Genomic DNA, 283402 nt, shown 5'->3' with positions numbered 1-283402 from the left:
ATGGCCAGGTTCAGCCTGTCCACCTGCCCCCAGTTCTGGGCCGGAGCTGCACGTGGATGACGTGTCAGGAGTGTTTCTGGTTCCTAACTGGGAGCGCCTGGCGCCCCGCTCATCCTCTAGGTGATTTACACACGTGTGCTCCAGGTCGGGCGGGGAGGTTGATCTCTGACCCCAGCGTGAAAACCTGCACAGCGCTCTCTGGGTTGGGATGGGGAGTCAAAGTCAGCACTCTGCCTTCCCCCTCCCCTCCCCCTTCCCCCCTCCCCGTCTCTGAGCTTCCATGTCTGCAACGGGCGCCATGCTGGCCCGCCTCCTGGGCATGCTGGAATTCCCGGAGCCCACGCTGTGGGGTCAGCCCACCCCAGGCACAGATGGAGGGCTCCCTGCCCGAGACCTTGGATTAATACTTTGACTAACGCTTTCACCTCCTGTATCCGTAAGATGAGTAGTGGGGGGTGGGCTTGTCCAGAGTCCTGTAGCTCATCAGAGCCTGCTGGGGGCTGGGGTTGCCCAGGCCACCCACTGGTTCCCAGTTCAACCAAGAATTACATCTGCTTTCTCCTTGGAAAACATGCACGTGAGAGAGGAATGGGGTGAAACATTCTAAGTGCTGAGAGAAAAGGCAGCAACCTAAAATCCTGAAACCTAAGTAATTGTCCCTCCCTCAAAAGTGAGGAAACACAGCGCCTTTCTCAGATGAGCGAAGTCTGAAGGCGATTGGGCGGGCACACATGCCTTGTGAGAAGTGTGAGGGAGATCTTTAGAGAGAAAGAAAGAAAATGCTGCAGTTCAGAGACTCAGGCCTACTTAAAGAAAGGGACAGTAGCAAAGGGCTAACTGGCGGGAAAATGAAAATGTAGTTTCTTATTCTTATTGAACTGATTGCAAATAATAATGCTGACGGTGTATTTGATCATATATTCTTACGCACACGTCTTATGTACATATCCTTGGAAAAGGGATGTTTACCTATTCCAGTATTCTTGCCTGGAGAATTCCATGGACGGAGGAGCCTGGGGTTGCAAAGACTCAGACACAACAGAGCCACTACCACACGCACATATGTACGTATATCCATGTTTATAAAACAGGGAATCTCAGAGTAACACAAGTGACAAGGGGGAGGAATTAGAATTATTTGACTATTACTCGGCACTTGAACCACCCTTTGGTGGTACAGTATATACTAAACATGTTCTTGGATTTTTTGTAAATGTATGCTGCCAACTCTAGGCAATCAATTAAAAAAAGGTTACAAGAGAAATACAACTGATATGCTAAGAAAAGAAATTATATAAAAAAGCTCAATTAAAACCACAAAAGGCAGATTAAAGAGTGGAAGATAAAAACAGGAAAGTGAAAGTGAAGTCGTTCAGTCGTGTCCGACTCTTTGCGACCCCATGGGCTGTAGCCTAGTAGGCTCCTCAGTCCATGGGATTTTCCAGGCATGAATACTGGAGTGGGGTGCCATTGCCTTCTCCAGGGGATCTTCCTGGCCCAAGGATCCAACCCAGATCTCCCGCATTGTAGGCAGACGCTTTACCATCTGAGCTACCAGCTGAGGCAGCAGATAGAAAACAGGTTTGGTTTTGTAGAAGCTGAAAGATTATTCTAAAATGTATACAAAAATTCAGAGTCAAAAATAGATGATACAGTCTTGAAAAGGAGCAAGCTGGCCAGGCTTCTCCTTTGCATCCTAGTATGTCCCATGCGCCAGCGTTGAGGGCCCATGCTGTGGGAGTAAATGACCCAGGGTTAAGCAATTCAAGAGAGTGGATACTTTCAGGACGAGGGTGGAGTTGGTGAATGGGCCTGGAGGGTCTCAGAGCAGGAACAGGTCCTGTGCAGTCTGCTCTTTATTGCCTGGTGCTCATCTGATGAAACTAAGTTAAGACGCGTTTTTGCTTACATGCTTAGTCGCTCAGTCACATCCGATTCTTTGTGACACTGTGGACTACAGTCCACCAGGCTCCTCTGTCCATGGGATTTTTTCAGGTGAAAATATTGGAATGGGTAGCCATTCCTCCTCCAGGGAATCTTCCCGACCCAGGGATCAAACCCTCGTCCCCTGTGTCTCCCGTACTGCAGGCAGATTCTTTACCCACTGAAGCGTGTGGAAGCCGAAGATGCACCTTATGCGTTCGCTATTATTCTCTGTGTTAGAAGGTTTACAAATGGTGATCACTCAAGCTTGTCACCAAACTGTAAATAGTTGCAATAATGTGATTTTCTTGATATTTCAGATATTGAAACAAAACCACTACCATCACCACTTCTGGTTTTTGCAACAGAATCTAAACATATAGCAATAGACACTAGGCATCTATTTTTTAAAGACTTCAGTAAATGCTGGTTTTAAGTTGAAATGGAAGCACTTAATTTTTACCTTCCTCTCATATTTCTATTCTAGTCTTCCATTAAAGCGTAAACTAACATATTTTATGCATCCAGGGTTTTCGGTCACCCTATCATAAGTCCGTATCATAGCATGAATAAATATGTATATAAAATGATATTTTAAATATCCAGATGTCATTGGGCTCTAAATGCTAAATTTTCTTCTAGGTTGAGTGATTATTACAATTATTTTCACAACACTAGATTAAAAACACATGAAAGCAGTATACATTTTGACAAACAATTAGCAAACATGAAAAGGTTTTTTAAATGCATCTCATCCCCACATTTAAATCACACCTTCTTATATGACTAACTGCTGGAATGAAGCAGCATTCACTTTTTCCCTCTATTTTTAATTTTTAAAATTTAATCTAAAGCACTGAGAACATGTTTATATAAACAAGATGAGGATGAAGGGAACTTTTTCATTCAATGAACGTCATTTGGTTGAAGCTGGGCGTTGAGCTCTGTACCAGTGAGCACGTTGCGTGTGGCACCCACACGTCCCCCACCAGGACGCACACCCACTGAGTGATGTCGACAAGGGGTCCATGCTCCCTTCCCTGCAAAAGCTGCTGTCCTGAGACTCTGGGACTCTGAGGCTGGGACACACAGAGGATACGTACTCTCTCCCACCCCGAGGATGACTGACACCCCAAATCCAGAAAATGACGGGTGTCGAGGAGTGCGTGGAGGCTTCAGGCTGAAATGGAATAGGACCCTGTATCGTCCTTGTCCCCCAACTCTGCAGCCCGCCTTTTGTCTGGAAAACAAGTAACCAAGATACATTCTTGGTCTTTTTAATGGTTTTCTGGTCTATACTGAGGTTTCTGATCTTCCCTTTTATTGGTTAAACATTCAAATTCAAATGGTGACGGGGGCTTCCACGGTGGCTCAGTGATAAAGAATTCGCCAGCCAGTGCTAGAAACATGGGTTTCAATCTCTGGTCCGGGAAGATCCCACAGACCGCGGAGCAGCTAAGCCTGTGTGCCAGGAGGAGAAGAGCCGAGGCCCTGCAACGAGAGAGCAGGCCCCACTCGCCGCGATGAGGGAAAGCCCAGGTGGCAGGAGCGACCCAGCACAGCCAAAAACCAACGAGCAGATAAAATTCAAACAAGCCCAGACGGGCTCTGGGGTCGGTGTGTCACCCCCGGGGCACCCCGTGAGCTGGGGTCTGCGTCTTCTGCCCCGTTCTGTTCACGGAGCTGCCACCCTCAGTGTTTCGTGCTTTGGGATGTGAGCTGGTCAGCACAGCTTTACCTGGGAATCTGCCCAGCTGGGAGAAGCACCTGACCTCTTTTCTCACCATGTCAAGTTTGCAAACTGTGCAGGTTGGGTGAGTGCAGATCCAGCTGAGGACAGAGCCTGGTGCCTCCCCTGTGCCCTAAGGCTACGCCCTGCCCCATAGCCAGGGACGGAGGTACGTCACATTGTACAGGAGGCAGGGATCAAGGCCATCCCCCAAAAAGAAAGGCAAAAAGGCTACATGGTTGTCTGAGGAGGCCTTACAAACAGCTGAGAAAAGAAGAGAAAAGAAAGGCAAAGGAGAAAAGGAAAGATATACCCCTTTGAATGCAGACTTCCAAAGAAGAGCAAGGAGAGATAAGAAAACTTTCCTCAGAGATCAATGCAAAGAAATAGAGGAAAACAATAGAATGGGAAAGACTAGAGATCTCTTCAAGAAAATTAAAGGTACCAAAGGATTGTTTCATGCAAAGATGGGCTCAATAAAGGCCAGAAATGGTATGGACCTGACAGAAGCAGAAGATATTAAGATGAGGTGGCAAGAACGCACAGAAGAACTATACAAAAAAGATCTTCACGACCCAGATAACCATGATGGTGTGATCACTCACCTAGAGCCAAACATCCTGGAATGCAAACTCAAGTGGGCCTTAGGAAGCATCACTACGAACAAAGCTACTGGAGGTGATTGAGTTCCAGCTGAGCTATTTCAAATCCTAAAAGATGATGCTGTGAAAGTGCTGCACTCAATATGCCAGAAAATTTGGAAAACTCAGCAGTGGCCACAGGGCGGGAAAGGTCAGTTTTCATTCCAATCCCAAAGAAGGGCAATGCCAAAGAATGCTCAAACTAACACACAATTGCACTCATCTCAGTTCAGTTCAGTTCAGTCACTCAGTCGTGTCTGACTCTTTGCGACCCCATGAATTGCAGCATGCCAGGCCTCCCTGTCCATCACCAACTCCTGGAGTTCATACAGACTCATGTCCATCGAGTCAGTGATGCCATCCAACCATCTCATACTCTGTTGTCCCCTTTTCCTCTTGCCCCCAATCCCTCCCAGCATCAGAGTCTTTTCCAATGAGTCAACTCTCTGCATGAGGTGGCCAAAGTATTGGAGTTTCAGCTTCAACATCAGTCCTTCCAATGAACACCCAGGACTGATCTCCTTTAGAGTGGACTGGTTGGATCTCCTTGCAGTCCAAGGGACTCTCAAGAGTCTTCTCCAATACTACAGTTCAAAAGCATCAATTCTTCATCACTCAGCTTTCTTCACAGTCCAACTCTCACATTCATACATGACCACTGGAAAAACCATAGCCTTGACTAGATGGACCTTTGTTGGCAAAGTAATATCTTTGCCTTTCAATATGCTGTCTAGGTTGGTCATAACTTTCCTTCTAAGGAATAGGCGTCTTTTAATTTCACGGCTGCAATCACTCTCTACAATGATTTTGGAACCCCAAAAATAGTCTGACACTGTTTCCACTGTTTCCACATCTATTTCCCATGAAGTGATGGGACCAGATGCCATGCTCTTAGTTTTCTGAATGTTGAGCTTTAAGCCAACTTTTTCGCTCTCCTCTTTCACTTTCATCAAGAGGCTCTTGAGCTCCTCTTCACTTTCTGCCATCAGGGTGGTGTCATCTGCATATCTGAGGTCATTGATATTTCTCCGGGCAATCTTGATTCCAGCTTGTGCTTCTTCCACCCCAGTGTTTCTCATGATGTACTCTGCATATAAGTTAAATAAGCAGGGTGACAATATACAGCCTTGACGTACTCCTTTTCCTATTTGGAACCAGTCTGTTGTTCCATGTCCAGTTCTAACTGTTGCTTCCTGACATGCATATAGGTTTCTCAAGAAGCACACTCATCTTACACGCTAGTAAAGTAATGCTCAAAATTCTCCAAGCCAGGCTTCAGCAATACGTGAACCATGAACTTCCAGATGTTCAAGCTGGTTTTAGAAAAGGCAGAGGAACCAGAGATCAAATTGCCAGCATCCGCTGGATCATGGAAAAAGCAAGAGAGTTCCAGAAGAGCATCAACTTCTACTTTACTGACTACGTCAAAGTCTTTGACTGTGTGAATCACAACAAACTGGAAAATTCTGAAAGAGATGGGAATACCAGACCACCTGACCTGCCTCTTGAGAAATCTGTATGCAGGCCAGGAAGCAACAGTTAGAACTGGACATGGAACAACAGACTGGTTCCAAATAGGAAAAGGAGTACGTCAAGGCTGTATATTGTCTCCCTGCTTATTTAACTTCTATGCAGAGTACATCATGAGAAACGCTGGGTGGGATGAAGCACAAGCTGGAATCAAGATTGCCGGGAGAAATATCAATAACCTCAGATATGCAGATGACACCACCCTTATGGCAGAAAGCGAAGAGGAACTAAAAAGCCTCCTGATGAAAGTGAAAGGAGTGAAAAAGTTGGCATCCAGTCCCATCACTTCATGGCAAATAGATGGAGAAACAATGGAAATAGTGAGAAACTTTTTTTTCTTGGGCTCCAAAATCACTGCAGATGGTGACTGCAGCCATGAAATTAAAAGACGCTTACTCCTTGGAAGAAAAGCTATGACCAACCTAGACAGCATATTAAAAAGCAGAGACATTACTTTGCCAACAGAGGTCTGTCTAGTCAAAGCTATGGTTTTTCCAGTAGTCCATGTGTGGATGTGAGAGTTAGACCATAAAGAAAACTGAGCACAGAAGAATTGATGCTTTTGAACTATGGTATTGGAGAAGACTCTTGAGAGTCCCTTGGACTGCAAGGAGATCCAACCAGTCCATCCTAAAGGAAATCAGTCCTGAATATTCATTGGAAGGACTGATGCTGAAGTTGAAATTCCAATATTTGACCACCTGATGCGAAGAACTGACTCATTTGAAAAGACCCTGATGCTGGGAAAGATTGAAGGTGGGAGGGGAAGGGGGCGATAGAGGATGAGAGGGTTGGATGGCATCACCAGCTCAATGGACATGAGTTTGTGCAAGTTCTGGGAGATGGTGATGGACAGGGAAGCCTGGCGGGGCGTAGTCCACAGGGCCACAGAGTCGGGCATGACTGAGCAGCAATGCACACACACACACGCACACACACACACGCACACGCACACACGCCCGGCCTGCTGCACATGATGCGGGCCTGGAATCACCTGGCGGAGGAGCTGCTTAGCTCAGCGAGGCAGGCAGCGGGTGCGATCAGGGAGGTCTCAGGGCTAGCAAGCCTCCAGCCCTGGCGTCCCAGCCAGCCGACAGCCACTATGCGCACGCGTCCAGCTTCCGTCTTGGGGCGACGAGGCAGCCTCCCCATCACCACTCCCTGGGCAGGGCTCAGGCGCCCTGAGGACCCCAGAGGGGGAGCAGGTCAGGCGCTGCTTGAGCTCAGCTGAGCCATGGGGGCCGGGGCTCCCAGGGAGGCAGGGCAGGAAGGGTGGGCCTCCCACGGCCACTCCCCAGGCCTGGCTGGCCATGGGGTCTCTGCGGGAGGTGCTCTGGCCCCTCTCCATCCTCCAGCAGCAGTGCCAGCATCTCCGGAGGCTTGGAAGGACTGGTACCTGACACGCGGAAGCGGGTGTCGGCTACACGCTGGGCTCCACTGGGGGATGAATGTCCCAGTGACATCCATCTGAACCGGTACCATCACCATCGGGCAGGCACTGGCCTGGGGTTCTGTGTCTCTAGCTCGTTCACATCCTTTGACCTCTGGGTGCTAGGGGGCAATGCCAGGATGCCTGCACCCCGGGACTTGCTCCAGAGAAGTGTGCTGAGACTGTGGGACCTGACCCTTCACCCCAAACTCTAACCAGGTGCCCCTTTGGCAGAACAGCTTGAGCCTGAGGGGTTGCCTGCGTCTCACCTGGGCGAGGTGCCAGGCATGTTGGGGTGCAGCCGTGGCTGGGGCAGGGGCAGAGAGAGGCAAGTGGGGGACAGACGGGTCCCCTGCTGGGTCCTCCTCCCTGCCCTGAGCTCTGCAGGGAAGTCCAGGGCAGGGAGGGCCCAGGAGGTGTGGGTGTCGGGCCGGGATGAGGACTAGGCCGTCTGAGGACAGGCAGGGCTGGGGCTGCAGCAGGGGCCGTGTGACAGACAACGGGGGCGGCTGGGAAGGAGCGGACGAGGGGCAGCCCTGGAGCAGAGAGGGAGCTCTCCCCGGACTCCTCCAGGAAAAGCAGAGACAGACATTAAGAAAAACAAATGTACCCTCCGATCCCGCTGTGCTCTTAAAGGCACTCGGGGGGCAGGATTTCATCCCCATTAAATAATTCACTCTGACACCAAAAACAACAGTGGATGTTCTTCAAATGGCCGAGAAGAAACCCGCAAGATCCCGGGGGCTGAACCCGGGGGGCTGGGGGAATTTGTTCTTCCCCCGGATCCTGGCCTCCAGCCAAGCACAGTCCGGGCCAGCAAGCCCTTCTGGGGCCGGGGTTGATAAACTCCTGCTAAGCCTCCTTGGGTGACCCAGGCCCACCCGGTTCTTTGACGTGGGGACTCGTGCCGTGAACACGCCTGTTTTCTCCGTCAGTCTTGGAGAATTCGGACCAGGAGCCGGCCTGGTGCTCGCTGGGGGAAGCCACTGCTGCAGACGGTGTGGAAACCAGGCGCCCTCCTGCAGCTCAGTAAAAATAACCCCGGGTTCTCGCAACTCGCCCGCTGGCTCCTGGGGGATCCCAAAGTCTGCACACCTCATCCGGGTGGCGTGTCTGGCTGTGAGGTCAGGGCTCAGCCCCGAGCCGACCTAGCCTCTGTGCCCCCAGCATCTTCCTGAACGCTGGCTGTGAGGGGCTGGGGACCCGGTGGGCAAGGCCGACAGCCTGTAGGACACGAGATGGGACACCCAGAACCAGGCGGGCAAAGGCAAGGGCAGATGGTCCTGGAGAAAGTGCCCCCATGCGGGGAGAGGGTGGCAGAGGGCGGGGCTGGGAGAGGAAGCAGCTTCAGGACAGATGCCCAACGGCGTGGCCAGGATGCTGGATGGGGCGGAGCTGGATGTAGACCCGAGAAGGACTGCCCAAGGGGCCGGGCCACAGAGGGGTGCCCAGGGAGGAGTGCCCTGCTCATGGGCCTGGGAGCGGCCTGGCAGCTGCTGAGGCTTCAGAGCAGACGGTGCCCAGCCAGGCGGGCACAAAGTTCTCTCCAGGGGATGAGGAAAGAACCACCCCGTGGGCAGTGAGCAAGCAGGGCCCGATGTCCACCTTAACCCACGCTCTGCTGCACCCCAGGGACAGACTCTAGTCCTCCCCCGTCTACACTCTAACCTCCCGGTCTGCATCCTAGTCTCCCCTCGTCTATAAACTAGACTCCCCGTCTACACCCTAGTCTCCCCGTCTACACACTAGTCTCCCCGTCTACACCCTAGTCTCTCTGTCTACACCCTAGTCTCTCCCTGTCTACACCACAGTCCCCCTGTCTACACCCTAGTCTCCCCGTCTACATCCTAGTCTCCCCATCTACACCCTGGTCTCTCTGTCTACACCCTAGTCTCCCCATCTACACCCTAGTCTCCCCATCTACACCCTAGTCTCTCTGTCTACACCCTAGTCTCTCCCTGTCTACACCACAGTCCCCCTGTCTACACCCTAGTCTCCCCGTCTACACCCTAGTCTCTCCGTCTACACCCTAGTCTCCCCGTCTACACCATAGTCCCCCGTCTACACCCTAGTCTCCCCACGTCTACACCCTGGTCTCCCCGTCTACACCCTAGTCTCCCCGTCTACACCCTAGTCTCCCCGTCTACACCCTAGTCTCTCTGTCTACACCCTAGTCTCTCCCTGTCTACACCACAGTCCCCCTGTCTACACCCTAGTCTCCCCGTCTACACTCTAGTCTCCCCATCTACACCCTGGTCTCTCTGTCTACACCCTAGTCTCCCCGTCTACACCCTAGTCTCTCCGTCTACACCCTAGTCTCTCCGTCTACACCCTAGTCTCCCCGTCTACACCATAGTCCCCCGTCTACACCCTAGTCTCCCCACGTCTACACCCTAGTCTCTCCGTCTACACCCTAGTCTCCCCGTCTACACCCTGGTCTCCCCGTCTACACCCTAGTCTCCCCGTCTACACCCTGGTCTCCCCGTCTACACCCTGGTCTCCCTGTCTACACCCTGGTCTCCCTGTCTACACCCTAGTCTCCCCGTCTACACCCTAGTCTCCCCATCTACACCCTAGTCTCTCCGTCTACACCCTAGTCTCCCCGTCTACACCCTAGTCTCTCCCTGTCTACACCACAGTCCCCCTGTCTACACCCTAGTCTCCCCGTCTACACCCTAGTCTCCCTGTCTACACCCTAGTCTCTCCGTCTACACCCTAGTCTCCCCGTCTACACCCTAGTCTCTCCGTCTACACCCTGGTCTCCCCGTCTACACCCTAGTCTCCCCGTCTACACCCTGGTCTCTCTGTCTATACCCTAGTCTCCCCGTCTACATCCTAGTCTCTCCGTCTACACCCTAGTCTCCCCGTCTACACCCTAGTCTCCCCATCTACACCCTAGTCTCCCCGTCTACACCCTGGTCTCTCTGTCTACACCCTAGTCTCTCCCTGTCTACACCACAGTCCCCCTGTCTACACCCTAGTCTCCCCGTCTACACCCTAGTCTCCCCGTCTACACCCTGGTCTCCCCGTCTACACCCTAGTCTCTCTGTCTACACCCTAGTCTCCCCGTCTACACCCTAGTCTCTCCATCTACACCCTAGTCTCTCCGTCTACACCCTAGTCTCCCCGTCTACACCATAGTCCCCCGTCTACACCCTAGTCTCCCCGTCTACACCCTAGTCTCCCCGTGTACACCCTGGTCCCCCTGTCTACACCCTAGTCTCCCCATCTACACCCTGGTCTCCCCGTCTACACCCTAGTCTCCCCGTCTACACACTAGTCTCTCCCCGTCTACACCCTAGTCTCTCCCTGTCTATACCCTAGTCTCCCCGTCTACACCCTAGTCCCCCTGTCTACACCCTAGTCTCCCCGTCTACACCCTAGACTCCCCGTCTACACCCTAGTCTCCCTGTCTACACCCTAGTCTGTCTGGGCTACACTCTAGTCTCCCCCGTCTACACCCTCATCCTTTCCCTGTCCCACAACTGGTTCTCACCCTGGCCCTCACCCCTTTCACAGCTCAGCCCACCTGGAGACTGGGGCATTTGCCTGTTTCTCTTGGCCCCCACCCTCAGTAGCCCCTTGCCCACCCTCCTGTCCCGCCAGCCCTGCGTCAATTCCCACCAACACCCCGCTGCTGGACCCATGTCCTGGCGTGTCTCGGTTTCTTCTTTCTCTGGCAGCCTGTCTCCGGCTTGGAACCTACCCACTGAATGACCCCCAGGCACATCTGAATCCAGCCCCACCTCAAGCTGCCGCATCTCCCACCTGATTTCTGCAGTCCCCTCCCCCTCACCCATCTATTGTTTGTAGGGCCAGTCAGACCACAGTCGGACCTGCGTGGGCAGCCCCCACCCACAAAGGCTCCAGGGAGTCGGGGCCGGGGTAGGGCAGATGCACCCTTGTGCTCCGGCAGCTCGTAGAGGAGAGAGCAAGCACGGGGGACCAGCAAGCAACAGACAAGCAAGGATGAGGACCTGGGATGTCCTCGCTGCGGGCTCAGGCCCTGCCTGTGCCTGTCACCACCCGCCCCTCAGCTGTCCAGCCACAATGGCTTTCTCGTTGCCCGTGGGACACTCCCCAGAGCCTCAGCACCCTGCACCCTGTAAGCTTGGCCTTGGGCCTTTCCTCCCACCTTGATACAAGGCTTGCTCTTGCTTTTCCTTTGGGATTTTCCTCAAAAGTAACCTCCTCAGAGAAGACCCCCAGGACTACAGTTTCAAAGCCAGCCCCTCTGTCTCCCCACCCCTTCTCTGATTTCTATTTCTTTCCAGTGCCTGGCCTCCTAGTCCTTGCTTGCCTGTCCCTTGCTGGTCCCCCGTGCTTCCTTCTCTCCTCTACGAGCTGCCGGAGCACAAGGGTGTATGCGTCTGCCCTACCCTGGCCCACACTCCCTGGAGCCTCTGCGGGTGGGGGCTGTCCACACAGGTCAGAGTGGGTGAAACGAGTCCCTACACGCCTTGGGCCGCACCAGGCACCCTCGCTCTTCAAATCACACCAGGAAAGCTGAGTCAGGCACGGCCTAGACTCCGCGGGGAATCCTTTGAGGCTCCGGATGCCTCAGCCGCCTGCACGCCTGGCCCAGGAGGCCAAGGGGACCCAGGTGAGGCAAGTGCCCCAGCCCCAAAGACACGTCTGCCTCCTCGTTGCTCCGCCGATGGCAGCTCTGGAGCTGCACATCACACACGCCGTGGAGACACGAGCACCACGCCTCGCTGCATTTGCTCTGCGCCTCTGTCCCCGTTGCCTGACAAGCCTTCCGCCCGCTCAGCTCCTCATTAACTGATAGTTCGCTGCTCGGAGATAATATTTCTAATGTGTAAGGCAATTTACAGAGTGTAGAAAGTGCTTACGGTACAAAGCTGTGACTCGGGGTCGCGGACCTGTGTGGAAATTGCTGCGGGAGCCGGCTGGGGAGACTGAGGGAGCAGACGGTCCCGGGGAGACGGGGGACAGTTCCGACGGCCGCTTGTCTGTGCAGGAGGCGTGTTTGTAAGTCAGGGGGAAAAGGAGATAAATGCACTGGCATGTTTCCCCTCCCCGAAGCCCCTTAGACGTGCTTTATGCGATGCGAGCTGCGCTTGTCCCCCATCGTCAGGGCGAGGCATATGGGTCGGGACCCACCAGTAATTTTAATCTCCTGAAAGCACATTTCTATGCTAATTTTTAATTACAATTAGTGCCAGTGTCAGCGGTTAGCTTGGCTGACTGACTTCATGACTTGCTGGTGCTGAACCTCTGCTTGGAGACTCACCATGAGGGGTGGGGTCCCTGGGAAAGGGCGGCGCGGATCCTAAGCCGGGGACATTGGGCGCCTGGCGGGGGAGCCTCGGGGGAGGTCTGGTTGTGTGAGTCATCTCACGCTGTCTCCCGGGGATCCTCCGGCCACCCCCTGGGCCCCGGCCGCACACACAGCAGGGCCTCTGGACTTTTCCGAACAGCCCAGCTGTGGGGAGGAGGCATCCCAGGGGTGAGAGAGCCCCACAGGGTTTGACCAGCAGGGCAGTGACACGGCTCGCCTGCAGTGTGGGGGAAACGCAAGCTGCCCTGTGCGGGGACAGCGTGTGCGGGCGTTTGTCTCCTGACCTCAGAAGAGGCTGAGAGTGATGGGCCAGCCTGGGGGCTCTGCCTGTCTCCCAGTCCCTCACGAGGCCCCGGCGGGCAGGGAGCTCTTCCCTGGGGGGCCTGGCTTCCAGGGGAGCAAGGAGGGGCAGGGAGGCTGCAGCCGCTCTGCAGAGCCTTGTGGGGCACTGGGGAGGGCGGAGGGGCTCTGAGAGGGGGAAGGAGAGCCAGCCCGGAGGTGGTGGGTACCCCTCAGGGTGCCCCTGGCTCCCGGGGCGCAGCACCCCCAGGCCAAGGGCCTCGCCCCCTCCCGTATCCCCTCTGGAGTCCGCAGGGCCCTTTCGTAATGGAAGCTGACAGAATGCAAATGAGTTTCTAAAGGAACCAGCAAAAGCGGCAATTTTTCTCATTTAATCTTCAGATGAGCTGTCTGTCTCCAGGAGCAGTCTCATTAGAATTTGGAGACTAATTTTGTCCATCAACATGAGATTATTGGTGTGAGGGAGGTTTGGGGGGTGTCCTCCCAGTGGGGCCCGGGCACAGAGCTCGGAGCTGCCCCCACGGGCCGGCCCCGCCTCTCCAGCTGGTGCTGTCTACACCGGGAGGGGACCCCAGGCCCGCGGGACAGAGAGTGGAAAGGAGCCTGGAGTCCCGGCTCCCAGCTGGACGGTCCTTGCACGCAGAGATGCTTCCGCCCTGCAGTTCCCTGAGTAGCTCGCACACCCAGAACACGCTGCCTCCCAGGGTCCCCCCGCCGCCCCAGCAAGGCTTGCAGGGCAAGGGGAGCCTAGTGTGGGGGCTCCACCTCCTGGGCCCCGGGTCCCTCCCAGGAGAGGTCCCGGCCCAGAAGGAGGGGTGTCCACGGAGCACAGCACTTCCCTGCCCCCATCCCACCCCCGAGGTTCCCGAAAGACAGCATCAGCCCACTTCACAGGCGGAAACACTGACGATTCAGGAGCAGCAGCATCGGGCTCTCAGCCGTGTGGCCCAGCCAGGATTCAAGCCCGGGTCTCCTTGCTTCCAAACCCCACGCACGGCTCTCCCTCCTGGCGGGAATGGCTGGGAGGTGGCCTAGCAAAGCCGGCAGCTCCCCTTAGACCTGTAGGTGTGGGCGGACAGAGCCCGGAGCAGAGCACACGCGGACTTCAGGAGTCCCCCTGAGCGGACGGACGGGAGCTGGGCCGTCTCCACACAGTCACAGCGGCCCACACCCCCCACCCGGCCCGAAGAGGCCACCCCTCACCAGCCGATCTGAGCAGGGTCTCCACCTGCAGAGACGCCCACCCACAAGTGGGTTTGTGGGGAGAGGGAGATGTTCCCCGAGGACTCACGTAGAAATTCAGGGATGCGAGCAGAGGGGACCCGCTGAGACGTGGGAGTGCTGCATCCCCCGAGGCTCCAGGGGTAAAGGTCAGGAAGCAGGAGGGCCCCAGGAGGGATACCAGTGCTGACCCCTGGTCCCCTGGCACCTGAGACACACTGGCTCTGGGAATCAAGCCCCTCTGTCCCCTCGCTCCTTTCAGGGATGGCACCCCTATCAGCTCAACTCGACACCAGGGAAGCTGCATCTCAGAGGGTGTGCGGAGCTGCCCAGGGTCATGGGGAGAGGACTGCAGTGCCAGGGAGGGCTGGGCTGGGGGACCGAGAACCCACCCTTCAGCGCCGTTCTCGGCCGCTTCCTCGGTGAGACACTCTTCCCCATGAAACCAGGGAAGAACACGGGTGTGGAGCTGGGCTCACCACTCTGCACACACACACAAACCCCCCATACTGGGACACCTTCTAAAACACAGGACCTTGAGCTCATCTCAAATGAGCAAGAGAGGACTGTGAAAAATCCAGACACCTTTGTGAGGGTAAAAGGGTAAAGGGTAAAGGTGAGCAGAGGGAGGGACCGGCAAGGACCCCCCGCTGGAGACTGGCCTCTAGATGCAGGCAGGCTGAAGCGTAATACACCAGATGAGCCAACCAAAATTAAGACGACGTATCTGTGAAGGCACAGAGCAGCGAAACATACAAAAGCTCAGGAATGAGCTTGCTAAGCAGGAAGCCGGGAGAAAGGGCGGAAAGGCTTGAAAACAACTTTTTAAAGAAAAAGCAGCAGCATTTCAGAAATGAGAATCCAGCCGGTGTGTACATACGGGTGAGCAGATAGCGCAGAGGCTGCAGTCAGGCCAGCGAGAGAGAAGGAGAGAAAACGGGAAAATGAGCTAAACAGCAAGGGTTCTACAGAAAGTTACAGTCACAGAATAGACGCAAAGAAGGCCCAAGATGCGTGTGGAAGGAGCCCCAAGTCGGGTGGGGTGGTGACTGAGCAGCGTCCACCCTCCCCCGAGGGGAACCTTTCCTGAAATAAAGGAGTCTGTGCAAAGGGCCAGTCTGTCGGAACGGCCCACCCTTAGCATGTTCTAGCCGATTCTGGTCTTGAAGGATTTAAACATCTGCTGGGACTTTGTGGGGGAAAGGGAAAGCTGTTTGTGAGTGGGATGGCAATGTCATTAGCACCCAATCAGGGCAGCTTCCGGATGGAAGCAGGGGTGTTGTGTAGACTGTGCTGGGTGGGCAGTGCACACAGCCGGGACACGCGGTCAGCGCACAGCTGAGATCAGGCGGGCTTGTCGCCAGGATCCTGGAACTTTGCGCCGGAAGGAAACCAGAAAGCAGATGTGAGGCACTCAAAGAAAGAAAATGCAGGTGGGGTCGTATGTAGGTGCTAACTGGCCTTCAGGTATCAAGACCACCCAAGGGGCAGCCGGTCTCCCCCGCCCCTTCCCAGGAACCCGCCTGGGAGGGGCCTGCATACACACCTAGGACCTTGAGGAAGCACCAGCTCAAGAGCCGGGCTGAGCGTGTAACCACAGAGCCAGCAGCGAACGGCAAGCCCCTCCCGGCAGTGGTCCACATGGTAACAAAGTTATTTCAAAGGGCCGAAGTCCCCAGTAATCTGGAAACAAACGGGGAGAGGAGAAGCTGTGGCTCAGTCGCTCAGCTGTGTCCGACTCTCCGAGACCCTACAGAGTGTAGCCCCCAGGCTCCTCTGTCCATGGGATCCTCCAGGCAAGAAGAATACTGGGGCGGGTTGCCTTTCCCTTCTCCAGGGCGTCTTCCCGACCCAGGGATCGAACCCACGCCTTCTGCACTGGCAGGCGGGCTCTTCAGCACTGAGCCACCTGGGAAGCCCAGAAAAAGGAGAACCCGAATGTGAATCAAGCTAACGGCGCGGCCGTGCCGAGAAAGCCGTGAAAAGCGTAGTGGGCTTGTGATGCTGAGCTGGTCAGGGGTCGTGGGGGAAAATCCACACGGTCAGCATACGTGGAAAGAAGACCTACGCCTGAGCACATGTGCGACCCGAGGCTCCGAGAGAGAGTGTGGCGTTGCCTGAGGACGAGGAGCGGCAGTGGACGCCGGTGTGGAGGGCGCCCGGCCGCCCCGACGTCGGGCGGGCCTCCTCCTGCCTGCAGTCATGTTGGTCCCCTGTGGGGCTGGCGGCCGGCCCTCCAGGCTCTGCTCTCGGCCACTGTTTGTGTCCCTCCTCGCACACCGTGCGCCCGCCCCGCCCAGATGCCCCCCAGGGTGGCACGTGTCCACTTCAGACTCCTGGCTCCCAGGGTCAAAGCCAGGACAGCGGGTGGAAGCAAGAATCCCCAGAAAATGTTACCACGTTTCTACGCCTGTGCCCTTACACTGCCCCAGGATAGGCCAGGCAGAACTTGGCAAAAACAGGAAGGGCAGACCGGTCAACCAGGGGAGACGGAGGTTTAGGTGAACGTGAGGGCCTCGCAGGAACACAGACCGAAAGGGGGAAGGCTCCTTGAGGAGGCCACCGCGGCTCGCTCGCCCTGAGGGACGGAAGTCGGGTGGAGCTAAGCCTCGGACTGCAGAGCGCGTTTGAAATGGGACAGCGGGAACTGCGCACCCTGGAGTGAATTACAGCTGCCGAGCCCTCCAAACGCGTGCTGAGGGAGGGCAGCCAGCCCCTTAGAGACCAACAGTGCGCTCCACACCACAAAGCGCAAACCAGGGCAAGGCCCGCGTTCCCCCTTCAGGACCGTCTCTGCAGGTGGCACAGCTGTGCAGGCACGAAGTGGGCATGGCTGATGTCAGGAGACCTCTGGCTGAGGGGGCTGGAACCTGGACGGGTCGTTGCGGGCGGCAGAGTGCCCAGCCCTCACCTGGGGCGGGCACACACATCAGCCTGACCCTGATGCTTACACGTGTGGATGTGTGCCGTCTCTCTCACACGTGTGCACAGGACACAGGCGTTTACAAGTTGGCCTTGCAGCCGTAAAGAGTGAGAGCGGAATCCATGAAAGCTACACTCGAGAAGCTTTCTCGAAAGGCAGAGGCGAGACAACAGCGGAAAGAGATGGAGGCGGCCAGAGGAAGTGGGCCCGCGCTGGGCCAGGCGAAGAGCCGGCCCGTCCACGCCCGGCCGGTGGAAGGTCACCACTGCCGCGTGTGGGTGCTAAGGTCACGGGGCTGTGGGTTCCGGCCCTGGGCTTTCCTGCTGGGTGTCTGGGTCCTCCGGCCCCTCGGGGCCCCAAAGCCCAGGGGAGAGGCCCGTGGCAGAGGAGAACCCGCATCCTCCTGTGCTCCAGCCAGCACAGGAAGCCGCTTCCCGCCCCTCTCGTTCCCAGGGTGGAGCGGGAGAGAAAGTGCAGGGAGCCGGGCTGGGCCTGCACCTGGCCAAGTCGACACCGCTGTGAGCCCTGAGCCGGGGCGACTCCTCACCATCCGGGGACACCCGCAGCCGCCTGGCCCGGGCCCCCTGCCCCGGAGGGGAGGGAATGGAACGAGGCCCCCTGGCCTTCCTGCCACCCACAGCGGCCCCAGATGCCAGGGGGGCCTGTGTTACCGAAGCCACCCCTGTGCTCCCCGGCGGCTCACGTGCGGTCTGGGCCCCTGCTGAGGCCAGGCCAGGGACGTCCACAGGGCCCGCCCGGGGCACCTTTCCGGAACCCTCCCGGCAGGTGGGCCCCAGGCCCTTCCATGTGAGCCCAGCACCTGGAGGGTCCTTCCCCCAACTCAGAACACCCTGGACACAGAGGGGCTCAGCAGTGAACCCTGTCTTCCGAGTCCAGGCCTGTTTCCTGACCTTGCTAAGAGAAACGTGGCCCCCTTCTGCCGACACCTCGCTCCTCGGCCTGTTCGGCCGCCCTGGTCCAGGCCCTGGTCGGGGGCCTCCCTGACCTGGAAGGGGCCTCTGCACTCACCTGGGATGGAACAGGTGGGCTGGCCAGCGGGCCACCTTGGGGTATGGTGAAGGTCAGTCTCACCCAGCTTTCTCAAGGTCACTGAGACACCGAAGACAGAAACCAGAGCAACACAGGTGCAAACGCAACAGCGGAGCCCCGGGCTGGGCGGGCTAGTCTGCCCGCCGCTTCCAGGGTTTGCAGAACCCTGCTCCTGACGCCGGCCAGCCCGCCAGGGAGCTCGCGGCCCTATCTGAGGGCTCGTTTTCCTGCTCTGATTCAACAAGGCACGTCTCCCCATCTCCCCGTCTTCAGGCTGCGGTCAAGAGCCTGGAGGGATGCTAATGGAGCTCTCAAGGAGAAGATAATCTTTTAATGGTCTCCAAGAGGCTGCCCTGAAAACCGTACTTAATACACACACCTGAGGAGTTAAAGCCCTGCTTATCCTCGGTTGAGAACGTTTGATTAGAAGGTTTTGTGACGGGTTCTGGAGGGAGGCCCAGCGGGCCTGATCCAGCCTTTTGTGGAGGAGGATGAGGCTGTTGGCTTGGGGGCTGGGGGCAGCTCTTGGGGTCTGGGCCTTCCAGGAGTGGGGGGAGGGGGCTGGGGTCCCAGCAAGGGCTCCTTGGGGAAGGAAGCACAGGTGTCTGGAATGCCCTGCAGTGGATGCACCGAGGCGGGCCCTCCTCCGCCTCTGAATGGCTCCCACTCAGGCCCATTCCACCCGGGCCCTGCCGGTCACCCCCACCCGACCAGGCCAGGCGGCGTCCCAAACCTGGCCCTGCGCTCGGGCGCTGGCGAGCTCTAAGACACGGGCTCAGGGCGCAGACGGCCCTCGCCAGGTGCTGGGACCCTCAGAGGCTCAGGCATGCTCTGGGCATCCCACCGACACCCACCCCGTGCCTCTTCCTCCTGAGAAGTTGTTTTTCTGACCCGAGGTGGGGGCAGCGCCCTGTGAGTGAACCAGCCACATGGGAATCGGGCAAGGGCAGCTTCCAGGAGGAGGGGCGCAGGGGAGGCTGTGGGACTGGGGGGCATCCTGTCTCCTTCCCACCTGCACCTGTTCTCTGGGTGTGGCGGTCCCAGGGCGTGGGGGTCCAGATGGGATGACCCGGTGTCCACCAGGGGCTCCCGGATTGGTCTCGGGGAGGACTTTAGGGACAACTGGCTAGGGAGCCAGCAGAGGGAGGCGGCCAGGGCCGCGCTGGGGCCGGAGCAAACGGGGAGCTGACGGGAGCTGAGGGCTCTGGCCGAGCTGGATTTTAACCAGAGACGCTGGCTTGTGGGACGCTTGCAGGGCTTTTCTTTGTCCCTAGGCCTCCAGCGTCCCCTGTCAACTGGCCATCCTGAGCACCCTCACTGCATCCCTGAGTCTCTGGGCACCCCAACCCAGGGACCCAGCCTGCTCCTGTTCTCAAAAGCCCCTGCCCCAGCCGCCTGGAGGCCGGTCTGCAGCTGGTCTGAATGCACTTGGCCCCTGCCCGGGCGGACGCAGCGCACGGTGGAGAACCATGGTTATCCATCTCCTTAATGAGCCCATTTGTCACACGGGGGCTGGTGTTGTCCACCCTTTTGGCGAGCGGTCTGTTCCTGCTGGATGAGCCCCAGCCAGGCCCCGGGGTCCAGGGCCCTTTGCAGGCTTGTGGATGGGGGCTTGGTCACAGCTGTTACCAGGGGGAGCGCGGTCTGTCTGGGCCCCTCAGCTTGCAGCAGACCACAGGGCTTCTGGAGGAGCCCAGGGAAGGTCTGCTGGGTCGTTTGTCCAGAGACAAGGGGGCCTGATGGGTGGTCACACTCTCCGGACACCCGGGAGGGAGCAGCCGTCTCCCCGCGGCGCTGGCCTGGACCTCAGCTCACCTGTCTGGGGCAGATGGGGATGGTTGCCAGGTTACCAGCCGTGGATGGGGTCTGGTCCTACTCTCAGAAGGGGACAGAGCAAGTGAGGCTCCTTGGTCCCACAGGGCTGCCCCAGTGCCTTGGAGATACCATCCAGCCTCCTGGTTCCTGCAGAACCTTCCAAAGGGCTGGAGGGTTACCCCGAGTGCCCACTCCCAGGGTGCTGAGATGCTGGACTGTCGACCCATGTGAAGGGCCGTGTCATTCGCTGAGCAGCGAGTGGCTCCAGGCCAGGGGCTGTAGATGGAGGCCCAGGGACGCGTGTTGGTGGGCTTCTGTCCCCGGGGTGCTCCTGCAGGGCCCCCAGGTACCTGCCAGGCAGTTCTGCAGGGAGCCTTCCCCTGGCCCTGGGCTGGTAGACTCGGAGGGAGAAGGAAGGCATGACCTGGAAAGGGCTGAGCGGTGTGGCCGCAGCCGAAGGAGCCCTCCTTGGGGGGGGGGGGGGCAGCAGGGGTGGGCAGACAAGGAAGACCCCGCCCTGTATCACCAGCTCCCACGCCCCACGCAGGAGCCCTCCCCTGCGTCCCCTCCTGGGGACAGCCTGGCCATCCCCGGGCGGGGGCCGGCACGGAGGCGCACACAGGCAGAGCTCTTAATAAAAAGAGGGGATTCAGGACTCAAAGACACAGGTGTGTGCAGAGTCCTACGTGGAGGCACTGATCACCAGGAGCGGCCCAAACCTGGCTGAGAGTCCCTTGGACAGAAAAGAAAGCAAGCCAGTCCATCCTAAAGGAAATCAACCCTAAATATTTATTGGGAGCCAAAGCTTCAATATTTTGGCCACCTGATGTGAAGAGCTGACACGTTGGAAAAGACTCTGATGCTGGGATAAGACTGAAGGCAGGAGGAGAAGGGGACAGAGGATGAGATGGTTGGATGGCGTCACCGACTCAATGGACATGGGTTTGAGCGAGCTCCGGGAGCTGGTGATGGACAGGGAGGCCTGGGCTGCTGCAGCCCACGGGGTGCAAACAGTCGGACGTGACTGAGCGAGTGAAGATCAGCAACCCAGCAGCAGGCGCGCTGCCCACAGCGGAGCTCGCACAGCCTCTCAGTCCAGCAGTTTCTGGGGAGTGGGGTGCGCAGACCCGCAGTTCTCCGGCTGCGCCTGTGTTCTGGCGGGGGCAGCCTGCTCCCGCCGGGGCTGGAGGTCGGCACCTCTACCCCACCCGCTCTCCCCACCAGGTGCCCAGGGCATCAGCTCGCCCCCTCTGTCCCCAGAGCCCGCTCCTCACAGGCTGGCCCCGTGGGCCTGTCTCAGTGTCCCTGCACCTCTGAAGCCCAGAATCCTGTCCGGGGCACCCACACATGACACCCAGCGCTGACGGGGAGCCTCTGGCCCCCAAAGACCTCCTGGGCTCCTCCTTTGCTTGGCTGCAGGCGCTGATCCATGCCCAGCCCACCTGCCCGTGGTCCCTTCCCACGGTTCCCTGACCTCTGGAGGCCGACTGAGGCTGCTGCTTTCTCTGCCAGCAGCCTGAACCCAGGGCCTGAATCCGCCTAGCTCTCTCCCCTGCATCCCAAGTAGAGCTGCGCCAGACGTAACGCAGCCATCTGCGCACGGCTGGCAGCTGTGGAGAACCGATTGCCAGGGGCCGGCAGGAGAGAAAGGAGCCAGGCGCGCTCCCTAATGGCATTAGGGGCGCTGGGAAGAGGTGTTTCCCGCCCCATGGGCGGTGCGAGCTCAGTGACCACACTCACTGCCTCTGCCCTGCTCGGGGCCCCTGGGACCTGCAGGGCCAGGCTGTCAGCACCAGCCTCACCCCTGACGATGCACTGTCCCCTGAATCCCATCTCCAGGTGCAGGTCCAGAGACCTGCAGACCAGGGCGCACAGACTCCCGGTCCTCCCGGCCCCCAGAGGCCTCCTCCCAGCTCGGCCTGCCTGGGGTCGTTCTCGGTCCCCCAGCCCCCTGACCCCATCCAGTCCTCCCGGAAGCCCTGGGCACGCTTCCTCCAAAACCAGTCAGGGCCCCTCTCCTCCCTTCATCCCCGCCTCCACCTCCCTCCTCAAGCGCCTACTTGCTGTCCCTTGGGGGCCGCCCTGGCCCCCTGCTCACCCCTGGCTGCCTCTCTGGGCCTCTTGCAGTCCTGCCTCTTGCCAAGAACAACCCCTTTCGAACTCCTCAGTGTCATCCAATAGATGCAACCCCCAGCTAAGCCAGTCCACATTCTGCCTTCCAGCCTCACTGGGAGTTGATCCGCTTGCCCCAGAGTGCCTCAAGCCCCACCCTACCCATGGCACCCTGGGGCCATCGGCGCGTGCCCACCCAGACCCACTGCCAGGGAGATGCACCCTTCGGTGGCTCCTGGATTGCATCCCCGCGGATTTCAGCACCCGTGTTGCTGTGGGGGAGGCTCCCTGACCCTGGCGCCCTGCCACTGCTGGTTCCTCGTCCATGAAGCCAGGCAGTCAGTCCCCGGGTCCCCCACTCACTGCCCGTCCGGCCCTCCTCGTGGACGCAATGGCCTCCGTGCTCACTGGGTTCTCAGCTCCGTGGACAGCCCCTCCCCCGAGCTGGGAAGGGGCTCACCTGACGGGGACGGCTGTGGGGACGGGAGGACCGGCCCCTGGTGGCCTCACTCGGGGCGCACAGGTCCTGCAGGACAGCCCTCTGGGGCGAGAGGACGAAACATCTCACTTCTAAGTGCCGGTATTTCTCCACGTGATTTCACGTGGGCCTCGGGCAGCACTTCCTCAGAGAAAAGCAGTCCAGACACCAGTGTCCAGACGCCAGTGTCCACCCCGAGCTTTGCGGGCAAGCAGGTCCCTGTGAGCACCGCCCTTCTCCCTGGCCCACCCCGCTCAGGTGACAGACACGCAAGGTGAGCCTCCGTGTTCCCGAACTCGGTGCGAGTGAGCAGTCCTGCCCACAGGGAGCGACGAGCACACGTTTACGGTCCAGCGACAAGGTGCAGCCAGACGCTGGGGGTCGCGGACGGCGGACGGGGGACACGAGCTGCAGTGGTGAAGACCCCTCGGAAAGTTCTCGGGTGGGAGTCTCAGGGCAGGGTTCAAAGCCCTGAGTACGGCTTCTTCCTGAGAAGGGCGAAGACCACACCCACTGCGGAATTAACACAGCAATCAAGGCAGCAGAAGGGAGCGTCCTGCAGAACCCAGCTCCCACGAGGCCCACGTGACGTTCAGCTCGGCTCCCACAGCCCCTGGCCCCTTCCCTGTGGCCAGATTCAGACGTCGGGGCCAGGAATCTGGTGGGTCAGGGGTCTTTCCTGACAGGACGGTCGTCTGGGCAGCTCTGGGTGGAACAGGGGGACGTGGACCCCGGGTTGATGGAGGTGGGGGCGTGACCGGTCCCCCCCGCCCCGCCACCTGGCAGCCAGAATCTCAGAGCCTCTGCGCTCGCACCCACCCCACCCAGCTCCACAGCTGTGCGGGGTGGCGGGGATTCAGCTGCAGGTCATGTGACTCCCCCCAGGCCCCTGGGTAGGTGGTGGGAGTGGCCTGCACGAAGCCCCTCCCACCGGCCCTGGGAAAGCATCCTTTGTCCCTGGTCATCCCTGAGCAACAACCAAGCTGCCCTCACTGAGGGTCTGGGTTTCACCGGGACACTGCGCTGGGCGGCACTGGCCCATGGCCCAGGCTGAGATCAGCCGGCTGGGTGGTCCTGGGGCCCTGCCCTGCACGCCCACTGAGGAGGAAGGCGCTGGTCCCAGGACTCCACTGAGGGTCAGCTCACCAGGAGCTTAAGGAAATGGCATGGCAGCCCCCTGGGAGCGATGGATGGATGGCCTTCAATTTCGTCTTCAAAGCGTAAGGGGATGGGTCCCTGGGAGCAGCGAGCGGGGGACTTAGAGGCCCAAATAGGGGCCCCAGGGACCTCCCCTCACGCTGGGCGGCCCCTCCAGGGACCGTGTGCATTCCTTACCCTTGGGCACGCAACTCTGCCTGTGGAAATGTGGACGGCAGACGGGGGCCCAGCTGCGGACCAGAGCCGGCAGACGCGGGCGAGGCTGGCCCAGGGATGGGGGCGGCTCCGTCACGCCAACTTAGCTGTCCTCGGCAGCCCCTGAATGTCAGCGTGTTTCCTGACGAGAAGAACCGCTCACCGACTTCCTGGAGCTCCTCTAAGGCGACAGTCAGTTGCTCCCCACAGGCTCAGACTGCAGGGGTCTTGCCCAGTAATACACTCGTGGGCTCGGGGACCAGACTGAGCGCCCCTCCCAGCCCTGCGCTGTGGACGCCGACTGGCCAAGGACACGGACGGGAGACTGCGGCCCTCCTCCTCTTGCCTCGTGAAGTCAGGCTCCAGCTCCTGCGCGTCGGAGACAGGGAAGGGGGCGCCTTCTCTCCACCAGAGATGAAGGCTCAAAACATTCCAGTTGCGAGAGCCGAGGGAAGTGAGCCCAAAACTCTACAGCAAAGTCCCCTCAAGGCACCGACGGATTCCCCAGCTACGCGCGCCCAGGTGGGAGGCCGAGAACACACAGAATCCAGTAGCTGAGACAGCTGGGAGGAGGTGCCACTTCAGCAGCTCCACTACCAGGGAGGGAACCACCAAGGGCTACTGGGGAGCATCGGAAGAGGGGCCCCAGGAGAGCATCTGGCTGGCCGTCATGACATGCCAGAAGGCTGTCCCCTAGGAGTGAGCGTGAAGAAGGAAAAAGCGGGGCAGTCCCTAAAGAGGGAGAGAAAGGAAGGGAGGAAGAGAGGAAGGAGGGAGACCGGGAGGGACCACATGGTGTCTGAAGGTCAAGGGCAGGTCAAGGGACACGGGGCATCTGAAAGAGCCCTGTCGTCAAAGCTGGAACCGTTTTCACATCAAGATGCGTGGTCTAGGAGACCCCCAAATGCCTGAAATAAACCTGAGTTCAGACTGATACGAATGATTGAGTAAAGAAGGGAGAAGAGGCCGATCTGGGCGCAACCGTCACAGCGTTTGCAAACCCCTGGCCCTCGAGGAGCTGGGGCATGACCTCCACCCCGGGAGTGTGGGCTACACCCGGCGGCTTCCATCCAAGAGGGGCAGGGGCCCTGGGGGGCGGTGCAGAGGCCGGCACCACGGGGATCACACACCTGGGTCAGCTCCTTCCAAGACGACAGTAGCGCCAAGCAGACAAGCTCCAGCAGACGGACCTTCTGTGGGGCACCTGCCCCGGCGCCCAGGCAGTCAAGGTCACAGGGGCAAGGGAATGGAGGGACTGTCCCAGCCGTGGGAGGGCCCAAGGGGACAGGAGGGCTTTGGGCCTGGGGTCCTGGAGCAAAAGGGCGTTAGATAAAAACCGAGGAATTCAGATACCAACTAAGGAATTTAGAGGCGTGCTTGGACTTCAGCTGACACTAATGTATGGACACCACCTTATTTGTTGAAGCAGATACATAGGCACACTAAAGATGTTGACTGGAGACCCTCGTGGTGGGGGTGTGGGAACTCCACAAATCTAAAACTCGCCTGAAAAACGAAATGCACAAAACAGCAAAGCAGAGTCCCACCGGGACAGCACCGCGGTCTGTCGAGCCCCGCCCACTCTGTCTGGGCAGCCCCGCCCCCACGCCCCCTGCCACTCCCCCTCCAGCTTCCCTGCCCCGTTCTGCTCCTTGCCCCGTTCTGCTCCTTGCGCCCTTGTCAGGAAGCCAGACCTCTTCTCAGGAACGTGAGCCCCTCCCACCGCGTCTGTTACAGACTTAGCTGTGGTCCTAGCCTCTCCCAGTCAGTTCTGAGCTCCTGACCACCGGGTCCAGCTTCTCAGGTACCCCATCCTTGGCCCCCACTCTCCCCTGGGGGCCCATTCCATGGTCTCCTGGCTTCAGTGACTTTGCTCAGGTGGTCCCATGTACCTGGAACCCCCATCCCCTCACTGCCGTGGGAGAACCCCTCCTCACACTCCAGGCGCCTCCACCCACCCCGTTGGAAAACCTGCCTGAGCTCCCAGGCCAGAGGTGGGTGGGGAGCCGTGGAGGTCACAGCCTTCCTCTTTCTGCCCGCAGGCGTCCCGCTCAGAGAGAACTCAGGGAGGGGCTGGAAACAGGACCCCGGGGCGAGGCTGCTGCCCAGCAAGGGCGGAGCTGGGGACTGACAGTCCCAGTGGGAGCTGGAGGCCTCCCGGGCATCCCTGCTGGAAGTGGGGGCCAGGACGCCCACCCACAAGGAGTCAGGGAAAGTCTTCAGAGTAGCCCACCTTCAGAGACCCTACGGGTGGTGCCCAGCTCCAGACAGACCCTCCCCACCCTGTCTCTGTCTGGAATGAGGCTGCCACCACGTAGGTCCCATTCACGGAGATGGTGTAAGTTCCATCCTGTCTGCGAGGCCATAGGAGAGGCCACTCCCCACCCCTCACCCGGCCATGACCCCGACCCCCACCCCCACCCCGGGCTCCAGAGCCTTGTCTGCAGCCCTGGCCTCCCGCTGGAAGCCTGGCCCGGCCCCAGACACACCAGGGCCCCTCAAGACCCTCCACCCCAGCCTGGCAGAACACTGCCACTTCTCTTCAAAGCTCCCTGCTCCCGCTCCAGGCCTCCTCCCGCACCCATCACAGCCCCCTCCCAGGTTGAGGGCGGGAGCCTCTACCTGCTCCCCGACATTGTGGGGGAGGGTCCTTCGGGCACCTCCCAGTACTTCCTGCCCAGGGACACCTGACCCTCTCTCCCTCTGTTCCCAGGTGACCAGTCCCGACCTCAGGCCCTTTGGACGGCTGCTGCCTTGCCTGACCCCTTGGCTCAGGGGCCCGAGAGTCCAGGACAGGCAGTGATCATGGGTGCTGGTAGGATGCTCCCCTGCCATCCTAAGAAGGATGCTCAGAAGCAGCGGCCCCTGCAGGAAGCACCTCATCCCTCCCTAGACAGCCAAGGCCAGGGAGGGGACCGGCACCCCCACCCTGGGGATGGGCTCTGCCCTCTGAGGATGGGATGCGAGGGGTCGGTCCACCTCAGTAGCCCCATCAGTGCCCCCCAACCTGTGTCAGATTCAGGAGGCCCCTGGCCACCCCAGCTCCCAGTTCCAGGGGCCGGCCTTGGGCCTGGAGCGTCCTCACAGGAGGGAACATCGTCAGGAGGTCCCCACCCCAAGACGGGGGAGGAAGCTAGAGCATCTTACCCCTGAGCCTCGCTGTGCCCAGGGGAGACCGCCTGTGGCTTCCTGAGCCCTGGGCTCACCAGCCCCCAGGCCTGCTGGCAGCCTCCCCTCCCCCCTCCATTCCCCAACCCTGCCCCTTCCATCCTGTGAGTCAGGCCCCTGCTGGAGCTGGGATGCTATTAAGCACCGCTAAGTTTACACTCTTGAGAGTCCCTCGGACTGCAAGGAGATCCAACCAGTCCATCCTAAAGGAGATCAGTCCTGAGTGTTCACTGGAAGGACTGATGTTGAAGCTGAAATTCCAACACTGGCCACCTGATGCGGAGAGCTGACTCATTTGAAAAGACCCCGATGCTGGGAAAGATTGAAGGCAGGAGGAGAAGGGGATGACAGAGGATGAAATGGTTGGATGGTATCACTGACTCAATGGACATGGGTTTGGGTAAACTCCGGGAGCTGGTGATGGACAGGGAGGCCTGGCATGCTGCAGTCCACGGGGTTGCAGAGAGTCGGACACGACTGAGCGACTGAACTGAACTGAGCTGAACTGTACACTGGCCACGTAAGTTGTTACTGGGCCTTGGAGGCGGGTGCCAGAGAGGGGTCCCTCTCCTGGAGGGCGCGTGGGGACCATCCACTCTCCCGCACCTGCCCGGAGAGCTTTCCACACTTGGCTGACCTTCAGCTCACAAGGGAGGCCAGGCCCAGCGTGCAGTCGCGGAAAATCCCCATGCAGCCCTTCTCCCCTGAGGACGCACCTTGTGCTCGTGAATAATCCGTAGAGCTGCTCCCACCACAATAAACCAAGCTGGACGGCCGGGCGCTGGCTCCAGGGTCACCTGCTCCCTGCCAGCCCTGAGGTCGGACAGAAGCCCCAGGCCCAGCAGAGCCCCCTGGGCACCAGCGGGCAGGCTCCTCACGAGTCCAGCCGCCAGGCCCTGCCCCCTGGGAGTGGGGGCTTCCCCAGGGCACAGCTGGGCAGGAAGGCTGGGGAACGAAGGCAAGGCCCGGCCTGAGAGCCTCTGGCAGGAAGGGACTCTGGCTGGGCGCTGACAAGGCCAGGGTCTTCGGCCCCGGGGGCAGGGGTCGCCAATCTGATGGCCTTTCCGCTCAGCTGCCAGCCCAGAACCAAGTGTTGGATGGCGTGACTGGCTGACCACAGGAACAAGCCCTGGTGCGTAAGCGCCCATGGAGGGGTGCCCAGGGCTCAACGGAGGCCTCGACACCCCAGGCTGTGAGTCTGATGATGGGGCCCCAAGCCCTGACTCGGCGGCACCCGCAGCGGCCGCCGGGCAGGCTTCTCCAGGAGCGGGCCCTGCAGGACGGCTGAGTGAGCAGGGGACGGGCCGGGCCAGTGCCAGAGCCAGGCCCTGCCCTCGACCCCTGCGGCCGGGAACCCGCTGTCCTTAGACGCTGCATGAGTTTTATGGACAGACAATGCCTCTCATCACCTGATGATTATTTTTTTAATTCTGGCATTAATCATCCAAGGTCCCGTTACATATTTTATGAAACGTTCTATCTCCCATTTAATGAGCTCTATGTGACTAATCAGAAAATAAAATGTAAAATATAGAATAATTTAGCTGGAGCGATGGAGAAGGAAGGGTGGCCAGTTAAGCTGAGGAGGGCTGCTCAGGGCAGGGTTGACCTTGGGATGGCTGAGGAGGGCGGGGGTCATCCCGAGGGGGGTTTGGAGAGGCCAGAGGCGGGGCAGGGGTCCTGATGGTCAGAAGCTGGCCTGGGCCCAGTCTTCACATGGCTCACCTCTAGGACTGGGGGGGGTCCCCTTGACCTGGGGGGCAAGGCAGGGCCCCAGGGGCAGGGCACCTCGGTGACTTTTTGCCTGGGAATCATTCCCTCGCTGACCGGCTCCCAGGGGAGGAGGCCGGGCAGTTGCGAAGCGCTGGCCAGTGTATATGTTGTTTACAGTTAATTTAGCTTTTAAAGGCTCCAGAGCTGAGCCCCTAGAGCTCAGGTTAGGTTTTCAAACCATTAGCCTGAAGCAGAGTTCCCTGTTAACATGCAAATCTCTCTGAGCTGAGACCCTGCCAAGCTGCTGTCATCCACCCTCGGACTGCGGGGCCCAGGGGGTTGGGGACGAGCAGGGGAGGCTTGAGGGGGGAGGGCTGGGGGTGCACGGAGGGGGCAGAGCTGGTAGGGGCATCTGTCTGGCGGCTGGACCCCTCTGAAGCTGGAGCACTGGACCCCTCTGAAGCTGGAGCACTGGACCCCTCTGAAGCTGGAGGACGGGCCCTGCCTGGGGTGGTGCCTCCCCCGCCCTCCCCTTGCCCAGGGCTCAGGTCTTTGAGCCCCTGATGGAGGAGGCCGTCTGGCATTTTTTAAAGGCTCCATAAATGTTAAGGACTTATTTACATAAATGGCCAATAAACATATGAAAAGATGTTCAAACTCAATAGTCATCAAAGGCATGCAAATACAAGCAACAGAGCCTTGATACCCTTTCTGTTTAGCAAATTGGCAGAGATTAGAGAGAAGGTCACCCCTGGAGTGGGCCGCCTGTGGGAAAGGGGTCTTTTCCGGGTTGGTGGGCTTCTGAAGGGGCCCAGTTTCCCAAGACGGATCCGGCCATGGGCAGCAAGTGTGAAAGCACACAGGGCGTTTACATGGTCACCTAACAGAGTCCTGCCCGGGGTTTCGGTAATGGAATTTCTAAATGAGTTTGAGGATCGTACACGGATATGTTCAAGGCAGCGTCAGTCGTCACAATGGGAAGGGGCCAGGTCAGCGAGACAGAGGAGGGGCTGCTGTCTCTGAAGGGATTCCCAAGCCCACGTTTTAAAGAGCAGGCATGCATGCTATCTAAAACTCTCTTCCTGATAGCTTCCCTGGGGCCTCAGATGGTAGAGAATCTGCCTGCAGTGCAGGAGACTCCAGTTCGATCCCTGGGGTGGGAAGATCCTCTGGAGAAGGGAAAGGCTACCCACTCCGGTATTTAATTCCATGGATTGTATAGGCCATGGGATCGCAAAGAGTTGGGCACAACTGAGCGACTTTCACTTTCCGAGTGATGACTATAGCCCTGGAGACAGCGCCTCATAGCTCTGAGAAACTGCTCCAAAGAGGCAGGGGGAGGTCAGCACAGGCGCAATTTTGGTGCAAAGGGCATACGTGCAATTCAGCACATGCTTTTTTTTGCAAAATGTTTCTGCTAGTCCCCAGGGCTTCCCTGGGGCTCAGACGGTAAAGCATCTGCCTGCAAAGCAGAAGACCCCAGTTTGATCCCTGGGTCGGGAAGATCCCCTGGAGAAGGAAATGGCAACCCACTCCAGTATTCCTGCCTGGGAAATCCCTCTGCTGGTCATGAGGAGCAGACGTCTCCATGAAGGATTTTAGTGCTTTTCTGGGTATGAGGAGATGCAAGGGTCAGGCTCATAAAACCTGAAAATGTCTAATCCGAAGACCTGTTCTGAGGGCCTCATTCCTGATCTCCAGTCTGAGCTCCTTTCTGGGGCTGTTGAAGGTCAGCCGCTGCAGCAGCTCACAGCTTGATCCTTGCTGAGGTAGCTGGTGAGTGCCAACCTGGACGAAGCTGGGGCTGAACTCACAGTGAAAGCAAGACAAAGCCGCATCCACCAGGAGCGAAAGGCGAGGCGGAGTTAGTCTGCAGGGTGCCAAGCAGCTGTCACAACCCGGCGGCTTGCAACTTTGGGGACGTGTTCCTTCAGGGTCTGGAGGGCAGGGGTCTCAAGGTGCGGGCAGGGCAGCTTCCTCTGGAGGCTCGGGGAGGGTCCGGCGCCTCACCATCCCTGCCCCTGTCTGCACACGGCCTTGCCCTGTGTCTGCTTCTCTGTGTCTCTCACAGGGACCCTGGTCACCGTGGGCAGCAACCACCCTTCTCAGCACGGCCAGCTCTTAACTTGACCCCAGCCGCGAAGACCAAACAAGGCTGAGTGCCCAGGGTGGGCGGGCATCAGGACTTCAGTGTGCTTTCCGGGACACACGGTTCAGTCGACACCAGACCGCAACCGCCCATCTCCAAGTCCAGCGTCTCCTCTGGTTGCCAAGACAACCCTGAACAGGGCTGACGGATGAGGACACTCCGTGGGGGATCAGGAGCTCCTCCAGGGCCACAGAGCCGACTCTTGGAGGGCGAGTCAGACTCCTCGCTCCCCCCTCCGCCTCCGTCCCTGGGGGCCCAGGGCAGGGCTGGACCTCCTCGGGGGCCCCCCATCACACGCCCACCCTCCCATCCCCAGGCCGGCCTCCTCCTGCCCTCAGGCCCAGCAGACTCCTCAATGTCGCGGACGTAGCTTCCTTGTTCTCCTTTATGATTTCACCTCCCCTGACTACAGCCCTGAAACGCAAGCGTGATTTTGCCTTTGAGGGGGACTTTGTAAAAACAGAAGCTCATGCACGTATTTGTTCAGTACCCTGCGTCTTCCGCTCAGCGTGACGGTTTTGAGATTAATCCCTGCTTTTCCCAGATTTGTGGCTAATTCCTTTTCACCGTGAGTGATGTTTCACTTTGCTGTTAAGCCTCTGGCTCGTCCCTCGAGGCTGTAAGGAGCAACGAAACCCAGTGCTGCCCCCTTGGCGAAGGTCCCCGCGTGGGCACGACGGCCGGGGGTCTCCAGGCTCGCATGCTCGACCGTAGCCCCTACTGCCCTTGGAAAGGCCAGCCCGGCTCCCAGTGGGGCTGGTTGAGGTCGGTCTTTATTTCTTCCTTTGGGTTTTAGAGATTGCTTAGAGGTTTCTAAACATTGCTTGAATAGTTACATTATTTTGGAATCATGTTAAGAGAGAGGAGGCTATACAGTCTTGTGCGGAAAGCTTGAACTCTGCAGTCAGAGGGACAGCGACTCACCCTGCGGCCCATGTGACGCCGGACAAACAGCGTCTCCTCTCTGGGCCTGGGGTCCTCACCGCGCTGCCTCGTGGGCAGAGGGGATTAAAGAAGTCACATCCAGATGGGTTTGCTAGGATTGCTATTCTCAGAGAGACAGAAGCATTCTTCTTTTGGAAAATAATAAAGCTGCTCAAAAAGCAGATGGACAGGTGGCCCGGCGCATGGAGCTGATGTTCCTCGAAAGGCCCACCCCCAGCACTGCAGTCCCCAGAAGCCTTCTCCCTGAGCCCCAGGGGGTCTTCCTCCCACTCTGTTCCAGCCCCTCTGAGGGGTGACTCTGCTCTTACGGGGCTTCAGGGTCTCCAGGGAGAGCCCTGCCCAGTGAGTTAAAATGTGAAGCCACCGGTCAGGGTCACAGGACTGTGTCTGAAGATTTGGAGCCAGAATTTAGCTCAGGGTCTAGTGAGTGGACTTGACTCCTGGGCCCCCCAGGCACCCCAAGGCAGCAGCGTCCACACACAGGTCAGCTCTTCACACTGACTGTCTGTGCCCACCCCCAAATTCAAGGGCTGAACCCCCCACTGCGAGGACCTCAGCATGTAAGTGTATGTGGAGATGGGTCTTTAAAGAGGTGATGATGGTACCAGGAGGTCACGGCTGTGGGCCCCGGTCCAACATGACCTGGTCCTTGTAAGAAGAGACCAGGCCCCAGACACTCAGGAGGATGACTGCTCGAGTACATGGGCAGAGATCCGCATCTACCGAGGGGAGCGGCGTTGGCAGGAGCCAGCCCTGTGAGCACCTTGACCTCGGACTTCCGCCCTCCAGCACGTGAGGAAGTAAGCGTCTGCTGCTGGGCCCGCCCAGGCTCTAGGAAACTAAAGCAGCCTCATCCTCACCCCCTTTCCAGCTCAGCCTGGTTCTTGTCTCCATGTTGGCTCCAAAAGTGGTCCATGCTTTCCACCTTCCGGTCTCTCTCCTCCTCCTCAAGTGTGTCCCTGGACATGTTGCCACAGTGAGGGTTAGCTTTACGTGTCAGCTCAACTGGCCGTGGGGGCCCCGACAGCTGGCTGGATGAGGGGTATGTCTTAGAGGGTTCTGTGGACAGAGTAAGTCAGGGCCCCCCAGGGGTGTGTGTGTTGGGTGGGGAGTCATCCAATCCCATGCCCCCAGGATGGCACAGAAGGTCGAGGAGGAGCAAACTCTCTCTGCAAACCCAATGTCCACCTGTTCCTGCCCAGGGACGTCGGGGACATTGTCGCTCTGGGCGCTAGTGCTTTGAGATTCACACTGGGACTCAAAGGACCGGCTGACCCTTCCTTATCTCAGGCCTCAGACTCGGCTGGGAGCTGCTCACTGGCTGTCCTGGGGCCCCAGCCTGCAGGTGGCTTGTGGGGCTTCTCGGTCTCCATCACCATGGACACGGATTCCTACAATAAATCTCTTCTGTTTAGAGGCTTCCCAGGTGCCTCAGTAGTTAAAGGATCGGAGACCTGAGTTTGATCCCTGGGTAGGGAACACCCCCCTGGAGGAGGAAACGGCCACCCGCTCCAGTGTTCTTGCCTGGAGAATGCCCTGGACAGAGGAGCCTGGCAGGCTGCGGTCCACGGGGTCGCAGAGGGTCAGACACGACTGAGCGTGGGCACCTCCCCTGGTTCTGCTTCTCTGGTGACCCCTGACTTCTCAGCAAGGAGGCCCGGGGGGGTTTTGCCGGAGTACAGGGTGGGGAAGCTGTGGGCTCCAGCCTCTGCTGGAAACTCCCCCGAGTCCCCAGACTGGGTGACACCACGGCGCCCAACCAGCCGTGTGGACCTCATGAAGCTTCAGCCCTCTTGTGTCTCCTCTGAAATCAAGCAGCTGCCTGGGAGGCAGTTACACAGGTCACACAAGAGGCCCGTCCCATTGGCCATTCTGGGCACGGAAGCCAGTGTTCCCTCTCCCCTGGTGAGGCCAGCCACTTCTGAGTCTTCTGAGTAAAAAGGGGTGCTGGGGTGCCCTGTGCCAGCCCAGGTTGGGGCGTGCACCCCACCCCACCGACAGCAGAGCCTCCAGAGGTGGAGGAGGGACGCCTGAGGGGCCGGGAGCAAAGCCGAGACGGATGTTCAGCTGATGCTCAGTTACATCGCAAGGAAGTTCGCTCAGGGAAGTTTTGCAAAGTGCATTTATAGAACAACAAATGCCCATGGCCCAGTTTATGATGCTACTTCAGCGTCCATCGCACGGAGACGGTGGGTGAGCCCCTTGTCCACACTGTCCCAGCCAGGGAGCAGCTCCCCGAGCCCCACCTTCCTTGCATTGCTGGTGCTCGCTGGGGGCAGGGCGCTGGTCAGTGGGAGCAGGGCCGGGCTCTGGGAGCAGTCCTCAGGGAGACCCCCCCGGACGTGTGCATCCTGCAGCGTGGCCCAGCCCGGACCCCCACCCTGGTCCCTGGCCCCTGGATGCAGCTCTGTGGAAACCTGGCCTCAGCTCTGACCCCGTCCCAGGACCCCACGTCCCTGCACTCTGCCCCCACTGTCCCCTGGCACAGGGCCCCCCGTGGATGCCTCCTGTCTGTGCTCCTTGCTGTGACCCCAGCCTCCTTCCCGAGGCCCTGGGGCCTTTGCAGGGACTCCCCAGTTCCCCCAGGAGACCTCCCCCACCCCCCTCTGTGGTGCTCCCCACAGCCTTGGCGGCTTCAGCGGGCGGGGGAGGGGGCCCTGGTCGCTGCAGTCCAGCCGCCTCCGCAGCCCCAGGACATGGTGGATGGAGCAGCCCTGCACCCTCTCTCCTCGGGGCCGAGTTCTGGGAGGTTCTGCTCAGGGCCCGTGGCTGGGCCCTGAGCAGCCTGGCTGGCAGTCAACACACTGATGGGCTGACTCCCCTCACGAGGCAGATGGACACAGGGAGGAGGGGACAGTGGGAGACGGCCTCCCACGCTGGTCCCTGGGTTTTGGGGCATGCGAATGAGCCAGTTGCCAGGAGCTGTAGCAAGGCAGGCCAGGCCATCCTGCCCCTGCAGACCAGGGGGTCCACACAGAGCAAAACTACTCTGAAGCAGCCGGCACTCTGAGGAGCACCTGCCCTGGGACATGGGCAAAGAAGTGCCTGGGCACTACACAGGCTTCCTTAAAACTCCTGACACTGTGAGGGGTCATATAACTGCAGTCAACAAGGAAAAGCACTGCCATCTTTGCAGGAGGCAGTTAGTCCAACACACACTGGAAGAAAGGAATCCTGCCCGTGAAAAGGGGCTCTGAAAGCACTGATGTCCTGGATGGAAGCTCAGCGTAGACCAACATCAGAAAATATGCTACAAGTGTGCCTGAGCGTACGCACACACACATGCAGCACACACAAGCACACATAGCTACATATGCACGCACACACAAGCACTTATGAGAACATGCGTGTGTGCACCCACGCACACACATGCAAGCGTATCCAGGCACATACATGTACACATAGGCACACACGCACACATACCTGTGCACACGCACACACATGCACGTGGCGTTTATCTGTTCATGAGGATGGACTGCCACAGCCGGGGGTAGGCGGAAGTGAGTGTGGAAACTATGAGCCCAACGAAATAATTTGGTTATGTTTTCAAATACAAGGGAGAATGAGAGGGCCATAAAAGAAGAACAGGTTGCTGCCTGCATACAATTGTCTGCCTTAAAGAAGAGGAAGTAAAATTCCTGGGCTTGATAGAAACAATATGTGAAACCCCATCTCTTCCTCTAAAATGTAATCCAACATTGGGGGAGACGCTGGTCTATCTCAGGACTTTTCCACAGGAACTTCGGTATCAAGAGAGCACATACTGAAGCTCACAGGTTTATGAAAAGAAAATGCCACTTGATAGTTTTATGCCCAGCTCAACTACTATCTGAGTGCAAAATAAAGAGAGACCTTTTGTTGTGCAGAGAACGCCCATCGCCTTCTTGAAGAATTCCCTAGAGGGCGAAAGCTGTCCGCTCTAAGCCATCCTGTTCAAAAGCTGTAACAAGTGAACTGGTGTGGAGCCTGTTATAAAACCTTACACATTTAATATGCAGTCTAAAGCAAGGGTAGAAACGATGGCTATCGAGTGAAGATTAAATATAGGAGGCTATAACACTGCGAAAATAATGATATGAACTAAAGAGCAGGTGGTGGGGAAAGCGTGCTGGGGGTTGGGTCAGCAGCGACCTTACCATCCTTCTCAGCACAGGTCACTGGTTTAAAGCTCGTTAATCAAACAATCCAAGTGTCATTATCACATTTAAGTGAATGGAGTTGTGCGTGCCTGCTCAGTTGTGTCCCACTCTGTGACCCACGGACTGTAGCCCACCAGGCTCCTCTGACGTGGAACTTTCCAGGCAAGAATATCGGAGCAGGTTGCCTTTCCCTCTTCCAGCAGATGTTCCCAACCTGTGTTCCCTGTGTTTCCTGAATTGGCAGGAGGATTATTTACCCTTGCACCACCTGGGAAGCCTTGTAGGTATAAACTGGACAACTAGAATTAATAAGAGTAATTGTGAAGCCAGAAGTGTTGCCACCTTATCTTGACCCTCCGGCTCCCAAGCACACTGGCTTGCGGTTGAATTTGGTCAACAAGGAGGTAACACGAGAGACCAAGGGGAACAGGCACACAGCCTTCTTCCCAGAGGTCCCCTCAGCGCCCCTGGAGCCGCCGCGTCCCCTGGCAGCGTGTCGCTGCTCCTGTCCACTGGACTGCTTCGCCCGCTGCTGGCTTCTTCCACGCTTCAGCGGCTCTCCTTCTCCTGGTCCCTTGTTCTATAGAGCTGGCTCTTCCTACATGAAATGTGTATACCAGCCTGCTTTCAGGAGAAAGAAAGAAGGGAGAGGGGAAAATGTGGAGAAATTCAGAGAAGGCAGAAAGAGCAGCGCAGCAGGGGTTGCACTGGAGTGGGCAGCCCTTCCCTCCTCCAGGGGATCTTTCCAACCCTGGGATGGAGCCCAGGTCTCCTGCACTGCAGGCGGGTTCTCCACCAGCTGAGCCACAGCGGACACCCACACACGTAGAGATATCCCAATATAATTAATTATAGCGAATTTAAGAAAAGCAGTCATATGGCAAACACAACAGACACGCCCCCAACATAAGGAGACGTCGTAGAAGCACGAGAGGGACAGAGCCTTGGAAGCAGATGAAACGACAGTGTCTGGGAGCAGCTGAAGGTAAACGTGGAACAGGAGTTCCTGCAGGCGAGGAGGGTCACCTGACAACGGAACGCCGAATCCATCAGGGGCACGTGCCAAAGTCCAAATACGCGCGCACAAAACAAAGCTCCAGATTTCAGCACGCCCCAGTTAATAGTACACAGACGCATCCACCACCATCCTGCAAGACTGTAATAGAGCTTTCACAGTAAATCAAGAAAGCAAAACTATGAGTACATGAAAGATCAAAGCAACACAATTACCAATAATTGGCAAAGAGATCTCGTGAAAATGCAGACTGTGGGGCAATGCACCTCAGACGTGCAGGGCTGACTTTCTTTCAAGTATACGCAGAATGCTTACGTAAACTGACCTGGATTAGACTATGAATCAGTGCATTTCAAAACCAAACCGATTTTACCAGGAGAAAGAACATGCTTTATGAACATAATTATATTGCAAGTCACTGACAAAAAATAATATATCCATATGTTTAGAACGGTTAAGCAGACTGCCTCCCCCCACCATGGAACAGTAGTCAGCAATGAAATTAACTAACTACATGTACCCTAGCACGGAGCTGCAGGGAATTATGTGGAGCAAAGAGAAAATGCCCAAGGCTGTATGGCATATGGTTCTCATTATATGACAGTTTTAAATGATGAAATTTTAAGACTGGAAGATGGATTCGTGTTTGTCGGAAGGTGGGGTGTGGGGAGGTTAGGGGGAGAGGGTGTGGTTAGAAGGGTGCTGAGTATGAGAACTGCTGAGTGTCCCGACTGCTGCTGGACTCATGAAGGTAACATTGGACAGGACTGAATCCACACCCGGCACGAATGTACCTGCCACACACACACACACACACACACACTCACACACACCCACACACCCTAGTGAAAGTGGGGAAATCTGAGCAAGATCAGTGAATCGTGCGTCTCCAGTGAAACACCACACTAAAATTTTACGTGATACCTGGATTGGTGAAAACAGGGCAAAATTGCATGAGATTCTCTCCGTATTATTCTTCTATCTGCATGCAAATCTCTAGCTCAATGAAATTTTTAATTAAAGACCCTGTGTTTAAAAAAAAGTTAAATACTTGTAGTTTAAAGGATAAATAACAATGTAAAGTATACAACAGACATTTCTAAATAATAAAAGAGTCTATGATCAAAAATGTTAGCCACAGCTGAGGCAAAACTGGAGAAAGGTTTGCGACCTTAGACTCTTACTTTTGGAAGGAAGAGTGACCAAAAATAACTTAGGAAGTTAGGAAAAATAACAAAAAAACCCCCCAACAATGTAAATATAAAAAAATACAGAATGAAGGCAATTAAAAAAGAGTAGAAATTGATGAAGCTGAAACCAAACTAAAGGCATTCAATAGCTTCAACGTTAAAAGCTAGACTTTTAAAGAAAAATTTATCAACATTGACAACTTGCAAGAAATTTATCCAGAAAAAACTTCCAAAAACTAAGTCCATTGCATTTTGAGGACAAATAAACCAATACTAAGGGTGTAAAAGACAATAGCTGTGACTCCAGCGTGACCATGTTATCTCTTCAAAGATAACGTCACTTAGAGATTCGGATGGTAGAGTGCGTAGTCCATGTGTTTTTGCAACTTCCCCAAAACGTTAATAAAGTGACTTTTTAACCTGAAAATCTTTTCTGAAGTTCTAAAAAGATGGGGGTGCGAGGAATACAACTTTTGAATCTAAGAAATAAGTCAGTGGAAAGCAGCTAACTGAGTGAATCTGAGGAATCTGCATTCCAAGCGGTGCGCAGGGGTGCGGGGAACCGGAAGGACACACCCCAGAGAACTCACAGGGAGGAGGAAGGGGAAGGGGGGAGGGGGAAGGGGGGAGGGGGAAGGGGGGAGGGGGAAGGGGGGAGGGGGGGGAGGGGGAAGGGGGGAGGGGGGAGGGGGAAGGGGGGAGGGGGGAGGGGGGAGGGGGGAGGGGGAAGGGGGGAGGGGGGAGGGGGAAGGGGGGAGGGGGAGGGGGAGGGGGGAGGGGGGGCTGGGGCTGGGGCCTGCGGGGCCGCGCGGCCGCCGAGTGGGCTCCTAGCTTTCCTCCCCACCCACGGCCCCTCCTCTGCCTCTGCCGGAGTTTGGAGACGTAGCTTCCACATTCGGCAAAACTGAGATGCGGGTACCGCACACAAAAGACTAAGACACAACCTGGCAGGAAAACTTCCCCTTTTAGGCAAGACAGGAGACAGTCTTCTGGGGAATCAGCCAACCACAGAGAAAATGTCTAAATGCACCTGAGTCTCCAAGGTGATGCGTTCCCACAGAATGGGCCATCCACGTGTCCTTGTAGCAAAACCCAGATTCCATGCGTTGACCCTGTAAAGCTTCTAAACACGCTGCACCGTGAGCCATCAGCCCAGGAGTGTCAAGTGGAGGAAAAGTTTCCAACGTGGGAGACAGCGGCCAGAGCTACAAACAGAGCCGCGCCCCGTGGAGGGAACAGGACTTTCCAGCAAGCAGAAAGTCTCCCCAAAGTCATCGTATACCCCAGAGAAATAAGAAAAATATTGCGATAATAAAACCAGAACAGCATGCTATCTGTAACACAGGAGGAAATTCAGAGACCAGTAACAAAATAGCGATTGGAAATTAAAAACATGGCAGTCAAAATGAAAAATCCCAGAGAAAGTCTGCAAGAGAAAATCGAAACAATCTCACAGTGAGGCGAACTCACAAAAGCACGCAGAGATAAAGGGGAAGCAGCGAAAAATAAAGCGATGAAATTAGAAGATCCGTTCAGAAGGCCCAACACCCCAATAACGGACGTCACAGATGAGAAGAGTCAAAATACATTAAGCAAACAGAAGAGATGAAATCAACAACAACAGTAAAAATGAAGAAAATCTCTCAGAAATAAAGGGCGTGGGTTGATGGATTAAAAAGGCCCTGTAGATATCTCGTGAAGGAATGGAAGAAGCGCACGCCAAGGGTCCTCACATGAAGCTGGGCTACAGAGCAGAGACCATGCTGTAATCTTACTTGTAGAAAAGTTGGCTCAAAGGGTGGAATCAACAAGGCTTTGGGTTTCTCAACAGCACCACAGGAATACAGAAGACAGTGATGTGCCTCTTTTGAGTCAGAAGGAAAACAGTTTCCAACCAGAATTCTTTACCCAGCCAAACCCTTCAGTATGTTTTGATAGTCAACAATAAAGTAAAATATGTAGAAAAAGATAAAAACCACTTTGGACAGGTGGACTCTAAAACCACGGCTTCCCTGGAGTGCTTTCCTGGGAGGCTCGGGAGGTCGTGACCACCTGGCCAAGAGCAGGAGCCCCCCGAGGGCTCAGGCACCGGACGTGCAGTGCAGACTGTGCCCGCCACCCTCGGAGGCAGGCGAGGGCCTCTGTGTGGACAGCCGTCCACCAGACGCAGAGGTCCACCAGACGCAGAGGTCACCATGCCCGGATTGGAGGGCATCCCTGTCGACGGGCACGTGGAGGTTCACCCGGGGGCCTCACCCTGACCGTGTCAGCATCTGACCCAAGCTCTGTGCGCCTGAACTGCTGGCTGGGGTCCTCCTCTGTGCCATTCCTCGGCTGTGTGCATGGCTCATCTCCTGGGATTCTGGGCCATCTGAGGGCGTGCACCCCACTGCACAGACGGGGCTGCTCGGGGTGCATCCCGGGAGCTGGAGGAGGACTGTGCAGTCAGCACAGCTGTGGCTTTGACTGTGGCCATGCTCCTCCCAGACACCAGCTCCCGGTCCGCACTACAGCCCTGCAGGGTCCCCGCCTCTGAGAGCCCAGGGGTCCCCGCCTCAATCGCCACCTGCTCAGGGCACTCTGCAGAGGGCCGCACTAACTCTCCAGGGTGCCAGCTTCCCCACACACTCTGCTGAGCTCGTTTTCCCTGGGTGCCTTTCCTCTGCGGTGGCCACGGTACTCTGACCTTTAAACTTAGCTCCCTGACTCTCACTGTAGACCCAGCAACAGAAGGTACGGATATGTTCTTAGCTTACAAACTCTTAAAAATCTTAGAATGTGATTTCCACAAAGTCAGGGAGATGATGGCTCTGGGGAGAGGGCAGGAGAAGGAAAGATTGGGGTGAGGTCGTGGCGACTTTGTCAGGCTGGGGAGGCTCCGACTCTTCACAGAAATGCTGGAAGGATGCGTGTTTCCCGTGTTACCGCTGTTCACCTACGTCGTTGAATGAATGATACGATACATCTCACAGTAGAGACATTAACGATGAGAGAACTCTATAAACACATCTGTCCTGATAAATGTGCAAACTTAAGTCGACTTGAAAAGTGTCTGATAAAGCATAACTTCCCAAAAATGACCCCCAAAGAAACAGCAAGCCTAAAAAGACCTTTAAGAGTTAAAGAAATTACACTGGTATTTTAAAGGCCATCTAGCTCATATTTTCAATTTAAAAACAGGCACAGATAGTTTTATGGGTGAATTCTACCAAAGAGTCAATGAACAGAAATCATTCCAATTTCATAAAGAATCGTCCAGACAATAAAAAATGAAAGAACTCTTTTTATGAGGTATCATCTTGATCCCAAGTCAGTGAAGGACAGTATAAGAGGAGCGTAGGTCAATATAATTTATGAGCATAGATTTAAAAATCAATCAAAGTGTTAACAATTCAAATGCGGTAATCCATTAAAAATTACTCATGATCAAACTGAGTTTTCTTAGGAATAAGAAGATGCATTAACACCACATGTATAATTCACCACTTAAAAACATACAGTTATGAGAATAGAGGCAAGAAAGTGCATTTAAAAAATTTAACCTCATTTTTGACGAAAGCTCTGAAAAAGCTATGAACAGGAGAGCGCTTCCTAAAGTTGATGCAGGTCACCTATAAAAATGGGCCACAGACATCATACTTCAGTATAAAACTCCTAGACACACTCTCTTTAAAATCTGGGACAAGTTAAGAGTATTTCAATTTGCCAGAGTAAAACAAGATAAATAGTAAAAGATTTAAAAGGGAAAATGTGACACTATTGCCAGACAATTTTGTGGCATCAACAGACGTATTATTTGGAATAAGCTTCTCAAAGTTGCTTTCTGTAAAACCTAAAGGAATGACCACTCAGCACAGGAAAACCTGTTGAGGAGAAAATAACACGACGAGAAAGACAATCAGAAGATCTAAATAAATATTTAAGCAAACGTTGTGCTTGTTTATGTAAAGTCTCAGTACTATACAATGCCACATTCATTAAGTTCAAAGCACGTCTCATTAACAGTCTAATATTTTTGGTAGAACTAGACAAAGAGCATTTAAAACTTTATATTTGGATATGCGGTACTTATGACAGTTGATATTTACAGGGCACAAATGCGACACTCACAAAATGCACATTTATTTCAAGTCAGTACAGTACAGCCACCACGATAGATCATGCAGTAGGCCCTCAAACAGGCTCAGTTTCAAAGGGCTGAAATCATGCAGAATGCTTTCTTTGGCCACAATGCAACCAATTTAGAGCTCAGTAACCCTAAAATATCTAGAAAATCCCCAAATATTTAGAAGTTAAAGAACCCATTTCTGAACAATCCATAGGTCAAAAATAAATAACCAAGCAAATTAGAGAAATACTCTGAACAGGACGATAATGAAAACACAACAGACCCACACATGTGCAATGCAGCAGAACCAACTCTGGGAGGGAGGTTTACAACTTTAAATGTTTACATTAGAAAAGAAGGAACCCCAAAAGGAGACGTGCAGATGTTCACGTCAATAAGGCAGAAGACAGGAGTGGAGTGAACCCAGAGCGGGAGGAAGAAAATGAGAGATAGGAGCCCAGATCACTGAAGCAGAAAACAGAGGGGCTTGTGAGGGCGGGGGTGAGGAGGGACCGGAGGCAGCTTTGGGTCTGGCGGGCACGCCCTTTGCCTTGATTGTGGATGTTGGGAGCTGAATTGTGCCCCTCAGATCTGCTATGTTGAATCCCCTACACCCAACGTGGTGGTCCTTGGAGGTGGAGCCTTTGGGAGGTATTTAGGGTTGAATGAAGTCAGGAGGGTGGGGCCCTGGTCCTATGGGATTGGTGACCTTCTAGGAAGAGACACCCTGTCTCCCTGTCTCTCTCCATCTCTCCCTCTTTGCCTCCCTCCCCTCTTCCCCGCCACCCTGTGAGTTCACAGAGGCAGCCACCTGTAACCCAGGGGGAATGCCCTCCCAAGGAGCCCAAGCAAACAGCACCTCTATCTTGGACTTTCCAGCCTCCAGGATGGTGAGAGATTAGCCTCCTCCCCCATTATTTAAGATGGGGTGAGGGCTTCGATGGCGTGCATACAGGTCAAAACCCTGACCTGTTCCACAGTTGTATGCTTGAAATACGTGCAGTTAATTGCACATCCATCATAACTCTGTGTGGGCTTCCCTGATAGCTCGGTTGGTAAAGAATCTGCCTGCAATGCAAGAGACCTAGGTTTAATCCCTGGGTTGGGAAGATCCCCTGGAGAAGGGAAAGGCTGCCCACTGGGGATCCTCTCATGGACTTTCTCTGGTTTCTTAAGGAGGAAGCTGATGTCAATCACTTCAGACCTTTCCGCCTTCCTAACATACTCTTTTAAAGCACTGCGCTGGCTACATTGAAGAGATTTCCAGTGTAGTGTGTTTTAATTTTCATTCAAGTCAAAATATTTAAATTAATTTAATTAAACATGTTAAGTTCAGTTTTTCTTATCTCCTGGATTGTTTAGAAGGTATTTCCAAGTATTGGGAAATTTTCCAGACATTGTTTTCTGATTGATTTCTAACTTAATTCAGTTGTGGTCAGAGAGCACGTATTATATGATTTTTGTGTCTTGAAATTTTTTGAGATTTGCTTTTTCTCCAACATTTGGTCTGTCTTGGATCATCTTCCATGTGTCTTGAAGAGTGTGAGTAAAGTTAGTTCATTAGAATGTCTAAAGTTGACAAAGACTGATCAGACACATACAACTACTTTTGAACAGAGTTCAGTAATTTGAGAAAATATAGGCACACAGCCCTACCATGGGTCCTGGCACTTGTAGGGGCCATCCTGTTGGTGGAATGGTCTAGAAGTGTAACTAGGTAATAGCTGATCTTATCTGAGTCATCCACGGCCTTACTGATTTTGTGTTTCTTTAATCAGTTACTGATGGCAAAATAATGATATCTCCATTTCTAATGGTTCAGTTCAGTTCAGTTCAGTCACTCAGTCATGTCTAACTCTTTGCAACCCCATGAATTGCAGCACACTAGGCCTCCCTGTCCATCACCAACTCCCGGAGTTCACCCAGACTCATGTCCATCGAGTTGGTGATGCCATCCAGCCAGCTCATCCTTCTCCTCCTGCCCCCAATCCTTCCCAGCATCAGAGTCTTTTCCAACGAGTCAACTCTTCGCATGAGGTGGCCCGAGTACTGGAGTTTCCGCTTTAGCTTCATTCCTTCCAAAGAACACCCAGGGCTGGTCTCCTTTAGGATGGACTGGTTGGATCTCCTTCTAATGGTGACTGTCTCTGAATTTCCTTTCAGTTCTGACCATTTTGTTTCATGTACTGTGTATTCATTTTCAGGCACATATACATCTGGAATTATTTTATTTTCTGATATACTGACACTTTGTCATTACTGAGTGTCCTTTTCATAGTGTTGTCAGAGGCTCCATCTCGTCTATTACTACTCGTAAGCCCCCTCCTGATTTCTCACGCCTGTCGTCTGGGTGGTCCAAGGCGTCCGTTCTTGCACTGCGCCTGTTTTCGTGTTAGGGTTTGTCTGCCCAGGGCACATGTTTTGTTCTGCTCTATCCCGTCTGGCTCCCCGTGGCTTGTCATTGGAGCGTATCTGTGTGCGCGCAGCTGCTGCTGTGCTTGGGTTTGGGGCCGGCTCACCGTCTTTCCCACGTTCTCAGCTCCTGTTTCTTTCCACAGCCTCCCCTTCCTGCCTTCCTGGGCTGACCGCATGTCACTAGCACATTGCTTCCCCTCCACTTTCAACTTTCTAGGTAACACTCTGCTTTTAGCAGTTGAAAAATGGATTATAGTATGTTATCACACCTAATTTAAGATTAATATTAAGTGACTTCTGAAAAAAGAGGAACTTTGTAACAGAATATTTTCTATCTGCAAACATCTTTTGGGCTATATGCCTTTATACAAGACAAGTAAAACCTCTGTATGTTTGAAACCCAAAAAAATGTATTTTGAAGCAGTTATGAAATTGTGTACACACTACTGTCGTTTGTATGTATATACTTGACCATTTCTTGTACTGCAAGGCTGCTGGCAGGGAATTTTCTTGGCTTTATTTTCCTGGAAATGTCTTTATTTCACATTCTATTTTGAGGGATAGTTTTTCTGGAAGTAGACTGTTTGTGGTAGATTTTTTTTTTCTCCTAGATGCTTCCGATGTGACTCTGCAGTGTCTGACCTCCACGTTGGTTTTCTGTTTGCTTTTTTTAAAAAACTAGAATTATAGTTGATTTTCAGAGCTGTTAACTTCAGGTGTACACCAAAGTCATTCTGTTATGCATAAACACACAGATGCTTACAAATCTATTCTATTTCAGACTCTTTTCCCTTACAGGTTGTTACAAAGTACTGAGGATAGCTGCCTGTGCTACTCAGCGGGCCCTTGCTGGTCATCGGTCTCGCACTTAGGAATGTGTGCGTGATAGCCCCGCCCCTGGTTCGCCCTGCCCCTGGCTTGCCCCGCCCCTGTATTTCCCCGCCCCCTGGTTCGCCCCGCCCCTGGCTTGCCCCGCCCCTGTATTTCCCCGCCCCTGGCTCGCCCCGCCCCTGGCTCGCCCCGCCCCTGGCTCGCCCCGCCCCTGGCTCGCCCCGCCCCTGTATTTCCCCGCCCCTGTATTTCCCCGCCCCCTGGCTCGCCCCGCCCCTGGCTCACCCCGCCCCTGGCTCACCCCGCCCCTGGCTTGCCCCGCCCCTGTATTTCCCCGCCCCTGGCTCGCCCCGCCCCTGTATTTCCCTGCCCCTGGCTCGCCCCGCCCCCTGGCTCACCCCGCCCCTGGCTCGCCCCGCCCCCTGGCTTGCCCCGCCTCTTCCCCCCCTTCTCCTCCAGTAGCCGTGGGTCTGGTTTCTGTCTCTGCGGGTCTGTTTCTGCGTCTCAAATGAGTTCATTTCTGCCATATTTTAGATCCCGTATAAGTGACATCGTATGACGCCTGTCTTTCTCTGACTTACTTCACTCATCATGATGATCTCTGAGCCCATGCATGTTGCTGCAAATGGAAGCGTTTCCTTCTCGTTCACGGCCGAGTAATATTGCCGTGTATTCACACACGTGCCACGCGCCTTCTTGCCCACTCCTCTGCCCGTGGCCCCCTGGACTCTGGCAGGGCGTCAGCCATGCGCCCAAGCACCGTCGCCTCTGTGGAACGGGCTGCCTTCTCTTGCTGTTTTCAAGGGCGTCTCCTAGTGTCTGTCTTTGGGAGGTTTGACTGACACGTCCTTCGCTGTGGTTTCTTGTGTTTATTCCACTTCGGGTTGTTGGCCCGAAGGCTCTGTACTTCACGTTTTCCCCAGATTCGGGAGGCCTTGGCCAGCCTTCCCACAAATGCTGCTTCCACACCACGTCCCCTCCTCTCCTTCCAGGGGCCCAAGTCTGCCTGTGCCGGACAGTTGCATATCCTCCCCAAAGGTCTCTGAGGCCTGCCCACTTTCCGTCCATATTTCTGTCCATGTTTCAGACTGACTCACTTCTACTGGCCCGTCTCCAGCTTGCTCCTCTGTTGGCTGCCAGCTGCTATTGAGCCCATAGGGTCAATTTTCTCAATGTATTTCCTAATGTTGTGCTTTTCAGCCCCAGAGCTGCCGTTCGTAAACGTCGTTGTAGCTTTGTCTGTTGGCCTTCTCTGCCTCTCTGCTCGCTGAAACATGGCGTGGCGTAGACCCCAGGCTCCCTTGTCCATGAGATGTTCCAGGCAAGAATACTGGAGTGGGTTGTCATTGCCTCCTCCAGGGGATCTTCCCAACCAGGGATCGAACCCTTGTCTCTTGCCTCTGCTGCACTGGCAGGCGGCTTCTTTACCAGCTGAGCCACAGGGAAAGCGCCCTGACACCACGTTGTCCTTTAATTATTCGAACATCTTCATAAGAGCTCTTGGAAGTCTCTGATAAATCCAGCAGGAGGCTGGTTCTGAGATGATGTCTATGTGTAAACTTCTTTGTTGAGTATAAATCGCACAATCCTGCTTCTTTGCACATCTGATAAATTTTGGGGGAAAGCTCAAAGTAGTATGTTGTGGGCACTCTGAAATGTCTGCTATTTTTTGAGGGTTGTTGCTTTGCGTTACACTTGCCAATCATTTTGCCTGCACTCAGACTGTGAAATCTGTCTCCCCTAAAGTGAGAGCAGCTGATGCTTCTGCTTCGAGCTCTTGGTTTCTGGGTTTGTTTCGTGTTCTTTGGTTTCAGCTCTGCTCACTTTAAATCCTGACTCCATGTGTGTGTCTCGTGCTCAGCGGAGGATCTGGGCAGAGTCCCCCAAGGTCTGGGGGCTCGCCCACTTTCTGGGGCTTTGGCTTCTGTCTTCCTTTGTCATCCTGCACTCCTCCTTCTGATGCCTCAAGCTGGAGCACCTCCTCTCACAGCGGCCTGGACCGTGCAGGTTGGAGAGTGTCCTTTATCAAAGGCACGACCTTCCCATCCGTCATCACAAGCCTCTGTCTCCAGTTTCTGCCCCATGGTCCCCTGTTGCATAGTGATCAGCTAGGAACTCAGGCAAACTGGACCCTCAGTCCTGGATCTGGCCCCATCTGTGTCCCCTGCTCACAAACGCGCTCTTCCTTCACGCTTCCTGCTGCCTGCCACTCCACTCCGTCACCTGCTGCCGTACCCTCCGAGGCTGTGCGTTCTCACCGCCGCAGCTGGGGCTGGGAGTAGCCCCAGGAAGAGAGCCGTGAAGTTGCAGTTTTTACCTGATGAGCAGCAATCTTCTGAAAGTAAATCTTCCCGTTTCTTCCTGCCTCTATTCCGTGCCTTCAGAGTGTTGTGCTGGAGAACTGGGTTCAGGTTTTGTGGTTGTTTCTTGGAAAGAGTTGCCAACCTTAGCACTCTCCAGTAACCAGCCTCCCACCTCCCTGATCCTTGTTCCTTCCTGAACCTCCAAGATTCCGGCCAGTGATCTCCTGGGGCCCTTCTCTCGAGGCCTGGGAGGGTGATCTCCTCTTCAACTTCCTCGTGCAGGCAGGTTGGCATTCCCTTTGTGGAAGAGGAAATGTTTGAACAGGGCCCCAGGAGATGATGCTTTGAAAAGGCGTCTTTTCTCTGCTGGGCGTTGGCAGCGCGTGGTGGTGACCCTGCGGGTGTGGCCGTGGACTGTCCAGCACACGTCCTGCCTATGCCCTGCAGGGGCGGGGCGCCGACCAGGGCTGGTGCCAGGGGAGGCCACGTCATGTCACAGCTGGGATGCCGCCGTAGGGCAGGGCGTCACCCAGGGCCGGGTCTGCAGGCGTGCGCAGTGGGTACAGATGATGCCGGGCATGTGCCTGTATGAGCCCCGTGGAGCAGAGGGCAGGTCTGGACCCAATTCTCGAAGCACCTGAGTTTCGGAAAGGAGGGCAGAGCTGAGCTCCAAACCTCCAGTTCCCCCCGTCCTAACAGAAGGCTATTCTGGTTCAAGCCTTCATCCCAACCAGGTCAGGACAACTTAGGCTGTGATGGGCCTTGACCCCCGCGTCCAGCAGGGCGTTCCCCACATCCCCGTGGCCCAATGGAGACGACATTTACCCGTCTGCGGGGTTCGTCTTGCCTCCCCTCCCCTCACCCTGCAGTAGAGCATCTGCTCTGTTCCCCGCTGCCGCCCCCCCCCCCCGCCCCCCCGGCCGCCAGGCTCGTCCCACGCTGGGTGGGCTGTGGTGAAAGCTCAGGTGAGTGAATGCCGGGAGTGGTGGGGGGGGGGTGGATCTCGTCCGGGAGCAAGGAGCCACAGGTGAGTGAGTGCGTGAGGCGATCTCCTCTGGGAGCCAGGAGCTGAGCCGGAGCCGGGGCGGGCTGGACTTGCCCAGGCGGCGCCTGGGTGAGCTGAGGGCTGGGGGCCGTGGCCACAGCGCTGGTTCCCGCACTCCTGTTCCCTACAGCATCTTCCCCTTTAACACATTTTTTTTCTCCGTTTTTTGGAAAACCACAGTTCACCTGGAGCCCACACCTGATGCTGCCTCCGTGCTCCGGGGTGGACACTGCTGCCAGACGTTTCCGGGCCCCCAGGCACCCCTCCCCCATGCCTGCTGGACTGTGGGGCTCGTGTCTGGGGGACCTCTCTGATGGGTTACGTGGCCAAGTAGAGGGCTGTCCCCGCGGAAGGACGCTGGGCTTGGCCCTGCCCCACACTGTGCCAGGCGGAGAGTACCCTCCTGTCACTGAGAAAACTGCTCCCCCGAGCCAGGACCCTCCTCAGATATCAGCTGGGGCCAGACACAGACATCCGGGCTCTGACACCCACTTTGGACACTCCCACGAACATATGTCTGTGTGCACACACACAGACATTCACACACACACATGCACACACATGGGCACAGGCACACAGAGACATTCACACACAGACAGACACACACACAGACATTCACACACAGACACACACACACACACAGACATTCACACACACACATGCACACACATGGGCACAGGCACACAGAGACATTCACACACAGACACACACACAGACACACACACAGACACACACACAGACACATCCTGGGATCAAACTGTCTGGAAAGCTAACTGGGAAAACAGAAATTTCTTTGACCATCTGGCAAAGCAGGGTCCCACTAACAGACAGCCCATTTCAGCATCTGAGCACAACCCTCACCCACTGCTGTGGAATATTCGCATTTGTATTGCCCTCCCCCAGGCAGGTGTGTCCCTGGAGCCTCACTGGAAGGGCCTCCAGGACAGCACCGCCCAGCACGGGGAGGAGCTGCCCCGCTGCCCCTAGGGAGCTCCGCTCAGCCCCTTGCCCCCCACCCCCACTCAGCTCTGCCCTGCGGGAGACTGAGGCCCCTCCTGGATGCAGAGTGCATGCCCGAGGCCCCTGAGCCTGTGCTCCCGGGTCGCTGGGGCTGAGGGCTGCACCCCGGGGGCTGGAGAGAGGGCGACCGCCCCGGGGCCTGAACGTCCCCCCCAAGCCTTGACCTTGGCTTCACCTTGACTATGGAACACAGAAGCCAAGTCACCCGATCACAGCAAAGGCAATCTTTTCTGCATGAAGGAGACTGTTCAGAAATTCCTTGGTTAGGAACAAAGGCCAGGAGCATGGATCCCAGTGGCCACGTGGTCTCTGGAGAGCAGTCAGTGTGCTTGCTGCCATTCCTGTAGCTAATGTTTCTTATCTTCTTGTGAAAAGAGTGTCTGCATGGAAGGGGATGAAGCAGGGCTGAGAGGGTCTGGGGGATCCCCACACGGAGGAGCCTGAGTGTCTACCTGGCTGACCCCCGCCAGGATGCACCCCCCAAAGCCCGTGACACAGACTATTTCCCCCAAGGGATGGGCCTCCTCAGGCTGCAGCTCACCCCCCAGATGATTGAGGGGCTCTCGCAGTCATAATTAAGGGGAAGTTTATGAACCCCAAGCAGAAAAGTAAGTTTAATTATTTGCAAGTCAGAAGCTCATTCTCTCTGGGTGACTTATGACAGCCAGCCTCCAGCCCTGGGGATGAGATCGGTTCCGTTTTAGGCATTAAATTGATAACTTGACCAAATCGATTTCATTAGCGGCTCTGTCATACCCGCAGTTACTGATGGGCACTCGGCCCCGGGAGCTGACCACAGCCCTTCGAAAGTGGGAGGCGGCGGCTCCATAGAGCCGGCGGCCTGTGTGGAGGCACTCCTGCTGGGACCCACGCTCATCGCCGGATCTGTCCTCTGCCCCAGGAGACTCTTCTGGGTTCACGGGCCCGAGGCGGTGGGGGCATCCAGTGGGTCCCAGGCCCCTGCTTGGGGTGGGGTGAGGACCTGGTCCCTGAGCAACACGGATGCTCCTGTAGGGACAGCGGCCTCCGCAGGCGCACAGCGGATCGGAGCCGCTCCTGGACGGTGCGGTTCCGGGACTCGGTGCTGTGTTCACGCTCTTGAGCACTCAGCCCAAGGCCCTCCGGCCTCCTCCCTCCACTTGCCAGGCTGCACAGGGGGCAGGGCCCCCTTCTGTGTCCGTGTCCCGGGAGTCCGGGGCATGGGCTTTTGGCCCCGCCCGGTGCGGCCTCACCCGCCCGAGCCAGTCAGATGGTCCCACTGTGGGTCCCAGCGCATTAGCTGACCCACATATGACGTGGCGTTTCTGGGACGAGATGGGGCTGGCACATGGGGCCATGGCCCCCACATGGGCTGGGCTGGTCCACGTCGCTCAGAAGGGAGCCCAGGCTGTCTGTCTGTCCGGCTCGGTGAGGCCTCGTCCCTCAGAAAGGCCCCGGGGGCCCTCACCGATGGGGCCTGGGGTGGGAGGGGCAGCCGGGCCCCATCCCTAGCACTGGGGGCTGGGCCTGGACGTTCCCACCGGGTCACCTGTCACTCGGGGGCGGGCTTTGCCCCGGGGTTTGCAGCCAACCTCTGCCTGTGGGCTGGTCCTGCCAGGGCCCGGCCAGTGTCAGACTGAGCATCACCGGTGCCTTGGGGAGACCCTCCTACCCCCTCTCCTAGGACAGCTGGGGGCCCAGTGGAGACCACGGGCTCAGCAGGCGTCTCGGCGTCTCCTTGGCAACAGGGGCGTTTCCTTCCTCTGTCTTCCTGCAAGTGAGGCCAGGCTCAAACGGGAGGGCCGCGCGGCGGCAGCTTGTGTGGAGGCACCATCTCCATGCTCAGAGAGGCTCATGACCAAAACGCTCCCCTCGACCGGCTCTGGCATCACCAGCCTGGCGTTGGGATCCCGTGTGCAACCTCAGAAGGCCCGTCTTAGCCAGAGCCCTGCCGTGTCAGACTCAGGGCACCCACCTTCGCTGACGGGAACCCCAGCCCCACTGTGTCCAGTCCTAGCCTCCGTCCACTCTGCTCCGTGGCTGTGAATCTCCAGCCGTCTGTCCACTCTGCTGGGCGTGGAACCTGACCTCCCCTGTTGCAGAGGTCCTCAGTGGAATCTTCCTGACCATTTCCACACGCCTCAGAGTGAAAGTGTTCATTGCTCACTTGTGTCCGACTTTGCGACCCCATGGACTGTAGCCCACCAGGCTCCTCTGTCCATGGGATTTCCCAGACAAGAATACTGGGTGGGCTGCCATTCCCTTCTCCGGGGGATCTTCCCGACCCAGGGATCGAACCTGGGTCTCCTGCGTTGCAGGCGGATACTTCACCATCTGAGCCACGAGGGGAAAGGGACCTTTCCTTAGCGCTCGCCTTCTGCGGAGCTGAGGTGCTGAGGCCCGGACACCTCCCCGTTTGGGTTCCTTTCTCACCTCCCAGGCTCACTCCCAGTCTTTACCACGGGACCGGATGGTGCAGCGGGCCTGGGTGGCCAACTTCTGGGCTCCTCCTGCCCTGGAATAAAGCCCTCTCCTGGCGAGGAGCCCCCAGGGATGATGGGCCCGCGACATCACAGGCGGGCCCACTGGGAGCCACCCCAGCGGCAGGGGCCCCTGTACCCCCAGCAGGAAGGAGGTGGGTTTCCTCCCCGCGGTGCTGGCGGGAGGAGTAAATGAGGTGACATCTATAGAAGCAGAAAATAAATGTGGTTATTATTTTAAAGCAATTCCATGACGCTGGGCGCAGGAGGAGAAATACAAGATAATTTAAGATTCAGTGTGTCCCCTAAGGAAGCCAGTGACTGAATGGAGAAGACACATGACCAGGAGACCAGCTGGGCAGCCAGGAGGGTGCACGCGGGTCCTCCAGCGCGATGAGAGCAGGGAGCCCACCCCCACCTTCAGGAGGGACGCCCGGTGCCCAGGCCAGGAAGAGTGGAGGGGTGACGGGCTGTGCGTCGGGTGATCAGGCCCTGCCTTGGAGGTCTCGAGGGTGGCTGAGAGACAGAAGGACAGACCTGAATCAGACCAGGGCTGTGAGCTCTGACCCGACCAGTGGAGCTGGGAATGCAGGGCAGTGTCTGTGACGGTCTGCATGAGGTTCCTGGCCCAGGAGCTGCCAGGTCCCCTGTCCACGTGACAGGACCCCCCGCGTGGGACACAGGGTATGAGCCACCCCCGTAGGATGGGGGCATCTTAGTGGGGGGCAGCCAGCAAGTACCGGTGCAGGGTGAAGAGTGCCAGTGGGCAAACACGAGGATGTGTCCTGGGAGGGCAGGCTGCCGTCCTGAGGGCCTGGAGCTGTGCTGAGAGGCCGGGACACCCGTTCCAGCCCCTCTCCTTGTCCCCCCTCCCTGAGGCCCCTGAGCCCACTTCCTCCCACTCCTGTCTGCCTTCTCTATCTCCTCCCCGAGCACCCACCACCCCCATCTCCGCCAGGAGCCCCTTCAGCACCCTGGTGTTGCCTCCCTTGGCTGGGCTGACCCAGCCACTCAGGGAGCCTCCTGAGCCCTGAAGTGGGTCCTCTCGGTAGCACTCGGGTGCTGTCACAGGTTCTGCTGGGGACACCGGGCCCATTCAGACCAGTAGGACAAGAGGTGGCTCCCACGCTTCTTGCTGAGCCCAGCACCCTGGGAACCTTTGGGAACCTCCTGAGCCTCACCTCCACAGAGGGTTTCAACAGACGCACACTCGGGTGGGCGACAGCCTCCCTGGGTGATGGTGCCTGACTTGGACCCCTGACCTAGGAAGTGCTCAGCACACGAGGGTGACCATGAAAACAGGCACACACACGCACACACACACGCGCATGTGCACACACTCCCTACACAGGCACGTACAGTGGTCCTGGTTGGCTGGTCCAGGAACCGACCGTGGAGGGCGTGCCTGATCGCTGTAGAGACAGTCACAGTGGGGTCGGCTTAAGAAGCCCTGCCCTGCCCCTGACCAGGAAACCTCACCTGCCCCTGCAGGCAGATGCCCCCAGGACCCCCATCTCCCCCCGCAGCCTGCTTCACTCCTTCCAGGAGGCGGAGCTACAGGGTGTAGCACCGGGCTCCGAGAGATGGCTCAGTGTTGGTGGCCCTGACTCACGGGGCCACCCCTAAATCAGCACCCGCACTCCCGTTCTCTCAGGCTGCCAGGCGCCAGGCGATTCACGTGCTCCTCCCCCTTGCTCTCCAGGAACCCGGTGAGCTCGGCCAGACTCCCTTTACTCCACCAATGGGAAAGCCGAGGTCCAGAGCGCAGGCGCATCCGGGCTTTGCGGGGAGCCGGGTCCACTCCCAGACTCCTGCCCCTCCTGACACACAGCGGGGTGGCCTCCGCAGCCCAGGGTCGTGTCCCTGCGGAGCACGGCCCTCCAGCAAGGCTGTCCTGCAGGGGCTGGAGAGCAGTCCTTCTCCTCCTGGGGACAGCGTCCACGCCTGCCCAGCCTCAGGTCACAGCCTGGCTGGGACCGGGCCCCTTAGGGCGAGTGTGCCACATGGGGAGGAGGACCTCACTTCCTTTCTGCACCCTGCAGGTGGGCAGCAGGGAGGCCTATCGAATTTGGTGGGTCAGGAAACTGAGGCCAGGAGCTCAAGTCAGCAGACGACAGATGCAGAACTGTTATGGAAGAGACAGACTTGCCCCAGCCTGGAGTGGAGAGGGTGGAGGGGGCGTGGCCAGACCAGAGGAGGCGTGGCCAGACAAGGGGAGGCGTGGCCGGGCCAGAGGGGCGTGGCCGGTAGGAGGAGCGTGACCACGTCAGGGGAGGCGTGGCCGGGCCAGAGGGGGCGTGGCCCTCCCTGGGAGGCGAGGCGGGGGCCAGGAAGATAGGCAGACGTTGTTCCCACGCGGAGGGATTCGCGGTGGGTTCTGATGCCTGCGTGTCCCCAAATCACGGAGACGCCCTCGCCGGGCACCCTGGCTTGTGGAGGGAGGGCAGAGCCCTGCTGATGGGAAGGTCGGCCTCAGAGAGGTCGGCTGTCACTGCAGCGCCACCCGGCCCACTACACAGGTACACCGGGCTCCACTTGGAGATCAGGGTCTGCTTTTATGAACCCTGGCGGTTATGAAGCTCTTTCTCCTCTGGCCTCTCGATTCTGTTTTCCCTGCTATGCCCAGAAGGCTCTGGAATAGCGGCCGTGTACATGGCTCTGGGTAGGGGAGGTTACTTTCCTCTGGCAGGCACACCCCCTGCCCCCTTCCAGCGCATTTCTCCCTGTGCACAGAGGGAGGAGGCGAGGGCTGGTCCCTCTCCCGGTCACACTGCCCTGCCCTCTTGGCCTCTGATGGCCAAGTCCCCCAGCTGCTTTCTGTGGTGTAGTCCCTGGCAGGTCCTTTCTGTCATGGATGCCCAGGCTGCCAACAGTGTAGGGCACACCTGGGAGGCCCTGTGGTGGCAGCTAGGCCTGCGTTCTGTCCCTCTTCCTCCCTCCCGGGATGAGCCTGGCTCTGTGCCGGAGGGCGGGGTCTCCTTCACTCCCTGGAGTGGCTCCAAGGCCAATGAAGTCTCCTCAAATCCAGCACAGACCTCGAGATGCCGACGGCCCACCCGCCAGGCTGCAGGTCCCAGAGCTGGAATTTTATCAAGAGCAGTTGCAAGCTGATGGTCACAGCCCGCCTCAATTCGGAACATGCCGGAGTCTGCTGTTTGGAGATCCGAGCGGATTTCCCTGGAAAGGGGGGGCCTTCAGACAGGGGTCTTCTGGAGCCCCGAGCAGGGTTCTGCAGCTGGGCCTGGGGGCAGGAGCAGAGCCTGACTCACAGACCCCGGTGGGGGTGAAGGCAGGTGGCTGGCAGCCTTCCCACGGGCTTGGCCGGGGATGAAGCAGTAGCTACCGGTCAGGCGCTGCTCGCCTGCCTGGGGCTGGGCGTCAGGGAGCCTCCATGGGGTCCAGAAACGCCTGGAGGGCTCTCGCCTGCACGTGGTCACGGGGCCCGCCTCCCGGGAAGGAGGCCCTGTCACCACTTGTGCCCTGAGCTCTGTCTCTGCCAGCCACGCCGGCAAAAGCCCCTCCCAGGACACCGCGGCCAGTGAACAAAAGCCGTGCTTATCAAAGGAGTTTCTCTTTATTTTCATAATTTAGCTGAATCAACACAAAGTCGAATCCTGTAAAACAAGGGGGAAAACGCTGCAACACATCAAACTCCCAGTCTCTGCCCACAGAAGGTGTCTACACCCGCTGTCGAAAGAAACAGGCGAGGGGGAGGTGGTGGGGACGCTGGCAGGCAGGGCAGAGGTGCGCCGGGCCGGGGACCCTCCCGAGGCCTCCCTCCCCACTCCTGGAGTGACTGCAGGCCGAGGAGCCTGGGGCCAGCCTGGGGCGAGGCAGCACCCCGTGGCCGCCGCCTCTGTGGTGAGAAACGCCACCCCCAGCCATCTCTTTCACCCCAGGATACACGTGCCTGTGAATCTGTGGGGACCGAAGGTAACTAAATACTCATGGACGTTGGAATGGGTCTTAAATAAATGGAGCTTCTCTCCTATCTTTAGTCTATGGGTGGCTGGAACAACTTCTATATAGTTTTTTATAACTTTTTTTTTTTAGTATCATAGACCTAGCATAGCACGCCTGTTAATTGGACTCTTAGGTAGTATACTTCAGCTGAAACTCAGGAAGATAACGGGGCCTGGCGCCGGGTGGCCGGGGGAAGGTAAACGTAACTGTCCCTTATCCGTGGGGCCTGGCGACCCCGCCTCGAAGGAGGGATGCGGGAGACGCGGGCTCGGCCCGTCCCCCACCGTCTCCGCCTTCTGGCATGAAGAGTGAGATCACAGGGGGCATCCGACTGGGGAGACGAGGTCGGCTGCCAACTGCCCTCCAGGTCTGCGAACGTGAGAGGGGTAAGAAAACAGGAAACAAAACTGGTCGGAACAGGCGTGATCCAAGGACTGGACACTCCCAGGACGGAGGCCGAGGGGGCAGACCATGCAGCCCAGAGCAAGGGAAAGGCCACCGGCCCTTCTGTGTCACCGACCAGCGTGCCTGTGCCCCCTGGCCCTCAGCCCGCTGCCCCCGAGTCCTGCCCCCTCCGCACACTGCGTGCCCCTATGTCTGGGGGTGCAGGTCCCCAACACCCACCCCAGACCCTTTGGGAGGCCCCTGTCTCGGCCTGCCTCTCAGGGACGGCTGGGGCTGCCACATGAATTGTTAAATAGGATTTTCTACAAATATACAACATATAAAAACTGTTAAATATATAACTTTCGGCTTTGCAAAATACATTTAATGATCTCTTTCAAACAAGTGTTACTTTCGCTTTCTTTAATTTGCTTTCTGGAGCTAAAGGGCGGTCAGATGGGACAGCAGTCACAGGAGACCCAACATGCTCTTGCGGATCCTGGATTGTCCCGCTATCTGAATGGGGCGGCGAGAGGCGCGTCGCACTGGTTAAAACAGAAAGTGATTTTAGTAGGAGAAGGTCCACCTAAGTACAGAGGAGCAGGTGTGCGCGGCGGGCTGTGGTCCCCGGCAGGCGCGCCCGCGGGGTCCGCGTGGGGGCATCACGGGCCACGTGTCCTCTGGCCGCGTCCTCCGGCCGCGCGGGGCGGGGGCGGGGCCCGCAGTGTTCGTGGGGCGGGGCCGCCCCGGCACGTCTCTGCCCCCGTGTACCCCCCGTCGAACCCAGGGACTCGGATGGTGAGGGCGAGTCCACGTGGAAATAGATTTTGCTCTTTGGTCTATTGGATATACTGAAAGGATAAGAAAATAAAAGCGATTCGGACAGTCTGGGGCTCGAGGAGAGGCCACGTCTGCGTCCGAGACTCAGTCCTCCCGGCACCCGGCGCTGTCCTCCACTCTCGGGCTGGCAGGGCTGCAGCCTCGTCCTCCTCCTTCTCCGAGTCCACGCCGGGAGGGCGGCCAGGCCAGGCTCCAGGGGTGCCCAGCGACGTGGCCCCGCGGTGTGTCTCCGGCCTGAGTCCTGGGGGAGGCCGGACAGACTCAGCGCGGGCTGCCGAGGGAGCAGGCTGTCCTTACAGGCTAGAGAAATGGAGCGCGGGCGGATGGCAGCGGGTAGGTGGCGTCCGCGATGGGCCGAGGACCGTGGCCGAGCTGTGGACTCTCCAGGGAGCCGGAGCCACTCCTGGGGCCCCTCTGGGGCTGTGTTTGTCAGGAGACCTAAGAAGCAGAGAGAGGAGAGCCATCAGCCTCCACACATATCAAGGGTCCCCGTCGGGAACAGCAGGAGCCCAGGGACCCCGCGAGGCTGGCTTCTCCCAGACAATGTGCTCGAAAGACGCCAGCAGACCTTCTTGCGGACAAAAACTAGTTTTCAGAGCCAAACTGGAGGAGAGAGCTATGCTTGTCCCTGCTAAGAAGTCCCTGGGAACACCCTCTCCCTCCAGGTGGGGCCCCGACTCCCACCCTTGGCCGTGACAAGGGAACATGCTGGAACTCTCAGCTGCTGGTGTGAACTGCCTGTCCTCCGCCCTGTGCTGGCCAGGTCCTTGGGTCTGGGCGGCATTGACCTGTTTCTTTAACCGTGTACACAGCAGGTGCTACATAATTGCACAGAGGAGAGCGCTGGAAACAAGGGTGCCTCACCCCCACAGAGCCCCTGGCAGGACGCAGAACTGGGGTGTGCATGCTGGTTGATGGGTGCACAGCCCCCCAGGCAGCACTGGGGCGTCTCGGGGACATGACACAACATGCCAGGTCAGCGCCATGAGGGGACAGGGGTCCCCAGCCTCTACTCTGCAGCGGGAGCGTCACGGGTAAGACAGTGGACAGAGGATAGGGATGGAGGCTTCCCCAGGGCACCCCCCCAGCCTCCCGCCCAGTGTCCACGCCCGCGCCGGGCCCACCCACTCGGCAGGACGGGGCCTCCCAGGGGCTGCAGGAGCAGGACTGGTGTGAGACCCCAGGGCTGTGGGCACGTGTCTGAGTGATACGAGGGGGCTCCACGCGCTGCTGGAGAGGGTGATGAGCACGAGCGCAGGCAGCGGGGGAGAGGCTTGGAGCCCCTCTGTCTCCGCCGACTGAGGCCCAGCCCAGGAGGGGGCGGGGAGCAGGGCTGGGGTGGGAGGCATCCTGGGCTCACTGTCCAGACTGGCACAGGGTCCTGGGGGGGGTCACTGTCCAGACCGGCACAGGGTCCTGGGGGGTCACTGTCCAGACTGGTGCAGGGTCCTGGGCTCACTGTCCAGACTGGTGCAGGGTCCTGGGGGGGTCACTGTCGGGACCGATGCAGGGTCCTGGGCTCACTGTCCAGACTGGTGCAGGGTCCTGGGGGGGTCACTGTCCAGACCGATGCAGGGTCCTGGGGGGGTCACTGTCCAGACCGGCGCAGGGTCCTGGGCTCACTGTCCAGACCGATGCAGGGTCCTGATTGCATGCTTCTCCCTATCTGACCAGCTGCCCATCAGCCCTGGGACCCTGACCCTAATCCACAGCGAGCACCCCTCCCCCAGCTCTCCCGAGTTTGACAGAGGCCCCCGTGCGTGTTGTGCTTGACACAGGAGTCCAGGAGGGGTGGTGACCCTCCACCCTCTACTCTGCTGCCCACAGCCCAGGGCAGCTGCCCCTCCCTGACCTGTCCAGTCACGTCCACGACTGAGACCATCCAGCCTGGTCACTCATGGGCTAGCTCGAGGGGCTAACCAAGAAAGGATGCTCTGAACCCACTTTTTCTTCTGTATGAATTCTTATTCGTGGATAAATGGGAAAACACTGGAGCATAAAAAGAAAATAAAAATCCACCCACGTTTCCGCACCTGAAGGTAAATATTTTGATAACATTAGTGCATTTCCTCTGCACTCTGTGACAGCTCACATACTCTGTGTTACAGCTACAATGAGGCTGGGGCTTGGCGTGAACGCTTGCGTCGTCCAACACAAGCCTGCAGCCTGTCCGGGGGGTCAGCGACCCCTGGCCACGTCCATGCTCATGCGCCAACCCCAGGACAGGTGGGCAGGGGCCGGACCGTCTCAGCGTCCCCCCCGAGCCCCACCTGGGGGGCTGCTTCTCACGTCTGCGAACTCAGACAGCAGAGGCTCCCACGCCCCATAATTCCACCGAAAAGAGGCAGGGTTTGGTTGAGGACTCGTCTTCACTCCTCGTACCGGCCAGGAGTGGAACACGCTCACCAGCGGGGTCCTGGTTACGCACCTGTCTGTGCCAGTTTGTCTGGCCGGGCTCTGCGTTTCTTCCCGATCTGAACAAGGACGTGTGTTTCGTCACCCGCAGGCCTGCAAGAGGCCCCGGCACGTGCCCCATGGGCCTGCCGCCCAGCTCGGTCCACCCGCGGACTGGCCGTGTTGTGGACCCCCAGGCTTTCTTTTCTAGGAGGGGAGCAGGGCTGGGAGTCCATTGGGGACACCTTCATGGCTTAAAGCGACTCAGTCTATATACCATCCTAGGGCTTGTCTCAGGGGGTCCCCCATCCTCAGGAGGCCCCCGCTTTCCCACACACCCCCTGGCCTCTGGCTTTTCCTGACCTTGGGCGGGCAGGTGGGTGGGGCAGGAAGGACACCAGGCCCCTGTCCGTTCCGGCCAGTCCCCCCGACACGGGCCCAGCCAGGACGGGGGAACACAGGGACCCGTCCAGCTTCCTCCCAAGCCCAGAGAGTCCCCTTCCTTCTGCCGCAGGGCCCAGGCTGCGTGGCGGAGGGAGGCAGACCCAGAACCACCAGAGGGGGGCTGCAGTCGGACAGGCAAGGCCGGGACTCAGCGGCCCAGGCCTCGGCCTGACCATCAGGAATGGACGGGCAGCCCGACGTCCTCAGAGGCTGTGTCTGTCTGGGACAAAAGGCCTGGCCCACCCAGCAGCACCCATGAGTGGGGACTGCCAGCTGGTCCCGAGGCCCAGTCATGGGGAGAGAGGCCGGGGAGTCGGGTCTGCAGCCCGGGAAGGCGGTCAGGAGCCCGGGGACCAGCTGTGGCGGGGCCAACAGGGCCCGTCTGGCCACAGAGATGCATTTCCAGGCGAGGGATTTCATGGCCGAGACCCGTCTCGGGGTCCCCGCTCAGGGCCCTGCGCTGGTCCTCACGGCGCCCAGCTGGCCCCCGTGGGCGGCGGGAGGCTGCTCTGCTGGAAAGAGGGTCCTCTGGTTTCCAGCATCCTTCCCTGGGGACAGACCCCTCGAGACAGTAGGCCAGACCCCCAGGGACCCCTGGGATCTCCTGGCGGGCTGCCCCCCCACCTGGGGACCACATGCCTGAGCTCTGGGGATGACAAACGAGAAGGGAGGCAGACCTGAGCTGGGGGCCTCAGCCCCAGGGCCCCTGCCTCCACCTGCTCAGGGACAAGCAGAGTCAGCGACCGGGACCCCAGGCTTGGTGGGACTGTGGGCTCCATTCCTCCAGGAGCTCGGGCAGCTGTCTGTCTGTCTCTGGAGGGGGGCATCCGGCCTGGGGTCCCCTCCATGTCCATGCACCTGGGGGTTGGTCTGAGCTGGCATTGTGGACCTGCTCGCATTCCCGTCTAGGTGAGTCTCTCCCATCAGCCGGGGAAGCACGTGTTCCGAGGTGATGAGTTGGTTTTTCTCAGTGTTTGGAGACTATAAAGCTTTGTTCACAAAACACAGGGACACTCTCCAGCTCCAGGAGTCCACAGAGCTGTGTTCTTGGTTCCTCTGAAAGTTCCCACTGCCTTCCAGGTCTGGATGAATCTTCTGTTCAGGAAGCTCGGGGTTCTGGTTCGAACGCCCTGAGCAAGAGGTCTTGATGAAGAGCAGAGACACGGAAACAACGACGGGGCCACAAGATGACGGCGGCGCGCGCGAGGGCTTGACCACGACGGCTGTTACCGCGGAGAAAGTACAGCCTGGGGAGAGGCTTCCGGAAAGGCTGAGCACCGGCCCTCCACACCCAGCCAGCCACGTGACCGCGGCTCTGGGACTGTTTCTTGACCTCACACATGAGGAGTGTTGTTAACTGAGCCCTGAACCCGGGAGGTCCCACACACCCGAGGAGGGAGGGACATGCTCATTCCCAGAGGGGCGCAGATGCTCAGACGTGGCCCCCTCTGCCCAGGCGTGAGGGAGGCGGCCACCTGGAGACCCAAGTCCCGCTGAAAACTCACAGCTGCGGCTGGTGCCTGGGGCAGACAGGGCAGAGACAGGACACCGCAAACGGCGGGGCTGCAGACAGAGGCCAGGGCAGCGTGCGGCCCGGGGACGCCTGGCATGAGACGGCGGGGCCCCCTCCTCGCCCGCCCCTTGGGGACCAGCCTGGCTGCCCCGATCACAGCCACTGGTCACCGCGGCTGCCCCCACAGCTGTCTGTCCCCACCCCACTGGCACTTCCCTCTGGGGCTGCTGGACACCAGGAAGGGGACAGCCATGCCGCCTCCTGATATTTACAGTCCCGAGTGGTCAGGGAGTGAAGGGCTTCGTCCCCTGGAGCCCACAGCCCCCAAAGGTCACACAGAATGCCCCAGACCAGCAGGGACACCCACGATGACACACAGCAGGCATGGCCCATGCCTCGGAATCCGTCCTGGAGACTGTGGGCTGCGGTGGTCTTGTGGGACCTTGCCGAGCCAGTTCTGAAGGGCCAGGCCTCCACGGTGCCCCTGATGAGAGAAGCCAGGGAGGGGAGGCAGCAGGCAGGGGCAGGGAACGCCTGGGTGGGCAGCTCTGTCCCTGCCCTGCAGCCTCAGCACATTGCCCCTCATGCCTACGAAGCAGTGTGGGGTAGACACCCCCGCTTCCGCGTCAGGGGATGCAGACCGCCGCTCTGCACATCACGTCCCCAGGGCACCCCCGGGCCCGGGTCTGGGGCCCCAGCCGACGGGGAGAAGCTGGGTCTGACCTCAGGGCCCCCTCTCCAGCTACCCTCACACCTTGGCCCCTGGCCACGCCTGCCCTCCTGGGCTCAGCACCGGCCGCGGGTCTCCCCTCCTGGGGTCTCTGGCTAACAAAGCTGCTGTGTGGCCTCAATCACCCCAAGCCGCTGGCCTTCCACGGCGGGGGGAGGCAGGCCCCACCTCTGGCCGGGCTGGTCAAGAACTGGCAAAGGACCGGAGGGCGGCCAGCACCCAGCCCGAGGCAGGAATGTGAGTGAACTGGACAGTCAGCTCGTCTGGGTCTCAGCAGCCTTCCCCCACATAGCAGACCCTGCGCGTTGGTGGAGAGGAGCCGATTCAGCACCCACTCACCAGGGCGGGGATGCTGCACCGGTCAGTGGAACCAGCCCTCGGGGGACAAGTGATGTGAGCGTGTGTGTGTGTGCGTGTGTGTGAGTGTGTGCGTGTGCGTGCGTGTGTGTGTGCGTGTGTGTGTGTGCGTGTGTGTGTGTGAAACGCCGCGCGGGGCTGATTGCTGGCGTGGGCGTCCCAGTGGAACAACGAGACGGAGAAGACGTGAGAGGCAGCGCTTATAACACACCAGGGGCTCCTGGGGCCACTGCCTACCTCGCTCCCCGCACCAGTCCTGCAGGCCGTCTCCCCAGGAGGCGGTGAGTGCCTGGCCTCAGGCAGAGGGAGGCGCAGACAGAGGCCTCCACTCCGCCTGGGGAGGCCGGGGCCCCGGCCACATCCTGCTCAGCTGCTGCCCAGCTCCTGCAGGGGTGCCCCCCCTGGATGGGGCCCGCAGGCTGAGACGGTGGGTGGACCCCCGCCCCAGCCCCCTCCAGCTCCGCACTGGGCGGTCCTTGACCTCCCCACCTGCTCAGCTGCCCCCAGCAGGGCTGGATCGGCTTTTCCGAAGGGCGGCTGGACCCAGGCCGAGTCCTCAGGGGGACACGTGTCAGCAGAGGGTGTGGCGGCCCCGCCAGGCGGCTGTCAGTCAGGGGAGCGTGGGGAGCAGGCCGAGGATCCGGCCACACCCTTTCTGGCTCAAATATCTAACCACATCCATCTGTTAAAAGGAGCTTCACTGAGGGACAGCTCACAGCCGAGGTGCCCTTTGACGGGGTCAAGTCTGTGGTTTGGTCCGTTCAGAGCCGGGTAGCCATCACCACGGTCAGCTTGCAACACTTGCCAACATTCCCCAGAGTACACCCGTCAGCAGTGACCCCCACCCCCATCCCATCCCAGGGAGCCCCCAGGAGAGGGGTTCTGCGTCACGGGGCAGGTGTATCTAACTTTCTGAGCAACCGCCAGCCCGTTGTCCAAAGGCGCTGACACGTGCATCTCTGACTCTCTTGATGACGCATTGCCCAGCACTTTCCAGAAAGGCTGGCGAATTCACATGCCTCCCAGCATCCTTTGTGAGGCTTCAGAGTGAAGCTGAAGAAGATGGGACCCAGCCCGGGAGCCCCGGGAGCCGCGCCCGTCTGCGCTGTGACCCCTGGGATGGAGAACCTCTCCTCACTCGTTCCGTCCACATTTCATGCTTTAGGAAGGTTCCGCCCCAAGCTGCGATTCTCCCCGTCTGCCTGCTACCCACTCCCGGGCTGGGAACCAGTTCCCGCCGGGCAGGCCCCCAGGCCCACCTTCACTGGCCTCAGTTCTCGTGGAGGGGAGCCTGACTTTCAGAAGCTTGGGGTATCGGGGCTGCCCCTGAGGATGGCCCAGTGTCAGCCTCCCGGTCACCAGGTGACCTCAGCTGTGAAACGGGTGACGGCAGCCCACGGGGACCCTGGGGACCCCGGGTGTGCTCAGAACAGCATCAGGGGCGTCCGCCATCATCGCTGCTGGTCACTGATCGTGCTCAGGCTGCTGGACCTTCAGCGTCCTTTTTCCTCCTGAACTCAAATGCCCACCTGGACCGGCCTTCGGCCAGCTCATGGTTTCCGGTGTCTTGTTTTATTCTGTAATCCATAGGAAATTTAATTTGGGATGAGGGTGAGGTAAGGACCCCTCTTGAATCTCCCCCAAATATAAAGCGGGTGTTCTCAGCACCCGCTGTCGTGGGCTGCCCCTTCCCCCGGCTCCCCTGTCCGTGGCACCGACATCTGGCTTCGTGCTGGCCACGTGGTCTGGTCCTTGGATCAGAAAGAGCGTCGGAAGAGTGAACATCCTCGTGGGTGGTAACTGGATCCTGGGAACTTCATGGAGCAGCGTCCTCTATGGACTCACGAGCTGGGTGAGTGGCAGAACCAGGCTGCAGCCACACTGCCCAGCGCTGGTCCACTCGCAAAGCTTCTTTACCCCTGTGTCCCTCCCCCACGGGAGGGGGACACTGGGGCACGTCCCAGAGCCCTGTTCCACACTGTGGCTGAGTCCCAGCCGACATGAGACGTGAAATCATTCTGTGATGTTCCAGAAAAGTCTCATCGGAGATTTGATTGAAACTGTATTAAATCTAAACACCAAGTTGGAAAGGACAACGCCATAATATTTAGACAATCCCTGCCTTATCAAAGTGCGTGACATCTTTCTTTTCATCTCTGCGAGTCTCTGTAAGTTTCCCATGGTGAGGCTTCGTCATGATCTTTGTAGGTGTTTCTTTTTACAAGACTCATTCCCCGTTGTTTCGTGTTTGCTCCTGCCGTTGATGGAGCTCTCCTCTCTTTCACTTTCATTTATTAACTGTCATGAAACCATTACGCTTTCTACACATAGCTGCTTGGAGGTAAGAACACAAAGGCTCTTTTCCAGTCTCTCCTCCACGAGCCAGTGGGCATGTTTCTTCCTTAAAGCTGCCTACACACGTCACCTACTGTTTTCACCTCCTAAATGACCCATGTTTAAGCGACTGCTGACTCTGTGCCCCAGGCCTCAGGACTGATGAGCCTTTATTAGCCTCGTCTGGGGTCGGCAAACTCACGCTACCATGGGCCAGTTAGTGTACATTTTCAACTTTGCAGGTTGTAAGGTCTCTCTGCAAAGACTCAGCTTTGCCATTGCAGTGCGAACAAATCCCAAGATGATCAGTTCAGTTCAGTCACTCAGTCGTGTCCGACTCTTTGTGACCCCATGAATCGCAGCACGCCAGGCCTCCCTGTCCATCACCATCTCCCGGAGTTCACTCAGACTCACGTCCATCGAGTCCGTGATGCCATCCAGCCATCTCATCCTTGGTCGTCCCCTTCTCCTCCTGCCCCCAATCCCTCCCAGCATCAGAGTCTTTTCCAGTGAGTCAACTCTTCCCATGAGGTGGCCAAAGTACTGGAGCTTCAGCTTTAGCATCATTCCTTCCAAAGAAATCCCAGGGCTGATCTCCTTCAGAATGGACTGGTTGGATCTCCTCCCTAGACGATATATAGGTGAATAAGCCAGGCTGTGTGCCAATAAAACTTTATTTACAAAAATAGGTAGGGGGCCGGATTTGACCAGCAGGTGGTAGTCAGCTGACCTCTGATCTAGACCAGAGCTTGTTCCAGTCTGTGACAGTTTAAGTTGCAAGTAGAGGAACTTCTATGCTCCTAATTGGTCTAATTTAACAAATTCTTTAATTCGTTTTCAAGGCACTAAGGTGATCCTCCAGAGTTTAGGAAGTACCTGTTCACTTTCTGTAAGTAATAGTGATTGCATTTTCTCATATCAAATGGTTTTGTGAGTGCCTTTGCCAGAACTTCCAAAAAGTAATCAGTCCTGGGGGGCTGTAGGCCAGCCTCATGACAGCCGCCGGCCCTCGGCCCAGTAGGCCCGGGTGGGGCCCACGTGCAGTGCAGCGTCAGCCCTGGCTCCAGGGGGACCCTGGGTTCTGGGAGGGCCCGCCTTCTCCTCCAGGTTACCCTGGAGGGCTGCAAACATCGCTCCTGTGACATCTTTCCTGAGGAATAAATACAGGGTTTGACTGCTGTCTTTTTCCACATCTTCTGAATTAGAACACGTGTTATATTTGATCTCCTGACAGAGCTTGTTGTCCTACCTGACTCTGAAATATTAAAGTGTATTTGCATCTCATATAAATCTACTGTGTGGTGGACTGTTCTCGGTTCTTTTGAAGGCCTGGAGAAATCAGCCGGCTGTCATCTAATGTCAGTGCCAGCGTAAAATCACCCAATCACCACTCACCCCAGGGGCAGGGATCCCCCGAGAAGCCTGTGCGCACCGGAAACAATGCTGGCTCCCAGAGGGCCTCAGGCATTGGCTAAAGGAGCTCAGTGCTTGGCAGGGCACCCAGCCCACATCACAGACTCAAAACTCTCTACCGAACAAAAGGACTCTCTGCGAACTTTAACTGTGGGGACCTTTCTGGCATCAGGGTTTCACCAGCCCCTAAAATGAACAGGGTCATTTACTGCATCTTCCAATCTGGGGAAGAGACACATATGTGCAGAACGCTTTCAAGAACATGCCAGTTAAAACATCTGGAACCTTTACTGGAAAACAGTAACCTTTGGTTACTCTTGTTAATCCCCCTGCCCCCAGAATACGATGTATTTAATCAGATTTCCATGGGTCGTGATGAGCGGCCCAGCTATGCACATGCTCCTGAATAATCTGAGGCCCCATTACAGGCTGATTTTTCTTTCCCCCTTTCAGGTTCATGTTCTAACTTTTAAAAAACCTACATGACAGAAGTAAAATGCATTTTTATAGTTTTGCCAGAGATGCAACGATCAATCCCCTGCCTTAAAAAAATCATTAATATTTCTTTTTCATCTTTACAGGTGTTCTCCTCTCGTTTTGAAGGTGGCTTTTTCTATAGCTTGGGTTCTTCATTTTTGTTCTGAGCTAAAAAATAAAGGTATTTAAGCCACAGTGTGTTGACGAGTCCATCTTCCCTGTGCCCACAGGTGCCCTGTGCTGGCCTCATCCTAAATGAGATTTAGCAATAACTCAGACGTGCACACTGTATCGTCCAGCAAGTGCTGGCCCCACATAATGCTGTTCACGTTCTCACTGTCTCAACCCTTACAGCAGCCCTGGCGGGGCTTCCCTGTGGCTCAGATGGTAAAGAATCTGCCCGCCAATGCAGGAGTCCCTGGTGCAATCCCTGGGTCAGGAAGATTCCTTGCAGGAGGGAATGGCCACCCACTCCAGTGTTCCTGCCTGGAGAATCCCATGGACAGAGGAGCCTGGTGGGCACAGTCGCATCAGGAGTCCCGGAAGGACTGGACAAAACTGAGCGACTAACACTTTGACACTTTCCGAGCAGCCCTAGGAATCAGAGAATAGCATTTTGCCCATTTTTATATATGCAGAAATGGAAACGCAGAGAGCAAGGCCACGCACTCTGAGTTAAGCAGATCAGGCTGCTCTGCCAGGGAACTGAGCGGGAAGACTGACCTCACACTTCAAATGAGTCAGTTCTTCCCATCAGGTGGCCAAAGTATTGGAGTTTCAGCTTCAACATCAGTCCTTCCAATGAATATTCAGGACTGATTTCTTTTGGGATGGACTGGTTGGATCTTCTTGCAGTCCAAGGGACTCTCAAGAGTCTTCTCCAACACCACGGTTCAAAAGCATCAATTCTTCGGCACTCAGCCTTCTTCATAGTCCAACTCTCACATGACTACTGGAAAAACCATAGCCTTGACTAGATGGACCTTTGTTGGCAAAGTAATGTCTCTGCTTTTTAATATGCTCTCTAGGTTGGTCATAACTTTCCTTCCAAGAAGTAAGCGTCTTTTAATTTCATGACTGCAGTCACCATCTGCAGTGATCTTGGAGCCCCCCAAAATAAAGTCTGCCACTGTTTCCACTGTTTCTCCATCTGTTCGCCATGAAATGATGGGACCGGATGCCGTGATCTTTGTTTTCTGAATGTTGAGATTTAAGCCAGCTTTTTCACTCCTCTTTCACTTTCATCAAAAGGCTCTTTAGTTCTTCTTCACTTTCTGCCATAAGAGTGGTGTCATCTGCATATCTGAGGTTATTGATAATTCTCCCGGTAACCTTGATTCCAGCTTATGCTTCTTCCAGCCCAGTGTTTCTCATGATGTTGCTTTCTATAAGCTTATGTTAATCAGCACATACAGGTTCCTGTGACACTCCCACTAGTCTGAACTATAGTGAGTCATTTTTTGTCAGTAATGCTATGCACATACGTGTCAATATATGGCGCCATATTGTTCCACTTTAACCATTTTACGTGGACTTACCAGATGGCTCAGACAGTAAGGAATCTGCCGGCAATGGAGGCGACCAAGGTTCACCCCTGGATGGGGAAGATTCCTGGAGAAGAGGATGGCTACCCAGCCCAGTATTCTTGCTTGGATAATCCCATGGACAGAGGAGCCTGGCGGGCTACATTCCATGGAGTCACAAGAGTCAGACGTGACTGAGTGACTAGCTCATTCCACCTACTGACTTCTCTTCCGCTTCATTTGCCTCGTGTCTTTATTATTTGCTTTTAAACGTTTGCTTGTAGGCGTGCCCTTAGAATGAGCACATATTGGACTCTTAGAAACACCCTGGTGAGCCTCTGCCTTTACAGAAGGGACTAACCCATTCACACCTATTGTCGCCCCCCAGGCTGCAGATCTGTCTCGGGTAGCATGCTCCGCACAGTCTCTCTGCTCCTTTCCAGGTTCTTTTCCTTACACACAGCCTCACTTGCTTTTCCTTCCACGTTGGTTTAGAAGAAATCATGTTCTTGTTTCTCCTAGTGGCGGCCTTGATGGTAATCAAGTGCACTTTTAATGATTAAGCCATTTCCTCGTGATGGATGTCCCTTCTTCCCACAAAGAGACACTCAGTGACTTTTCCTCTGCAGCTGCCTTCCTGCAGCTGCTGTCAAATTAATCAGAAGTTACAAATCAGTTTATTATTACACAAAAATATTCTTCATCATATATGGAGTACATTAAATAACAGTGTTGTCAATTTTGTGTTCAATTGTGTAACCACCATCATAGGAATAATTTATATCTAAAATGTAGTTAATTGGCATCCAGTCACCACTGACCTTCCTACCTACGACCTATGGCCTTTACAGTCATCAGCCACTCATTCATATTTCTTTGACGGGTTCCAGGGCATCTTTTATTGACTCTTTCAGGAGTGGTACACCTCTAAATTCTTGCAAATTTAAAACTGTCCTTTTTACTTCCTTTGTCCCAAACCACAATCAGAGATAGAGCTGAAGTCACACGTAAAGGGGGCCACAGAGGATGAGATGGCTGGATGCACCACTGACTCAATGGACATGAGTTTGAGCAAACTCTGGGAGATGTGAAGGACAGGGAAGCCTGGGGCGCTGCAGTCCACGGGGTCGCAGAGAGTCGGACGTGACTGGGTGACTAAACAACAGCAACGCATAGAGCAAGCTATTTTTCGCCGAAGCCTTGGAGCTGGCGCTCCTTGTCCCTCTGGTTCTGGGTCTCGTAGGCTCAGAGGCGGCCTCTCTGTGCCTGTGGAGGGGGGTCCGTGGGCTTTTCCTACAGTGTTTTTCTCTCCGATACGACCTGGCAGATTAGAGACTTCCCCTTCACTCTACCAAGTCCAGATACTGCCATGGATGGCCGAGGTCCAGATGCTTTTGCTCTGCCTTAATTCGGGGCTCCGCAAAGCTTCTTGACAACCCTCTCTTCTCACCTGCACCTGGCCTTCTTCGCGCCATGTGGCTTCCCCCAAGGGCATCCACTGCCACAGGCTGGGTTTCCGTCCTCTGTCCTCATAAATTCCCTCTCTTTGGCTTAATTTCCTGCATCTCCTCTGAAGTGTCTCTTGGTTTGAGATGGGGCCACGCCCCTGAGCTGGCCCTCTGCGGCGACACTCTGTCCTCCGCAGCTTCTGTGCACATCTAAGTCCACTCTGATGCCTTGGGTCCCTTTGTGCTCAGCCGCTACTTAGTCCTGCAAACTTTTGGGTGCTTGCCTGCGTTTCATCCCAGGCTGCCATTTCCTCCAAGCTCTTTGCTCCTGGGTCACAGAGGTCACAGCCTCTTGTATCTGTTTGATGCCAACAAGCAGATGGTTCCCAGAAGCCTCACATTTACTGCAGAGCCTATTTCCAGAGCTAATCTGCCTTTAAGTCTCCAGAAAGCATTCCCTTCCACAGAGAGCTGGCGTTCTTTTACAGCCTTCTGTTTATATTTTAGATGTGATGCTTTTAAGATTCCTTTTTAAACAGGCAGAGGCTGATCCCACCTGGGAATGTCTCAGCGGGCTTGGGATGAGCAAGTTTGATTCTCTCAATTCTTGGGGTTGTGGGAGGCCCCGCCTGCCCCAGAAGGTTGGGGTGATATGCAGAGACCCTGAATCTTTGTTGGACCCCAAAGGCACCTCCGGGGGGGGGGGCCTGTTCCCACCTGGGAGGCCAGGTTTTCTGTCTAAACGGCAGACTTTTGAGAAGGAAGGATGGAGGGGACATTACAGCCTTGTGTTGGGCAGGCTTCTCCTGCCCCAGACGACAGGCTCTTCTGGTTAACTGTGCCCCCGCCAGGGGCCTCATCTGCCCGCTGGCATCTTCTGGTCCTGCTGCTGGAGCCATGTACTCACAGAGGGAAGCTTCCCCCCGCCCCCGCTTCCCCGCCCCTGGTGGGCAGGCTCCACCTCTGCCCGCTTGTTTTGTGACCGCAGCAGGGTCTCTAGGTCCAAGGTGAGGTCCAAGCGTGAGGAAGAGACCCCAGGCTCCATACCTGGGGGTGGCCTTCTCCGTTATCTCCCTTTCCCCACACCCCAGGACCTGCGAGGTGGGCCGGGGGCGTGCTCCCCTCCCACAGCTGAGGAAGCTGAGGCTCACGGAGGGGCAAGTGGCTTCTGCAAGGCCGCCTGGGCATCACACCTGTCACGCCTGCAGGCGGAGGGAGGGGGTACGGACCTGTCTGGCCATGGCCCCAGAACAGGGCTGGACAGAACAGGGGGGCTTGGGAGGTGTGTTCCCACACGGATCCAGGTGAGCCTGAGCTCACACTCTGGCTCAGGGGGTGACGAGGGGCGAGAAGACTCAGGGGCAGGACCGCAGGGAAGACAATGGTGCCAGCCCAGCAGCTGCGCCACCCTGTGGGCCTGTCCAATGCGGAGCTGGCATTTACAGTGATCTAGATTGAGACACAAATCCTTCTAGTTCATTTTTCAAGGCCGATCTTCAACACACATCTGTGCCAAATGTCGTATTTCACGCCCACTGCGGCGCCCAGAAGCCATCAGAGCTGCCACGTGGGTGGCGGGGCCGGCGGGGGACGGGGGTCACACCTGGCCGCAGCGAGAGGGCAGAGCCGGAAGACATGACCACAGGGCAAGGTTTGGGGCGACTAGACCCCGGGCACGAGGGTCAGGCCGGGGCGGGCAGAGTGGATGCCAGGGGCCTGCCATTCTGCATCGGAACCAGAGCCGCGCTGGGTTAGGAAGAAGGTCAGCACCCTGATGACTTCTGCTGTGCTCACGCTGACTTAAGTTCCGTCTTGAATATATGATCTGACTTTTCACAGAACAGTAAAGAAGGATCAGGCTTACCTTTGTCTTTTATGAAAAAAATAAATCACCAGGCAATGAAATGCCATGTGTAAGATTACAAGGACATCGTAAACCAGCAGGAAAAAACCGTGTTTTTGATGACTTTGCCAGTATTTCTGCCCAATTAGTTCATGAAACGTGGAAATGACAAACAATATTAATTCAAGCAGCTCTTCTGGGAACTGGGGATGACTCTGAACTTCATCCATCCTTATCGAAAGCTCACGTGGACAAGATGAGAACTTGCGCACTTGCAGGACCTCAGGGTAGAGGGCCAGGGGGAGGTGGAAGGCCCTGGGCAGCTGTGGCCAGCGTGCAGGCCGGCTGAAACGGGCAGTGTGCTGGGAGAGATGCCTGCTCACTCTAGAACAGCTGTCCCGATCATCAAGAGGGCTCTCTGCAGGTTCCTCTGTGGGGATGCACACTCTCAGGCTTCCCTAAGGATCGCAGAGATCTGCGAGTCTTTGGAATTCTCAGATTCCCGCCCCCACATCCATCTGAGTGGTGGGACTCGGGTACCTGGCCAGTGCCCGCTGCCCCCATCCCCGCCCCAGGTTCTACAGACAGTATTCTCATCCGTTTGGCCAGCAGCTACTTGACCTCACATTCCAAGCACCGGCCATCCCTGCAGCCCCTGAAGCTGCCCTTCCAGGGGTTCCTAAGGGGTGCCTGCTGACGCCCTGAGATCTGGGGGCCATGAGTGCTGTGCCCCAGTGTCCAACACAGAGCCCACAGGGACGTAGGGCAGAGGGGAGGAGGCACTGGCGATACTGCGAACTGATCATGTGACCCAGCGGCCTGTGCGGTGCGAGGGGAGGGCCACCCCAGGGCCGGCTGAGTGGGTGGAGCTCAGCTGGCCCCGACCCTGGCCCACTGCTCTCTAGCAGGCCACCTGTCAGCTCTGTGGGGTCAGGAGCACCCAGCCCCACGAGGTGGCCCGTCCAGCGCCTGCTGGCTCTTTCCACTGGACACACTTACTCCCGTTTCGACCCTTACCACTGAAGCATTCAAAATCGAAGAACAACTGTTCTGAAGAACACGGAGGCTCGCAGCACAGTTACGGTAAAGAGCCACCCACAGGAAACACCCCCATCTCAGAGCGCGCCAGGAGTGCCCAGGAAACACGCTGGGCTGGTCAGACCTGCTCTCTGGCTTGGGCGCGTTTCCGCTGAGGACATGAAGCCTATCAGTGCTCGCGATGCGATCGTGCCGGGCCGCCATCTACGTTCGTGTTTACACACGGAATCTATTAAAATGTCCCGCTATTATCGCTGTGATGAATAGCAGTGATTCGAATGAACGCAGAATGGATTGCAGACAGGGATCGGAGTCACGACGGGGTATTTCTCATTGTTTGGCAGAAGGAAGAATAGGTGAGGCGCAGGCACCATCTGCTTGTCTTTTGACAGGTTAACCCCAGACCTCCTGCATGAAGGCCTCTCCCCCTTGGGAGGGTGTCTTGTGCACGGTGAGGAGGGCTGCAGCCTGACCTCCCTGCTGGGCAGCTGGGTCTGCACGGACCCCAATCTCCCCCTCCACCCCTGTCTCTCTGCTCCAGCACCTCCCAAGACGCAGCGAGGCATCTGGACCCAGGACCAGGTCAGAGGGTGCCCAGCGGGTGCTTCTCGGAAACAGAAGACACAGGGAGCAGGCCCAGGTGCTGCTGAGTCCTCAGGAGGAACCCTGCCTGCCAGACAGTGCCCTGGGGCCGGTGAGCCCTCCCACCGAGCAACTTGCCTGCTGGGGCTGCACTGGGCGGGGTGGGGGGGGGAGGTGGGGCGCGGCAGACGAGAAGCCCCCAGGGCTGGGAGGTCCAGGAAGAGCCCTTGGCACACAGGGCAGGTGGGGCCTCTCGGGGTCCCAGAACACGCGCCTGGAGGACCAATAGGAATTCAGGATGGCCCACCTGGAAAGACGGCCCAAAGGCGGCTCACTGCGGCCTCTGCTCGGCAAGGCCACTTGTCACCCTGCTCCCGGCTCAGATATCAGCTTCGCTTCATTCATTCTTGGAAGAGCAGCGGGAAGGTGGTGATAGAGGATGGGATGGTTGGATGGCATCACTGACTCCATGGACGTGAGTTTGAGCAAGCTTCGGGAGTTGGTGATAGACAGGGAAGCCTGGCGTGCTGCAGTCCATGGGGTCGCAGAGAGACACACACGACTGAGCGACCGAACGGCAACAAGGCTCAGCGACAAGTGCTTCCAACTGCTGGGCCGGCCCGCTTGGGAGCAGAGAGGAACATGGCGTCACCAGCCGTCTGCAGGAGCCCTGGCCGGGACAGGCCCGTCTGTGGAAGCCCACACCCAGCAGGCGGCTGGCACCCGGACGCCCTGGGTCGTGAGACAGGCCAAGCGTGTGTTCCTCCGTGAAGGGGACGGAGTGCACTGTTCCCAGGGCCCCGGGTGGGCTGACCTGGGCCGACGGTGGACGGATGGCCAGACAGTGGGGGAGAAGGCCTTCAGCTGTGAAGGGAGCGTGGCCTGCGGGATGCCGGTTGGGGGACTGAGGCACCGCAAGCAACGCCCCCCAAAGCCCTGGCCCCGGGGAGGCAAGGCCCTGCCACCTCGACCGGGGAAGGAGCCCCCTCCCCAGGGAAGGAGGGATGGACTCACACGGGAGACAGCAAAGCGGGGCAACGCCCGCAGGCACTGCGGCTCGTCAGAAAGGCGGCGGGAGTCCCTGGGTGCCCAGGGGCCCGGGGAGCCTGGGAGGGTCAGGGGGCCCTGGGGACGAGACGGAAACCCAGAGCCCTGCTGGGCTGCACTGTGGGGCGAAAGAGAAGGCACGCCGCTCCCCCCCACCCCAGGGAGGCTGGGGATGGGGCGAAGGGCGCAGTGCAGGCCCCCAGACCCTGAACCGCATCCTTCACCCAACGCGGGGTCAGCCACCCAGAGCCGGATGTCACCTGCCAGGACCTCTGGGCTCCCCTCCAGGACCACGGCCGCCACCTTCCCTGCCCGGGGGCCTCCACGGTGCCCCCACGGGGATGCTGCCCACCTTGTGCTCAGTGAGTCTTGGTCCTTCTCATCTGGGTGCGGCCAGGCCTGCTGGGTGCGGCCGGGAGGGGTCAGGATGGGGTCACCCGTCCCGCCGACACTCACCTCTCCTCCCTCCCCTTGCGCCCGGCGTGTGCCTCTGGGCCTCCTCCTGGGCACCACAGAAGTCTCCCTGCTGCATCCTGGGATGGCTTCCCTTCAGGCTTTCCTGGGGAATCCTCACGGCGCTCCACTGCCTGACTCCTGTGCCTGCGGCGTCGCCCCGCAGCTTTCTGGAAGCATCTTCGGCGTGGCCCACACTGTCCTCCACGGAGGAGCCCTCTTGGGGCCTGTCTGGCCACTGTGGATTGTGCTGAGGATGCATGGTGTCCCGGGGTCCCTTCATCCTTCACCTCATCCCCGTGGACCACTTCGTCCACAGCCTCCGGAGGACGGGGCTCCCGGAGCAGGGAGCGGGCCCACGGCTCCTGAACCCGGGAGGACGTCCCGGTTACGGACTCCAGGCTGGCGGCCCCCGCCCCACCCGTGAACTCGGGGCAGGCGTGGAGATCCACTGGGTCCCCGCTCGGGAAGGTCTGGGCCGCTGTTTTCCAGCTCCGAGCGTGTCAGCTGAGAAGGCAGATCCACTCTGATGTCTCCATCTTTGTAAGTGACCTATTTTTTCCCTCTGAGTTTTCAGGATGCTGTTTTCATCTCCACGGGCCTGAGATGTCACGCTGACACGCCTCGGGACGGGGCTTTCTTCACTCATTTCCGGCCGGCGGTGAGTCCCTGCACACAGGAAACCCAGGCTTTGAGTCCTGGGAATTTCTTTAGAAAACACTTCTTTGATACTCCGTCTTCGTTTGTCTCTATTTTTGGATCTTATAGTCTCTAGACCCCCTGAATCGATCTTCTAATGTTTTTTTTTTCTTTCGTACTTCCACCTTCTTTTTTTTTTTTTTTTTAAGTTCTCCTCCTGGCTTTATGAGACCTCTTCAATTTTATGTCCCACACATTTGCCAGAGTTTTAACAAATTGTGTTACACAGACACACACTCATACAGGTAGGTGCTGTCTGCAAAGACAGATACACACATCACGTGGCTTGTGCAGGTATGTGACCCCCACACCTCACAGCTCTTGAAATATGTTGTGTTTCCAGGAAGCTCCAGCCTCATACAGACAGCAGCTGCCGCGGGCGTGGTGGGGGGCGAGTGCCCTTGGCCGCGAGCCTGGCGGGCTCACTGGGCACCGCGTGTCTGAGCTGCCTCCTCTCCGTGGCCTGGGCGCTCGTCTCCTCTGAGCCCCTCGGCCCCGCCCTCAGCTTCTGTGTGTCTGTTCTCTCTCTCCTCCCACCAGTGAGGATCCTTCCATTTGAACTCAGACAGGTGGATGGGGCCGTCACAGGGGGCCTTGGGCCCCAGCTCACAGCACTCAAGCTTCTGCACTGGGCTTGGCAGGCTGGTGGGTGGCATAGGGCACCCCCCACAAAGCTCTTGTCCATCTGGAATGTCAGAATACGACCTTCAGAACTGGGTCTTTAAGATGGAGCGAGTTAAGGTCTTTGGGATGAAATCACCTGTCAGGGAGGGCGGGCCCCACATGTGATCCTGGCGTTTCTACAGGAGGAAAGAGGGGCGCTCAGATGCCCAGAGAGGAGCTGGCGCCTTCGTGGGGGATGTGGCCTCAGCCCGGGAGCCCCCAGGGCCGCAGGCAAACCTCAAGGTTGGCAGGACCCTTGACCTTGAACCTGTGGCCTCCCTGCTGTGAGGGAAGTTCTCTGTGGCTGTGGGTCACCCAGCGCGGTCACCGGTCACAGCAGTCGTGGGAAGCCGGGACCCCGGGTTTGCAGGAAAGAGGCCCCACGCCCCGCCCACACCCCTGGGAGTGGGCGGGTCTCACATCTCGGGACGTTCCTCCACACTCGGCACTGGCCTCCCGGGGCCCAGAGGGGCGCAGCTCTCAGTCCGACGGGCGTGAGCCTCTGGAGGTCCAGGCTCCCGCAGGGCGCACAGCTGCTGGGTCGGGTGCCTCCATTTCACAGGTGGGGGGCCTTGCGTCCTGGCCCCTGAGGCCGGGGGTCCGAGGGCAGGCCCGGCCAGTGGCTCCTCGGGGGTTCAGCACCCCCGGGACCCCGAGGTCACAGGCCTGCCCCGCTTGGCTTTGCAGCCGCACCGAGCCAGGGATCCGTGGCCCCGCTCCGAGCTGGGGAGCAGCACCCCCTGCCCCGAGCTGGGAAACTGCGCCCCCGCCAGGTGGACTGTGCCCCCGCCCCGAGCCGGGGAGCCGCGCCCCCACCTGATGGACTGTTTCCCTGCCCTGCGTCCCTGTCCACCCAGGCATCTCCAGGGCACCCAAGTGGGAAGCGTGCCTTCTGCTCTCTATCACGGTGAGGTGAGCCTGGTACGGGCAGCTGCACAGTGCCCCCTGAATGCCCTTTGAGAGCCTGAGCCCCTGTGAGTCCAACCCTGATGGGGGGCGGCACACAGACCCTGGCTGACGAGAGGCCTGGGCCGCCGCTGTCCTGGACAGCAGGCCACGGCCAGTCCATCTCAGGAACCTCAGTGGGGGCCATGCTAGACACACACGAGTCCCTTGGGTACACTTTGCATCCAAAGATGCAGAGGCTTCCAGGCTGACGCTGGACTTTCCGAGGACTACCCCCTGGTATGTCAGAAAAAGAGAGATGTGTGGTACTAGGTTGAGGGGGTGCTGAGCCCAAGGGGGTGGCCTGAACAAGGCTGGCCATCACTGGGATGGTGAGGATAGAAACCGGAAGGGCTCCCTGCCCCCACACGAGGCCAGCTCCTCAGTCCTGGGCCACGGCCGTGGAGGCTGGATGCTCAGCGTGGATGAGTGACAGCGGGCGATCCCGGCCGGGATGCCTGGGGGTCAGCGTGCGGGGTGCGCTGGCCGGAGAGCCTGGCTGCCCGGCCCAGTGACGGCCAGCTCACGACAAGATGAGGGATGCGAGGAGATGACCCATAGGCCACTGGGCACCTCTCCTGGTGTCTAGGGGAGCACCCTGGGCACCTGTCCATGCCTCAGCACCATGCACTCCGGGCCTGGGACACCTGGGCTCAGGCAGAATTCGGGCGTCCAGGCTGGCTCCTAGGAAAGTGTTCTTGGTGTCACAAGTTTCCACGAAATCCAAGGTCCTGAGCAGACTGCACAGACCCCCCACCCCCGGCCAAGAATGCCCCTCACCCTCCAGAGCATGGCGTCCATGCAGAACAGGATTAAAACGCAGAGCTTAATCGCCGATTTGATAGACGAGTTCAACTAGCCGGCCTGTCCTGGTCTAGGAGGCGCTTGTTACAAGGCTCATGTTCAATACGGAGACACCACCCGTGGTGGACGGAGCGTGGGTCACATCGCCCTGGGCGCCACCAACACCCAGGCGCTGCCTCAGCCACTCGTGTTCGCACGGAAGCCACGAGTGGGCGGGGTGCTCACGCCCACTGGCCCCAGCCTCTGCCCACCCCTTCCGCCAGCCCAGTCAGCTGCTGTCAGCGGCTGTTTGGTGGCCAAGGAGAGGATGCTGCTTGTGACCTTGGGGAGGGCCCGCGATGTTCACCTTGCCCGGTGTGGACCAACATCACAGAGCAGAGACAGATCGCTAAGGGAGCCCCTGAGACAGGGATCACGGGGGCCCCAGAAGCCAGGCTCCCCCACCCGGTGTACCCCCAGGATGCCGGGTCCCCAAGTCGCCATGGCAACTGGCCCTGGTACCCGTGTAGCCTCACCCAGGGGCCCTGTGTGCATGTCACCAAGCAGCTCTCACCCTCAAGATGGGGATGCACCCAAACATTTCTATTCTATTTCTTCCTCCTTCTTTTAATGCCGATCGTGAGCCACTAAATTAATTTCGCGACCCACTAATGGGGTGATGACCTGCACTTTGCAAGGCGGTGATCCAGGAAATGCAGGCATCAGCGTGCACCCAGGGCCTGGGTTCTGCTAATCAATTAATCAGTTGATCACAAGCAACTACCTAAGACCTGAATGGGGGATGGGGATGGTGAGACCCCCCCAAGGCTCGTGCCTGCCCTTGGCTCGCTCACAGTTTGCTGGGGACACGGAGAAGGGAGCAGCCACGGCCACGTGGAGAAGGAGCTGGGGCATGTCCAGGTGGGGGTGGGGGGTGGCCACCTGCGGACACAGCCCAGCTGCAGGGTGCTGGGCTGAGGCCTGGCTGCTGGGGTGGAATTAGCCATCTTGTGGCCAAGCAATCCCAAGGTCTAGATTCCTGTCCCCCAGCCCCCGCCACGGAAAACCAATTTATAGTAAAATGTGAAACTCCACGATGCTAATTTGCCAGCTCTAAGAGGCCCGCAATTCAATCCTATAAGAAGATTACGTGCTCCAATTATAAGGTGTTTGGGTCAAGAGCTCGCAGCTTCTCTTATAGCTCAGCTGGTAAAGAATCCACCCGCAATGTGGGAGACCCCAGTTCAATGCCTGGGTCGGGAAGATCCGCTCGAGAAGGGACAGGCCACCCCTCCCGTATTCTTGGGCTTCTGCTGTGGCTGCGCTGGGAAAGAATCTGCCCGCAATGCAGGGAGACCTGGGCTCGATCTCTGGGTCGGGAAGGTCCCCTGGAGAAGGGAACGGCTACCCACTCCAGTATTCTGACCTGGAGAAGTCCAGGGAGTGAACAGTCCCTGGGGTCGCAAAGAGTCGGACGTGACTGAGTGGCTTTCACTTTTCACTTTGGGTCAGGAGCTCAGGTAAGCATTTAAGCACGCTTGGAAAACAGGTCTGCACAGGCCAGGGTCACCTCTGCAGACTCCTGGGAAGACGACGGAGCCCGTCGGCCCCCAGGGTTACTGCCTGGTCGCTCTGTGTGGCCTGCCAGTGTGAGGACACGGAGCCCCCTTCCTGGGTGGGGCTGTGACGCTCAGGGCCAGCACATGGGCGGGAGGTCAGTGTTGCTACACATGCCTGCCCCTCGGCCGTGCCTCTGAGTGGAGGGCCGCCCCCGGGAAGTCGAGGGTCCCTGCGCGTGCACGCCCCCCCCGGACCTGCCCCGTGTGTGCTGGGTCCTTCCGCCTGGGCCGCGGGCTCCACGGGCTCTAGCGCCAGACACCCCCCAGGGAGGGAGGGGTTACAGGAGCCCCAGGAGACATGCGGGGCTCCTGACGAGCCAGGGCCACGGCTGCATTGCACAGACCCGGCAGATTCAAGCCTCCGCTCCACGGCCTGCCGATCCCTGGCCGTCGGCATCTCTGTCTCTCCCAGTCGTAGTTTTCACGGCTGTAAAACTGAGATGTGGTTCTGAGCCCGGAGGCCTGGGGGATGGAAAGGAACGCATGTCTGCACCTTCTCAGCAGAGGTCTTGGAGTAAATCAAGGACTCGGGCTGTGCCCACGGGGAGAGGTCAGCCTCAGAACCCCCATGTGGCAGGGCGCCAGGAGGGGCTGGGGGCTTGATGAGAGGGGCACCCCAATTCACCATGATGACACAGACAGGTGCTGCCGTGCCATGCGGCCTGGAGGGCATGCCTGACCCTGCGGCAGTACCCCACCCCCACGCCCGCCGAGGCGCCCAGGGCCTCTGGAGCCCTGCCCGAGCCTCCCCTCCTCTGGGGTTCATTGAAAACCCCCAACACAGCGTCGCCTGCACCAGGGTTGGCCCCAGCCCCGGGGAGCCCACAGGGACCCCCAGGCCTCATGGATCTGGGGATGGTGACCCCGGGACTGCCAGTCTGCATGTCCCCAAGGCTCCATCCCCAAAAGGGCACAGCACGCAGATGGGGACCTTGGAAAGGCCACCCGCCTCCTGGACTCTGGGGGAGGTGGCAGCCCCAGCTCAGAGCCCCTTCCGCTGCCGGAGCGGCAAGGCAGGTTCAGGGAAGGGGCTGGTGGAGACAGGTCTCCGCCTCCATGCTGGACGCAGAGAAACAAGCACGGCTGACGATCAGACAAGCGCACGGCTGCGGCTCCAACTGGAGACCTGGGGATGCTCCCTGCAGCCCGGCTCTGACCCCCTCGAGGGGCCGCCCTGCTCAAGACCCCCGCTGCCCAGACCTGCAAGGGGGAGGCTGCCGGCAGGGCCCCCAGGCCCGAACCCCCACAGTCACAAGAGGCTGCCAAGGCATCCATGGGGCAGTGGGGGTCCTGCATCAGCTTTACAGCCCCGACCATGGTAGGTGCCCCACTCAAGCTCAGAGCTGACCTCTGGCCGGCCACGGGGCAGGGACCCACGGCTCCCCGCAGAGCAGCTTGGCCAGACTGGACTCTTGATGGTGCTGCTGAGAAAGCCCACCTACGCTCTCATGTGGAGGCTGTGAGAGCGGGTGGAGTAGGCTTTCCTCTGGCCTAACTCCCGAGGGGCTATGGCCCCCGCCTCTCTGCCTGGGGGTGCCAGCAGAGAACTCCCAGGTGCTTCCACAAGGCCCCTGCTCCCCGACCTAATGCTCCCCGCTCTAATGCTCCCCGCCATCGAGGTGGGCATCGTAGCCTGGAGCCCACGCCAGCCCTCAGCCTGCTATGGAAACCTTAGGAGGATGAGCCTGGGTGAGGGACGATAATTGGCCTGTGAGCCAGCACTGAGCGTGCCAGGCCTGCGGAGCCCCAGAGTAGTCCCCAGGGGTCACGGCCGGGCGTCCCCAGCTCTCCTGGCCCTCACTGTCCCCATGCTGGGGGAACGTTCCTTTGGAAAAGGAACCTCAGAGAAAACATCCCTGGGACTGCTCTGCCTTTCTTGCCTCCAGCCCACAGAGGTGAGCAGGGGACCCAGTGCTCCTCTTGGCGGATCCAGGAGGGACCCGGGGCCCCCCAGGGTTCTCAGAGCCTCTGCTCTAGACGCCTGCCTGGGGCGCCTGCATTAGACCACACCGCCCCCTTCTTTCCTCTTAAAGGCCCTCTGCCCAGAGGTGGGGTCTGAAGCCCCTCTGTGGGTTCGAACCTTTCCTGCAGCCTGGGGCTGGAAGGACATCGCCCAGAAATGAGACATCCCCCCACAACGAGCTCATGTGGGCTGGGCAGCCTGGAGGTGCTCTGTGTGGCCTCTTGGGCCGACAGGAACTCAGTCGCCCCGTGATGCTCTGAGCACCCAGGGGACAGACCCACCCAGCCGCAGAGCTGGCAGCCTCCCTCCGTCAGGAAGCCAGGGACCAGCTTCTCACCGTTGCCGGTGTGGGGTCCGCCCCCGGCCCCGCCTGCTCGGGCCCCTGCACCCCAGGACAGCCGGGGGGCTGTGCACTCACCGTGGTGGTCTTTATCCGCCCGCCGGGCTGTGTGCACGTCCAGCCTGACCGGTTGATCAGCAAGTCGCAGCCCTCCCCCTCCAGACACGGGAGCATGTCACACCACTGCTTCGTCCTGATGATCCGCGCTGGGGACAGAGGGCAGAGGTCAGAGGTCAGAGGTCAGCGCCGGCTAGGGGCGGGGAGGTTCCCACGCTGCCCAGCGCCCAGCCCCGGCCTCGATGACAGGAAGGCCGGGTGGGCAGCCTCCGGGGCCAGTCGGGGGGCCGGGCCGGGCGCCGCCCCTGCCCTGGGCTCCCAGCCGCCTGCTCGCTGTCCGTGGGAAGCTCTGACGTTGGTCGCTCGGTCAGCAGGGACCGAGGGCCTCGGGGACAGTGTCAAGGAGCAGCCAAGGCACCTTCCTGGAGGGGACAACATTGTTCTCTCCTGCGCCCGGAACCCACAGGAGAGCACAAAAGCCTGCCTGGTCAGGACCCCCTCAGATGTCTTGGGAGCCACCCATCCACAGGGCAGAACCCAGGGGCTGGGTCAGGCCGGAAGGAGGCGGGCGGGGGCGGCGGGGACGCCTGGCAGATCTCACAGTGGCCACAGTGCTCCCAGAGCCTCAGCCACAAAGGAGACCCCCCCAGAGGGCGTCCCGGGGTGGGGAGCCCCCAGTCCTGGGGGTGGGGACCCCCCAGAGGGCGCCCTGGGGGTGGGGAGCCCCCAGAGGGCGTCCCGGGGTGGGGAGCCCCCAGTCCCGGGGGTGGGGAGCCCCCAGAGGGCGTCCCGGGGTGGGGAGCCCCCAGAGGGCGTCCCGGGGGTGGAGAGCCCCCAGAGGGCGTCCCGGGGTGGGGAGCCCCCAGAGGGCGTCCCGAGGTGGTGACCCATCAGAGGGCATCCTGGGGTGGGGAGCCCCCAGAGGGCGTCCCGGGGGTGGAGAGCCCCCAGAGGGCGTCCCGGGGTGGGGAGCCCCCAGTCCCGGGGGTGGGGAGCCCCCAGAGGGCGTCCCAGGGTGGGGAGCCCCCAGAGGGCGTCCCGAGGTGGTGACCCATCAGAGGGCATCCTGGGGTGGGGAGCCCCCAGAGGGCGTCCCGGGGGTGGGGAGCCCCCAGCGGGCATCTCGGGGGTGGGGAGCCCCCAGAAGGCGTCCCGGGGTGGTGACCCATCAGAGGACGTCCCGGGGGTGGTGACATCAAGCTTTGAGTCCTTGCCATTGTTAGTTGGGGAGGGGACAGGTAGACCCCTGGGACACTTCCGGGAGGAAAGGGGTCGTGTTCTCTCTTCCTGGGAAACCCACCACCACTCTGTGGCTGTAGTGGGGGGCTGGGGACCCCTTACTGATGGAAACCCTGGAAGGAGGGGCTACGTGATGGAAAGAACACGGATCATATTCATGGACATGTCATTAAAGGAACCTGGGAACCACGGATGGTTTCTGAATTAGGACCAAGTGACCCTTGTCCTTCCAGAGGTGATCGCTTCGGTGGCTGCAGACATGGGCAGGGTGCAGCCCACAGGGCCCCACGCTGCTCTTCCTATGCCTCGAAATTCTTAGTAACTTTTAAAGAAGCATCCTGGCGCTTCTCTTTGCACAGAGGACATCACCACTAGCCTGCAGGCTGCGACTGTCCCTGCAAAGCGACAGGGGACCTGGGGGGCCTCACTCTGTGGGGGGCCTGGGCCTCGGGGCCCCTGCAGGCGAGCAGGCCTCGGTGAGTCTTAACAACGGCTGCCCTAGGAGGCGGCCTGGAAGACAGACAAGGACGGCATCCCAGGTGACCCCTTGGTGCCAATTCTGACAGATGAGCAGGAGCTGCCTGAACACAGGGGAGAGTGTCCTGGGACCGATTAGTGATGCCTGCCTTGGGCACAGCGGAGGGCCCTGTGGTGTGTGCTGCCCCACGGCGCCACCCCAGGAATCTCACTATCTGTGGCCACCGGTCAGCCATCCTGAGACCAGCTCCATTCCAGGCCGAGCTATGGACGGAACCGTGACCCACCAAAGTCACAGCACGACCCCAGGGTGGCTGGGCTTGGAGATGGGATCTTTAGAGATCCCGTTTAACTGAGGTTAAACGAGGTCACAAGGGTGGGGCCTCCCCCCACGGAATCGGTGCCCTTAAGAGAAGCGACCTCAGTGAGACCAGCCCCGCCGTGTGGACACAGTGAGGAGGGGGTCCCACCAGGAGCCCGTCAGTGGCACCAGCACCACAGCCTCCCGCCTCCGGAGCTGCAAGTAAAGGAGTTTCTGCTGATCAAGCCCCATGGCCTCCAGTTGTCGCTGCAGCCTGAGCTTGAGCAGACAGCCCAGGAGACCCCACGGCTCGGAAAAGCCCCTCAACCAGCTGAAGTCAGAGCAGAAAAACAGTCTAGCTGAGCGGCAGCTCCCGTGGAGGAGGAGAAGGGCTTTGCTCCCCGAACGGGTGTGGGGGATGCCCCAGAAATGGCTCCAAGATGAACAACAAAAGCCACCTACCACCTCTTATCCCTCGGAGCCCCCAGGGCCGGTGGGGACAGATGGCTGCGCCCCCCAGCACGCCCCCCTCTAGCCTCCTCTCCTTGTTTGCACTTCATTCTAGCGGAAGTCCCCAGTGCACCATTTTGGTGGCAGTAAAAGATACACAAAAACCTTGTTGTTGCAACAAGTGCAAACCTTAAACCCACGAAGAAGCAGCAAGATTGAAACACATGCCCTGCCAATCCCTGGAAATCCTGCGTGCACAGCACAGAGAAGATGGAGACGAACTAAGGAAAGAAGGGAGGGTTTCTCTGGGATCAACCAGGACACACGGGGTGAGAAGAGGCGCACGTGTTGTTAGAAGAGTCTGGATCTGTGCTCCCCTCTGTGTCCCGGGGATACGCCCAGGGAGATGCTGTCAGCCCACTGTGCCCAGCTCAGAGACCTCCATCGGGGGGTGAGGACCCAGCCCCTGGCATGCCCAGGGACCAGAGCAGGAACTTGGCCTTCTCAGGCAACAGGCATGCTCCTCGGCTGCGTGAGGGACATGCAGGCCTGGAGGCAAGGAGGCTGGGGTGAGGCCCTGCTTGGAGAGGCCACAGCCATCCAGAAAGCGCTCATCCCAGACCAACGGGCAATGGCAGAGGCCTGCCTCTGACGTCGACGCTGCCCTGGCTGGTCTGCAGGACCAGATGATGGAGTGGGGATGGATTCAGTCTGCCCTGCTGTGCCAACCAGGACCTTGAGCCCGGGGTGCCCCCTCAACCCACCATGGGCTCCGTCCTCCCCGGGAAGCTCAGCGACCGTGGGACAGAGGAGAAGCTGTAGGTGGAGTACCTGGCCCAGGGCTGGGCCAGTCCACACCCCAAACACACGTCCTTCACAGTTGAGTGAGGACAGAAGCCACTCTCGGCCGCTGACCGTGGCGCCAGAGACGGTGGACAGATGCTGGGGGAGACGGAGCCAGCCTCCCCACAGCCAAGGGCTGGGATGCCTGCTGGTCCCCTGGAGGCCGCCCCCAGGCTGCTCTGGGCACAGCTCCAGGCCCTTGGTCAAGGCCACAGGCCCCGTTCATCTTCCCTGAAGCTTCACGTGAGGGCTGCTTACTCCAAGCCTCCATCCCCTCCGGGAGATGGGGGCACACAGCCGTCACGGGGCAGCCCCACAAATGTGACGGGACATTTGAAGGTCAGGGAGAGGGAGGAAAGCTTGAGGGGGGCGGGATAAGGCAGGGGGAGGGACACAGAGCCTGGATACACATGTTCACACACGCACGCACGTGTGGATACACACACAAGAATGCAGAGGCCCTGGACGGAGCACACGCACACGCCTCTGTGTGGGAGGCGGCTCATGTGTGCACAGCTCCACACACAGACACGCACGCGCACGCACGCACGCCAGGTGGCGCTGCTGGTGAAGAACCCGCCTGCCAAGGCAGGAGACGCAAGAGACGCAGGCGCAGTCCCTGTGTGCGGAAGATCCCCTGGGGGAGGGCATGGCAACCCACTCGTCTTCTTGTCTGGAGAGCCCCGTGGACAGAGGAGCCTGGTGCGCTACAGTCCACAGGACTGCAGAGAGTCGGACACGACTGAAGTGACCTAGCCTGCACGCACACACACGAATGCCTAGCACACACATTGTCGCCACACGTGTGGGACCACTGTGCGGGCCTGCCTGGCAGGCAGCAGGCACACGGACGTGTGTGCAGGACAGACAGACACACCGATTCCCTGACCACCGCCCTGTTCCCACCCGGCGAGGTGGCCTGGTGTGTGGGCGCCAGCCCTGCTGAGGGCGCTGGCCGGCCAGTACCAACCGCACAAGGCCTTCTGTCGGTCTTGGGAGCTGGGCTCAGCCAGCCCCAGCCCACTTCCTGTGGGGGCAGTTGGCGGCGCAGGGCCGGGCCACCGTGTTCCAGGGACAAAGGGGCCTTTCATGCCCACACGTCACCACCTCATCTCTGGTCCTGACGTCATGGCAGCTCTCAGCTGGGGAGGGCGTTCCCTGGGGCGGAGGAGGTCCAGCGAGCAGGGTGACGTGGGCGACAGGTGGGGCCCACAGTGCAGCCTGTGCTGGTGTCACGGCCGGGGGCGCTCGGCCTCGGCAGGCCCAGCACATGGGTCTCCTGCGGCCGCATATCCAGCGCCTTCCGAGGCACAGGGGAAGGCGGGTCCGTCCACGCCGGGCCTCGGGGCCCAAGATGGACCAGCTCTGCCAACCGGAGCCCACGACGGGCGCTGCACCCGGGCACCCTGCCTGCTCACACTCCTCTCCTGCCTCACACACACACATTCGCACACAGCACACGCAGCTGCGCAAATACTTCACTCACACACAGCTGCATACACACGCCCACATGCACCTGCACACACGTTTGCACACGTTTGCACACACCACACGCAAATGCTTGCACGTGAGCACACACATCCGCAAACACGTCTGCACGTGCGACAGCTGCCCATGCAGCCTGCACAGGCTCGCACAGCACACGTCTGCACACACACACTTGCACACCCACATGCACTAGTGTGCACTTGCACACGCTTGCACACACCACACGTCTGCACGTGAGTACATGTCTGCACACACACGCACCTGTATACACAAGCACTTCCGCACATGCACTCACGTCCACAGGGTGCGTGTAAGAATGTAGGCCTGCAGAGTCACTCTTCCCTCCTGCAGCCACGCGGGCCAGGCAGAGGCTGGTTTCTCCTCTCCGAGTGCCCCTCTGTGAGAACACCCGGGTAATTCCAGGCCCAGAGCCTCAGTCCCGGCCACCGTCTCCCCAGAAGGAAGCCACCCCTGCAGTCCAGGTGCTCATGAAGGACCTGGTGGGACACAGAGGACCAGCGTCTTGGGCGGGGAGGGACCTGGAGCCTGGGAGGGGAGCAGGGCAGGGCCCGGGGTGTCCAAGGGGCTGAGAAGCGGGGGGCCTAGCTGGGTGCAGGTCGTGAACACGTCAGGGACCAGCTTAGGCTGGTCCCGGTCAATCCGCTGAAGGGCCAGTTGCCAAAACTGTGGGGGCAAACTGTCCCTGCAGTCAAAGACAGACCGCAGGAGCCGCAGAATGATGGGGGCCGCACAGAGAGGCCTGGGGACATCTCCTAGAGCAGACGGAGTGCCGCAGATCAAGGGACAGGGCAGCACAGGGCCATGCAGAACCCCAGCGGGGACCCTCAGGACAGCTGCCACAGGGACACGGTGCACCTGCCTCGGGGCCCACGGGGGGCGCCAGCTCCTTCCTCCTTAAGAGTCAGATGCACCCTCCCACCCCTGGAGCCCCCACTCTGAAGGTCAGCCACCTGGGGTCAGAGGAATTTGGGGCCAAATTCACTCAGATCTATGGCCAACCAGTGAGAGATGGGGCATTGCCTGAGTGCATTACACCCTAAAAAGCTAGTGGGGCTTCACACGTGCCATTTCTCAGGAGCCTGCAGAAGACCCAGAGTTGGGCTCAACTGGCAGAGACCAGCAGCATCTCTCCTGGGAAGGCCCGGGAGACGGAGCCTTTGTCTTATCTACAGACAGTTCCAGAGTGCTTGCCCTCACTGGGCCCGGGAGGGGCCCCAGCTGGCTGGCCCCGGAGTGGCAGGGTCCACCCTCTAGGGCCACTACTCTGGAATTTTCCATCTCAGCAAAAATGACAGCCTGCATGAGGCAGGATAAGGGCAGGAGGGGCCGGGACTGAGGCAGAAGCTGCAGGGCCTGAGCCCGGACTCACTCTGCTCGAAGAGGACCCTGAGCTTCCCCCAGCACGCTCCTCGACTGGCCCAAGCACACCTTTGATTGCTCTCAACCCTCCAGGCCAGGGTCTCGAGGGTGTGTGGAGGGTCTGAGTGGACCTCAGACCAATCGGCTCACCAGCCATGAGAGCCTCCTACGGAGGCTGTGTGTCCAACTGTTGACCCCATGGGTGTGTTTGTGTACATGCGTGGGCACGTGTGTGATGTGCACAGGTGTGGCCCTGTGTGACACCTGAAGCTCTCAGGGACGAGCTGCTTGGATGTGGGGCCCCTGCCCCTCCCCACAAGGGCATATGAGATTCTGGGACCCCTTTCTGCTCCCAGCACACACAAGCTCCAAAGACGGGGAAGCTCAGAAACGCACCCCTTCCAGACGCCTTTGCCGGCCCCCCCGCCCACTCCTGCAAAACTGAGGACATGGATGGACAGGCAAAACGACCTTGAAGACACCAGGGCTGGTGGCCGGCACGCGTGCTTGGACTGTGGCGACGAGCGTGCCGCCCTCCGGAGTCTGGACAGATGGACGGGGACGTGCGGCGCTAATTGGCCCGGGATCACAGAGACCGTGCTGCTCCGCTCAACGCCCGTGCCCTTTGCTGGTCGTAAATTGCATGGTTCCCTTCGGAATAAACTGTTTCTTCACTTCCATTAACACACGAGTCTGCTTACTTTACTCAACAGCTCGGAAAAATGACTCATCCAGAGCAAAACTGGTGGGATTCCAGAAATCTCCGGCCACACTCCCAGACGCAGCCATAAAGGGACTGCGTCCATCCAAGATGGGGAGGCTGCATCTAGCAGCGACGTCCCTGGCCCCAGAGTCCCCCAGTTCTCGCTGGTGTGGAGCGGTCAGGCCACATCCACACGTTGGGGAGGGGCGGCTGGTGTTTAATGTCAGCAGAGACAGTAACTACACACACACAACCCCCACCCCACACACACACACACAACCCACGGGGGCCGGATGCAACTGAGATGTGCATGGGTTTCCAGAAGAGTCCCCCACACGAGGGGCTGGCACAGGCCCTCAGGATGGAATCGAGGTGCTCCTGCTGCAGGCATGTCTGGAGGTCCCCAGAAGGCCCCGTCTTTCTGCTCCTCAGGGCAGCACGTGGGGGCCCCTCCTGGGAGCGGTCACCAGCTGAGGCAGGAAGGCCGGGGGGGCGGCTGGAGGTCAGAGAGCACCTTGGGTTGGGGGGTGCTGTTCGAGGGTGTTCCCTGCCAGGCCACTCTCAGGCTGGCCCTCCTGGGCAGGAGGGCTCCGAGGAGGGGGCTGGGGGACCGCCCAGGGAGGCCCCGCCCGGCCTGGGGAAACGAGCCTGCCCAGCTGGGCCCCCTGGCGGGCTCTGGTCTCCCTGCATCCCCCCCAGAGATGGGCGGCCCTGTTGCTGCTGCTGCTGTCGCTTCGGTCGTGTCCGACTCTGTGCGACCCCATAGATGGCAGCCCACCAGGCTCCCCCGTCCCTGGGATTCTCCAGGCAAGAACACTGGAGTGGGTTGCCATTTCCTTCTCCAGTGCATGAAAGGGAAAAGTGAAAGTGAAGTCACTCAGTCATGTCCCACTCTTAGCGACCTCATGCACTGCAGCCCACCAGGCTCCTCCGTCCATGGGATTTTCCAGGCAAGAGCACTGGAGTGGGCGTCTTTTCCAGGCGGCCCTGGGCTCAGGAAAACTCCAGCAACCGTAACACCTGCTGCGACCTGCACGCTTCTGGGAGAGATCCACTGTGCCCTCACACACTCAGAAGCAGCTTCTGCATTCCAGAAACTCCCATTTGAAACGCCAAAGCCCAGGCACACCCGGGGAGCCCACCTGGCGGGGCCGAGCAGGCAGGGGGCTCCTGAGGGCTCCGGACGGAGCTGCGGGGCTCACGGGCTCCGCTGACCGTGGGGCCAGCTTGCCGCTCCTCCCGGGGACGCACAGGCTTCCTTGCGGATGGACGGACAGCTGGCCGTCACTCATGAGAAGGCGATGTGACCGACCCTCTCATCATGCACGGGGGTGCAGAGGCTCAGAGAGGTCCAGAACTGTGCCAAGGTCACAGAGCTGCTGGAGGGGTGAGGCGGGGACTGGAGTCTACTCAGCCCGACTGCGGCCCCGACTCTGATTCCACGTGGCCGAGGCCAGGACTCGGCTCCCCGGGCTGGTTGGCAGGAGGAATGTGACCCACCCAGAGGGGAGGCCGGGATGCGTTCAGAGCCTGACCCACCCCGCGGGGCTGAGTCCCAGCTCTGCTACTCACGGCTGCGCCCCCGGGAGAGCCGCCTGCCCTGTCTGGGGCCTGAGTTTCTTCGCTGTCCATGGGATGAAAGTGCCCACAGGGTGGGGGTTGGGGGGCTGCTGCAAGGATGGGGCTGACATGAGAGCCAACTGGAATGAGCTGGCCAAGGTAGCCCCTGCCCCCGCCCCACTGCGGTCCACGCTCTCAGGGTTATCACAGGCTGGGGCAGCGAAGACAGCGGGCAGCGGAGTGCCGTGGGCGGGCGGCCGGCCCTGTGGCTGGCAGGAGGGCGGGGGCACAGGGCCCTGGCTGTCTGTGTCAGAGTCCTGTACGCTCAGGGGCGGCCCAGCCACGGCGAGGACCCCCAGCCCTGCTCCGGGGCGCTCCCGCCCCCAGGCACGGTTAAGGGCCCCCATGCAGCCACCCGACCCCCCTCCCCCTGTTCTGCCGGCCACGGTCCTGCTCCGCAGAGGCACCGGCCGAGACCAGCTCAGGCCCCCGCCGTCCGCCACGCCATTCCCGAGAGAGCAGCTCAGCTCGGCCCTCAGCACAACGTCCCCCTTGTTTGGCAGGACGCACTCCTGAGAGGGGAATGACGGGATCGAGGGTCTGAGCGTCTCCATGGCGCTGGACGCGTGCGGCCAGGCTGCCCGGCAGGTGGATGAGACCCTGACCGTGCCTCAGATGACCTTCTCAGATGTCCTGAGTATGGCCGGTCAGGCTGCAGGCCTCTCCGTGTCCTCCATCCCCTGTCCCCGGGGGGAGTCGGCACCAAGTCATGGCCGGCAGGCGGGTCTGTGGCCATCGCAGGAGGGGGTCGGGGGCAGCTTTACGACCTCGGGCCTGGGGTGGCGGCTTGTCCGCCACTCTCTGTCCCCAGAAGCGTCCAGAGGTCAGGGGACAGACGGGGTCCAGGGGCTCCCACCGCACTGGATGCACAAGAAAACCCAGCGTCATCCCACCCTCGGGGGCCTCCAGGCGGGCTCTCCAGAGACCCGGGTGCTGACTCGGGGCTGCTCCAGCCTGGGGCCGGCTGGGCCTGGGTCAGCGGCCCGAGGACAGGAAGCTGCTTCCCAGGCTGACCGCTGGGGTCTGAGGCCACTTGACAGTCTCACGAGGGTTTCTGGTGTCCACGCAGACGCAAGATCACACTCACATATCAGGAGCTTCTGAGCACTCCAAGGCTCTGCTGGGTCCCTGATAATCAGAGCACACAGCAGGCGTCCGCCGGGTCTGCGATCGCGGGCGGGCTGAGCTCACAGCCCCCGCGGTTTAGAGGGCTGATTTCACCCCCTCCGCCGCCCCCAGCTTCGGGCTGTGCCTCTTGTGAGAAATGGGTATGTGAGATTGCCGCCAGTGGTCCCAGAATCGGCTCCGGGCCTTTGCCACGCTGATTACGGCTAACAGCCGGGAAGAGGGGTCTGTGAAGGCACCGCCGCCTTGAATCACAAGCCCCTGCCGCCCACCTGGCTCCAGCGTGTTGGGTGGGCCCAGATGTTCCCGCTGGGAGCGTGGCGGGCACCTTGATGCAGGCTGGGGAGGGCCAGGTCTGAGGGGCCAGTCTGTGCGAGGGGGCGAGAGAAGGGACACAGAATCTGAAGGGACCCGAGACCCTGCACTCTTGGCCCAGGGCTCCCTGGGTGGACCCAAGGGACGGAGCTCCGGGCAGAGAACCCTTCCCGCCACAGGGCCAGCCCCTCAGACTCCTGCTCCAGCCTCCAGCTCTGGGGCCCACCTGGTGCGCGCTGGACCTTGACCCCAGGATGGAGGGACAAGGGGGGAACCGTCTGTGGACCCCGCAGGGGAAGTGTTGTGGGTTCTGCTCGAAACGTCGCAAGGAGACGGGGAGGAACAGAGAGCCCTGGTGGGGACGTGGAAAGAGCTGATGTAGCCACACGTGGCCACATCTTTACTGGACAGTAAAGCCCACGCCTTTACTGGACAGCACGGGCCCCATGCTGAGGGGCACAGAGCGGTCCCTGAGGGCTCCAGGGGATGGAGGCGGCCGGCCTGAGTCCACAGGAGCAGGTCGCCGGGAGGAACAGCCCTCCCTGTCCCAGCCTTCTGGAACCTTCTCTGACGCTGCCTGACTTCTGCAAGCCAGCCGGGGCCTCTCTGCGGTCCAGGGTGGCCTCTGTGCCTGTCCTGTCCAGGGGGGCCAGGACTCAGGGACTTCTCAGAAGCAGCCTACCTCCTTTTTGAAGGGCTGTCCCCAGGTCTGGCTCCGGGCTCCCTGACCTGCTCTGGTCCCCTCGGTCACTCGGGACAGACAGACGTCAGTGAGCCAGCCCAGAGCGCGAACCGTCCTCTTCCTTCACGGCAAAGGCTGGAGGCACCTTCCTGGAGCCTTCTCAGGTGACCCGAGAACTGCCGGACCAGATGGGAGGGCCCTGTCCTCCCCCGGAACCGAGACTAGAGCTCCAGAGAAGCAAGTGGGCTGGGAGTGGGCGCAGCTCAGCTGCTGGGACCCCTGAGCTCAGCCGGCCTGTCAGCCTCTGCCCCCCAGGCCCAGGGGGCCAGGGTCGCTGGCTCAGGCTTTGCTCAGCCCACCTGCAAGGCACACCCAGCTCAAGCATGCAGGCCTGTGCTCGGAACACAGACAGGCAGGGAGACCCACCATCCCCGGAGACGCCTGGGGTCCAGAGGCCCCAAGGCCACGCTCCGCTTTCCCAGTGGCGTCTGCGCCAGAGGCCGAGGTTGTGGGCTGCACCAGGCTGGCACACGCCACACCCAAGACCCGGGGATTCGAGAAGAGGCGAGTCCTCCTCCCGGTCACTCAGGCTGAATCTTTCAATCACCCGACAAAGAAAAATCGGCAAAACCCAGATTATGTTTTAAAATTAGACAAAAATTTTCTTTTGACAACTTCTAGACAGCGTAATTTAGCGAGCACATTCTCGATAATTATTTTTTCTTTAAATAGTTACAGTAGAATGGATTAATTTTCAAGACGAGTCTCTGATTAGCGTGATTCATTAGCTGCCTGGGCACTGTCCGCACCGGAGTGCAAGGTCAGAGAAGTCCCCTGGAAGACTGGACACCGGCCCGCGCCTGTGGCAAACTCTCCAGATTTGGGTAATCAGATTAGATTGAGAGAAAAACCACAGTTGTCGCAAGCTACCTGCTTCATTATCTCATTAGGATCAAGAAATGTATGTGGAGGGGGAAGAAAAAAAATCTTTCTTGGGCCAATTCCCATGAACTGACAGAAGCTCCTTGGGAGAGCAGACAGGAGAGACAGCCAGGTTTCCAGTGTAACTCGTGACCGGGAGAGCGTCCCCCCCGGTTCCGGGAGGCCACGGGGCTCCTGGGGCAGCAGGAGGGTGTCAGGCCCTGGCTGCATGGGGACATCACATGTCCGTGTGCAAAGAGCTGGACACACCCTCATTTAGGGTGGCCACCTGGGCAGCCGGGTGCCCACAGGGCTGGGGGCTGTGCTCGGGGCCCGTTCCCAGAAAGTGATCCAGGGGAGAGGTCCGGCCTTTGCAGGAGAGACGCTGGACATGGTGGGTGACGCCGAGGCTGAGAATGCCGTCTGCTTTCAGGGAATCCAGGCCCCCACTAGGACTCAGACCTATCACCTTTCATGGACGACAAGGCCCATGAAATATCTAGAAAACCACTCTGCCCATTCATCTCTCCTTTCATCCATCCACCCTCCACCCACCTGCCTATCCATCTATCCAACCATTTATCAACCCACCCACCCTCCCATCTGTCCATCTGTCTGTCCGCCCATCCACCCATCCACCCATCCATCCATTCATCAACCCACCCTCCCTCCCATCTGTCCATCCGTCTGTCCGCCCATCCACCCATCCATTCATTTATTGGCCCACCCACTCTCCCATCCGTCCATCCGTCTGTCCGCCCATCCACCCATCCACCTATCCATTCATTTATTGACCCATCCACTCTCCCATCCGTCCATCCAATCTTTAGTGTGTGCAGCACCCTGAAACTCTTGAACTTGCCTTCCTTTGCCCTGTGGTGAGATGTCTGGTCATCCCTACTGAGAAAGACCGAATAACCCAGTGCTCAGGGACCCCCTGTCCTCCTGCCCCCTGGAGCAACCTTCAGAGGGAAGAGGGGGGAGGGAGTGACGTCGCTAGCTGAATCGACCCCACCCTGCCTCCCTGACTCCTGCACAGCGGACGTGTAGCCAGCACACGGCGTCCCAGGCTTCCTGCCTCCCCCTCCTCTCCTGTGGTCCACTTGGCGGTGACAGAAGGAGCCAGGGACAGCCCGTGGGCACCTGAGACTCTGCCTAGGCTCTTTGCCCCCGCTGTAAAGACCACTGGAAGAGACCTGATGCTGGGAAGGACTGAGGCCAGGAGGATAAAGGGAAACAGAGGGTGAGGCGGTTGGATGGCATCACCAACTCGATGCGCTCGAGTCTGAGAAAACCCCAGGAGATGGTGAAGGACAGGGAGGCCTGGCGTGCTGCCATCCACTGCGTCACAGAGTCGGACACGACTGAGCCATTGAACAACAATTGTAAACAGGGAACCAGCGAGTTTCCACCGGTGAACTGGAGGTTCCAGCGGCTCTTGAAGGGTTTCCTCCAGACGGCGCTCCCTGTCCTCCAGCAGCTCAGGCCTCTCCTTCCTGATGGGCTCAGAGCCCCTCTCCCTGTCCCCGCAGGAAGGGAGGCTGTGAGGCCTGGGGAAAGCAGGGAGTGGGGAGACAGAGGCCCGGAGGCAGCTTGCTGCCCTGCAGTCCCTGCCTCCTTCCGCAAGCGGCCCGCCCCTGGGGCCTCTGTCTTCACGCGCGGCCTTGCCTCCTCCCATGAGGACCCAGGCACTGGAGCAGAGCCTCCTTGATGACCCTGTCTTCACCGGTCGGCTCTGATTACATGGCCACCCAAGGCCACAGCCATAGACCCATGGATTAGAACTTCAGTGCATCTCTGCGTTGAGCCCAACCTACTACAGACACCCTTCCTGGGGTGCAGAGGAAGGCACCTAGGGCAGGCCATGTCCCACGTTCATGTTCCACATCCCAAGGAGTGACCCGCACAAGGCCCCCCGGCCCCAGGAAATGGACTGAGCCGTGGGCAGGCTGCTGGAATCCAGGGTCACGTGAACTCAGCACGGAGCCCCCGAACCGGAGGGTGTGGGTGTTGGATCAGGCACTGGGGAGACGCTGTGTTCAGAAACCACGCCAGGATCGATCGAGTTGGTAAAAAGGATAGACTGCTTCCAACTAAACCCAATAGTTCCACACAAGCGTTTTATGTTAGAATCTGGGAAAGGTGTCTCTACCGGAAGCATCTCACCTGTGTTAACATTTACAAACTTCGATTTCAGGAACGGGAAGGAAGCCTCTCCTGATGTCTTTTTATCTGCTCTATAGTTTGAGCCCTTCATGGTCGGAGAGGCTCCGAAACGGGGCAGACTCAGCCTGGACATTTGGATGCGGTTTCCTTGGTTACCACTTTGATCTGTGTCCCCAAGTCTCCCCATAACTTTGAGCTCAATTTCAGTCCAAGCATAGGGCCCTGCCTGGCATTCCTAATCTTCCTGAAACCCCCCAAGCCAGGAGGCTGCACCGTGGTAACGGTGAGGTCCTGCCAGCCACCCGGGGCCGAGGGGGGCGTGGCGTGAAGCTGCTGAATTAGAAAAGGCCCAGGGAGTGAAATGTCCACAGGAGATGCTGGAATCAAAGGCTCTGGGTTCACTGGGCTGGAGCCTTCTAGAAGCCCAGGGGGGCTCACTGAAATGAGCCTGATGCTCCGCCCTGGGCTCCCCAGCACTACCTGCCCTGGGAAGTGGGGCTGGTGCAGGCCCAGGGTCTGGGGGTCCCCATGCATCATGCTCCTGGGGCTGCGGCAGGGCAAGGCCAGCAGTCTCACGGCAGTTTGGGAAAGCCCCTGGCCCACGGCCGCTGTGTCCCCCTCTGGCCCAGGGTCCCTGTTCCGGGCTCTCCTGCACTGTCCAGGGCCGCCCCGCCTCACTTAGCACAGGGCCGTCTGGCTGCCTCGGGGAGCCCACGGCTGGAAGGGGTGAGGCGCCCAGGGCCGCAGGAAGGTGGCTTTGGCAGCGGCGGTAGCCGGGGGAGGCTGGAAGCGAAGCCCTGTCCCTGCCTTTCTTCCTTTATCTGAGCCAAGAATCCAGCGACCAGCGATGGCCACCTGGGCAGCAGCATGAATGGCTCCCAGCCGTGCCACGGAGCTGCAAATGGGGCGTTATTTATAGTCGCCTCCTCCAGGGTCGGGGTCTGGGGAATGGAGCGGGTGGGCCCGAAGCCTCCGAAACGGACTCCCATTCCCCGCCTGGGGCCGGACCGCCGCTCCATCTGGGGCAAATACCGTCAGATCCTGCTGCAGAGGCGAGGCTGGCTCGAGGCCGGCCCAGGCCAGCGGGCTCTGTCCTGCCTCCCTGCAGCCCCCGTGGCTCCTGGGGACAGAGACCCCCCTCCCTGCTGACAGGGGGCACTGAGACCCCAGGCAGTCAGCCCCAGGCCCCACGGGGGCTGCACAGAGCTGGGGCGGGACCCAGCGGTTCAGAGCCGACCTCTGCCCCTCGGGGGACACCCTCTGCCGGGGGACGTCCGACGGCATGAGCCTACACCTGATTGTTTGTCCTGTTTCTTCTTTCCTTTGTCATTTCTGCATCGTGACGCTTGTCTCCAGCATCTTTTCAGCGAGTCAGGCTTCCATCCCATGGGCCATGCTGGAGACCCCCTCTGTGGGAGCAAGACCCCCGGGCCACGTGCCCTGGCTGCCTGCCTGCAGCTTGTCCCCCACCCCCACCGCACGTGGGTGCCCCCCGCCACACCTCTCAGGCCTGACCTTCCCCCGACGGAGGCCTCTCCTGCCCCCTCCCCTGACCACAGGCCCCAGGGCCTTCCTCGGGAACCCGGACCCTGCACAAGGCCAGTGACACACAAATCCGAGTGTGGATTTGGTGCGTCTGTGTCCCACGACGGGTTCCATGAGGATGGGGCTGGCCTGCTCTGGCCCCTGCTGCAGGCCCTGCACAGCTCCTGGTGCAGAGAAGTTCCTGGAAAGAACCCCTAGAAGGTGGGGGAGGGGAGCTGCTCTGGGAGCACTGCTATCTCCAGAACATTCCACATCCTTCCATCACTGGGTGTGGCTGGGCCTGGCCACTGCAGCTCTGGGGGTGGCGTCTCCTGGGCTGACCTGCATTTCATTTCCAAGCTTCCAGGAACGTGCCTGGCTTCTGCTGGGCTCCTCCATCGCTGCCCTGTCCAGCAGCCGCCCTTGGTGTTCAGAGGCAGGACCAGCTGCTGGTTGTGGCCACAGGGTGGGTACGGGGTCAGCCTTCTACGCCTGGGGTCCCCACTGCCAGGTGAGTCAGCAGGAGGCACCGGAAGTTTCCGGGTTCAGACAGGACTCCAGGCAAGGGCAATCTCCCCTCCTCAGCAGGTGGACGGCGCCTTTCCTGGCCCCAGGGCACCGGGCACCAGGCAGCCCATCCGAGGACACCACAGACAGAGCGCATGTACATCGCTGAGCTGGTGCTGGGCAGCTGGTGCTGGTGGGTGCAGGGCGGGCGGGCGCCAGGCCTTGGGCCAGGCCCCCCAGGACAGGGGCTCAGGGCCCGAGGGATGGCCCAGCCCCATGGCCCCAGCAGCGCCGGAGCAAAGGGGCTCTATCGCCCCCACTCTCTTCTTGGGCTTCCCAAGGCTCAGAGTTCATCCACCTGACCACTCTGAGGGCATCACTCTGAGATGCCTGGCTGTAAGGTCAACTTGCTTCAGACGAAGGTCCCCAAACCCATTTCCTCCTTTCCCTGCATATGTAGCAAGAATGCACTTCCCAGGCTCCTGCTCGGAGGCAGTGGCCCGGCCAGAGGACCTCAGGAAGCCGAGAGGCTCTTTCCGAGCTCGGCCCAGAACCTGCCTGCCCTCCCTGGCCACACGTGGCTCCTACAAGACGGGGGCCCCAGGGCATGGGGGATCAAGGGCCGAAACAGGGGCGGCACCACTATGATCCTGCGGTTGCTGTCTGGCCAGTCAGTCGTGTCCGGCTCTTTGTGACCCCATGGACTGCAGCACAGCAGGCTTCCATGCCTGGCATCTTCTTGAATTTGCTCAAACTCATATCCATTGTGTCGGTGATGCCATCCAACCATCTCATCCTCTGTCATCCCCTTCTCCTCCTGCCTTCAGGCTTCCACAGCATCAGTGCCGGGGGCCAGCGTGAGGAACTCCGCCCATGGCAAAGGTCATGAAGAAGGAGGCCTGGCACACGCAAAGGCGTGATCAAGCCTCAGGAAACCCCCTGTTCCCGAGCATCTACCCCCAAACCAGAGTCTGTTTTATGCTCTCACCTACACCTCTGACTTTACGGGGGGCTCTCCCCCATAACCGTTTCTCTCGGAGAAGGAGTAAACGTGCAGCCCCAAGGCAATAAAAATTCCTGGGCGTGACAAGAGTGTTTCAGCTTACGGACTCCTCTGAAGGTTATCTGGCCTGCCTGTATAGGTTCGTCCGGCCACATGTGATTGTTTACAGCCTCCCAATCTGAGAGGCACGAGATGTTTTAGACTTACTAAAGGCAAATTCTTTTGGGGAGTTGGAAATTATTAGTATAGTGGGTTGGTTAGGAATTATATTGCTGAAGGGTTTTTCATTTGTTGCATCAATAATTGCTGCTAATTCCCTGCTCTGAGTGGGACAAGGGTGTCTCAGGTCAAACCTCTCTGCTGACAGACTAGCTTGTGTGGCAGGATTATCCATACTCCTGCCACATGATTGTTTACTACCTCTCAACCATAAACAGCACAGAGAGTTTTGGAGTATTTTGAGAGTCTTAATTAGCACAGGGCTTTTTCTTCTTGTTGAGTCAATGATTGCCGCCAGGCCTCCATATCCTTAGGCACCTGGGAATATATTAATCAATGTATTTGGAATATAGAAAAGGAAATACAGTAGTTTTTAAGGTTAGCAATACTAGACTTTTTGAGTTAATGAATTTTCTCTTTTGTAATAGATCACTGTACTTTGTTATAAATCACTGTGACCTTGCTATGTAAAAATGTAACTTTATCACTATCTTAAGACTAAATAGATCTTAAGGGGAACATTGGTGAAAGGATTTTTATTTGTTGGGCTGATGTTTGCTGTTAAATCTCCATATTCCCTGCCCTTATAATGAAAATAACTAACATATAGGAGACATAAGTATTAACCTTTAAGCATATAGGAGAAATAAGTATTAACCTTTAAGATTAATCATGTTAACCTTGGGTTAAATAAATTCCTTTCTTGATTGTAACTCACTACACCCTCACCCTATAGGAATGTAACTTTACTCGGAGGGTGGTGCCTGGTTTAAGAAAAAACACCTTTGGAAGAAATAAGTTTTTGGTTATCAGAAAGAAAGGATCGTAAAATCCCTAAGACGTTTTTATGTAAAGCACCTGATTTTGATAAAGGTCAGGACTGCTGACCCCCACATGACTCTGTATTCATCCCTATATGTAACAAAAGGTATATAAGCAAACCCCCAAATAAAGAAATCGGATCAGTTTCCGGAAAGACTGATTCCCCCATGTCGCTTCTTTCTTGCTCCCGTTTTTCTGGCTGAATTCCCATCTGGAGCATGGATGCTATTCCACGTAATCCAAGTTATTCAGCCTCTTTTCTCCACTAATCTTCCTACTACACTATCCGTTTCTAATCTCTCTATGTCTGTGATTAAATATATATTTTTCCAAAGACGCCGACTCCGTCCCCCCACCTTCGAATCACCCTGGATCCACCGGGGCTGGACCCCGGCACATCAGGGTCTCTTCCAATGAGTCAGCTCTTTGCATCAACGTGGCCAAAGTATCAGAGCTTCAGCTTCAGCATCAGTACTTCCAATGAATATTCAAGGCTGATGGAATAAAATAAACTTGTATTACAGTCTTGGTCATCAGCAAACTTTTCTTAAGCCAGAAAGTGTCCCTGGAGGCTCGGTGGTAAAGAATCTGCCTGCAATGCAGGAGACCAGGGTTTGAACTCTGGGTTGGGCAGATTCCTTGGAGTAGGAAACAGCAACCCACTGCAGTTTTCTTGCCTGGAAAATCCCATGGACAGAGGAGCCTGGTGGGCTACAGTCCACGGGGTCCCAATAGTCGGACACGACTGAGTATCTGAGCACAGATGCACAGGACATCTCACAGCTGCAGCCCAAATGCGGCCCTGATGCCCCTGGAGGCTGAGTGTGGAGGGGACCCCGTGAAACTCTGCCAGCCGGTGGGCCCTGAGAGGACGCCTCACTGAGCCTAGCTCCCCCGGGCTCAAGGCCACTGCCAGCAGGCACGAGGAAGGGGGTGTGGAGGCCTCCCTCCCACAGCCTTTCTCTAGATGGGGTCTCTGTGGGGGAGCTGGCTGGCCGGGGACCCCCACGCTGTCCCTGATCTAGGAGTCAGGGTGGGCCACAGGCTGAGACACCCAGGAGGCCAAGATGCAGGGTCCAGCTCTGGGGTCGACACGGGAACCTCAGGTCCTGGCTCTGCCCCCCGAGGCTGTGCCCCAGTCTTGTCAGAAGCCTCAGTTCAGTTCAGTCGCTCAGTTGTGTCTGACTCTCTGTGACCCCATGACTCGCAGCACGCCAGGCCTCCCTGTCCATCACCAACACCCGGAGTTCACTCAGACTCACGTCCATCGAGTCCGTGATGCCATCCAGCCATCTCATCCTCTGTCGTCCCCTTCTCCTCCTGCCCCCAATCCCTCCCAGCATCATAGTCTTTTCCAATGAGTCAACTCTTCGCATGAGGTGGCCAAAGTACTGGAGTTTCAGCTTTAGCATCATTCCTTCCAAAGAAATCCCAGGGTTGATCCCCTTCAGAATGGACTGGTTGGATCTCCTTGCTGTCCAAGGGACTCTCAAGAGTCTTCTCCAACACCACAGTTCAAAAGCATCAATTCTTCGGCGCTCAGCCTTCTTCACAGTCCAACTCTCACATCCATACATGACTACTGGAAAAACCATAGCCTTGACTAGACGGACCTTAGTCGGCAAAGTAATGTCTCTTCTTTTGAATACTCTATCTAGGTTGGTCATAACATTTCTTCCAAGGAGTAAGCGTCTTTTAATTTCATGGCTGCAATCACCATCTGCAGTGATTTTGGAGCCCCTCAAAATAACGTCTGACACTGTTTCCACTGTTTCCCCATCTATTTCCCATGAAGTGATGGGACCGGATGCCATGATCTTAGTTTTCTGAATGCTGAGCTTTGAGCCAACTTTTTCACTCTCCTCTTTCACTTTCATCAAGAGGCTTTTTAGCTCCTCTTCACTTTCTGCCGTAAGGGTGGTGTCATCTGCATATCTGAGGTGATTGATATTTCTCCTGGCAATCTTGATTCCAGCTTGTGTTTCTTCCAGTCCAGCGTTTCTCATGATGTACCCTGCATAGAAGTTAAATAAGCAGGCTGACAATATACAGCCTTGACGTACTCCTTTTCCTATTTGGAATCAGTCTGTTGTTCCATGTCCAATTCTAACTGGACCTGCATACAGATTTCTCAAGAGGCAGGTCAAGTGGTCTGGGATTCCCATCTCTTTCAGAATTTTCCACAGTTTATTGTGATCCACACAGTCAAAGGCTTTGGCATAGTCAATAAAGCAGAAATAGATGTTTTTCTGGAACTCTCTTGCTTTTTTGATGATCCAGCGGATGTTGGCAATTTGATCTCTGGTTCCTCTGCCTTTTCTAAAACCAGCTTGAACATCAGGAGTTCACGGTTCAAGTATTGCTGAAGCTTGGCTTGAAGAATTTTGAGCATTAGTTTACTAGCATGTGAGATGAGTGCAATTGTGTGGTAGTTTGAGCATTCTTTTGCATTGCCTTTCTTTGAAACTGGAATGAAAACTGACCTTTTCCAGTCCTGCGGCCACTGCTGAGTTTTCCAAATTTGCTGGCATATTGAGTGCAGCACTTTCACAGCATCATCTTTCAGGATTTGAAACAGCTCAACTGGAATTCCATCACCTCCACTAGCTTTGTTCATTCATAGTGATGCTTTCTAAGGCCCACTTGACTTCACATTCCAAGATGTCTGGCTCTAGATTAGTAATCACCTGCACCCCACAAAAGCCCTGTCACGGGGGGAGGTTTTCAGTGTCTCGCAGCTGGTCAGGGGCTCACCTGGGCTTCCACAGAAGCTGGGCAGGTCTGAGACAGTCCAGGGCCCCAGGGTCAGAGCACCGAGACCCCTGCTCCACTCGTGAGCCTGGTTCCCCCCCACCTCTCTGCTGGGCCACATCTCAGGCAGACGTGATTAAGGCCTGGACTCGGCGCCTAACTGCATTGACCTGGATCAGCCCTCGTGCTGATGCTGACGGTGCAGTGTGCAAGCCACGCCCTTCAGTCCGTGAGGCCACAGCGGCCTCTGTGAGAGCCGGAAGGATGCACAGGAAGGTCACTCCCACAAAGGCCGGGAAGGAGCCCTGGAGTCGGGGTGCCCGCCTGCACCTTGGGCCTGGGTGGGAGGTGGGCAGGAGGGGCAGCAGACACACATGTAAACACGACGGGCGGTACAGCTGCACGCACCCCCCGGCACCCACAGCAGCTGGGCCCGCATCCCAGCAGGTGGGAACAGAGGGAGCCGTGACCAAGTCTAGAGTGAGAGGCCGGGGCCTGGGTCCCCAGGATGTCCCAGCGCATCGTGACGGGAGGCCAGCTCGCCTGGGAGGGGCCAGTCCCCCCACCGCCCGCCCGGTGCCCACGAAGCAGCTACCACATCAAGCCCCTAAATGACCCGTGGGCTGGCCAGATGCGCCTGGGGAGGTGCGCACATCCACGGAGAGCTGCAAACAGTGGCCGTCAGAGCCTGAAACAGCTCTGGCCCTCGGTCACCCCATCTTTATGAGTCCCTCCCCCCACTGCCTCACACACGAGCGCAGATCTTCGGAGGCTCAGGGGCTCTGGCGAGGAGAAGACAGCCCCCTCTAGGACATGCAAAGCTGTCCTGGTGGGGCAGGGACAGGGCATCATCCACCCTCCACCCAGTGCCTGGTACCTGAGAGCTGTCCCATTCCCCAACTTAGGGAACGGACTGCTGCAGACGCAGGGGACCCCGAGCTGTCCCCCTGCACAGTGACCCGGCGCTCCCGGTTCAGAAAGAGGTGGACGTCCAGGGGTGGCCACAGGCTGGGGGCAGGGCAGAGAGGAGCAGGTGGGAAACCCACCCGGGAGACCACACAGGGCAGAGACGACCACGGTCAGCCCGTCTCGAAGGACCCCTCAGAGAGTCACATGGATGGACATGGCTCATGTGAAAGGAGAGTGGATTTTGGCGACGAGGAAGCAAGGTCACAACAGCGGTGCCCTCAGCAGTTAGAAGCGGCATCGTGAGAGCAGAAAGCAGGAAGGACAGAGGGCACCTGGCACCAAGCGCTGCAAGCGCCCGGGTCACTATGACCACCACAAACACCCCTGTGCCTGGGAGCTGAGCTTCTCAACACCAAGGGCAGCTAAGAGGAAAGAGCCTGGCACCAAGCGCTGCAAGTGCCCGGATCGCTACGACCACCACAAACACCCCTGTGCCTGGGAGCTGAGCTTCTCAACACCAAGAGCAGCTAAGAGGAAAGAGCCAGGCAGAGACGGGGCTGGGGGTGATCAGAGATCACACAAACATTCCCCCAGCAAATCGGGAGTCTCCAAGGGTCCACTGAGCGTCGGCACAACTGGCTGTAACCCAGGGACGCCTCTGAACACAGAGATTCCAATGAAAGTTTCGGAAGGCTCTGGGGGGAGGGGAGGAAGATGCCCCGGATGTGAGTGGGCACTGACAAAGGGGGACAGCCACGGCAGGTGCGAGAGGCCCCGTGGACGCAAGTGAAGCCTTGAGGGCCCCGCAGGGAAGCGAACCTGAGCTGCGATTCTATACCCAGCCAAGATAGCACCCAGCACAAACCACATTCTCAGGAAACACATGCCTGAGCTTCAGCCATGTCTTCCACACGTGGGCTTTTGTTCTCTGATACACATGAGGAAAATAGGCGTTTTCAAAAGAGCTAACAGTGATATTTTTTGTGGGGGGGGTATGAAAGAAACATCTCCATCTTCTTCTTCTGCCCAAATGATCTACCACAAATAATTAACACTCAGCACTAGTTTTAAAGATAAGTGTTCAAAGCGATGGGCATATCACAGGCCAGTGCAGGCAACACAGACCAACCACGGCTTCATAAACGAGTGCTGGAACACAAGCGAAGAACAGGAGCATTTGCAGTCAAGGTCTGGGGAGGGAAATTCACGGGCGAAAGTTTTCAGGTGAGCCCAGACCGACGAACAGAGCGTGACAATCACCACCCCTCACTTGAGCTATTTCTGGTCGTTGAAGCGAGCCCTCTACCCACGTGACAGAGAAAGCAGACTCAGGAGGCCTAGAGTCTCTTCAGAGAAACACGGTTACTCAGTGCAAGAATCACGACTGAACCCAAGGGACCACGTTCACACTCTGGGCTTGCCCCCTGGTCACTGGAGATCGTGTGAGTCTTGGGAACAGGCAGCTTCTTTCATCCTTCCTGTGAGCCTGGCCAGGACTGCAGGAGCCAAGGCTGAGTCGCAGGTGCGGCTGGCTCCAGGACACAGCGATTCTCGGGGAGGGGCCCCCGTCATAAGTCCTGTGACTTATGTCCAGGGCACTCGTGGGTCTCACGGGGGCCTGGGTGATTCCCTGACCAACACGCCTGCTCGTGTGGGCTGTGCTGCACGGCCATCCCACGGACGGCAGGTCCTCCTGGACGCCACTCCGCCCCGACAGCAGTCAGCAGAGACCCCAGAGGCCTCGTGCACCCGGTTCAGGTGGGCTGGACATTCTGACCCCCCTGCAGGAGCGGAGCTCCCGCCTGCTGTGGTCCCGAGCCTGGCAGCCCCCTGCCCGTCCAGCTGCAGATTTGTGTGCTGATCAGCAGAGCACCTCAGGTCCAGGAGAAGAGAAAGCTGGCCTTGCCAGAGGTGCCCTGGGTGCTCTGGTCTCCATTTCAGGACGAGACGGTCGGTGGTCTTGCAGTGGTGGTGGTGAGGAGGAGCTCGAGGTCAGGGCCTGCCTCCCTGCTGAGCCTCCTCCCACTCGGCTCATTCCTCGGGGAGCTCAGCTGGGGGGCTTGGTCCTCCCACCGTCACCAAGGCTGCGGCTCCCCCAGCTTCTGCATCACAGGCATATCAACCTCCGGGTTTAAGCAGTGTGACTGAATAGCAGGCTCTGGTCCTCCTAGGCTCACCGAGTCCCTAGAACACGAAAGTTCTCCGGCGTTTCCTACTGGACACCTGCAGGCGATGTTCCCCGGGGCCCCTAATTTACGGGTAATGTATGATGACAGTCTGACTCCCCGGGGTCTAGGGTTTTCATCGGCACAGATAAGTCAGGACCGGCTGTCCCAGCCTCTGGGAATGGTGTTTTCCCATTGTATTTATGACCCAGGACAGTCACCAGAGGCCCGTAAAGCCCGCTGCAGAGAAGCTGCTGTTAATCACCGTCTGCATCACAAAAAACCTCCCTCACTCAACACGGGAGGTGCCTCCTTGCCGTCAGGACTGTGACAAAATGCCCCGACCCCACAGTCCCTACTCCTGATGAGCTGGCAAGTCTGCATGGTCGCCACCCAGTGGCTCCAAAGCGGCTCTGTCCTGCCGGGAGCTCTGCCCCGGCCGCCCCAGCAGACTCCCCTCCCTTCTCGCCCCTCACGCTTCCTCTGCGGGGTTAGACTGGGACAGGGGGCTGCCCTCAGCCAGCACTCTCCTGGATCCGAGCTGACAGTGGCCACAGGTTTGGCCACAGAAGGTGGACAGAGCTCACTCGGGTGCATTTCCACGGGCTCCCTGGATGGGTCTCCCAGGGGCTCTAAGTGGCCTGTCGATGGAGCCCTCCTCCAGCAAGACCCTCCACTAAAGATAGCTTCAGACGTGTCTACGTGCCGAATCATGATGCTCTGTGCAAGGCAACACTGCCCTTCGTGACGGACTGTAACCAATACTGCATTTATCTGTCGAAAATGCCACAGTCAAGGAGGGCCACCCCAAGAAGTGCAGTGACCAGCAACCAGCTATGGGATTGGGGGTGGCACGCGCTGGCCCGAGGGCACTTGCAGAGCCCCGAGCCGCCCCTCCAAGGGGAGTGAGTGAACCGCCCAAGGCCACAGGCGGGGCGTCCACCCCTAAAGGCCATCCTTCACCTTCCTGTGACTCCCACAGGCTCGCACCGCTGAGCAGGGCAGCCTGCCAGATGGAGCAGGGGCCAGAGGTCAGGATTCTCCATTCCCAACAGACGGAATGGAGAGGCCATCTAGGGCAGGAGGCAGCTTGCCTGGGGGTCTGCGAGATCTGGCTGAAAACCCGAGCTCTGTGAGGTCCTGCTATTTCATCACCAATGGGCAGGGACCCCCTTGTGCAAAGTCCAGGAGAAACAGGGCTGGGGGGGGGGGGCTGAGGTAGGGGACAGGACCGGAGGAGGGGGCTGAGGAGGGGACAGGACTGGGGTAGGGGGCTGAGTGGGGGGTGGGAGATGGGACCGGGGAAGGGGCCAGGGGGAGCGGACAGGACCGGGGGAGGGGGCTGAGGAGGGGACAGGACCGGAGGAGGGGGCTGAGGAGGGGACAGGACCGGAGGAGGGGGCTGAGTGGGGGGTGGGAGATGGGACCGGAGAAGGGGCCAGGGGGAGCGGACAGGGCCGGGGGAGGGGGCTGAGGAGGGGACAGGACCGGAGGAGGGGGCTGAGGAGGGGACAGGACTGGGGTAGGGGGCTGAGTGGGGGGTGGGAGATGGGACCGGGGAAGGGGCCAGGGGGAGCGGACAGGACCGGGGGAGGGGGCTGAGGAGGGGACAGGACCGGGGTAGGGGGCTGAGTGGGGGGTGGGAGATGGGACCGGGGAAGGGGCCAGGGGCAGCGGACAGGACCGGGGGAGGGGGCTGAGGGGTGGATGGGACCGGAGGAAGGGGCTGAGTTGAGGGGATGGGACCGCGGTAGGGGGCTGGTGGGGAGGACGGGACCAGGGAAGGGGCCGGGGGGAGGGGTCAGGACTGGGGGAGGGGCTGGGGGAGGGGTCAGGACTGGGGGAGGGTGCTGAGTGGGGCGGTGGGACCGGGGGAGGGGGCTGAATTGAGGGGACAGGACCGGGGGAGGGGGCTGAAGTGGGGGACAGGACGGTGGGGGTGGCCGAGGCAAGTAATTCATTGCCACTCAGCAGGTGCTTCGAGATGGTGCCACAGTTCTGCACCATTTAAACCATGGCTGTTCAGAAAGAGAGGCCACAGTGCCAGCTTACCCCTGGGAGGGGCTCCATAAGGATGCCTCGTGGGTTTGTTTCCAAGGAACCTGCCAGGTGGAGCCTTGGGGACCCTGCTGGCCTGGGGCAGGTCACGGACGCTCCCTCCAGAGGTGACCCGAGGCTCGTGGGCGGTGGCTGCGACCCAGGTCAGCCTGCTCCTCTGCTCAGGGTGGCGCCGGGCGAAGGTCACCAGGAGGGAGAGAGAGGCACGCTGCCCTTCCCAGAGCGACTAGTTCTCCCGGAGGAACAGTGACTGGGCCTCAGTCAGGGACCCCAAGTGCCTGCGGCCTGGACGGGTCTCTGGGCTCCGGGCAGGTGAGGTCCCGGGCAGTGAGCAGTGGGTCCCACTCTCCTTTCGCAAGGGTTTTGGAGATGAACCTATGCCCGATTAGAACTTCATCTCCGTTCATCCGTTAAGGTTGAAGTCGGGCCTGCCTCCATCTCCTGCGGCTGGGAGTCAGGGTGCTGTGGGATCGGCCAATCCCAGGGACAAGGTCAAAGAGGACAGGGGCAGCACCCCAGGGCCAGGACCTCAGGGCACCTGGAGTCCCCGCCCTCAGGGGAGACTGTGGCCGGGCAGCCAGAAGCCGATGACTTTTGTCAGCCGAGTCAGAACAGCAGGGAAATTGAATTAAGTCATAATGCAGCGCTGGCGGCCGACGCGCGGCGCCCCTCCCAGCAGAGCCCGAGAGGTGAGTCAGCGTCAACACGGGAGAGCGGCGGGCGGGGCGGGGGTCAGCGGGACGACGCTGCTCACGCGCGGCCCGTGTCAGAACCAATACGCGGCAGGCGCATCACCAGCTCGGGCGCCACTATTTCAGGAAATGCAATTCTATTAGAAGTTTTCCAATCTCTCCTCCTGCCTCCTGACTCGGGGGCCGCGGGCCCTCCTCCTGCAGTGCGGGCGCGTCTCCGGCGGGCGGCGATAACCGGGCCAGGAAGGGGCCGCTCTCGCTCCTGAGTCGGCCCTCTCGGGCCCTGGAGCACTAGTTCCCACTGCGCACACAGGACGCTGGCCCGGGGCTCCTCCCCCGGGCTCCCCGCGGGGCAACCAGCTTCTGCCCCACGCACCTGCCTTCCGGATGCCCCCGCCCTTCTGGGCAGGAATAGTGGCCCTGCCCTGCTGCCCTCTAGCCCCCTGTGCTCGGAGCTCCGCTGGGCGTTCGCAGATAGACAGGCTGCCAGTGTGGACAGAAGCCTCTCCGGAAGCAGCCGGCCCAGGGTTCTCTGCAGCCTGGAGACTCTTCCCAACTGGCCAGGCGGCACCTGGGCACGGGCCACAGTGGGTGCTCTGTGCGAGGGGCAAGAGGCCCAGGCCCCACCGCCACCCCGGGGGGGCTGGTGGACGCTCGGTAGGGTCTCTGGACGCACGGGGTTCCCCTGTCATGGTGTCCAGCTCCAGCCCTGGCCTGGTGACAGCCGCCTCGGAATCAGCAGCTCCTGCGAGGCTGGCTCCTCCGTGGGCCCCGGGAGCTGGGAGGGTGGGCTGCCCTCGGGAACACAGACTCGGGCAGCTGTTTGCCTCCACCATCACTGTCGCCCCAGCTCCCTGGTGTGAAAGGGAAGAAGTGGCCTCTAACCTGCCTTCTTGAGGACCGCCAGGGGGACGACGCCCATCTCGTAGGCACAGGCGTACCCGGGTACCAGCTCCCTTCCACCTGCCCCAGGGACCCCCGTCTTGGGGAACAGACCCCAGAGTGTGCAGGGGCCCCAGCTTGCTCCGACAGCAGACTCCAGGGCAGAGCGACCACTGAGGCTGATGCCGCCCCCGTGGGTCCCTGACACGAAGCATCTGGCAAAGCCCACCTGATGTGAACGTGGACTCGGGTTAGTGACAGTCTCCCTCTACCAGCTCCTCCGCCGGAGCAAAGGCGCCAGCGATGCCACTCTTAATGCAATAAGGGGGTGGCTGGGGGCTGGGAGCACTCCGTACTTCTTGCTCTATTTGTTTGTAAACCGGAAACTTCTCTAAAAATTAAGCTTATTAATTAAAAACAGACAGACGAAGGAAAATACAGGTGCCAGCCAAGACAACGTGGAACAAGACACGTGGCCCAGAGCTTGGAGGCAGGAGAGACCTGCCCCCCCAGAGCTCACAGCCCGGACAGCCCAGCCCCGGGCCCTCTGCCGGCTGCCTGACCACATGGGCGAAGAGATCCTCCCCGTCTGCGGGTGCAGGGTGGCCCAGGCCGATGGCCCAGGACGGAGGGACAGGCCAGACCCCTCTCTCCGCCTGTCTGTCTGTCCTGCCTTCACGCCAAGAGTGCAGGACTGCCAGGCCCGGGCCCCCCTACGTGGCCAGCACCCTCACCCGTAGAGCCTGGCGCTGCACCCCCGTGGGAGCACACACAGGCCAGGACTGTCTGGGGGGCGAGGGGCGGGCCCGTCACCTCCTCCCGTGGATTTCACCCTGAGATGCTCATCAAGGTGCAGAAAGACACAGACGTGCCTTGGGCCCGTCAGCGCTCAGGGCGGGAGGGAGGGGTGAGGATATGCAGTCACACACGCGTGACCTGAGCCCCCGCTCTCAGCTGATCAGACAGCAAGAGACGATTAGCTAATGAGGTGCAGTACGATCAGAGGAAGAGCCCAGCTCTTCCACGCTGCTTCAGAACCGTGTTTCAGGACTTCACACAAAATTGTCACGAGCTCCAAAGACTAGAGCTTTTCAGTGGTGACACTGGAACTGCAGTCCGAGCTCCATCTGAGACCACATAAAACACCAGTGAGAAGTGTCCACAGACGCACAGGTGAGATGTGGACGGCAGAGCTCGTGGAAAGACGTGAGGCACCAGCCCCCGACCTGCAGAGCACGTGGCCTAAGAGGAGAGCCTGGTAAAACAGGCCCGCTGAAAACAGGAATTTCTGTTCATCCAGAAACTGCCTGGGAGCCCTCGTGCTCCGATTGCTGTACACCTGTGACATTATGCAGGGAGCAGTCCTGGGTGGGGGTCTGTGCCAATCACCAGATCTGCAGGCCGCCTCCATCCTGCCCGCCTCGTGCAGCTCAGGGACACCACAGACCCCCATCCTCATGGTGGGTGGACACACGGGAAGCGGGCTGGAGACACACCAGGCTGGGAGAAGATGTTAGCAGGACAAGCCCCCAAGGCAGGAATCGGGTGCAGACTGAAGAAAGAGCTGCTGAGAATCACCAAACAAATAAGATGCTCTCCAACTGCTCAGCGAGCCTGAGGAATCACGCTCACCGTCACCGCTCAGCAGAGAGACGCACGTCAACTCCAAAGTGAGATACCGCCTACACCCCGGAGGATGGCTAAAGTAAAAAGGCCCACAGTAACAAGTGCTGACGAGGACACAGGGCAAAGGCGGCTTGACTACGTGGCTGGAGGCGGGCCCAATGGTGCACGCCCTTGGAGAAACACTCCGGCTGTCCCTCCCGTAACTGACCGGCGCCCCTGCCACGTCTGGGTACATACACTGGATACATATGCCCACGGTATATGAGTGTGCACATTTACCAAGACACACGCATGTGTTCACAGCTGCTGTACTAACAGTGACGAAAAACTCAAAATAACCCAAGCACCTGTCTTCTTTGAAACAGACAAATTATGGGACAATGATGCAATGGAATTCCACACAGCTGTAAAATAACAAAATATCCCTCCACACAACACGGTCGATCTCACAGACACGGTGCATGAACGAAGCCACACACAAGGGTCTACTTTCCGTCTGGTTCTTTTTATGGGAGGCTCCCGAGGACGGGACGCGAGGGATGAGAGGTGGAGGGAAAGATCTCGGCTTGGGGAGAAGCACCCAGTCCCGGCCGGCCAGTTGTGTGCAAGCCTGTGTGTGTGTTCATCTCAGAGTGTTTTTATTTAAAAGAATAAACACTGGTTTGGGACTTCCAAATCCTAAGCAAGGTCACGGAATCTTTTCTGAACGTGTTACCCGGGCATATTTATGGGTCTGTAACTGTACAGACACAGATTCCCTAGGTCGCCTGGTGCTGGAGAGGAGGCCTCGCAGGGGACGGGGCCCCGTTCACTTCTCCCTGGCCCTGGGACACACCGTCCACTATTCAGGCTCCCCAGGGGCACTCACAGGTAAAGGAGAAGCATCTCTGCACACACACACCTGCATATCTGGTTTGCTGCCCCTGGGGAACTCTGACTGCCAGGCCAGCTGTTGCCACAGGACCACACGGGAGGGACCTGGTGCTCAGGGTGGAGGTGAGGGTCACGGTCAAATGGGCAGCTGGGCTCAGGACCTGTGAGGAGTTGGGCCCTTAAGCCCTGGGGGGCCGGTGGCTCTGACGCTCAGGGGCGGCAGCCCGTCCCCCAGGCTGCAGACCCAGCAAGTGAGTGTCGTGTCCTCCCCAGTTCCGGATGAAATCTGAGTCAGCTCAGCTGCTCGAGTGTCGGCTGAGGACACTCAACAAGGTTACTGTAACGCCAAAGTGCAGCTGAAGCACAGGGAAGGGCCCCCTGGCTGATGCAGAGAGCCACCGCCCTGGCGCTTGGCCCTGAGGCCCACGTCCCTCCCGAGGCCCCTCCGACCCCCAGGCCCCGGGCCCCTTCTCGCCCATCAGACAGGCCGACTGTGCCTGGTCCTGCCTGGCAACTGGACAGTTAAAGGGAGAACGTTACTCACCTCTGTGGCTCCCTTACGAGGGGCCTCCTTCCTGCACCCCCAGCTGCAGAGGGCAGGAAGGGGATGCTGACCCCCAAGCCCTCTGTGCCGGGGCTCTGAGTGGCAGTCACCACCTGGAGTCAGGCCACTGGGCCCGCGGCCGGATCCCCGTCTTGAGCCGCCTCCCTGCTGACCTCACGCTCCTTCCCGTCAGCCAGGGGAGCCCCTGAGCCTGCCTCCAGGCCCTGTAGACCACCTGCTCCCCTGCCCGCAGGTGGGCCACACCTGCCAAGGGGAGGAGGACAGAGCTCAGGCCAAGCCCAAGCCCTCCTCGGTCAGCACGGACGCCTCTCCACACTGAGATCCCTGTGACACCAGCCCAGGTCCCCAGGGAGTCCCCAGGCTCTGCCCAGGCCGCTGGGGGGCAGGCCCGCTTCCCTCCCAGAAGGGGCCCCCTATAACTGCACTTCTTGGCCAGGCCCTGCCCTGTACCTGGAATGGCGCCTGGGTCCACTGCTCTACGGAAACTGGGCTCCCAGAGAAAGAGCTGGCCTCCCTGGGAGGGGTGGGACTCTCGGAGTCCAGCTCCCACAACCCACCCTCGGACTCAGCCTGGATACGACTAGGATGGCAGACTGGGCTGCGTCCACTCTGCATCCCCTTAAGGTCAACCCCAGGCAGGGCCTCACGGTGGCTGGGGTACCCCCACGCAGGGGCCCAGGACTGGGCGATGGACTGAGGCTGAGGACAGCCCTGGTCACCAGGCTGAGCACTGGTGTGGCCCTCTGCTGGGCACCCGGGCACATGGGCAAGGCGTGGACAGAAGGCAGGGGCCACCGCCTTGTTCCTCTGCAGCCACCACACCAGGAAGGGGGACCCTCAGCCACAGGCTCTGCAGGGCATGGCTCCCTGAGACTTTGTTCCCGACAGCAGTCACAGCCTGGCGGCCAGCGAGCACCCCGGATGTGCTTCCCACGGACACCCACCTGCTCCCGACACCTGCGGCCCCGTGATGAGCGCAGGTGCCACCTCTTCCAGGGAGCTGTCCCTGGTCGCTGCAGCCCGAGTCCCTGGTTCCCTCCCCTGGGGTCTTGTGCCTCCTCCAGGCGTCTCAGGGTAGGTCAGGACCCTTGGTTCCATCTCCCCGGGTCCTCGATGAGGCCGCCAGCCTGGGCCATTCTTATTCTGCAGCCAGGTCTGGACCAGCTCAGCCCTGCTGGAGTGTTTCCCAGAGGGAACTGCGACTTCCTCAGCGGCTCTGAAACCCTGGTGCCCCTGTGATACGGCTTTTACCAAGCAGGGCAAACTCCATCCCCCAGATGGCCCAGTCTTCAGTCTTTAGAGGCGGGCGGAGGACATTGCTTCTCTCCACGGGTGTTTGTGGAAATAAAACCAGTGATTCGTTTAAAGCTATCAGCAAGGACCTGATGCCCTTGGGAGGCCCGGGCATGCTGGCCTGAGAAGCTGCTTACAAAGCTCTGTGACCTCCACGTCAACTGTAGCTTTGCTTTGGGGGTGCTGAAAACCATCTAGATCTAAAGTCCACCCAGAGTCGGGGGCTCCAGAACTGAGGACCCACGTCACCCTCCTTCCCCGGGGGAGACAGACACTCAGCCATCTCAGGGCGGTGGGCCTGCCCCTGGCATCCTGGGCAGGGCCGAGGGGCTCCCTGGGGACCTGGGTGAGCACAGGGTAGCAGGCTCTCCTATCCCTGTCTCCCTCCGTGAGGACGAGGGTCTGTGATGACCCTGAGCCGCAGGAGCAGGGCAGGACGGAGGTGGCCTGCAGATCTGTCTGTTGCCTGGTGCAGACCCCACCCTGGTGCTGTTTCCTGAATAACATGGCAAGTGTGCCAGCAATCAGAGCACGAGGGCTCCCACCATTCCCCGGACACAGTGTCGCCTGCTCCTGGAGAGAATTTCCTCCAAGATGTTGCAAAGATCTTTCTTCTCTATGTGCTGATTATCCTCAAACGCTGATGAAAATGTATAAGATGAGGGAGGTGGCGTTATCAGCTTTCTGTTTTATAGCTTTCGGCGCAAGAGTCTGGCACTTCCGTTGAATTTATTTTTGAGTATTTCATTCTTTCTGAAGCTCCCGTAAATGGAGCTGTTTCCCTGAGATCATTTTCAGAGGGTTCACTACCATTGCAGACATATTCCCTTGTATCCTGAGACCACGCCAAACTCTTTTATTACTTTTAAATGTGCGTGTGTGTGTGTGTGTGGATTCCTTCAGATTTTCTCTGTAAAACATCACGTGGCCTGTGAATAGGCAGCTTTGCTTCTTCCTTTCCAATCAGAGTGACTTTTACTTACGTTTCTTGTCCAACCACCCCTGTGAGGCCTGCAGGACAAAGCTGGACACAACGGACAGAGCAGACATCCTAGTCTTGCTCCTGATTCGAGGGCAAACGCACCCAGTCTTCCCGCTGAACGTGAAGCCACCTGACGGCTTCTCACAGGTGCCCTTTGTCACGTGAGAAGTTCCCTTTCGTTTCCAGTTTGCTTCAGGATAAAAATACGGAAAGGATGTTGGATTTTGTGCAGTGCTTTTTCTGCGACTATTGGCACGAGATGGGACTTTTGATCTTTATTCTATGAATACAAAGATCAGAAATTTTCATGTTTTGAACATGAAATAAAGTCACACCAAAAAACCCCACAAATATCACAGCTGCTGGTTTTCTCACGTGGAGCCATGCTTGCACCCTTGAGATAAATCTCACTTGCTCATGACGTGTAATCCTTTTCCCACACTCTTGGACTCAGTCTTTTGGGGAGGATTTCTGCGTTTATGTTTATAAGGTCTGTTATTTAGTTACTCGGTTGTGTCCAGCTCTTTGTGACCCCACGGACTATAGCCAGCCAAGCTTCTCTGTCTGGAATTTCCCAGGCAAGAATATTGGAGCGGGTCGTCATTTCCTGCTCCAGGGGATCTTCCCGACCCAGGGACTGAATCCAAGTCTCCGGTATGGACAAGCAGGTTCTTCACCGCTGAGCCACCTGAGAAGCCCTCTGCAGTTTTCTTGTCATGTCTTCCCTCATACTTCTGCTTTCAGAGTAAACCCAGCTTCACGCAGCAAGTCAAGAAATGCTGACTCTTATATTTTTGTTGGAAGAGTTTGAGAAGAATTGACATTAACTCTTCTCTGAATCAGGTAGAATTCAGCAGTGGAATCACTGATCCTGGGCTTTCCTTGCTGGGACGTTACTAGACGGTCACCTCATTACCCTGACTTCTCCTGGGCCTACACAGACTCCCATTTCCTCTGGACTCAGTCTCTGCCTTTCCAGGAAGGTGTCCATTGCATCGGAGCTTCCTAATGTGTCGGAAGCCGGCTGTTACTTTGTTTCTCATTTTGTAATTTAAGCCTTTTTCTCTCTCTGATCAGACTAGTTAAAAATAAAATTTTGATGTTTTTGTTTATCTTTCAAATAATTAACTTTGGTTTACTTGATGTCCAGCTGACAGAATGTGGTCCACTGGAGAAGGGGATGGCAAGCCACTTCAGTGTTCTTGCCTTGAGAACCCCATGAACAGTATCAAAAGGCAAAATGATAGGACACTGAAAGAGGAACTCCCCAGGTCAGTAGGTGCCCAATATGCTACTGGAGATCAGTGGAGAAATAACTCCAGAAAGAATGAAGGGATGGAGCCAAAGCAAAAACAATACCCAGCTGTGGATGTGACTGGTGATAGAAGCAAGGTCTGATGCTGTAAAGAGCAATATTGCATAGGAACCTGGAATGTTAGGTCCATGAATCAAGGCAAATTGGAAGTGGTCAAACAGGAGATGGCAAGAGTGAATGTCGACATTCTAGGAATCAGCGAACTAAAATGGACTGGAATAGGTGGATTTAACTCAGATGACCATTATATGTACTACTGCAGGCAGGAATCCCTCAGAAGAAATGGATCAGCCATCATGGTCAACAAAAGACCCCGAAATGCAGTACCTGGATGCAATCTCAAAAACGACAGAATGATCTCTGTTCGCTTCCAAGCAAACCATTCAATATCACAGTAATGCAAGTCTATGCCCCAACCAGTAACGCTGAAGAAGCTGAAGTTGAACGGCTCTATGAAGACTTACAAGAGCTTTGAGAACTAACACCCCAAAAAGATGTCCTTTTCATTATAGAGGACTGGAATACAAAAGTAGGAAGTCAAGAAACACTTGGGGTAACAGGCAAATTTGGCCTCAGAATGCAGAATGAAGCAGGGCAAAGACTAATAGAGTTTTGCCAAGAGAACACACTGGTCATAGCAAACACCCTCTTCCAACAACACAAGAGAATCTACACATGGACATCACCAGACAGTCAACACCAAAATCAGATTGGTTATATTCTTTGCAGCCAAAGATGGAGAAGCTCTATACAGTCAGCAAAAACAAGACCGGGAGCTGACTGTGGCTCAGATCATGAATTCCTTATTGCCAAACTCAGACTTAAATTGAAGAAAGTAGGGAAAACCACCAGACCATTCAGGTATGACCTAAATCAAATCCCTTATGATTATACAGGGGAAGTGAGAAATAGATTTAAGGGACTAGATCTGATAGATAGAGTGCCTGATGAACTATGGACTGAGGTTCATGACATTGTACAGGAGACAGGGATCAAGACCATCCCCATGGAAAAGAAATGCAAAAAAGCAAAATGGCTGTCAGGGGAGGCCTTTCAAATAGCTATGAAAAGAAGAGAAGTGAAAAGCAAAGGAGGAAAGGAAAGATATAAGCATCTGATGCAGAGTTCCAAAGAATAGCAAGAAGAGATAAGAAAGCCTTACTCAGTGATCAATGTAAAGAAATAGAAGAAAACAACAGAATGGGAAAGACTAGAGATCTCTTCAAGAAAATTAGAGATACCAAGGGAACATTTCATGCCAAGATGGGCTCAATAAAGGACAGAAATGGTATGGACCTAAGAGAAGCGGAAGATATTAAGAAGAGGTGGCAAGAATACACAGAAGAACCGTACAAAAAAGATCTTCACGACCCGGATAATCACAATGGTGTGATCACTCACCTAGAGCCAGACATCCTGGAACGTGAAGTCAAGTGGGCCTTAGAAAGCATCACTATGAATGAACAAAGCTAGTGGAGGTGATAGAATTCCAGTTGAGCTGTTTCAAATCCTGAAAGATGATGCTGTGAAAGTGCTGCACTCAATATGCCAGCAAATTTGGAAAACTCAGCAGTGGCCACAGGACTGGAAAAGGTCAGTTTTCATTCCCATCCCAAAGAAAGGCAATGCCAAAGAATGCTCAGACTACTGCACAATTCCACTCATCTCACATGCTAGTAAAGTAATGCTCGAAATTTTCCAAGCCAAGCTTCAGCAATACTTGAACTGTGAACTTCCTGATGTTCAAGCTGGTTTCAGAAAAGGCAGAGGAACCAGAGATCAAATTGCCAACATCCACTGGATCATCAAAAAAGCAAGAGAGTTCCAGAAAAACATCTATTTCTGCTTTATTGACTATGCCAAAGTCTTTGACTGTATGGATCACAATAAACTGTGGAAAATTCTGAAAGAGATGGGAATACCAGACCACTTGACCTGCCTCTTGAGAAATCTGTATGCAGGTCAGGAAGCAACAGTTAGAACCGGACATGGAACAACAGACTGGTTCCAAATAGGAAAAGGAGTATGTCAAGGCTGTATATTGTCACCCTGCTTATTTAACTTTTATGCAGAGTACATCATGAGAAGCGCTGGACTGGAGGAAGCACAAGCTGGAATCAAGATTGCTGGGAGAAATATCAATCACCTCAGATATGCAGATGATACCACCCTTATGGCAGAAAGTGAAGAGGAGCTAAAAAGCCTCTTGATGAAAGTAAAAGTGGAGAGTGAAAAAGTTGGCTTAAAGCTCAACATTCAGAAAACGAAGATCATGGCATCTGGTCCCATCACTTCATGGGAAATAGATGGGGAAACAGTAGAAACAGTGTCAGACTTTATTTTTTGGGGGGGGGCTCCAAAATCACTGCAGATGGTGACTGCAGCCATGAAATTAAAAGACACTTACTCCTTGGAAGAAAAGTTATGACCAACCTAGACAGTATATTCAAAAGCAGAGACTTTACTTTGCTGGCTAAGGTCCGTCTAGTCAAGGCTATGGTTTTTCCTGTGGTCATGTATGGATGTGAGAGTTGGACTGAGAAGAAGGCTGAGTGCCAAAGAACTGATGCTTTTGAACTGTGGTGTTGGAGAAGACTCTTGAGAGTCCCTTGGACTGCAAGGAGATCCAACCAGCCCATTCTGAAGGAGATCAGCCCTGGGATTTCTTTGGAAGGAATGATGCTAAAGCTGAAACTCCAGTACTTTGGCCACCTCATGCGAAGAGTTGACTCATTGGAAAAGACTCTGATGCTGGGAGGGATTGGGGGCAGGAGGAGAAGGGGACGACCGAGGATGAGATGGCTGGATGGCATCACTGACTCAATGGGCGTGAGTCTGAGTGAACTCTGGGAGTTGGTGATGGACAGGGAGGCCTGGCGTGCTGCGGTTCATGGGGTCGCAAGGAGTCGGACACGACTGAGCGACTGAACTGAACTGAAGTGAACTGAATTGAGTGTGCACTGGTTTGTTTTATCCTATTACATTTGTTTCCATTCTAATTTTTATTATTTTCTTCCTTCTACTTGATTTGGGTTTAGATTGCTGTTTTTTAGAGTCTTAAGGTGAATATCTTTCTTTGGTATCTCTCTTTTTAGTATCACTTATGTACAGGTAAATTTAAGTAACTAACTTTGTGATAATGGCTGTGCAGGGCAGTCAGCTCACAACACTTCTGAATATGTAGCACACCTCGAGGGTCACTGCAGCCTGCTGGGCGCAGCACGGGGTGGGGCTCGCAGGCGCCAGACGGCAAGTGACCCAGGTGAGGAAGCGCGGTGCTGGGCCTTCGATCACCTCTGCTGTCCATCTGCCCACAGCTCAGACAGCTGAGCCAGCTGGAGGCCACACAGCGGCCCAGGACGCACATGCAGGGCTTGAAACACACACCAGAACTCACTTATCTCAGTATTATAAGACATGACAGCTTTCCCCCCAAAACTGGGGGCTGCTGTCCACTCTGCATGTCCCCTTCAGAGAGAGCGGGTCCGGGGTCTGCACAGGGATGGACATGGATGTGGGGTGGCCACTCATGGACGCCTCCTGTTACAGGGCCTCCAGGGCCATGGAGTGTGGCCGCCTCCCTGGATCACAGGCTCAGATCCTCCAGGAAGCCTTCCTGGATTTTCCCTGCCACATCTGCCCGGTTCAGCCTCCCTCAGGTTTGTGCTGCCCCATACTGCCCCCTCCTTTCATCTCACGCCTCTGCCTCTGGGCCCCACCCGAGTGCCCCTGCACTGACGCCGGGGAGAAGCGAGGTGATCCAGAGGGCTGGGTGCTGAAACGCCAAGGCTCCGGCCTGATGGAGAACCCAGGGTCCGTCCGGCCTCGCGAGTAGGGGCCTCCCGCTGGGCCTCTGGGTCCTCCCTGAGGCGGCCCTGGCCCCGCTCCCAGCCCTCTCCTGGGGATTTCCAGCCACTCCCAGCTTCTCTGTCCTTCTCAGCTCCGCCTCTTCTTCACCAGCACCTGAGTGACCTCACATGTGCTTCCCTTTGGCCTCTCAGCGTCTCAGCCCCGTCCCGGCCTCCTGCCCCTTCTCGGGCCGCGATCGGGGCTGCTGACCACACTGCTCTTCGCACAGCGGGCCGGAGTGACCGGGGCGGGGGGAGGTGCGCCGCCCAGGCTCCGCTGGACCTAACACAGAGCACTTCTGCGCTTGCACGCTCTCTGCAAGTCTGTTTCCCAGCTCCGTGCTTTGTACCACATCCTGCAAGACAGACGCTGGGCCCTGCCTTCAGTCTGAGGAACGGTGGTCTACACTGGCCTCCCCGCCAGACCTTCTCTGAGCTGAGCTCCAACGAGCTGGGCTGCAGCGCAGCCCTCGTCCGCACCCCTGACCCTCACCTCTCGGGGGTTGGTGGTGCCAGGGCCGCCCTGTGGTACAAGTCTGCCAGGCACCCCCTCCCAGCTCACCCTGTTCATCTGCTCTGTACACGTGTGGCGGGTGGAGTCACACAGCTCACAGTTCACGACTCAAAAGCACACAGAGCTTTGTGTCCCTCATGCTAGTCTTAACCTTAGTGGTTCAGACAGGAAAGAGTCTGGCTGCAATCCGAGTTCGATCCCTGGGTCGAAGATCCCCTGCAGAAGGGAATGGCAACCCACTGCAGTATTCTTGCCTGGAGAATCCCACGGGACAGAGGACGTCATGGACTCCACAGGGTAGCAAAGAGTCGGACACGACTGAGCGACTAACACTTTCACTTTCACCCCCCACCCCCACAAGAAGCCCCATCCCCTCACCCGTCACTCCCCAGCCCCCCGCAGCCACGGACCAGCCCCTTGACTCCGAATCTGCCTGTTCTGGAAACTCCGGGTGCGCGGAATCACACCCCACGTGCCCTTGGGGTCTGGCCTCCTCGCTGAGCAGGGCTTTCCAGGCTGGTCCACGCCGAGCCTGTGTCACACCTGACTCTTTCCTATGACTCAGTAACATCCGTCTATGGACACACTGTGCTCAGCTGACCCGCTTCTCCACTAATAGGCTGTTTCCGCCTTTTGTCCGTTACGGTGAAGGCTGCTGTGAAAGAGTGTGGACAAGTTTTTGAGTCGCCAGCTACAAACTGGCATCTGTCATCGGCCTCTACAAGGATTAAATCATGAGCTGCTGCAGCTGCTGACTTTCAACAACCCCCAGAATGAGCTCAGGGTGGATATCAGGAAGGGGGTGCTCCGTGTCCTGGGAAAAAACTGGCAGAACTGGTCTTCAGATAGTCAGGCATTTTCAGGAGGTTTTATGAGCCCAAGTCTTGCATATCCTTGGGCTTCCCTGGTGGTGCAGACAGTGAAGCGTCTGCCTACAATGCGGGAGACCCGGGTTCGATCCCTGGGTTGGGAAGATCCCCTGGAGAAGGAAATGGCAACCCACTCCAGTACTCTTGCCTGGAGAATCCCATGGAGGCAGGAGCCTGGTAGGCTACTAGTCCATGGGGTTGCAAAGAGTCGGACACGACTGGGCGACTTCACTTCCACTTTCTTTCAGAAAAGCACTATAATCCTTCCTGGTGATGTTTGCTATTCATGACCAGCAGAAACCTGTAAAACGCGTGCTTGGTCACATGTGCTCTGCTTTCACCAAAATCGCACAAATCCTGGCCTTCCCCTCTACCTCTTTGGAGCGAACGGCTTCTGGAAGCTAGCTGAGGGGCTGTCTGCCAGGCTGCGGTCCTCATTTTGCCCCCAATAAAAGTCAACTCACAGTCGTCAAGGTGTGTGCCTGCTGCAGCTGACACGGCGGATGTGTTTCCATTCCTCCCGGAGAAAGAACTGGGGTTCCCCTGAGAGTTGGGCTGTCAGCTCACAGGACAGCTCTTGTTTAATCAAGCCCATTCTTCCAAAGCAGCTGCTTCCCGTCACCTCCCGGCACCGGCGTATGAGGCTCTGATTACCCACATCCTTGGCAACGCTTGCGATCACCTGAGGCCCGACTGCAGCCACGCTGTGGGGTGTGCGGGGTGTCTCATTGTGCATTTGACGTGCAGGTTCCTGCTGACTCACGGTGGCTGGCGTCTTTTCAGGGGCTTATTAGCTATTCACGTCCATCTTCTTTGAAGAAGTGTCTACTCAGATCCTTTGACAATTTTCAAAAAATTGTGTTAACTGTCTTCTCATTTTTGAGTGGTAGGAGTTCTTTACATGTTCTGGATAAAAGTCCCTTATGAGATCCACAATTTGCAAACGTTTCCTCCCGTTCTGTGGCTGTCTTTTCACCTTCTCAGTGGTGTCCTCTGAAGCCGGAGCACTTCCCCTCTGGACGAGGCCTCATCTAATCGCTCTTTCTCTTGCTGCTTGTCCTGCTGCCGTACATGAGGATCTTTGGCAAAACCCAAAGTCACAAGGAGTCCGCTCAGCGTCCCGCTACAAGTTCTGCCGTCTTAGCCCTTGGGCGCCGAGGACTGTGATCCCCCTTGAGGTCGCTGGCACACGTGGCGTGGGGCGGGCAGCTGACTTCACTCTTCTTCACGTGGAAATCCAGATGTCCCGGTGCTGCTCGTTGAAAAGACTTCTTTCCCCATTGAGTGGTCTTGGCACCCGTGTCGAAAATCAGCTGGAGTGCCGGGAGGGCTCATTTCTGGGTCCTTGACTCCTTGCAGGTGCCCATGAGGAGCCTCCTGGGGCTCCATCCTGGAGCCTCTTCTGGGTCTTCACTTGATCCCAAACCACAGCAGCTGTCTGTGCCCAGGCCCCTCCCAAGCTCTCCTCCCCACTCCACGCTTCCTGTGCAGAGCCCCTCAAGGCCACGTCCGGGACCCTCGTGCCTCTAAGCTGCTGGGAAGGGTGCCAATGGGCACAGGTGGTTGCCGAGGCTGGTACAGCCACCGAGCACGGGCCTCGGAGCCCCACCCGCCCTCCCACTCTGAGGAGCTGCGATGCTCTACCCCGACTCGTGGCGGCACAGGCAGGCACAGCAGGTGAGCGCCTAAGAGGCCCGGGGCCACAGCTCTCCAGCCCACGCCCTGGACCCCGCCTCCCGGGCCCCCTGGGAAGGAAAGGCGCAGGACGTGGCCTGGCCCTAACGTTGAGGCACGTGACCCGGAGGCGTCCATCCCCTGCTCGGGAGCACAGGGCGTGGTGCCTGGCGGACAGGCGGGCTCCCGGCAGGGGCGGTGGGCAGCGGCATTGGCCAAGGGGCCCTGCAGGGCCTTTGAGAGCCTGGCCGGGGACCCTGCCCAGGCCGCGCCAGCCCCGGCTACAACCTCCTGCCGAAGGCCCACAGCGGCCCTCACAAGAGGCCTGCCCACTGCCGCCCACAAGGATCTGGGGTCCCCGCTGGGCCTGGCCTGAGACTCTCAGCCTCACATCCCTGACGGCTGAGGCAGCGCTCCTTCTGAAAGCACCTCCGCTCTCCCCACTGCGTGCCCGGCCCAGGCACCATGGTGCTTCCTCTGCTTTATTCCCTTCAGAAGAGTTTCAGGAGAATTCAGCCAGTGGGGGAGGACCTCTCTTTATGAGGAAAGAGGCCAGTTCAGGGAGGCGGGCTGCTCGTGGGCGGACAGCCTGCTGTGTGCTGGGCGGGGTGCGGCTTGGGGGCCCGGCCTTGGTGTTCTCAGGGGTGCTGCAGGGCATCGGGACCACCGGGGAACCTGCCGGGGCGGGGCCCCCGGAGCCTCCGGGGCCAGCAGTGCAGCAGGACGCGGAGCCCACCAGAGAGGGGTTGCCGCTCTGTATCCAGGCAGGGACGGTGGGTTTGTTTGCGTGAGAACCTCTTTCCCTGACGGTCCCATGAGTGGGAGAGAGCCCAGCCAGGTGCCCTGGGTCACCTGCATTCAGGGTGGCGGGGAGGGGGCGGTGGCTTCAGTTTGTCGGGACACACTTCAGGCTCTGAGACACGGCCAGGAGCTCCCGTCTGACCACCAGCCCCCGCCCCCCGCCCCAGCCCCTTTCACAGAGATGCTCTCCTGGTGAGCTCCTATCCACCCTTCAGTACCCTCTCAAATGGTCCCTCGGAGACGCAGCTTTGCCAAGGTCATACACAGAAAGAGATGGCTGTACTCTGGGGTTCCACAGCCTGGACCCCAGCCCTCAGCACCACATGTACTAGGCCCTGGACACCCTAAGAGACAACTTCCCTTCCAGCTCGCCTCCCTCCAGGAGCAAACACCTTCTCTGATTGAATGAGTGTGTGAATGAATGATGCTAATAAGTAAGTGAACGCAGGCAGCTGGGCTCTGGTACTTTAAGGCCCCGTGTTTACTGAACGCGGGGGGTGGGGTCAGCACAAGCCGCCCCTCGCAGTTCAAGCCCGCTCACACCAAACTCCAGTCCCACCCCCCACAACACACACACACGCAGAGCATTTCCTCTTCACTGACGCAATCCACAGGTGAGGAAACTTATTATGCACACAGAGCAAGCAGACAGAAAAGCAAAAATTAAATTAGACGGCAGCCTGGAGATGCCCACTGCGCGAAAAAATGCCAGCTAACTGGTTTGCGTCGCCTCCCCTGCAAACGGCCGGGTTTAATTTGGGGCTCTGGGACCCGGCTCCTGAGGCGAGGGGAGCTCTCCGGAGACGGGTGAGGACGTGGTTTCGGATGAGCAGACCCGGATTCAATTAGTAATCAGTTCTGACCCGACTCCCCAGTAGGCGCGCAGAGCTAACGAGCAGAGGGGAAGGAAGTGGGGCCGTGAGCTCCTGCCAGGCCTGCGCCTGCCCGTCCCTGCCTCCCGGCCGGGAAGAATCCATCAATGCCAGCCAGAAGGCACTAGAAGGCGCTCTGGCCGCCTGGAGTTACAGGAGCTGCAGACACACAGGATGCGGGGACTCAGCCCAGCTCGCTGGGGTCACGACGATCCACCTGGGACCCGAGGGCCTGACCAGGTCCAGGGTCGGCGCAGCAGCCTTGCGGAAGCCAGGCCTGTCCTCCTGGAGGAGCCCTGGTGATTGTTTCGGAGAAGGGTCCCAAAGGCAAGGATGCAAGCACCACGCACGAACACCCAGCTGCTCAGTCACAGCCTGTCCACGGGACGCTGATGGGTAGACGCTCAACAAAGACAGACACGGCTTTTTAGAGACCAAACCACCTCCAGACCCTCGGAGGGCGCCGGCAGCCCTGGCAGCACCCTGCCGCTTGCTCCAGCCCCGGACGGCAGGTCCTGACCGTCCAGGCGCCCCAGACACGCCCAGGGGGCCCTTCTGGACCAGCAGCCGTGGCCACGGGCCTGAGGGAAGCAGGGTCGGTGCCGGGCTGGGGGGCGGTTCCAGAGCCCTGCGTGCCCCCAGGGAACTTCTGGACACCCCAGGCTCTGCGGGTGAGGCCCCTGCAGCCAAAGGCACCGGGGCCTGGACCGGTGAGCCCTCACCCAGGGCTTCCCTGTCCTGCTGGAGGCCCGGTGGGGCCACAGCTCCAGGCTCCAGGCCCCGAGCAGAGTCGCCGCCCGGCCAGGTCCCCGAAAGTCCTTGGAGAGGCTGCTGCTGACCTGGCGGGCTCCTGAGTCGGCCCATCCCTGGCATGGGGCTCATGGCCCTGCTGATCTCTTCCTTGGGGGCTTTTCTCACTGTGGGGGTTGCCCTGGGACCCGCCAGCTCCTCAGAGAGCACCCCCTCACTGGGATGACACATCCCCCTTCCCAATGCAGGCCTGCCCTCACTGCTGGTGAATTCCTGGCCTCGGTGCCCAGAGCTCGCCTGTGTCTGCAAGCCCGTCACCTCTCCGTCACCTTCACCACCATCCCCTGCAGGCACGGTGGGCCTCCTCATGCCCTGGGTCAGAGCAGAGGAGGCCTCCGGGCAGAGGCAAGAGACTGAACCAGGGGCCCTCCCTGCACCCCGGGTCAGAGCAGGGGGTGGGGGGCACCACTCTGGGCGGAGGCAACAGACTAAACCATGGGGCCGGGACCCCAGAGCCCACGCAGAGGCCCAGGGGAGCCAGGGCTCAGAACAACCCAGGTCCAAGTCCAGCTCCGGGTGACCCCACCACCCCGCGGGATGGACCGGCTGATACGTCGGAGCCGGCCTCACGGACTGCCATGACCGCGTCTCCCCCAGTTCCCTGCAGAACCAAGGCCCCCACACCCTGCGCGGAGCCACCCATCCCAAAGAACTAGACCAACGCAGCAGGCCCCAGGAGCCCCCAGCCCACTAGAAGAGGAGGTCTGCCCTGCCAGAGGCACGGGGCAGGAGGGGCACCTGGCTCCCACGGCCACTGCGGCCTCTGCCCTCCCAGCTCGCCCGCCGCCCCGCCTCCGGCTGGTATCGTCACCAGACCGCTGCTGGGCCACTGCATCGGCCTCGGAATGCCAGGAATGACCCCCTGGGTCAGCGCCCCGCGCCCCACACAGCGCCCACGGCATCCCCTGCACCAGGGGGTGCACCCATGTTGGTGCCTGATGGAAGCTGAGGGGCTCCTCTCTCTGTGAAGTCCGAGGATGGTCCCCAAGGCAAGGATGTTAATAGGACACGTCTCGTCCCCCTGACGGCTCAGCCTCTGGGGAACTGCCAGCCCACCTCCAGAGCGCATCGGCTATCCCGGGATCCTGGGAACTCGCCGCCTGCCAGGCCCGAGGGCGGCAGCAGCCTCACGGGCATCTGGGCCCCTCACCCCGTGGCAGCACCTCGGACCGCTCCACCCACAGCCAGCCTGACCAGCCAAGGAACGCCCTCAGGCCACGTGGGGATCGAGGTGCCCCAGCCTCCACGCCCATAGGCAGCCCAAGGTGCCGCTGGGGGCCCTGTCCAGCGAGCAGGGGGCCCAGGCGGAACGTCCTGGACGGCCTTGGGGCAGGCGCTGGGGGGCCTGGGCTCTTACCGTCCACGCAGGCGGGCCGGGCTCGGGTGGTGCCCGCGATCTGCCCCTTTCTGCAGGCACAGCGGGCCGTCTGCCGGGCGATCGTCCTCCGCGGCTGGCTGCTGTCGCGGTCCAGCGTCACAATCTCACAGGTGCCGGCGGCCAGCTGACCTGCAAGAGACGCACAGGCGAGCTGAGCGGATGCGCCCCGGGTACCAGCCCACACGGTGCCCACGCGGTGCCCACGTGGTGCCCACACGGTGCCCGCCACACCGAGCCCACCCCATGAAGAGGAGCCAGCACAGCGTGGGGACGGAGGCCGCTCCCTGAGGGACGTCCGAACTGCTGCCAGCGATGCCGTGAGCCCGGCCCTGTGAACGCCGACGCGTGCACAGGGGACCCCAGTGCCTTAACCGTTCACGCGGCGGGGTGCTGGAACCCCTGCCCTAGCGACAAGACATTAACTGTGGCCAGTCTCGGTCCCAGCCAGAAAGGAAGGAGGGAAGGGACTGACCCCCGCTCCTGAGTCAGGAGCAGGGCTGCGAGGAGCTCGGTGATGGGGGCCCAGGCTGACCTGGAGTGGGGGATCCAGCCCAGACCCTCTCCCAGGACCTCTGGGGGCTGCGCCGGCTAGAAAGCGGGAAGAGCGGGCCGCACGTGCTAACCTCCAGGCCAGGCCGCCCAGGGTCCCCTCTCCGCCCTTGGTGGGCACACACCTATTCACGCGTGTGCTCGTGAACTGCACAGACACACATAGTTACACAGCAGGTGCAAACACACGCCCTCCACACGCCTGGTGCGTGCACACGGAGGACAGCTCACATGTGTATAGGACTGGGCTGTGAACACGCCGGGGTGAGAGGCTCACAGACCCCGAGCCACACAGACGTGCGCGTGCCCACACACACCCCCTCCAGGGAGCAGGCATCGCCCTGAGAAGCCGGCGTGGCTAGTATCCCGGCCGCAGGGCCTGCCCCCATAAACCACGGTGCTCTGAGCGGCCACACCGGATGGGGTGGCCCAGCCGCTCGCCCCACCACCCCACGGAGGCTGCACCCCAGGCACCACAGAACTCCTGGTGACCCCTCCTCACCGTGGGCCAATCCCGCCCCGACACGTAGCCATAGCCTCCACCAGGGCGTCCACTCACTCTCTGCCTCACTCTCATTCCCTCAGCAAACAATAAGCATCTACGGTATGCCACCTCCCGCGTGGCCCTGGGACCACCGTGGGAGAAAGCGGGCAGGACGCGGCGAGGGGCCCTCCCAGCCGGGGGACACGGCGCCCTACAGATCCCAGTCTGCCCCGCGAGCTCGGTAGGGAGATGGGTCGGGGTGCACGCCGCAGCTCACGAGGGAACCACAGGGAGGTGATACCCAGGAGAGGGGCCCCACCTGCAGGGGCGGGGGTGGCAGAGTCCACTCTGCAGGGACCAGCTGGTGGCCTCCAGCCCCAGGGGCCCTTCTGTGCAGGGGCGGGGGTGGCAGAGTCCACTCTGCAGGGGACCAGCTGGTGGCCTCCAGCCCCAGGGGCCCTTCTGTGCAGGGGCGGGGGTGGCAGAGTCCACTCTGCAGGGGACCAGCTGGTGGCCTCCAGCCCCAGGGGCCCTTCTGATGCACTGCGTCACCTCTGGTCCCTTCCTCCAAGCAGACCACTGCACTGACCCATCCTGCCTTTTTGTCCCTGAGGTCACCTCCAGGTCCCCAGCCAAGCCTGGGGCCGGGTCCCGGGCAGCATCACACGAGCTGGCAGGACAGAGTGCCCAGAGCAGCCACCAGCTCCGTCAGCCCAGAGCTGCCCTGGCCGGGGGAAGCTGCACCTGGGTGTGACCTCACACTCAGGAGGCCCAGGGCCGTCTGCATCGCCCGGCCCTGGGCTTGAAGGGGGCTGTGTGCAGTGACCGCAAGCCAGCCACCCGGGGCCCATGGTGGGCAGCTCACGGGGACACACAGGCACAGGAGGAGGGACGCGGGGCCCTGGGCACCTCCTCCCAGGCTGTTGGGACCCCCCTGCTTCCTGAGCAGAGCCCCTTCTCAGGCCGACACTGCACAGCCTCCTGAGGCTGAGGCTGAGGCTGCAGCGGCAAGTCTAACCTGCTTGAGCTAGTTACCTACAAAATTACAGACAACACCAGGACTGGGGTGAAACCAGACAGACAGATGTGGACGGCAGTCGGCAGACCCACGGAGGCAGCAGGGATGCTCCTGGGAGGATGAGGAGGCCGAGTCTGGTGACAGGCGGGGCACAGCCTGCAGGGTGTGGTCTTGGGGGCTCACGCGAGGACGCAGGTTCGAGGGCCGGCCCTGCACCACCCTGCGCAGTCGGCTGCGGCGTGGGCTCTGTCCAGCTGTTACTTAAGCTCCTCGGGGCTGCTCTGCTGTCCCCGGTCCTCACTGCGGCCCACCCGGGCCCCAGCCATCTCTGGCCGACGCCAGCGGCTGGCAGAGCCCCGAATCTCCTGGGGTCCCGAGCCCTGGTCGCTAACTAACGGAGCAACCACCCGACCAGCCACACACCTGCCACCCAAGCTGTGACCTGACCAGGGTCTGGCCTCGGTAGCCCAGCGCAGGAAACCCCTGCCCTGGGCACCTCACGCCTCCAGGTCTTGGACCCTCACCGCACGGGGGTGGCCGGGCAAGACCACCGGCAGGGGCTGGAGAGGGTTTCCACATCCATGCACCCAGCCCCGGGCGGCCGTCAGACTGACCATCACCCCCACCTGGTGCCATGACCTTGGACCACGGCCTATGGGGCTGGGGGAGGGGAGGCCAAGGCCACCAGCGGCCCCACCCCAACTCCTCCGCACGCAGAGAGGAGGCTGAGAGCAGGGCCGTGGGCAGCGGTCCATGTCCGGGGCCATAAAAGCCGTCACAGGCTGGAGGCCAACCCCCCGGAGTTTTCACTGGCATCCTGGGGCTGCACGTCTGAAACCACGGCATCGGCAGGACGGCCCTGGCGAGGTGGGGACCGTGCTGCTCCCCGGGGCCCGGGGCCGTCCTTGCCTTTCAGCCACGTAGGCCCCACGTCTGCCCCAATGTCATAAGGCCTCCCTGCATCCTGCTCTACTCATGAGGTCACTGAGCACTTGGTGAGGGTTCACTTAACAAGGTCAGGACTTCCCTCGTGGCTCTGACAGTAAAGCGTCTGCCTGCGATGCAGGAGACCTGGGTTCAATCTCTGGGTCGGGAAGATCCCCTGGAGAAGGAAATGGCAACTTACTCCAGTACTGTTGCCTGGGAAATCCCATGGATGGAGGAGCCTGGTAGGCTACAATCCATGGGGTTGCAAAGAATCAGACACGACTGAGCGACTTCACTTCACTAACAACCTCATCTTAGCTTGACCACAGATGCAAAGACCCTATTCCCAAATGCAGCCATCTTCACAGGGGTCGGGGCCATCTGAATGTATTTTCAGAGACGCCATCAACCTATAAAACCAAGGGAGTGTAGAAAAGCCCGAGGGGAACGGGCTGGCCTGGGATCCGTGAGCACACACTCCGTGCGCCTGCGGGAGACCACAGGGCTGGTTTATTGACTTATTCTCAGTGCACCCAAAGGGCACACACCCTCCGGCCGTCTGTACCAGCTCTCTCTGCTGCCCTGCCAGCTGCCCTGGGGTCTCCAGCCCTTATTTTCCACCACTGGATTTCACGTTGGGGGTTGGCTATCTGCAGACTTGGATTCCGTCCGCTAGCCTTCACCCCAGCTTTCGTGTGGGCCTCACCCTACACTGAGACCATCTGCCCTGCTGGGCTGGGTCTCAGATCTCGTCCCTGACAGACCCCCGGAGAACCTCATGGAAAAAACGCTCAAACCCTGCTGCCTCGCCCCTGGCTCCACTGCCCCCTGATGACGCTGGCAGGCAGCATGCACTGAGAGGCCAGGACTCCTGGAAGCAAGCAGCCCACGTGAAGGGCAAGGGCCAGGGACACGGTGGGCCAGGACCAGCACACGGGCCCAGCACAGAGGCTCCGAGAGACCGGAGGTGCTCGGGGGGACTTGTAAGAGGCGGCTCCGAGACCCCCGGCCACTGTTCCTGCACCCCCCACCCCCAACCCAGCATGGACCTGAGGCCCTCTGGGGCTCAAGGATGAGAGTGCCTGTGTGTACACACGCGTGTGCCCAAGGGTACAAGGGGTGACAGGCTGCTTCTGTGGAGACGGAAAGAAACAAGAGGCTTTGCTGGGAGCCAGGCAGCAGCACAGTCTTTAACAAAGACCAGATGCCAGAGGGAAACGCAAGGAAAGGGCGCTCATCCCCTAGGGACGGGCTGCCCTCCCGCAGCGCCTCCCTGGGCCCCTGGACGGCGGCCGCAGTCAGGGTGTGCGTGGGGGTGTTGTGCTAACCCGCAGTTCTGCAGGCTGGATTTTTCCCCTGACACTCGGGACCTTACTCCAGGAAAAGAGCTGGCCACCCTACCCTGGACACTGTCGCCTCTGCCTGCAGCTGGGGGGTCCCCTGGGACAATCTGCTTGGGACGGGGGAGTGAGGGGCACCTCAGGAGAGGCCAGGTCACTTCTCAGGCCCGTCGTGGCCACTGGCGCGGGAGGCAGCTTTGCCCAGCCCGGGGTGCAGACGCTCCGTGAGCTGCAGGGTGAGGGTCTGTGCAGGGACCCGGTCCCCACTGCAGGGACAGAGACAGCGGGTGAGCCACAGCCGCCAGGCATGGAGGCTGAGCCCAAGGAGGAAGCCCTGCTTGGGAGGGGCCCACCCTGCGGGGCTCACAGCTCTGTGGCCAAGTGATCCAGGCAGCTGAACGTGCCCCCAAGATCGGGGGCTGGGAACACCCACCACCCTCAGGGCCCCAGGGGCTAGGAGCCCAGCCTTGCCCCTGCCGGCCACGGTGCTGGGCTGGATGGGTGAGAGCTGTGCCCAGCCCTCGATGACCCCGCTGGGCGGTGCATGCCGTTCTCTTCCCTGTCTGCGCCAAGAGCTCACAGACATCATGCTCACGTCCACGGGACCCTGACTGGGTGCCTGGGGCTCGGGGAAGGGACGTTGGGGAACATTTCTGTGGACCAGGGCCCCCCCAGAGGCCTCCTGGTTCCCGGGATCGTGCAGGCTGTGGACAGCCACTGTCTTCTGGGCATTCAGGGGCGTAGCCTCTGCTGCGGTGTTCTGGCCGAGTGAGTCAGCTTGGCCAGGTGTCGTGTCATTTAGTCCCTGAGCCAGAGCAGGCAGGGTGGTGGACAGCCGCCCCTCGATGTCCCCAGGATGGCCCCCAGAGCAGGGCGGCCACCACCCAGACCCCAAGCCCAGCCACCGGATGGGCGGAGAGGTCCAAAGGCACGCGATGCGAAGCTGCAGGTCAGGGGTCACTTCTCAGGGCCGGGAGCGCTGTGCACCCTGCTGGAGGTTTTGGGGGGGCGGTCCACATGGAGAGGGCAGTCAAGGCCAGTCTGAGGGGTGAGGGCTCTGCAGTGACTCGGCTGGCCCGGGTCCTCCCTGCAGCGCCTGCCCGTCCGCCTCCGGAGCCCACGCCAGCTGCTGTACCAGGCTCCGCCGACATCCGTCTAGGAGCGTGTCTGGCAGGATGGATTACAGGACAAAGGTTCAGGCTGCCTTGACGGGCACTCGGAGCCTCGAGCGATCACGGACATCAGCCCGTGCCTGCATGAGGACGAAACCAGGGCAGATGAGGTGGCCAGTGGGGCCAGAGCTGACCACCGGCTGGGTCACCACTTGGAGCGCGGTGGCAAGGAAGACCAGGGCCCAGGCAGATCCCCGACGGGAGGGAAGACCCGGGTAACGAGGCAATTCTGCCCTTGGAGAGGGTCTGGGCGTGCCGGGGCGCTGGCTGTGGGGCCGGCCTTACGTCTCCAGCTACAGGAATGGGCCCGGGGAACTCCAGACCCCGACCCTGGTGGTGTGGGGTCCCAGAGGAGAGGGGGCCACGCCAGGGGCCAGCGGTCAGACCCCAGCCTGCAGAGGAGAGGCTGCCAGCCACCCGTAACGGCCCAGAGACATGGCAGAGCACGTACCAGCCGCGCAGGCATGACACCTGCCACTCCGCGCCAACTTGACCTTTCACCTCTGACCCCCTGTCCCACCGCCGGCCGCAGAGGCAGAGTCCGATGGTCCTGGCTACGTTGGGCGGTCAGTGCCCCCGCCCTGTCCTGCCCCAGTGACCCTGCCTGGCGCTGCTCCATCAGGGACTCGTCAGGAAGGGTAGGGTAATCGGGGGACAGGCCATGCTGACGGAGAGACGAGCCTCAGGGCTCGGAGCACGACACCCGCCTTCTCCCAGCTTAAAGACGAGCCTTCGAACGAGCTCACCCTGCCCTGTGGGTCAGCCCCTGGCCACTGCCGTCAGCACACCAGGGAAGAATCATCTTGGCTTTCCCAGCAAAGCCTCCGATCGTATGCAAGCCCCCAGCGGCCCGCTGACCCGTCCCAGCTGGCTGCCCCGGTCGCCGCCCCTCCTGTCCACCGCCACATCCTCCCCGCCGCCCAGAACCTGGATGGGTCCCCGTGGTTGTGGGTCTGCACCCGGTCACCCCGCCTTCCAGCCCTCCCCCTCTAGCTGGGCAGGGGGGACGAGGCGGTCAGGGAGAACACTGGTGGCCACACAGCCCACTCCCCGTATCGGGACAGACTCCCCGGGGGTCGGGCGAGGCCTGCAGGTCAGAGCTGGACACGGCCCCCCAGGTGCCCTGTGACCTCTCCATGGGAGGGGCCATCTGAGCCTGCAGTCCAGCGGCCTGGCCTCGCCTGGGGGGACTCCAGGCACGTCCGGCGGGTGCTGTCCTCTGTCTCCTGGCCTGCACGCTGAGTGGGGCAGACCCCACCTCTCCACCCCACACTCCTGGTGAGCCCGCAGGGCCCATGTTGGGTCACAGCCTTGTCGGTCGGAGCAGACTCCTTGGGGAAAAGCAATGGACCCCTAGCAGTTAGGGTGATGAGGGTGGGCAGAGGCTGTCTGCTGCTGTGGGCCTCCTCGCTAAGGTCACAGCCGCCTGACGGGCTCCAGGCCCACGGACAGCAAGACCCAGAACTCAGAAAAGGGGTTACAAACGACCCCATGTAGCTGGGAGAAACATGGCCCCAGAGAGGCCCGCACCCTCAATCCTGGAGCCTCACACAGGCGAGCACTGCCTTAACTGGTGGAGATGTGAGCGAAGGTCCTGAGTGTGGCTGTAACACTAGTGCCCGTGGCATCACAGGGTCCCTCTAAGGGGGCAGAGGGAGCCTGACTGCAGAGAGGGGAGGTCAGGTGATGCTGGGCTCAGGGGCTGGAAGAAGGAAGCTGCCATGAGCCGCAGAATTAGGGAAACACAAGGGACAGACGCCCTCCTGGGGCCTCTGGGCGGACCCAGCCCTGCCTGCACCTTGATCTTGGCTCAGTGAGACCCGTGTCCACTTGCGACCTGCAGGAGCGCAAAAGAGTGTGGTGTGTTCAAGCTGCAGCCCCGGCAAACAGGCCCCGGGACTGATGACCGGGGGGACCACTGAGGCTGGGCCTGGTGGGCAAGGCTGGCCGCCCGGGGAAAGGGCCCCCAGATGCTGTTTCTGGAAGGCAGAGCCTGCAGTGAGTGGGCCAGTCAGTGTAGCCCACATGGCCCCCACTCTGGGATTTTCTGGGGGTGTCAGAGGCAGAGGAGCCCCACGTCTGGGTCCTGGAGAGCTCCCTCCCCAGCCTGGAGATGGTTCTGGGCCAGCTCCTTCCTGGAAAAGAGGGGAGGGGGTGTGGCCAGCCTCGCCCACAAGGATGGGTGTTGACACGGAGCTGGTCTCCTGGGGCCACACACGTGCTGGGCGAGGTCCCTGCCGGGAGCCCAGGTGGCCTGGCAGAGGGGCCAGCACCCCAGAAGTCTCCCTGGCAGGTCTCGGCCACAGCAACGGGGCTCAGCGGACCTTCAGAAGTGGCTGAAGCTCCGAGGGGCTGGTGAGGCAGCAGAGCGGGGTGGCCAGGGGCTGACCCTCCCGGATGTCCCCTAAGGTGGGCACGAGGCCCCTCCGTATTCCGAGTTTGGCCCTGGCTGGAGACTCTGCAGGGCTCCTGTCTGTCCCGCGCTCCCGCATCTTGCGGGGTCTACCTCACTTCTCTGGGTGTAACCTTCCCCCCCGGCAGGGCGGGCCGGTCCAGGGTCCGATCCACAGCTCCCGGTCGGGACCTCGGCCTGGCTGCCTGGTTTCAGGCGGAGAAGCGGGGAGGGAGAGCCTGCTCCCCAGTAGACTGCACTTTCTGCCGACCGCCCCCCTGCCCCCCGAGCACCGCCTGCCTTCACGGACGGTAAAGGCGACCCAGCACGGCCACCGTTCTCCTTGAGGCAGCGCGCACCGCCCCAAAACGCCCGTGACAAAGTGCCCGGCCGGCCCAGCTGGCTCCCCGTCAATTATCCCTGCGAACGTGTCTGTTAATGAGGCGAGCGTGGCTGGCGGGTCCCCGCGGCCCCGGGGGCCCGGCCCGAGCTGGACCGGAACGCTGTTGGCACAGCATCGTAAACATGGAGTAATTACGGCGCGGTTTACGACTTCGCAAAGGTCGATAAAAGGCACACAGCATCGCTCTGCACCGGAGCAGCCCAAGCAGAGATGCCAGAGAACCAGGCAGACCCCTGCCTCGGGGCCCCACCCCGCCCCCCACGGTGCCCTGCACCGGTCAGAGCCAAGCCTGGAGACGCCACGAGCCGCGGCCTCCCCTGCAGCCAGGAGCCCAGCACCGTCTTGCCAGCAGGGCCCCGGAGAGGCGGGCACCTGCTGTGTCAGCAGCACAGGGAAGCCCTTGGCTGGGCCTCTGGGCTCCAGCCCCATCCCCACCCAGGTCCCCCGGGGCCCTCTCCTCGGGCAGGGTCTGGCCTCTCTTGGCCCCACGCCCTGCACCAGACAGGACACCCTGGGCTCGAAGGCGCCTGGAGCCCAGTGGAGTCACGGGGTCATGCTGGGCGATTCCCTGGATGGGGCTGGGCATCCAGCAGGGCCATCCAGACTGTCGCGGGTGAGAAGGGGCCCTGCGAGAGGTCCCTCTGTCCCGCAAGCCGAAGACCCTGCCGCCCCTGCCCGTGCTCCTGGGACGCAGCGTTGCTGTTCACAGTGACCACCTCCGCCGAGACCAGGGGTGCTTCCGGCGGATGATGGGAGGAGCGGCTACTTGGGCCACGAGGTCCCCGTAGGGCGGTCTGCCCCTCCCATCCTGACTCAGAGCCTCTCCCCTGGGTCCTGGCCTCCAAGCGGACCGGCTCAGCCCGTGGGCCAGGCAGAGCCAAACTCCTTTTCCAAGAAGAGGAAACAGGGAAACAGGGGCCCAACCACCCCTGGAGCCTGGCCTTGGCGGCCTGTAGACGTGCTCCTGCTGTGTGGTGAGGCCCCTTCAAAGTCTCGGCTACTGGAGGAGAGTCAACAGGGTTCTGATGGATCCGGATGCTCAGCCAACCCCAGCTGCCGCCAGAATCAGGGTCTCCAGGGTGGCTCCAGCCACATCCATGTTTCAGGTCAGAGGTCGGAGCCTCTGGAGCACCTGCCCGGCCGGCTCCACAAAGACAGGAGAATCTGAGGACTCGGACTCTTGCTGTGGCCTGGGGAGCTCAGCATCTGTCACAGTAGGGCCTCCAGCAGCCCAGGGACAGGCCCCGGGAGCCCATCTTCCCCGCCTGAGCCCTGGGATCCAGTGGCCTTCGACCTGTGCCTGCTCCCAGGTCCCCACCTGCCACGCAGCCCTCGCCACGGGTGTGCTGTTGTGCCCGCCTGCCAGGCACAGAGCAGGAACTGTCCCCGGGCATGGACAGATGGGTGGTGGGTGGATGGGTGGATGGATGGATTGATGAGTGGGTGGACGGATGATGGATTGTTGGACAGATGGATGGATGGATGGATGAATGAGTGGATGGATGGATGGATGGATGGATGGGTGGATGGATTGATTGATGGACAGATGGACAGATGAACCGACGGGCAGATGCATGAGTGGATGGATGATGAATTGATGGACAGATGGATGGACAGACTGATGAAAGGGTAGATGGATGGTTGAGTGGATGGATGATGGATGGATGGACAGATGGATGGCTGGCTGATGGGTAGACAGATGGGTTGATGAGTGGATGGATGGACAGAGGGAGGGAGGAAGGGGAAGCAGCTGACCATGAGGTTCTCTGAGGGTACATTCTCTCTGACCAGGGCCTCAAGGCTGCAACAGTGTGGGGCTCCCAAGAATAGGCTCTGGATAAATAACCTGGCAGAACCAAGATCCAAACCCCATGGGCTGACTGTCTGGAGTCCCCGGCTTCCCTGTAAGGACACCCACATGAAGGGCTGAGAATGCCAGCCGACCAACATGGGCAGCCACAGCCTTTGTGACTTGCACTTGGGGATTGGATTCAACTGTCCTCTACAAGAACAACAGAGCCAAGTCAGGAGCCGAGGAGGCAGCCACAGCGGGTCGACTGTGGAGAGACATCAGAGGCGCCACCAAGCTACGCGCACTGACCGTGCACAGCGGCGAGGGCGGCGCTCCTCGGCAGCAGCGGGGGGTGAGGGGCCCTGCAGCAGGGCGGCACTTCAGAAAGGCAAGGGTGGGAGTCTGCGGCAGGGCCTGGAAGGCTGGTCCAGACCCATCAGACAGATCCGTCTGCAACCTGGGCTTCGGACTCAGCCGTGGCGTCTGTTCTTGGGGGGCCCTGAGCCACCAGTCACCGGACAGAATCCAGCCTCTGGTGCTGGCGCAGGCAGAGAGCAAGAGGACAAAGCGTCCCGGGGCAGCTGTTGGGGTCAGAGACGGGGAGCAGGCCTGCCTCCGCTCGTCCTCCAGCCTGGCCGCCCCGAACCCAGGCTCACTTTGCTTCCTTTTCTTCCTTTCCTGTTGGATTTGACACGGGGGTTTCAATAAGAGCCTGCAGCGCTGAGCCCCACAAACACCCAGGCTGCAGCGCCCAGGGCCTGAGGCTCGGACATGTACGGCTCAGAGACACGGGATATGGGATCTGACTTCAAGGAAGAGGGCTCTGCTGGACAGTGTGTGGCCGGGCCGGCGCTAAGGCTGTGTCTCCATCCTGATGCTGCCCCTCAAGTGGACACTGGGGCTGCCCATCCCTGTGTGAGCGCCTGCCTAGGTCACCAGTGTCCCCCAACCAGGCCTGGGACTCGGGGCTCCAGCTGTGTCCTGCATCCCCGGGTGCACCTGACCAGTGAGCGTGGGAGAGACGGCACCTCCAACATGGAACCTAGGTTTCCCAGGGCGTGGGCCAGGGCCGGCTCGAGGAGGGGCCGTGGACCCGAGTCCCGGCTCTGACCAGGGCCAGCTAGAGGAGGGGCTGTGGACTCCTCTGCCCAAGAATGAGGACGCTGAGGCTGGAGGCAGGTCGCTGCCTCGGGAAGTCCCGGCTCACTTGCTCATCCTTCATCCATCTCTGCTTCGTTCTGCAAAGATCAGCAGAGCAGCTCAACTGGACAACTCTAAGCCCACCACCCTCGCAGGCAGGGGCGGGACAGGGGGCAGGATGGACATGAAGGATGGACGTGAAGGAGCCTCGCAAGCAAAGGGGCTGGAGCATCCACCTCGCCAACAAGGATCCTGCGATGGCCGCAGAGACCACGCAGCCCAGCTAGGCACGCTGCCACGCACCCGAGTGGCCGGATTGCCAACGACGAACATTAAGCTGGCCGATCAATCACTCATCACAGGGCAGAGCCGTCCAGGGTATCTTTATGAGCAAGTAAATCCTGAGCTTGTTCCAATAAAGTATTTACGAGGCCTCTTGCTTCAAAAGTGCACGGCGGCCTTTTCTAATTCAATTGATGCAGCAAGAGTAAATATGAAGACGTGAGTTCAGGAACGCCAACACGGAGCGCCCCGGGTGGACAGGGGCCTGGCCTGGGCAGTGGGCACCTGGGAAGGCCGCCGTGCCCACATGGAGGGGGCAGCCCCAAGGCCAGCAGACAAGCCTGCTCCCCTCTGAGCCCCTCGTCAGAAACACCGGGGCTCCCTCTGCCACGGACGCTTTCGCACAGCCTGGACGCTAAGTGTGAGACCAGACTCCTTGGGTTTGAAACCTGGTGCTGCCTCAGTTTCCCTACCTGAGAAATGGGCAGAAACAGCACCCCCAGGAGGAGGTGCTCACTCACCAAGGGCTCCCCCCAGAGGCGGGGCTGGGACATGGCCCTCGTGACCCGCCGACTGGGCGCACGTGTCCCTAGGTGCAGGGTGGATCGAGTCTCGGCACTCACGGCTCACCAGCCAGCCAGACACGCAGCACGCATGCCCAGCAGGGAACGGGGCCCAGGCTGATGATCCGTCCCACCTTGGCGGGGCAGGGGGTGGCCCTGAGTGCTAGCCTCCCCTCTGAGGAGGTGACGACCTGCAGGGGCCATCGTGTTCCAAGCTGCTGCCCCCAGCGGCTCTCACGGTCACTCGGCCTAAGGGGCAATGGCCAGGGCTGGGGCTGAGGGTGGGGGCGTGCGGGGGCCCAGATCAGCTGTGTATGAACCTCCTGTGGCTCCTGCAACAGACGGCGCCACAGCCAGGAAGGCCTCCAGCAACACAGAGGACAGCCCCCAGCTTCCGGAGGCTCCCGGGCCTCTCCCCACGGAGCTCAGACACCTGCCCCCATCGTCCCAGTCACGTGTCCTGCTCCGCGACCCTCCTGCCTCCCCATTATAAGGAACTGCAGGGAGGACCCGGGGTGGAGCAGTCGGCCAATGGCCTGGGGCGGGCACAGGGCAGGCAGGCCTGAGCTGGTCCTGGTGCCGGTCCCCCCACCCAGCCCCCACGGCTACAGTCGGCCATGACCTTGGGTGTCAGACAGAGGACACGCATGCCTGCCTTACAGAGTGATGCCGCTCTGCCTGCCTGGATCCCCCGAACCCAGCCTCCAAGGCAGGTGAGGGCACCAGGACCATCCTTCCGGCAGCAAACGGCCCTTCCCACACTCGGGTCGTCGAAGCCTTTGCTCCAGGGTCCGAAGGGCTTTTCTGTAACAAGGAGATGGCACGTGGCCTGACTCTGCAGCCGCAGGCGCCCGGGGGCTGCTCAGTGCAGACTGAAGGGCCGACGTGGCCCCAGAAAAATCACGGACGGGCCTGGGGTGCCCGCCCCACCCGTCCCCAGAGCTTTATTTATGGCCGCTGCAACTTGAGTCTCATCAAAGTGTTAGTTGCTCAGTCGTGTCCGACTCTGAGCCCGTGAGCTCACCAGGCTCTTCTACCCAAGGGATTCTGCAGGCAAGAACACTGGAGTGGGTTGCCTTTTGCTTGTCCAGGGGATCTTCCTGATCCAGGGATTCAACCTGGGTCTCCTGCACTGCAGGCAGGTAGATTCTTTACCGTCTGAGCCTCCTTCCTTGGATGTTCTTGTTAAGTTGTTCAAACATTTCAGGGTGTAAACAACAATTCTTATCTCAGGAGCCTTGCAGGCAGGGTCTGCCCTTGTGGCCTCGCCCCATCTCTTGGGGGGCGGGTCGGGGCCTGCAGCCTCAGCTTCCCTTCCGTGATGCTGTTGCCCCCAACGCCTGTCAAACCGACACCCCTCGGTGGAGCAGGCTTTATGAAGGTGCTTCTGCACCCCTGGTGGTAGGCTTATTTTTCCAGCGGCTGCACCTGAAGTCTTCTCCGTGCGGGGGTCATACACGTCACTGACAAGTGCCCCTCCCTCCTGGGCCCCTGAGGACCCCTTCGTGGCCTTTTCTGCAGGACGGCGGGGTGGGGGCCCTTCAGGTTCAGTGGGGCTACCCACCCCCAGCAGATCTCCGGGGACCACCTGTTTGGAAGTGACGCTGTCCTGATGTCAACCAGACCCTCTGCCTCAGCGCCTCACTGCGCCGCCTACCAGGATCTCTGCCCCTCCTCCTGAGTCAGCCCGGATGTCACCTCCACCAGGAACCCCCGCACCCCAGCCCCAAACCCGGGTCTGCGCTGCTAGCGCCTGAGTTCCTGCATCAAAGACCTGTGAAACCAGACCTGCCAACCCCTGCCTCCTGCCAGAGAGGGTCTCGGGGGAGGAGGAGCCCGCCGCTGGACCTACAACAGCTCACACCCAGAGCCTGAGGAGAGGCCTCGGGCTTCTGTGGGAGAGACTGTGCTCTGACGGGACAGAGACGACCACTGCAGCGGCGGGCTGCTTGGGCCGCCCCCGGGGGCACCCGGGCTGTCGGGCCACGGCAGCGCGGCTGCCAGGGCGTGGGCACCCAGTCCTGCCCCTGCGGGCACGGTGGCCGCCCAAAGGTGGGGGTATGGGGTGGAGTGGGGTGAGGTGGGGGGCCGGCTCTTGTGCTCACTGAGAGCCGAGAGAGGACGCAGATCCAGGTTCCCTGGACCCAGCGGGACCTCCGTGTCCAGCCCGGAAATACCCTGGCCTGGGCCACCCTTCCTGGAGCCTCTGGGCACGCAGGAGTGTGTGGGAGGGGTGGAGCGGCCACTCCCAGGCCACAGCCTCCGCTCCGGAAGGCACCCCCGCCCAGGGTGCACGAGCCTCCTGCAGCCCTGCACCCTCCGCTGCTCCTCGCTCCGCCACTGCTGCTTCCGGAGGGCCCGACCCCAGCGAGCAGGGGCCGACCAGCGCTCTCCGGCATCCGCAGGATGCGAGTCCACTCTCCCCCGAAGACCAGTGCTTGCCAGCACCGCGCCAAGGAGCCTCGGAAATCAGGTCCAGGCTCAGAGGCTGTGATGCCCATGCAGCTGTGGGTCAGGGCCCCTGTGCCTGGACCACGGATGGTTTGCCATCCTGTCCGGGGCCCCGGGGTTGGGGGGAGCCTTCCCTCTGCTGGAAGGGGGGCCCGTCTGGAGTCACAGGAGCGGGGAAGAGCTGGAGGGCCTTTGGGAACAGAGCCCTGCCCTGAGCTTCGTCAGCTCACAGCGGTGCCATCGCCCCTCAAAACACACACACACGGCTGACCCCCTCCCCAAGAACCCTGCTCTAAATGCATCCGCCGTATCCTCTGCACCACGTGGGTGGGTCAGGATCAGGAAGGGCTGCAAAACATGACAACCGATATCCCTGGGCCCCGAGACTCAGCGCCCTCCCCGGGGCTGGAGCCAACTGGGGCTTTCCGCCCCCACCCCCAGCCCAGGACACACAGAGCATCGTCCAGGGGTACCCCAGACTCAGGCCGGTGGGCCTCACAGTGGTGCCCGCGAGGGGATAGGACAGAGGGGTCGGGGGGCACCTGCCCGAAAGGGCGACACGACCCCACGTGGGGCCTCCGGGGTGAAAGGCAGGGAGCAGCCACCTCACTCCGCAGCCACCTCACCCCACAGCCACCCACGCCCTGCAGAGCTGAGAGGGGCCCCGCACCCCGCTGGCAGGAGGAAGGCTGGGGGGTGGGGCAGTGCACACACCGGCCTGCGGGCTCCGGCTGTGACTCTCCGGGAGGGGGCTGCCCTCTCCTCAGTCAGTTAGCTCCCATCCTCGTGAAACGCACACGAGGAAACTCACTTTCGGAACTGTTCTAGGTGCGCAGCTCAGCGGCATTCAGCGCATTCTCTGCTGTGCGACCGCCCCCATCCTCTCCAGAACTGTCTCATCTTCCCGAAAGGAAGTTCTGCCCACACCAGACGCGCCCCCCTCTCCCGCCCTCTACTCTCTGCATCTGCAGCTTCGACGGCACAGGAAAGAATCGTCCTGCCCCACGTGTCTGCGTCTGCTCGGGCACACAGGTAAGATGCAGGTGAGGGGTGGCGCACCCCTTGGGAGCACGATGGCCAACCCCGAGAGCAGAGGCAGCAGCTAAGGCACTTTTTAATGCTGCGTTTTTGCGATTACAAGTAAACACGGCACTTACTTAAAAAGGAGAAAGTCAGAGAAGTTTCGCAGATAAGCACGCCACCCGAGGAAGCCGCCAGGGTGGGCTCTTCAGCCGTGTTCCCGCTCTGTGCGTCTCACACACACATCCGTGTTTATAAACACGGGTCTCCGGGGCAACCCTGGGGGTGTCGCACCTACAGCATAAACCCACTTTCCTTCAGCTTTGAGAGTATCACCTGTGTTCCTGCCCCCGTGGTGGGGAGGGAAGGGGAGTCTCTGTGTTAGAGATGCCGAGGAACCCTCCCCCTCTGCCCCCAGACGGGTTCCCACTTCCACTCGACCCCGCCGGGTCCCAGGGGAGCTGTCCACGTGTCCCAAGACGGGCTCCCTGAGGCAGGATTTCTGGGGCAGGTTCCCTGCACACAGGGCACTCCTGTCCCAGAGGCTGAGCCCGGGGCTCCGCGGCGGAGTCTGCAGAGGGCGATCGGGGCCTCCCCAGCCGTCCCCCAGCAGCCCAAGAGCGCTGAGGCCTCCTGAGGTCTGACCTGTGTTGGCTCTCGCAGGCCACAGGGCTGAGCCTCCCCTAACCACCGCCCTGCTCTGTCTCCCATATACAGACCCAGCGCCCTACTCGGGAGGGAGGCTGCCGAGTCCACTGCCCAGGACTGTGAACCCAGAACCTGAGCCTTGTGGGCCTAGCGGCTCCCTGGGCCTGGCCTTGTGGGCACTTTAGCCCAGGGGCAGCAATGCTCACCCCAGCGGTGGGCGGGGCCCAGGACAGTCACATCCAGATACTGACTCCTCAGGGCTCCAGACACCAGCAGCCTGTCCTGCCACTCAGGCCAACTAAACAGATTATAATTATTTCCACTGTGTGCCTTGGAGTGAGAAAGGGTCTAATTTTGGAATCAGTCAGTCTCAAGCTGACATTTGAGGCCTGCTCAATTATTCATGTTGAACCTTGGGAAAGGTACTTCACCTCTGAACCCTCAAATACCTCACCTGTAAAACGGGGGTGATACCGGCCTTCAGTCGACCAGGGCTCTTAGGATTAGAGGAGGTGGTGGATGAAAGGCACCCAGACACAGGTTGGTTCCCACAGCCATCACCGTCACCATGATCACCATTGTTGCTTTGTCCCGGAGTCATGTCTCTTTAAGATCCCAGGGACTGCAGCACACCAGGCTCCCCGTCCTCCATCATCTCCCAGAGTTTGCTCAAACTCGTGCCCAGTGACCATGATCACACCTCCATCACCCCCACCCCCATCAGCCCCGCCATCAGTATCACAGACACGCGCTTGCTGGGCTGGCCAGGTGCCACTGAGCCGCTCCCGCTGCCGGCTCTGCCCCTTGCCTCTCTCTTCCAGGATGACCTCCACCATTCCTGAAGCCCCGACTGCTCCCTCACAGGTCCCCTGCCCCGGCCTTCCCTCCACCCCTCACTCCGGTGCCAGCCTAGGGCCGGGGCTCAGGAGGAGTCCGCTGGAGAGGCCCCAGCTCACAGTGCTGGCACACTGTCAGCAGAGAGGGGAACAGTATGGGAAGAGAGGGACGCCTCTACCAGGAAGCCACCCATCCCAGGCCTGAAGAGTCCACAGCCAAATCCGCCTTCAGCCCTGCATGTGTCTCCATGACAACCTCGAGCAGCTGGCCGCTGAGGAGCACCCAGTGGGCACCACGCGGGCGGGGACAGGCTGTGGTGCCCAATAGGGACCAACGTCAACCCACGGGGCCAGGTGCCCCAGTGAGCCCACATCCCGGCACTGTCAGTGGAGGTCAGATAGAGGAGTCGGGACCGTCCTGTGACCCAGGGCTGCCCCAGGCATGTCCACAGTGCGTCACGACCCTGCCTGGCCGTGGACCTCCTGCTCAGCCAAGGACCCCGAAGCTGGGTGACCTCTGGGCTTCAATGAACTCGGCAGCCGAGAGGCAGAGGGGCCCGGCCTCAGGACACCCTGCCCCAAAATGCATTCTCCTGAAGTGACATCCGGGGGCCGTCCATCACGAAGGCCGAGGGCCTGATTCCCCGCGGGGTGCGCATCGCTGACCATCTGGGGAGCGGAGGCGTTACGGTGAAAATCGCTTGTTGGAAGAGGGACCGACCTGACAGACTGCAGCCATCTGCCTGGAAGCCCCGCATCTCGCGTGTCCTCAGACACAGGACCTACAGCCGGGGGCCTCTGCGCCCTGAGCGCCCCACCTGCGCGCTAAGCTGTGGCTGGGCCCCTCGGGGCTCCTTGCTGCTGCTCAGACGGCAACCCGGCCACAGGAGGACCTGCAAGACAGGACCCGGAGCCGAGAGTGGGAACCGCGGACGATAAAAGCTATGTTCCAGGAAAAGAAGCTTCCCACCCAGGAACAGAGAGGCTGGCGGGTCTGCGAGCTGCTTTGGGTCAGCTCAGGGCCTTCTGCCCAGGTACGCCCTGTGCCCGGGGCAGGTGCCCGCAAGGGCACAATCCTGCAGTCTTTCTTCCAAACTCTGCGTGAAGTTAAAAGTGTTACCTATGCCAACTCATCACCTGCTCAAACACACACGCACACGCACACACACGCACACACACGCACACACACGCCACAGTAAAGATGTGACTGCACGCACACGTGTATATGTACACACGCACACACACACACACACACTTTTAAAGGATGAAACCCAAGGGCGAACGGGCCTCACTGGACAGGACAGATGTGGCCGCAGAGGCCACCGACAGCCTCTTCATCTGCAAAGGCCTTCAGGCAGCCTCTGCGCTGAAGCACGTGGCGGGTACCCGGGGCCCACCTGCCGGGACCGTCCCTGGGCTGCCGCCCCCTGTGTTCCTGCACACACACCCCTCCTCCCCAGCTCTGGGCTGTCCCCACCCCCTACAGGCACCCTGCCCGCCCGCCCGCTCACTGCTGTTTCATTTGCACCGGAGTCTGGCAGAGACAGGGCACTACAAGGCCGCCCCAAACGAGGAGAAGTGCGTGATGGGGGAGAGCCTCAAGCGAGGCCTGGGTGACCGGCGCAGAGTGCCCCACCTGCGCGCTGAGCTGTGGGTGCCTCCGCCCCCAGGCAGGGCTTCTGAACCCAGCGAGGCGAGCAGGGCACCTTGGGCAACACCCGAGGACTCGGGGCAGACTGCCACTGGCCGCGAGGGTGGGTGCCAGGGCTGCGAGCCTCGATGACAGGACGGCCCCCCGAAAGAATGGCAGTCCCGACGGGCAGGGTGCCCAGCTGAAGCAGACCTGCCTGGAGGAGACGGCATAGCGCTTTCGCACCGGGAGGCCACTGAGGCTCCCTACCCTGGACTGCGGACGCCTTGGGAGCTGCTCGCTGTCCTGGCAGGTGAGGGGCTAAGAGCCGCCCGCCGGACACTCCACTGCCCTGGACTTTCGACGGGCACCCAGCCGTCAAGCTCCCAGCCCACAGGCTGTGTCATCAGCAGAGCCGAGCTTTCCCGCCCCTGAGCCCTGCTGACCTCTGACCCCTCTAACCCCACCCCTGCTGACCTTGGCCCCCTGCTGGTCCCAACACCTGCTGACCCCTGCTGGCCCCTTGATGCCTGCTGACCTCTGACCCCTGCTGGCTTGCCATGAGGACACCTGCCTGGGGATGAGCCCATCACCAGGCCCCCGGATGACCCCTGTCCCAGGTGCTGACCGAACCCTCCATCACCAGGAGGAGATGCTCCTTCAGGGACGCCTGCCGTCAGCCCCGAACCATTTCCATAATTGGTGCCTCCCCCTCCAGGCCCCCACGGCCACCCGGAACACACCTCCCCACAGTGGCTGACTTCATGGTCCACCTGGCTGGGCCGCCGCGCCAAGACATGTGACCAAACACGAGTTTCGGTGGTTCCGTGAGTGTTTGGGGGCGAGATCAACACTGCCATCAGTGGACCAGTGACGCAGAGGACGCACCAGCGGCTGGGTGGGCCTCGCCCGAGCAGAACGCAGCATGGCTCTGCCCCAGGCTGCGGGCTCGCTCCCGTCAGGTCTGGGTTTACTAGGACTTCCCTGGTGGCTCAGGCGGTAAAGCGTCTGTCTACAATGCGGGAGACCCGGGTTCGAGCCCTGGGTCGGGAAGATCCCCTGGAGAAGGAAATGGCAACCTACTCCAGTGTTCTTGCCTGGAGAATCCCATGGACAGAGGAGCCTGGTGGGCTGCAGTCTATGGGGCCGCAGAGAGTCGGGCACGACTGAGCGACTTCAGTCAGTCAGTCAGTCGCCATCGTGTGACCCCTCTCTCTGCACACCCCTGGCTGGCTCCACTCCTGGAGATCACGCACACACACAGGCACACGCGCACACACACACACACACACACACACACACACACACACACACACGGGTGGTGGGGGGAGGGGTTTGCGAGCAGAGACACTGGAAGCCCAGGGGCCGAACCAGCCGCCTGGTGGGTTTCTTCCCACGTGAATCACGGAGGAGGGGGCGAAGCCTCCACCAGGCCAGGGAGTGGGGGCACAACGGGGGGACGTGGTGGGGAGCAGGCAGAGGGAGGCGGGAGGGCCGGGTGGAGAAGCAGAGGGCAGGGGCGTCCTCTCCTGAGAGAGGCGCGTCTGTTATTGGCGCTTCGCAGGGAACAGAGTTCTGTGAGCACCGCTTTCTGGTGTTAAAGAAAAAAAGGGGTTGTAAACTAGCATGCGGGCATCTCAGCGGTGTCTTGTCCTGTGCCATAAATGCCACACTGCAAAGCAGGGCAATAGAGACGCAGCCTGGTTACCGAGGAGGGGCGGTCCCGAGGACCCTCGCATGCCCGCCCCAGGGCACCCCAGGGAGTGCTCATGGCCACGGCCAGGGCTGGGAGAGGCAGGCGCTGGGCCCAAGAGCTGCAGCCCGATGGCTGGTGACGACAGAGCAGGGGAGCCGCGCCGGACGACACGCAGCAGTGGACACGGGTCGCTGTCCACCTGCCAGGCCACGGAGCGCACGCCAGCAAGACGACAGAGCCCCAGGCAGAACCGCGGACCGGGGTGAAGAGTAACTCGGGGATCTCAGCTCACCACCCGTGACAGACACCTCCCTCCAGGTGAGGCGAGGAGCAGGCACCCTGCGGCGGGAAGGCGTGTGGGGGTCCCTTTCTATCTGCTCAAGTCGCCTCCAGCCCTAAAACTGCCCTTGTAAAAAGAGGACATCACAGTTTTTAAGTGATAATATAACTACATGGTTCTTGCCCTTTGACCCAAGTGAGAACGTGCCTTAATTTTTTCTTACTGTGGTAAAATGCACTCACAGAAAATTACCATTTTAACCATTTTAAGCACACAGCTCACCAGCATTAAGCAGCTTCACACCAAGGTACGACCATCTCCACCATCATCTCCAGAACTTTCTCACCTTCCCCAACTGAGACTCTGTCCCCGTTAAACCGCCCTCCCCCTCCCTGCCCCCAGCCCGGGGCCCCCGCCGTCTACCTTCATGTGACTGCTCAGGGGCCCCACATCGGTGCAATCAGACGTGATTAGCTCTTCTGGGTCTGGCTTGGGCCACGGAGTCACACGGAGCTCTCAGGGTTCAACTGTGTTGTGCCAGGCATTGGGATTCCGTCTTCTTGAAGGCCGTGTAATATTCCCTCGTACCCCGAGACCTCGTTTATCCATTTATCTGCGGAGGCACGTCCAGACGTGCCTTTGGATGGAGCCGGTGAGGCCAGTTCCCCACCCCCGCCCAGCGCCGGGCCCCACCCTCGGTGACCAGACAGGAAGGCCAACCCGGGTTCTCAGAGGCCGTGTCGCCCCACGTCCCCTGGCCCTCCCTGGAACAACTCTATCTCAATAACTTTCAGGAAAACAACACCTTTTTTTTTTTTAATTAGATGAAAAAAAAATCTGCTGGCACGCGACCAAAATATCTACAGATTAGTGGGCTTTGAAATCTCTTGTGCTCGCTCCCTTGTCAAACCAGAGAAACCAGGCCCTGCTTTCAAGATACATTTCAGAAGCTTTGCAACATGCTTTCTTAACACGAAAGTTAAGATTTAAACAGTAAGGCCACTAATTCCCCCGCAATCGAGCTTAAATAGAGCCGAATGGGAGATAATGAATGTCCTGCAGGAATCACACGGAAAGTGGCATTATCACATGTAACGATTTCTTTTTCTGCATAATCTCGACACTTAATAAGGCTACATGATACCGTGCAGGAAGAGTCTTAATGGACGCCGCTTGGAACTCAGCTGCCGTTGAAGACTGTCTCTGCTCTTAAAGGATTAGTGCCCGGCGATGCTGGGGCCTTGCAGACACTAATTAACCAGTGCGCGGAGCAGGGTGGGTCCTGCCAGGCTCCCAGGGGTGCTCACTGATGTTGAGACCGCAGCCCCTGCCCAAAGAACCCCGCCATGGTCTCTGCGGCCCCCGCGGACTTGGATGTGACCCAGAGTGGCTCTGGGCTCCGCTCCCTGGAGGACCTCATTCCTGCTGGTGGCGATGTGCTGATCCTCAGGACAAAATGCATCTACGTCCCCAGCTTTTCCATGCGGCCGGACCACCCTCACGCCACCAGCCGCCTTCACTCCTGGGACACACCAGCTGGGGCTGACGGCACGTCTGTGGCCACTGCCACCCCGGGGCCACGGGGACAGAGGCGCCCGGGGAGGCGACAATGACTGGGGGGCAGGGAGCCCCCTGGAGCTGGAGCTGGTCTCCTCCCGAGACCCCTGCCACCCCAGAGAGGTGGGAAGAGGATCCCCTGCGGTTGGGGCAGTGACAGCTGGCGAGGCAGGTGCACGGGTGGAAACACACTCAGGGCCCCGGGGCAGAGTGCAGCCTGGCTCCCCACGTGCCCGGCAGGGGGCCCGGGAAACCCTGAATTCCAGACTCGATGACCTGGGGATTGTGCGCCCAGGGCTGACGGGGACAGCTGCTCTGGACAGGCCTCCGGCCGAGCCGCCTGTGGCCGAGGGAGCGCTCACATGCTGGGATCCAAAGGGCTCCTCCAGGGTTGGGGGGGCACACAGACACGCCTGGGGGCACTCAGCCCACCTCCAGCCCCACCTCGAGGCTGGAGGAGCGGCTGAAGCGTGTTCCCGTGGTCTCAGTGGCCGGAGCCCCATGTCCGGGGGTCCACCCGTCACCTACAGCAGTGCCTGCACGCTGGGCCCAGGTGGGCGGCAGGGACCACGAGGGCTCTCTGGACACCCACAGAGGCGGCGGGATGTCCGAGAGAGCTGCTGACGGGATGGGGGACCCCCCACAGCAGCCTCCCGATTATTGGGAGGAGACCTGGGTCCCCAGGTGCCAGCCTGTATTCAGATAGACACGCACTCGTCACGGAGAAAACCAAGAGGTTCCCTGTACATGTGAGGCCTGCAAGGCACCCCCGACCCTGTGTGCCCCCAGCTCATCTCATGGGCCCTCTCGAGGGGTCAGACACACAGAGGTCTGCCATCTCTTGGGCAACCCTCAGGGCCAAGCCTGGCCGGGTCCAGCCACCCCCGAGGCTGCAGGGGCCCCTGGAGGTCGTCCCGGGGAGTCCTAGGGCCCCAGGGACACGGGCACCCCTCCGTGGGGGGAGGAGGACCACCTCCAGGGCCTGAGGAGGGTCTGCGGCCCTCACAGCAGCTGGCAAGATGCTCCTGCTTCCTGGCATTTACCACCATCAGCCTCCTAGGAAACCAAGGCTCTTTGAAACAGGACTTGGGTAGACAAGAAAAATAACAAAAATAGCTAAAAAGAAGAGCAGCGTGGATCGAGGGCGTATGTGAAGCGGGCATGGTGGTGCGTGCTGCCCCTCCCGCTCCCAAACTCTCACCACAGCTGAGAGGCAGCCAGGAGCATCCCCCCTTACAGACTGGGCGGGGGGCCCAGGGAGTGAGGCCACGGCCGCAGCTGGATGGCGCCCAGGTTGGCTGGTGGAGAGGACTCCATGGGGCCCTGTGGTCGGGCTCCCAGCTCCCCGGGCACCTGCCCTGGGGTGGCATGGGGGCAGGGGGCTGGGAGCAAACAGCGCGAGGTCCTTCCAGCAGCGGGGCCCCTTCGGTCCCTGGGGACGCTGACCAGAGGGTCCGATGGAGCGTCTCGGCCTAGTAACTAGCCAGACTCAGCCCTGCCGACCCAGGCAGCCATCTCGCCCCATCCCTCAGCCCACCTGCACAGGCCCCCAGGCTGCTGAGCCAGTCTGGAGCCCCCACTGGTCACGTGGGGGGACGGCCCCCCGTAAGCCTTCAGCCGCAGCTGTTTCCCCACGAGAAATCCACTCCAGGCACCTGCCAACGTCATTCGCCGAGCGCCACACACCCTGGGCGAGCCCCTCCCCGGCCAGGCCCTCGGTCTTCCCATCTGTACAATGGGGCACTTGGTCCCAGCAGGCGCCCTCCAGCACCTCCACCTCCAGCATCTGGGGTAACCGGTCCTGAGGCTCCTTTTGCAAACAAGCCCCGAGCCTGCCGGGGACACGGGTGTGGGCCCAGGCCAGCCTGTGAACACGGAGTTCCCACTGGAATCCCACAGGAGACACCGTGCACGCGGGCAACTCTGCGGGCCGGCCGCCTGGTCCACTCCGGATCCTACCTGGGTCCATGTGGACACACCCAACCGTGGCTGCAGGCAACGCGGATGTCCTGTCTCCCCTCCCTCGCCCAGCAAGCTCCCAGGACGCCCCCGTGTCCAGGAAGCCGAGGGCTGGCTCTCCACACACAGACCAGATTTCATACGCAATCACCCCAAGGGCTCTGCCCGGCGAGCCCCAAGAGGGCAACCCCCCAAGATCAGCGCCGGGAAACACAGGCGGCCTCAGGGTGGGGGAAAGAGCACGGAGAACGCTCCCTCCGCTGCATGTCCTGCTAAGTTCTCCAGGGAATTCTGCTGACCCTGTGGCTCCTGCGCCCCACAGCCCAGGGGCCAGGTCCAGCCTCTCAGCCCTCAGAATGCAGCCACGCGAGGGCTGGGGCAGGATGACGTGAGGAGGCCCCCGGCAACTCCCTGCCCGCTGGCCAGGGGCCATGTTGAGAAGCTTCAGCCCAAGGCGGGGGAGGGGGCGCAGGCGGCAGGGACCCCGGGCGGGGTGGGGCCGGAGCAAGGGTAGCCCCTCCACACACACACCATCCCGGAGCCTCGGGATGCTTGGGGGCACCTGCTGTCCTGACCCCACCCCCACCCTGGGTCCAGGCACAGAGAGTGCCAGTGCCCACGGGCACAGACTGGGAGGAGGAGGGCCCCGACTGGACCGAGAAGCCATGGGTTCCCACTCAGGACTCAGGGGTGCGGAAGTCAGAGACGGACGGGACTGGACAAGCTGGTCCCTGGAAGGAGGTCAGCTCAGGACCCAGAGAGCTCACCCCAGGACCCCCGTGGGAGCACTCCCACCCCCCAGGGAGCCCACCACACGTGCAGGTGGGCGGACACTGGCTATTCCTGGACCACAGGCAGCGCCACACCCCCGGTCACTCCTCCAGCAGCTAAAGGGCGCTCCCGACTACTAGTCTCACCTGACCTTCCCCGTGGCCACCTCCTGGGTCCCTGTCCCCACCCCAAGCCGGCAGGAGACCTCTGTCCACAGTGAGGGTGCCCTCAGGACCTCCCACACCTCTGTGTCCTCCCCCTGCAGGGTCAGAGCTTGGGGCATCTCCGGCCGCCCTCCAGGTGCGTCAGAGGCCGCCTGATGAGGTTCTGGGAGAGCAGGACCCCGGGGGCAGCCTGTGATGGGGCATAGGCATCCCTCTCCTGCCCCCCAGTCTCTGCCTTTAATGGTGCTTCCCACCCAAGAGGAACCACTTTCCCTTCTAGAAGATTCTTCAGGCAGAGTACCCCCCCCCCCCTTCTCATGCACACTTTCCCAACCTCAGTGGGAAGACAACTATGCCCAGAAGTTTGTTCTCAATGCCAAGACACACATTTAATGAAAAAAAAGAAAAAAGAAATACTCGAGGTTCGACCGTGAGTCAGCTTGTTAGGATGACTCGCAAGTGAAGAGAATGAACGTCACAGACACATTTTGAATAACGTGCCGGGAAACTGCTAAGCTGGCAACCGACTATTCCAAGTGGAATCAAACGTGCCTTGGGGGAGGCCAGGCACCAATGCCAAAGTGGCTTTCACAATTTTCTTTAAAAAATGAAAGAAAAGAAAAAACAACCAACTTTCACACAGACATGTGCGGTCCATGAACAGAAGCAGAGTCCTGGCCCCATGCGGTCAGCTCAGCCTGCAGACAGCCGGCCCCAGAAGGGCAGGACACCAGGGCCTCTGAGGGCAGGATGCAGGGATCTCTGGGCGCTGCCCCTTCCATCAAGGAATGACGGGGCTCAGCAGGAGGAAGCCCCCAGCCCCCAGGAGAATCCCAAACACGGGGAAGGCCCAGGCTGGAGGGGGCTGGTGCTCGCTACATTAAGGTCTGCAAGACCTCTGATCCTGGGTGATGGCCTCAGTGCCCGGTCACAGGGGAGTCATCTTCCAGCCTCCATGGGGTGAGTGGAACAGTGGACCCTGAAGGTAGGTCTACCCAGAACCCTGGAAGGTCTACCCAGAACCCCAGAAGGTCTACTCAGAACCCCGGAAGGTTTACCCAGAACCCCAGAAAATCTACCCAGAACCCCAGATAGTCTACCCAAAACCCTGGAAGGCCTGCTGCTGCTGCTGCTGCTGAGTCGCTTCAGTCGTGTCCGATTCTGTGCGACCCCACAGACGGCAGCCCACCAGGCTCCCCCGTCCCTGGGATTCTAAGGCAAGAGTACTGCAGTGGGTTGCCATTTCCTTCTCTGCCCAGAAGGTCTATCCTACCCCAAAGGTAGGTCTGCCCAGAACCCTGGAAGGTCTACCCAGAACCCCAGAAGGTCTACCCAGAACCCTGGAAGGTCTACCAAGAACCCTGGAAAGTCTGCCCAGAACCTCAGAAGGCCTACCCAGAACCCTGTTCAGTTCAGTTCAGTTCAGTCGCTCAGTCGTGTCCGACTCTTTGTGACCCCATGAACTGCAGCACGCCAGGCCTCCCTGTCCATCACCAACTCCCGGAGTTCACTCAGACTCACGTCCATCGAATCCATGATGCCATCCAGCCATCTCATCCTCGGTTGTCCCCTTCTCCTCCTGCCCCCAATCCCTCCCAGCATCACAGTCTTTTCCAATGAGTCAACTCTTCACATGAGGTGGCCAAAGTACTGGAGTTTCAGCTTCAGCATCATTCCTTCCAAAGAAATCTCAGGACTGATCTTCAGAATGGACTGGTTGGATCTCCTTGCAGTCCAAGGGACTCTCAAGAGCCTTCTCCAACACCACAGTTCAAAAGCATCAATTCTTCAGTGCTCAGCTTTCTTCACAGTCCAACTCTCACATCCATACACGACCACTGGAAAAACCATAGCCTTGACTAGACGGACCTTTGTTGGCAAAGTAATGTCTATTCCACATTCAAGGTCAGAGGGCGCAGCAGTGAAGAGATGCCCCTCGTCCAAGGTAGGGAGCAGCGGCTGTGCTTTGCTGGAACAGCCGTGAAGAGACACCCCACATCCAAGGTGTGAGAAACCCAAGTAAGATGGTAGGTGTTGCAAGAGGGTAGACACACTGAAACCATACTCACAGAAAACTAGTCAATGTAATCACACTAGGACCACAGCCTTGTCTAACTCAATGAAACTAAGCCATTTCCGCAGGGCCACCCAAGACGGGCAGGTCATGGTGGAGAGGTCTGACAGAATGTGGTCCACTGGAGAAGGGAATGGCAAGCCACTTCAGTATTCTTGCCTTGAGGACCCCATGAACAGTATGAAAAGGCAAAATGATAGGATACTGAAAGAGGAACGCCCCAGGTCGGTAGGTGCCCAATATGCTACTGGAGATCAGTGGAGAAATAACTCCAGAAACAATGAAGGGATGGAGCCAAAGCAAAAACAATACCCAGCTGTGGATGTGACTGGTGATAGAAGCAAGGTCCAATGCCATAAAGAGCAATATTGCATAGGAACCTGGGATGTCAGGTCCATGAATCAAGGCAAATTGGAAGTGGTCAAACAAGAGATGGCAAGAGTGAATGTCGACATTCTAGGAATCAGCGAACTAAAATGGACTGGAATGGGTGAATTTAACTCAGATGACCGTTATATCTACTACTGCGGGCAGGAATCCCTCAGAAGAAATGGAGTAGCCATCATGGTCAACAAAAGAGTCCGAAATGCAGTTCTTGGATGCAATCTCAAAAACGACAGATGATCTCTGTTCGTTTCCAAGGCAAACCATTCAATATCACGGTAATCAATGTCTATGTCCGAACCAGTAATGCTGAAGAAGCTGAAGTTGAATGGTTCTATGAAGACCTACAAGACCTTTTAGAACTAACACTCAGAAAAGATGTCCTTTTCATTATAGGGGACTGGAATGCAAAAGTAGGAAGTCAAGAAACACCTGGAGTAACAGGCAAATTTGACCTTGGAATGCGGAATGAAGCAGGGAAAGACTAATAGAGTTTTGCCAAGAAAATGCACTGGTCATAGCAAACACCCTCTTCCAACAACACAAGAGAAGACTCTGCACATGGACATCACCAGATGGTCAACACCGAAATCAGATTGATTATATTCTCTGCAGCAAAAGATGGAGAAGCTCTATACAGTCAGCAAAAACAAGACCGGGAGCTGACTGTGGCTCAGATCATGAACTCCTTATTACCAGATTCAGACTTTAATTGAAGAAAGTAGGGAAAACCGCTAGACCATTCAGGTATGACCTAAATCACATCCCTTATGATTATACAGTGGTAGTGAGAACCCTGTTAGATCTACCCAGAACCCGGAAGGTCTACCTCACCCCAAAGGTAGGTCTACCCAGAGCCCTGGAAGGTGGTCTGCTCTGGGGTAAATGTCCTTGCAGATACAGTGAAGCTCTCAGGACAAGGTCATCTGGATGCGGGTGGGCCTGAAATGCAAGGGCGCGTCCTGATAAGAGCGGAGCAGGAGGAGGCCACGTGACACAGGCAGAGACTGGAGAGATGGGCCCCGAGCCCGGGAGAGCCAGGGCTGCCGGGAGCCACCAAAAGCATGACGCGGCCTGGAAGGAACCTCCCACCCCCGCAACGTCTCGGCCTGGACTTTCGGCCTCCAAAAGGAGGGGACAGTAAGTGTCCATTCTTCAAGCCTCCGATGTGGTCCTGTGTCTTGCAGTCCCCGGAAGCTGACCTCCCACCTCTCTCTTCAGCGTCCTCCGTGGAGTGCACGTCCCACATTAGAGGGAGGCCCCTTCGTTCTCAGTCGGCCTGGACACCGAGGAGGTGACCACGGCTACTGCAGCGCAGCCTGAGACGGCTCTCGCCTGCGTGCATGACCCTCCGGGGCCCCTGCTGCCCAGAGCCTCAGCCCCGTGCCCACCAGCCTCCTGCTGCCTGGCTCAGCCTGTTTGCCGGGCCCGGCGCGCAGCAGATGCTCCATAAACACACGCCCCCAGGGCTCACTGCCTCCACCGCGACCCCCCCACGAGTGTCCCTGTCTGGTCGGGAAGGAACTCTCCATCTTCTGCGAGCAGGAAGCCAGCCCTGTGGCCGTAAATAGAAGGTAACCATAAAAATAAACACACGACCGTTAAAATGAAAAATGCCCACCCAAGCCCACATAAAGTCATCTCGTATGCACAGCCTACGTGCCCTGGCTTTGGGAAACACTGATTTACGGATGGAGGCGTGTTGAGGACTTCCGGGCCGCCCCCAACCCCCACCGCCGGGAGACGCTGCTTCTGCCTCAAGCTGGGACTCGGTGGCCGTTGCTTTTGTGGGCCCAGACACCAGACAGGAGACCACGTCTTGGCCTGAACACTGACGGAGCGTCTGTCTGTCCGGGCCTCCCTGGGACAGAGGTGGTGAGACGCCTGCACTCACGGCACATGTGGCCGGGCTCCTCCAGGCACACGCCCCTCCATCACCCGCATGCGGCCTGCTGGTTTCCTGCGGCCGCAGCAACAATGAGAGCAAACCCTGGAAACTCATCCCGCCGGTCCTGGAAGCCACAGGTCCAAGGCTGAGGTGTGGGCAGGGCCACACACTCTCTGGATCCTCTGGGGAGGGCCCTCTGCCTCTTCCAGCCTCTGCAGGCCGTGGGCATCCCTTGGCTGGTGGCCACATCGTCCGTCTCTGCTCCACCTTCATGTGGCGTCTCTTGGGTCTCTTCTAAGGACGCTTCTCTCTGGATGCAGGGTGGACCCCATCCAGGACTGCAAATCACACCTCCTCCCCAACCAGGCCCACCCACAGGTTCTGGGTGCACTGTCCCTGGGGAGCCACTGCTCAGTTCTCAGCTGTGTGCTTCATCAGGAGCCCGGCTCGTCACGTACAGGGTCCCACGGGCACCAGCACACAGCCCGTGCCCGGCATACTGCAGGTGCTCAGTGTGCACACCACCCTGGGCCCTTATGGCTAGCGAGGCTGCCGCCCAGGCGATCGGCCCTGGGGGCTGTGGCTGTGCAGGGGCTCCCGGGGAAGCGGGGCTCACGACGATGGCGGGGCGGGGGCTCCTGCAAAGCATAGCTAAGCATCAGCGAGACTGGGGTTCCTGTCTCAGTGAAGCGTGCGGAGCCTGCTCAGCTGCTCCTGCAGCTGGAGAAGAGAGGGAACTGGCTGATAAAACCCACCTTCGTCAGGCAGAGGCTGACTTTGAAAAGACCGTGTGTTTGAAAGGCTACACACCCTCCTGCAGACTCTTGGGAAGAACAAAGGGCTGAGTGGGCATGTGTGGTGCCAGTTGGGACTTCCTGCAGGGTCCTCAGTGACCTTCCAGAACCAGCCTCCTGCCCGAACTGGGGGCCCTGGGGACAGGGGGCAGCGGCAGAGGGGCCGCCCACGAGGTCCAGCCTCAGCCCCTTGCTGGACCCACTGTCACACCAGGAGACCAGGGCTCAGACCAGCCGCTGGCACCCCGGGGTCACAGCTCCACTGTGGAGGTCTCACCCCAAGTCCTGCAGGGTGGGGAAGGTGGGCACCACCATGCCGTCCACCCAGCCTGAGACCTCGGGTCACTCCCCCAAGCCAGGGAGCCAGCGCCCATGGGACCTACCAGGGCCACAGCTGGCGGCCTGAGGCCTCCAGGGCGACCACCCCAGGCCCAGTAAGGACCAAGCCATTATTGACCAGGGCACCAGGGAGCTCAGTGTACTGAAGGTGGCCCTCTCAAGGCTGGCCAGGCTCCCCAAAGCCTGCCCGAGGCGCCCCCGACTGTCCCTGGGTCACACGCAGGGCCACCACGCGGCTGGAGAGGCACCACCCTGACAGTCCCATCCCACCCTAGGAAGGCCTGAGATGGTCCAGGGTCTCCTGGCCCTGACCTCAACCACCAAGAGCATCCCGGCCTCACACCTGCAGGGTTTTCATCAGACGGGGCAGGCTCCGACTCCTAAGGAGGATTAGACGCAAAGAATAAAAAGGGCCCCCGTGCACCCTGGGAGGGCAACAGACCAACATGGGCCCATGGGCGGGAAAGGCTGGACCCGGGGTCACCTGCCCCACGGGTGGGCTGTGAAGACCACTGACACACCCACAGCCCTTGGCTCGGTCTGGTCAGACATGCGACACCGTCCACGGGGCTGGGGGTCAGCCACGACGCCTCACGTGGGTCCCCGGAGCACGGTCTGAGTCTGTGACCTACTTTCTCTAATCACGTGTGGGATCTTCCTACTGTAAGTGGGAGTGGTCTGGGTGGTACCCCTCGAGCTCCCCGGTGGCCAGAGGGGCTGGGGCACAGGGCAGGCCTCTCTCCCACTCCTGCAAAGTCGTGTTTGGACAAAGGGCCACGTGATCCACAGGGGACCACCTGTAAATCCCCACGGACACCATCAAGGTCACCCAGCCAAGGGCGGCAGGGTGCATGCCGGCGTCCTCAGGGACAGCACGGGACAGGGCAGCCGAGCACACAGCCCAGCTCTTGCCCTGGGCCGCCGGGGCACTGACGGTTGGCGGCAGAGGCCGCGTGGATGGAAGGAAGCAGATGGCCCTGCACAGCCAGGTGATGGGGGGACGCACACCCGGTTCCCCACCTGCGAGCGTCTGCCCTTCCTCTGCTAAAAGGCGACCCTGCTTCTCCCCCCCACCACCCCCTGCAGCTCCACAAATGCACACCGGTGCCTGGAAGGACGGGGCTGGCCCTTCTTGCTGCTCAGGTCACTGCCAGGGGACCGGGTGGGCCAAGAACAGCCTCCGCCCACCGCCAGCCCCGGGCAGCCAGCAGTGGGTGACCCTCCCGGCCGGCAGCCTGGGCCAGCTCGTGGACAGCATCTCAGCCCCAGGCAGGCGGCAAAGGCTTCCTGCCCTCAGGACTACGGAATGGCTAGGAAGCAAGCGGGTCCCGGCCTTCCTGCGCTGGACTCTCCAGGGCCACGTGGGGATGGGCCCTCCCCGCCAGGGTGGGGCTCGGGGCGGGGCTTCATTCAAGCCTGGTCAGCGGCCTCCAAATCCCTGGAGGCTCAGGGCCACCCCAGCCCACCAGGCTCTCAGGGCCCAGGCCTGCTTCTGGCTCCTTCCTGGACTGCCTCTGCCAGGAACAAGGCTGAGACCCTCGGTCTGACGGGTCCTGGGGTGGCCTGCAGGGCTGGGCCTGTCCCCTGCCCTTTCAGCTGTCCTGGGCTCTCACCTCCCTTGGGAAGCCTCTTGCCTCAGAGACGGTTCTGGAGGGCATAGGTTGGGTTGGTGGTCAGAGTCCTTGCGGGGAGAGATGGAGGGCCCTGTCCCTCCCTGGGAACTCCCTGAAGCAAGACCCAGCGTCCGGAACATGCTGGCGGCTGCAGCTGAGGTCTCCCAGATGGGGTGAGCCGGGGAAGGAATCTCAGGGGGGCAGGGAGTGGGCGTGGACCTAGGCTGCAGCTTGAGTCCCTGGAGGGGCTCCATCCAAGGTCAGCATCCCCTTCAGCTCAGGAAACACGGGCTGGACCAGCCTAAGTCTCAGGTCTGTGATCCCGTCCATTCTGCCAAGGAGGAGACTGAGGGTCCCAGTGGTCCAGGGACTTGCCTGATATCACATGTCCACCCAGCTTCCCAGTTCCAAAGGCCCTTTGCACAAGCATGTGTAAACCACGAGCCAGGCGCTGGGTCAGCGAGGTACGGGATGTGTGAGAGGGGGTAGGTGTGAGACCCCAGGGGCCGCCGGGCTCCGGGTCCAAGCAGAGAGGAAGAGACAGTGAGTGCACACGCTGGCCCACGTCCCCTCGGCCTCTGTGGCCTCTGCGACCTCTGCGACCCGGGCCTGTCCATGGACATCGCTGGGCCTCGCTGGACGTGGCTGCTCCGGGCAAGGCAGCCCCAGGGTGCTGGGGGCAGAGGCGGGACCCCAGGGGCCTCTCCCCTGCTTCCTGGCTCCAGGCTGGGTGCTGCCCTCCGCGTGCCTGCACGTGCGTGTGTCCACGCACGCCTGTGTTCCCATGTTTGTGGCACCTGCGTGAGCGCCTTGGTGCGCACAGGGAACAGACTCAGAAGGAAAGATGAGGGGAGCGGTCACGGCGGCCGGCTGGCCACCAGCACAGCAGGGGAAGGGCTCCAGGGTCACTGCGGGCCTCAGCCTAAAGGAGACCAGCCCTGAATATTCAACGGAAGGACTGGTGCTGAAGCTCCAATACTTGGCCACCTGACGCTCAGAGCCGACTCATTGGAAAAGACCCGAAGCTAGGAAAGACTAGGGGCAGGAGGAGAAGGGGACGACAGGATGAGATGGCTGGATGGCGTCACCGACTCGATGGACGTGAGTTTGAGCAAGCTCCGGGAGCCAGTGGAGGACAGAAGAGTACTGCAGTCCATGGGGTCGCAGAGTCGGACGTGACTTCACGATTGAACAGCAAGCCACCATACACACACACACACACACACACACACACACACACACACAGAGTCAGCGGACACACAGACACACACACACACACACACACACAGACACACACACACACACAGAGTCAGCGGAGCTCCACTGCCGGGGACCCAGCACCCCTGCCTCCTGCCGGCCTCAGCGGCCACACACACACACACACACAGAGTCAGCGGAGCTCCAGTGCCGGGGACCCAGCACCCCTGCCTCCTGCCAGCCTCAGCGGCCCTCCGCAGGGAGGGGACCTGGCCACCCCACCCTGCCCCCTCGCCGCTGGCGCCCCTGCGCGGGGCTGCGTCCCCAGGACGGGCAGAGGGCCTGGTGTAACAGCCTGGTGCGTACAGGTCCTTAAACCGGACCCTGGAGCTGGAGCTCACACGGTGATGCCTGCTCAGGGTGGAGGCCAAGACAGGGCCTGAAGAGCGTCCAGAGACGAGGGCGAGAGTCTGGCCACAGGCAGCCCTCCCAAGCCTGCACGCCTGTGCCCGGCCCCGGGGGTGTGACAGCAGCTGGCCAGGCCCCAGCGCCCCCGCACATGGGCAGGCACCCCGTGACCAGCCCCTCTCCGCTTTCACTTTGTCCAGCTGTCAGGCGCTCCGCAACGAGGCTCCCGTTACAGTGAGTGCGGGTTTCAGACGCTCTGCCACGTGGAAATGATGATACACGGCAATCAGGAGCCGGGCTACTTCGATGCGGCCCCCAAGTGCTCCCCAGCCGGCCCCACTGCCCTGGCCTCGAAAAGGGGCTCTGCTGAGGGGAGAAAAGGCAGCACGGCCAGGCCCCTCGGCGCGCAGCTGGAGGCTCCAGGAGAAACAGGCAAGCACAGTGGGCTGGGCGCCCCTGGCCTCCCGGGAGGTCCGGGAGGGTGGTCGGAGGCGTCTGGAACACAGAGCGTCTCAGTCTTCCGCCGACTTGAACACCAGCCCTAGGCCTCTGTCCTGACCCTCCTCATTATCACAGCCTCTGAGAACCATTTGGGCACAGCCTGGGCCCCAGAACTCATCTGTGCTCGGAAGCTCGACACGGGATCCACAATCCTTCCCAACCTACGGGGGGCTGCCTGCACGCGTCAGTGCCCAGGAGACCCCCGTGTGCGTTGTAACCGGGGTGATTCTCTGCTCCCACAGGGTACATTTCTGATGGGCCCCTGGGCACCAGGAGCTGTGCTTTCAGGCCTCTGTCCACTTTTTAAAATAAACTCAGATGTACAAGCCAGAGTTACCCCTGGGCTCACTTCTGAGCTCGAGACGCCGACAGTGATAACCACCCGGCGCACAGAGTCACGCCATTCACAGGACGCCGCAGAGGGGCTGCCGGGGGTAAGCGTGCTCCCCGCCAGCCCTGGGCTCCCGGAGTCCCGCTTCTCTTCCAGAATGAGGCGCTAACTAAATGAACCAAAGTGGAATCCTGTTTACTCAACAGTCGGCCCTCAGAGCAGCTGCCCGATTCAGAAAGGACCTCCGGAATCAAGGCCGGGTCCACGGCAAGTGTGTCCGGAGGTACACACTCATCTCCCGAAACTCGCTCTCCCACAGAGGCTGTAAGTCACACGCGCACCTGCCGCCCAGCTCTGCAGCCCCCAAGGAGAGGGAGGTGCAGGCGGACCTCAGACCCACAGCTGCAGGCAAGAGCGGACGGTACTGCTCCGGTTACATCAGCAGCAGCCCGAGGGCCTGAATCTGCGTGGTGACTGAAAAGCTGGGAGAAAAATACCTTCAAGTCTTTGGTAGAGGGAGATGGAAAATCTTTTTTTTTTCCCCTAATTCCTGCCGCTTCCTTAGGCCGTGTTCTGAGACCTAGCGTCATTAGGGAGATAAAAGGAAGTCTCCCTTCTGCCCTCTTGGGGCACAGCACCATGCGGGCCCTCTGTCCCTTGATTAAGAGGCTGCATTTGAAATCAGCTCCCCAGACCACCCTCCCCACCCCGTCCCGGACTAGTTCACAAACACCGGGCAGGCGCGGGCTGTGTCCAGAGGCCAAGGCTATTCTGAGCTCCCCAGAGGACGGGCAGGGCATCCCGAGGGGCGAGCGGGAGGAGGCAGGGGTGCCCAGGTCCCTGCAGCCCCCACCCCAGGCAGCGGCCCTCTCTCCCCCATCCTCTGGGTGCCCGGCCCGGCTGGCCACAGCGGGCAGGAGGCTCTCACAAAGACCGGCCTGGCCAAGACTGCAATCAGGGAGCACAATACGCCTCTCTCTAGTGCACAGCCCTATTCATCTTCGCCAACACTGGGAGACAGACTGGCCAGAGGGGCACGGATTAGCCACGGGATGACCCGCATCTGCACACAAAAGGCAGAGTGTGGAAAAGCGGCTCCCCGGGCCTCCATTCTTCACCGCTGAAAAAGCCAGATTCAGGGAAATGGCCATTTAAACAGCTCTCTCCCACCCGTCCGCAGACAACAAGTCACAATTGTCTGTCCGCCCGCCACGCTCCCCCCGCTCCTGGGGCCAGTGCGCCTGGAAGAAAGTGGCCTGGGGCCTGCAGCCAGAGGGCCCGGGGGGTCCCGTGCATCCCATCCAGGGTTGGCCCACCCTTGGCCCCCAGCACCTGCCCAGGGCTCCCGACCCCACAGGGGACAGTCAGGGAGGGCAGGTGCTTGCTCCCAGTCTGACCTTTCAGAGAGATAGTGCGCAGGGCGCTCCAACCTGGGAAGCAGGAATGTGACATTCTTTCAGGATGGACAGACGGCGCTTCTAAGGATTGTAGACAGCTGTGCACACAAACAAACTTCCCTAGAGCGCCTGCAGAGCACGGACCTGCTCCGGGCCCACGCCCCACCTCCCTGTTCCTACACCGGCTTCCAGAGCGTTGAGCGCCTCGTGGAGGTTGCTGCCCAGAGCAGGGTAAACGCGGAGGTTTCTGTGCCAGGCTCTCCAATAACCCATCCTCAGAAAACAGCACCCTCTCCGAGCAAGATGAGGCCCCGAAACCCTGCCCTGCCCTGCACCCAGACTCTTTGAATCTAAGAGATAGAAACCTCTGTCGATCAAAACATGCGTCTTGACCTTAAGACGTGGGGCCTCAGGAGGACGGCAGGGCCTCTGAAGACAGCAGGACCGGTCGGCTCCCACCGGCTGAACGGAAGGCTGGGGCTCGGCCAGAGGCGCTCAGAGCTCCCCCTCTCACCACGACGGCTCTACGATCACCGATCACCGAGAAATCTGTCTCTACACAGAACAACCCCCTCCCCGGGGGAACACACACACAGCCTGGCCCTTTCCACCTTAGAAGCAGTGAACTTCACAGGAGTCCCCCTTTCAAGAGATCCCTCTGAAAGCACAGCCCGGTGGAAAGGAAGGGTGAGGAACTGTGGTTCACTTGGTGGGCCCCGGAGTCCCCTGGCAGAGGGCGCAGCTGGGATCAGCCCCTGGGTGGCTTGCTAGCCCCCAGGGACCACCCAACACCAGCAGAGCCAGCCACTCCTGAAGCAGGCCGGTGGTGGAGGGCGGGCCTCCAGTTCATCGGAAACTCACCGGGCCCTCTCCTGGCGGCCTGGGCCTGCAGCAGCACCCCCATGGTGGGGGAGCGGTCTCCTCTCCCTTCAGGGTCTGGACCCAAAACCAAGGGCAGGAAATGGACACCAGGCCAAAGGAGGTGACGGGCAGCCTGGCCTCCCACACCTACCTGCTTCCAGAGAGCCAGAGGCAGCTCGTTAATTAGGCTGGAAAGCAGCTGAACGCTGCACACCCGTCCTTTGTGAGGGCCAGGAGCTAACGAGGATCCGCCTGAGCTCCCGGCCACGGCGGCTTGGAGGTGGGCTGGCGTGCCCTGCCGGCCGGGGTGGGGGTGGGGGGGCACTGCGCAGTCCTGGGGGCAAGGGGCCTGGGGGCGAGGGCACGGCCACCACGGCAGTGGTGAGTCCTCGGGCCGGCTGTTCCACAAGGGCAGCCGGGCTGAGCCGAGTGCACCCGGGCTGCCCTCCAGAGCCCGGGCCTCCGAGCCAGCAAGTTCCCAGGAATGCCCCGGGTACTCGGGGCGGCACCCGCCCTGCGAGAGCCCCGGGGCTCCTTCCCTGGAGAGCAGGTGCAGGGCCGCCCCTCCCACAAATGCTTCCATCAACTTGCCCGACTCAACCAAGTCCCAGGAAAGAGATCCACTGCAGCGCCGAGCTCTGCTCTCAAGCAGGCAGGGAGGACGGGGGCCGGACTTGGTGCGGGGCCAGGCGCTGTGGCGGGCGAGCCCCTGCTCCCAGAGCCGGCGGGCCCCGGGCTCGCCCGGAAGGCGGCGCGGAGAGCGGGGTGCGGGCGCGCAGGCCTCGTCCGGGCTCCCTCCGCCCGGGCCCGCGCCTGGCCCGCCAGCGTGGAGCGCGGGTGCCATCTACCGAGAGCCGGCGGACAGAGGCCGGGCGCCGCTGCCCACGAGCCGTGCGGGGAAGGGGACGGCACGGCAGCCCCGGAGCGGGCCGGGGCCCGGAGGCGCCAGAGGCACCGAGGCCGCCGCGTCCGCGCCGCCCGCCACCTCGGACCCGGGGCTGAGCGCGGCTGCGGGATCCGCGCGGGGCCGGGCAGGGTGCGCGCCGGGCGCCGGGGCCCCGCAGTGGTGCCGGGCTGGCCGGGCCGAGCGCAGCGGCGGCGGCCGAACGTGCTGGAAGCCTGGCGCGCGGGGGGACAATTACCTTCTTTCAGGAACTGCGCGTGGATCAGCAGGACGAGGAAGCAGCAGAGCGCGGCCCCCGCGAGTGCCCAGAGCGCCTTCAGGAGCTGCATCGCGGAGTGCCCGCTCGGCCGGCGCCCCCCAAGTCGAGCAGCAAAGGTCCAGGCGCCGCATCAGCGCCCCGCCGGGTGCAGCCGCCGCGGCCGCCCGCTCGCGCCCTCCATCCGCGCCAACGCCGCGCTCCGCCGCGACTGGAGGTGCCGCTCCGGGAGCCGGGCTGTGTCTTTTTGGGCAGGGGGAGGGGAGCGGGCGGGGGCGCGGGGAGGGGGCGGGCGGGGCGGGGAGGTTAGCACCGAGGCTCGGGCCGCGGCGGCCGCCGCTCCGGCCGCTCGGCCACCAGCGCGGGCTGCGGGGCGCCGGGAGCCCGGGCGCGGGGGGGTGGCCGCCGCGGCCCCATGAATCAGCCCCGCCGCCGCCCCCGGAGCCGCGCCGCCGGCAGGGCTCGGACGGCGGGCCGTGGATTGCGCAACGGCCCGACCGCCGGTCGCCTGTCGCCTCCCGCCGCTGCCTTCCTCTCGCCGCCGCCGCCGCCGCCGCCGCCGCGCTCGCTCCGGCCCCGGGGCTCAGGGGGCCGCGCTGCCGCCGCCGCCGCCGCCGCCGCGGAGAACCGAGCGCGGGGCCGGGACTGCGCGCCGGGCGCGGGGCCGCCGCACCATCGCCGCCGCCGGGGCCCGCGCGGCCGGGCCCAGCCCGCAGGCAGAGAACTTGCGTGGCCCGGTGGCCCTCGAACGGTGCCGGCCTCCGCGCTCCCGGAGCCCGCGCCTCCGCCGCGGCGGCCGGTCGAGGCCCGGCCCGGGCTCCCGCGGGCCGCCTGCCCGGCTGGGCCGGTGGCGGCGGCGGTGGCGGCCGCGCCGACAGGTGGGGCCGGCGACAATGCGCGCCTCGCCCGCGGGACGCCGCCGCTCCGGCCCGTGGCGCGCGCCCGCCGCCCGATCGGCTCGGTCCTTCTGGGAGGACGGCGGGAGGGGCTGCGCGGCGATCGGACTCCGGCCCGCGCCCGCCGCCGTCTGCGCTCCTGCCGGCCCGCCGAGCTGCCGATGCGCACTGGGCCGCGGAGGGGACCCAGGGGACCCCTGCTGCCCTGCAGCGCCCCCGCCTGGCGCGCCGGCGGGTCAGGCGAGGCCGGTCCGGCCGAAAACCGCGGGTCGGGCTCCACCTAGGCGCGCAGGGGCCTCACTGCAGAGGCGGCCGAGGCGGGGGCCGACCGAGCGGGGACCGAGACCCTGGTGCACCCAACCCCCCAGCGCTCCGCGGCTCCCGGGGGGGACCTCGGCCCAGGCGTCGCCACTGCCCAGGACTGACCCGCGGCGGCTTCTGAAAATCTGCACCTCGTCCTGGAAACACACTCGCTGCACATTCCGGCCCCAGTAGGTGCCATCCTTCCGGCCAGCGGGCTAGGCGCGTAGCGTAGGCGCTCAGTCAATGCCCGGGGCTGCGCTCGATGCAGGAGCGGGCCGTTCCTGGCCCGGCTTCCTCCCGCCTCTGGGAAGCGCTGGCATTAGCTACCAGCCCGTTTTCGTCACCAACTCTGAGTCCCGGAGCCGGGGTATCTGTGCCCAGTTCAGCGTCCCGGAGGCCAGTATCTAGGCCTCAAGGCAGTTGTTTGCCTGAATTGAATTTCAAATGCAATTCCAAATTCCCAGCAAAGAGCTTTGGCTGGGGATCAGAGAGGGAGCCTCTGCCTGATCCTAACCCCCACCGTGTGGGGTGGGTGGGGCACAGGAAAGGGTCCCACCCCCAGAGTGTCCTGGGGAGCCTTAGGCCTGGAGAGCAGGCCCCAGAAAGCTGCTTTCTGCCTGCAGGGACATTGATGTGCAGGAAGGGAAAGGGGCCACTCCTGGGAGTGCTCCTGGAAGTTGGGTGAGTCAAGGCCCTCCACCCACACTTGGGGACACAGACAGCAAGTCACTCTAGACCAGCACCAAGGTTGCTGCGGCCGCCTACCTGGCCTGAGCTGCTGTGCCAGCCCCGGTAGGAGGGGAGGCCGCCCCTGAAGCAACCCCGCACGTGGGCTGTGTCGCTAGCCAGGACCCCTCCCTGCGGATGGTCCACGAGACACGAACACCAGCTCTGAGCCCCTACCTGGAGAAGTGGCTGCAGCCTCAGACAGGCCAAGCAACTCAGACCCTGGCTTGTGGGTGGTGGGGTGGGTGGGCGTGGTCCTCTCTCGCCTTGCATGGACCCTCAGAGTCCCATTTCCTTTAACAGCCTCTTCCTTGGATTTCACCCCCAGGCACTTTGCAGGAACCCCCCCTCCCCCCGCAGCAGCCTCTGGGGAGCCGCCCTTGCTAACAGAATAGAGCCTGACCTCCATCAAGGTCACTGGCCGTCAGTCCTCACCTCGTGCTGCGCTGTCCCCCTCAGAAGGTTTGAGGATCGCCGGGTGCTCACTACACACAGCCCCCCAGGACCCCAAAGGGGCCTCAAGCAGAAAGCAAGGCCAGCCTCTGACATCCTCTGTGCCCAGTCAGGTGGCTACTACTGGAAATTTTGAAAATTGCAAGTATTCTCCATTCCCCAGGAGAAGTTTTACAAACTAACCATTTCGAAGCTCCTTCTATAAAGAGAACTAAGAGAAGAGAGTTTATAAAGAGAACTGTGGTGTAAATTTATTTTCAACAAGTGCAACAGGAGGGGCTGTGCCGTGGGGACCAAATTATCCTCCGGCTCCAGGGCCTTCCACAGAGCAACGCGTGTGGCATTGCTTGTGCCCTCGGAGGAGTGACAGTGACGACTGGGGGCCCCTTGACAGGTCCACAGAGGGGATTGGCCATGCCACTGGGGAGTGAGTTCAAGGTGTCTGAATGAATACCACACACACCGCAGGAGGGGACACCCAGGGTCTGATCAAAGAGACGCGTCAAAACAAGCGATAAAGCGAGTATGCACGCTCAGTCACTTCAGCCGCCTCCAATTCTTTGCGGCTGAATGGACTGTAGCCTGCTGGGCTCCTCTGTCCATGGGATGCTCCAGGCCAGAATACTGGAGTGGGCTGCCACGCCCTCCCCCAGGGGGTCTTCCTGGCCCAGGGACTGAGCCCGCGTCCATTGCCTCTTGCATTGGCAGGTGGGTTCTCTGCCACTGGCACCACCTGGGAATCGCCCCTCCCCCCAAAACTGGGACTCAAATTGAGGACAGTCTTCAGGCCAGGAAGAGGGGAGAGTCCTGGAGCCACTCACTCTAAAGAAGGGAAGATGCTGTAGCCAGAGGTGTTGGAAGGAAGTCCAGGGCTCCAGAGCCAGCATACGTGACCCCAGAGGAGGAAGCATGGCTCTGAGGAGCAGAGGCCAGGCCTTCGCAAGTGGGAGTTGTGGAGCGAGCTGCTGTCAGGCAAGGGTAGCTCAGGCCAGAGCTGTAAGTGGGCTGTCCGAAGAGAGGAGCCTCCTGCCTGGGGAGGGGCCCAGAGGGCTGGAGGTAAGGACTGGGTGTGGAAGACACACCTTTTGTTTGCTGTGTCTCTAACTAAAACGCAACATTCCCTTCAGTTGGCCATGCAGGCAGTAAACACAAGGAGTTTAGGTGTAACTGTGATTTCTGTCACTACCAGAAATTGCAGGAATCTTCATATCACATTACAGCTCATGCAGATAGCTTGAAATATCACCCTGACTTCCAATTATGGTTGTCCCACTGCCAGACATTTTTATGTAATGTTTTAATAAGGAAGCAAGCATATTACTGTATCAAAATAGGTTTCCCAACATTTGATAAAACTGCATTCCGATATAATTGGTTTTCTTAGTAACCTTGTATGTTTTTATGTTGTTCTGAGAAGGGTTTCGTGAGCGTCACCAGATTGCCAAAAAGGCCCACGGGACAAACAAACCTGGGGTCTCGTGATCTCCTGAGAAAGGGAGAGTGTGAGAGAGAGACAGAAAGGGCAGAGTGGACATCTCTGGTCATGCACAGCAGGTAGGGGCAGAGGACAGAGGCAGGACCATCCCCTGGGAGGGAGGTACACAAACATCCCCAGGCTGCAGCCGGCCATCATCAGGCCAGCATGGGCCTTTGCTTGCCCACCAGCTCCACTGCTCCTTCCAAGGGCGCCAAGCCGTCCACATGCCCTGCGTCTTCCCAGGGAACCTACAGGCAGCTCTCCTGGTCAAGCAAGAACCCTGCTGGGGCAACAGGAGAGCGACATCAGTGACCACTTCCACACTCATTCCTGCAGAGAGAGGACCTGGCCAGGAGGGCGACCGGGTGTTTGCAGAAAGAGACAGAAAACCCAGGACATGAATACTCTTAACACATGCCCCTGGGCGGGGGTGGGGGGTGGAAATCACTAATGACTCAGAGAAAAGTAAAGTAATACAAATAATAATTCAAGTAGCATCATTCTAGAAGAAATTTGAGAGATTGTGCACTAGTGAAAGAGAAAAAGTTACCGCGGGAAAAAAAAAGGGAAAGAAAACAGGAAGGAAGCCTTGACAGTCAACAAGACTAACCAACTCGGGGCTCCAGGGGACACCCTGAGAAGTAAAACGGGCATGAGTGGAAAGCAGGTGTGGAAATTAAGGGGTGCCTTGAGGAATGGAGCGTAGATAGAAATAGATGGGAGGGTCGGTACAGGCTGAGACGTGCAAGGTGTCAAACATCTATCTACAGAAAGTTTAAAGGACAAGGTAAAAGGCAACAGAGACTAGGAAATTCGGACAACCGAACACACATCCTTGGATGGCAGCCCCCAGACTCAGGATAAGTCTGATTCAGACCAGGACCCAAGAAATGCAAGGGACTCAGAGAAGCTGGCAGAATGAAGAGAAGAAAAAAACGTATGTTCTGGGAAGTCAGACACAGATGGACGCTGGGGTTTCCGTTAGCCACACAGCTTCTAGAAAACCCCGGAGCAGGTCATTGGGTGCTAAAGAGAAAAGTTTTGGCACCTAGAATTTTTATACCCAGCTAGACTATCAACACGGTCCCCCATTTGAGGGTGCACAAGAATTCGGTTGACTGGCCATGTGTCCACAGCAGGAAAATGACCTAAGGTGATGTCCCAGCAGAAAAAGGAATCAAGAAGCTGGGTGTGGGAATATGGGACTGAAGAATACCTAGCATACTTGATTCTTTAGATGTGAACTAAGCTATAAAGAGTGTGCTTAAAAACACATTAGGCCCTCACCCTTGGAAGAATCACCTTTAACTGGTAACACCTTCTCTATAAAACGTCACATGTCTTTCTTCATAGTGCTGGTCACACATTTGCTATCTTTGCTGAACAACATTTATAAAGTAGTATTGTCAATGACACTGATCTCTTGGTTTGTTTTAAAATCCACAAGTAGACAAAACTCAGAAAAATGTTTATTGTAGAAGGGTAAACACACATCTTAAACCTTGATTTAAAATAAAATTATATGAAACAAGGGAAGGTGCGGGGGTACTGAAGTGGGCCTTCCGATTTCGCCTGGCTCAGAGTGGGAGGTGCTCAGGCCCTGCCCTGGAACTCGCTCCAAACCATCATGCCTGCCTAACCATTTCCTAACAAGGCTGATCAGAAGCAGTGAGTCAACAGCCACAACATTGGGTAAAAATAAATAAATAAAAATCACAGCGGGAAGGCCCAGATGATGAACAGTTTTTTCCCTGGGGAAAAGGTCAGGGTGTGGGAAAGACTGAGGCAGAATCTTGCTTTCCATTTGTTATTTGATTTTTTTTTCCTCCTAACATGTGAGACATTTAACCTCTGTGATTTGAGAAAACCTAGTATTATAAAAATACTGTAAATGAATCGCATTCTGTCCATATAACGTAACAGTCTGCACTTGTTGAAGAGAACGGAGCGGCATTTATAGAGGGAGATGACAGATATAAAGAAAACAGAGATGGTCACAGCTCTGTTTCTGAATGAGTGTGAACACACTCCAACAACTAAAGACCACGCGAGCAGGAGGGGCTGGAGGGCTGGCCTCGGCTGGCGGAGAGAAGCCCCCGCGTGGAAGGGAGTCACACGTCTTTCTAGGAGAGGGAGGACCAGGGAGACGCAGCAGGTGGGGGCCCAGCTGGCAGGCTCAGGGCCGGGAGACCGGAGTCCAGAGTTCTCAGAGGGGACCAAGTTGCCAGTGAGCATGCCAGACCAGGAAACGGGAGGCCACAGGCAGCGGAAGCCACGTCGGGGAAGCGCTGGAGGCCAGGACTCGGGTGAACCCAGCGCAGCCTTGGCCCGCCGCCACCGATGCTGTGGGAAGGAGGAGGATTCTGGGCTGAAGCTCCGCCTCTTCTGGGCCCAGGTGGGGAGAACAGGCCTGGAGGGCAGACTGGGCCCAGAGTCAGGGCCTCATCCCCACCTGGGACCGAAGCCAGGGCTGGAGGGACAGCTGGAAAGGGACCACCACTGTGAGGATGGGTAAGCCTGCAGGTTGCTTTAAGGGACCCAGCTCCAGTCAGCAAGACTAGTTAGTTAACGCAACAAGTGGGCGTGGAAACAAAGAGCAGGGTTTCCCTGGACACACCTGCGGCCTGAGGGCGGGCTTGTCTCCCGGGGAGGGGCCGTCCTACTCACAAGGGGACCCTGAGCTTGACCATCCCCCCCACCCCCCACCCCAGGGCCCCGGTGTCCTCGGCAGACCCCAGCTTTACCACCAGACATGCATCCCAGCCGTCCCAGAACAGGGGTTGCCTGGACCCAACTGACGCCCAGAGCACATGGCCCCTGAGTGGCTGAGGGCACGGAGAAGTGGGGAGGGGAGCCACGGGGCAGCTCAGCAAGGGCGGGGCCACGGTCGGTCAGTCCTCATGCCGCTGAAGCCTAGGACTCTGTCCTCACGGCTGAGCCACAGCAAGGCTGGAACAGGACCACAGTGGCTGACCTCAGGAGAAGACAGCCATCTGGGAACCAGGCCTGTGCCCCCAAAGTGGGGTCCTGCTCGCCGCAGCCTTGTCTGCACCTTGGTGACTGCAGCCCCCCGCCACCCGCAGGCACCCCTCAGTCATCAGGCCAGGCCAGACCCCGCGGCCACCAGGCACTCCTAGGGCCCCCACGATCCTCTGAGCAGAGGTCTGTGTGTCCACCAAGCAAGGACATGCGACCACTGGTCTCCTGAGCACCTGTGCCCTGACTGCGCCCAAGGGCGGCGCTAAGTGCTGTGTGAGGCTCCCCGTCCTGCAGACGGGAAGACTGATCACTAGGGGTGTGGCTGCCCATTTCCACGCCGACTTGTGCGCCCTGGGGCCAGGCAGGGATGGACCCCACATCCAGCTGCTCCTCTCAGATCGCGTCCAACCGTGTGAGCCTGCTGGGGACACACTCCTGCTCTGCGGAGGGCCATGGTGCTGGGGAGGGGCCAGGCCAGCAGCCAGGGGTGGCCTTAGCTTAAGAGATGGGCTAGGGGCCTGAGTGGGGGCCCCAAGCTCAGGTCAGCAGCTGCGGAACCACCGGCCAGCTGTTAGGCCCTCTGCCCCTCGATCCCTCACGAGTGCTCGGGACTCGGACTAGAGCTAATTGGGCAGATGGCACCTCCTGGACTTGGCTCCCTTCCGCAGGCATGGAAGGGGCGACATCCGACCCTCAGGGAGGATGGGGGCACTGGCATCGCTGCGGGAGCCCCAGCGAGAAGGGCTAGGCCACGCTGGCCTGGAGTCACCCCAGAACGCAAGCTGTGAGCTCAAGCCGTGATCCCGTGTGGAGGGCAGATCCCCCGGCAGGGCTGCCTCCTCGGTCCTTTATACCCGGTGTGGGGGGTGGGCGGGGGCGTCCAGACCGTGTCTCTGGAGCAGGAGTGAGCAGAGCCAACGCAGGCTGGAGGGGGGGACGTGGCGGACGTGAAGGCTGCTAGTGGAGCGAGGGCGGCAGGGACGCTGGGGGCCAGCGTGGGTGTCTGTTCTCCTTGGGGCTTCAGGACGGCTGGGGCCAGGGGCCAGGCTCAGTCTCCACCACACTCGGACCTGTGTGGTCGGGAGTGCTTCCTTTCTCGCTCTCGTTTCTTCTGTGGGCACCCAGCACCCCCAGAAGCGTGTGATCTTGGTGAAACCCCCCTTCCCGTCACCCACAGGCCGGCGCTAAGCCCCTGCACCCACAGCTGCTCACGGTTAAGCCCCCAGGCCCTCGTCTCCCTGCTCGGGGACCGCCTTGCTAAGGCCCTGGTGTCTGAGCTCACTATCGGCCAGGCTCAGGCAGGAACCGCAGGCTGAGGCTTCCTGCTGCGTCCTACCCCAGTCCCTTGAGCTGTGGCCAGGCCCCTTGGGGAGCAGGACTGAGTCCTGGAGCTTTGCACCCCACGGACCTCCCCAGTGGTGCCAGGCGCCGAGGAGGAACTCAGAGGGTGTGACACCTGGGTGAGGGCTGGGGAGGGGCGGGAAGGCGGGTGGGGGTCCTGGGCTTCATGGAGGAGCAGACGTGCCCCCTGCAACGACAGCTTCCAGGGGCCCAGCGGGTCCCCTTCTTCGGCCTTGCAGCAACGCCTGTGCGGCTCCAGTCCCTGCCCCGACCGCTGCGGCCAGGTCCTCTCCTGTGAAGCCCTGCCTGGTCTCTGCACGCGGTAGCCCTCACTGCTACACCCTAGGTGAACCTGTTACCTCCCCTTTGCTCAACGTGTCTCCTGATGAGCCAGAAGGGAACTGCTGCCCACGGGGGAAGCCTGGTGCTCCGGGTCCCTGGAACAGCTATGCATGTGCTCCCCTCCCGGGGCCTCGGGGGCTGGAGCAGGCCAGAGTGCGGCGGGCTCAAAGCATCCAAGTGAGCGGCCACTCTAGGAAGCAAACAGGGAGGTTCTGGTTTCGTTTAAAAACAGTCAGCTCCTGCTGAAGAGTCCTTGATGCAATACAGTCAAATTCAAGATGTCCCAACTCCAAATCTGAAAGTCACATCCTCAGAACACCTGGAGCACACTGCGGGTGTCCAACGAGGTGCACAGGACTCAGGGGAGCCTCTCTTTATTAATAACAAAGCCTGTGAGACCAGACAGCAACAGCAGTGCCTTCTTCCAGGCAGGGGTGGTGGTCGCAGGAGAACCGTGGGGAGGGACACCACACGGCAGGCGGGAGGAGGCAACCGGCTCTGCCGCGCCAACCAGCGCGAGTCTCCCAGTCACAGGGGTGGGCAAAGAGCAGACAGGACAGCCCCCAGCGCGGCAGCGGGATCACGGCCTCAGCTAGAGCCCTGCCCCGGGCCCCTTATCACAAGTGGTCCTCACAGTGACCTCCTGAAGCAGACGTTCCCCACTGACTGCTGAGGAAACAGGCTCAGGAGCTCAGGACCTGCCTCGAGCCAGGCAAGCAGGGGCTGGGCTAGGGCTGGGCCACCTGGCAGCCCTCACCACCCAAAGAGGCTGTAACATCCTCAGAGCTGCTTCAGCTCTTCACCCATCCATCACATCCACCTGTACACCCATCAGTCCACCCCTCATCATCCAGCTCTTCATCCACCATCCATCATCCCTCCATCTGTCCACCCACCCATCCAGCCATCCTTCATTCCATCATCCACCCACCCATCCAGCCATCCTTCATTCCATCATCCACCCATCCAAAATTCATTCCATCATCCACCATCCATCCCCCCATCATTCATTCCATCATCCGTCCATCCATCCCCCATCATTCGTTCCATCATCTGTCCATCCATCCACCCACACATCTATCCATCTAAGCCATCTATTGTTCTCTCTACCCAACTGCACATCCTATACATCTGTCCACATATGTGTCCATCCGTCTGTCCATCCACCCACCAATCCTTCCATCCATCCGGCACCCATCACTCATCTATTCATCCATCCATCCCCTGTCCTCCCATCTGTACATCCATCAACCCACCATCCATCACCCATCTATTCACTCAACCACCATCCATCATCCTGCCCTCCATCCATCCATCCACCTATCCATCCATCCACCTCTCCATATTTGCTTCTATGCACCCAACTATCCATCCACCCGCTCATCTATTCATCTATCTGAACATTCGTTATAATGTATCTGTCTATCACACATCTATTCATCCACCCATCCATCTACCTGTCCACCCATCCATCCATCTATGTCTCCTTCCATCCTTCTATCCACCCATCCGTACATCCACCCATCCCCTACCTGTGTCTGACTCTGGTCCAAGCAAGGAGCATGCAGGCAGCAATGAGACCCAGACTCTTTCTCCTGAAACTTCTCCTGGAGGAAATGAACATTGGTCCTGGGCAGTCCCAGTCCCGGGAGGGACATGCTGTGATTAGGGCCAAGAGGGGCTTCCTGGAGGCTGAGCACAGGGCTAGGTGGGTGGCAAGTCCTCTAACAGGGCCGAAGACTTCCAGGAGCTGAGACCCCAGAATAACGAGGCTTCTATGCAGACCGAAAGGCCTCTATCTGAGGGAGGAAAAATGCCAGATTTGGCTCAAAGCAGGCAGAGCCGGCAGCAGTGCGGGGCTGGCCTGGCCTTCGGAGCGCTCCAGTAGCTGCTGCTGGGACTGAGCACCTTCTGCTGCTCAGGCCAGAACCAGAGGCTTCCCAACCACCGCTGTGGTGACAGAAGCTGGGTCTGGGACCATCTCTTCCGTGCACATCTGGGAGCCTGTCCCTGCAGCTGGCACCAAGGCAGGCCCCTGCACCTGGCCTCGAGTGGGTCCTCGCATGTTCCCGAGTCTGCCCTAAGTCCAGGTCCACGGGACAACCAGGGGCTCCAGCCAGTCTCCCACCTGCCCCTGACCGTGCCCAGCATCCCCCAGAGACGTTCCAGCCTGGCAGGGGCTGGTTCCTGCTCCACCCCCATCCCACCACCCCAGGCTCCAACCCCTGACGTGCACCCCAGCCCAGCCACTAGGAGGCAGGTGGCATCATACAGACATTGGCCAGACCATACGCAACAATGGAGCTCCAACTCCCAGCCCACCCTACGGCCATCAGTGACCCTCAGCTTCCCTTGTTTCTTTTCCTGATTCCAAGTCAGGACCAACCCGAGGAGCCAAACACGTCCCTAACCACTCACACGGATGCCTCACTCTGATCCACAGCCCAGCCACCCCGGACCCGGCCTCTGACCAGCCCCTGGAGGCCGGCCTTCATTCTCCAGGACAGCTGCCCCTGCCCGCAACGTGCCCAGGCCCTGGACCACAGTCTCTGCTCCTTCCCTCCGGGGGTAGCCTTCCTCTGCCCCACCAGGTGGAGCTCAGCCGCTCCAGGCGGAGATTGGGGGCCTCCCTCCGACTCACGGCCCTCCCTCTTGACACCCGTCTCCCACCCCACAGCTGCTCTCTCCAGTCACCCCGCCCCATGTGCTGGCCCATCCTTGTCTCGGGCGGCTTTGGGGAGCCCAGGCCAAGACCCCATCGCCCAGCAGGGCACCCTTTCTAAGGAGCACAGCTGGGCAGCCGTCTGCACGGCCCTCCCAGCACAACCAGGCTCAGGAGCCTACAGGAAGGAGCCCGACGTGGTCCTGGCAAGGGATGCCCATGACTGCTGGGCGGGAGAGCCGCCGCCACACTCAGCAGGACACCACCCAGCTGCTGCCCTACCCCGGGGGGCTACTTGCCTTTGACCTCTGGGGCCCGCAAAAACTGTCCATCCAGGAGCTGACCCTCCTGTGACCCTGCCTGGCGAGTTGGAAGCAAGACCAGATGTCCCGGGACCGCTGCTGCCCGGAGGGCAGCCATCCCTGCGGCGGGTGGGGATTGCTCCAGGTGTGGGGGCAAGAGGCGGCGAGAGCCAGGCCTCTCCTACTCCTGGAAGAAGCCGCTTCTGAGCATACAGCGCCCCCCGGGCCTGTGAAGAGCTGCTCACCTGAGGCTGCCTCCAGGACGAGCAGGCCCCACCACAAGAAGACACTGGGGGCATCACTGCCCAGCGTCCTGCACCCAGGGACTCAGGAGTCTGGGCCAGCTTCCCCCATCCCCTGAAGAGTTCAGTGCTCATCCTTCGAGCCGCTGGTGGGGCCAGACAGACCATTCGAGGCTCAGGACAGTTCGCCTTTGTCCTTCCAGCGTAAACACCCACTGCCATTCCCTCTGGAGAAATGTGCAAATGACCCCCGGGGTGAGGATCGGCCCCTTGTCTGCGGGCATCCTCACGGAGCCTGCACAAAAGCCTGGCTGAGACTCCGAGGAGGAGGTGGCAGCCGACGCTGTTTGCTAAATGTCAGAGAATCGGCTGAGGGTCAGCAGCCACAGCCTGGCTGGGGGAGGGGAGGTCAGATCCAGCCCGGCATCCAGTCTGGAGAGGGTCCTGCCCCCGGGACACACAGCTGGCCCAGGTGCCGGCCTGCGGTCCTCCCAGGGCCCCCAGCACCACGCCCTGCAGGGAGGCCAGGTCAGGAGAGGAGCAGAAGGCTGCACCCGCCTGAGGGCAGGGCCCTGGGGGCCTGGGGAGCTCCGCAGAGTTTGGGAGGGACCCCCTCTTCTCGTGGAGAAGCAGTTGACCCCGTGCTGACCCCTGGTGACCAGACTCACGCCTGTGAGGAAGGGCCCAGAAATGGGGTTCTGGGGCCCTCGAGGCCGTGACCTGGCCCCGGGGGTCCCCGTCCCACATCCAGGCTCCATCTCCTCGGCTGTGACTCCCACTCTGCGGGGAGGGCTAGGGCTCCCGCTGAGCTGCAGCCACGGCCCACCCTCCAGAGTCACAGGCCACCCTGTGGGGTCCCCAGTGCTGCTGAGGAACATTCCTGCATCCCATGCACTTCACTTGTCAGAAAGGGACTCCAGGGTGAGGATTTGGGGGTGTTAGCAGCAGCGGCAGCGGGAGCAATATGCCGACCTTCACTTGGTGTGTCCCCTGTACCCCGAGTCTGGTCCAGTTCCTGCCTCGGTCCCAGGTGAAGTGAAGTCGCTCAGTCGTGTCTGACTCTTTGCGACCCCATGGACTATAGCCTACCAGGCTCCTCCATCCATGGAATTTTCCAGGCAAGAATACTGGAGTGGGCTGCCATTTCCTTCTCCAAGAGGTAGTTACTATTGCTAATTCCTGATGAAAAGAAACGGGGGCTGTGCTGGGCTGGACCCCCGAGGCCATCTGCTGAAGCCCACCCCTGGCCCCCTCCCAGGTCCCCCAGCAAAGGGACAGACATTACCTGGACAGCGTGCAGCGAGCGCGAGGCCCGGGACCTGACCCTGAGCAGCGACGCCAAGAGCCAGCACATCAGCGGCTAAATAAGGTCACAGCCCGCGTCAGAGCATCAGAAATGGCTTATTGATTTTAAAAACGTGGGGGCGCCTTGTTGGCGAAAGTGCTTTATTACACCTGCTGCGTCTGGAACTTTCCAGCGGGACCATCTCCACCTCGGTAATAACAAAAGTCCATCATCCCAGCTCGGGTCAGCTTGCTGACTCTCAGAGGAGCGCGAGAGGGAGTGGGTGTCAAAGCTCTATAAACTCAGGCTTACAAACTGACGAGGCTCCTGTTTCTCATCCACGGTCCGCCCCCATCCCCAGAGGCCCCAGCCGGGTGCCCAGGAGCCCAGAGGGGCGGGCGCCTCTGCAGAGCAGGGCAGGGACAGTGTGGACACCAGGCCCTTGTCACTCAGTCCAAAGCACACCTGAGACCTGAGGTGGAGCCTGAAAGCCGCGGCCGTGAACCAGAGCAAGGCCACGTGTGCCCGCGAGGGCCTGGCCCACGAGGCCTCAAGGCTCTGGTGCGCTTTTCAGCTCGGTGTGGGAGAAACACGCCCAGGGCTGCCTGCCTGCTGGGGGCCGACACCGGCAGCCCCCACTCACTTCTGGGTCGGCCTCACTGTCCACGGGGCAGACGGAAGGTTCCAGCATTCTGTCTTGGGACCATGGGGACCCAGCAGAGGGCTGTGCTGTAGGACCCCCGGTGAGGAAGCTCCCGCAGCCCTGCAGAAAGAAGGGCCCTGCTCTCCGTGTGTCGCGTCCACCGCAGGCTTTGTGTTTCAACCTCTGAGACGGAGGATACTCCAAGTGCTCCACCCAGACAGGCCTGGAGTGGCATCAACATCCCGCAGAACCGCCGAGGAACACACGGACCCCGGGACAGGGCAGGCCACGTGGGCGGGACAGCGCCCCGATGAAGGGTGGGCAGGCGTCCTCCGTGTGCGTCACACACACCTCCCCAGCCATGCCTCCCTCCCAGGATCCATGTCTGATGCCGCTGTGAGTCCTGGGACCGCCACGCCCACAGGAGCCCGGTGTCTCCCACCCACGGCCGGTCCCCGGGACGCAGAGGTGGGCTTGGGACGGAACCCGTGTGTCCAGGAACCACCAAGAACGCAGGTGCCAGGACGGCTGTCACAGCCCCCATCGGGTCTCGGGCGCACCCTCTGCTAAGTGCTGGGGCCCCGAGTCCACGCTGGGCGGCGCTCCCCCAGGGCTGCCCCAGCTCTGCTCACGCGCCCGTCCCTCTGGCTCCCGGGCACCCAGCCGTGGCCTCTGCGACGGGGCACCAGGATGAGAACACAGGCGCTTTGTCAGGGTCCTGACAGATCAGGTGCTGAGGAGGGCGCTTGGGGGTCGTCCTGGGACCAGCCTGCAGCGCCGAGGGGACCCGGCCCCAGGAAGCGGTGGGCTGGCAGTTAGAGCCACGGCCCCTCCTTGGGGCCTCGCTCTGATCACCCCAGTGCCCCCGTCACCCCCAGGGCGGTCCCGCCCCACCCGCCTCCCTGGGCACGCCGTGGCCTCGCCTGGCCCCCACTCCGTGTCCCCTACTCCTCCCAAAGGCTCAGCTCAGACCGGCCCTGGTTCCCGGGACAGTGCAGCCCTCGGTCCCAGAAGACCGATCTGCCGTCTGCAGGGGCCGCAGCACGAGGCCCTGAGAACCTGGGAGTCATAGAGGCCAGTCACCTGCTTGCCTGGAGGTTGGGGGGGGGGGGTCCTCTTCTCCCTGGGGAATTGGGCCCGCCCTCCTGAGAGCATCCATCATCACTGGCTTTGGACCGGATCCGTTGCTGGGGGCCCACGTCGTGTCGCAGAGCGCCCACCACCCTGGGCAGCCGGCTGTATGACAGACGGCACAGACGGGGGATCGGATGGCCGGCCTGCCCTTCTCACCTGTCTGGAGGCCCGAGGTCCGGGTGCTGCTGGCCTGGTTCCAGGAGACGGCTCTCCTGCTGGGCCCCGGCTGGCTGCACACAGCTGTCTCCCTCGACCCCCAGCGGGGTCCCCACTGCAGGGCCTCGTCACCCCCCAGTCCATCACACTGGGGTCGGGACTGCACCCTGTGACTCTGGGGACACGACCTGGTCCATACACAACACGTGCCAACTGTATTCTCGGCTCCGAGCAGCCACTCACACGCCCTCCCTCGGAGCCCAGTGGCCGAGTAGATGCCCACAGGTGGACTGAGCCTCTCCGGTCTGTCTGGCCCATGTGGCTGGCAGGCAGGGTCTCTCTGGACCTCAAGAGTGACCAGCCTGGTCTGGCACCTGCTCGCCCGGCGGTCCTTACCTGCCCACATGCCCTCCGGGCCTCGCCTGCCCCCCACTCCAGGAACCCACCTCCACATAGTGGTCAGGAAGCAAGCACTGCTTGGCCAGATGGATAAACACACAGGACAAAGACTCCTCTCCAGCCACCCTCATGCCCTCAAGCTGGCCCCAGAGGGAACGTGGAGAGGACCCATTTGGGCCCCGACTCCGACTAATAACTTCATTATGGGCTTGGAGGCCACGTCCCTGAAAGTAATGGGCTGCTTGGAAATGAGACGATTCTGGCTCTGGCACCCCGAGAGGTGCGAGGGTGATTAGCACCCGTGATGTCAGCTCCGGAGAGGGCCGCCTTCACGTCGAAATTTAATTTGCCTGGTGGAAAACGCGCGACTTTCAGAAACACCCAGGGCCAGGAGCAAATGAGTATGTGTCACCGAGGAGCCGGCGACGATTTGCCAGCTCCCGGCAAATTGAACATAAGCTCACATTACAATGCAGCCGCAGAGAGCGGGAACGCAGTAATGACTGCCGGGATGGTGCGGGGGTGGGAGGGAACGGGAACCGGCCAGCCTCCGTCCGTCTGTCCGTCCGTCCGTCCGTCCATCCGTCCGTCCGTCCAGGAGTTCCTGTCCCCCCGCCGAGCTTCCCCAGGACCCTGTGCTGACCCTTCGGGTGGGCAGGCGCCCTCCGCCTGGGGCGGGTTAGAGGTGGACGCTTCTGCTGGAGGAAGGGGGGGGTACGCTTCCCTCTAGGAGCCACAGGCCAGGCGGGGCGACTTGAACCTCACACACTCACTGTCCCGCAGTGGAGGAGGCTGGGATCTGAGGTCCAGGTGCTCCAGGCCGGCCCCTCCCGCGGCCTCTCCTGGGCTGGAGACGCCGTGTCCTCCACCCGCCCCCAGGTGGTTGGCCCCCTGCGTGTGTCCTGATTCTCTTCTAATAAGGACACTGGTCCTGCGGGATTGGGGCCCCACCCCTCTGGCCTCGCTAATCATCTGTAAAGAACCGTCTCGGGCTGAGTCTGGGGACGCGGTCCGCCCGTGACTCCGGCCCCACCGCCCCTCACCGTGCTGGCTCTAGCGTTGCCACTCGGCCACGACCCCCCAGCACTCGCCTCTGGTCCCCTGACCGTGGACACAGGTGCCTGGCTGGCTCCCCATGTGCTTGCTTCCTCAGGGACCCACTCACTGTGCGGGCCTCTGTTCTCCCCACAGGGCCGAGCTAGGTGGGGTACATGACCCCCAGAGCCGATCGGGGCGCCGGGGGGTCCGCAGCGTCTCCCACACCCACTCCCCCAGGACCGGCGGGCGGCCAGCTCCCTCGGGCGCGCTGGGGCTCCCGGGCTCCATCTGGTTCCCGGTCCTGACCGCCTTGCTCACTCTGCGAGGATGTTCGCTGCACGCTGGCCATGCTCAGAGCTCCCCCAGTGCCGCGAGGAGGCAAGGTCACCCTGCGGGGTTGCCGCGAGGACTCAGAGGCTGAGGGCGGCCCAGGAGGCCAGCCACGAGGGCCCCTCCCCTCCTGCCGCCCGCCACACACACAAGCAACTCCCCACACCACCTCCAGGGAGGTGTGCTGGTTGTTTTCTGAAATTTTAAGGCCAAACTTGAGCCTGGGATCCCAGGTTCCCCTCAAGGCATCAGGGGTCTCTCTCACACCCGTCTCCTCAGAAAGGCGACACTCTAGCAAACACATACCAGCCTTTCTGCCACAGGGCCTGGCTCTCAGAGAAACCCCTGCCCCAGACACGCAGGGCTCCCCACCGTGGCCTCCCAGCCTGCAGGCTGGCCTGGGGGCGCCCGATTCTCTGAACTGCTCACCCCTCCCCCATATCTACAGAGCATCTGCAAGGCTGGGTGGGGGACACAGCTGATCCGGCCCCCAAGGAGAGAGCGTGTGATCTCATAGAGGGCACAGCAGGGCCCAGGGTACCATCCAGAGCAGGGCCGTCGGGGGAGAGGGCATGGGCCGTACAGCTGGCGGAGGTGAGCGGAGGCTGGGGCGGGAGGTGGGGATGCTCCAGGGGGGTGTGGCTGGCCCTGCATCTTTTCAGCAATTCTGGGGAGCAGGCAGGCACAACAGGAGCATGGAAGCTGCCCGTGAACCACCGGGCGTGGTGCCAAATGGGCCACCAGAGGCCCCCACACGTGGCCCTCTCCCCCAGCCCCATCAATAGAAAGAGCTGATCACAGCCTTCGCAGGAAAGACCCCCCCGCTTCAAATCTGGGCAGGACCCTCAGACTCAGATGCCGTCAGCCTGGGCGCCCGGATACAGTTCTGGGCCAGCCATGAGGTCCAGTGGGGCCCCTGGGCTTGCACCCCGTGTGCACCACAGGCCTGGGCTGACCACTCAGAGGGTACCCACGCAAGGTGCCTGTGCATCCTGGGACCCAACTGGTGTCCAGGTTGCAGGAAGCTGAGAGAGTCCTTTTAGAGCCTGTGGCTACTTCCCAGCAGTGGCCAGCACCCAGAGCTGGGAGGAAGGTGACTACCACCTGCCTGACTGAGATGCCTCCTGTCAGATGCTAACGGGAGGCCCCCTTGGGCTGCACACGGAGCCGGGACCAGTGGGCAGGGAGACGTAGCGGGCGGGGGCCCTCGCGTCCCTGTGGCTGATCCCACCGTGTATCTGTCCCCTCGAGCACCGCTGAGGGACCGCATCCCCGTCCACCCCCGACTGCACCCCCGACTGCACCCCACCTGGCTGTCCACGGGAGCAGCGTCCACTGTGCAGGCTCACGGCCCCATCCGCCCCTGGGAGCTCAGCCCTGTGGCCCCCAGACTCCTGCCAGCCCAGCCCCCCCTCAGGGATTCCCAGCTTTCCCTTCACAAACCAGAGGCGTCTCGACACAGGCCTGCCTGGGACGCATCCCTCCCAGGATGAATACAGATGGCATAGGCTGATTTAAATAAATCTATTAATTATCCACAGCTTAGCATGTGTGTGCATGTGTGCAAGCTACGGCTTCTAAATAATGTAATTTCGGAAGCCCCGGCATCTATTACATTTAATTGCCTCTCCCTGCGGCGCGCAGGATCGAGACGCACAGACAGCGTGCCGCCCCTGGGGAGCCTGCAGACCCCGGGGGCCACTCTGCGGGAGGCGCTGGCCCCCTCACCCCACCTCCACGCGGCCCTGGGCCTGGGGCTGAGGGCAGGGGCTGGGAGCATGCCCCAAGGGCCCCTGCCTCTTCCCCCGGGCCCCCGGAAGCACCCCAGTGGCCAAGACAGACTCATCTCCTCTACCCCAGACCCCCTTCTGTGCCCCTCCCAGACTCACAGTGACAGACCTTCCACAGGTGGCCACCAAGGTCACGCTTTCAAAGCTCCCAACATACCTGACCACCCTGAGGAGCCTCCGAGTCAGGTCTCAGCCAGGACATGAGGTCCGAGCACCTGGACCCGCAGTGGGTGATCTCTTGGGCAAGGAGAGTGCAGGTCTGGTCTGGGGTGGGTCTCACAAGCAGGGGACCTCAAACCAGCTCCCCTAGACATCTGACCTCTGACCAGCCCCCCTGGGCATCTGACCTCAGACCCGCCCCCCTGGACATCCATGGGCCTCGGTCTGGGAGGACACGCTCCTGCTCCTGGAGAGACGGACATGACCCCAGGCCACCGGCCCCAGGCAGGTCTCCCGCGGCCCCCTCCCCAGCTTCCTGGGCTCAGGGGCGGGGCGCAGACAAGTGAGGGGTCATCTGGCTGCAAAAGAGCTCAGACCATTGGGAGATGAGGACCTGGGGTGCCCCGCGGCCCAGGAGCACTTCTGGGGTGAAGTGTCTCCTTCCGCTTGTCTCTGTCTCCCCCTCCAGTAAAGATGGGTCTTGCTGAAGATACAGACGCCCTGGAACTCGCGCTGCCCGCAGGGAAGGATGTCAGACAAACCCAGCGGGATGAGCTAGAGCTGATGCCCACCCCCGGAGCAACACCCCGAGGCCCCAGAGGCCAGGCTCTGGGCCCCTGGCACTGCTGGAGAGGAGGGGGCTGCTCTGACCTTGCAGGAGGGCGACCTGCATGTGCGGGGGGGAGCAGGGAGAACCAGCTGTGCTGCAGGGCCACAAAGAGCCCTGAGCCCGCAGTCACCCGAGCCAGCAGCCTGCGCACCGCCCTCACACACTCACAGAGCCCGACCGCCCGCCTGCACCAAGCCCTGGGCAGTGCCTAGGAGTCAGCAGTGAGTGGACGGTGGCAGGCTGCCCAAGGGCTTGGGTCTGGCGATGGGGAGCTCCCGGCCCCTCCTCTGATGCTGGCGGCTACTTGAGCATCCCCCTGCCTCCATCTCCACTGACCGGATGGGACACCTGCCCATGGCGTCTCCGCAGAGCACAGCCCAGAAACTCGGACATCTAGGGACAGTGTGCCCACATGGTTGTGAGCACAAACAGACGGGGGAGGGCGTTCTAGGCCTGAAGGGGTCCCCAGCATTTGATAATTCTCAAATTACACCCCAAACACCTGGGGAGTTTGAAATAACAATCATTTGGTGGTCTGATCTGTTAAAACAATAGGTTTTAATATTCATTTGTTACTGGCAATAAATGGCCATAATAATTTGATGATTAAGCTGCTATGACCTTCACTGAACCTCAGCAGTTCTCATTTGCATTCTCATTAAAATGGCAGTTTCCCTCTCATTCTTTGAAATCCGTAATACTCTCCTTCCCAGAATTTGCAAAGCCTCCCTAAAGAGTAATTAACTCATGTGATTAAAAATGTAATATGTTGGGAACATTTTTTACTTCAGGAAGGTACCAGGTTAAAAGTTTTAATACGCACTGTATTCATCATAAATCATTTTGATTAAAAAAAAAAACCCTCCCAGAAAGAAAAGTAAATGGGAAAGCTTCATCGTCAATGTTGGATTATGATAATTTCTTTCTTATCCTAATTTTTATTAATGGGAAAAAATGATGAACTAAACTAACCCGTCAAACTTCTGCACTTTCAAAGCCACAGCCCAGGCTCTCAGGCGCTTTCCCCAGAACCTGCCTGGCCCTGGGGCCTTTCAGAACGTCCAGAAGCCACTTGTCTCCCCAGTTTTTCAAAGGCCCCTGCAGGCCCCCGGGAACCTCTAAGCAGCCCTCAAGGATGCGGACAGCTCGAGGGGAGGGGCTCCAGACAGAGGGTGCCCACCGCCTGCCACCAGGAGCACGTCCTTGCTGCCCGGACGCTCACAACCAGAGGACGGAAGCCTGGACAACATGGCTGTCCCCCCAGATCCCGGAGGTTCAGTGCGTGCCCCCCAGACCCCGGTGGGCTCAGTGCGTCCCCCCAGACCCCGGCGGGCTCAGTGCGTCCCCCCAGACACGGCGGGCTCAGTGTGTCCCCCCCATGGCTCAGTGCGTCCCCCCAGACCCCGGCGGGCTCAGTGCGACCCCCAGACCCCGGCGGGCTCAGTGCGTCCTCCCCAGACCCCGGCGGGCTCAGTGTGTCCCCCCCATGGCTCAGTGCGTCCCCCCATGGCTCAGTGCGTCCTCCCCAGACCCCGGCGGGCTCAGTGTGTCCCCCCCATGGCTCAGTGCGTCCCCCCATGGCTCAGTGCGTCCCCCCAGACCCTGGCGGCTCAGTGCATCCCCCCCAGACACGGCGGGCTCAGTGCGTCCCCCTCCCCAGACCCCAGCGGGCTCACGGCATGCCCCCCAGACCCCGGCGGGCTCAGTGCGACCCCCAGACTCCGGTGGGCTCAGTGCATCCCCCCCAGACACGGCGGGCTCAGTGCGTCCCCCCCCCAGACCCCAGCGGGCTCACTGCCTACCCCCCAGACCCCGGTGAGCTCACTGCATGCCCCCCAGACCCCGGAGGCTCAGTGCGTCCCCCCCAGAACCCAGCGGGCTCAGTGTGCCCCCTACAGGCCCTAACACCAGCTGAGTGCCAACTTCTCGGCCGGGTTCTGGGACCCCAAGAAGCCCTGTGAGTGGGACGCCTGTCAGAGGAAGACGCACTGCAGTCCAGGCCTGTCCCCCAGGGTCTCTTCTCCCTGTCTGCCTGATTGCAGTCTCCCCCTGACACCCCTGTGCTGGTCGGCCTCCACCCAGGGTGGCACCTCTGTTTTTCCCGTCCCCACAGGGCCTGCGGGGAGGTTCTTGAGATGCCGGGAGAATGAACGAATGAGCCCAGGAGCCATGATGAGTGGCCCCCAGCGGGAGAGCAGAACTGGGCAGCGACCCCCTCCAGGCCGGGGGTGTGAGCCGACCTCCGAGGACCCCAGTTCTCAGCCTCTTCCCTCGCGGCCGAGCCCAGGGGCGAGAGTGGGTACCATGTGGCTGGGCAGACCCCAGTGTGCACGATAAACATTTACCTAAGGTTTTTCTAGTTGTCAGTGTGATAAACGGACCCTTGACAAAATCAATGGATCAAGTAAGCCAAGTTAATCTACAGGAGACCCTCCTGAGGGCATGTCCCCCTCTGCCTGTCACTCAGAGCGCTTCTGGAGGTGAAGGTGATCTACAGGAGAGCCTCCTGAGGGCGTGTCCCCCTCTGCCTGTCACTCAGAGCACTGTGGGAGGTGAAGGTGAGCTCCCCTGGGCTCTGGGGGCTGAGCTGAGAGGTGGTTCCCCTTCCTCTGGGGCCAGGATGGGGCAGAGGGATGGAGCTGGGATGGGGCTCGTGTGAACATGTGTCTCGGGAATGCAGAGATCCTGATCACAGGCGAGGTCTAGCAGAGGACCAGCTGCTGGCAGGGGGGGGTGGTCCCAGTCCCAGGATGGCTGGGCCGGGCCAGAGCCCCGGGCATCGGGATGCAGAATCAAGGAGACCCTGGGGAGCCTGGTCCATAAGGACCCCTCCCTGGGCAGGGGCCAAGTCTGGGCCCAAACCTCACCCACGCCCGCTTGCCTCTGTAGGAGACCAAGCCGAGTCCAGTTAATTTCAGACCAATTCAATTAGAGCAACACAATTCAGTGGAAACCATGTGATCTGACTTACAGATTTAAAAAAAAGCCAAAAACCTCTCCAGCACATTCCGTCCTCCAGACTCAGCACCGCCGGCCCGTCCGTGGGGCCCCCGTGGCCCCTGAAATGAGCCGACTGCACCCCCACCTCCGTGGACAAAGAGGTCCCCTGGGTGCATCTGTCCTGGAATGGGATGACTCCGCCTCCTGCCGCCCGCACAAGGCCACGGTCTGTCCTTGTAAATAAAGTTTAACAGGCACCAGCGTGCGCCTATTCCCTCTGGCAGAGGGGAGCAGGTGGACAGGGGCGATGGGGCTCAGGCCAGAACCGCTCCCATCTGGCGGTCGGCTGACTCACGGCTACAGCCTGGGCCCTTCATCCCCAGAGGGAAGGGCCCTCGCCTGGGTCACCAGCTCCCTGGCCAGCAGGTCACTGTGCCCACCCTCCAGCCCAGCTTTGCCCAGAGACCGGGACCCCGAGCTCTATGGGAGCCTGGCCTGAGGGGCCACCTCTGGGGTGGGGACTGTAACCAGCCACTCCCCTAGACAGGGATGCATGAGCCCCGCGTGGTCTTCCTGGGGCAGAGGCCAGGCCTGTGCCCTCCTGCAGAGCCTCTGGCCTGCAGCCTGGCAGGGCCCGGGAGCTTGGCAGGGCTGCCATGTGAGTCCAGACCTGTCCCAGGAGCTAGGGGGTTGCCAAGGCCCTGCCCTGCCCTGGGACAAGAGGGGCCACCGAGACCCAGAACAGAGGTCCCCCAGAACAGGGAGGCCCCCCAGCGCCAGGTACGCGGCTGAGGGCCCAGGAAGTCCAGCCTTTGTGGGGGCCACTGGGCACGGAGGGCTCAGGCCTCTGAGGTCACAGGACCCTGAGCCGGGTCGGCCTGTATGTGGCCACTTTCCAGACAGCTCCGTCCCAGGAGGAGGGCCCTGGGGCCTCCCAGCCTGTGGGGAGAGCCCCCTGGAGACGAAGGGGACCACGTGTTAGCTCAGAGCCCCCAGGCGGTGTCTCCCGGCTCCCAGCCCCACCGGAGGCTGACCCAGGAGACTCGCTCAGCCAGCCGCCCCTCTTCCCAAGCCTGGCCTTACAGCCATGGAGACCTCACACGTTAAGGCATCTGGTTCCCAAGCAGGGCACAGCGAGGGCCCCTTCCCAAGACCAGGCCCCCAGCTCCCCACTCCTGCCCCCCTCCAGCAGGACCTAATTCACACCCCAGCCCCTACTGAGCGGGCAGAGTCTCTCAGTGTTCCCAGGTGGACCGCCCGGGCACAACGATGGCTCGGGGTACAGGGGCCGGCCTGGCCGTGCTTCAGCGGTCAGAGCAGCCGGCCTCCCCACGGTTGGCTCAGCCCTGCCAGGACACCCCTCCCTCCTGCTGGAGGCGGCACTGGCCTGGGCAGGTGGACTGGCTCTGGGTCCCCGAGGGGTGGACGCCCTGGCGGCTCTGTCGGGCCCTGGAGGTGGCGAGCAGAGTCTGGAAGAGCCAGCAAGTCCCCAGGGCACCAGCCCGCCGGCCGTCGGGACTGGGAGAGCAGTCCCCAGGGGTCCGCCCCACCACCTGGCCGAGAAGGCTCTCAGATGGGCAGAGACCCAGATGGAGTGGCCTGGGCACTGCGGGTTCCTGGCTGGGACCCTGGGGGGCAGGCCTATGACCCGGGAGCTCCTCTGATGGAGGGGGAGGCGGTTGGAGCTCTCGGGGACCCCGCCCCCAAGAATGGGATAGAGACACCGGGCACGCAGCCCCCGGGCACAGGGCCTGTGAGCGCGTCGGCCACGGGGACCCCACGGCATCGCTGACCCCTTTCAGCGCCAGCTAGAGACTCAGAGGGCCCAGTTTCCTCCGAGGCCCCCAGGCGGTGCCACCTTCCCACCGGGGCTCATGCTCTTCATCAGGCTGTCTGCAGTCCCCTCCAGCGTCCTCAGCTGGCCCCGAGGCCCCCATCCTGCAGCTCTGCCCCCCACAGCCTCCACATGGGCAGAAGCGGAGGGTGGGCTGGGGCGGGGGTCGCCCCGGCCTGAGGGTGGCCAAGCTGCGGCCTGGCTCTGCTGGAGCGGCACCCTCAGCAAGGTCCTGCCCCCAGGGTCTGCAGGTGTCTGTCTCCTGAGGGGATGCTGCAGGGCGGATGTGAGGATAGGCAAGCCCTGCCCACCTGCTACTACACCCACCCATGACCACACACACACACCTCCCAGACGACACGGTGTGACGTAGCCCACAGGCTATATTTAGACCTGAACTTTAAGTCAAATATCAAGGAGTTCTGGAGCGGAATTCTCGATGGGCTCAGAGCACCAGCCAGGCTGCTGTCCCCTGCCTCACCTTGGAGGAGGGCGGGGAGCCCTGCCCCGGACTGCTGGAGAGGGCACAGGCTGCCCTTTCCCTGGAAGGCCCTCAGGCCAGAGGGGCACGTCCTGGTCATGGGGACCCCTGTCCCCCAGAGCACGGAGGGCTTAGAATGACACTGGACAGGGACTTGGAGCAGCAGCAGCGGCCACAGGGACGGGGGGTCAGTGGTGTGCGTGGACCCTCCTCACGATGGCCCCAGGCCCCAGCACCAGCTGAGACTTGAGGGAGCACTTTCAACAGCAGCCGTTTTCTGCACAAACAAGTGAGTCCCCTGGTTCCCGACACACTTTGGTCTGGAAGTTCCTGGTTTAGGCCCAAGAAGGAGACGGTCAGAGGAGGTGCCCCCTAAAGCTGAGGGCCTTGGACCAAAATGCATTCAGCCAGGCTCCAGGCCCAGCAAGGCCTCCAGCCTGGGACTGGGGGGGACGGCTGGGTGGGCCTCCTTGAGAGGAGACCCTCCTCTCGAGCAGAGTGTGTGAGTCAGAACCGGGAGTCTCCACGCTGAGTCCCTCCATCCGATGCATGTCTCTTCCCGGTAGAGAGGAGGACGGGGAGCCCGGACCTCAGCCATCCCACCCGCAGCTTGGTGGAAGGTGGGAAGGGGTTTGGGAGGGGCCCTGTACCGTCTCCAAGGCAGCCGCGCAGAGACTCCCGTCTCACAGCAGGGCAGACGGGCTGGTGCTGCTCAGAGTCGTCCCCACAGCCCAGTGAGAGTGAGCAGGGGGAAACTGCCCGATGCCCAGCGCCTGCGGGCCTCAGCTCTGCGGATGGGAAGGGAAGCTGCAGGGAGACGCCCGACCTCCCAGTGACTCTCACCCTGGACCCTGGAGGCGGCCGGGTAAGCAGGCTCAGCCCCTCCACCGGCCAGGGCCGCTGGGCAGCCCCCAGCTCTCGGAGATCAAAGCCGGTGGCCAAACTCCACCTCGGCCGCCTCAGCCTGGCGCCAGGGCGCTGTCCAGGGTCCCAGACCCGCCTGCCTGCTGCCCTGAAGCAGCAAAGGCTCCAGGGTGGTTCCCCCATCTGACCCTCAGCAGACATCGCTAATCCATCCACCTCAGTCCCAGAAGAAGCCAGAACCCCTCCCGCGGGGCATCTGAAGTCAGACCAGTGACCGCAGGGGACAAACGCACGCCACGCTGGGCACTCAATGCCCACGGCAGCCTCCCGTCCACCCCCTCCTTTCTCTCGCTTTGTGTCCTGTGGCGTGTGTGTGTGAGTCGTGCCACAAAAGAAGCCAAAGTCAGCTGCGCCCTCCCCTGGCATGGCCCAGCGCCCCGCCAGCCAACACGGGCAGGCTGGCCATCGGTCAACCCAGCAACGACAGCTGGGGCTGCGATGACCCCACGGTCCCTGCCTGTGGTTGGAACAGCCCACAGAGGCGTCTGCTTCTGTCCACTCGCGCACAGGCAGGCCACAGCGTTTCTGACGCCCTGGACTGGAAAGCCTGGAGCCCTGATTCCAGGCCTCCCGGGCCAGTCGGAGACGGCATGAGTCTCCTGAAGGGCTTGTCCCTATAGCCCACCCGGAGGGGGAACAGACGCTTGGGGACCTTCCTCCCAGCAGTTCCGGGAGGGTTTCTGCCACTGCGTGTGATGACCGGGCAGCGGGAGGTCCGGGGGAGGCCCTGCCCAGCGGCAGCAGGCCCCGCGGGCATCCTCATGGCACTGGCACCCATGTCAGCTTCTGAGACCAGCGGGCCACACGTGCTTGGGGTATGTATACCCTGTGGCTCCATCCCTCCCTGGGAGAAAGGGGCTGTGAGAGCGCCTCGTGGTGGGGGCAGCAGCCACGAATGAGTCGCTCGAGAAAACTGCCTGGACTCGCGCCTGGTGTGCAGTGAGCTGCCGGGACTGCCCGAGAGCGGAGGGCGCACGGCCAGCGGCGGTCGCGGGCCTGCGGTCCCTGGTGATGTCCGGTCCTCACACCTGGGTGGGGGCCTGCGGCTCGTCCACCGTTCAGTGAGGGCCACAGACGCGTCCCAGCACCATGCGGTGGTCCCCAAGTTGCCTGCATCCTGGCTCTGCTCTGGCCACATCCCTCCCCCAGAACGCCGGGTCGGGGTGTCGCCTCCAGGAGAGCGGACAGTTAGATGGACGAGAGCCAGCCCAAGCCCTTGGGAGCGCCAGGGCACTGGGTTCCTGTAGCCTGCTCGGCATGGCGGTGGTGAGTCCCTGTCTCCAGATGCCACTGTGTGAATACGATGAACACGATTTAAATTCAGAAGAGGGCCCCTTTCTGAAAGGCGCGCGGAAGCGCTGAGGCACCAGAGTTCAGGATGAGCACAGTCTGGAGCCGCGAGTGCACCTCTGGCTCTGGGGCGAGAGGGACACGCCACGGGCTGCGGACACGCCACAGGCTGCGGACACGCCACGGGCTGCAAACACGCAGGCGTGGCCTTCGGGATCGGGCCGGCTGCACAGGCGGGACCTTCACATCCCAGACCCCTTGGCCAAGAATCTCTCTGAACCTCTGGAGACAACAGACGCACTCTGCTCTGGGTGGGGGTGGGCAGTGAGCCCTGCATTTGGCAGAAAGAGTGAGACCCACTCCGGCCGGGAACAGACTCTGCGTGTTTCCATTTCGGAGACAATTTAAGACGGGATGGGCACTGCCATTTCATGCCAATGAATTTACATTTGAAAACTCTTCTTGGGGTCAATTTGATTTCTATAAAGGAGGTCGCTTTGGCCAGAAGCCTCCACGCGGTGGTGACGACGCTGTGTCATCTCATTCCCAGAAAGACAATGAATTCAGAGAAAACGACCGGCTCCCGGCTGGACCTCAGGCCTGCATTAAGCACCTGCCATCTGACAGGCCCCCCAGGGGAGTGGATGGAGGGGCAAGAGCTGGGAGCAGTGGTGGACACTGAGGCAAAGGCCCTGCCCTCCCTGGCGCTGTGCCCCTGGGTGGCTTGCGTTAGCCAGGGGCTGTGGTGCCCAGGGGCCTGGAATGGGCCCCTGGTGCTTCACGCACAGAGCGGCACAGAGGCTGGGGCCCGGCCTGCTGAGCCCAGCAGGACCCCAGGGGGTCCACAGCTCTCTCCTGAAGTCCTGGTCTGGGTCCAGGTTAGCCCTGCAGCAGCTGATCCCAAACTCACAGCTGGGACCACCCAGCCGACCCACAGATGCCTGCCTGCCATGTTGAGCCACTGAGCTGCTGGCCTGGCACCCAGCGCTGCAGGGCAGCAGCTGGCTGAAGCAGACCCTTAGTTTCGAAGCAGGCTGGCTGAGATGCCAAGCCAAGCCGACCCAAAGAAGGGGCGGGTCACCGTCAAGTTACTCTCCGTGATGGGAGGCAGGGGGCGAGGGGCCAGGGAGAGTGGGGAGACAAGTGGCATCTCAGATGGTCTCTGGAGACACGGCTGAAATCCCCAGCGTCTTCCTCGTTACTTTCACTTGTGAGCAAGGAAGTGAGCATCCACACCAGGGATCTCCACCCCAGGAGCATTGACCTGGCGCGTCTGGGGAACCCACCAGGGGCTGCTCTTGGCACCTCTTCAGCTTGGAAGTGGCCCCACTGGGCGGCAGCCCCAGGGGCCACATCGTCCCCTGGCACAGAGACTTCAGGGTCCCTCCGTCGGAGGGCGTCGGAGGATCCAGAAGGGAGCATGCACACGGCATGGACACAGGACATGGGGTGCCTGCTCCAGCCCTGAACGAGCAGAGAGCCTTGTCCTGCTCCAGCCCCGAACGAGCAGAGAGCCTTGTCCTGCTCCCCTTTGTGTCGTGGACGAGACGTCAGATGTCAGGCAAGTTCGCTCATCAACTTTCTCAACTGTCCCCGCCCGGAAGGCGGGGGATGGGGGACACATCCACTTCAGGGCAGACTTTCAACCTTGCACATGCATCAGGCCCCCTGGGGAAAGATGAGGGAACCAGGTCCTACTGGGAGTCTCCATTCAGGGGGTCTGGATGGCCCAGGGCCTGCATTTCTGACTGGCTCCTGGGCGAGGCGCAGACCCCACTCTGAGGACCACCGCCTAGAGTGGGTCCTGAAGGCTCAAGGAGCTGATACCCGTGAAGTGGCAGACGGAGCTGGCGGGTGACACAGAGCTTCCAAAGGACAGTCGCTGCCACCTCCACTGTGACCACTTAGACAAAGTCTCCAGGCCACCCAGGTGCAGCTGAGTGACCGGTGTCAAGTTCGAGGTCCCCTCTGCCCTCTCATCACACAGCTCCCATCCAGGGCTGACATCTCAGTGTCTGGAACGTCACAGGTGTGTCTTGAAAGGAAAGGCCTGGGACGGGGGGTGTCCCCACGCCCAAGAGCTCCCTGGACAGGTCCAAACCGTGGGGCCAGCATCTCCGAGGGGACAGCTTGGGGATCTCTTCTTCCAGGATGCTGAGGGGTCTCCAGTGGGGCACCCCCCGTGCCCCACGTGGCAGAGGAAGGGAGGCCCAGCCTGAAGCACACGAAGCACAGGGGGCGAGGTGGCTCCCAGGCTGCGAGGGGCTCGGCTGAGAGGTGGCTCCCAGGCTGCGAGGGGCTCGGCTGAGAGGTGGCTCCCAGGCTGCGAGGGGCTCGGCTGGAGGACATGCTGCCTTTCCATTTGAAACAGAGACACCATCAGGCGTTTCGATCATTTCTATTTTTGCTTCTACGCCTCAATTTTGGCAGTTGTCTCCCGGGAGCTGGGGTGTGGAGGGGGGGAGAAACACATTTTTCTCTACCATTTTTAATCTTCTTTTATTTATCAAACTTAGCTCCTCTTTTGGTGGATTAAAACAGACTTGGACAGAGTCTGGAAAAACAAACTCTTCGGAGACAAGACGAGGACTGAGTTTGGCCAACTGGCTGCTTGCAGCCCTCCGGGAGCTTCATGTGCTTTGTGCGCACGGGGGTGGGCGCCCTTCCTCTGCCATGGGGGGCATGGGGGGTGCCCCGCTGGAGACCCCTCGGCATTCGGACGGAGGGATCCCAGAGCTGTCCCCTCGGAGATGCTGGCGCCGTGGTTTGGACCCATCCGGGGAGCTCTTGGGTGTGGGGCCCCCCCATCCCAGGCCTTTCCTGGAGCTGCAGCGGGAACAGCTGCTTCAGTCGCCCTCCTCTGGGCCGCGGGAACCAACCAGCCTGATACCAGCACTGCGGGGCGGTCTCTCCAGAACCACAGAGATGCCTCTGCTTGGAGGACGGGCGTGTTGTTTGCTGGGCACCAGGGGATGCACACGGCCCAGGTGGCCCTCTGACCCCCCGGCTCCTTGAGGAGCCAGAACCAGAGTGCGAGGCTCCCCTCCCAGACCCGGGCTTGCAAGGCACCCCGATGGGCGGCATCATGGAGACGGAGGACCCCACCCCAGGCGCCCCATCCTCTGAAAGCTCGAGGGCAGGTGGGGGGCTCTCAAGGGTCTCCAGGGACCGTCCGCACACAAGACAAGGGTTTGTGGTTGAACCTTGGACTCTGCTGGCACACTGGGCTCGAGTCCCCGCGGCCTGGGACAGGCGAGCCCAGAATGAGGAAAGAATACCCACAGAGCAGCCCTGGGACGCTCAGGGCCGTGGTGCAGCCTCCAAGCGGGGCTTCAGAGAAGGGGGGCGGGGTGCAGCTGCAGGAACATGGGAGGGGCTGGCGCGTGTTTACACGATTAACACAGCCTCCCCACCCGCTGCTCGTTTTAACAAGGCCCACACTAGCGTCCAGCGCAGAGCTTCCACGAACACTGCCTCCTAGATGTCACCTTGACGGAGGTCTATGGCGTCCCTGGGAAGTCCTCCAGGACAGCAGGCAGGGGGTCCACAGCCCTGACAAGACCTCCGTCTGCAGGGTAGGGGCTCCCACTGGCCCCCCAGGGTGAGGCATGGAGAAGGCTGTCAGGCCCAGACCAGGAGTTCCGGGTAAACCTGGGGGCTTGGAGGCACTAGGGAATCTTGGAACCCACTGGAGGCTCTTCCTGTGGGGGCCGCCGATCCCTGCCCCTGGATCCTGGCCTGACGGGTGAGACCACTGCACACCAGGTTGGCCGGTCTGGTGCACAGTTCAGGGCTGAGTGGCCTCAGAACCCTCTGTGCCAACATCAGGCCGCCAGGCGGCTTGGTGCAGTCCAGACCATCACTGTCAGATTCCCCGGCACGTGGGCCACCTGGGCAGGGCCAGTCCAACCCCCTTTAAGTGCCAGGGGCTGAGACGAGCCTGGCCTGGCTGCTAAGGGTCCAGCCCCCAGCGTGATACCTGGCCCAACTTCCCTGCAGTTCGGGGTCTGCTGGAGTCCTGGGGGCAATTCCAATCTCTCCTGAGGGGCATGTCTTGTGGGCCTGCAGATGCCAGCTGGAAGGGAGCCGCCCTCCTGGCCAGAGCCCACCTAACAGACACCCAAGGGCCACATCTGAGTAAACCCAGCCCGCCCCAGACCCCGCAGTAAGGACCCTGCCAGGACAGGGCAGGGTCACTGCAGGAAGGGAAGGATGGGGCCCGCCAGTGAGGAGAGGGGCCGGAAGCCTGTCAGGCTGTGTCCCAGTGCCACTCCTGATTCACAGCGAAGGTTCTGCCCCCCGTCCAGACGGCTCCTGGCCACAGGGCAGGGTTGGGCAGGGTGGCCTTGGGTCAGGGAGTGCCAGGCAGGCAGGCAGGCTCTCCTTGGACATAAGACCCCTCCACTCGCTCTCCTGGGTGACGTTTCCTCCAGAGGAACTGGAAAGGTCACCTCCTGTCCACTCAGGCCGGCTTCCTGGGCAGGATTACATTTTATGATCCGTTTATGAACATTTTGTCTTTACGTTCCACAAATGTTATTGCACAGAATGACTGGGGCCTGACCTCCCGCCCTGGGGAGGCTGAGTGTCTTGACTGATGGGTGTTGGGTAATGAGAGTTCACGCCGCTCAGTCCTCGCAGCTGCAGAGCCGAAGGAGGCACTAAAGACAGGGAGCCGCAACCTGATGCTCCCCCGAAAAGAGGTGCAGGTGCCCGGCCTGGTCCTGGGGGCAGAGCCGTCCCCCCGAGGCTCGCCGGGGTCGGGGGGGTGGGGCTGTGATGGGCCGGGACGCTGCCTTCTGCTCTCCCTCCAGGCAGGAAGGTGCAATGGAGGAGACGGGGCGACTCCCAGGCGCCCCTCAAAGCGGGACAGAGACGTGCCGGCCACACAGGGCTCCCAGAACCTAGGAGGCTGGGCTGCAGCTGGCCCTGTCCCCCTCCTGGGGGTGGGCTGCAGGCGCCTGGGCCTCCTGGGGGCTGGGTGGCCACCCCTGGCCCAGGGCCCACCTGGGGCTCCGGCCTGCATCCGGCCCTTGCACACGGCTTCATGTGGTGGTGGGGCGGGGAGAGACTGGAGGAAGGGCACGACCACCTTCCCTAGAGCAAGACTGAGCATCATCCCCGTGTCCTTCGAGGCCCTTCCCCTCCTGGGACCACCCTCATTCACCTCCACACCCTGAGGCTGGGGTCCCGCTGAGGCCCTGGCAGTGGTTGTGGGGAAAGCTGCAGCCCCCACGGTTGGCTCATGAGGACCCCCACACCCTGGGGAATGGGGAGCAGGGCCCCACCACCGACCCCTGTCACACAGGGCTGAGGGCAACAGGTGGGTCAGCTTTGTTTGAAAGTTAACAGATGTCTCCTTCCAGTGGAAACGCTCCCCATCACCTCGCAACAGCCAGAGAGGGAGGTGCTGTGCGAGGGAGCAGCAGAGACGTCGGCCACCTCGACGGGCTGAGTTACATCCCCTGAGAAGTGTCTTCGAGTCCTGACCCTCGGAAGCCCCCGGCGTCCAAATGTCTTCATTTGCAAACGGTGGCTGCAGAACTGCCTGGTGAAGACGAAGCCTTCCTAGAGTGGTGAGGGGCCCGAGCCAGCGGGACCGGTCCTCATACGAAGAGAGGCAAGAGACAGAGATCTCCCTGTGAGTTTGGAGGCAGAGACTGGAGTGACGCAATACAGGCCAAGGTGCCTCGTAAGCGGGCAGAGGACAGACGCCCCGCCTCTCAGGCTGCCAGCCTCTTCTCTGAGCGCGAGGCTAGGGCCTGCTGTCTGAAGCTACCAGTGAGCAGCGCGTTGTCACAGGGGCCCCGGGAAGCTCACACGGGGCTGGAGCCAGGCAGGACACCAGCACAGCGTGAACAAGTGGGCTGAGCTGGAGGTGCTCAAGGGCCAGCGGACACGGGCCTCCTGGGGCCGTGGGCTCCACCGGGTCACTCGAGTTGCAGGGAGTGCCCTCAACCGCAAAGGCAGCTGTTGGCCTGACTGCCCGCCCGTCCCCAGGCTGGGAGTAGGGCCCCACCTTGAAGGGCTGTGGGTCTGGGGCCAAGACGAGGCGGGGGGAGCTGAGCCCCAACACAGGCCACCTGCAGGAACCCGCAGCACCTCCATCCTCACGCCGGCCGACAGGTAAGTGTAACCACGTGCACCAGGAGGTCTGCCTGAGACTTTGCACCTGGGCCAGAGGCCGGGCCCGGTCAAACAGGGGGTGTCATCATTAACAGCAGCAGCCCCGAGGCTCCCGAGTCTGCACCTTCTGGCCAGAAAGGCACGAAGAGCTCCTCACCATTCTGGGCTCCCGCGCACACGCCCACAGATCTCAGGGTGACCCGCGCACACGCCCACAGATCTCAGGGTGACGGATCCGTGGGGCCCTGCAGGAGCGGGGGCAGGGGATCCCCAGCCCGTGCACTCGCTCCAGGAGGCTGCAGCAGGGAGCGCCTGAGGGGGGCCCCACACACAGGGGCCAGTTCGCAGCCCCCGCATCTCTCTGCATGAGGGTCTGGGGACCCGCCCCTCAGCGCCAGGTCCCACCTCCCGGTGGGAGACACGCTCAGCACAGAGCGTCACACCCACACATCAACTACCATCAGGCCCAGCACTGCCCGCCGGCTTCTAACGGCTGCTTCTATCAATGGCGGCGAAAGACGGGCCGCCAGGCAAACACAGAACCAACCCGGGTACCGGGAGCCACCGATCTCCATCCAGACGTCAGAGAGGGCCGGGCCGCGAGTTCGCGCAAGTTAGCGCAAGTTAGTGACTAAATTCTGAAGAGCACCATCTTGAGAGAAGAGATGCCTGGCGAATGACAAGAGCCTTGCGGCCCAGCAACTCGGGGAAGAACTGGAAGCAAGCACATGGAGCCTTAGATCCATGGGAAGAGCAAAGCGCGTGTTTGAGGCCATAGTAGGGGCCGCAGGCAGAGCGCTCTGCTGGAGGTCAGGCAGCGTTCGCCTCCCTGGCCTCTCCGGGGGTCCCCGGGTTTCCGCTGTGAGCAGCCATGTTCCGGGGCACCTGGCCCGTGCCCGGGGGGTGCCCCACCAGCTTCGGAGCATCCGCCCCCTCCACGTCCTGCCTGCAGTCCTCGGTTCCAGAACGGGCTTGCCCCCCGCGCTGGTCCAGCCAGGACACCTGCAGTCTCCCAGGCCCGGGCTGGGTGGGGAGGCTCTGGCCTGGGTTCTGCTAGGGGGCTCGCTGGGGCCCCAGTGGAGCCACCCAAGGGGGTGGGACACCAGCAGCCCACCTGCCCCTGGACCTGGACTCCCCTCCTCGGGCCGGGTGCCAACGGCCCTCTGCTGTTTAAGCCGGGGTGTGTCAAGCTCTTGTCCCCTCTGACCGGGAGTGTCTCAGCTACTACGATCCCCTGGGCAGCCCTGAGCAGGGCTGGGATGAGATGGCACGGACTCCTTCCTCAAGGGCCCCCTCTCCCCTCGCCAAGCACCGCCAGCTGCCCTGACTGTCCCTTCTGCCTCCCCACGGGCCCCGCTCCTGTTCCACCCCCACGCCCTGATCTGCAGCAGCCCCGGGAGCCTTCAGAGGCTGAATCTGACGGCCTTCCTCCGGAGGCTCCACTGCACGTGGAGGCAAACCAGGGCTGTGTCCACCCCCAGGACTGACTGCCTGCTCCCCGGTTGCACAAGACAGGGGCCTCCTTGCCCACCCGCCCAGGATGCCTGCACAGGGACCGAGGGCCCCTGCCCCGTGCTGTGTGGGCATGTGTGCAGGGACCCGGGGCTTGGCTTGAGGCCTTTGCGTTTTTCTGCCATGAAGATGCAGGGCCCGTGACCTTGGAGGCCGCCTCTCCCAGCGACCTCACTCCTGGACGGGCTGAGTGTCCCCGTGGAAGACCTGTTTCCTGTCATCCAGCCTTCAGCAAAGTGCCACCTCCCAGGGCGGAGCCCTCCCCAAGCATCCGCCCCCTGCAGCCTCCGAAGGGGCTGTCCAGGGTGGGATGGACCTACTGCTTCTGGCTTCTCCTCCAGGGGCCAGGGCCCCGGTTGGCCAGGCTACAGGGGAAGGAGCCTGGGCTTTGCAGAAGTGCAGCCACCACCCGGGGTCTCAGACAGCCCTGCCCAAGTCTGGGAGGCAGAGACGGTGAGACCAGGCCCCGCCGGCCCGGCAGTTGGCAGGGACCCACGCGCTGTGCCCCGAATGGCCGTTGACCTCCGTTCCTTATCACTTCCTAACGTGCTCACACCCTTCCTAAAGGCTGTCCTGGCTCGGAACAGAGAGGCGGGCGGCGGGGAAGAAGAGCTGCAGCCTCAGACACCGCCCTCTCGGCGCAGCTCCGTCTCCAGGAAAAGTCCACACGATGAATCTGTTTCAGGCCAGGCGCCCAAAGGGAGCTCACACGGCTTTTCTTTTCGGGGGCACGGTGACACCATTCGGAGGAGGCCGCCCGCCAGGCCCGTCCCGCGGGGCCTGACCGCGCACAGGCTATCCCAGAGCCCGCGTCCTATTACGGCGCCTTCTGTGCCTCTGATTACCTGGCAAATAAACCAATTTGGGGGCCCACCGGGGTCTTTCTGGCCGCCTCTCCAGGGCCCTGCCTTCATTACCACAGAGCCAGCATCTGCCGTGAGACACAGAAATGTCATTATGCGGCAAGAAAGCAGGGCCTGAACGCAGCAATTACCCAGCAGGTCACGGAGGGCCCCGGGGACTCCGCTCAGTGGAATCCAGCCCGGCCTGATCAGAGCCTGCACCCAGGAGGCCCCACGCCCCAGGCACTGTGTCCGACTCGCTACCCAAAGTGAATGTGCCCCCACAGATGTGTATCTATTAACGCCTGAGACAGACTCCTACTGCAAGTTACAGAACCCACAACAGAGAGAGAAAGAGGGAGACAAACACGAGGGGCTTTCCCTGCGGGCCCCAGCGGCTCCTCCCCGCGGCCCTGGAGACCACCCTAGAACCCCGAGTGAGGCCTGTGCAGGCCGCACACCTCCCCAGTGCTCCACACGGTCGGCTCCCTCTGTCGCGGTGATAACCCTTCAATAACATAAAACCCATTCCCGCTGTGTGCTCAGCTCCTCAGTCGTGTCTGACTCTCTGTGACCCCACGGGCTGGAGCCCGCCAGGCTCCTCTGTCCATGGGGTTCTTCAGGCAAGGATACTGGCATGGCTTGCCATTTCCTCCTCCAGGGGATCTTTCCGACCCAGGGACGGAACTCGGGTGTCCTGCACTGCAGACAGATTATTTACTGCTGAGCCACCTGGGAAGCCTAGCTCCCTGGAAATACAAAAGCAGGCCACGAGCAGGAGTGCCAAGCAGTGGGAGCCAGTGACATCTGTGCACCACCTTGAAACCACAAGGCGTCCACAGAGACCCCCGCCACACCCGGCCTGAGGAACTCCTCGGAACCAGCAAGCCCCGGGGTCTGCTCCCTTGATCCCCCCGGCCCCACTCACCCAGGCAGGCAGCAGCCGCTGAGGACAGGATGCTACTGACAAGGAAACCCCAAGTTAACTCCCTGGGCGGTGTTTGAAATGTTACATGTTGAGAACCAGGCTGGAGTCCGTGTTTCCCCTGTGAAGTGCCGGGCGCGGCACGCCGGGCCACGGACCCCTGAGGATGCGTCAGGTAGGCGCCGGGGGGCTCCGTGTCTGCTCGTCACCGGGGGCTATCTCAGCTCACACACCGTCAGCACCACGAGGGCAGCTGCTGGGGGCTCCCCGTACCTACCTGGGCTTGCAGGCAAGCAAAGGAGACGCCTCGCTTCCTGGCTCGAGGGAGTGGAAGCCCCAGGAAGGACATGCCTCCTTTGTGCGTCCCTGCAAAGCCTGGGCTGCCTGCTGGCCCTGAGCCAGGTGGGGTAGGGGGGAGTCCAGGCCCTGGGTGTGTGTGTGCGTGTGTGCGCGTGTGTGCACGTGCGGGCATGGAGGGGCTGCAGGCGATGCGCAGACCCAGTCCCTCACCCACACACAGACGCTGTCTCTCCCAAGTTCCCCCGAAGAAAACCACCAGATGCTGCAAAACGCTGCTGGCTCGTCGTCAGCCTTGCGGGCGGATCGCAGAGCAGGGGCCTCCCTGCCCACAGGGGCTGCGCACGTGTGTGTGTGTGTGTGTGTGGCCGCTGCAGCGCATGTGCACAGGGGTCAGCGCACACTCACACGCGGCTCCGTCCGAGCAGCCTCCGCACACATGTATCTCTGCTACGCGAGTGTGATGTACCAACACCCACGCAGCTCTCAGTTCAGAGGGTTCACCCCACACAAAGGTGGGGCTTCCCTGATAGCTTAGTTGCAGAAGATTCCACCTGCAATGCAGGAGACCCTGGTTCGATTCCTGGGTGGGGAAGATCCTCTGGAGAAGGGGTAGGCTACCCCCTCCAGGACTCTTGGGCTGCCCTGGTGGCTCAGCTGGTAAAGAATCCGCCTGCAGTGCAGGAGACCTGGGTTCGATCCCTGGCTTGGGAAGACCCCTTGGAGAAGGGAAAGGCTCCCCACTCCAGTATTCTGGCCTGGAGAATCCCATGGGCTGTATAGAACACGGGGCCGCAAAGAGTCGGACATGACTAAGCCAATTCCACTTTCACGCAAAGGTGGCCCAGGCTCTTTGCTCCCTCTCTGCGTGCACAGGGCTCATGAATGTGCGTCCACACACAAGTGCGTGCATGGGCTCGATGACATGAACTCCTGTGTGTGAAGACACGCTCTTCTGAGTCACGGCACGTCCACTGGGACGGTCACCATAGCGCGACCCTGTAGAAACGTCCCTTCTTCTCAGGAGCCACACCTGCGCATATTCACACACACAGCCAGGACCAGAACTTCCCACGACAAAGGCTCGATTCCTGCCCCTGCGTCCGCTCCGCCAGGCCGGGAGCCTGGCCAGGGTGTCTTCGAGAGCGCCCTGCCAGGAACACAGGCCCAGGGGCGGGAGCCTCGCACCCAGCAGACAAAGCCAGGGAGGGCCCCCCGGGGGAGGGGAACACGTGCATGGCAGGGCCTGAGCAGCGCCTCCGCCTGCCCCCACCTCCCCGGCAGGTGGACAAACAGCACCAGCCTTTCCACGGTCCAAGAGCTTCCTCTAGGTCGGCGGCCCTCAACGTTTTCAGCCACAGGGACTGTCTCACGGAAGACGGCTTCTCCAGGGACGGACAGGGACAGCTCGGGCAGGAATGGAGCGTGGGGAGCAGTAGATGAAGCTTTGCTGGCCCGCCACTCGGCAGCCCGGTTGCTAATGGTCCACGGCCCGGGGGTTGGGGCCCGCTTGAGACACACGGGGCGACCATGCTTCCTTCCCAGCGGCCCGTGTGGAGCTGTGCCCCTGGAGTCATTCTCTAGACAGAAGTGTGAGTAGGACACCACGCACCTCTGCCCGCCCGCCCCACTCTGCCTCCCGACAGGAGGGGGCCCTGTGACCCTCTCTAGGTCACAGGCCGGGCTGAGCCCCCGAGAGGGGGTCCCCATGACCCCAGCCTGTGGACACCCGTGTGGACTTCATGCTCTGCAGCCCAGGCTCCTTGTGGGCAGAGGGTAGTCCCCGGCCCTCCCTGAACTGTGGGTGACCTGATGCGTAATCGGTGACTCAGCCCCAGAGTCAGTGTTTAAACCTTCTCCCCTACAGCCTCCTCCTGGAGGCCCCTTACATCAGGCGCAGCAGCCAGGCCAATAGCTGAAGCCTCTGGGCTGAAAGGCACGGCTGGGAAGCAGTGGGCGGAGGGGCAGCGGCTCTTTGGAGCCGTGGGGTGGGACGGCGCCCCTGAACCGCGGGCCGGGCCCATGCACACTCCCGTGAACACATGCACTGCACACACGAGCCCTACATCTGCACGTACTCCATGCACAAACACGCACATTCACGCACACACATGCTCTCAATGCACACTCACGCGTGCACACAGGCACGCACCTACACGCGTGCACACACACTGGGACCTCAGCTTCCTCCCACCACGGAGACTCCGGGGCCTCCAGGGGAATAGGAGCCAGGTGCCCACGAGGGAGAGAGACGCTCTGCCCACTGGGGCCCCTGACAGCCCCCTAAGCCCCAGATCCCCCAGGAAACCAGGCACACGACTTCTCCCAGGAGCCGAGGAGGGCTGCCCATGAGCTGCTTTCAGTCTGGAGGAACCCCCCCCCCCAAGTGGCTTCCACCCCCCCAGCACCGGCCACCATATGCACGGCCATCCCTAGGCCCTCAGGGAGGCCCGCCTCTGTCCAAGACCCCATAGCAAAGGCAGCCAAGGCTGGGCGGCTCACCCCCGGCAGACGAACAGCAGGAGGGCGGAGCCCACCATGCACACGTCGGCTCTGGCGGTGGTGCTGACGTCCACCCTCCCTGCAGGGATTTGGCGAGGGCCCAGGGCCTGGCACACAGTCAGCCCCACTGGGGTGGACGCCAGGACCACTGCCAGACCCGATGTGGTGGGGTGGGGCCCCAAGCGTGCTTCTGCAGGGATCTGAGTTTCCTGACTGTGTGCAATGACCTACGCCTCTCTCTCACTCCAGATAAAGAAGGACTGAGGTCTAATCATGCCCAAAGCCCCGTCTCCCTGTCCCCTCCTCTGAGTCACTGCGGCCTCTGAGCCATGGGCCGGGTTCCCCTCAGGCCCGGGGGGGATGTGGCTAGGGTGATGCCAGGGTGGGGGCTGCCTGCTGCCCACCGCAGCATCCGGATCAGGGCGCGCTGGGGATGTGAGCAGGGCAGAGGGGCCCTGGCCCGGCCCGCACCCTCCCCTGATTCGCACACTCTGCTGCCCCTCTTCCCTGAGCCACGCCCTGGTCTGCCTTCTGGAAGGTTCTGGGTTCCAAGGCCAGGATGACCGATCCTCCAGGCAGGAGGAAGGACAGGAGGGACGGCCTGGGGGCAGCTGGAGTGGCACCCGCCTCTGCTCCAAGCCTGGGGCACTGACCCCTGTTCTGGGTCCTGCGTGGCTTCTGGGATCCCGGGGTTTTCCCAGGAGAAGCTTCTGGGCGAGAGTGGCTCTGAAGGGATGGGGCGGGGAGCCTTGGTCTCTGCTCTGGAGCCCAACACTGCAAGAGCACATCCTTCATGGAGCTTTCTGGGAAAGAAGGCTCACGGGGATTCCTGGGCAGGAGGCCACAGCTCCCTGGCCACCCCGCATTCATCCATCCATCCATTCAGTCGTCACCCACTGATGTAGACAGACATCTGTGTCCGCGTAACACAAATGCATTCGCTCATCTGCTCTTGTGTCAGAGGAGGAACTCGGCTGCAGGCTCTGAAACACCGCCCTCTGGGACGAGAGCTAAGAGGGCAGGTGGCCCGCACAGCCCAGCCTGGGGCCCAAGATCCCCAAGGCTGGACCTGGTCCCACAGTGTGGAGTGCAGACCCTGGGAGGGGCCCTCTGAGGCCTGAGTTCTCCAAACGCACACATCCGACTTCTACAAAATGAATAAATACCAAAGTTACGAGAGGCCTTCCTCACGAGGGGGGCAATATGGAAAGGCAAAGAAATTGTTCCACAAAGTCACAAGGACAACGTCTCCCTTTCAGAGGCGCGTAGCCCGTCTCGCTGTTGATGTCACTGTTAATTTTTTCTAATGACACATTCAAGAAACAAAGCAAAACAAAAGAACCATCAACTCAGCATTTAGAACAACATATTTTGACAGCGTATTTTTAAACGAATTCCCCTCTTCCAATGAAAGTGCCATCTTGCAATCTTTGTGAGTCTATTCAGCATCTACCAACATGATTATCTCATTCTTCCCACGATAAAGCCTCCCAGCTTCATAATGACAGCGTGATCACCATGCAAACGCGTTCGCAGGACACTGCCTCTTCCTGCCGGGACCAGGAAGGAGGAACAATGCACGGTGCCCCCGGGGGCGCCTGCAGGCCGCTGCGCAGGGCCGGCTCACACAGGGCTAAGGGGAGCCACACAGGACTAAGGGGAGCGAGAGGCACGCCGTTGCCCGACCCGGTCCTCGGGGCCCAGGGCCGGGGGCTCAGGGCTCAGGGCTCGGCACACCACCCTCAGACGGGGCCATGGGCGCCAGCTCCCGGAAGGCTGGGCCGTCGCACCTGCTCCCGCTCTTCCCACGGAGAGCTCTGCATCAGGCGTCGCTCCACCCGACGGCCCCGCAGTGGGAGCTGCCCCAGGGTCCTGGGAGGCTGCAGGGACGCCCCCACGGGTGCACGCACAGCCGGAGGCTCTATCACCCGGGATCACCTGGGTGAGGCCCTCACAGGCGTGCCCTGCTGCCCACCTGTACCAGGAAGCTGCTGGCACAGAGCCCTCCCACCCAGAAGCCCCTGGAAGGCAGGTGCAGGGGTCCCTGAAGACCTCCGAGGCCAGCAGCCAGGCCAGCGCTCCCCAGGGCTCCCTTGAGGCCGCTGGGTGCTCTCATCTGACAGGGAGCCGAGCTCAGCCAGACGGAGGCCCCTCGGGGGCCCCCAGGTGATGGCGTGGGCCCAGGGGCCAGGAAAGGCTCAAGGGACCCTGCATCCTCAACCCAAGGATGGGGGACCCCACAAGCACCGTGAAGGAGAAAGGGCTGTGGTTCTCAGAGTTGGCATCCACCCCCCGGAGGGAAGCCCTGCTTCCGAGGCTGGGTCGCTGCTGAGGCCCCGGGGGAAGGAACCCTCAGCAGACAGCCCCCTGTACCCCAGGGAGTGGTATGGGGCTCCCGCCACTGAAAGGCCATTTTCCGTTCGTTGGGACACCCCGGGGTGCTTGCAAGTCACGGGACAAGCCTGCAGGTGGCAGCGGGTGGCCACGCCTCTGACCGAGGAGGCTGGACGCCAGGCCTCAGCCGCGGGGTCCCCCGTGTGGGCATGTGTGTCGAGTGCGAACGTCAGGCTGGGCACCTGCTTGGCGAGTGTACGTGGGTCGTGTTGGTGCCCACACGGGAGTGGACAGCATGCATCCGTGTTGCCAGCATGAACATCCCTCCTGTCTCTGAGGGGCGGCTGTCACTGCGGCTGAATCCCGGCCAGTCAGGAAAGGGGTCTTGCCGCCTCCTGCCTTCCGCTCTGCGTCCCCCCGGACCACCCTCTCTTCTGAGCCCTGCTGCTGTCCCCAGGCCCTGCCCTGTGGCTCTTGGGGTGCTCTGCCGGTCCCAGCCTGTGCCCCAAGCCCCACCCCACTCGCCCCTGCAGGGTGGCACCTGAGGAAGCCAGCTGCCCAGGGGGCTCCTCACGGGGTCAGGGTCAGCCCTCCCCATGGTGGGGGAGACGGGGCGGGGTGGGGAGAGGCGGAGGTGTCAGGGCTCTGGAGAGCGGGCTGGACAGACAGATGGACAAGTGGATGGAGGCCAACAGAAGGCAGCCTGTCCAGGGCCACACTCGAGAGGACGGGCGCTCTGCTCTTGGTCGCAGGACAGCCTGTGACAGCTGACCCGAGACGCAGGAGGGACCTGCGTGTCCTGCGCTGTCCTAGCCCAGCCCACAGGCCAGGCGGCTTGAACAGCAGACCCGCCCTGGCTCAGGCTGGAAGCCCAAGATCAGCGTGTTGGCCGGCCGGCTCCTTCCGAGGTCCTGAGGGAGCATCTTTTCCAGGCATTCCCCCGGCGCCGGGGATCGCTGTCCATCTGCGTGTCCCCGCCAGCCTGCACCTTCACACGCCCGGGCGCAGGCCCACGGGAGTGACAGCCCTGCCACGCAGGCTCTCGTGAGGACACCGGTCACCCTGCATCAGCCCTCTTGCCAAGTACAGCCCCGTCCTGAGTTCTGGGGATACGACTCCAGCGCCTAAGGACAGTCAGCCATCTGCCAAGTGAGTTCTCAGTTACACAGCCAGGCGGAGATGCTGCGCTTGACACTGTGGGGCCCGCAGAGCTTGTTCGAATCTCTGATCTTTAGAGAAAGCGAGCGCAGAGCCTGATTCCGGATGTGAGATTCTGGGGAGGAGAAGCAGTATCACACGTGAGCCAGACCTCACAGAGCTGCCGGCTACAAAGTGGGGGCTGTCTGAGTGAATATGCCTGCACCGCTAAAGATGGTCCTGACCCACCAGATGGACTGTACATCAAGGCAGGGCCACGAGCCACAGTTTGAGAAGTGCTGGGCTTAGCAGATCCTGGGGACGAGGGACTCCTGGGAGGGGGGAGGAGGGCCTGAATTTGGGGGGGATCTCCTAAAGTCTATGCGCCAAGATCCTGGGGTGGGAAGACTCTGGGTGCTGTGGGTGATGCTGACGGTGGTGATGACACAGAGAGAGAAAGACAGAGACAAAGAGAGACGGGGGAGACAGGGACAGAGAGACAGAGGCGGGGACAGAGAGACAGAGGCGGGGACAGAGAGACAGAGGCGCGGACAGAGAGACAGAGGCGGGGACAGAGAGACAGAGGCGCGGACAGAGAGACAGAGGCGGGGACAGAGAGACAGAGGCGCGGACAGAGAGACAGAGGCGGGGACAGAGAGACAGGCGCGGACAGAGAGACAGAGGCTCGGACAGAGAGACAGAGGCGCGGACAGGGACGCAGGCACAGACAAGGAGGGGGCTAGGGAGACGGGTGCTTTTGCAGGCAAAGATTCAGTGCAAACACCATGCCCTACGTCTCCCTGGGGTGGGCCAGGGGCTGCACTCCTGAGCCCCCTGGGGTGGCTGAGGGCTGCGCTATGAGGCCACACGTGGGCATCATGGCCCCGCCAGGGTGAGTGAGTCCCCACCAGCATCCACCATACCGCCCGGCCTGGGCCCATGGGCCCTATCACCCTGTCGATCGGACCTGCTGCCAGTCCAGCCTTCAGCAGGAGCTGCTTAACTCACTGGTTACACTTCCCATCAGTCCCACCACAGCGCTGACGGGCTGTCGGGTCTGATACGGGCTGGACCCGTCATGCGACCACCTTCCAGACACGGCTGCCCGGGGCACAGGGAAGGAGATGGGCCTGGAAGCCGCCGGTGCCCCCAGTGGAGGTGCAGAGACCCCGCCCCCCGAACCACAGGCTCTGAGCCCCACCCCTCGAACCACGGGCGCAGAGACCCCGCCCCCCGAACCACGGGCGCAGAGACCCCGCCCCCCGAACCACGGGCGCAGAGACCCCGCCCCCCGAACCACGGGCGCAGAGACCCTGCCCCCCGAACCAGAGGCTCTGAGCCCTGCCCCCCGAACCATGGGCGCAGAGACCCTGCCCCCCGAACCAGAGGCTCTGAGCCCCACCCCCCGAACCACGGGCGCAGAGACCCTGCCCCCCGAACCACAGGCTGAGCCCCGCCCCCCTGAACCACAGGCTGAGCCCCGCCCCCCGAACCACAGGCTGAGCCCCGCCGGGAAGGAGCCCACGGCGCTCTTGGCCACAGCCACGCTCCGGCCGTGCTGACTCCGCAGCTTTGAAGGCACACGGCCACGGCTGCTGCGCCAGGACAGCTGGGCGCCAGGACAGGGAGTTCCCGAGCAGGAGTGTCAGAGGACCGACCCTCGAGCCGGGGGTCTCAGCTCTGGGGTGGCCTGCGGCCCGGGGCTGAAGCCGCCCCCCAGGCTGTCCAGGGCAGCCTCAGTCAACCTCTGGGAAGACCTGCCGACCCTAGGTCCCCTGCTGGCAAGGAATCGACCTGTGTCCCCAGCCCCTTCCGGCCCCCTGCCGTCTGAGCACCTCGGACTGCTCCTGGTTTCGGGAGGCAGGCCGGTTTTCCACCCGCAGGACAGGCGGGACGTGAGCTGGCCCCAGGGGTCGCTGAAGGCCACTTCCAGCTACACAGGGCCACCTGTTTGCTCTGCTCTCACTGCCTTGAACTCAGTTGGGGTGGCAGGCAGATGCCCCCTGGACTCTGCCAGGTCACCCACAGCGAGTGGATGCCCGGCGGGACACACTTGGTTTCCCAGGCCTTCCTGCCCTCTGTCCGTCTCTGAGTCTCTGAGCGCCTCACCTTCACTGGGACTTGAAGGGGTGACGCTCCCAGGAAGATATGAGCCCACCTGCCAGGCAGAGCTGGGCCCTCCTCTCCTCCAGGGTGCCCACTCACGCTGTAGCATCATCTCAGCAAATGGAAGGAAGTGTGGAGTTTCATCAGCCAGAGCCCGTGCTAGAGAGGAAAACAGAGACCCAGACGGTGCCAGCCGGAGCGGCCTGGGCTGGGGCTGGATGGGGTTGGGGGCGGGGGCCTGCCCCACCCTGAGAGGGCAGGAGGGATGGACAGGCCTTGCCTTCAGAGCCCCCATCAGTCCCGCATCGGCTCTGGGCTGCTCACCCCGCTCTTTCACGGAGAACAAGGTCTGGCTGCTGACACCACTGTTGGTCAGATGCCATCATCCCCCAGGGGAGGCGGCAGGAAGTGACCAGAGCCTGGGAGCACTTGGAGGGGCCCCTGCTTCCCCCTGCTCCTACTCGCCTCCCACAGCCCGCAGCCGCCAGGCGCTGCCCTGAAGCCTGGGCTCCGTTTCTGGGACAGAGCTTCCTTCCAGATTGCCCGGGATTCAGAAGGCAAAGAGTCTGCCCACAATGCGGGAGACCTGAGTTTGATCCCTGGGTTGGGAAGATCCCCTGGAGAAGGAAATGGCAACCCACTCCAGTGTTCTTGCCTGGAAAATCCCATGGACAAGAAGAGCCTGGAGGGCCACAGTCCACAGGGTTGCAGAGTCAGGCATGACTGAGCGACTTAACTTTCTTTTCCCTCTGGATGGTTCTAGTGCCCTCATCGACCAAGCCCATGGCCCCACTCTACTCCAAGGAGAAACAGAGATGGCGTGATGAGCAGCCACAGCCACAGACCATCTCCCAGTGGTGGGCGAGGAGGGTCTCGGACACCATCCTGAGCTCACAGACACAGGCCAAGGCCACCAGTGATGAGCGTGATGCTTCATGACAAACCCAGTGCCAACCAGACAGCTTCAGGCGGGAGTTTTATCAGTACTTCCTCGCAGCCCACTGCCCAGGCCTCACGGTCAGGAGGTGTCCGCAGCTGCGCTGCCACAGGACCGCTCAGGATCCCCAGAACCCCACATCTGTAAAAACACCGCTCATCAAAGACGCCCTGGAAACACAGCTGTGGAGAATCTTTGCTTTTATCCTCAGCTTAATGACGACTAACACCCGGCTGACTTCCTCCTGCTTTCTCCTCGTGGCACTGGGAACAAACGGTGCCACCAGCACCTCGGACAGGACGGAGTGGGCGATGGACTCGGCAGGGACCAGCTCGGGGGCGTCTGCACGCTGAACCCTGAGGGCCTGCAAGCCGTGATCTGGAACCTTCCATCCCTCAATGTTTGATGGTGCAAATAAAACAAACCCAAATCGGGGAAAAGAGTTCCCGAGATGCACTCACATTATTTTGTAAAAGTGCCCAGATGTGCATTTAAGAGCAGCGTCCTGCTGGGTAAATAAAGCAGCGGACTGCACGCCAGCGAGAGGCAGTAATTGCTGAAACAGGCCGGAGGAAACTCACTCACAACCCTGTTTTCTTGCCCTGGATTCTGCTTTGCTACAGCCCAGATGGGAAGAATTCACCGGACAATTAACTTCCAGGGAAAATTCCATCCACGCTCACGTTCCCCCCACAAATAGACTTCTCCTGAGTACAGGATTCACAGCCCCCATCCCCCTCACTGGGCTCTTCCAGGAGCTGGGGTGGGAGTCGGACACAGAGTATAGATGGGGTCGTGACCTCTGGACACCCACCCTCTTCGCACTCCTCTGCATCCAGCCCAGCCTGGCCTGGCCCGGCCCGGCCCAGCCCTTGAGATCCAGTGGAGCTGAGGCAGGCTGGTCCTGATGGAAACTTCCAGACTGGGGTGTCTGTATGCTCCTTGGAGCTCCTGCCCACCTGTCCCTGGCCATCCAGTGAGCTCCGTGCAGCCCTGCGGCTGGACCTCCCCCGGCACTCAGCAGCCCCGGGCAATTCGAAGTGACTGTTGCTGCTGCTCCTTCCCCAGAGCTCAGGGTGGGGCCCCATGGGGTGAGGCCAGCATGGGCAGCGGGGCGCGTTCCAGGAACGCCAGGGAGACTGGCCACGCCGCAGCCTCCAGGCTGTCTCATCTCAGTGCTCAGCCCCGCAGCCTCTCCCGCCATCCATCCTGCAGTGAAGCCCCTATCTCAATTCAGGACCACTCATGGGATCAGCCTCGAACCACACTTCCACCTCCAGGGATAAGCCACACGCCCAGAGGTGGTCCCTCCAGCTCCAACTCCCAGGGATGCTGCCCACCTGGGGTCCCACCCAGGACATGTCCTCAAGCTACGTCGTCTCAACAAGCAGTGGTGGTCACTACGCCCCCTAGAACATGAGCTGTGGCTGCTGGCACGACCCTGCCCCTTCCCGTGCTCCATGGTGTTCGGGGGTGGACCAGGGGCTCAGAGCAGAGCTGTGGCCCCCAGGAGGGACGGAAATGATGAGTCAAGGAAAGGAGGCAGGGATGCAGAGAGCAATTTCCATGGTGCTGCCTGGAGCCAGGGCCTCTGCCAGTGGTTCCCACACTAGCACGCAATCAGGGCACCCTCGGGCTTCCCTGGGGGCTCAGTGGTAAAGAATCTGCCTGCCAAAGCAGGAGACAAGCCTTCAATCCCTGGGTCGGGAAGATCTCCTGGAAAAAGGCAAGGCAACCCACTTCAGTATCCTTGCCTGGGAAATCCAGTGGACACAGAAGCCTGGTGGGCTACAGTCCATGGGGTCGCAAAGAACCGGACACGTCTGAGCGAGTAAGCAACAACAGGGCACCCTCTCGCCAGCCCTGGGCGTCTGCTCTCTGGGGCGGCCGCCGTGACAGCCCCAGACAGCATGGTGGGTGCTCCCCCCACCCACAGGAGGTCAGGGCTACTCCATCCTGGGCCTCTCCCCGGCTCCAGCGCTCGCCGGTGGCCCCGATGTCCGGGGCTTGGACGTACATCGCTCTCATCTCTGCCTCGGCCGTCACGTGGCTTCCCCCGGGGTCTCTGTCCTCTCCTCCCTCTTCAAGGACCCTAGTCACTGAGTTCAGGGCCGCCTTCTCCAGTATGACCTCCTCCTAACAACCGACACCCGCGAGGACCCTATTTCCAAAGACAGGCACACCCGGAGGTCCCGGGTGGGTATGAACACCCGGGAGGACACCACCAGCCTACCAAGAGGCCACCCTGTAGCGGAGGGGAGCCCACGCCCAGAGAGGCTGGGCCTTCATCCAAGGTGGCACAGCTGCCACGTGGTCAAGGCAAGACCAGACCCCGGCCCTTGTCCTCAGGAGCTCAGCCACTCTCAGTTCGAGACGCGGGACGGTTCCACGGATGCTCGAGGGGCTTCTGAGAGCATGAATGTTTCGCCCCTGCCACATGACCACATAATCAATAGATTAGGGCATTAGGCGCCCGAGTTATTAAAAGTGAAAGATCCTCCATGAGAAGGCGAGGGATGCTTGGAGCCTCTGTCTCCTACAAATATGTAATGAAATTTAAATTGAATCTGGTTTAAAATCATTTACCTTTTGACATCATGTATCAGCACACTAAGCATCGGCTGAGAAGCAAATAACCTTTCAAGCAGAATGAAAAATTACTCTGTCTCCTTTGATTTCATGTTAATTTTCAAATTTAAACTACCCCACGGCTCTCAGCTCGGGGTCAGCCCCGAAGAGCCTATGGCTTGGACGAGGTCTGGGCCATCGCAGGCGACCCCTGGCCTGCCCTGCAGACCGGGGTGCAGACCGCCCTGGGGAAGGAGGGGAGAGCCCCGGTGTGCTTCACGCGACTGTCGGCAAAGCGCTGGGGGGACACTGGGTGGGACGCCCCCGTCACAGCGCCCAGGGAACCGTTTCTCCCGGGGACCTCAGTTCCCTCGTCTACACACAGGCCATCGCTACCTAGCCAGCCCACCCGGCCTCCGGAAGAACTTGGAGGCTTTAGGAATCCCTGGACAGGACCGTGCAGGGTCAGGCAGGAGGCCAGTCCAGCAGGAGGGGTCCCGGGGTCATCCCGTCCACAGCCAGGCATCCTTGCCAGGACCCCACGTCTGGTAAGGTCACGGCAGTGATGGAGCTGGTGGGGATACGGCTGGGCTACCATTCAGGTGAGACGGGGCGGGTGAGCCCAGCACTCACCTCTGTTAACCTGCTAAGGAAAGGAGGAGAGCCTCGGGGAAAAGTGCTCCTGGCCTCCCGCTCACCTTACACCGACCAGTACGCCGAGGTCTCAGAGGCCGAGCAGCTCACCCAGTCCCACCACTGCATCTCCAAGCTGAGGGCTGGAGCAGCGTCCACGAGCCTGTGGGTCATGGGGCCCAGACACCACAGCCCGCGCGTGTCCGCTGGATTCTGCGAGGTCAGAGGCCTTTCGTCTCCAAGCAGATCAGAACCTGTCAGTTCATCCTCAGCTTTGGCCACTAGTGAAGCCGAGGGAGGACGGCTGGGCTCCCTGGGCAGGCCCTCCAAGCAGGGCACGGCCCTGCCACTCCAGGCCACGGCGGGAGGCGGGACCCCCACCAACCACCAAGGATGCCACGCGAGCCCCTGGTCCCTGCCCCTGCGTGCACACGCTGAGCAGACGGGAGTGGGAGGGATGCCCGAGGGCAGGGGGCCGGCACTCCAGGCGCCATGTCAGGCGAAGTCAGTGTGGAGACGGCAGCCCTACTGGGGGTTTTCACCTCGGGGGTCATGGCGAGGGCCTGGGAGCAGCCTCGGCCGCTGCAGCCTCCGCCCTGCAGCCTCCGAGGCGAGCCCGCCCCATTTCCCAGAGAAGAACGTGGGGCCTCGGGCGCAGTGCCCGGCCTGGGCCTCTAGCGCGCACACAGCAGCAGCCTCAGACGCTGGGTCCGCTCCCAGGACCGCGTCAGCGTCCAGGCTTGGAGGAGAGGAGGCGGCTCCACACTGACCGGGGCTGGGAGGCCCCCAGAGGCAGCAGGATGCTCGGGCGGGCCTGGAAGTTCCTCCGGGAATCCCACTCAAGCCCTGGCTGTGGCTGTCCAGCCCTCCGGGACCCTGGCCGACGTCCAGAGAGGACCTGGGGCTGGGCCCCCTCTGAGGCCTGCTGCTACTTCTTAATTAGCAAGGCCAGACAAAGGGGCTTTTCATGGACACTGTCCGCTGCACGGTCACATGTGGGCACCACTGGGCTGGAAGACAGAGTGAGCTTTGCCAGGACTTCACCCCCACTGAGCCTGCCTGGAGAAGACGGACCGGGAGAGGCAGGGCTGAGGAGGGGGCCGCCTGGGTCCCCAGGCCCGCCCCGGGCGGGACAGGGCAGAGGGCCCTGGCCCCAGGGGTCACACGGCAGGCCTCACTGCTGCCACTTGGGCGGGGCATCCGGGTGCCCGGGCGGCAGGGCCCTGGGGTCCACCGCTCCCCTGCGATGGGCTGCTTTCTACCGGGACACGGTTCAGGGCCCCAGGCGTCCCTGAGCCAAGCCGTTGGGCAGAAGCCCTGGACGTCTGCATGCTGGGCTCCCCGAGGGCAGTCACGGCGCCGGCCTGCCCCCCAGGCCAGGTCAGAGTTCGCTGCTGTGCCGGCGTGGGGAGCCCGGCCCACGGCTGACATCTGGGCAGGGAGGTGGGGGAGGCAGGGCCGAGCGTGAGCCCCTGGGGTGGGGGTGGGTCACGGAGGTGCACTGTGTGTCCGCCGCCTGCAGGCGGGCCTGGGTCCCCCTCTGGGCAGCGGCCGATGGAATGTGATACGGCCTGTCGGACGCCCCCAGCACAACCATGCCCTGTATTCCTCCCACGGTCCGCGTGTCTGGGCAGCCGGGTCAACGCCAAGTCTTGGTTTCCCTGCTTGTGAACCTCCAACTGTGAGCAACCGAGGATCTGCTGGGCTTTGCGTCACCACGGTGTGAGTCTGGGGGCTCCCGGGTGGGTAGAGGGGAGACAGGAGCGCCTGCTTAGTGTGCCCGGGGTTTCCTCCCGGGGCGATGAAAAGAGCATCATGGCGACGGCAGTGGCAGGACACGCTGATGCCGAGGCGTGCACGTAAAGCGGTTAGTTCTGTTGTGTGAGTTTCACCTCAATAAAAAGCAAAACAAGAAACATTTTAAAAGCCCGTCAGAGCAGCCAGACTCTCCCTGAGAGCAGGAGTGAGGCCCGCGTGCTGCGGAGCAGGCCTGGACGAGGAGCACACACTTGCCGGGGCCCCCACGGGCCCCCCACCAGGGGCTGACACACGCCCGAGCATCAGCGCACCATCCCTGGGGCCGTGCACGCTGCTGGGACGCAGGGTGTCGGGGGCCGGGGGGGCGTGGCCGGCTGCACCTACCCCCTGCCAGATAAAGCACTGGCCTCTGGTGGGGGGCCTCCACTCCTTCTTTGACTGAGCGTCAGCACTGCCCGAGCTCAAAGCCTCCCAGCCAGGGACACATCCCAGAACAGGACAACACCCGCGCACAGAGAGGCCAGGGACACAGCCCCAGAACGGGACGACACCCGCGCACAGAGAGGCCAGGCAGGCTGCCAGCGCGTTGCTGTGGACATGGCCTTCCCCGGGGTCCCCAGGCCCAGCGCGAAAGGCCCGCCGGCTCTGCAAGGGACCTGGGGGTTGGCGCGGGTCCCTCCATCCTGAAGGCCTCCCACGGTGGTGACACCTGTGCTGGGTGCTCTGCCGGCTTAGAGGACATGCAAGCCGGGCGGCCCGAGGCCTCAGGACAGGGGCACGAGGCGGCACAAGAGATGTGAGCGAGTCACCAGGAAGGGGCTCAGAAGGGCCGCTCAGACTTGTGTAAAGCGTTCCTAACCTCCACCGGCACGTGCCGTGCCACCCGGTTCTGATCAACTTAAATGCAGGGCCATATCCACACCTCCACCCGGGGCCCATCGCCACCTGGTCTCATCCCCTCGGGTGGGGCACCTCGCCCACCTCGCCTGGGGCGTCGGGGCCGAGGTCACTGGGGACACGGCGGGGGACACAGGGGGTCGGCCTGGAGGTGGGCCTGGGGCGTGAGGATGGACCTGGGAGGTCAGCCACCCGGCTGCCCTGGGCAGGGAGGAGTCTCTGCGCTCAGCCCCTGGAGGACGCATGCCTGTCCACAGGCTGCTGGAGCCCTCGGGTGGCCCCGGACCCACTTCCCCAACCAGGCTGGAGGCTGGGGCTTGGCAGGGGTGGGCAGTGCTCCCGAGATGGACGACAGAGGGGCCAGCCCAGAAGAACGAGGCTGGCTGCACACAGGCCAGGAGTGGCCCGTGGGGAGGGGGGAAGGGGTCGGGGAGGGGCCGGATGAGCTAAGCCCTGGTGCTGTGAGGCCTCGGAAGACCTCGAGACTGGCAACGGCAATGGCAACCTTGACAAGTTCGGCCCCTGGGAAGAAGGAGCCCAAAGTCCCAGAGAACGGGTGATGGGCCCGTGGCTGTGGGGGAAGCCGAGGGCATCCGGTCTGAGGCCAAGGTGCCAGAGCGTGGGGTGGAGTGGCCGGGGAAGGGTCCTCAGGCAGGGCCCCGGCAGGACTGGAAGCTGCAGTGTCGGGGGCCGATCCCCATGCCTCTCCCGTGCTGGAGTCTCACCAACCTGGAGTAGCTCTGCACTGCGGCCCCTGGGCTGGGAGGGCCTGACCCCTCTCTCAGGGTCACATCCACCCCGCCCCGTGAGAGGCCCCCTCTTTGGGCCTCTCTGGTTTCAGCCTAAGACTGGGAGCGACAGTGCCCACCTCGCCTGGCTCTGGAGGCTGAAGGGTGAGTCATCGGGATGCTGGAACAGCCAGTGTGATGGCTGGCAGTTGGCAGCCCTGTTGGCATCATTTCAACCTTCTGAGCTGAGTCCCTAATGGACACTCAGAGCCTTAAACCCAGTGAATTTCCCCCTTTTGTCTTGTCTGCCAGAAAGCTCAGGTCTGAGTTCTGGGCTCAATTTCAGGGGCTCCCCTTGCCTGGGTCGGTAAGTCTCAGCTGGGAGGAGTCACCTGGCCCTGCAGGCTCCAGCTCTGCCCAGCCTGGAAGTCACTCAGGAAGATCCAAAAAGCCCTCGAGACCTGGGCCATTTCTGTGGAGACAGGGCTGATGGAATGGTCCCCTCGGCTCCTGCGTGCTCCTCCAGGATGACAGACAGCTGCCAGGCAGGCTCACACTCCCACCGTCGACGCCCAGAAAGCCCACACTCAGAGGTCACAGGAAAGTTATACCCAACAACCCGAATTAAATTTATTAAGAGGTAACGGGTTTTCAGCGAATTTATTAATCAATTTGACAATGCCTGGGGATTGTAATATAAAAATAATCAGTTGGCCTTCTCACCAATGTGAGACGCCAAGAAGGTGTCATTTAATTTTCTAATGCCGACTGCCACCTTTCCAAGCTTATTGTTGCATTAATTGAGATGAAAACTTTGTAGTTTGGAATTCCAGAGGAGCATGTGTTCACTCCGTCTGGAGCCTGTGCACACAGACGCCCATGACTTGGTGGTCTGAGTGGGGTTCCTTGCCCAGGGCGCAGGAAAGACTCGGGTCAACAAGGTGCACGCAAGAAGGGGCGCAATCCCTCTGGAGCTGCGCGCCTCACGAAAGGGAAGGAGGGCCGGGTCTTCCCTCCGTCCTGCCCCACCCATGGGAGGCAGCTGAGAGCCCTTGTCCACACCAAGCCCACTCGGACCAAACATCCCTCCCAACGGCTCCCAGCCTCCCCAGGCCAGAGGTCAGCAGACAGACGAGGCTGTCCACACAGCGAGCCCCGACAAGACTGAAGAGCCCCACGCCAGGACACGTGTGGGCCCCCGGGGAGAGGCAGCCCCGGAGACCAGAGGCCGACACGGCCAGGGCCCAGGGTCAGCTGCAGCACGGACCCGGCTCCGAGTCAGGGTCTCAGCCTCCCTCTGCTGAGTCCCCAGGCTGACCTCTGGGCTGGGGAAGCCTCCAGTCCCGGGTCGGGAAAGGAAGGTGAGCAGGTGCTAGGCCCCAGGGACTCTCCAGAGGGAAGAAGAGCATGTGGGGAGGAGTTGTGTTAGGACCAACGCTTGTGCACACAGACACACTGAGACAGAGACAGACAGACACACACACACAGAGACACACACAGATACATATACACAGACACACTGAGACAGATACACAAACACACACACTTATACACACAGAGACAGACACCCACGGACACACACACACAGAGACACACACAGAGACACACACACACAGACACACTGAGAGAGAAACAGACACACACACACAGACACACAAACAGATACATATACACAGACACACAGATACAGATACACAAACACACACACTTACACACACAGAGACAGACACACTGACACACACAGAGACACACACACAGATACATATACACAGACACACAAACAGATACATATACACAGACACACAGATACAGATACACAAACACACACACTTATACACACAGAGACAGACACACTGACACACACAGAGACACACACACAGACACACACACACAGACACACTGACAGAGAAACAGACACACACACACAGACACACAAACAGATACATATACACAGACACACAGATACAGATACACAAACACACACACTTACACACACAGAGACAGACACACTGACACAGACACACACACAGAGACACATACACAGACCCACACTGACACACACTGACAGACACACACAAAGAGACACATACACACAGACACACTGACAGAGAAACAGACAGACAGGCACACACAGAAACACAAACAGATACATATACACAGACACACTGACACACACAGACACAGACACACACACACACAGACACAGACAGATACATATACACAGACAGACATACAGATACACAAACACACACACTCATACACACAGAGACAGACACCCACTGACACACACAGATACAAAGACACACAAAGAGACACACATACAGACCCACACTGACACACACAGACACACTGACACAGACACAGACACACACACACACAGAGACACACAGACACAGACACACACAGAGACACACACACAGAGACACACTGACACACAGACACACTGACACACAGACACACACATACACATGCACACAGACATAGAGACACACACAGAGATACACACAGTGACACACACAAAAAGAACACACAGACATATACACACACACAGAGATACAGACACACTGACACACACAGACACATCAACTCACACACAGATATAAACACAGACACACACACACACAGAAACACACACACAGAGACACTCGACAAGCCATCTACGTTTTGACACCGTCCTCATCTCAGACTTTGCTATTTCCCTGCGGGTTTCTGTTAAGGTCTCCTCCTCCGAAATGACCACCTGTCTCTGGGAGCAGAGCAGGGGGCTATTTCCCACTGGAGCGGCTGTGACAGGGAGACGGAGCAGGGGGAAGGAGGCGCGGGTCACCTTGCAGCCTGGACCACACAGATGCGGGCACGTGCGCGTGCGGGCCCCAGCCACCTTCCCCACGTCCACGCCTGCACCGCGGCCACCACCCAGGGTCAGCTCCTTGCAGCCTGCCAGCCACGCTGGGCCCTGGGGACCCACCCCTCCCACCACCAGCTGCAGCTGGGGGACGTCCAGCAGACACACCTCTTCCTTCCCAGAGCCATGCATCTGGACTTAGGGGAGCCCCCAGCTGGGGGAGACCCAACGGCGGCCACCACGGGGAGTGGGGAAGGAGGCACTCGGAGGCAGCTTCCCCTCCCGCACCCCAGCAAACTGGCTCCTGGCACCTGCACAGGCAGGGGCCGTCCCGAGACCCCACGACACCCACCCAGGGCCTGCACGAGCCTGCCTCACGGTCGGCCCTCAGAGCTCCAGGGGTCCAGCAGGCCTAGCAAGCGAGCTGGAAGGGCAGAGTCCTTGCCATCCCGGGGGGTAGCACTGAGCGTGACTCGGCCTCAGGAAGCGCATGCTGTGAAATTCACACTGATGAGCAGTTTCTCTGCAGACCTGGGTGCGGCAAGACTGAGCCGTTTTCCAGCAGGACGGCCCTCGGGGCTTTGTCAACTGTCTCCCCAGGAACGACAGGCCCCTTGGACTAAAGGCATCCAGAAGGGCTGGACGCTGGATGGCACCACCTCCTGGAAGCCCGAGCCCCCCGGATGGTTAGCAAATGCTTCTGGGGTGATGGGGCCCTGGGGAGCACCAAGCACAGCACACGCCCCAAGGCTGCCCACTGACCAGCTTGCTCCCTCCGGCTGCTCCCAGTTCCCAAGACTCGGCAACCTCCGGCAACCAGTGAATGTACGGTCCTGGCCACCCCAGGAAGTGCTGGGTGTCACCGCACAACAGACAACAGCCGTGCCCGTGCTGGCCAGCACACCCTTCCGCTCAGGCCAGGGGAGGATGGCCCCTAAGGACTGAGGCTTTATTTCTCTGGTCCAGGTGGTGCGGCACACCCTCCAGCCTCTCGCACACCCGGCGGTTTGGACTCCCTCTTCCCTCCCCCACTCCTGCCCCCGGCTCCTTCCCTCTCCTCACTGGCAACCACTGGCTCCTTCTCTGTATCTGTGAGGCTGCTTCTTTTTCGCTACATTCACTGGATTTCAAATAAAAGTGACATCGTACAGTATTTGCCTTTCTTAGTCTGACATTTCACTCAGCACAGCACCCTCCAAACCTATCCATGTTGGTGCCAACGGCATTACTTCACTCTTCTTTACGGCTGAATACTCTTCCATTGTGTGTGTGCGTGTGTGTGTGTGTGTGTGTGTATAAATACCACATCTTTATTCATTCGACTGTTAACTGCTTCCATATCTCGACAATTGTAAGTGATGCTGCTACGAACACTGGGGTGAACGTGTCTTTTTTAATTAGTGTTGTTTGGCCTGTTCTCTTTCTGGATATATACCCAGGAGTGGGATTCTTGTGTTGTATGGTAGTTCCACTTTGCGTCTTCTGAGGAAGCTCCATGCTCTTTTCCACAGTGGCTGCACCAAATTACATCCTCACCAACAGTGCAGAAGGGCTCCCTTTTCCCCACGTCCTCACTAACATTTGTTATTTGTGCTCTGTTTGACGATAGCCACTCTGACAAACGAGAGAGGGTATCTCACTCTGATTTTGATTTGCATTTCCCTGATGATTAGCGATCTCTGTTTGTTTCCAAGGCAAACCATTCAATATCCTGGTAATTCAAGACTATGCCCTGACCAGTAACGCTGAAGAAACTGGAGTAAAACTGTTCTGTGAAGACCTACAAGACCTTCTAGAACTAACATCCAAAATAGATGTCCTTTTCATCAGAGGGGACTGGAATGCAAAAGTAGGAAGTCAAGAGACACCTGGAGTAACAGGCAAATTTGGCCTTGGAGTACAGAATGAACCAGGGCAAACGCTAATAGAGTTTTGCCAAGAGAACACACTGGTCATAGCAAACACCCTCTTCCAACAACACAAGAGAATCTACACATGGACATCACCAGATGGTCAATACCAAAATCAGATTGATTATATTCTTTGCAGCCAAAGATGGCGAAGCTCTATACAGTCAGCAAAAACAAGACCGGGAGCTGACTGTGGCTCAGAAACTCCTTATTGCAAAATTCAGACTTGAGTTGAAGAAAGTAGGGAAAACCACTAGACCATTCAGGTATGACCTAAATCAAATCCCTTACGATTATACAGTGGAAGTGAGAAACAGATTCAAGGGATGATATCTGATAGACAGAGTGCCTAATGAACTATGGACGGAGGTTCATGACATCATACAGGAGGCAGTGATCAAGACCATCCCCAAAAACAGAAATGCAAAAAGGCAAAATAGCTCACTGAGGAGGCCTTACAAATAGCTAAGAAAAGAAGAGAAGCTAAAGGCAAGGGAGAAAAGGAAAGATATACCCATTTGAATGCAGAGTTCCAAAGAATAACAAGGATAGATAAGAAAGTCTTTCTCAGTGATCAGTGCAAAGAAATAAAGGAAAACAATAGAATGGGATAGACTAGAGACCTCTTCAAGAAAATTAGGGAAGTTTTCATGAAAAGATGGGCACCATAAAGTACAGAAATGGGATGGACCTAACAGGAGCAGAAAATATTAAGAAGAGGTGGCAAGAATACACAGAAGAACTATACAAAAAAGCTCTTCATGACCCAGATAACCACGATGGTGTGATCACTCACCTAGAGCCAGACATCCTGGAATGCAAAGTCAAGTGGGCCTTAGGAAGCATCACTACGAACAAAGCTAGTGGAGGTGATGGAGTTCCAGCTGAGCTATTTCAAATCCTAAAAGATGATGCTGTGAAAGTGCTGCACTCGATATGCCAGCATATTTGGAAAACTCAGCAGTGGCCACAGGACTGGAAAAGGTCAGTTTTCATTTCAATCCCAAAGAAGGGCAATGCCAAAGAATGATCAGACTACCACACAATTCCACTCATCTCACATGCTCAAAATTCTCATGCTCAAAATTCTCCAAGACAGGCTTCAGTGGTATGTGAACCATGAGCTTCCAGATGTTCAAGCTGGATTTAGAAAAGGCAGAGGAACCAGAGATCAAATTGCCAACATCCATTGGATCATTGAAAAATCAAGAGAGTTCCAGAAAAACATCTACTTCTGCTTTATTGACTATGCCAAAGCCTTTGGCTATGTAGACTACAACTAACTGGAAAATTATTCAAGAGATGGGAATACCAGACCACCTTACCTGCCTCCTGAGAAATCCGTATGCAGGTCAAGAAGTAACAGTTAGAATTGGACATGGAAGAACAGACTGGTTCCAAATCAGGAAAGGAGTACATCAAGGCTATATTGTCACCCTGCTTATTTAACTTATATGCAGAGTACATCATCAGAAATGCTGGGCTGGAGGAAGCACAAGCTGGAATCAAGATTGCCTGGAGAAATATCAATGACCTCAGCTATGAAAATGACACCACCCTTATGGCAGAAAGTGAAGAGGAGCTAAAAAGCCTCTTGATGAAAGTGAAAGAGGAGAGTTAAAAAGTTGGGTTAAAAGTCAACATTCAGAAAACTATGATCATGGCATCTGGTCCCATCACTTCATGACAAATAAATGGGGAAACAGTGGAAACAGTGACAGACTTTATTTTGGGGGCTCCAAAATCACTGCAGATGGTGACTGCAGCCATGGAATTAAAAGACGCTTGCTCCTTGGAAGAAAAACTATGATGAAACTAGACAGCATATTAAAAAGCAAAGACATCACTTTGTCAACAAAGGTCTGTCTAGTCAAAGCTATGGTTTTTCCAGTAGTCGTGTATCGATGTGAGAGTTGGACTATAAAGAAAGCTGAGCACCAAAGAACTGATGCTTTTGAACGGTGGTGTTGGAGAAGACTCTTGGGAGTCCCTTGGACTGCAAGGAGATCCAACCAGTCTATCCTAAAGGAGATCAGTCCTGAATATTCATTGGAAAAACTGATGCTGAAGCTGAAGCTCCAATACTTTGGCCACCTGATGTGAAGAACTAACTCACTGGAAAAGACCCTGATGCTGGCCAAGGATTGAAGGCGGGAGGAGAAGGGGACGACAAAGGATGAGATGGCTGGATGGCATCACCGACTAGATGGACATGAGTTTGGGTGAACTCCGGGAGTTGGTGATGGACAGGGAAGCCTGGCCCTCTTTGTGATGGGGTCACAAAGAGTCGGACATGACTGAGCGACTGGACTGGACTGAACTGATGATTAGTGATGTTGAGCATCTTTTCATGTGCCCGGTTGGTCATCTGCATTACCTCTTTGGAAAAATATTTATTAGGTTCTTTTGCCCATTTTTTAACTTGCAATGTTTTTTTTTTTTTTAAATGTTGAGCTGTATGAGCTGTTTATATGTTGGATATCAATCCCTTATTGATCATACTATTTGCAAATGTTTCCTCCCATTCACTATGCTGTCTTTTCAGTTCGTCAATGATTTCCTTTGCTTTCAAGTATAATGAGGTCCCATTGGTTATCTTTGCTTTTATTTCCTTCACTTTTGGAAGTAGCTCCAAAAAGACATGGCTAGTGATTTATGTCAAGGAGGGCTCCCCCTCTGTTTTCCCCTAGGAGTTTGATGGTATCCAGTCTTGCATTTAGATCTTTAAGGCCTTTTTCGTTTATTTTTGTAAATGACAGTTTCACTTTTGTACATGAACTGTCCATTTTTCCCAGCAGCACTTATTGAACAGCTTGTCTTTTCTCCATTATATCTTCTTGCCTCTGTTATCATGTATTAATTGACCATAAGCGTGTCGGCTTATTTCTGTGCTCTCTGTCTTGTTCCATTGATCTGGGCATCTGTTTTTGTGCTAAAGCCATGCTGCTTTGATAACTGAAGCTTTACAGTATAGTCTGAAGTCAGGACCAGTGATGTTCTTCTTTCTCAGCTCGGTTCTTCGTTCTCAAGATTCTTTTGGCTATTCAGGGTCTTTTGTATTTTCACACAAACTTTGAAATCGTTTGCTCTAGTTCTGTGAAAACCCCCATTGTATTCTGATAGGGATTGTGCCGAATCTGCAGATTGCCTTGAGTAGTACCGTCATCTTAACAGTACGGGTTCTTCCAAGCCCAGAGCATGGCCTGCCGGCCCCTCTGTGCATCTCCCTGGGTCTTTGGGTCATCTTCAGTTTCGTTCATCAGCACCTTCCAGTTTTCTGCACACAAGTCTTTTCCTCCTCAGGTAGGTGTAGTCCTAGATATTTCATTCTTTTTGATACAATGACAAATAGGATTGCTTCCTTAACGTTTTCTAGCATTTCACTGTTAGTGTATAGAAGTGCGAGAGATTTCTGCCTATTAATGCTGTACCCTGCAGCTTTAATAAGTTCATTGGTAAGTCCTGGCAGTTTTCTGGCAGCGTCTTTAGAATGTTCTACGTACAGTATTCTGTTGTCTGCAAGCCATGATAGTTTAACCTCTTCCCCAAGGTGGATTCCTCGTATTTCTTTTTCTCCTCTGATTTGCCGTGGTTAGAATGTCTAAAACTATGTTGACTAAAAGTGCCGAGAGTGGTCACCCTTGTCCTGTTCCTGACCTTAGAGGAAGTGCTTTCAGCTTGCCACTGCTGAGTACGATGTGAGCTATAGGTCTGTCATATATGGCCTTATTATGTTGAAGTAGGCTCCCTTTATGCTCTCTTTCTGGGGAGTTTTTTCTTTATGATAAAGATGTTACGTTTCACCAAAAGTTTTATCTGCATCTATTGAGGTGCCCATATGGCTTTTATTCTTCAGTTTGTAAATGTGGTGTATCTACACTGATTTGCAGACATTAAAAAACAAGGAAACCCCACTTGACTGTGATGCATGATCCTTTTAATGTTCCACTGAAGTCGGTTTGCGAGCATTTTGTTGAGGGTTTTCATGTCTATGTTCATCAGTTATATTGATTTGTAAACTTTTTTGTGTGATATCTTTGTCTGGTTTTGATATCAGGGTGATGCTAGCTTCATAGAATGAGTTTGTTAAATATTCCTTCCTGTGCAAATTTTTGGAATAACTTTAGAGGGATAGGCGTTAACTCTTCTCCAAACATTTGGTAGAATTTACTTCATGCTAAAGCTGAAGCTCCAGTACTTTGGCCACCTCATGCGAAGAGTTGACTCATTGGAAAAGACTATGATGCTGGGAGGGATTGGGGGCAGGAGGAGAAGGGGACGACAGAGGATGAGATGGCTGGATGGCATCACTGAGTTGATGGACGCAAGTCTGAGTGAACTCCGGGAGCTGGTGATAGACAAGGGCGCCTGGCATGCTGTGATTCATGGGGTCACAAAGAGTCGGACACGACTGAGCGACTGAACTGAACTGAACCTGTGAAGCCATCTGGTCTGGACTTTTTCTTTGTTGGGATTTTTAAAATTACTGATTCAATTTTGTTACTGGCAATTGGTCAGTTCATATTTTTAATTAATTAATTTTAATTGGAGGATAATTACAATATTGTGATGGTGCCTGCCACACATCAGCATGAACCGGCCACAGGCATGCATGTCCCCCCACCCCCCGAATGCCCTTCCCCCCACCCTCCAGGCTGTCGCGGGGCACGGGCTTTACGTCCTCTGTGGCATTCACCAACTGCCACTGCCCATCTGTCACATACGGTGACGTATGTGCTTCAAGGCTGTTTCCTCAGATCACGGTACTCTCTCCTTCTCCCACTGAGTCCAAAGGCTGTTCTTATGTCTGTGTCTCCTTTCATTCCCTGCACAGAGCATCACTGGTACCGTCTTTCTAGAGTCCACAGGTGTGCATTAATATATGGTATCCGTCTTTCTCTTTCTGACTCACTTCATCGCATATAGTAGGCTCTAGGTTCCTCCACCCCTTAGGACTGAGCCGAATGTGTTCCTTTTCATGGCCGAGTAATACGCCCCTGAGTATACGTACCGAAGTTTCCTTACACATTCACCTGCTGATAGATGTCTAGGTTGCTCCCACGTCCTAGCTGTTGCAGTCGGTGCTGCGGTGAACGCTGGGGTGCAGGTGTCTTTTTCAATTCTGGCTCCCTCAGGGTACATGCCCAGGAGTGGGATTGCTGGTTTTTCAAGGAATCTCCATAGTGCTCTCCACAGCGGTTGCATCAGCTTGCATTCCCACCAACAGTGTAAGAGGGATCCTTTTTCTCCACACCCTCTCAGGTCGTATTTTCTCTCTTCCTGGTTGGGATCTAGGGCACTGGAGCCTGCCCACCAAGTGGTCCCCAGTAACCACTCGGGCCCCAGGGCCCAGGTGAGTCCCCTGCTTGGTGACACCCCAGGCTGCCACACATCCTCATTGGGGAACAGAGTGGCATCTGTGCCACCCTGGGGCCTGGTCTCTCCTGGAGACCATGTCCCTGTGGTCCTGTCCCTCCTGCCAATTTAATCTGGGCCCTTCACGCTAAGAAGCCGTCCCCACGACCTTCACAGCTTTTCTGAGCCTGACAATGGTCTCAGGGACCCTGACGCACCGGGAGAGGCAACGGTCCACGCCAGGTGCGCTCAGGCCGACAATTCGGCAGATGCAGTGCCAGACGCCAAGGCTGCTGGGATGCCTCTGGGTAAAGGCTGGCCTTCAGTCCCCAGGCAGCACCGCAGGCTGGTGGCAGTGCTGGGTGGCCCTGGTCAGTCAGCCGGTGACCACCCGACCCCACACCTCATGGGGAGCAGGTGTCTCAGAGGTTACCGGCAAGACCCAGAGCTGAGGAGTCCAGCGCGCGTGTGTGCTGAGTCACTCAGTCCTGTTCGACTCTGACCCCATGGACTACAGCCCCTCAGGCTCCTCTGTCCATGGGATTCTCCAGGCAAGAGGACTGGAGTGGGCTGCAGTTTCCTTCTCAAGGAGATCTTCCCAACCCAGGGATCAAACCCACGTCTCGTGTGTCTCCTGCACTGGCAGGCGGGTTCTTCACCACCAGCGCAACCTGGGAAGCCCGAGGAGTCCCGAGCCTGGCTCACCTCCCAGCCTCTGCACACGTGGGGAAGACTGGGAGTCACGGTGGGCCTCTGAGAGCCTCAGTTTCTCCTTCTATAAAAAGAAAACATATTGCCCATCTCCCACTTTGAATATCACAAGCACAAGAAATCTGGCACCTCCAGTAGCAGCTCAAGAAATGTCCTTCCTGGAAGGGCTGCAGCCTTGTGTGTGGGTTCCTGGGCACGGGAGCTTCTAGATGCAGCTGATTCAACTCCAAAGGCAAATGTGTGTCCCAGCTGCAAGCAGGCATGCCCACAGTGGGGGATGGCACCCATAGTTGCCCTGCTCAGCAAGCTCACAGGAGGCTTGGGGCAGGAAGTCTGCAAGGCACCCAAGCACCCAAAGTTTCCCCAGTGCACACCCTTGGCCCCAGCCCGCCAGCTGGAGGGAGACCTGCAGTGGCCTCCGAGATCCCATTTGGGAGCCCCCGCTGTGACTATGCTCTCCTCCCCCGATCCCTCCACCCCGCCCCCCACATCACGAATCTCCTCTCCGAGCCTCCCAGGCCCCTTGGGACCAGCTGGGGGTCCCAGAAGAAGGTCCTGCTCTGTAGACCCCTGCCCACACTGGGACCCTGGGTGCACTCCTGACTTCTTTCAGTCCCACTGTCCTCTAAGATGAAGAGAAGTATCGAGCTGGGAAGGTTGCCAGGAGCAAGTGGACACTGTCTGCTGGGTGCCTGGAGGTCCATCCGTCCACCGGGACTGAAGCTGAGCGGGCAGCCTCACTGCATGGACAGCCCTGGGGTGACAGCATCCATCCCTCTGGGCAGCAGGTCCAGCTTCGGTCACCAAAGCCCTGGGAGGTGGAGTCTGCCAGGCTTGGGAAAGGCTGGGGGCTTTCTGCAGGACCCTGGGTGGACCCTGGAGGCAGGCTTCCACGTGGGAGTCTGGATGGGGCAGGGGTGAGAGGCGCCGCAGAGGGGAGAGTCCAGGGGCCAACGGGGCCTCCATTGGGGTTACAGGCGGGCAAAAAGACGAGGCGCCAGCCACGAGGACCCCGGGGCCTGGATGACCTGTCTCCTCTCGGAACTTTGTTGTATTAAAAAGTTGGTAAAGGCTCTTTCCCCACGCAGGTAAGGAAGTCAGGGTCAAAGCAGGTGGGTCACTCCAGGTCCACCCCACCCCCATCGGCCACATTTGCACCAGAGCCTTTTTCATACACACGTGTGAGTGGTTGACAGCGGTAGTCAGCCCAGATAAGTCACCGGCAGCACCTGCTCTTTGCAGGCCCTGACCCAGCAACAAGGACAATATGAACACCGGGAAGCCAAGGTCCTGCCCAGAGTGGGTCCCAGCCAGGGTGATCGCAGAGCCCACATGGCTAGAGGCCGGCAGGCCCAGAGCCCCTGCCTCTGGGGGAGCTCCTGTCTGCTGCTGTGAGTGGAGACGCCCCCACCTTCCAGACGAGCCCAGGTCACAGGAACAAGACCTGGGCCTGCTCACACGTGGCCACGCTTGGCAAACACGGGCCCCGGGGACCCTGAGTCCAAGCCCACGAGGCCCTGCAGGGCAGGGCCAGCTCCTGACCCTCCCACATGGCGTCTGCCTGATCCCACAAGAGGACGTGCTGAAGCTTCAGCCACTCCAATTAGAATCTGACTGGTGAAGGCCCAGGTCACCCAAAGCCAGAGCTGCGTGCTGCCCAGTGCTGGCAGAGGACGAGGCTGCACGGAGTGTCCACCATCACAGGTGGCCTGGCCCGCCCCGGGGAACTTTCTAGGCCCCAGAGAGTCCCACCCAGGACACTCCAGCCTGTCGCCTCTGCTTGGCGGTGCTGAATCAGGCTCCTCTGTCTCTCAGAAGTGTCTGCCGCTTTACTGGCCCCAAGAAAACAGCGGGAGCAAAGAGCGTATCAGGTCTGAGGGGTCAAACCAGGGCGGTGAGCACGAGGGAGGTGCCTGTGGTGTGCAGACTGTTCTCCGAGGGCCCCGGCCCCACGGGCAGGCCCATGGCCAGGGGCGGGGCTGACACACTGAGGGGACAGAGGTTTCTGGGTGTCCTGCCCACTTCCCAGTGCGACAGAGAGAAGCCTTCTGCCCCCTGAGATGGTGACGGCGACTGGAGCAGCTTGCAGATCTCCATGACGACTGCATCTGATGGAGCTGCGTGCATCCCCCCCACACACTCCAGGCCTCAGAGCTGGAGGCGGCCGCCGCCACCCCGCCGCCCCGCCACCCCGCCGCCCCGCCGCCCCGCCGCCCCGCCGCCCCGCGTGGGCTCCTGCTTCCCCCCCCTCCAGAAGCTGCCCCCTTTCCATCCCGGGACCTCACGATGAACACCGAGCTAAGACAGACTGAGCACCGACTGCCGCCAGCAGACGCATTGCTGTTGACCACGGAACACGCGTCTCGATTCGGTCGGAGTCTCTGTAAAGAGGCACGGGGGTTGCCACGTCTCTGGGACCTTGGTGTCGGGAGGCCTGAGCCTGCGAGAGGGTTTCAGAGGCGCTGGGTGCCCAGGCCAGCCTCCGCCTCCCTGCATGGCGCCCTGTGAGGGCTGCAGAGCGCCCACATGTGCAGGAGAAGGAAGAGAAGCGCTGGACTGCAGGGAAACTCGGGGCAGACCCGGCGTGGCTCCACAGCCGGCCTGCTCCAGCCACCAGCGCAGCCGCGAAGACCATAAATTAGCATCAATTAGTTAACACGAGCCCTATCAACCCATTAATGGCATTTAGTATATCCGGGGAAGTGCTACCAGGTAATGGAGCTCCTGCAGAGAGACATAATTTAGAAACAGAGCCAGGAGGGGCCACTCACCTGTGTCCAGCGGTAGCCAGGGCGGCGTGGAGGCACCAGCGCTTCAGCTCCGCAGCATCCTCACAGGAAGGGCCTCCGGAGAACGGCCCGGGTCCCCCAGACCCAGGGCTTCAGGCCGTGGGTGTGCTCTGGAACCCCCTTCCTCAACGCTCAGTAAAGTCAGATGTGAGTCAGGTCCTGGAGAACCAGCAATGCCCTTCCCCTCACCCAGGTACCTCGCAGCAGGAGACACCGGACCTGGCCCAGCTCCTGCCGACCTGCTCCTGGGCAGGTCAGCCAGGCCAGGACGACCCTCCGTCACCGCGTCACCGCGGACTTCAGTGAGTGAGCTTGGAGATGCTCGTAATGCTGGCGCTGACTTTCCTCAACAGTAGATGAACTCTCCCAAGCGAGCTCAGGAGAAAGTCGCCCGTCACAGGCCGTCAGCCAGGACCCCGGGGGCACCTGCCCCACCGCGTGAACCAGCCTCTCGTGCTGGACACCCGAGACACCAAGACGGGCAGATGTGACCCACCCAGGCGACAGGGTGTCCTGAAAAGCTTGGGGCCCGGGCTCCCTACTTTGTCTCTGCAGGCACTCAGTTCTGGCTGTCCTCTTGGAAAGCCATTCTGCAGCCGTCGGTAAACCAGAGGCGCTGCGCTGAGCACCCTGCCCTGGAGAGGCCGGCCGTGACCATGAGGTTGGGGTTGGGGTGGAGCCTCAACAGCCGGATAAACAGGGAGCACGTGGAGAGGCAGAGGAGCCAGCATACTCGGGGAGGCTTCCTGGAGGAGGAGGTCTCCAAACCTGGGGGTTGGGGGTGTTCCGGGGACCAGTCCAACTCCAGGTTCCCGCTTTGCATTCGAGACAGCACGGTGGGCAGTTACTGCGGGAGGGGCCCCGTGGGCAGCAGGACATTCCAGCGAGACCAGGTGTTCAGGAGAGAACCAGCACACACACACGTTCCCACGGAGGGAGCCCGGGGTGCAGGCCCCAGGACTCCGCCAGGCTAGGACAGAGGGGCGGAGGGGACCTCCCTGGGCAGGAAAGGTCAGCCGTGACGGTCAGGCCCTGAGTGATGTTCGCAGGGAGGAGCGGCGGGTGCCAATGCCATTCTAAGGGGAGCCGGGGCGGGGAGCTCCTGGCAGCCAGCCTGGAGGCAGTGGCCCTCTGAGAATGATGCTGATGTGTGCACGAGGAACTCCGCTGATGGTGCTGCAGACAGACCTGGAGGACGGCGAGGGGTGTTTGGGAGAAGGACTTCCAGGAGGCGGGGCACAGGGTCAGAGCCAGAGGCTGTCCTCAACACAGAGGCGCTGGTGGAGGCGGGCAGGGCAAGAGAAAGCTCCAGGGATGGAAGGGGGTTCAGGGCCAGAGCCTGGGGCCGAGCAGCTGGGACGGGCTGAGGCCGGAGAGAGGCCGGGTAAGGACCCAGAAGAACGGGGCGCCCGGTCCACGGAGAGCCCCCTCCTCTGCTGCCTCTGGTGTGGACTGTCCGGCGCCCCCAGGATGCGAGCCCAGGAGGCCACTGTCTCACCTGTCTCTGTGTCCACACGCTCCCCAACTCCCTGTCCCACGGACGCGCGGAGGCGGAGATGCGGGGGCTGGGTCTCCCCTGCTCCTGCCTCCTTCAACACGCTTGGAAAGACAGCCGGGTCCCTGGGTGGAGTCCCTCCAAGGCCAGCCCTCCAGGGGGGAGGCTGACCCCACAGCAGGTGGCACATCAGGACCCGGGACTGACCAGGAGGCGAGAACAGGGTGAGAGGAGAGTGCTGTCCCCAGGGGCATCTCACCACGGAGCCGCCATCCTATCAGACCCAGAACCCCATGCCCGAGGATGCGGCGAGGCCCCGGGGGAGCCGGAGGAATCCCACCGGCCTCGGTGGAGACAAAAGCAATTCCACGCCGACTCTTGCCAGCCACTGGCACAGATAAGGAAATGCTCCAAAGCCTGTGGGCGCCCTCCACCACGTCTGCGGGGTGAAGGAGGGATGGGGCTGGCTGCCCAGAGCCACTGCCAGTGGCCAGGACGTTTGCGGGAAGCTGGGCCTCGGAGACAGTGTGTGCGGCCTGCTGGGAGCTTCCGTCAGCGTCCCTCCAGGGTGGAACCCGCGCCGAGGGGCCCCTGGAGGGAGGAGCAGGCGGCTGCTGGAGGCCTCCCACACGCTGCGGGCACCCTGGGGCAGGCTGCGCGGTGCTGGCCCAGCTCTGGGGCCTACGGATGGCGTGCCAGGCTGCAGGGACAGAGGGACGCCCCTGCCCCAGGCACTCTCGGCCCTGGGAGCCAGCCCAGGCCACAGTCCTCCAAACACACACAGCCCGCAGGCCCCGTGGCCGCCCCCGGGCGCACAGGAACCTGCCCCACGGCCCCCTCGTCAGCTGCTCTCCTCCCCACCACTGGGCCGGCACCCGGGGCTCTGGGTGACGGGTGGCGTGCGGTGGAGGTCATTAACTCCAGAGCACCACGGCTCTGATGCAGAAACGAGCCCTTCTAACTCAGCGCAGCTGCGGAGCTATATAAAGAAATGGGGATTTTAATGTTTGCTTTCCTTCCCTTTTCTGGTGCCACATTATCATAACATTTTCCCATAATTACGCCCATAAAAGTCACCTGAAAATACTTCATGCCACAGAGACTGATCTCCATACATCACTCCGGCAACGTCGAGGGGCAGGTCCGGAGCAAGGAATTCCAGGGCACGGGTCAGCCCGCACGCCTGGTGCCCGAGGCTGAGCAGCGGCACATGGCCTCCTTCCTGGCTGTGCTATTCCCCGGCCTCGATGAGAGGGAGGGGTGCGAGGCCCCCCCTGGGGGAGCCCTGCAGGGTGCGGCCCCTCCTGGCCACGCGAGCGAGGGGAAGGGTGGGGGAGCACCGATCTGCCTGGCTGGCTTCCGGGGGCAACCCCTCCCCACCTCACGCCCACCCTGGGCATGGAGTTCCGCTAACACACACCCACCGACAGGTACCCTGTCTCTCCATGGTCGAAAGAAACACACGGGGCACATCTTCTCCTGCCAGAAAGTGATCAAATAAAAAACTCAGTAGGAGGAAAAAAAAAGACAAGAAATAAACTTCTGAATGGCATCACTTCATTAAGTTTCCAGTACTTTCAATTTTACCTCTTGGAAAATCCCAGAAATAAAATGTGAACAGCAGGAAAGTGGCCTAATCTCTCCTAAATATGCAATAAATTGTATTTGTAAAGAAAACGCAGCAGCGGAGAGCCCACGCTTGGTTAGTATTCTAATGGATCAACAACAACTCAGAACTTGTCTGTGGTTTCATCTTGTAGTTGTGTGCGAACGACGAGAGACTTACCTTGAAGCTGCCATTCAATCCTGATGAGATTTATTCAGAAAAAACCCAAAGTCAAAAACAGAGGCACACTGCCTCTCCCACCCTGCTCCCTTGTACTTTAAAATACGGGCTTTCCTCCCAACGTTTACACGCTAGGAATGGCTGTCCATCAAGCCTGTCCAAATGGGGGACTCGCGGTCTACAGGAAAGCGCAGCCTTCTCCACCTTTCGGATTCAACCCTGTGCAGGAGTACCAAATCAAGGCTTAGGGCACTAAGGCAGCTTCTAGCTCGCCATTCTCTCCACCTCCCTCATCATTGTTACAGCCTGACTCGACGAGCTGACTCATTGGAAAAGACTCTGATGGGAAAGATTGAAGGCAATAGGAGAAAGAGGTAGCACAGGGTGAGATGGTTAGATGGCATTACCGACTCAATGGACACAAATTTGAGCAAACTCCGGGAGACAGTGGAGGACAGAGGAGCCTGGTGTGTTATAGTCGGTGGGGTCGCAGAGTCAGACACGACTTAGTGACTTAACAAACGCTGCAAGCTAGCACGAGAGACGGCATCTTCGAGGTCTTAGGACGAGCAGAGCATACAAGCAAACCGCTCCGGTTTGGCCAGAGCTGTCCCACTCTAGCCAAGAACCGAGTCCAGACAGACCTCTTGGCTCCGGATATGCTAAGGGGAAGAGGACCTAGGCCAGCACTTTCCAAGCCGAAAGGACAGAGATCTCCCCCCACCAGGGAGAAGGAGCGTTTCAGGGTCTCATCCGAGCTCTTCACCTCCCCAGGGCGCCTCTTTGCCGAGCGCCCAGCCCTGCTGTAATGGGAGTGTACACAGACATGGAGTACGCATCTTGAAAGAAAGCCATCGAGGGCCCCATTCCCCTTCCTGCTTCTCCTGGCATTTCTTCCCCAACAGGAGAAAATGACAAGGCTGTGTCACTATAGCAACTAACCTAATTGGTGGCCTGCAGGTCTTTCTCCAGCCAGAGGGTGGAGCCCATGTCCTTAAACATGAAGCTCGGCAGGCTGCAAAAAAGCCAGGCTTTCAGGGGCCAAGAACAGCAGAGCACCCCTAACTGAAAACCAGGCCAGGAAATATTCCAGTTCTCTTTCAGCAGTGCCAGGAAGTGAACACCTTTTGTGCACAGCAAAATGCACAGATTGAACAGGCAGGATAGCTGAACCCTGTATGGGGAGTGATCAGTCTCCCTAATTAATGACACAGACAGATCTTCTCCAAAACACAAAAACATTTCGGGTAATAAAAATCCTGACAGATAACAAAAACAGTTTACAAACACGGATGCTAACTATTCTTCTTCATCCCAGATATACTGGAAAAGAGAATGAAATCCCAGGGACTGTTCCATTTGCATTTTATTTGCTTTACCAATTTTAAAAAAGGAGGGGGGGAGTTCTTTTTTCTCTAAGACTGCTGTTCCAAGCTATCAATCATTATTATGTCTATTTCGAATTTCAGTGCCATGCGTTAATTTCTCCAAGTGCATATGTCTACTTCCTATTTTACCGAAAGGTTTTAATTTCCCCAAGTGCCTTTCTGGTGTAATGGGGTGTGTCCACAAACGTTACCTTATTGTCAATTATCGGATTCCATGGAGACAGCCATAAGAATGTGGTGAACCCAAGCTTCCACTATTAATGATTTCTGCCATCCTGGATAATAAGATGCTTTTTACCACATGTCCTCCTCCTGGTGGAAGAGCTGTTTCTAGAATGCCCTGGAGGCTTCCGAAAGGCAGCCTGAGTGTCCCACAGGACCTCGGGTTCCGCCAAGTGTCTGAGCAGCGGGCACAGTGCACTCTGACCCCCGCCGGGAGCAGGCCGCCGTCTGGCAGAGGTGTGAGTGTCAAGACGGCAGAGAGAGGGGGTTCCTTTTCAGGTTCAGGCAGCGCTGGCGCGGGGGTGGAGCGAGCAGCGGCTCCACACAGGGCGGAAGGCGAGAAAGGAAAGGCCCTGGCTGGTGTACCTGGGGCGGGAAGTGTCGGCGCCACGGGCGGAGGTGTCACACACTTAACAACAATTAGCGGGTGTTCTTTTCCCCACCCCAGGGCTGCCTCCCCAGTCGGCCTGTGGTGGCCGGGTTCTCACCGAGATATTCTCCCCAGAGCCAGCAAGGGACAGCGGCAGCGGCAGCGGACGCGGACAGGGACACAAATCGCCTCCCAAAACGGGCGGTTGTGGTTGTCACCTGTCCCTTGCCGCCACCAGGAAGTGCATCCACATGGCACCTCCTCTCGAGCCCCGAGTTTACCTGCCCCGGGCACCCTGCCCCAGGGTCCCGAGATGGACGCAGGGAGCTGGGGAGAGGACGCAGGCCTCCTCCCTCAAGCCCCAGACCCCCTCCCCCTCCAGGCAGACAGCCCCGGAACGCACTAGGAGAGGCCCCTGGGTACATCCCCAGGGAGGCGGTGCCAGCCCGGGCAGCTGGGCTTGTGACCTCGCAGGGAACCTTCCGGCTCCGAGACCCCTCCCCACCGCAGCGCGGCTGGCAACTGTAGGGAAATGCACAGCCCGGCTCAGACCAGCCACACCATTCCCGCTCTGAGCACGGATTCCCCAGGGTTCCGGGTTGGGGGCTACTGTCGGAGGACTGGGCACCCGCGCGCACAGGGTCTCCATGGCCCGCTGCGGTCCCATTTTGGAGAGCGCGAAGGCTCGGGCTGGAAGCTAGGAGGCCGAGCGGGGGCTGCGAGGTGGTGGCGGGGAGCGTGGTACACCGCCGGCCTCTCTCTCTCTCTCTCTCTCTTTTTTTGTAAAGAATCCATATTTTTCCATCGCCTCCCGCGCCCATGGCAATTCTCCATGACAGGTGTTCCTCAGCGCCCGTCCCTTCCTCCTGCTGGGGTGGGAAGGGACCCGGACCCTGTGCCAGGCGGCCGGCGGGGGAAACCTACCCCACCCCCAGCCCTCGCCATTCCGGCTGGGAACCCAGGCCCGGACGCTGACCACTCCCCACCCACCCCAACCAGCCGCGAGCCCGTGTCTGGAGCACTGACTACTCACCCCCACCCCAGTCCTTAGGCTCAATGTCCGACCACCTCCCATTCACGCAGTGCTCAGCCTGTGCCCCTGACACAGCGCACCCCGACGCAGCAAGGCAGACCCCAGCCTGTGCCCCGGGCGCCCACCGACCCGCGCCACCCCAGCCCCGAGCCCGCGGCCCCGCGCCAGAGCCACGGGGGGTCACCCGGTTCGGGTCCCCGGACGCTACCCGCGAAATGCCAGCGGCAGTGGGCACCCCACCCCTCACTTCTCCTCTGTTTTTAGGAGAGCGCCGGCGAGTCTGCTTCCCTGCAAGCCAGCAGCTCCAGCCGCGCGTCCTAGCCCGAGCCCCGCTCCCGCCCCGGGCGCCCCGCTTCGGAATCGGCCGCCGCGTCCCCCCCCCCCCCCCACGTTCCCCGAGCGAGTGTCGCCCGCGGAAAGCCCCGGGCAGGGCGCTCCGCCGCCACCCCGGGCAGCGCTACCCGCCCGCCCCAGACCCTCCGCCGCCTCCGGAGCGCGCGGCTCGGCCAAGAAGCCGCCGGCTCAGCTCGGATCGTGGGCCTGGGCCGGGAGCGGCGGCGGTACGCCGGGCAGCCGCGGGCATCGCCGCGTAGGGACGCGCCGCGCCACCCGGGGCCTGGCGCCCGGGCCCTGCCCCGGAGTCGGGGGAGGGAGGCTCAGCGGTGGCGCCGGCCTCGGAAGTGCCGGACCCCCGTCCTCCTGGCCCAGCGGAGGGCCGGTGGGGACCCGGGGGACCGCGCGCCCCGAGCTCGCAACTCCGCACGGACTCCGGGCGGCCCGAGGGGCGCCCCGCCGGAGCCGCGGCCCGGGATCGGGGGCCGGGGCCGGGACCCGAGGGCCGGGCGGGGGCCCGGGCCGCGCGGTACTCACTGCAGTAGGCGATGAGCAGGCTGGCCAGGATCATGAACGCCCAAAAAGTTGAGGACATGCTGGGCAGGGCGGTCGCATCTTGCCGGCTGCCGGTCCTGGGCGATGGCGCCATTGAAGCCGCGGCGCCCGCGCGGGGGGCAGCAGCGCGTCTCAGCAGCCGGCCCTGCCCGCGCCCCCGCGCCGGCCTCCACGTGCGGGCCCCGCGCGCGCCATCCTCCGCCGCCGCCGCCGCCGCCGCCGCCGCCGCGCCCGGGCTCCGGCCCACTGCGCCCCGCGCCGGCCCGCCCCGCGCCGAGCCCGCGCCCGCGCCGAGCCCGCGCCCGCGCCCGCCGAGCCCGGGGACGCCGGCCCTGCCGCTCTGGGCGTCGCTGCGCGCCGGATGCAGGCGCGCGGGCCACCGAGGCGAGGGGCGCTCCCGAGGCGCGTGCCCGGCGCCGCGGGGGCCCAACGCGGGCCCTGGTACAGGCGGGGGAGTCAGGCGGCGGAGGGGACGAAGCGCCCGAGCCGCGCCTCTGGATGGCGACAAAGACGGCCCGCCGCGCCCGCGTCCGGGGCCCCTCGCGGGGAAGACGGGCGGCCAGTGTAAAGTTTGCGGACCGGGCCGACTGGCCCGCCAGCCCTCGGGGCCCATATCCTCCCCTGCCTGCGGTGCTCGGTCCCCGACCTTGCCGGGGGTGGGGGCACCGGACTTTGTTCCAAGCACAAGAGTCTTTGGACCGTTGCCCCGGATGGGCCTTGTCTTTTCTGCTCAGAGTTGAATGTTGGCCTCCTTCTACCCCCAGACAGCACAGCCTTGGCCCCGCGCAGAGTCAGCTGAGTTCCGGCACCCGTAAGGCCGGGCACACGTCCCAGGAGCCCTGTCTTGGCCCCTCTGAAGCACCCCCCTTCTGACCACCGTCCTGGCTCTGGTGAGTCGTCTTGGTGCCCGCTGTTCACAAGAGCCCAGTCCTGGGTCTCCAGCTCCTCCTCCGGAGACTGACCGCCTGTATTAACCCAGAGGATGGACCAAGCGCGTCCTCTGAGTTCAGTGTGGCCATCCCCACCCCTCCCTCCCCTGTCCCCTCAGCGGGACATGCTGGCAAGTCTAGGTGCCCTCAGGGTCGTCCTTCCGGCCTGCGAGGCTCTGGCCCTGCAGCATCCAGGCTCACTGTCCACCCCAGCACTGACTGCCCGCCCCTTTGTGGGCCTGCTGCAGGGCTCGTCCTTCCTGATCCCGAGGCTCTTCTGGATTCTGCATGAGGAAGGGGAGCTGGGCACCCACGCGGTCCTGATGAAGCCGGCAACCCTTTCTCAGGAGCCACTGGAGGGCCGGGACACTGACTGACAGCTGGGAGGAGCCAAGGTGGAAGGTCACTGGTCCCTCCTTCCGCTTGAGTCCTGGCTGGGGAGGCCCTGAAGGAACCTCAGAGCCTGCCGTGAGGGTGTGAGGATATGGCTCTCCCAGGACCATGCCCACGTGCACACAGCATACACACACATTCACACCAGGCACACACGTGTACATATAGCATATACACACATGCATACCACGCACACACATGTGCACAACATATGCACACCACACACTCACATACACACAGCATATACACGCACGCACACTGCACACAACATGTACACACATGCACACCACACACGTGTACATACAGCACACACGCACACTGCACACAACATGTACACACATGCACACCACACACATGTATACACACAGCATATACACGCACGCACACTGCACACAACATATACACACATGCACACCACACACAAACGCATGTGCACAACATATGCACACACGCATACACACAGCATATACATGCACGCACACTGCACACATGTACACACATGCACACCACACACGTGTACATACAGCACACACGCACACATGTGCACAACATATGCACACCACACACTCACATACAGCATATACACGCACACACACTGCACACATGTACACACATGCACACCACATACGTGTACATACAGCACACACGCACACTGCGCGCAATATGTACACACATGCACACACACACATGTATACACACAGCATATACACACATGCATGCCGCACACCCCCTGTGGGGGAACCAAACAGGCAGAGAGGAGAAGGCTCAGGCCAGGTGGTCTGTCTGGTCCCAGGGGTCGGCTCCGTGGGTGCCTGCGCCAGGGGCTTGGACAAGGCTGGTGCTGTAATATGGTTGTGTCCAGGCTGAGTTTCTTCATGAGTTTCTGGTCCTGGTTAATCACATCCTCTGACTTCCCATTTCAGTGTCTTCCCAGCTGCAGCTGCCCATCTCCCTTGGCTGGCAGGGAGGTGCTGCAGAACCCGGGCCCCTGAGAATTGGGGGGCAGGAGGGCAGTGCCTCGTGTCTCCTCTGCCCCCAGCCCAGGGAGGGGGTCCCTCAAGTGGAATGCAGGGGCCCACCATGGATGCCTGCATCTCCACCTTCACAATGCATTCCTTTGATTTCAGCCTTTCATCCTGTTAAAAGGGGGTACAGGGTAAAAACCTTGCACCTTGCATTTCATCGTGTTCTCTCTGAACATCCTGGGCGCTCCTTTCTTCAAAGTCTGTTTGCTGAGCACCTGTGAGATGCCAGGTGCCGGAGGAGTCTGGGAAGAAAGTGGGGCAGCCGTGCCCTTGGCCCCTGCAGATGTGTGCTGGCTTGGGAAAGCAGCCATCACAGTCCCATGTGCAGTGATGGAGCGCTGAGAGAGCTGCCTGGCCCACAGGAGGGTTGCCCCAACGCGGGCTGTGGGCTACAGTAAGGGCGTCCCAGGAAAGCTTCCAGAAGAGCAGTCTTCAGAGGTGCTGTCCTTAAGACACACACACTCACACAGACACACAAACACTTGAAATGAAAGTTTCACAGAACAATACTTATACCCTCAGCACTCTCTGACATGTTCAATTCTATCCTAATTCATTTCTTAAAATGCTGGTTGCCCACCCAATAATTTTGCTGACTGTTATTTTCTTTGCTTGGCAAACACGGTTCCAAAGAGAGATGTGGTCTGTGTTGAACCTGGGCGGATAAATCGGGGCTGTCCTGCCAAAGGATGTAGGGGACGCAGGATGGTTGGGGAGGGGCCCCCAAGCAGAGGGAGGGGGCACACGGAGATAAACAGCCTCCTCCATTCTGAAACTCAGGCCTCGAGATTTTTGTGGCTGCAATGTTAGGAGTCTGACATGTTAAAGAAAAAAAAAATTCGAGGACTCTTGTTAAAGATGGTAAGGCAGACTTTATTCCGGACCATCACAGCATGCGTGGGGACCGTGGGGACAGGATTTTGCTATTGAGGAAGCAGACTGGCCTCCTTGCTACACGCAGCATGGCGAGTGGGCTTTTATAGCCCTGAGCAGGGAGGGGAGTCAGGAGATGGGAAACTACTGAGAGGAAACAGCAGGGCTTCGGGGGTTTCTAGCTAAACTGACCCGACAGGTTTCTTGCCCCAGGCAGGCCAGGTGGTCAGAATAACCAGGTAATGGGGGGGGGGCGCCAGAAAGGAGCCTGATCAGCAACGGAGGGGCTGGTTCTGAATAAACAGACTTGGTCGGGCTTCCCTCGTGGCTCGGTGGTAAAGGTGGTGAAGGATCCGCCTGCTGTGCAGCAGACGTGGGTTTGATCCCTGGGTTGGGAAGATCCCATGCAGAAGGGAATGGTTACCCACTCCATTTTTCTTGCCTAGAGCATTCCAAGGGCGGAGGGGCCTGGCGGCCTACAGTCCACGAGATTGCAAAGACTCAGACAGGACTTAGCAACTAAATGGCAAAACAAGGATTCTTGCTGAAATTGGCTCCTACAAGGAAGTGGGGCCTAGAGAAGGTTCTGGAGGCTGACTAAAGATTGATGGAGCCAAGAATCTCTATCAGGTGGAAAACTTTAGGAAGTCAGAGTGGATGGATGAGTTCATGCCCGTGCACTGAAAACTCTTACTGGGAAGAGTCAGGGGAATGGAGTTCTCGGTGCTTATGACTCGAATCCAAGGTGACGGAGAGGCTGGAACCCAGTGAGCCTGGAAGGGGAAAGGAGGTGGGGAGGGAGACAAGGTCGGGGCCTCCTGACCTGGGCCGACAGCCTGGAGGGGGTCGCAGCAGCACAGCCGGGATGCAGCCCCAGTCCAGCGGCAGAAGCTGGAGGCTCCCGGAGGCCTGGTGAGAGACCAGGATGGAACTTGAGGACGGGGATGAGCAGGGCGCTGAATTCTGTTGCTAGGAAACAGAAAGCTCAGTCCTGGAGCCAAGCGTGCTACCCAGCGACAGTTTGTGGCTCTTGATTGGCTGCTTTTGATTACTGGCCAGAACTGATGGAACGTGAAATTTGGAAACACGGCTAAGTCTATTAGAGAATCACACCATCTCCTTCACGTCAAGCCGAGGAAGCAAGGGATGCAGGAGTGCACCCCTGAGGGTATCTCTGGGTTTTACCCTACATTAAGCTGAGAGTCACAGGGCTGTGGAGACGTGGCCCGGGGCGGGGGGTGTCCTGCTAGTGGACAGCCTAGGTGTCCGCGGAGGCTGCGGGAGTGGACAGAGCCCCCGAGGAGGCTCGCTGAGGCACTCCTTGCAGGTCTGGGCCAGAACCCTGGCTTCTCCTCTCAGGGTGAATGTGCCTCACGTCCCCCGCTCTGCTTTTGAATCCAGGGATACCGGCTGTGATTTTGCCCTTCGCTCTTCGGGGGCGCTGTGGTGGATCTTCATTGCTGCGTGTGGACTTCCTCTGAACGCAGGGGGCGGGAGCTGCGCTCCAGTTGCAATGAGTGGGCTTCTCGCTGGGGTGAGTTCTCTTGTTGAGGTGCACGGGCTCAGCTGCCCCGCGGCAGGTGGAATCATCCTGGACCAGGGACTGGACCCGTGTTCTCTGCATTAGCAGGTGGATTCCCGACCACTGGGCCACCAGGGCTGTCCCTCGCATTCGCTTTCTTCTCCTTCATTTAGGGCGTCATAGTTGTCATCCTAGTCACGGGCTGCCAGGCTGGCCAAGAGGTCCCAGAGCGCCTGAACCGAGTGGGATTCAGGTGAGCTGCGGGCATGTCTCCAAGAGACATCGGGGAGGGACTCTGTTATGGAAAGGCAGCCCTCTTTCACGGAGAAGGCACGTGGGTCTGGGTAGCAGGCAGCTAAAGGGCTGGACTGGGGTGGACCTGGCTCTTCCTCCTCTGGGAACACAGCAGGTTTCCCTCTGAGGGGCTGGAATGGGCCACGCGGTCTCCCGGGTGCCTTTGGAAAGACATCCTTCCAAAGTGAGTGCGGGGGCGGGGGCGGGGGCGGGGCGAGGGGCGGGGTGCAGACGGCAGCTGCCAAAGGTGTGCAAGTCCCCGTGAGAGCCCGACTGTCCAGGAGACAGGGGATGGAGGCAAGGATGCATTCAGCAGCTCTTCAAGGGATGGGCTGGACCCGCCACGGGAGCCGGGAGGTGGGGCGGGGGCGCCTTGATGGACGTGCCCCAGGGGACTCCGAGTGTCTGTCCAGAAACCCAGCAAGAGGGCAGCCGTGTCTCCACGTCTCCTGGGACAGGCACCGGCCAGGCGCTGGGGACAGATGTCAGCAAGGCCAGCCGCTTCCTGCGTGCTCTAGGATGCTGGGAGGCTGCAGCCCAGAGGAAGCATTGAGGGCAGAAGACAGAGAAGCAGAAGTGTGTGCTTCTGCCGGAGCAGACCGTCCGCCCCGTGGGACCAGAGGCCACCCGGCAGACCTCTCGGCTTCCTGGCACTTGGTCGAGGGAATCTCCACGTTGGTTTAAACCATCACCCATCTTTATCAGTTCAGCCTCAGTCACGGTAAGTGGTGCTTCTTCCGTGCCGTGTGCCGGGCACTGCTCCGTTCTGGGCAGGCACGTGTGGTTACCTCGGCCGGCGGGACCACCCCCTGAAGCACTCACCCTGGGATGTACAGGTGGGACAGATGGGCAGGAAGGAGCTGGGCCGTCCCTCCCGGCTATGTACTGTGAGGGCTGGCAGAGGCCGCACCCAGGCCGTCTGGCTTTGGAAGGGGCGCCTTACCCTGCTTCTCGCTGCTCAGTTAAGTTCGTTTATAGAAAGTTTTGTAAGACGGAGGGATAAGCGAAAAGAAAGCCAGATGTCCCTTCCTTCCGCACTCAGAGTCAGCCACACTTGGCATTTTGTTGGTGACGTGTGTGTCTCTCTTTGCGCATCCAGTCCATTGATCTTTCCTTTTTCTTATTTTTGTCACAGCTTTATATTAAGATAATTCACAAACCATACGATTCACCCACTTAACCAGTGTGTAATTCAGTAATTTTAAGCATTTGTGCAATCAGGCACAATCAATTTTAGAACCTTTTTATCACCCCCAAAGAAGTCCCAGACCCCCTGTTACCCCAGAGCCCTTCCTGCCACTCCAGCAAGCCCTAGACAACTGCTAATCTGCTTTCTGGTTTGTAGATTTCTGTATAGATCTGCCTGATCCGGACATTTTATATAAGCGGAACCACGTGCTGTGTGGCCTTTTGTGGCTGGCTTCTCTCCTCTGGCAGAATGTTTTCAGGGCTCATCCACGCTGCAGCCTCTCCTTTCCATGTCTGAGTACTAGTCCACTGTACAGCTTGACGGCTTTTGTTTATTCATTCCCTAATTCATAAATATTGGGTTCTTTCTTCCATTGGGCTGTTATAAATAATGGTGTTGGTAACTTTATGAACAAGCTTCCACGCAGCCTTGTTTCCATTACCCTTAGCTACACACGACATAGCTGGCAGGGAAATTGCTGGGTCTGCAGCTCTTTAGTAAACAGGCTTCTTATATATAGCGGGTGTTATTTCATGGCACCATGTACTCTTCCAGAACATTCTTTCCATGCAGTTGGACTACAGTAATGCATAAATATCTCCATTTATTTAATTAGCAATTCTACTTTGGGGCATTGAGACTACTTCTACTGTTTTCCTGTTTTAAGCATTTCAGCAATGAGCACACTTGTACTTACATCATTTCTTATGGTTATGGTTATTTGTAGAAAAATATTATAGAGCCAGAATTGTTAGGTCAAAGTAAGGACATCAGTTTAAAGACTTGCAATGTATATGACCCCACGAATTTCCAAATAATGTTCTATTAATTTACATTCCTCTGGACAGTACCTGACAAGAGCCATTTCAGTCAACTCATGTCAGCCTGGTTATTATTATTGACTCAAGTTCGTTGGACAATTACTTAATTGATAAAAAAGTTCTTATATTTTAAATCTGCTTTTGTTTGCTCTAACAAGGGTTGACAAACTGTATGTGTCTTTTTAACATCTTTTGTGAATCAACTGTTTATATTGTTTGCTAAGTTTCCTCCTAGTGTTCTTATCTTATTATTAATTAATAACTCTTTTAACTTTGGAATTCATTTCTTTCAAGGTTTTGAAATGTAGAACATACAGAAAGGTATAAACAAGACAACAATGGGTACTACCGATCCTATACGTATATTATAAATTATCTTTTCAACTGTTGAATGAATCACGAGCCGTTCATTTTCTGATTTGTAGATTTAAATATGCTGTCAATGGAAGTATGGGTTTTCATCTTTTGTATCTTTTGATATTTTTAACAGCTTTACAGATGTGGATTCGTCGGCATTCTCCAGAGAAACAGAACTATAAGAGAGAGGCAGACAGAGAGAGATTGAAATGTAAGGAATGCATCGTGCAGGTATGGAGGCTGGTAAGTCCAGGATTTGCAGAACAAGGCAGGCTGGGCACTCGGGGAAACATTGGCATCACAGCTAGGACCCAAAGGCCATCCAGAAACAGGATTCCCTCTTCTTGGGGGCCCTCACACTGCTTTCTCTGAAGACCTTCAGTTGACTGGACGAGACCCAGCCACATAATGGAGCATCATTTATTTTCTCAAAGTCTGCTGATTTAAATGTCAATCATATCTTAAAAACACACCTTCACAGAAATAATTAGATTGGTGTTTGATCAGAGAATTGGTCATCATAGTCTCGCCAAGTGGTCATGAAATTAATCATCACAGGAGATGCAGTTGGCATACAGTAAACAACACGTGTTTGCAGTAGACATCTTTCTAAGTTTTGGCATTTGTATGCCTATAAAAAGGCTTCCCTGGTGGCCCAGTAGTAAAGAATTTGCCTGCAATGCAAGAAACACATTCTCCCTGGGTCAGGAAGATCCCCTGGAAGAGGAAATGGCAACCCACTCCAGAGTTCTGGCTGGAAAGTTTCATGGACAGAGGAGCCTGATGGGCTACAGTCCACGGAGTCACAGAGTCTGGCACAGCTGAACACCTGAACGTGCCCGTGAAAAGTCGCCACAATCAAGAGAATAAACGCATCGACATCCATCTCCCCAGGCTGTTTCCACTGGCCCCTGGCAGTCCCGCCATCCAGCACCTCCCCATCCACTTCAGCCTGTGCTGGGCTCATGATACACTAGTTTTCATATCCTTGATACATATTAAAAATGGACCTACACAGTGTATCCTCCTTTTTTCTGGCTTGTTTCACTCAGTAAAATTATTTTGAGATTCAGCCATGTTACTAAAGCTCCCAGTAAACAGTTAACTCCTTTTCACTGCCAAGTAATGTTCCCTTACATGGATACAACAGTTTTCATGAATTCACCTGCTGACGGGCGTTTGGGTTGCCTACAGTTTGGGCTATCACAAATCAAGCTGCTGCAAGCATTCGTGTGTAGTTTTTGCATAAGCATATGTTTTCATTTCTTGTGGGTAAACATTATGGAGTAGAATGGCTGGGCTGCATCTCAGCTGCACGCTGAACGCTGCGTGAAATGGTGAACTCTGTCCCAGCGTGACCGTGCCCCTCGACATCCGCACCAGCAGCAGGGGTCCTGGGTGCTCTGTTTCTCCTATCTTGGTGTCTTTTTTGGTTTTATCCTATTGCGTGTAAATCAGTATCTCATATGGTGTTATTCTGCATTTGCTAATGACTAATAATGTTAAGAATCTTTTCATAGGCTTGTTTGCACATGTGCAAATAAATACTTCTGTGGAGAGGTACCCACCATTTTTACGGAGTTGTTGGTTTTCTTGATTTTTGATAGTTCTTTCTTTATTACTACTTAAAGTTCAGTTGGTAAAGAATCCAACTACAATGCAGGAGACCCCGGTTTGATTCCTGGGGTCGAGAAGATCCCCTGGAGAAGGGATAGGCTACCCACTCCAGTGTCCTTGGGCTTCCCTTGTGGCTCAGCTGGTAAAGAATCCGCCTTCTATGCGGGAGACCTGGGTTCTCTCCCTGGGTTGGGAAGATCCCATGGAGAAGGAAAAGGCTATCCACTCCAGTATTCTGGCCTGGAAAATTCCATGGAATGGGGTTGCAACGAGTCAGACACGACCGAGCAACTTTTACTATATATTAAGATACAAGTCTTGTATCATACATGTAATTTGCAAATATTTTCTCCCAATCTACAATTTGCCTTTTCATTCTCCAAACTGTGTAAAATGAAGAACAGAAGTTTTTAATTTTGATGAAGTCTTGTTCATCAGTTTGCTCTATAAAGTACATATTTTGGTATCCTATTTAAGAAGTTTTTGCCTAACTTCAAGCCAAAAATGTTTCAGGTATGTTTTTTTCTAGAAGTTTTATAGTTTTGGTTTTACATTTAGGTCTATAATTTATTTTGAGATAGTTTTGTACTTGGTGTGAATTACACGTACAAATCTATTTCTGAAAATGAATATTTCAATTGTTCTGGCACCATTTGTTTGAAAGACTATCTTTTCTCCACTGAATTTTCTCTGTAACTGTGAAAACTTGGCTGGCAACATTTGCATGGGTCTATTTCTAAACTCTCTTCTCTGCACCACTGATCTGTTTATCTATGTTTATGCACAAACTTGATTACTGTAGCTTTACAGAGTCTTGAAATGAGAGAGTGTTAGTTCTCTACTTTTTTCTTTCAACTTTTTTAGATTATTTGCATTTCCGTGTGAGTTTTGGCAATAGTTTAGGATGTGATTGTCAGCTTAATAATTTTGAGTTTTGACCCACAGACACTGTGTATCTTTCCATTCAGATTTTATTTCATTTCTCTCAGCAATATTTTGTAGTTTCCAGTGTACAGGTCTTTTAACCCTGTGCCGTATTTGTCATATGTTTGGTACAAAATCACACATTGTTAATTTTTAAGTTATTTTTATTTCAATTTTTGACTGTTCCTACTTTATAGAAATTCTTTTGGTTTTTTTACATTGATCTTTGATACTGAAAACTTGATAAACTCAGATATTAGGTCTAGTATCTTTTTGTTGATTGCATCAACTTCCTACAGAATCCTGATTTCTGTGAAGAAAGACAGTTTTAGCCTTTCCTTTCTAATCTGATGGATTTTATTTCTTTTTCTTGCCTTATTACATTGGGAGGAAACGCCAGCACAGTGTGGAATATGAGCAGTGGGAGCAGGCATCATTGTCTTATTTCTGATCTTAGAAGTAAGCCTTTATATCTTTTCCGTCATGCATTATGTTCCCTGAAGGTTCTGAACAGGTGCTCTTTCAGGTTGAAGAAGTTTCCTTCCACGCCCAGCTTTTGGAGTGTTTTATCCGAAATGGATGTTACATTTTCTAAATATTGTTTCTGTGCTTCCTGAGACAATCACAGCCTTACTTCCCTCAATTACTATTTTTAGTTGTGTTTTCATTTCCATTCAATCCACAACACTCTATTTCCTTTTTAATTTCTTTTTTGAACCATGACTTATTTAGAAGTAGATCATTTAAACATTCAGAAGATTTTCTAGAGATTTTCTTTTATTGATTTCTAGTTTAGTTCTGTTGACAAAGAGCTTATTTGACTGACTGGAGTCCTTTAAAATAATCTGAGATATGTTTTATGCCTAGAATAGGGTCTGTGATTGTAAACGGTTTCCTGCATCCTTGACAAGAACGGAGTACCACTCTTGCTGGGTGGGATGCTGAGCAAAATGCTGTCACACAGTTCGTTCTCAGCATCACTCACATCGTCTGTGTCTTTAACGATCCGTCTGCTTGATTTATCAGCTGCTATTGTGCAGCTGCTCGGTCGCGTCCGAGTGTTTGTGACCCTGCGGGCTGCAGCGCACCAGGCCTCCCTGTCCATCACCATCACCCAGAGTGTGCCCAAATGCACGTGCATCGAGTCAATGATGCCATCCAACCGTCTCATCCTCTGTCGTCCCTTTCTCCTCCTGCTTCAGTCTTCCCCAGCATCAGGGTCTTTTCCAATGAATTGACTCTTCGCATCAGGTGGCCACAGTCTTGGAGCTTCAGCTTCAGCATCGTTTACTGAGAGTCGTTGCAATCTTTGCCGATAATTGTGGATTTGTCTATTTAAGCTTGCATTTCTATCAGATTTTGCCTCAAGTATCATATTGTGAAATTCTGTAATTAAGCACATAACCAGTTAGGATTGTTGTGTCCCCTTAATAGATTGAGCCTTCTCTCATTACAAAATGGCCACATTGATTCCTAATAATAGTTTGCTATGAAATCTACTCTTCCAGCCTCACATTTCCACTCTGTTAACGTAGCATATCTTTATATTAATGTAGCGTGTCGGTATGCTGCAGGGTCTCACTCTTGCTATCCAGTCTGGCAATATCTGCTCTTTGGTGAGGTATTTAGACAATTTACATTTACCTTCCCTGGTGGTTCAGACGGTAAAGCGTCTGCCTACAGTGCGGGAATATTTATTAGTTAGATTTAAATGAAATGTTTTGTGTTTTTCTCAGCTGTCCCTTTCTCCCCATTACCTCCTTTTCTGCCTTCCTATGGATGAACTGAATATTTTTATGATTCAATTCTGTACTTTCTATTCTGTTGTTTTTGCTTTATTTTATCAGTGTCCGCTTCTCGCAGGGTAGCTACATCGCACCGCGCGGAGCGTGTACCGTTGCGCCGCTTCATTCACGGCGTGAGTAGCACGCAGACTTGCTGATGTCCTTGCTTGCACAGGCCGGTCGTTCCCTTTGGCATTATTCCTTTCTGCTTGGAGGGCCACGGTTGCCATTTCTCACAGAGCAGGTGTGTTGGTGAAGCGTCCTGGGTCCACTGGTGTCCGCGTCTCGGGCTTTGTCTTCTTCCAGGGGTTTGTCAGTGTCTTCCCTCCCACACTGCTTTTCACAGGAAGTCTGCCGTCTCTCTTGTGTGCCTTCTGTGTGGAGCATATCATTTGCTTCTGGCTGCTCCGCGGGCTTTCTCTTTCTCTGTGGTTAGCAAACTGCCTATTGTAAGATGTCTTGGTGTTATTTCCTTGTGCTTGGAGTTCTCTGAGTTTCCTGGCTCTGTGCATTCAAAGTTTTCCTCCAATTTGGAAATCACTTAGCCACTATGTCTTTAAATATTGGTTCTATTTATATTCCTGGAGGATTACCATCACACACTGCGTAAAGCTAGCCCACTGCCTGAGAATTCTCTAATTTAAAAGTATTTTCTCTTTGTTTCCTTTTGAATGGTTTCTACTGCTATTCCTTCAAATTCGTTAATCTTTTCCCCCTTAATTTCCAATCTATCATTAATCCCAACAGTGTAGTTTTCATTTGAGACATTATAGTTTTATGTCTGGAGTTTCATTTTGGGTCTTTTAAAAATATCTTCCATGTCTCCACTTAGCTTCGTGACCATATGGATTACTGTTTTAACATCTTTTAAAATGCTTTGTGTGCTAATTCTAACATCTGTGTCAGTCCTGAGGTGGTTTCGATTGATTGGTATGTCTCCCCCTTATATGCTGAAACGACCTCTATGTAGTAGTCCTGTGGTTCTTACTTGGACAGCAGACATCAGGGGTTTTCCTTGTGGAAAGGAAGATGAAGGCGCAAGCATCAGTCACTCAGTCGTGTCTGACTCTTTGTAACCCCATAGGCTGCAGCCCGGCAGGCGCCTCTGTCCATGGGGTTTCCCAGGCAAGAACGCTGGAGTGGGTACCATTCCCTTCCCAGGGGCCTTCCCGACCCAGGGGCTGAACCTGGTCCCCGCGCTGCAGGCAGGCTCTCGCTCTCCGAGCTGCAGTGGCCGCTTCTGAATTTCTGTGAGTGTCCTTGAGCTTTGCTGTAGGTTGCAGTTCAAGCCTTTCGAGTCTTGCTCTTGGAGATTATTCTAGGTGGGCAGGAGCAGTGGACGGTCTAGGATTAATTATCTCCCGTGAGCTGGGCTTTGCTGTGCTTTGCTGTGCTTAGTCGCTCAGCCGTGTCCGACTCTTTGCAGCCCCGGGGACTGCGCCCCGCCAGGCTCCTCCGTCCATGGGGATTCTCCGGGCGAGAATGCTGGAGTGGCTTGCCATGCCCTCCTCCGGGGATCTTCCCAACCTCGGGGTCAAAGCCAGGTCTCTGGCATTGCAGGCGGATTCTTTACCAGCTGAGCCACCAGGGAAGCCCAGGAATACTGGAGTGGGTAGCCACCCCTTCTCCGGGGGATCTTCCTGACCCAGGGATTGAACCTGCATCTTCTGCTTTGGCAGGCACATTCTTCACCAGCTGAGCTACCAGGGAAGCCAGACCACTTCCCACAGTCAAGGCAAATCACAGATTCTGAGCACGCTGCCCATGGCTCCCTGAGCCTTGAGGTTCTGTCTTCTGAGACAAAACAGTGGGAGCAAGCATTAATAACGGGCCCTGTGTGGACAGTGGAGATGGTCACCTTGAGCCCTCCTGCGGTTCCTTCCCTGGCTTGGGGCAGTCTCCAGCTGCCTGCATGGGCTAGTTCTCAGGTGGGCATAGAGGGGAGAGCCTGGCGCTCTCAGGCTTCTCTCTGGGCGGATCTCTCCTCCCGGGCATCCTGTGGGTGGCCTCTGGCCATCCTTCATCCTCTGTACTCCGGACCCGTCTCCTCCATTCAGAGATCCGTGGGCTCCACCAGGTCCTGCTGCCCGCAGCCCAGCCTGGGGCCTCTTTCCAGGCAGTAAGTTGGGGCGACCCTAGGGCTCCCCTCATTTGTTTTCCACCTTTCAGGGGTCACTGTCCTTTGTTGCCTGATGACCAGTATCTTGCAGACCCTTGTTTTATGTACTTTGGCCATTTCCCAGGGGATTCAGCTGGAAGGGTCTATTCTATCACTGTTAGCCCATCATTTTTGAACGCAAAAGTCTTCCTTTTTGTAATTTGAATAATGAAAATGTGCTACCCTGTAAAATATACGATGAAATAGTCATCTTTCCAGTTACTCGGTGCTCAGTGCTGTTTTGAGCCCCAGAGAGGGACCGTCACCAGCCCAGCCCCTGCCCCAGGGGAGCCGTCACAGGGAGCGCGACAGCTGCTTCAGCAGCCCACAGGTAAGCACGTGGGGGTGTTGCCACAGCAGCTCAGAGCGGGCTTCCAAGCGGGAGACACCAGCTGTTTCCACAATGGATGAGAAAGCTCTGCTGAGCAGAGAGCGTTACAGACAGAAGCAGCCGCTATGCAAAGGCCCAGGGACAGAGGGATGGACTCCAGGCAAAGGCAAAGCATTTGGCAAGAGTGGGGCTCAGTGTGTGTGGGAGGGACCAGTGGGGTTTGAAAGCATGGCCTGTGGCCTTTGTCAGGCATCCCGCCCGCGGTCAGATGGGGTGCCCACAGGCGTGCTTCGTGGCTCGAGGCCTGAAGGAAGTCCCAGCAGGCAGGATGAGGGGCGCTGGGGGCAGCCTTCACCCTGGAGGTGCCCCAGGGTGTCAGAAGCCAGTCCTCAGCCACGTCATCATGGCTAGGTATTCGATAGTATTTGGCTATTATTTTATTAGTTGTGATATGGTTACTGACTTTGTAATAAATATGTCATTATTTTAGAGGCATCTACTGAACTGATCAGAGATAAATTAACAGGATACCAGAGATTTAATGGAAAATGTTACAGGGGGAAAAAAAAGAAAGAATGCTAACATAAATAAATGAGGGAGGAAGAGTAGGCTGGTCAGTGAGTGTCGAAGCTGGATCCAGCCTGTCCTGGCCAAACGAGCCAGCCCTGCGCCCTGCCTGCTCACCACCATCCACCCCTGGGATCGTGGGCCGGTCACGCTGTGCTGCATAAGCCCCAGAGCCGGGCATCTCAGGGGATGCCTGTCCAGTCCTGGACCCGAGGACCAGGGACCCTCAGAGTCTCCCCACTGCTCCCAGTCCTCCTCTCTGTGGCCAAGACCCTACAGCATCACCTTTGCACCTGGGAGGCCTCCACCCAGACCCACTAAATAACCCTCACAGGCCCTGCGTGGGGCTCCTTGGTGTGGCCTACACAGCCTCGTTGGTAGGTCATCTTGCCTCGAGTGGGCAGTCAGCGCTTCTCCACTGTTCTTCTGGTTTACTTGGAGTTCCATTTTGAACATTTCCAAGAATATAAGCCCCTCCTCAAAGGGCTCCTGCCCACTTTGGCCCATCCACTTTGTCCTAAGGCCCTTCCTGCAGTTTCCGGATATGGCCCCAGCACTGAAGCGGTGGGCCAGCTTGGGTTCAGAAGCTCCACAAAGCTGAGGACGCATCTGCTGGGGGCCCTGGGCCCCATCCAGGGTGAGGTGTGAGGACAGAGCTGGAAAGCTGCCTGGCCCATGGGCCCCGTGCTGAAGAGTGGACAGCCCTGCAAGGGTGTTCTCCCACAAATGGCTTTTATTGGGATTTTAAAAATCAACTTTTAAATTTTAAAGCACTTTCAGATTCACAGAAAACGGTGGTAATATTACAGAATTCCGGGGCTTCCCTAGTGGGCCAGTGGTTAAGAATCTGCCTGCCAGTGCAGGAGACACAGGCTCGATCCCTAGGCTGAGGGGACCCCACCTGCTGCAGGGCAGCTAAGCCCGGGAGCCGCAACTGCTGAGCCCACGGGCTGCTACTACTGAAACCGCGTGCCCTAGAGCTCAAGCTCTGCAACAGGAGAAGCCTCTGCAATGAGAAGCCGGTGCGCATCTCTGGCGTAGCCCCCACTCGCTGCAGCTAGAGATAGCCCATGCAGCGATGAGGACCCAGCACAGCCCCAAATAAATGAAAACAGGTAAATAATAGAAATAAATACAGACCCCCGTACACCCGGCATCTTACATTGGTGCTGTGCGTTCGTTTCCATGTGGATACCTTAAACTAAAATCCACGTTTTCTTCCAATCTGCTTCATTTTCACCCAAGGCCTTGTTTCTTTCTTATTGTTCGGTCCTAGGACCCCCACCGAGGTTCCCCATCACATTTGATCACTGCGTCTCCGTAGGTCACAGGGTCGTGACTGTTTCTCAAAGCTCCTTTGCGTGTGTGAGCTCGGGAGCTTTGAGGCGTGCTGGGCAGCAGTTCTGTAGGTGCCCCGTCCAGTGGGGTTTGTCCGGTGTGTTTCTCGGGGTCAGGCTGGGGTCCTCGCCACGTCGCATCAGGGCACGAGCCGCCCACCTGGCTGGCGGCAGCGGCGTCGCCCCGGTCCCCGGGCTCAGGGGAGCTTGTCAGGCTGCTCCTCATGTGTCCCTCCTTGGAGGCTGTCCCTGGGAAAGGCCCGCACTTACGGGCGGGAGGTTCTGTCCCGGCTCCTGGACCGTGAGGCGTCTACAAGCTGCTTAGTATGTTTCTGCCTGAGAGCCGTGTCCCTTCTCTTTATTTCCTCAGTGCGTACTCATGTTAGCACAGACTCGGGGCTGCTAATTTACACAGGGTGTGATTTCATGGTCCATGATGTATCTCATTCCTCTGGCCAACAGGCACCCTCTCAGCGGCTCCTGAGTCCTTCCGACAAACCCTCCTCACAGCGGGGGTTTTGTCTCTAGCGGCTTATTCAGTGTTCTCAAGCTATGTTTTTGTCTGTCTACCTGTCTGTACAACAAAGCATCTGTGACAAGCGGCAGGCAACCTGGGTGGGGCCCCTGCATCAGGGCGGCCCCAGGAAAATCACCGCAGCTTTAGTGTAGATGGAGTTACGTTTCCTGCTGGGCTTTTTCCAGCTCGTGAGACAGACCTGGCGTATGAAACTGTGAAAGTGCAGGGATAGAGTGCGGGGATTTTATACATATACGTACTGCAAAATGACGGGCACAATGAGGCTGGTTAATAAAGAGCTTCCTCAAACAGTCAGAAACAGAACTCCCCTACGATCCAGCAATCTCACGTCAGAGTGTGTATGCAAGGAGCTGAAATCAGCATCTAGGAGAGATACCTGCATCTTCGCTCTCACTGCAGAATTATTTGTAGTCAAGGCAACAACCCCAGGGTCCCCTGATGGGTGGATGGATGGACAGAGAGGATGTGGAACACACTCAGTGCTGGGGCTCAGCCGTGTCTGCCGCTCTGCGACCCCACGGACTGCGGCCACCAGGCTCCTCTGTCCACGGGATTCTCCAGGCAAGAACACTGGAGTGAGTGGTCTTTCCCTTCTCCAGGGGATCTTCCTGACCTAGGGATCGAACCCAGGTCTCCTACATTGCAGGTAGATTCCTTACTCTCTGAGTCACTAGGGAAGACTGGATATGTTTGCCTGGACAACTGAGTCACTTTGCTGTACACCTGAAACGAACACAGCGTTGCAAATCAAGTATGTTTTGTTGTTCCAGTCTTTCCAGTTCTGTGCGACTCTTTGCAAACCCAACGACTGCAGCCCGCCAGGCTCCTCTGTCCCTGGGATTCTGTAGGCTAGAACGCTGGAGTGGGTTGCCATGCCCTGCTCCAGGGATCTTCTGACCCAGGGATCAAACCTGCATCTCCCGTATTTCGGGCAGATTCTTTACCACTGTGCCATCTGGGAATCCTCGTACAGACACGCGATGGAATGTTACTCAGCCATGAGAGAGGACAGCTTGCCATTTGCAACCGCGTGGATAGAGGACATCATGCTCAGTGCAATAAGTCAGACAGAGGCAGACGAGCGCTGTACGGCCCCACTCGCGTGTGGAATCTGTAAAAAGCAAACTCATAGAGAGACTCAGTTGGTGATTTTTTCTCTTTGACATGATAGAAAGAGACCCCAGCTCCGTCACCAGCTTCCAGACCCCCAGCTTCGGGCCTTAGGGCAGGGCTGGGGGACGGTCCCAGCTGGCTGCTCTGGGGTCGCCTCCCAGTGGGGGTGTCCAGGAGCTGAGTGCCAGGCCTTTTTCTCTCACCCAGACTGGGGTCCCCTCCCCGCTCTGTCACTATTTGTGCTACGACAGAGGCAGGGATGTGTTTGCTACCAGCTTCATCCTGCTTCTCAGAGCCCAGGGGCTTCAGGGAAGGGCCTCGGCCCCTACAGCTCGGGGGGGGGGGGTTGTGGGAGGGACTCAGCTGGCCAAGGGCCAAGGGTCAACCTCCCGTGGACAAGGCAGCTTCTACTTTCTCTGAGCCTGGAGCGGCCCTGAGATGCTGAATGTGGAAAGGCCCAGAGCCGCCGCTCTGAGTGCCTCCCGGAGGCCTTTCCACCCTGCAGTGGACGGTGTCCCCTTGCTGTCCAATTCTGCCTCCTACTTATTTTTTTAAGTTTTTAAAAAAATTTTAATTGGAGGATAATTGCTTTACAATATGGTGTTGGTTTCTGCCATACGTCCACATGAATCAGCCGTTGGTATATGCGTGTCCCCTCCCTCCTGAAGCTCCCTCCCACCTCCCGCCCATCCCACCACCCTGGGATTCCGCAGAGCACCAGATCTGAGCTGGCTGCAGCGTAGAGTCGGTTTCCGCAGGCTAGCTGGTCTCACGCGTGATAACGTGGGCGCATCAACGCTGCTCTCTCTGCTGTCGCACCCTCTCCCTCCCTTGCCTGCCCCCCCCACAAGCCTGCTCTGTCTGCACCTCCACGCTGCCCTGCAAATGCTTCATCACTACCATCGTCCTAGAGCCCAGATTTTTGTTTTGTTGTTGTTTAGTCACTCAGCCGTGTCTGACTCTTTGCAACCCCATGGACTGCAGCACACCAGGCTTCCCTGTCCTTCACCGTCTCCCGGAGCTTACTCAAACTCACATCCATCGCGTTGGTGATGCCATCCAACCGTCTCATCCTCTGTCGCCCCCTTCTCCTCCTGCCTTCAGTCTTTCCCAGTGTCAGGGTCTTTTCCAGTGAGTCAGCTCTTCGCATCAGGGGGCCAAAGTGTTGGAGCTTCAGCTTCAGCATCAGTCCTTCCAGTGAATATTCAGGATTGACTTCCTTTAGGATGGACTGATTTGATCTCCTTGCCATCCAAGGGACTCTCAAGAGTCTCCAACACCCAGTTCAGAATCATCAATTCTTCGGTGCTCAGCCTTCTTTATGGTCCAACTCTCACATCTGTACATGACTGTTGGGAAAACCAAACCTTTGGCTAGGCTGTGCTTAGTCACCCAGTTGTGCTCAGCTCTGTGCAACCCCATGGACTATAGCCCGCCAGTCTCCTCTACCCATGGGACTGGACAAACCTTTGTTGGCAAAGTAAAGTCTCTGCTTTTTAATATGCTATTTAGATTGGTCATAGCTTTTCTTCCAAGGAGCAAGCGTCTTTTAATTTCATGGCTGCAGTCACCATCTGCAGTGATTTTGGAGCCCAAGAAAATAAAGTCTGACACTGTTTCCATTGACTCCCCATCTATTCGCCATGAAGTGATGGGACTGGATGCCATGATCTTAATTTTTTGAATGTTGAGTTTTAAGCAAGCTTTTTCATTCTCCTCTTTCACCTTCATCAAGAGGCTCTTTAGTTCTTCTTTACTTTCTGCCATAAGGGTGGTGTCATCTGCATAGCTGAGGTTATTGATATTTCTCCCAGCAATCTTGATTCCAGCTTGTGCTTTATCCAGCCTGGCATTTCACATGATGTACTCTGCATATACGTTAAACAAGCAGGGTGATAATATACAGCCTTGATGTACTCCTTTCCCAGTTTGGAACCAGTTCATTGTTCCATGTCTGGTTTTAATTGTTGCTTCTTGACCCGCATACAGATTTCTCAGGAGGCAGGTCAGGTGGTCTGGTATTCCCATCTCTTAAAGAATTTTCCACAGTTTGTTGTGATCCACACAGTCAAAGGCTTTAGCATAGTCGGTAAAGCAGAAGTAGATGTTTTTCTCTTGCTTTTTCTATGATCCAACAGATTTTGGCAATTTGACCTCTGGTTCCTCTGCCTTTTCTAAATCCAGCTTGAACATCTGGAAGCGTATGGTTCACATACCGTTGAAGCCTGTCTTGGAGAATTTTGAACATTACTTTGCTAGCATGTGAGATGAGTGCAATTGTGCAGTAGTTTGGACATTCTTTGGCATTGCCCTTATTTGGGATTGAAATGAAAACTGACCTTTCCCTGTCCTGTGGCCACTGCTGAGTTTTCCAAATATGCTGGCATACTGAGTGCAGCACTTTCACAGCATCATCTTTTAGAACTTGAAATAGCTCAGTTGAATTCCATCACCTCCACTAGCTTTGTTCGTAGTGATGCTTCCTAAGGCCCACTTGACTTTACGTTGTAAAATGTCTGGCTCTAAGATGAGTGATCACACCATCATGGTTATCTGGGTCATGAAGATTTTTTTTGTATAGTTCTTCTGTGTATTCTAACCATTTCCTCTCAACATTTTCTGTTTCTGTTAGGTCCATACCATTTTTGTCCTTTATTGTGCCCATCTTTGCCTGAAATATTCCCTTGGTATCTCTAATTTTCTTGAAGAGTTCTCTAGTCTTTCCCGTTCTGTTGTTTTCCTCTATTTCTCCTCATAGTTCACTTAGGAAGGCTTTCTTATCTCTTGTTGCTGTTCTTTGGAGCTCTGCGTTCAGATGGGTGTTCTTTCCCTTTCTCCTTTGCCTTTAGCTTCTCTTCTTTCCTCAGCTATTTGTAAGTGCTCCTCAGACAGCCCTCTTGCCTTTTTGCCTTTCTTTCTCTCGGGGGTGGTCTTGATCACCACCTCCTGCACGATGTCAGGAACACGATCTTTGTCTTCCTCTTTCTGACGTGATTCACTCTGTGTAACAGTCTCTAAGTTTTTTGCTTTATTCAAACTGAGTCAAATGCATTCCTTTTTGTGGCTGAGTAGTATTCCACTGTGTACATGGATCACAGCTTCCTTATCCATTCGTCTGTTGAGGGGCATCTAGGATGCTTCCATGTCCTAGCTATTGTAAATAGCGCTGTGATGAACACTGGGGTGAGTGTGTCTTTTTCAATAATGGTTTCCTCAGGGTCTGCCCCCTACTTCTGACAGTGCCAGACACGCTGCATTCTCCCTAGGGGATGACCCCCTTGTCTTTGCCCGTGGATTTGGGAGGGGCTGGTCTGTGACTTTAACCCAAAGCTGGTAGAACTCCCCACAAACCAGTGATTGGTTCCTATACCAGTCAGTTCTAGGGTTTTTGCAGAAATTATTGGGAAAGGAGTGGTCCATTCATGTGAGACACACACACACCCAGGGCTGTGGAGAGGACTTCCCTCGGGACCGTGTCACCAAAGCCCACGTTGTAGCCAGATTCAGCCTGGAAAGAGAGACAGCCTTTCTCTCTCTCTTTTTTTTCAGTTGTGCAAATACATTTCCCTTTAGGAAGGAGTGGGTTTGAATGAGATTGCCCACTTCCAATGAAAGCTTCCTGCCCTGAGAGGCTGGGCCCAGAGACCCAAGCTTGGGGAATCCAGGCTGCCTCTCCCCCCACCCACCTCCCTCGGAGAGGATGCACCCTGGGCACCACCCCCGCTCCATGCCGTGAAGACCCCCTTTGCTCCCACCCAGCCTGGAACATGTTCTGGGGAGGCTGTTTCACTTCTTGGACTTTGAGACCAAGAGATTTATGGGCTGAAGTTTTGTGTTTTTTTTTTCTTTTCCAGGGGAACTGTCTTTTGAATGATCGTGTAATTAAGATGCTAATGGCTGTTTATAGAACCTTCTCCTTCTGAGTCCAACTGCTTTCTGAATAATAAGGACGGTCCTCTTTGTTATGGTGGAGAGTAGCATTGAGAGCAAAATCCTTCATTAAATCATGGTTTGCATCTTTTTTCCTCCTTACACTAAAAGGAATTTACTAATGCTCATTAATTTTTTGTGGTGTGAGTAAATTGCAGGGAATACTTCTGCTCACAGCCCATTTCCTTCGTGAGTGAGAATAAACACCTTCCTGCCCTCCTTGCTGGGCCCTTGGAAGGTGCCCGAAGAGAACAGGTTCTTTTTTTTTTTTTTTCTTTTTTTTAGTTTTTTATTTTTTACATTTTAAAATCTTTAATTCTTACATGCATTCCCAAACATGAACCCCCCTCCCACCTCCCTCCCCATAACATCTTTCTGGGTCATCCCCATGCACCAGCCCCAAGCATGCTGCATCCTGCGTCAGACATAGACTGGCGATTCAATTCACATGATAGTATACATGTTAGAATGTCATTCTCCCAAATCATCCCACCCTCTCCCTCTCCCTCTGAGTCCAAAAGTCCGTTATACACATCTAATCAAAGTCTTAAAAGAAGATGCTTTGCCGACCGCCTTCAGGAAAACATGTCGTGAGTCGGCGGGGTTGGAGCGAGGTCAGCCTGTGGCCGAGGCTCCAGGGTTGGAAGCAAAGCTCGCCCGCGGCCCAGTCCTCCCGGGACTGGCTGACCCCCCAGAGGCAGGCCCCTGCTCGCCCGCGGGGACCGGGGCCCGCATCCCGCTCCTTCTGGGGGCGGATCTGAGGCCAGGTGGCCTGAGAAGGTGACCGAGAGCCCCTGGCAGGCCTGGGCACAGTGCCAGGCTCCTGCTCAGCCCCTCCATCCTGAAGAGGCTGCCACATTCCCTTAGAGTTAAAGCAGTCACAATCCTTCTCGAGTCCTCTTCCTGGCTGCTTCCAACCCAAAGCCCACCACGGGGAGGCAGCTCACGGTCCCTAGCAGGGCTGCTGGGTGGTTCTCTCTAACCAACGGAGGCCTGGCGAGCAGGGATGATGAGCCGGACGGAACCTCCCCGCGGCTACTGTACGTGCAAGGCGCCCCACCTACTCCCAGAACTGTGTTTTCTCCTGGCTCTAGAGCCAGAAGTCCTAAAGCAAGGTGTCAGCCGTGCTCCCTTGGAGGCTTGAGGGAGGGTCTTTCACTTCCTCCAGTTTCCTGAGGTGGCCGGGGCGCCTTGGCTTGTGGCCACAACACACCAGCGCAGAGTATGCCCAGTGCTGAGGCTTAACCAGGATTCTGTGACCTCACCTCCCACTAGGTTCAGAAAGCTTCTGCTCTTTCAAAGGCTAATGCTTTTATTTACCCCTTTTTTCATTATAAATAGAAGGATTTTTCTAATTGGCATCCTATTTAGCCTGTAGACTTTGACCTATGTCTTGCAGTTAAAGAAAAAAAAGTCACCTGGACATTAAATACAATTCTTACTTCACTCTTCAGCCTACCCAACTATCCCACATTCTGGAATTACTGCCATTTTAGACACACTAAAATTCAAAGAGAAATTTACCCAGAATCCTACAATGCCCACAAAGTTTTCTTCATTTTTCTAAGTTCTCTCTCAGGTTCCATCCATACACAAGTATAATTCTTATTATTATACATTCATTTTGCACTAATTTTATATTCCTTTTCAGGGCTTCCCTGGTGGCTCAGTGGTAAAGAATCCTCCTGCCAATGAAGGAGATGCGAGTTCAGTCCCTGGGTCAGGAAGATCCCCTGGAGAAGGAAATGGCAACCCACTCCGGTGTTCTTGCCTGGAGAGTTCCGTGGACAGAGGAACCTGGCGAGCTACAGTCCACGGGGTTGCAAAGAGTCAAACATGACTCAGCAACTAAACAATGATAAACACAGACTTAATTCTACAGAAATAAGCATTCATTATTTTTGCCTTATAGTCTTCACAATCTGTTTCTGCTTGAAAAGTTCTGAATAAAAGCCAAAAACATAGATCAATTAAAATCCTATCATTTAAAAGCAATCACAGGGATCTTCTGCCAGGACAGGACAAGGCGTTTGCGTTTCAACAATCCCCTTTGCTCTGCACTCACAGAAGGAGCGGACGAGGTGTGAACAGAGAAAATGCAAAGACATCATCTCTGAAACCCGGAGACGCACCTGTGCGGCTTCATTTCCGGAGCGGGCGGGGGACGTGTGGCTGTGCAGGGGTGATCGAGGGCCGCTGGTCTCCAGGTCCACACAGGCGGATGAGGCTTGACACCCACCAGAATATCAGACCAGAGAGAGAGCCGGGCCGTCGCCGAGGGTAGGGAGCACCAGACCGGAGAGAGAGCCGGGCCGTCACCAAGGGTGGGGAGCACCAGACCGGAGAGAGAGCCGGGCCGTCGCCGAGGGTGGGGAGCACCAGACCGGAGAGAGAGCCGGGCCGTCGCCGAGGGTGGGGGGCCCTGATGGAGCAAGACTGGAGGCGACTTGCTCTAGGATCCCGCAGCCTAGTCGGGAGTGGAGCGGCAGGCCTGGGGACACGACGACAGTCAGGACCGCGTGGGCTGGGGTCTGAGCCTGGCACCCGCCAGCATCTCGGACGAGCCTGCCCTTTCTCCAGCATCCTCGCCAGCCCAGCACGTGATCCTGCGTAAGACCAGGCCCTGGATGCGCTGCAGGTGGAGTGGAGGCCCGTCCTCAGATGGCAGAGGTGAGCCCAGGAGAAAGGCAGGAGGGGACGGAGGAGAGAGACGCAGCAACAGAGGGGAAATAGCCCCAAGGGGACGGAGGAGAGAGACGCAGCAACAGAGGGGAAATGGCCCCAAACTCCTCCACTTGGATCTGAGGCCAAAGCTGAGAACGGCCGACAGCAGTGTGATTCCGATAGATATAGCCAAGAAAACGTAAAGGAAATCAGTCCTGAATATTCTTTGGAAGGACTGATGCTGAAGCTGAAACTCCAATACTTTGGCCACCTGATGCGCAGAGCCCACTTAACAGATGCTGTGATATCAACTGTGGTTCTGGGGAGGGGGAAAATATAAGTCCCTCTGAAAACCCATATTTAAAACCTCTTGTAGAAGGTTTATGGCGTGAACGTTCATTTTTTGTAGAGTCCTACAGCTCTGTTGGAGGAGGAAATGGCAACCTACTCCCGTATCCTTGCCTGGAGAATCCCATGAACAGAGAAGCTACAGGCCATGGGGTTGCAAGAGTCGGACACGACTGAGGGACTAACACAACACACAGCCCTGTAGCTGACTCTTCATTTTTAGACACGGTCCCAGGTTCACGGGGCTGGAAGGTCCTGGCTGAAAAAGATGCAATATTCTCCGTATTGTACATCCACAAAGCCAACCTCAGGATTTGCCCAGTGAGTGACCCATAAGCACACAAAGACACAGAATACCACTGGGTAGAGACGTGCACACACACACACACACGCAGCAGCAGCAGCACCTTCCTACAGACTCCAGATGTGGGGCACTGGCAGACAGGGATTGTAAATACATATGTGTTGTGTGCTCAGTGTAAGAGGCAATTTAATTTAAAACACAAAATTGATTTGAAATGTGTGTGTGCTCAGTCCTGTCCAGCTCTTTGCGACGCCATGGACTGTAGCCCGCGAGGCTCCTCTGTCCGTGGGATTTTCCAGGCAAGAATACTGCAGCGGGTTGCCATTTCCTTCTCCAGGGGATCTTCCTCACTCAGGGACTGAACCCGCATATCTTGCGTCACCTGCTTGGCGGGTGGATTCTTTACCGCTGAGCCCCCTGGGAACATGGGCAGGGAAGTATGCTAAAGATAGGAGCTTGGTAATCAAGCAAACTAAAACTCCTAGAGACGAAAACCGCTGCAACTAACACGAAAGGCCGAGTGCAGGGATGAAATATCAGAGAGCTTGAGAAGGAGACGGATTCGGAAAGAGAGGAAAGAGCAAGTCAAGTGGGAAGAGACATCAGGAAGGTGGATCCCACGGACAGATGAGGACTGGTGTCCGGACTGTGGGGGAGGGACCCACTCACACACATGGGGACGTGGTGAGAGCAGGTGGACAGGCCTTGGGGAAGTGAGAGAGCCTTTCAAGGCATGTCAGCTTCCAGCTACGCTCCTGCTCTGGAAGAAGGGAAAGGCTTCTCTCTGTACCCTTATAATATTTGCTTAGAAGACTCCTGCTTGAAAACCCTCTCTGGAAAATGGGGACATAGTTTCCTTATAAACTTTATTTTGTAAAATATGATCAATTTGCATTTATAATTTATGTATATATTCTTAAACCTGAATTCAACTTTGAAACACTCTGCTCTGATGTTTCCGGTTATACCCGGATTTTCTCAGGACTGGTGTTCCTTGGGCGCACGGACTGTCTGCCCTGACCGACACGCTCCCCAGGGCGGCACCGATTGTCTTCCTAAGCCGCCTGAGAATACTCCACTTCCTATGCCTTGCGATCAGATGGCTGAAAAGTGGCAGATTTTTCTTATTTTTGCTTGAATTCTATTACTTTTGCATCCTTGTGAGCATCCTTTCATGTATTCAGTGAAAAAAAGAAGTCGCTTCAGTCCTGTCCGACTCTTTGCGACCCCCTGGACTGCAGCCTGCCAGTCCCCTCTGTCCGTGGAATTCTCCAGCCATTCCCTTCTCCAGGAGATCTTCCCCGACCCAGGGATTGAACCTGGGTCTCCTGAATTGCAAGCAGATGCTTCACTGTCTGAGCCACCAGGGAAACGCCACTAATTTTGAATAAGGCTGAGTATCCTTTCATGCATTCAATAAACCTTTGTATTTCTTTTATCTGAGAATTGCCTGTCTTGGTTCTTGGCCTGAGTTTCTCTGGGGTTGTTCACCTTTTACTTTGGGCTTGTACACACATTGTAAATTGTAGCACCACGAGCTGTTGGTCATGTATATTGAAAATCATTTCCTTCTCTGTTATTTGAATTCTCTATTTGCTTCTGGCATTTTAATCTTAAAATACTGTGTTTCTATAGAGTAAAGGTCCATCTTCCTTGCACTTTTGTCAAAACAGAAAGCAGTGGCTCATCCATGTAAGGGTTTGATCCTAGACTCTGTTCCGTTCCATGGGTCTATTTGAATATCTTGATATCAGTAGGAGAAGGAAATGGCACCCCACTCCAGCATTCTTGCCTGGAGAATCTCATGGACAGAAGAGCCTGGCGGGCTACAGTCTGTGGGGTCGCAAGAGCTGGACACGACTCAGTGGCTAAGCCAGCCGTGTCAATCGGCTGCCATCCTCCTTACTATAGCTCTAGAGTCAGTCTTTAAGTCTTAAAATCAGGTAGAGCAATTCCTCTGATTATGTTCTGTTTTGAAAATGTTTTTAGCTATTCTCGTCCCTTTGCTTTCTTATATAAATGTTAGAACAGGCCACACAGTTTCTGCTGGCATTTTCATAGCAATCGTATATAAACCTACTGATCATTTTGGGGAGATTAAAAGCTTTAGTATTTAGTCTTTCAATCCAGTGTATATCTTCCCATTTCGTTAGGCCTTTTTAAAATTTCTTTAATCAGAATTTTATAGTTTTCAGAGTATCTCACCTGTATTGTTATTTCTACGTACCTTATATTTTTGCTGCTTTTTTAAACGGCGTTTTTAAATTTCAACTCCAGAGGTCATTGCTAGTATATAGTAACGACATTCATTTTGTGCCTGCGTCTTATATTTTGCAATCTTGCTAACCTTACTTATTAGTGAAGGAGTTTCCTATAAATTCATTTCATGGTGGTGAATTCTTTCAGCTTTCAAACGTCAGAAAAAAATTTTTCTGTTGTCTTCATTTGCAAAAGCTGTCTTCACTTGATGTAAAAATCAAGGCTTATACTTTTCCTTTCATTATTTTAAAAATGCTGTCCTCCTGACTTCTCGCTTGGCTGTTTGCTCTCGCAATGAACCTGCCGTCATCTTCGTCTTTGTTCCTCTGTATGTATATGACTTTTATCTGGCTGCTCTTCAGATTTCGTCTTTATTGATAGTTGTGAACAATTTCACAAGTATGCATCTTAGAGTTGTCTGCTTGTTTCTTTAACTTGGGGCTCACTGAACTTCTTGGATCTGTGGGTTTTTGGTTTCCACGAAATCTGCAAAAAGTTCAGCCATTGATTTTCCAAATGTGCTTCCCTGTCTCCCCTCTGTGGGGATCCCAGGAGCATCTGTCCCAGGCTGCTGGAAACTTTCTTACAGTCCACTGACGCGGTCAATATTTCATTCTTTCCTCTGTACATTTCAGGTTAGTTCCTGTTGCCATATTCTCACAATCTCTAATATTTTCTTGAACAAGTTCTAACCTACCGTCAACCCCATTTAGTACATTTTTTATCTCCTGCACTGCAGATTTCATCTCTACACAGCCAACTTGGGTCTTTTTAGCATCTTCCCTGAGCCTGCTCACCCCGATCAGTCTTTAGTACTTTGAACTATGATGTGCGGCTACAACGGCTACTTCCAAGTCCTTTTCCACTCATCCTAATCTCAGTGTTACTTATGAGCTGGTTTCCACTGACTGGTTTCTCTCTTCATCTGGGGCTGAAATTTCTGCTTCTTTGTCTGCCTGGTCATTTTTGAGTAGGTGCCAGACATTATTACTCTTCCCTTGCTGAGAGTCGAATAGTTTTATATTCTTAACATGGTCTTGAGCTTGGTTCTGACATATAGTTATGATACTTGGATGCAATTTTATTCTTTCAGGAATTATTTCACATTTATTAGGCAGGACCAGAGCATCACCGAGTTAGGGAAAATTTCCCCTGTTACTGGGGCGTGACCTTTCAGAGCAATCATCTAATGCCCCGTAAATCAGGAGGCTTTCAGCTGACTGCTGGGAAGAGTAGTCAGGAGCATCACCTGATGTTCCCGGCCCTGTGTGAGTGTCGGGTGTTTTCCTCGCTGCCTCTTGGATCCTTCTTCCCTGAAGCTGGGTGGTTTCCTCGCTCTCACGCACTGACCAGGATTCTGCCCTTTCCTTCTGCGTCACTGTGTTAAACCCTGTCCTACAAACTCCAGCCACTACAGTCAGCTTGGATTCTAGGCTCTGTCTGCTCACCTCGGGGCATGTGCCGGACTCCCCGTGGCTCCTCCGTCTCTGTACTCCTCTTGGCAGGGAACTCTCCAAGCTGGAGCAGCTTAGGGGACAGCTCCCTGGTTTCCTGTCTCTCAGGGATGCCTGCCCTTCGTTGCCTGATGTCCAGTGTCTTGAAAGCCATGCTTGACTTTTTTTGTTTTTAATTTCTATTGCAATATAGTTGGTTTGGGCTTCCCAGGTGGCGCTAGTGGCAAAGAACCTGCCTGCCAATGCAGGAGACATGAGATGCGGGTTCGATCCCTGGGTGGAGAAGATCCCTGGAGGAGGGCACGGCGACCCACTCTAGTATTCTTGCCTGGAGAATCCCAAGGACAGGGGAGCCTGGCAGGCTACAGTCAGTCCGTAGAGTTGCAAAGAGTCGGATGAAACGGAAGCAGCTGAGCACACACACATATCGTTACAGTGTGCATTAGCGTCTGCTATACAGCAAACGGAAGCAGCTATACATACATATACAGACACCCCTTCTTTTCTAGGGTTCCTTCCCATTTAGTCACCACAGAGCACTGCGTAGCGTTCCCTGAGCTATGCAGTAGGTTCTCATTCGTCATCTATTTGACACCTAGTGATGTAGGTAAGTCGATCCACCATGTTTGTTTTAATTTTTCATGTATTATCTGGTTTTATTGTGAATTCAAGCAAGAGGTTAAATCTGATCCCTTATACTCCATCTCTGTCTTAATTGAACACCGACTCTGGCTCTCACGCTGAGTTTATTTTTAAGATGTGATGATGTAGAAAATAACCATGCATGAGTCTTTACGGATGTGATTGAATGAATAAACAAATAGGAGAGAAGAGACAAGGCTTCACTGGAGAAGAATTTCAAGCCCTGTATGTAAGTGATCTGCCCTCTGGAAGGTAAAGATTCATCCCCAAAGGCTAGTCCAGGAAAGGAAGAGCAGGGACTGTACCATGAGAGACTTGACAGATTCCGCCATGGCCAAGCAATGAAGGCCAACATCACCAAGGATCAGCGGTGTGACATCACGTGCCCTCAGTGTGATGTGATGGGCGGGGCACTTCTCTGCACTATGATCTCCAGAAACCCATGGCCCTGTCTGATTACGAGAGAAACCACAGAAACACCCAGGTTCAAGGACGCGCTACAGGGTACATAACCTGTGCTCTTCAAGACTTTCCAGGCCATAAACAACAAGCAAAGACAGAGAAGCTGTAGCTGACAGAGGGCTGGGGAGACCTGGCCACCAAGCATCACGTGGGATCCTGGGTTATAGCCTAGAGGAGAAAGAGGACATTAATGGAAACATTGGTGAATAAGCTGGAGTTTCATTTTAAAAAATGGTTTGAAACACAGCCCAAATGCAGCACAGAGAGGAAAGGACAGACTCGCCAATAAACGGAGTGAGATCAATTGGATATCTGTATGGATTCCTACTCTTTACCTTACATAAAAATCAATTTCAGATGGATTACAGGTCTAAATGTGAGAACAAGGAAGCTTTTAGAAGAAAGCATAGGAGCATATCTTTACAGTCTTAGTGTAGGCAGATTTCTTAACCAAGACCTAAACTGGGAAAGTGGAGGAAGTGGATTATAGTGAAAATAAGGACCTCTGTTTATCAGAAGAACCTTCGAGGGGAGTGAGAAGGCAGCTGGCGGACTGGGAGGAGATATTCACAACACACACGTCCAACGTAGGACTCATATCTGCACTCTGGAAGAACTTCAAATGGATACAGGGGAAGAGACAGCCCAACAGAAAATGGCAAATTGGTTCACAGAAATGGGCTTCCAAGAGGCCTCTACGACTTTGGTGAGTTCTCACGGTCTGTGCACCAGAACGGGGAAAAATCCGAGCGGTGGTGAGGAAATGGGGCGACACCATCTCTTACTTGCTGCTGTGGAGGTGTGCCCCCAGTCGCTTTGGGGAACCACTTGGCAGTGCCTGCTGAAGCCCCAGCTAAGAACACTCTGGGGGAGCCACTCCATTCCCAGGCGTGGGCCCAGCACACACACGGGCGTGTGTTCACCGAGAACCACATACGAAGTGTTCAGAGCCGGGCTTCTGGTGTCCCCCAGGTGGTGGCCACCTGCCTGCTCATCAGTAGAATGGGCACAGACATGATCTGTCCCCGTGATGGACCCGTGACAGCATTAGAGTGGACGAGGCACGCCCTTGCCTAACAGCGTGCAGGAGTCACACCGACGCTCCTCGGAGGACAAGAAGCTGGACATAAACGACTCGTGTGTTGGAGCCCGTTCACCTAAAGTGTAAGCCACGAGAGAGCAGTCCGTGCTGCAAAAGGCAGCCGGGTACCTTTAAGTGTGGGTGGGTGGTGAGCGACCAGGGAACCAGGGTCCCCTAGCGGAGCGGCGGGGTGACTGTGTCCTGCTTCTTGACCTGAGGCTTGGTTCCAAGGGTGGATACTATCTGTGAAAATTCAGCAAACCAGACTGTTTGATACCTTTTCTTTTGTGTAGCAAAACATTGTTAGAAGAGGTTTTTTTAACATCATAGTTTGATTTGCCAAAACTTGGTTGAGAGTCCGAGGATGTTTATCATTTTCCTCCTTATTTTTGTCTTACATTTGAGATAACTTCGATAAATACACAGAGAAAACGAGCAGTGAAAATTTCCTATCTTCTTATCTGCCTAACTCTCTCTCCAAATCTCTCTGAAAGGAAACTTCAGACATTAATTTTGTGTCCAGAATTCTGTCTTTTTCTCTGGAAATTTTGGTCTTATTAACATAGACATTTTAAGTATTGCTTAATAAAAATAAATACTGGTCCATGATTTCCAAACTGTATTCTCACTCTTCTTTACTTCCCATAATTTCTAAACAACTGCAGATCACACGAAAAGATGGAAAACTTAATGTCCAAACAGGATAATAATAGAAAAGGAAGAAACAAATTATATAATTATATGTTAATTTCATTTCTACATCTAGATGCGAACGTCTTCAATAAAATGTAGAGATGAAATCAGGCCCATTAGTGTGTCTAAAAGGGTAACCACTCATGGATAAGCAGTTTGTTCCAGGAGCCGAGAAGCTGGCTGGGGGACGCCACTCATCCTCACGGCTGCTGCTCTGAACAGCTCAACACCGTCTTCCTCTGAACCCTATTCTTCCTTCCTGGATGAGACGTGGTCTCTGTTCTGAGATCCGGTCTCTGCTCTGGTTACATTCAGACCCTCAGCAGCCATGAGGTCTGGCTCAAGCCCTCATCCAGAGTAGCCCTTCTCCCTGGTGGCGTCTCTGGTGGGGCTGTCAGGAAGTTTATGGTGGGACCGGTACCCTTGGCTTCTCTTGATTGTCCGTCCCCTTCTCGTAACTGCTTTTCTAGGTCCTGCTGGGTCTGCCCAGAGCTACTGTGGGCCAGAGAGCAAGGGCAGAGGCTCGGGGCTGCAGGATCTCTGATGGGGTGTTGATGACTTGCCTTTGGATGTCTTGGGCATCTTCCCGTGAGACCTTGAGTCCAGCCTCTGGAGCAAGTGACAGCCCCCCACCCCGGCGGCCGTCCACAGCCCTTCGCCACCCAGCTCTGCGTCACATTCCCCCGGGCAGGGCTTCCCCACAGGGCTCAGGCCTGGCTCTCAGCCACGAGCCGGGGAATCATGGCCCTGTGTCCCCAGGTGGTGGCAGGCCCTCTGCTTCCTCGGGGCCCCCCTTTCTCTTTGCCTGACCAGACAGCAGTACTGAGTCATGGTCAAAGTCAGACCACCTGGCCTTCAATTCTGGCGTTTCCTTTTCTCACCTACAAGGCGAGGGGCCAGCCCCTAAGCCCTCAGTGGCTCGTCTTCCTCATCAGTCGGTGGAGATGGCCGATAGCCTCCCCTTGGGGTTTCTTGGGAGAACAGAGGTGTGCATGGTCCTCAGACCAGTGCTGGCAGGTGGCGCAGACCCCAAGCCTCAGGGTCAGCCAGCAGCACGGTGTCCTCTGCTGCCCCCAGCCCTCAAAGCCCACTCCTCCCCGTTAGACTTTCTCAGGCCCGAGCAGCACCCGGGCTCTGTGCTCCAGCCGGAGGGGCCAGGGGCCAGGCCCACGGCTGCGTCTCTCCAGCACGTCTCCTGGCGCTTGGGCCCCAGCCCTAACCCCACCCTGGGGTCCAGTGACCCCCCCTGCAGTTCTCACCCACAGAGCAGAGGGCTTCGCAAGCCTGGGGCTCTGGCGCGCACTCACTTCTCGGAGCAGGGGAGCCGTGTGTCCTCTGGACCCTCCCGGGTGAGCCAGCAGCATCGCCAGGCGGATGGACTCGTATGTCTCACCACGCCTCGGAGCCCTTCCTCGGCTGTGTCCCAAGGCGGTCCTGGCACTTTCTCGACACTGAGTGCTGGCTCCCCAGCCAAGCACACCGGGGAGCTGTGTCTGGCATCCAGACCCTCTGCTGGTGGGCCCATCTCAGAGAGTCAGCCTGGCACAGCTTTCTGTCCCTCCCCGACTCTCCACACCCTCAACTCCCATTTCCACACATGCCCCCCAGCTGCTGGCTGTAGAAGTTGGGAAGATGCAGTACGTTTGGTGTGCAGTAAGCCCCCCTCCTTTGGTTTATTCTCTGAACCTTACTTTTCGGGGTCTGCTGGGCCTTGAGTCCAGTCCTGGGTCTGGAAGCCATGCGAAGCTGTCAGGGGGGCTCCCGAGAATCCGTAGCTTCTTGCAAAGTGATTGCCTCCTTCCCAATCAAGGTTCTCACTTCAACAGCAGACCCCCTGTGGCATGGAGAATTCAGCTTTTGTTATGATGTGGCCACTGGCAGTGTGAGCCTCTGGATTTGGTTTTAGGAATCTCAGCTCTGCAACTTCGGGAGCGGGGGCCCCCTTCTAGGGCATACGTGGGGTCTTCTGGTTGTATGTGGTGTGTGAACCAGGAGGTCTCTCTCCCCACTTTGCTGAACACAGTTAGGAACAACCAACCAATCTCGTTACACCATTAGTTCGACAAAACATCCTGAAGTCCTAAGTCACAAGTCACCCGGAGCCTGGCCCCTTGTCCATGCTTGATCAGGAGCATCCAATCCTGATGCTTTTGGTGTCTCTGCTGCCACAATGCACCACAGAGCCAGAGCCAGTGACGCCTGTAAATCAGATCAGATTCAAGAAGCAGTTCCAGAAGGCCTGGAACCTGTTCAGAAAACGTATCCTTAAGATTTCATTCCTCTGGAAGCACTCTTCCTTATCAAAGCTTGTGTCGGTCAGCATTCTCCCGAAAAACACGACAAAAAGGACAGGAAATATAGGAAGGTCTGAAATCCGCAGGGACGCTGGTAGGTGAGGGGCCCAGGCAGCGCTTCATGCTGAACTCTTGGGGCAGAATTTGTCCTTCTGCCGGAAATTTCAGTTAGGCGCTAAAATCCTTCAACGGACTGGATGAGGGCCGCCCACACAAAGGTCATCCTCCTCAGAGCCAGCCAACTGTAGGTGTCGATCACATCCACACGACATTTGCACAGAGGAGCCCAAACTCATGTTTGGTGAGAAAACTGGGGCCTGGAACCCAGCTAAGCTGACACAGAGGACCCCCCTTCACAGGGACTAATTTTGAACATGCTTTGTATTCCATTGATCTGTTTGTCTCTCTGTGAAGATGTCAGACTGTTGTGATTGAAGGAGTTATTTATACTTCATGTTAAAAATAGCTATTCTAGGATAGTCTATCTTCTATGTGCAACTTTAAATCACTTGGTCCTGTTCCCCAAAATACCCATTAAGGATCTGATCGCAATACTAGTTGATGTACAACTCACATAGAAAGGACCCATACTGTTTTGCCAACCACACAATTCCGTTGCTAGAAAACCAGAGACCACACTGGAAACACCATTAAAATCGTACAGGACGTGGCAAAACAGCTGGAGGACAACGTAAGTGAACAGAAAACGCTGCTTACCCGAAACTTCCAATTGCGAACGGAGGCAGACAGAAGATTCCATCCATAATAACGAAGCGACTGCACAATCTCTAAGAGTACCTTCAGCCAGAAGGGGCAGCAGGGGCATGTGGGGCAGCGTGCCGTGGTGTTGCTCACTCTTGTGACCCTGTAGACTGCAGCCCACCAGGCTCCTCTGTCCATGGCATTTCCCAGGCGAGAATATCAGTGGCTTGCCATTTCCTTCTCCAGAGGGTCCTATAACATCTGACTAAATGGCGGGAGACGTGTCTTTTCTGGATGGTGGCTCTTGGGTACCCAGGCAGGCAGACACTCGGGCCAGGGATAACTCTGGAAACTCACTCGCGGTGGGATGGCTACACTGGCAGGGATACTGAAGACGAATCAGGACAATGTGCCTGTGGGCCCACGAGGGTCCCTCCAGCCTGTGTGTTTTGGACCTAGGTCTTTAAACTCCATGGATCTCAGTGTTCTTCCTTGAAAACTGGTCCTATAACACTTGCTTCTTTACCTATACAACTTTTCAGGGATCGAGTGGGATATTCAAAGGAAACCACTGTGTAATCTGCAAAGGAAGTTTCCATGGCTGGAGAGTCAACGTCATGGTGCAGCATCAGACAGGGGTCCTGCCATTCGGTGTCTGCCTGTGCGCATGCGCCCACGGGTGAGCATTCTTCACCTAAAAAATTTCTCAGTTAATAATCCCTTCTTATGATTTCTCAGGAGGAAACTTGGTGCTTTCTAAAACCATGCTGTGGAGACAATTCTCTGGACTTTTTTTTTTTTTTTACCAGTGAGCATCTTTTCAGAGCTCCCCACCTGCTCTACCAAGGGAACATTTCATACAAAGATGGGCACAATAAACGACAGAAACAGTATGGACCCAACAGAAGCAGAAGATATTAGAAGAAGTGACAAGAATTCACAGGAGAACTCCACAAAAGAAAGATCATAATGACCCAGATAACCACGATGGTGTGATCACTCACTTAGAGTCAGACATCCTGGAATGCAAAGTCAAGTGGGCCTTAGGAAGCATCACTCCAGCAAAGGTGGTGGAGGTGATGGAATTCCAGCTGAGCTATTTCAAATCCTGAAAGATGATGCTGTGAAAGTTCTGCACTCAATCTGCCAGCAAATTTGGGAAACTCAGCAGTGGCCACAGGACTGGAAAAGGATTTCATTTGAATCCCAAAGAAAAGTAATGCCAAAAATGCTCAAAGTACCACACAGTTGCACTCGTCTCACACACTAGCAAAGTAACACACAAAATTCTCCAAGCTACACTTCAACAGTATGTGAACTGAGCACTTCCAGATGTTCAAGCTGGATTATAAAAGGCAGAGGAACCTGAGATCAAATTGCCAACATCCATTGGATCATAGAAATATCAAGAGAATTTGAGAAAAACATCTACTTCTGCTTCACTGACAGTGCTAAAACTTTTGACTGTGTGGATCACAGTAAACTGGGAAATTCTTCAAGAGATGGGAATACCAGAGCACCTGAGCTGCCTCCTGAGAAATCTGTGTGCAGGTTAAGAAGCAACAGTTAGAACCAGACATGGAACGACAAACTGGTTCCAAATTGGTAAAGGAGTAAGTCAAGGCTGTATATTGTCACCCTGCTTATTTAACTTATATACAGAGTATATCATGTAAAATGCCAGGCTGGATGAAGGACAAGCTGGACTCAAGATTGCCATAAGAAATATCAATAACCTCAGATATACAGTTGACACCACCTTTATGGCAGAAAGTGAAGAACCTAAAGAGCCTCTTGATGAAAGTGAAAAAGGAGAGGGGAAAAGTTGCCTTAAAACTCAGCATTCAGAAAACTAAGATCATGGCATGCAGTCTCATCACTTCATGGCAAATAGATGGGGAAACAATGGAAACAGTGACAGACTTTATTCTCTTGGGCTCCAAAATCACTGCAGATGGGTGACTGCAGCCATGAAATTAAAAGACGCTTGCTCTTTGGAAGAAAAGCTATGACCAACCTAGATGGCATATTAAAAAGCAGAGACATTACTTTGTCCACAAAGGTCCATCTAGTCAAGGCTATGGTTTTTCCAGCAGTCATGTATGGATGTGAGAGATGGACTATAAAGAAAGCTGAGCACTGAAGAATTGATGCTTTTGTACTGTGGTGTTGGAGAAGACTCTTGAGAGTCCCTTGGACTGCAAGGAGATCCAACCAGTCCATCCTAAAGGAGATCAGTCCTGGGTGTTCATTGGAGGGACTGATGCTAAAGCAGAAACTCCAGTCCTTTGGCCACCTGATGGGAAGAGCTGACTCATTAGAAAAGACCCTGATGCTGGGAAAGATTGAGGGCAGAGGGAGGAGGGGATGAAAACGAATGAGAGGGTTGGATGGCATCACCGACTCGATGGACATGAGTTTGAGTAAGCTCCAAAAGTTGGTGATGAACAGGGAAGCCTGTTGTGCTGCAGTCCACGGAGTCGCAAAGAGTCGTACACGACTGAGTGACTGAACTGAACTGAATCTGCTCATTGTTTCCCTGGTGGCTCAGTGGTAAAGAATCCACCTGCCAGTGCAGGAGACATGGGTTTGATCCCTGAATTGGGAAAATCCCCTGGATATGGAAATGGCAACCCACTCCAGTATTGCCTGGGAAATCCCATGAGCAGAGAAGCCTGGCTGGCTATAGTCCATGGGATTGCAAAGGAGTCAGGTACAACTTAGTGACTAAACAATAAACCTGCCCGTCAGCTTTTCCTGCTTCCCTGAGATGCAGTTGAACTGACCAGTTAAATACACTTGGGAGGTAGCTATTTGAAATGCAGACTTAATTCGTGTTCCCAAAGGCTCTTAAATTATTCAGGTAACCTTGGATGAGTCAATTAACCTCTCTGGGCTCACTGTCTTTATCTGGAAGACGAAGGGGCTGCGGGAGACGGGCTGTGTGATGGTCCGTGAGCTCCCGCCTGGCTTTGGTGCTCTGACGTGGGGTTCAGGTCCCCAGGGTCTGTGGATTCCTGGTGCTGACGGCACAAGGAGGAACCACAAATAAACTGCGCCCAGTGAGAAGATGTGGGACGAACACGCATCTTCAGGGAGAGAATAATCATCATCTTCAGTGGACAGGAAAGCTGCCTGAAATGATAACAAATTCCCTACTCTGATTACGAAGCAGGGAATATGAGTCAGCTCCGGCTTTCTCGGGCTGCAACATGATACGTTATTAGGGCCTCGGACTAACAGCAGAGAGAGAGCCTGCAACTCGGGCCGCACGCCTTTAGGAGGGGAGCTTTGTGCCACGGACATCTCTTTGCCAGCAGGCGTGAGGAACCGTGCTGGAAGATATTTAATACTGAGCGATAATAGGATTCAATGCTCATTATTCAAGAGCAGGCACGGGTTCTGGCCTACGGTAATTATTAAAATCATGTTTATGCCGAGTAATGCAATGAACGTCACCTATTTTTGACCCGACTGAGCACAGGAGGTGGGGGAGATGTTTTACATCTTATCAATTGGATTTAGAGTGTGCCTGTGCTGTGGGCGGGGAGCGGGGGTCTGTTCGGGGTCATCAGCGCATGGCTGGCAGACGGATGGATGGCTGTCAGCTGCCCACCGTGTTCAGGTCTCAAGGGACCCCATCTTCTGCCAGGGAGACCTGGGGACGCTGAGCCGGAGCTCACTTTAGCTACAGGGTCAGATTCCAGTCTCCTAGCCGGGTCAAGGTCCTTCCCTGCCAGCTGCCATCCTCACTGGGTCCATAGCGCCTAATCTCTCTGCGTCACTTGGCATCATAGATGTCTCCAGCCCCGGGGGTGGGAGACCAAGGTAAGCGCCTCTCCAAGGGCCAACGAGACGTTCACTAGACCCCAGGAGAAGCAAAGCTGACCCCTGCTCCTGCTCGCAAACCTCACTTCCTCCAGCCAGAGATACAGGATTGGGGCCCTGATGGGGAAGTCCCCAAAGTCCCTGGCCCTTCCCCCAGCTGCTCGACCAGGCCCCCGGGGCACCGTTCGGAGCTGTTTCCAGGCCTGGAAGGTCAGACTCTGCTTCCCCGCACAGCTTTCCGGGTCCACGTGAAACAAGGCTGGCTGTGTCAGGGGCTCCGTTTCTGTCTCTGGCTGGTGCTGCTGCAGCTGAATATTCTGGACTCGGGCGTCTGCCTCAAAGATGCGCGAGGGGCCCTTTCTACCGCCTCCTGGCACTCAGCCCTCTGACCTCAATGCGGAGCTCCTGGGGCACCAGAATTTCAGGCTCCCGTGCACCCTCAGAAGTCCCGCGCATCCTGGGACTCTGGGGGGGCTGGGAGCTGGAGGCGGCCTCCTCCAGCTTGCTTCATCCCTGCTCATCGGCCCGTGCCCTGGGGTGGGGGTCGGCTCCCCGAGGCTGGGCTCTGTGCTCATGGAGGCTGCCTAGCAACTGGACCACAGGGAACAGGGCTGGACCAGAGGGGACGGGGCTGGACCAGAGGGGACGGGGCTGGACCACAGGGGACCAGGAGACATCGGGCGAGAGGACAGATGGACACCCAGCTCGCACATCTGCAGAGCAGCTGCCCCTGCTCCTTCTCCAGGTCCGTCTGCATGCATCGGGAGCACCCGGGGCTATCTAATCGGTGGAACCTTCCCCGGAATAGACAGCCTCCTCCAAGGTCCGTGAGGCGCCTCTCGAGCCCTGAGCATGGGTCCTCATTACTTGCAGAAACAGCCTATCTCGGTGAGTACAAATAGATTTTTGTTTTCAGCTGCAAATCTGCGATTCCAAATTTCTTCAACCTCATCCACTGTTCTGTATCAATTCTTCTGTCAAAGGCCTTTGTGGAAGGCGTTTGACGGCTGAGGGCTGATGAACCGGCAGATTGAGTGCTAGGCTGTAGGAAATTTCAAATGTGTGCGGCCGACTCGTTAGGGAGCAAAAGAGACTCGATGGCACAATGAGAAATTAGATTGGAAAACGTGCCTAATTTATACTGCAAAGTAGGTTTAGAATAGATGGCGGCCGGGAAGCTCACTGTGCTTCAAGCACGCACGCGCGGACCTGCGTGTTTTTCTGCTTTTGGATGACTGCTTTGCGTCGCTTGCTGGTTGCTCTTCCAGGACCATCTGGCGGCCCTGAACAGAGCTCCGTGAAGATAGAGTTTGGCAGTTTCAGGGGGACTGGGTGAGTGGAGGGGGGGCTAGATGCCTGGGGAACGTGTGCCCTGGGGCTGATGTCACCAACACAGAGACCTGGGTGCCCCCTGCAGGCACTGCACACAGAAGTCTGGGGTCCAGCTCCTCCAGGCACCCTGGCCTGGAGCATCTCCGCCAGCCCCCAGCCCTCACAACCTCTGCAGGGGGCCAAGATGGCAGATCGTGCAGCCCCCATCCCTGACGAGGTCAGGGGCCTGGGTGGTGGCGGGAGCAAGGGCCCTGGATGGCTGAGGCTGGCCAGGTAGGGGTGCAGGGACCTGTGAGGGCCTGAAGTGAGATGTGCAAGTTCTGACCCAGAGACAGGCCCTCCCAGTGCACAGACGATGCGCTGTCTCCCCGAACCCCCTGGTGGGTGGGGGGCCCTGGGGGGCAGACTCCACTGTCGCCTCCACCCCGGCCAGCAGGCACCCCTGGTTTATCATCTGGGGGGGGGGAGGTGACAGGAGGTCCCCAGAACAGCCAGTTGTGAGCTGCAGTAGGGAGTGCACAGGCTGGCCCCGGCTCCTCTTTCCCCAGCCTGGTGAGAGCCAGCCAGTGGCTTTTCTATCTTTCTTCCAGTGCCGTTTGGAGCATCGTGACTGTGATGAAGGAAACTCATGGAAGCTGAGCGATCCAGCTTTGAGCTGCCAGAGAGCCGGCCTCAGAGTCGGTCATTCGGGCCTCCCTCCCTGGCTGTCCTGCAGCAGGGCCCAGGCAGAGCTGCTGGGCTCCCACCGGCTTCTCAGGGGGATGAGCATCTCAGAGCTTGCTGGCCCCTGCCTTCTGTTATGGGTTGAGCAGTGTCCCCCCAGGTTGCCGTGTTGAACTTCTAACCCCCATGACCTCAGAATGTGACTGCATTTTGGAGACAGAGTCTTTAAAAGGTACTTAAAGTAAAGTGAGTTCACACAGGTGGGCCCTCAACATGACAGGGGTTGTTACAAAGAGAGGTGATCAAGACCCAGAAGCTTCCCGAGTGGCTCAGCGGTAAAGAATCCACCTGCAATGCAGGGGACGAAAGATGTGCGAGTTCCATCCCTGGGTTGGGAGGATCCCCTGGAGCAGGAAATGGCAGCCCACTCCCGATATTCCAGCCTGGAGAAGGTCATGAACAGAGAAGCCTGGTGGGCTACAGTCCGTGGAGGGGCAAAGAGTTGGACACGATTGAACAAACACCTAGGATCAAGACCCAGAATCACACAGAGGGATGACTACGTGAGGATACAGGGAGGAGACACGCCCGGGAGAGGCCTCGGGAGGGGCCAGCCTGTCTCCCTACCGGAATCTCAGATTCCAGACTCCAGGACTTGGAGGGAATCAGCTTGTGTTGTCTAAACCTCCGTCTGTGGCTTTTGCAGCCACCAAGCTGCCTGACAGCATGTCAGCTGTGGTTTTGCCGCCTGCGCGGTGGCCGACCTGTAGCGACAGACAGGCTTGTAAGGGCTGGCGCGGGCGGAAGGCAGGCGCTAATCTGGGGCGGCCTGAATCCGGATGTGTGGACGTCTGCCTCGCTTGGGCTCCCTGGCCGCAGGGTCTGGGGGAGCCCCCGGCTGCTCTCCCATCTCCAGCTTCCCCCTCCTCACCCCCGACTCCAGCGAAGCCCCCAACCCGGGAGAAAAACGTGTGCCCGTTTTGCAGTCCCCCCGATCAGATGCTGAAGCTTTCCCTGACCCTGCCATTCATTCTCAAGCGACTCCCTCCTTCCCCATGGAAACTTTTAATGAAAAAATAATAAAGATGCTAACTATAGAAATCAGATAAAAAAGGGAAGTAAGACACCAGAGCTTGTTGCTGATCAGGAAAAAGTTCAAAAATAGATAAATATTATACATTCCATCAAAAATTTACAATTAATTACCATTTTCATACCATTGAAGTTGTCAGTGAGTTTGATTACTATTCTCAATTATAGACTTTGCAAACGCACCCCCCTTCCCAAAGTACAAGTGACATGTCTAATTGCTGATCTAAGACTCCGCTTCCCAAAATAGACGGAGAAGACAAAAATAAGTGTGGGGATGGTGTTCCATCACCCGGTGTTGGGCAAGCTGTCACGGGGGTGGCAGTGGGAGGGGAAGCTGGCCAGTCCAGCGGCCTCGGGAAGACCCACCCCTGCCCACCTCCTTCCTTCCATTTCCAGCCCCAGATGAGGCCCCCGGAGGGCAGGCGCCTCTCCACACTGGAGGGGGCTGGTCCTCAGGCAGGGAGGGTGGTGGTGGGCAGGGAGGTGGCCCCCTCTGCTCAGGACCCTTGGATCACTGGCTGCAGGGGGACCTCTGAGCCACAGACGCGCCCACATCCCCCCCATCGGGTGGTCAGTCTGTTCCCTGACGGCCCCTGGACTCCGTGTGCACAGTCACGCCCCCCTCTTCCTCCCCACACCCTTAGCCAGGCTCCTGGTCTGTGCCCCGTCTCCCGGTTCTGCATGCCCGGCGTGGTGGACAGCCCTGTCCACACCCTGGTTTCAGGACTCCGCTGGGCTAGTCCTCTGTCATGGGTCTGGACTCCCCTCTTCCCCGACTCAGGGCCCTCTGAGGTCAGAGCCTTTGGCTCGTCTCCAGAGAAGTGCCCCAGACTCAGGAAGCTAGAGGCCAGGCTGAGGGGCACAGCCAGTGATGGGCAGAGCAGGGACAGAGTGACCGCCCAGCCACTGCATCTGCGGCCGTCTGTCCTCACAGCTAGGGTGGGCAAAGAGCTGCTTATGTACATGCGGGTCTCCCTGGGCCAGGCAGGGGAGGGCATCCACCCTGTGAAGGACGGGTGATGGCCCAGGCTTTGGGGACAAAGCCCCCAGTGGGAGTCGTTGTCCAGGATCATGGGAGCCGGGGGGCAGGGGGAGAGGAGGATTCTCGGCCACGGAGATCTCGGCTGCTGATCTCGTTCAGCTTTGGAAAGGGTGCAGACGATTTCTGCTGCGTCGCCTGGATTTAACAGCCCTTCAACTGTGCTCTGACCTCTAGAACTCAGGCTGCCTCAGGTGAGCTTTTGGAGAAGGTCCAAAAGCAGCCCACTCCAGTACTCTTACCTGGGGAATCCCATGGACAGAGGAGCCGGGCCGGCTACAGTTCAGGGGGTCGTAGAGTTGGACACGACTTAGGGACTAAACACAGGGGTCTGGAGTGGCCTTGGCTGGGCCAGCCCCGGCTCTGACTCTCAGCCCCCGGGGGCGTCTCTGACAAAGGACCTGACCTCCCTGGCGGTCAGCCTTTAACACCTGGGAAAGCGGGTGGTGGTGCAGACCCGGGTCAGCTCCGCGATCCTCCCGTGAATCTGTGGATTCACGCCCTTCTCTTCATCGTGTGGCTGCACGCACTTGCCCAGACCCGGCTGGGGGCTTTCTCAGCCCCGGGCAGAGTGGCTCTGCTCCTGGATTACTCAGACAGAACGTCTCCAGCAACATCTGAAACAGGTGGCAAATGCGCCCTTGCAGCCTGTGTTCACACTCGCGTGGGTCACTGCGACGGGAGGCTGCTGACCTGGACCCGACCCGCCGCCCACCGGCCCTTGAGACGATCACTTGCTGATCCCACTGGCCGTCCTGTGTTGTCATGCCACCTTTGTTTCTCAGGGGAAGCCATACGGGCTTCCGGGTGTCCGTGAACTCTCGGGGGGAGAGGGTCCTTCCATCATACCATCTCGGGTTGCAATGCTGTGTCTGGTGTGGAGCTTCTGGGACAGGAGCCCAGGGCAGAGACCTCCGGCCACAAGGACCCTCCTGTCCCCACAACCAGTCTGAGCTGAGTGTGGTGAGGATCCCGGGCTGCAGGCATCCCCTAGGAGAGCCAGTCTCCACTTTCTGCACCTTCCCAGTCTTCCCAGGGTGCTCCGGGTAATGGTTAATTTTACGTGTCAGATTGACGCGAGTGTCCAGGTATCTGGTTAAACATCAATCTAGGCATGTCTGCAGTGCAAATGGTCCTCCCCAGTGTGGGACCCTCATCCAATCCATTGAGGGAGACCCACAGGGGAGGAGGGAGCGTCCGCTGTCTCCTGAGCTGGGACATCCATCCTCTCCTGCCTCCAGCTCAGATTTGCCCGTGGGCTCCTGGTTCTCAGCCTCTAGCTTGGACCTGAACTGGCTCCCCCAGCGTCCAGCTCGCAGACTACATGTCTTGGGACGTCTCAGCCAGTTTGTGTAATAAACCTCTTTCTGTGTATAGATCCTGCTGGTCTGTTTTCCAGGAGACCCCAGACTGATACACTCAGATAAGGAGACTGAAGCCCCCATATACTGGGGGAGGATCTGGGTGGGGGTCAAGGTTCTGATTTGAGGTCACAGCCCCTCTGCCTTGAAGGACACGACTGACCCTCGGGCTGGTTCTCTGCCCCTCGAGAAGCCTCAGCTGACTGGAGTGGGGGCTTATGGGGGCCTCCGGGCTGTCCACAGCGGTTATAGGATGGAGGCTGCTCACGAGAATCAGAGGAGGCAGCCTCCTCACGAGATGTGTAGCTACGACAGAGTCTGGTTTTTACTTCTCAGCCGGGGTCAGCCATTTCATTAGACATTAGAATTCCTACTTCATCGTTTCTGTGGCTCTGACTCATATCTGATGGGAGAGTTTCATGATCACCCATAAATTTGAGTGCTTATTTAAGAAAAAAAATCAGTGGTGGAAATTTATGATTAATCGTGTAAAGTTTTAGAACCCAGCGTTGAACTTCCCAGGGGAGAGAGGTCTCGGGTCTGGGAACGGGCTCAGAAAAGAAGAGGCCCCTCGGACCCGCTGCAGCACCTGCTGCTCACGCTCACCTCGGGAGCCCTGAGGTGCTGGGGGAGGACCAGCCCCCACTCAGCACGTGGCTTAGGACACGTCCCTTCCTCGGCCCCGAGATCTGAGTCGGGAAGCTGTGGGCACTGGAGTCCCTGGTCCACCCCTCGTTCCGGGCGTCCCTGGGGCTCTGGGTGGATCCGCGGGTCCGGAGCACTGATGACGTCGCTGGCCCCGGCAGTGTGCTCGCCACAGGAGCAGGGTCCCGGCCGCCTTTCGTTAACTAGCCTGATTGTTCGCGCTGGTGGGTGAGGACCCACAGCTCTGCCCGGCCGCAGCCCTGGGAAAAAGCCTCCTAGGGTCGGTCTTCCTGGGCTGGAGCCGTGCTCCCAGAGCGTTCCTCACTCTGACTTAAACACATCTCCTGCCCACTCAGAGCAAATGCAACTTTCCTTTTTATGATTATTGCTTATTTACATGAAAAAAGTGTACACCAGCCCCAAACCACACGTAGCCAACTCTCCCAACAACCTGGCACCAGACACGGAGACCCCCGAGGCCCCCAGAGACATGGAGAGGGCAGATGACGGCCTGGGTGGGGGCATCCTGGAGGGTAGCGCTGGTCCCCCCAACCCCGCCCTGGCCTTAGCACTCTCCCTTCCTCCCCTGCAGCCACCTGGCCCTACCTGGAGCGGCTGGCCGGTCGGTTGGTCAGGTCCCTCCTCTGGGGGAGCTGGTGAGGGCAGAACAGTCACTGCACCCCGACGTCACGTGTGCCTTTGTCCTGTGGGAGGGGTCTCCCCTCTGTTTGCAGAGCAGAGCCCAGCTCATGAGGCTGTGGGGACAGAGCCTGGAGCTGTTTTGAGGCGGGAAGGACTGACTGCCTACCATGTACCCAGCCGAGAGCATCCGGCATGGGGTGGCCCTGAACTTGGGGCTCAGGGCTTGGGGCTTAAGGCTTACACCCAGTGGCTGGGGCAGAGGAAGGAGGGGACGAAGAGTTCCCCCCTGAGCCTGGCTCCTCCCTTTCTGGGCTGTGGGACCATGCTGGGCTGCCCCTTCCCCACCTTTAAGAGGGATGGGGTCATCGAACCTGCAGCGGGACTGAGGTGAGAATTCAGGATCAGGGAGCAGTGATTAATGGGTAAGGGCCCAATAATGTGCAGTGAAATTGTTAGTTTCTCAGTTGTGTCCAGCTCTTTTGCAACCCCATGGACTGTAGCCTGCCAGGCCCCTCTGTCCATGG

The 283402-nt window shown here is 58.5% G+C and overlaps 1 protein-coding gene across 1 annotated transcript; it reads right to left on the bottom strand.

Annotated features, from left to right (window-relative positions):
* Positions 1 to 57016: 57016 nt before the first annotated feature.
* TAFA5 (TAFA chemokine like family member 5) lies at positions 57017 to 237894 on the bottom strand. Its single transcript, XM_069586523.1, has 4 exons — positions 237654 to 237894; positions 126800 to 126949; positions 82180 to 82307; positions 57017 to 57931 (listed from the first exon to the last, which is right to left on the bottom strand). The coding sequence occupies exons 1-4, from the start codon at positions 237763 to 237765 to the stop codon at positions 57923 to 57925; spliced, it is 399 nt and encodes a 132-aa protein (XP_069442624.1). The 5' UTR covers positions 237766 to 237894; the 3' UTR covers positions 57017 to 57922.
* Positions 237895 to 283402: the final 45508 nt, after the last annotated feature.

The sequence above is a fragment of the Ovis canadensis genome, chromosome 3, assembly GCF_042477335.2.
Source record: "Ovis canadensis isolate MfBH-ARS-UI-01 breed Bighorn chromosome 3, ARS-UI_OviCan_v2, whole genome shotgun sequence".
NCBI classification, from domain to species: Eukaryota; Metazoa; Chordata; class Mammalia; order Artiodactyla; family Bovidae; genus Ovis; species Ovis canadensis.
This window is presented reverse-complemented; position numbering and strand designations above follow the sequence as displayed.

Bases quoted from the DNA above. Each gene is read 5' to 3' on its own strand.
- TAFA5 (XM_069586523.1), bottom strand. From the start codon at position 237,765: ATGGCGCCATCGCCCAGGACCGGCAGCCGGCAAGATGCGACCGCCCTG. The intron at 126,950-237,653 runs GTGAGTACCGCG...CGTCTCTTGCAG, and splicing joins CCTGCTCATCGCCTACTGCA to GTCAGCTGGCCGCCGGCACC. The intron at 82,308-126,799 runs GTAAGAGCCCAG...CTCTGTCCCCAG, and splicing joins CCGGCCCGCCTGCGTGGACG to CGCGGATCATCAGGACGAAG.